Consider the following 242,103-nt stretch of genomic DNA (forward strand, 5'->3'; position numbering starts at 1 on the left):
AATCATCCTATTCAAGAACAGAGATGTCTTTCCATTTTTTTCATTTATGTTTCTATCTTTCACAAGTGTTTAAAAGTTTTTAAAATGTGTATTTTTGTTAAGTTATTCCTAAGTATTGTATCTTGGTTGTTGTTGCTACATTCTGATGCTTTTTGAATTCAAGCTGATCTAGGTTCTAAATAAAGAATAAGGATTTCTTATCCACCTCCATTTTGTTTTCTTTTTGCCAAGTTCACTAGACTCTTAGTCTCTATTGCCCATGTTGGAAGAACAAAAGACAGTATAGGTCTCAAGTTTAAGACAAGATGACATAAGACAGTGGTGAATAAAGTCTTCAGGTCTTAACAAGAAAAAATTCACACACATCTGGGGGCAAAGATAAGAAGTTACAGAACTCACATATTTAAAATCTGAAATTGGATTTAACTGGTCTGCTTTTCTCCATCAAGTAAACTCCATCAATCTTTTTGACGTCTTAGACAATCTTCTAAATCCTCTTTCCTTTGCTTGGTCTGATATAATACAGTATACTTATGAGTAATGGTATTGATAAATCCCTACTATAAATTCTCTTTTCCTAATATTTCCCTAATATGTCCATGAGCCAAACTCCATGTGGACACAGGAATCTCTGATAGATAGTTGTCTCCAAGGCTATCTGAAAAACCAGGTAACCTGCAGCTCCTGTGAATTGCGACACACATCTCAGAATGTACATTTCCATCCAATTTCAGACTCAGGGTTCTCTGCTGGTTTTCTCAGGTCATTAGTACCCAGTCCTGCTGAGACCAATGTCACTGGTTAGATTTTACTCCTGATCAGCCAGCTGTCCTCTCTCCTAATTCTCTTTCAGTAGTACTTTAACTCCTTATTTCCAAAGAGGACTCAGTAAGAAATCTATGCATGTCATAGGAAATGCAAAATTGAAAAGGAATTGTAGATGTAAAGCCATTGGAAACTTTAAGACTTTGACAGGAATGAGAAGAAAGAACCCTACTGGATCTTTTGCCCACAATCCCTTCACCCCTTTCACTGTCTTCAAGGTCACACTTAATTATCACCTTGTACATAATTTTTTCATGAGATCCCTTTACCTCTCAAAGAAGTAATTGTACCCTCATCTGTTTTCCTATTAAATTTTAAGCATGCTTCTATTATCATTTTAATCATACTTTATTACAGTTCCATCATTTTCTGTTTATATCTCTGTGTACCAGCTAGACTTCAGATTCTGGAGGGTAGAACTGTGTTCCATTCATCACAATATTCTCAAAATTCAGCCATTTAACTGAGTTTAATTGACCTGAGGAACAGATTTGAACTTTATTTTCTATTCACCATTTGAGATCTGTGAGTCATAACCTCAGCAGGAAGCAGTGGTATGAATATTACCCAGGTCATATTTATCCAGAGACCCAAGAGAGAGCTCCATGATAGAAATATGTAATGTACTCCACAGCCTGTCTCTTCTCAGCCTCTTAATGAACATTTAATGGGAATCATTAGAATCATTACAAAATGAAATAAGAAGACAAATAGGAGAGCTGCTAAATCAAAGGAATTCCTTCAATGGATTGTTTTGGTCACCAACAATTCAGTGCTTCTACACCTTTTTCTGCTACTGCATGTAAGAAGGGTGCTATCATGTGTGAGACATGTTTCCAGGGTCATTCCTATGGGCTGGCATATTGATAAGGATTGGTGCCAATTTTTGTCAATTTCTAGTGCATTTTCTGGAACTCCCTACTTCCTTTCCCTGTGTCTCAAGAAAACAGACTGGAATGTCTCTGAGTAAAAATGGCATAATTATAACAACACATCTGCTCATGTTTATTTTTTAATGTACAAAACTTCTCCATTTTTACTAATAAATTACTCCAGCATACCTCTGTTTTGACATACCAATGTTTTGTAAAACCCAGTTGCTAAGGTCCACCAGTATAGAAAGGGCTCAAGGCTAGCTATTGTCACACTGTGAGATGTTTGAAACTCTTGTACTCACTATACTAATTATGAAAAGTGGGTTTTGTAAAATGTGATAGCAAATTGTTCTCAGTCATGATACTGAATGAAGCTGCACTGTCCCATGGGTGTTTTAAAGTCAAGGTGCTGGCAATAAAGAAATGGCCAGTTCAAAAGGAGGGGCTGAAGAATTTAGTGAAAGGACTACATTCAAAGACTTGGGCAGGTTTCAGTTCGGAAGCAACAGATGGTAAAGCAGCCAGCAGTTACTACCACCGGAAGTTGCTGCTACCTACTTCCCCTAAGGTTGAAGTGAAGGGCCAGAAATCTTCCAGACAAAGCTACAGCTGTAGGAAGAGGCTGCCCACACCACACAGCCTGCAGCTGGGGAGCAGACCCAGCAGGAAAAGTGAGTTGAGGGAGTAAATCCTCCAAGGTTTTGCTCCTTCCACCTGTGCTTCTACTAGCCAAACCCAACTGGAATTCAGAGACTACTGGCTGTACATACAGTGCACAATAGTCAGACTTCGTGGACAGATAGCAGGGAGAGAGGGATGCAAACAGGTCTAGAGTGACAAATAGAGAACATTCAGCACAGGCATCAACCAGCTCTTTCCTTCTTGTTCTACACTGTGATTTCTCACTGTTTTATATTTTTAATATACTGAACAAGGTCTAAGTAGTGTTTTACTTGGTCTAAATGTAAAAGAACATTTTTTATCAGCAAAATTAGAAATAACTCGACTCATAAGTGTGCTACTAAACCCTGGAGACCCACAGTTTCATCTTTTGTGTGGGTTTTTGATGACGGCAGTAGTTTGATTTTGGTTTTTTTTTTTTCTCATTGTTTTTTGTTTTGGCAGTACTGGGGTTTGAACTCAGGACCTCACCCTTTCTAGGCAGGTTCTCTACCACTTGCGCCATGTCCCCCCAGCCCTATTTGTTTGTTTTTTTGAGAGAGGGTCTCACTAAGTGGCCTAGGTTGATCTCATACTCATGACTCCCCTGCTTCAGCCCCTGAGGGCTGGGATTACCATGCATGCACCGCCAGGCCCAGCTCACAGTTTTATCTTAAAACTAAATGAAAAGAGACCCCAGTGGTGCCTTCCCCGGTCATTGTGAATTACTTTCTTGGCAAAGTTCTAAATGTCTCGCTCTCTTTATCTTCAACTTCAAATTACCAATTGGGCAGAATGTAAAGATAAGTTTTAACAGAATTGAAAACTGTAGGGGAGGAAAAAACCTGATAAAGAACAGAAATATTATAGGGGTATTTTTAAAACCTTTTCCTGTTTAGTTCCTGTGATACATACTCCAGAGGATTTTGGTGACTGGCAAAACTGAAAGTCCCATGTGGTGAGAGATTCTGCTCAGCTAGAATCTTTCTCAGAGAAATGAGCAGAGATCAAACTGACCTGACCCTCCTTGCTGGCCAGGAAGGGCATCCATTTCCAAAAGTTTGTTCAAGGGCCGTGCACCAATGGCTCACAACTGTAGTCCTAGCAACTTGGGAGGCTGAGATCAGGAGGATTCAATTCCAGGCCAGTCAGGGCAAAGCATTCCCGACGCTCCATCTCCAAAATAACCAGACCAAGATGGAATGGAGGTATGGCTCAAGTGGTAGAAAACCTGCTTTGCAAGTGCAAAGCCCTGGGTTCAAACTCCAGTATGACCAAAATGAAAAGGTTTAGCTGGAAGTAGTGAAAGGCATCAGTGGTCTTCTTCAAATTGCTTTTTTGTTGATTGGTAAAATAATGTACACACTCCCAGCTTCTAAAACTGTAAGAAATAAATTTCTGTTGTTTAAAAGCAAAAAAAAATAAAATAATAATGTACACACTCATCCCCCTTATCCATGAGGTATATATTCCAAGCCCCCCAGTGGACACTTGAAAACACAGATAGGACTGAACCTTGTATATACTATGTTTTGTCCTATACAAACATAACTATGATAAGTTTAATTTATAAATCAGGCACAATAAGAGTAACTACAACTAATAATAAAATAGAACAATTGTAACAATATACTTTAATAAAGTTATGTAAAACTTATGAATCATTTATTTCTGGAATTCTCCATTTAGTATTTTCAGATGGCAAATGACTTCAGGGAACTGAAGCTGCAGAAAGCAAAAGTGGATAAGCGGGGCTACTTTACATTTTAATTAAATATAATCTTGAACCATGCAAAGATAAAACTAAGAAAGTAGAAACCACGAATATCCTCACCACACAGGAAAAACACTGTGAACGTTTTATTATATTCTCCTTCTCTCTTTTTTCTACACATAGATTTCTCAGATAGGCATTCCACAGTATACAGTTTTGCATCCTCATTTATTATAATTTACATTATGGAATAAGATTATTCACGTCATTAAGTGAATTTCAAAATAATAAAATTTAAAGACAACACGTTAACTATATCACAGTGCATTTAACTCTCTCTGCTATTAATAAACACTTAGGTTTTGTCTAAATTGGTTAATGACAAATAAGATTACAACAAATTCTTCCATTCATATTTTTTAAATTTATGGTAAATTCCTTAGAACAGATTTCTAGAAGCAGAATTAACGATAATTAAGGTTAACTTTGGATCTCACCAAATTGCTGTACAAAACAGACCATTCCAATTTACATTACCCCCACAGGGTAGAAAAGCAGAACCTGGGGGGGCACTGAGTGTTGGAATGTATTTCTGCCTCTGTCAATGGCATCTCGTTCTTGTCTTAACCAACATTTCTTGTTTCATGAAGTTAAACAGTTTTCATGCATTGTAGGCCTTTGAACTCCCTTCCCTGTGAACTGTTTCTGCAGTTTGGCAGCCAAACTTTCTTCTAAACTTTTGTTCCTCTCCTGAGGATTACAAAACTTTGTACAACTTTATTCCAATTCATTGAGTGTTTTCAGATGGTTGGTTGCTTTTAACAATGCGAATTGATTCCAAAAATGTCATTTTAGTTTGGTTTTTGACAGAGAAAGGCTATATGTTCAGTTGAATGCTGCCCGAACTGCTTTCCAAAACCATAACTAAAGTTATCTTAATTGTCTCTCTGAATATATTAAAATACACAGTAGCCTACAGTTTTCAGTCCAGAAATCCAAAGCTCTTGGAAACAAGTTTCTTTTGTGGGCCTCTCTAGGCCTAATTAGGACTATATGATCCTTTTTAGGTACTGAGAAGAGTGAGAAAAAGCTGTTTAGTCAAGCACAGACCTTTTGACATGAGTTTTCAACTTGACATAAAGCCCAGAAACATCAGGACAAACGTGTCCTTAAGTGCCTGAGTGCTCTCCCACTGTTTCCAGTGAGATTATTTTTATTCTTGGGCATAACATACAGTGGCTACTATAAGTTAGTGATCCCCATGGGGAGGCCAAGGGAGCCAATGGGATGTAAGTACAGGGAATCATTTCCCATTTGCAAATTGACAGAGTAGCGAGTAGCATTTCTTTGGTGCTTTTCACTTCTGGAGCACTTACTCAGCTAGAATCTGATTTGATACTGGCAACACCCACCCGGGTGCTTGCTACCATCTCCCTCACTTTACATGGATCATTAAATAACTGGGCTCAAAGCACTGGTGGTAGCCAGTGCTCAAACTCTGGCTTCGGCCTGTAAACCTAATACCAACTACATTGTCACCCAGATAACTTTCTTTATTGAGTACTTTTTAGAAATGCAACAGAATCATGGAGCAAGGCCAGAAAAAAGGAAATCAATGATAACAGAAATACAAGGAGCAATCCAGGTCACCATCTTACTCAGTGGTCTGGAAAGAAGAAATAAGAGACATTTCGTGTAATTTTTTCAGTGAACAGTTACATTGGTGGTCTTACATGTGCCTCTCCTTGTAAGCCACTCCTGAGGAATCATAGTCTCAGATATTTCTTTGTTCTCTCTCTTTTTTTTTTTTACTCTGTCAATCTAGCTTGGACTTTTACAGCACAATAGTCATGGTTGGCTCTATGAAATGTTGTTGAATCTATAGCTTAGACAGGCAGGGAGCTGGCTAGATAAGACCTAAGTGACCCGCATTGCAGGCAAAGGTGCCACTTCTAGAAGAGTCTACTTAGCCCTCTTATCACCAACACGATTGCAAGTTTGATGAATTTTTGAGGTGAAAAACAATGTAAGCCTTGCTGGACTTTGGGCCAATGGGGGATTTGTGAATAATTTCACGTGGCTTTACCACTTTTACCGGGGATCTGAGTGGTTAACCGTGAGTGAGGACAGGTGGCGTTTTTTTCTTAACACATGTGAAAGTCCCATGCAGATTTTTAAAGAACAGGTCAACTTCCTGGAAGAAAATGAATTTAGACCCGAAACTCCTGTACTCATTATTAGGAAGATGCAAAACAATAAACTTGGTCCCAGTCCTGACTGATGTCAGCTGCCACATGGCTTCTACTCAGAAGGCCTCCATCAGAAGACAGAGTCCCCACCAAAACCTAAGTGACAGAGTCCTCTGAGTGAGGTAATACTGAAATCCACCAAAACTACCCAGGATGTGCATATGCCCTGGGGTAGTTGACAATGGACCTGTGACTACTGAGGGAGTGAGAACACTGTGGGGCACAGGCTGCTTTCCTCAGATTCCACTTGGATGAGCACAACATAAGACAGTCTTGTCACTGCCATTTTGAAAGGAACTGATAAACTCTCAGGACTGTAACAATCATTGATAAAAGTAGTAAGGAGATAGAAGTATGGAAGTGGGATTGCAGGAATCCTTTATGCTCCTCCTCTTGCATGTTCTGCCTGGGTGAATGGTGTCACCAACCTCCTAGAAAACCCTCCAAGGTGACAGCACATTGTTCCATGTCTTGGCTCCCACTCCCCTGCTCTTCCATGCCTTTGCTGCCTCCTGTTACCGTGCAAGGTTTGCATCTGCTCAGCAAAATATTTGCAAAATGGGGTCCATAGAATTTGGCTCTTTGAAGTTCTAGGATTCTAAAAAAAAAAAAAAAAAGCAAAGCATCTTTTTGAAAAAAGCATTTCTTTCCCCATAAAACAGCAAGATGGACCTATTAGCTCATATCCCCCATCCTTTAATCCACAGCATGGAAGTTAGACCTCATCCCCATGGGCAGGGACATAAATGTAAAACGCATACCACCTTACTGGGACATTCATTAGTTTTGGAGGCAAGGCAGAGAAGGGCCTTCTCTCTTGCCCACAAGGGGGCAGTATGTCAGCAAAATGCCTTCAAAGCACTATGCAACTCAGACTCACCCCATCCAAGCTGGCCATTTTCAGGCACATGATGAGGGTCAAGTACTACCCAGAGATATCATGGGTATTCTATTTGGAAATGTTAGGAAGGTATTTGGTTAACTTTATATCTGTTTCCCATTTGTCTTAGCAATTAAGGATATAAAAACCTTTATGAGGCAATTTAAACATTTTTAATTTTAAAAATATCTCTCCAGATATTCTGAAGCAATCAACACATTTATGGCAATGAAAACACAAAAATACACAAAATTGACATCCTGTCCTGAAGCTGACTGACATTCATTCAACCACTGAGATTGGGAAGTTTCTAAACTCTTACCATCCAAAGATAATGTAAAGAGAACAATGAAATTTAGACCTACCTCACGTGGTACTGGAGCTTGAACTCAGGGCCTCACTCTTGTTAGGCAGGTGCTCTACCACTTGAGCCATGCTCCAGCCCTTCACAGCACATTTTTAATACTGATAGTAGACTGGTTATGCTCATCTTCACTGGGTGATTGAGATTGTACTAGATGTTGGATTGGGTGACTTTATAAGCCCCACTCCCTTCTTAAGTCTGTTTTATTTAAGCTTCTCTGACACTTGCATCCAGTTGAAATCTAATTAATGAAGTATCTCAGAAAACGTGTTTTCCAAGAAAATTAGAAAATCCATCTCTTGATTAGCTATTAAGCAACTTTTATAACTAATCAATGTATAGAACAACTTTATGATTGCAATTTTCTCAAATAATCTTAGCTATAGGATTTTAAAGGGTTTTTTTCATATAAAAAACCTTCTTCTGTGCATTTATTTATCATGGTTGTACTCCTTGTTCTGATCTGAACAAACGTTTATGGGGAGAAGAGGAGTGAGAGAGCCACCTTCATCAGTCCTAAGAGTATGGTTATTTTTGTGGGGTGCTATTTCTCTCATCTTCCCTACCTTTTAAACACTCCTATTGTCATGTATTAGTTGTACAGGGGGTATTCACTGTGACATTTCCATATATGCTCACACTGTACCTTGGTTAGGTTCACCCCCATCTCTCTCCCTCATCCCTCTCCTCCCTACTTAAAACAATTACAGCAGGTTTCATGTTCTAGTCCTTATAAGTATATAGACGACATCCACCATATTCACCTTCCTCTATCCCTTCATTCACCCTCCCCTCCCCCTCACAGGACCTGTTTCATAATCCTTTGTCCTTCATTTTTCAGTGAGTATTCATTGTTAATAGGGGTTTTACAATGGTATTTCAGCTGTGACTATACTGTACGTTAGTCAGTTTAACCCCTTTATTACTCTTTCTTCTCTTCCCCCATTACTTAACAGCTTTCAATGTGTTTCATTATGCCATCTTTCTGTACAGATGCAATGTATTTTGATACTATTCACTCTTTCTCTTTTCCTCTCCCTCCTTCCCCAAGTCCCATCGAACAGTCCCACTATTGCAAACATGTTCTATACATAAATGTGTATATGACCATGTTTGTATTTGTGAATACATTTATCTTTTGGATCTATCTTTCACATGTGAGAGAAAACATCATCACCCCTATTTTTAATTTGCAAAAGTCAGCACCTGTACTAAAATGTAAAGTTTTTCTTTCTCTGATTTATCCATTTCCCCTCAATTTAGTTCCTGCTGGTGACTAATAAATAGCTCCACTAACATATTACTTCATCTATCTGGGAGCAAGGATATATTTTAAAACTTCTGACATTATTAAGCAAATTTTATATATATATATATATATATATACACACACACATATATATATACATATATGTATATATATACATATATTTAGCACACCTCTGTGTATTTTTTTTAACTGTGAATAATTGTTATAAGTAACAAAACACTTCAACCTAATGACCCAGGCAAGCTGTAAATTAACCAGTTAACTAATGAACGTGTTTCAGAGATTTGCTAGCAAGTCAGTTACATAAAACTCAGAACATATTTTTTCAAACACATGATCTTATTGTCTAGGATAGACTCTTGGACCAATGCCCTAAGACTCTTTTTTCCATAAGAAGCTGTATTTGGGGATGACTCTTATCTCCCAACCCTTTGGGGGCCCCTAAACCTCCTGGCATAGTGGTTAAAACCCAAGTCCAATCATTAAACAGATGGGAAATCTCAGTTTAGTTCCCTGTAAAATGGATATATTAACACCTATCTTCTAAGGAATAAATAAAATGATGAGAGCAACACATTTAATTCAGGGTTCAGCACCATGACTATGAACAGTCACCATGACTATGATGATAATATTAATGACAGACTTTTGAGTGCTAGGCTCCTTTGAACCCAAGATAAAGGAAGGTCTATGGAGACGTTTCTTGTACCAAGTATGTGTTTATATCACATTTACTAAGAAAACACACAGTGAGTGTGTTAGTTTCCCAGAGCTGCCACAATGAAGTATTAGATGGACCAAACCCAGAAATTTATTGTCTCACAGTGGTGGAGACTAGAAGCCCAAAATCGGCAGGGCTGGTCACTTCTGAGGGTAGTGAGGAAGAATTTGTCCCATGACTCTTTCTGAGCTTCTGATAACCTTAGGCATTCCTTGGACTGTGGATGGCATTTTCCCCATGTGTTCATATCATCTTCTCTTTGAGTTTCTTTCTCTCCCAAATTTCCCATTTTTGCAAGGACACTATAATACTGGATTAGGGCCCAACCTAATGACTTCACCTTAACCTGATCATCTATAAAGACCCTATTTCCAAATAAGATCACCTTTCACGTCCTAGGGACATGCGGAGGGAGGGATATAACTCAACAGGGAGCAGTAAGTGTAAACTTTCATTGAGTATCTTCCAGTGAAATATTGGGCCAGACTTCAGAGAGGTCTCCACATGGTTAAGTCCCCGGGAGGAGGAACGGGGCTCTACTATAGCTCTTCCTCCAGCAGAGGGCAGCATCTCCAGGAAGCATTCATGCGAAGTGGTGGTCAACTTGGAACCATACTTCTCAAAAATACAGCAAATCACCCACCTTTTTATTCAAATAGATATCCAGATGTAAGCCTCACACTCCATTTTTTTTTTTTTTTTAGAGTTTGCCTTCTTTCAGACCAATTAGACTGCTTCGCAGCCTGAGCAACTTAAGCATCTTAAGAAACTACTGATTCTTTGTGGCTTGAGAATTCCGAATGGATCCTTGTGTGATTTAATTCCTAACAAGGGTTTTGCAACATCTGGAGTTTCATCAAGTTCTCAAAACTCCTCAAAGTGAAATGATTTTTTTAAATCCAGTTCAATGTTTAAAACAAGCACAGATGCCTCATAACACTTTTGGAGGATGAGGTCATCCTAAAATCTAACAAATGACATGAGGACGTCCCAGTTCTCCTAAGTTGGGAATCACAGCTCTAAACAGCACGCCTGACCTCTGCAAGGAAAACCAACTCTCCCTGGAGACTCATTTACCACCAGGAAGTAATTTCTCCACTGGGAGCCTGTGTATCAACAAAGTTCCTTCTCTGTGTCCTCCCAGGCAGAGGCAGGGGGTGAACTGGGTTCACTCTTCCTGTGGGCACACACCCTTCACACTCCAGCAGGAGGTCTACAGAAGGGAGTTCATTTTTTTTTCTCATTTTTATTAGCATATATTCATTGTAGGGGGGATTTGCTGTGACAATTCTGAATAGTCTTACATTGTACATTGGTTAGGTCACCCTTCCATCTCCCCGCACCCCTGCCACCCACTTAAAGCAATTATAAGAGGTTTCATCATTCTATTTCCTTTATGCATATGAAGCCCATCAACCTTGTTCCTTTACCTTCATCTCCTCCATTCACCCTCCCCCTTCCCACAAGTACCCCCTCACACACCATACCTATTGCATAGTCCTGTCTTTCATTATCAATTCAGAGGGGAGTTCTTCTGGAATAAAATGCTCAACTCCTCAGAATAATACTTCGAATCTCAAAACAGTACAACTCAGTTTCAAGCAGTATTTTCAATGAGACAAACATTTGGGTTTCTAACAATCTAGTGTATGAAGAAGCCATGAGCATCAGTCAATAACACATTAAGATGAAAAAGGTCCTTTACCTGGGCTGCTTTTCCCCTCTGGCCCAACTGGTCCCATCTCATCCCAGATTCAGCTGAAATGTCTGTTCTCAAGGACACTTTTCTTGGCCATCCCCATCGTCACTATTCTTCATTCCAGCATCTCAGCTAGTTCTCCATAGATTTACTATCTATCCCTAATTATTTTGTTTACTTGGTCTTCCTTCTCCATATAAATATAAACTATGAGAGACAAAAAGCCTTGCCAATCTTTTTTCTCTGCTTTATCCCTAATTCTGATACCATGCCTGACACTAAACAGATGTTTTAGAAACATATGTGGAGTGATTAATGTTCTATACATAGGTGTACCTGTACCTCAAAGCTCCGTTGACCTGTATTCAAGGCATAGTACACAGTCTAACCAAGATGTAGCAGTATTGACCTGGAAATATTACTTTCCTGAATATTCACTCTGCCTGAGTAAACAGAAGGAGCCCTAACGCTCCTGCAAGCTGATTTAGTAGAATCATTGGCACTTGGGTAAAATTGTGGAGAATAATGTACTCAGCACAGATGCTTAAATTTTTAAGAATTTAACACCAGGACAAACCTTCTGGGGCTAACTCTGTGGGAATGAGGCCCTTTTTATGTCACGGGTGATATATGAACTGATGGCTCATGAAAGGTGAAGCTCAGACTAAGTTATCAGACTTTTTCCTTCTGAGTTATAGCACAGCAAGCAGACTTGACCGATTACAGTCACTGACAAGAGCTGAGCAGTCTGTGGGCTTGTTTATGTTACCAGAGAGAAGTGACAATATGGACCAATTTAGTGTCTACAGCCCAGGATAACTAAACAAATCTTCTTTCCCATCCAAGTCAAAGCTCACCTAAGCAGAGTTGGATTTATGAGAAGCAAATGCCCAAGACAGTCCGTCAGTCTATGGTGCTTGTTTTGGGGCCATATTACTTTAAAAAGTCACAAATTAGGCCCTCTAGAAGCCAAAAAAAAAGAAGAAGTCCCTTTAAACAGTGCAACTAGATTTCAGGCATCTGGAGCTTGTGTGCACTGGGCAAGGCTGTTTGCAGGAGTAAAGGAAGGTCACAGGGTCTCCCAGAGCCACCTAATGGCAACATCTCTCAGAGCAGGGAAACTCAATAACTCAGCGTCCAGGAAGGTTTCCCCATGGCTGTAGACTTAATGACAGCATCCATCACCGAGTCAAAAGTCTCGAGGACAAAGTGCTTCCAGAAAAGGCAAGTTTACCTGCTCTGTGGACAGGTCCAGAAATGGGACTCCACTGGGACAAAGATGAAGGACTTCCTCCCCTGAGAGCAAAAACAAATACTTGAGGAAAGAAACTGCACCAAACCTTTAGAGCTTATTTTATTGCTACAACTTCTGTGTTAAAGAAAATGAAAACTGGTCCAATAAAATCTGTCTTCCATCCTTTCACAGAAAAAATTTTAGGCCCCAAATGGAGTGGCATTTCTGTAGTGGTTCATACCTGTCATGTTAGTCACTCAGGAGGTAAGGATTGGGAGGATCAAGGTTCAAGGCCAGTCCAGGCAAAAACTTGGCGAGCCCTGACCCCCACATCTCAACTAATAAAAACTGGGCAGGTGTCTGTTATCCCAGCTACGTGGATGCATAAATAGGAGGATCATGGTCTGAGAATGGCCATGGGGGAAAAACAGACCCTACCAGAAAAATAAGCAATGTGAAAAAGGGCTAGAAGTATGCCTCAAGTGGTAGAGTGCCTGCCTAGTCAGTGCGAGGGAGGCCCTGAGTTCAAATTCCAGTACAGCTAAAACCAAAACAAAACAAAAGAGCCAAGAAAGAGGACTTTCTGCCTCTTCCTCCCATCTTAGACCTGGGAGGGACAGCAGAGTGTAATGGTTAGGTCAGACTTGACACCCCATGGCCTGGCTCACTTTAGACAAGTTACTTGCTCCCTGTACCTCAGTGTCCTTATTTATACAATGGAAAGACTCCCCCCAGGATGTGGTTAAGAGAATTGTTGGCGCTAAAATATGTGAAGCACTTAGAGGTCTGACACACAATGAGGGATAGGTAGGTACACAGCAAGGGTTTGCTCATTAAATAAAATATGTGTAAAGCTAGCAAGAAGCTGAGGAGGCAGTGTGGGCATCTTTCACTCTCCAAGTGTGTCAAGCTGTCCTTGCTCTCTCCAGTCCTGAGCGAGCCTTAAAGGGCAAGAACTCAGTCTGGAACTTGGCACCCACCAAGGCAGAAGCCGCATGCTCTCTTTCTGGCACCTCCCAAAACACTGCGCAAGTGATGCCCACCTTTTCTATGGGCCAACCCCTTTTTAGTTTTGTTTTGTTTTGTTTATTGTGGGACTAGGGGGCTTTGAACTCAGGGCTTTGCACTTTTGCAAAGCAGGCACTCTACCACTTAAGTCACACCTCCAGTCTACTTTGCTCTGGTTATTTTGGAGATGAGGTCTCGTGAACTATTTGCCCAGGCTGGCCTCGAACCATGTTCCTCACAATCTCAGCCACCCAAGTAGCTAGGATTACTACTACTATATATATAGGTGTGAGCCACCAGCACCCAACCAGACCAACCCCATGGTATCTGAAGGGAAAACTGAGGAAGGAGTCTGTAAACCTGGTTTCAGAGGTTGCCTGAGCCGTAGCCTGGCTCCTGGCTCCTCAAGGGAGCCTCTGAGCAGACACAGGCACGACCTTTCACAGAAGCCTTCTTTCCTGCACATCTGCTTGTTTTCTCAAAGACAGGGCTACCCCAGGTGGGGTCGGGACAACCCGTGGGAGTGTTCTGCTCCCACATTTGGGTAGCAAAGGAGCATTTTCACATGTTTGGAGAAAAGGTCACTGCTTAAGATTAACACGTTCTCATTACCCCTCCTGCCTCACCAGCCTGAAACACTGCTCTGCTGTGGGGTTAAGACAGCACAGAGCCTGAGCTGATCCAACTGCACTGAGGAACAGGAGGAGCAGGGAGCTGTCATTGCTGTGAATAAGTGCCACACTGGGGGCAAAGGTTTTATACAAAATGAGTTTAACCACAGCCACCAGGGCCCGAACCGAATCTTGTAAGCCATGACCCATATGCACATGCTCTGAGCAGCCACACAGGGGAAAGAAAGGAGTTAGCATAGGCCATAACCCCCCATCCTTCCCCAACTGTCTCCAGGGTTTGCCTGACTGCCTCCTCCTTCCCTCCTGGCCCCCATACTGGGGATTGAGCCCAGGCAGGGCCTGTGTATTTTAGGCAGCTCCACTACTTTAGTTTTCACCAGCCTTGATAGGCAGGTGTTCTGCCCCAGCCCTTGTGCGCTGTAGTTATTGCCAGCCTTCTTTAGTTTTCTCTTTTCTTCTTCTTCTTCTTTTTTTTTTTTTTTGTGGTACTGGGGCTTGAACTCAGGGCCTCACACTTGCTAGGCAGGCATCCTACCACTTGAGCCACTCCAGCTCTGTTTTGTTTTGTGTTGGAGATTTTCAACATAGGGTCTGGCTTGGAAACAAGCTCCTCCTGATCTCTGCCTCTGGAGTAGCTAAGATTACAGGCGTGAGCCACCAGCACTGCTCTTTTCATTTTCTTAATTGTGATACAATACACAAAATATACCATATTAACCACTTTTATATGTACAATGTCACATAAATTCTAAGTGTTGGAATCTCACCATGCTTAAGTGATTTCATTTTTTTTTCAGATTTATTGAGGTATAATTGACAAATAAAAATTATGTATAATTTTATGCATATATATTTATGTACATTGTGAAATGACCACCTCTATCAAGCTAATTAATATATCCTTCACCTTACATAGTTACTGGGGGTGGGGGGGCGAGAACATCTATCTTCTTACAAAATTTCAGGAGTCTAATACAGCATTGTTTACTATAGTCACATTATCACACAAATTAGATTAAATGTTTTTCTTAACTTTGCAGTCACCTGCCAAAATAAAGCATCCCTACAGTGTTCTTTGGTGAAGCCAGGCACTCATACTTATAATTCCAGTCACTCAGGAAACAGAGATCAGAAGGACTGTAGTTCAAGGCCAGACCAGGCAAAAAGTTAGCAAGACCCCCATCTCAACAAATAAGCCAGGCCTGGTGGTATGCACCTGGAATCCCAGCTACTCCTTCAGATGCATAGGTAGGGGTTTGAAGTCCCAGGCTGGTGCCAGGCAAAAAATGTGAGACCCTATCTGAAAAATAACTAAAGCAAAACAGGTTAGAGGATAAAGCACCTGCCTAACAAATGCAAGGCAAGGCCCAGAGTTCAAAACCCAGTAGCACCAAAAAAAAAAAAAAAGAGAGAGAGAGAGAGTTCTTTGAGCTGGCATGCTAATGCGCTCCTGTAATCTCAGCACTCAGAGTCAGAAGGTTTGTGAGTTTAGCCCATTCTGGGCTAGTGAGACCCTGTCTCCAACAACCAAAAGAGACATAAAAAAGAGGGAAAGAGAGAGAGGGAGGCAGGAGAGAGAAAAAGAGAGAGATCTCTGAAACTGTATCTTGTCCCCTCAAATACCTGGTTATTTTATATAAAACCCAACATATTGTATGACATTTAAAGTCACTTGTTTTTTTAAAAACAGACATTTACTCTTGTCACTTTATTAATCAATCAACATCCACCATACACCAAGTACTGTTAGGGACACAAAAGAAAACTCTCAGGACATTTGACTTGGCAAGATGAACAAAATAAATACCTGGAACAATGGACAACCACAACACAAGACGGCAATTTCTGTCTGAGAAGTCTGGGGAAGTTAAGCGTCTCCTATTTGAAAACTTTTGTGTGTCCAGCACTTCCTGAGTTGTTTATGCCATGTCTAACCCCACAACAACACTCTCCCCTCCCTACCTGGAGTTCAGAGATTAAATAACTTCTCCTGAGTGACAGCTGGAACCAGAACCCATATCCGCACACCCACCTTGTCTGTTCTCTTTAGGATGTCTCCCCCTGTGGTGGCTGTGAGCATGGGAAGATAGAGTAGCTGGTGAGGACACAGCAGGAGTCCTTATGAGGCTGGTCTTGGTCTGCTCAGGCTGCTATAACAAAAATATCATAAACTCGATGGTTTGTAAACAACAGACATTTATTTCTCATAGCCTTGGAGGCTGAGAAGCCCAAGATCAAGGTGTCTGTCAAGGATCCACTCCTCATGGATAGTGCCTTCCCCCATGTGACGAGGATCCCTTTTATAAGGCCACTAATCCCACTATTTGAGGGCTACACCCTCATGATGTGATCACTCCCAAAGGTACCACCTCCTATACCTTGGGAGTTTAGAGTTTGACATATGAATTTGTGGGAAACATAAATATTCAGCCCATCACAAGTCTGAACCAAAGAAGCAGGTTTGTACTGAGGAGACAGTGACGTCTAGATTGAGGGTGCCATTCAATTTTTTAAAGGATCTTAAAGTCAGGTGAAATTTAAACATCTCCCTTCTTTCAGTCACAAGAACTGAAGATGTTCATAAAAATAAAATTCTTAAACAGTAGAGTGGATAAAGGAGGGGGGCGTCTGAAGGGGTGAGATATCCCTGCTATTTTAGGGAGGGGCAGCAGACTGTGAGCACAGATAGGAGGAGGGTATTAATAGGTTCAGCCAACATTAGACCATCCCATGTGGTTCATCACCGAGGTCGTCAGACAGCCCGCCAACAAGATCACCCTGAGAGGGTTTATGATACCACTACTCCCTCCCAACTGAGTCTTGGCTCTCATCGCAAAAAGCAGGCAGTGACAGGCCGTGCACCCTTGAGACAGCCACTTAGAACTCCCTCATTCATCCTTCTAAAGAAAGAGTTTGAGAAAAATACAGAAAGTAGCATGGAAATCCCGGCAGGCATTTCATCAGCTCTTCTCTCTCAGCAATTTCCCTTTGGCTCCATTTTTTTTTCTTTTATTACTCTTTTTTTGACTTATGGTATCTTCCAAATGCTAAGCATTGCTTTACTCCTCTGAAATCCAAAGACAAAGGTAAGCTTGTATTTTCCAAAGAAGACATAATGATGAAAATGTCCAGACAAGGTTCCAAATCAACACTTAATTCTCAGTCTCTGCAGATCTAGCTTGGCAAACAACGCATTAGGAAAGCACTTGTTCATTTACCTCATCATCTGCTTGTTCAAGAAGTATTTATGCAGCATCTCCAATGGCCAGGCACTGTCTGGGCTCCAGATGCACACTGAGGATATGACCCCTGCTCTTCTGCAACTTAGTCTAATTGGTGATATAAAGAAAACAAAAAGTCACTGACAAATGTTCTGGGAGGATAAGTTTTAAAAGTTAGGGCAACACATGGGAGAGATTCCTATTTTTATGCTAGAGGAGATTACAGATTGAAGTATTGTCCCTAATCCATTACCTTCCTGGCATCCATACCTTTGTCATGGCTTCATCATGGTGCCCCTTGGCTTTGGGTTTGTCCACGTGACTTGGTTTGGCCAGTGGTCATGTAGACAGAAATGACATTAGGCCACTTCTGAGCCCCAGATTTTAAGAAGCATCATATAGCCAGGCGCCAGTGGCTGACTCGTATAATCCTAGCTACTTGGGAGACTTAGATTAAGAGATTCATGGTTCAAGGCCAACCTGTGCAAACAGTTCATGAGACCCACATCTCTAAAACAATCAGATCAAAATGGACTACAAGTGTAGCTCAAGCTGTAGAGTGCCTGCTTTGTAAGCATAAAGCTGTGAGTTCAAACCTTAGTCCCACCAAAAAAAAAAAAAAAAGTATCACATGTATCTATCCCCTTGCCTTTCTGCCCTGTTTCCATGGTGATGAGAAGTCATGCCCTGGATGGCTCACAGGTCTAGAAAGATGTGAGACACATGAAATGGGGCCACCCTACAGAAGCCACTGGCTCGCAGTGAGACATCACAGCCACTACATCCTGCTGCAGAGCCAACAGCCTGTCAGCCCAACCCCACTCAACCCACAGACATGTGAGCAACACCAACTATTATTGTTGTAAGCTTCAAGTTTTGGAAGGATTGTCCCCAATTCTTTGCCCCTCACTTGTGCTGGATTCATCATGGATGCCCCTCAACTGGAGTTTGTCATGAATGGTGGTATGTGGGAAAAATAGGAATATTTCAAATACAAGTTTTGATTTTTTTTTTTTCTGGTTCCACCTCTGTTGGGTATACAAGAGCCGGGTGACTTGTCATTTTCATCTGTAAGGCTCCAGATCAAAAGAAGCCACATCTGGATTAAATACAGATCATGAAATCTGGTCTTAAGCTATTGCCATAATTTGATAACACCCTGTGGGGTCTTGATTCTTCACCCTCCCCACCATGTATCTATACCTCTGCTAGGGTTTCATACTGCTCTTTGAATTTGGACTTGACCATGTGACTTACTTTGGCAAATTTAACTATTAAATTTAGAGTGGGTCTAAATCTTAGGAAATTTCCTATGTCTAGTCACCCTCCTGTTTCTCTAATTTGCATGAACACCTATTATGGCTATACTACTGTTCCAAATGAGGTGGGAGACGTGAACAGAGGCACCTCAGCAGACCCACAGCCTACAGCGAGAAACAGAAGAGCGTCAGCCCCTCAGCCCAACGCTGAACCACCCAGCCCAACCCAGCCCAAATTAACTGAGCCCAACACTACCCACAGATAGGTGATTGGTGTTAAGCTACTGATTATTTATTGAAGTCATGTGTTACCCAGCAAAAGCTTTGTGACACAGTGGGAGAGAATAGCCTCCATGCAGATGTCAACTAAACCAAGAGTTACAACTGGAGCAGAAATGGAAAAAAAAAAAATAGAGGAAAAGATGTTCAATGTCATAAGTCATTAGGGAACTGAAAAATTAAAATAGCAATGAGATACTATGCCACACCTACAAGAACAGCAAACATCCCAGACACTCATAGAACTACATGCTGCCGAGGATGGGGAACAGCTGGAGCTCTCACTCTTTGCTGGTGGGAATGCGAAATGGCACAGCCACTTTGGGAGATAGCCTAGCAGTTTCTTACAAAGCTAAATATGGCCTCACCTTACAATCCAGCAATCATGCTCCTTGGTATTCATCCACTTGAGTTGAAAACTTACAACCACACAAAAACCCTCGCATGAATGTTTATAGCAGTGTGATCCATAATTATCCAAACTTGGAATCAACCAAGATGTCCCTCAATGGGAAAATGGATAAACTGTGGTGCATTCATGCAGTGGAATATTGTCAGTGATAAAAAGAGATGAGCCAAGCTGGAGGCATGACTCAAGAAGCAGAGTCCCTGCCTTGCACATGTGAAGTACTGAGTTCAAACTGCAGTATCTTTGAGAGAGAGAGATGAGTCAAAGCTAGGTACGGTGGTGCACATCTGTAATCCCAGCACTCAGGAGGCAGAGGCAGGAGGATGAAAAGTTTGAGGCCAGCCTGTACTACAGAGTGAGACCCTGTCTGGAAAAAAGTAAAAAGAAATGAGCTATCAAGCCATAAAGACATGGAGGAAAAATATTGTTGAGTAAAAGAAGCTAATCTAAAAAGGATATAAACTATAAATCCAGCTATATGACATTTTGGAAAGGGCAAAACAAAAGAGAGTTTAAAATGTTGTTCAGCAGAGAGAGGGAAGGAGGGAGGAATGAATAGGTAGAGTGTGGGGGATTTTTAAGGTAGTGAAACTCTTGTATAGCTCTGTAATGGAGCTATACAATGTAATTAACATTAACCTAATGTAATACATTAGGTTAATAATGTATAGTTCATCAATGATAACCAATATATCTCACTCATGTAGGATGTGTACTTAACTTTTCTCATTACCGTGATGAATACCTAATGAAACAACTTAAGGGAGGAAAGATTTATTGTGGCTCATGGTTTTGGAGGGTTCAGTTCATGGCCACTTTGGCCCCATGAACTTGGGCAGAACATCATGGCGACAGGAGCATGTGGCAGAGGAGGTTCTTCACTTAACAGTGGACAGGAAGCAGAGAGGAAAGATGGGACCAGGTACCTGATATGACCTTCAAAGGCACACCCCCAGTGACCTACTTCCATCAGCTAGGGCCCACCTCTTAAAGCTTCCAGAACCTCTCAACATAATGCTGACAACTGGACCAAACGTTCAACACATGAGCCTGTGGAGGACATTCAATCCAAAACAAGATGTTAATGACAGGTGAAACTGTGGAGAAGAGTGAAAAGGAAAGAAACTGTACTTCCTGCTCAGTTTTTCTAGGAACAAGAAACATCTCTAAAAAACAGTCTCTTAAATAAAAGAGAAGAATTTACATGGTGGAAAAGGCATGGAAAGTAGGCACAAGTATGTCACAAAATACGGCAGACACAGAGCACAGCTAAGCAGAGGTTCAGGTGGGGCGACGCGAGCATGTAGCACGCCATGTCCTCAGAACTGCACTGAAGACTAGATAGACACACGGCTCACAGGACATTGGATGTAAGGCTAAGGAGTTGTGATTTTTACCCTGAGAGCAATGGAGTCATCCAAGGGTTGTGAGAGGGGAGTGACTTAGTGATTTTGCTTTAGGAAAAGCACTCGTCACATTACAAAGACTGATTAGGAGAGGAAACCAGTCTGGAGGCAGGGAGGCCTTTAGGAGGCTATGGCAATAGTTCAAGCGTGGGGAGCTGGTCTCTGTGCTCCTTATTCTTCATTGGAGCCTTCAGACACTTTCTGTCTGTCTCTGCCCTTCTGTGTGCACAAGGAAGCTGGCCCTAAGGAAGGAGGCTCTTGGGAAACTGCCATTCGATTTCAGCTGGTTTTCCTACAATTGGTGCAGCAAACAGGAGGCTGGAAGACAGGAGAGAAGAGTGACATGTTCACCCCTCCCCCAGCCTTGGAGCTACCTGTCACAGCTCCCTTCCACATGACCACTTTGACCACAGTGACCGCTGGGCAGCCAGTAGCCCCTTCTCCTGGTTCTCACTGGAATTGGGGAACACCGTATCCTCCCACTATCGCTCAGCCCTATGCAATAATGACCTGTCACTATGCATGCTATCTGGGTTCCCCCTCCCCATTTTCCTTGTTTGTTTTTTTAACCCTGACTACACTTCTGAGCAGTCTTATCATTATATCCTTCTTATTTGAGACACTTGGGGTACATTTAGTTTTCCACCAGACCTCATTGGTATAATCGCCTTAACTTGGGGTTTGTGCTAAGAAAAGACCAAAGGAGACAGCTGGAGAGATACTTAAACAATGAACTAGACAGCAAGAGTTTGAACCACGCCAGGATCTGAAGGGAAGTGTAGGTAGGAAGACATTGTGGGTGATGCTGGGTTTTAGCCTGGACCCCGGGGGGATGCTGATACGGTTACTGGCATTATCTTACTCTGCTCCTTGAGGCTGGCAGGTTCATGACAAACCACACTTCCAGTGATTATGGCTTGAGCATTAATAAAAATTGCTTTTTGCTGGCATGTTATTTTAAAAACGCACAGCTCAATGATTATTTTGCTTGGGAGTCCATAACTCTCTAGGCCTGTTTAAAAGGTTCTTCAAAACATCTGTCCTCGATTAAACAACAGATACCACTTACAGACCATGTCTGTTTCCAAGGATTTCAGAGCAGTATGAAAAAGCACAGGCCTCAACTTTTTATCCAATTACAGAAAATTGTGTAAGTCCAGGGTACCAAATTGTTTGATTTTGTTGAAATGCATTGTGATGAGTGACTACTTTTACATCTTAGAAAATATCAATATTTACTTTAAACTTATAGTGAAATTAAAGAAAAGCAAGATATGTTAGCTAATTGTCATAGAATATATGGTGGCTGCTATAGAATTGCTACCACAGGGTACTGTGAATGACACTCCTACTTTCCACCAGTTGGAGGGGCATTTTAGTTTCCCTCTTTTGCTTTGATTTTGTTTTTTTTATCTCCTGTCCATCATCTTTGCATGATGGGCTTGTTCCACCTCTTCATCTTTGCCCATAAATCCAAGAAGCATCCTCTTTCCTCCAGATCCCTTGTATGTCCCTCACTACCTTCAAAATAGCATGCCAAATACCAGTTGCAGGAAAACCCTGCCCTTGGCTGCTACTTGAGTTCTCTTCACTTGCTCACAGGAAGAAGAGCCATTTTTATCCTTTGAACTAGCAGGATCTTCAAGTAATTAGATCATCACAGTCTACTAAAGTCAACTGTTGGCTAATTGTTACCAGTTTCCACTGACTTCTATAAGACAGCAAAGAGTCATGAAGTTGAGGTCTGAAAGACATGTAAGGGCCACTGAGTCTAGGCCCTGGCTTCACCAGTAAGGAGAGTGGAGTGCTCCATATTTGGCGGGGCCAGGAGAACTTGCCTTTCAGACTTCCCTCCCAAAGCTCTTTCCCTCCAACCCTCAGAGAAGTTGCTTGGGTCTGTGCATTTGGCTTCTAATCTCCCTCCTCAGTAGGACAGATCTGTCATAGAGAAATTTGGGGAAGTAAACACACAAATGTCATGCCCGCTCTAAATAAAAGTCAGTCACAATAGATATGCACTAGATGAGTAAAACAGTATTGAAAAATACAACAAATCAAAAAAAATAATGAAAGACAGGACTATAAAATGGGTACAGTGGGGGGGTGCTAGTGGGAGAGGGAGGGGGAATGAAGGAGATCAAGGTGAGGGTATATGGTTGATGAACTTCATATACTTATATGAAATAGAATAAAGAAACCTCTTGCATTTGCTTTAAGTGGGCGTGGAGGGGATTGAAAGCAGAGACAGTGGCGGCAAGGTAAATAATGTACAATATAAGCCTAATCGGAATTATCACTTTGAATTTCTCCTTGTATAATGAATATATACTAACAAAAATTGATTTTAAAAAACCGTACAAACAAAACCCACTTCCTTTCATATTATAAAAGCAAAACATATTTACTGAGAAGTGTAGAGAAGAAAACTGACCAGAGTTTTTTGTTTTATTTTGTTTTTTGGCAGTACGAGGGTTTGAATTTAGGCTTTGCACTTGGGCAAGCACTCCGCCACTTGAGCCATACCTCCAGCCCAGAGAAGAAAATTAAAATAACCCATCATCACTTTACTCACAGTCTTATTAACATTTTACTGTATTTACTCCAAGGATTGTTTTCTTAATCCATGCATGACAAAAAGTCTTAAATCATATATAAAGGAGAAAAGTAACATTTTAATTGTGAAAACCCAAAACATATTAAAAATAATAATATACTCAAAAAGTTATAAAATAGAGTTAGTGAAAAGAAAAAGACAACGTTTCAGTATCAGGGTAGAAGGTGAGTTGGTTTCCTGAGAAGGAAGGGAGAGAAGTTGATTACTAACGTGTGGTTATTCCTCTGGGAGTCTGTAAAACTGTCCTTTCCATATCAGTGAGGTTGCCATGGTGTTCTGGGAGCACATGGCTGTGCTGGTCACTCCTCTGCTCATTCCCAGGGCTCCTGGATCATCTACACAGCAGCCAGTGACTCTGGTGGATGGACAGCTTGTCCACCCATCCAATGCCAAATAGCGCATTACTACTCTTGGAGCTCCCTGCTAGAGGCAAGGCAGATCATTCCATTGCCCTGTGGGTGTCAGGACAAACTTGATGGTGTCGGGACAGGCCAGAGACCTCACTAGTCTGATTGAAAGAGTTTCCAAGTTCTTGTCTCTGAAAACCTGATTGGAGACAGGAGGTGCTGATCCAGTCACGCAGAACATGAAAAATGGCCCCACGAGTGAGTCCTAAGCCAAGACCAGGGTCTGGGCCAATGTGCTTTAATGCAAAAACCAGAGTGTCTCCAGAGTGAGGGAAGAGATAAGTTACACTAACACAGGTTACAAGTCACAGGCTCATGCAGAAGTTGAGCTCCTCACACTCCAGGTCTCCCCAGGGGTAGGAGAGGGGGCTCACCTGTGTGGGCTGGTTCCAGTTTCCCTAGTGAAGCAATATGGACTCATGGCTGAGAGTTGTTTCCAACATCTGATGGTCTGGATTTAAATAATGCTCTGCCAATTACTCTCTGTAACATGGGGCAGTGTTGGGGTGTGGGGGAGGAGTTACTTAATCCCTCTTTGCTTCTATTTCCCTTCTGTGATATAGTCATAATAAAAGTTCTAGTAGTTGGTGACACAGAGCTGTTGTGACCATTAAAGGGACAATGTATGCAAAGTGTTCACAGAGTATCTAGAACTAATGCTGTATAATTAACAGCCCCTACTACACACTCCCTAAATTCCCTGCCTTGAAACATCCACCTGTACATGCCAGTGTCTCTGCATTTCATGAGAATGCCATTGACCAGGCACAGCCAGCTTCACAAAGCACTCTGGGATGAAGGGCAGAAAGTCAAAGCATGTTGTGTGTAGGTGTTTGTGTGTAGGAACCCTAAAACATCTGTTCTTGTGCCTAATCTGAGTGTGTGTACGTCCTTCCCCTACCTCTTGGCTAGCTCCCTCTTTACCTCTGCTGGATCTCCAGCCAGTGGGCACAAGTTCCTCTCTCACACAGCACCTCTGAGTAGCTCTCTGGGTCCCTCTGTGTGAATTAGAAAACACACTCCCACCACAAGACAGTGCAGCCTTGTGGCCAGGCATGGCTTTCTGTCTCCCTTTGGCCAGGCCCTTATTTACAGAGAACACCTGAAACTTGTGCCTTGACTAGGAGGATGGAGACCGTTGTGGACTGTGCTTCCATTCTTCTCTTCTCTCTTCTCTCCTTCACCAGCACCCTAACCCAAACTACTTTTCTGTTCTCCCTGAACCCCTCCGAAACATCAACAACAAAAAGCATTAGTACATGTCAAAAAAACAAGCTATCTGAGTGGGAATAGTGCATATCATCTATACCTTAGAATTATCTAGAATGTTAATTAGGGCCTAGCCAGGACACCTTATTGAAACATATTATCTCATTTAATCCAGTGGCACCTTTATGAGTGGCTTTATAACCAGAGAGGTTATGGACCTATTTGATGTCACAGGTGTAGTAGTTGGAAACATCAAACTCAGGGGTATTTTACTGCAAATCGATGTTCATAACACTAGTCAGGTACATTATAGCTAACATGATCCAGCTTCCCAGTGGTTAAAACAAGAGCTACTCAAAGCAATCAAATATTAAGATGTAATCAGAAATTATCAAAACAGAGCAACACAAAGAATATTGTGAAGTCAATAAAATATGAATCAATATATTTATCAAAAGTGATCAAAGTATAATTAGTATGGGTAATCAAATCAATCAAGTATTAATATGCATTTTCAACATCTAATTATAGAGCACATAATCAAAATATAATGGTGACAGGGATAATAACAGCTACTTTTTAAAATCGCTCATCAAAAGATTCAATATTCTTATCCAGCAAGAATCAAATCCAAACTCTAATGAATCTTACAGATATCACTCAGAATTCTTCCCTGGTCCCACGAGGATCCCTCTAATTAGGGTGCTCATATAATTTGTTCTTTAAATTTTGAGATTGAAAGAGACTTTATTAATAATTACATCAGGGCCGGGTCCCATGGGTCACAACTATAATCTCAGCTACTTGGAAAGCAAAAATTGTAAGGATTGTGGTTCCAAGCCAAACTGGGCAAAAAAGATGGCAAGACCCCATCTCAACAAATGAACCAGAAGCAGTGGTACAAATCTGAAATCCAAGCTAGGTGGGAGACAGCAGGGGAGGACTGAGGTCTAAAGAAGGCCCTGGGCAAAAGCACAAGACCCTACTCAAAATACAACTACAGCAAAAATGAACTGGGGTCATGGCTCAAGTGGCAGAGCAGCATGGGCACCGAGTACCACCAAAAATAAGAAGAATAATTGCAGCAAAGAAATTCCTAGGCAAACACAGATATGTGGACCTAGTATATATAATCAACACTCTCCTCAAATTTAAAAAGATCAACCCAAACATTAAAAAATAATTACTAAGTCTGTATGTTGTATAAAACTGGTACTACATATTAGAAATGTGTGGCCAGCAAAACATCATTCTTGGTCTCATAATTTTCCACTGGACAAGTAAATATTAGAAACAAAGCTACAATACTTTCCTGTATACTAGGAATAAAGTAGAATGGATATAGACACATGTAGAAGGAATTACTACAGTTATCTATCGCCATATAACAAACCACCCAAAATGAGGTGGCTTAAAATAACAACCATTTTACTACAGCTCATGACTGTGTGGTCACAAATTCAGGCTGGGCACAATTCAGGTTACTCAGTGTAACACGTTTGGTGGGTGGGCTGGTCTGGAGAGTGCAAGATGACCCAGTCATTCACATGTCTGGCACCTTGTCAGAGGTGGTTGCAGTGCTGAGTTCAAATGGAACTGTTCCCTGGAACACCTACATGTGGCCTCTCCAGCATGGCGGCTTTGGGTACTTGAATTTTTCACACAGAAACTCAGGCTCCAAAAGCAAGTCTTCTAGCAATTAAGGTAGACACTGCATGACCATTTATGACCTAACTTCAAAATCTTAACTTCTAGAGCACCTGCCTAGCAAGTGTGAGGCTCTGAGTGCAAATTCCAATACCACTAAAAAAAAAATCTCAGTTTCATTTCCACCTCTCTATAGAACATGTAACAAAACAATTTGCAGTCTTATTTGAAAATAGCCTCCAGACCCAAAGCTTCTCTTTCATGATAATGGAAGGATTCTTTAACTGAAGGATAAGTAGGAGTTAAGGAAAGGTCCCCAAGATGCAGGATAGCACTGGTTTTATTCAGGAAAGTGGTGAGGACTGGAGTTCAAGGGAAGAATAGAGGAAGAAATGGCACTGAACATATATGCACAGATGCCAATGATGGGGTCAGAATGTGGGATGTGTGAGTTTAGAATCTGGCACATAAAAGGTAAATGAAAATGAATGATCAGATGAGTGAACAAATGAACAATCTTACAGAGAGTGGTGCTGTGGCCTACTATAGTGTTTTCAGGCTTTCTTGAACAGAAATTTGGGAACAAATATAGGTTCCTTTTCTTATATAATTGTGATAGAATTCCTCACAATATAAAATGCACAGGCTAGTAAGTGTGTGTAAGAGAGAGACAGAGACAGAGACAGGGACAGGGAGACCCAGAGAGAACATGTGTTTGTGCTTGTCAGGTTGATGAGTGCCTGCCAAATACCTGAGAGAACCAACTTAAAGGGAACACAGATTTATTTTGACTCATGGTTTCAGAGTTTCAGTTCATGGTCCTTGGCTGTATTGATTCTGGGCCCAGGGTGAGGCAGAACATCATGGCGGTGGGAGCATGTGGAGGAGGCTATTCACCTCATGACAAACAGGAAGTACAGAGAGGGGAAGGTGCCAGGGGCAAGATACAGCCCTCAAAGACACACCCCCAGTGACCTATTTCTCCAGCTAGGCCCTACCTCCAAATGTTTCCAGAACCTCCCAAAATAGGTTCCTAAAATGATGACCAGCTGGGGCCATCCCTTCTTCACATGAGCCTTGTGGGGGGTGCAAGGGACATTTCATTTCCAAACCATAACAGTGTTTACCACAACTGAAATGAAATTTTCAAGAGACAATATTTATCCTCACTACATGTAATATGATCTAGTATCTTTTCTTCAATTCTATTCATTATTTTTCTTTTTTTTTTTTTTTAGCAGCAGTAGTAGTTGAACTCAGGACCTTCCATTTGCTAGGTTTTTGCCCCGACCCTTTTTTGCTTCAGTTATATTTCAGGTAGCATCTTGTGGTTTTTGCACAGGGTCATCCTCAGACCACAATCCTCCTACCTATGAACTCCCACAAAGCTAGGACCACAGATGTGTGATTCCACACCCAGATTATTGGTTGAGATGGGGGTCTCACTAACTTTTTGCCCAAGCTGACCTCGAATCTCAATCCTCCTGATTTCTTCCCCATAAGTAGCTGGGATTACATTCATGACCCACCACACTTAGGCTTATTTCATTATTATTCAAATGCTGGCCATAATTCACTGAATTGGTTCAAGGCCCAATCAACAGTTTGAGAGAGAACATCTTGACTAGGGTCCAGTTGAGGCCTGATTGCAGGAGGTATGGTGTGAGAAAGATACATGTACCTACTCAGCTTCTGTAATGTGTATTTCACAAAGTTATTGTGAGATAAACAAAAGGTGCAAAAACAAACCCTGAAAATCTATAAAACATACAGTCTAAAGGTAATTTCCTTTCTTCTTGTCTTCCTGTCTTTCTGTCTTCATTCCTGTCTTCCTTCCTTCCTGTCTTCTCCTGCATATCTGATGTTATGCAGAGCTTCATGATTTTCATGCTGTGGGTGGAGATGGGAAGTGTCCAGGATCCAAAAGGGGTCAGTGGTACCAGATCTTTTTACTGTCAGAGTCACTCCCCATTCCTCTTCCCTTTCTTCTCTCTGCTCCAGGAGGCTAATCTGTGTGATCTCCCTGATTGCATTTTGCTGTGGCCACAGTTTCTGTCTTGTTAGTTCTGTAACATCAGCCCCTTGCCCCAGCTTCATCAGGCTTGGGAACAGCACCAACTTCCCATTACTGCAACCCTGGAGGGCTGAACAGCCCAGTGCCTCTCAGTAACAGATCCTCAGGAGGCCATCTTCAGTCAGACCCTGTGAATATGTCATGTGTCTTCTCAGTGATCTGACTGGCCCAAAATGTCACCTGAAAATGGCCCTAGGGAACCCTATATTTACAGATGTGGAAACCAAGGGAGAGAATCAAAGGACTAGGGTGTGTTATAAGAAAAAATTACAACAAACCTACTTTTGTAGATCTTAATGTGCTTTATTTGTGATTCTAGAACTGGGCAACAGCTTGGAGGAAACACTGTTCAGAAAGTTCCACTCTACCACATGAGTAGTTTTTATTTATAATCAGAAAAGGGAGTGACACAGGAAGTGAGGTTCAAAGACAGCCTGACTGGTTACAGCACATGTCTGTCTTATTTGAACTTTGAATAGTTGGCTGCTTGTGATTGGCTGAGACTCAGTTACATGCTACAAGCATAGGTTACAGTTTGTGGACACTGAATTACATTACAGTTCATTAAGTACAGAATAATGCTTAGGCCAAACTTAAGATATGTATTGTCCAGGAAGAAAATCAAAATGGAGTACCACTTGTTCAAAGCATTTAAAATGGAATCCAGAGGCTATCGTTGGGTCAGGTTTCAGGCAGGTCCATGTGCAACTGATCTTTAGATGTACCAAACAGCATTGTCCTGATGCACTGTGTGCTAACCTCCCATGACCTCTTGTATAACAGACCCTTCCCCCCAAACTGCCTAGACATGGAGGCTGCACGCAATCCTTTTCTTACCAGACCAATCATAATTGCCAACACCAATCATAATTCCTAACAATGTAACTACCAAGCCCGTTGTGGTTTTAAGTTTTAAATACAGCCATTTTTTCTTTGAGCCTCTAAACATAATTCAAGGTACTTGACTTTGTATCTTGCAGGTTGCAATCCTAATTAGCCCCAAATAAATGTGATTTTCTTTGCTTTTAACCTGGCTGATTTTATGCTTGGTTGACAGAAGCAACTTTAGGCCAAACTTATCAGATGACACCATGTTGGGAGTTTTCTACCTACTAAAGCATGTTTATACTTCAGGTCACCCTACATGGACTATGATTTCAAAGTCAAGATAAGTCCTGCTCCTTCTCAAATCCATGAATCCCTCACACCTCTGAACCACTACCTGAAATTTCTTTAGCCAAAGACAGTATTTGATTAGTAATCAGATGTTAAAAACCTGAGAAAAAGAAACTTCTTCCAGAGGAAACCCATTAAAGTGAACTCGTTAGGTTTTCAATTGTGTGTGTGTGTGTGTGTGTGTGTGTGTGTGTGTACGCACAGGGAAGAAAGTGCAAATAAAGAGATACTGTGATGTTGTTCCATAGTAAAATACATATTTGGTCCTCCTCTGTCTTTTGTGTGCTAATAAGATGACTGACAGCTGGGGGCTCCTGGATAGACTACAGATGGGGACTGTTTGCAGGGTTAATTAACTCTGGGATGAGTTAGCTCTCTTGGCCCCACCCTGGACCACTGGGGATAAGAGAAAGGCTGAAAGATGGATTGCTCACCAACGGCCAAAGATTTAGTCAATCATGCCTCCACAGACCCTCAAAACACAGGGTTCTGAGAGTTCCTAAGTTGCTGAAATACAGAGGTGCTGGGAGGGTAACAGGCCCAAGAAGGGCAAGGAAGCTTCTCTCCCTTTCCCCCATACCTTACTCTATGCAGCAGTTCCACCTGGCTGTTTCTGAGTTATAACCTTCATAATCAGTGGGCAATAGTAAGTTAAAGTGCTTTCCTGAGTTCTGCAAGCCACTCCAGCAAATAATCAAACCCAAGGAGGAGGTATGGGAAACCTCCAAATTTTAGCCAATAAACCCAAGGCACAAGTAATAACCTGGACTTGCATTTAAATAGGAGGCAGTCATGGGACTGAGCCCATAACCCGTGGAATCTGGTGCTATGTCCATATAGCTAAGGTCAAATTGAGTAAAATTGTAGTACATCCAGTCTGAGTCTGCCAAGAAGTGGGAAGTTAGCAGGGTGCAGGTGGACCACACCTGTAATCCTAGCTACTTGGGAGGCTGAGATCAAGAAGATCAGAGAGAGAGAGAGAGAGAGAATCATGCTTCGAGGTCAGCCTGGGCAAACAGTTCATGAGACCTCATCTCCAAAATAAGCAGAACAAAATGGACTGGAGGTGTGGCTCAAGTGGTAGAGCACTTGCTTTGCAAGCACTAAAGGCCCAAGTTTGAACCCCAGTGGCACACACCCCTCCCAAAAACGAAGTAGAAAGTTGATGAGGATGGAAGGGGACACACATTTTAGTGACCACAAGTGTTACTGCTATGGTAGTAAAGAGAGAAAAAAGTTTGTTTTCCCTGGTCACCACTAAGGATGGAAAGATTGAAGCAGAACTGGGCTGAAGAGGACAAGAGACAATGATGCAATTCTGCCTCCTGCCTGGGTTATCTCACCAGGGAGGAATGAAGCTCCAACCTCTTCCGGACCACCTGGTGATCCCCTGAAAGCCCAGGACATGGAGCCCATCTCGGAACCCCCAACCCAGCAGCACAGAATCCACTTCAGACCTGTTCCCCAGCTGGCCCTTGTCATATCCCAGCCCTTTTCTTCCTCCTCTCTCCCTCCTCCCTCTCTCCTCTCCTTCCAAGCTCTTAAACAGACACCTGCCTTTAGGCAAACTCTCCCAAATGTATAGTATGAAGCTAAATAAAATCAAGCCTGTTTTCTAGCAGCTCTTTGATAATCCCTTCCTGATGTGCACAGCTCTATTTGAATCTCAACTCTTATTCACACACCACCTTTGCAATGTTTTCCCTATCTGTGAGAAACCAGTATTGTTTTCTTGAAATCAACTGATTCTTAAACTTGAACTCTGTTTAGGCTTCATCCTAAACAGATAAATCAGTAAAATCATGGATGTGGTGTACCTGTGGTATTTTTTCTTATCACACATTAACTATATTAAATATGTTTATAAAACACCTAATATTTTAAAATCAATATATTAAAGGGAAACTAGTTGTTAGTACACTAAAATTGCCCCATTTACCACAAATGGTACATATACCACACTTTGAGAAATGCTGCTTAAAGACGTAGTTTAGGTATGTTAGGCACAGTTTTTGCTGACCCAAGGCTTTACATCTACTAAGAGATAAAGGGGAATGGATGGATGGTGAACAAGGCAGACTGTAATTAAACCCCAAAGCATGTAGCCAAGGCAGGACAGAAAAGAAGAGGTCAACGAACAGAGAAGCCAGTGGGAAAGGAGTGCTGACGAATGAGGAAGGACCAATCCACATTGAATATATGGATTTGGAGGTAAATCTTACAATCCTTCAAAAGCTCCCCCAACTGTAGTGTTCATGACAAGCTTCTCATTGTACCTGCTGCTGGTGATCAACCTCTGTCCATCCTTGTGGTCTTATCTCCCAGAATGTTCCTGGACAATCTCTTTTACAAAGGATTTGTTGTTTCTGAAATTCACCGTCTCACCTCCCTCCCCAGTACATCAGCTCATGCTGCTGCCTCTGCCCAGAAAGCTCTCCTTCACTTTTGTCCGTTGCCCGATTTCTATCCAGCCTTTTAAGCCCAGTTCAAGCATTCTCTCTTTCCTCGTGACTGCTCATTAGATTTCATAGCACCCCCGTGCAAATGAGGAAAAGCCATTCCTTCTGAGTAGACAGTGGTGAGCTAATAGTACTTTGTGTAGATGAAAATGCAGCCCTATGCCTGGGAGTTTGCAGCCCTGGGTCAGGGCCCATGGGCTGGATTTCTGCCCCAACTACCTCTATCCTGGCATCCTTGTCCTGTGCACATCCTGCACAACATAAATGGCAGGCCTGCCTTCTCCCCCGGACACAAAATCAGGCAGAGTTAGCCTCAATCCTTCACAGTATTTATTGATTTATTCAATTCCTCCCCAGTAGACAATCAACAATTTAAAGGTGGCAAAGACCTCATCTATCTCTGTATCATCAGCAACTAATGAAGCATATATAAACCAGAGCAGAATAAATACTTGCTGGGCAAATTATGATTGATCAATGAGTACATGTTGCAACGGCTCAGAAGGTACTAGTCACTGGGATTGCAGAAGCAGAATTAATTTCAAATTGGAATGACTTAACTGAGCACCTTTCCACATTGTCCAATACACAAATTATATTGTGTGGGCAGAAAATACCTCCAAGTGACCACAAAGTGCAATGAACAACAATGACAAATTTTAACCTGATCAGAAAAGTGACTTGCCATCCTCTATTCCAAAGATTAATTAAGGCAGGAACTATACTGGTCCCTTTCTGTGCTATGCTCCTAGAACCCAGTGCAGTACTTGTTCAACAAACAGTAATAGAACAAATAAGTTAAAGTATATGCTTCTTGCCTGGCTCATCGTATAGGATGGGTAGAAGGATCCAGGTTTAGCAGATCTAATACTGATTTACATAATGATTCAGATATGCTTTCTGGAAGAAGGTATTGTGTCCCATTATAGTTAGATATGCAATGTCCCCCACAGGCTCATGTGTTGAAGTGCTGGCCCCTAGTTAGAAGTGTTATTTTGGGAGGTTCTAGAAATTTTAGCAGGTGGGACTAGCTGGAGAAAGTAGGTCACTAAGGCATGCTGTTGGAGGTTATGCCTGGTCCATAGTTCTGTCCTTGTTCTCTGCTTCCTATCCACCATGAGGTGAGAAGCTCCTCTACCACACATTCCCACAGCCACGATGCTCTGCCAAGGGCATGGGACCAAGCAACCATGGACTGAACCCTCTGAAACCAGGAGCAAAATAAATCCTTCCTCTTCTAATGTGTTCTCTCAGGTCATTTGGTCACAGTGATGAGAAAACGAATAATCACTATAGCTGTTCACTTTGTCGTTTAGCCCCACTCTCCTGGTTATAGAAAAGAACCTTAAATGTACAAATGAAAGATGACATAACCTCCTTGAGCTTACAGCAGACCCTTTGGTCTACTCAGTCTCCTTTGAGTAAATACTTAATTCACAGGTCCAGTTTCCTCCTTGGGGCCGAGGGAAAGCTCATGGATGCTTATGATGGCCCAGTGCTGTCCCCAGAGTGTCTGCTGTCCCTGCTGTTGTGTGTCCAATCTACTCTTGTTCTTGTGGACTCAGCAAGGGTCTTCAACCTCACCTGACCTCTTAAGCATCACGAGGCCCCAACAGCTGCAGGCTAATCTGACCCCAGACTATTCCTCATCCCTCCACTCTGCCATCCAAAGTTTTACAGATATCCTGCACACATGCCTGGCTTTCCCAGGCCCATTGCCTTGAAACCTCACTCAGACATTTTCAATCTATCCTGAGTGGCTCATGGAGCGCCAGCTCCCTGCTAAGTACTGGGCTTCTCTACGAGGCTGACAAACAAGGAATAAGCCCTGCTAAAATAGGAGCCCACACCTACCTGGACTTTTTACCATTCCTTGTCCCTCTCCCTTCCTCACCTGGGGAGGGATGCCTATACCCTCACACTCAGTCTCTGGCTTTTTTACTTCTCCCATTCTTCTGCCTCCTGCTCCCTGAAAGATGGGAGAGACTTTCCTCATAGCATATCCTGAGTCTCTACCTTTGATTTGTAATCAGACTTCTTTCTGTTTAGATCACCAATTCAAAGGTATCCCCCTGCTCTTGATATGTAAAACAAACAAACAAAAAATCTCTGTTTTCTCTCTACAAACTCTGCCTTTCAAGACTCATGCTTCATTGTGGATTTTAATACCCTATTTTCAAATCGAAGCTGAATTCTTTCTGGAATCCTGGTAGGTTGTTTCCTGATGAATTATGGGGATGCCGCTGTTCAAAGGGACAAATATATTCACATGTTTCAACAAGTAGAATGTCTGTTTCATCAGCAAACTTGACTGTCCAAACCACAACACCTTCACTGTGTTTTCCTTTCTGCAATGCTTGCTGAGAGGGAAAGGGTTAGGGGATTCTAAATTCCTTTTCAGATATGTGTGGACCAAATCTAACTCCAGCCAGGCTCTGCTGGTGGGCATACATTCTCTAGAATATAGCCCATAGATACAGAGATTAGAGCCAAACTGTGGTAGATGCTTGTCCCACAAAGTCATGTAAAGTCAGGGCCAAGGTCAACATCATGGAGAGGGAAAGCTACTGGCAGTTTCCTGCCAACAGAAGGAGAGAGAACAGAATAGGCACAGAAAGAAGCAGAGCCCAAAGTCTTCATGGAAGGTCCCTGGAGGCCTGGCTGCTGTGTTTCTTGACTTTTGTTCTCAAAAGATGCTCCTGAATACTTTCTTTTCGTTTGTTTGGTTGACTGGTCTTTCTTTTTTAAGACAGGGCCTCACTATGTAGCCCAGGCTGGCCTCCAACTCTCAATCCTCCTGAGGGCTTGGATTACAAATGTGCACCACCATGCCTGGCCTGAATACTTTCAATAAGGCTGGCTGGATAAATTCATGTTCCTTACTAATGAATGATGACTGAATGGGACATTGGAAAAAAGATAGAAGTCAGGTCAGTACGTGGGTAGGTGAATGGGTAGGTGGGTGAGTGAGAGGTCGGGTGAGTGGATGGGTAGGTGAGTGGGTGGGTGAGTGGGTAGGTGAATGGAGAACAAGCTTCTGAAGGTGACACAGATCAGGGAGCCCTTTGCTTTACCAAAATTGTCATTTCCTAAGGCTTCCCTTGGAAGCTGTAGGGGCAGTACTCAAACACCCAAATTCAAGTAAACTGTTTTCCAGAAGCTCAATAAAGTTCACTATCAGCTAGGCACAGTGCTCACTCCAGCAATCTCAGTTACGCAGAAGGCAGAGATCCAGAGGATTAGTTTCAGGCTAGCTGGACAAAAAGTTAGCCAGACTTCCTCTCTATCAATAAGACAAGTGTGGTGGTGTATGCCTATGATCTCAGTGACTCAGGAGGACTTAGGTAGAAGGATCAAGGTCTGAGGCCAACCCTGGGCAAAAATACGAGATCCTACCTGAAAAATAATAAAAGGGGAAGTGGGGGAAGGACTAGATGCATGGCTCAAATGATAGTCACCTGCCTAGCAAACAGGAGACCCTGAGTTCACACGCCAGTACCACCCAAAAGAAAAACGAAAGTTCACTATGTTTTCATAAGGAATAAGCACCTGCCCTTCCTAATTCCAGAGGTAGATTGAAGTTCAGCTTCCCAAATACTACTAACCTGTTACAACCTGTTGATAGGACAAGTTCAGTCTACTACGTAGCATACTGAGGGAGAACTTGCAAAGGGTTAGCAGAAGGGGGAAGCATAAGGTAAAACTTTGAGTAAGGATCACATACAATAGTCCAGAATTGGTGGAACCAGCAAGGCAAGAATTCTGAGGCAAGAGATTGAAAGATTTAGGGCACACACTGTTGGTTAAAACTTTCCACTGAAGAGTAAGGAAGTTTTTGGAAGTTCCTATAATGAACAATCAATCCATTTGCCTGGACAGGAAAATTCTAGAAAAATTAAATCATGGCAGAATAATAGAATGATGTTAATGTAGACAGAAAGGTAAAAGTAAAAGGTAAAGTAAAAAGAAAAACTTTTGACAAACTAAATTTAACACAATTTGAGCAAAGAAGGAACAAACAAATGGGGTGAACCAGAGAGGTTGGGAAAGCTCCCCTCTGCCAAATGGGCAGGGAATATTTATAGACAGAAAAAACGTAAGTGAGTTATTGAACTGCTTGAGTAGTTATATAGATGGGCATTTGCCTTTTTGGTAATTGATAAGTTGGCAGCCTGTGATTGGTTGACATTCAGCTATTTGCTACAAACTACACTCTTAAGTTAGGCTTTAGCTACTTAGTGATCAAGGTACAGAGAGGTAGCCTTGGGGAACATTTAGATCATTTAATAGACTCTGTATCTTGCTTTTCAGGCTGTGTGAGAGTGGACAGTATGGTTTCTTGGGTAGATAAAAATACTTTTTGGGGCATGGAGTGGTGACACACAGCCTATAATCCCTGCTACATGGAAACTGCAGGTAAGAGTCTATGGCCTGCTCTGGGCAAAAAGTTTGAAACCAGATCTAAAAAATAACCTAAAGCAAAAATAGCTGGGGGGAGGGTGACTGAAGTGGCACAGCACTTGCCTACCAAGCATAAGTCTTAAGTTCAAACTCCAGCATTGCCAATAAATATATACTTTCAGAACCTTGTCCTAGACAGGTCTGAATATTGAGATCCACTGCCAGGCATCTTTTCAGCTTGTAAGGATAGTCGCTATGTCTACAAGGCTAACATAGATCAGAATGCTAAGACAGCCTAAGAAGGTACACCTCACCCAGTCTTCGAGTCAAGTAAGGCTTCTTGGCGGTAGAAGCATCTAAGCTGCGGCCCAATGGATGAAAACCATTAGCCAAGCAAAGGAGCATGTATGTGCACTGGGTTGTGCTCCAGAGAGGAGGGACAATGTGGATGTTGAGAGCGAGAACGAGAGAACAGTGCTCTGGAGATCTGCATGTTACTCAGGAGGAAGGGTTGAGGTTGTAGGACAGAGCTGACAAACCCTATAAATTGTGTGTGCTAAGGAGTTTGGACTTCTTTGTGAAGGCAATTCACAGAAGAGTTTTATGCAGAAATGAAAACTATGATCTGATGTATACCCCCTCCTCTTCCTGGGGATTAAACCCAGGGCCTCAAACATGCTAGGCAAGCACTGTACCACTTGAGCCACACCCACAGCCCTTTAGATTTTATTTCATTTTTGAGGTAGGGTCTGGATAACTTTTTGTTTAAGCTGGCATCAAGTTCACAATCCTCGTCTCTTCACTCCCCTAGTAACTGGGATTACAGATGTGCACCACCTGGCTTAATGTGCATTTATAAGGATCATCCTAGTTGCTGGAGAGTGGTCAGGCAGGGGCCTGACTTAGAGATAGGGAAAATGGTTACACCATTTGCAATGTTGAAGTCACACTGATTTATTTTTATATTTATTCTCCTCGCTTCAGAATCTGCAAATTCATAGAGCCACAGAACCTTTAACTCATGCAGTCTAGTACTTCCCTTGCAAACCCCACTACAGACCAACAGACTCAACCCTCTCACTGACCCTAGGTTTGGGGGATGAGTGGGGGTGCTGTCACTGGGGTAAGCCAGGAGGCAGAGCAGATCATGGGAAACAAAATTCTAGCCCAACCAGCCACCCAAGGTGGTGATTGACTTCCCTCTATACTGAGCTGATCCAAGTAAAACACTGGCCTTTCAAAACACAAAGAAATGTGCACCGAGAGTGTGCTCTAACGACTCCAGAGCCAATTATGGCCCATCTAATCTAACCAAGGCTGATTCCTCAGGTGGCCCAGCTAGAGGCCAAATGGCCATGCCTGAGGATTTCCACAGAGCTCAGCCAGAACATGAAGTTCCCAGTGTGTCCCTCGGGCCCACAGCTTAACTGCTGAGGAGTTAAGCAGTTGAATCTTTTCATTTCCCTTGCTCTCTTGATAATTGTAAATATGACACTGCAAACTCCCATAAAGGTGAGGGTTCACTATTCATTCACAAAAGAAACAAAAAGAAATCCTCCATATTTTATTTTCCCACATGTGCAAGATTCTCACTGATTCTGATCTGGGGGGAAAAAAACAGAGGTATTACTTGCTGATAAAAAAAAAATTACACATCTACATTCATCTATTCGTATCAATCGTGTTTTGCTCCTATGCAGTCTGTGCTGTTTTTGTGAGTCACCATGGAGAGTCAGCGTGTGCCCTCTAGAGGAATTTTGTCTCTATTGCGTCTACACCTAGCACATCACAGTTACTCTTGGGCTGAATTCTGGACAGCATCGATTTCTCAGGATTGTGTGCAAAGTTTAGGATCATTTTTAGCTTCTCTCTTCATGCACATGGTTTATAATTCAGATTCAAAGCTAGTGCTGCATATAAAACTAAGAGTGGGGCAGACTCAAGTTTAGTGAGCAGTATTAACCATTGAGAAGACTGGAATTCAACCAGGTAAAGGCTTCACAAGTTCTCTGTGTGGACTTCAGTTCCATTTTGGAAAGAACTAATACTGCCAGGGAAGTGAATTTATGAAGTTTCCACCAAACAGCCTCGTTGTCCTTATCCTGAGGTTGCACAGACCACAGCCTAGGACCCATTTGTACCACTCAGAGGACCCCAACAATCCACATGACCCTGGGCAAATCATGGAATTTCTTTCAATGAAAAGTAAGGGAATCTTGGAAATTTTATGTTTTAGTTGTTCAGGGAGGATGAATGAACCAGAAAACCTTGATATAAATGCCCTTTAAACTGGACATGTGGCTCAGTGATTGAGCGCTTCCCTAGCATGAGTGAGGCCCAGAGCACAGCAAATACATAAATGTCCTTTGAACTTTTCTTCAGGAATATGATACTGAAGATCAAGAACAACTGGTGTCAATATCTACTTTAAATAGGATAATTCACATAGCAAGCTCTATGCTTGCCTACCATGCCAAAGGAAGGGTCTGGGTTAGATCCCCAGCACAACATAAAAGGAAGACACTGTTCTGTATAGTGTGACTTGAAAGTGTGTTTTATCTTGAAGTCACTCATATCTTCATTTTAAAAACATATATTTTACTCCTTTTTGCAAAACACACAGAAAATATTTGAAGGGAGATCCCTGGTCACCTGCCTTAATAAAGTACTGAGTAAAATCTCATTGAATTGAATGGAAATGAATAGCGAGAATAAACCTTGATTTAAGTGGTCTGAATGGTGTGAATTTTTTAATTTATATAAAGCATCTAGATAATTCAGAGATAGCTTTTTCTTTGCATTTTGTTGAATACTGGATCTGACAATGTGGAGTCCTCCTGGTGGAGTGAAATGAGACAGTTTGGAGACAGTAAAACCTCGGTCCAATGTTGCTTGGGTACTGATCTCTGTCCACAGATGCAAAACCCAAACTTTGTACTTTCCCTAACTTCATGTCTGCAATGAGCTCCAATTCCACCAGAGGGCAGAAGCTGACCTGAGTCAATTACCTTTCTTCCTTGTTTCAGCAATTTGTCACCTAATGGCTACCGTGTGGGGGGTCACAGCACGGCACCCCTTGTGTCGTGTTGGTGGTTGGGTACAGTATAATGGACTCTGAGATCTCACTTCCACATCTGTCATCAGTCGTGTTGTCTACTTAGTCACTGCAGAATATCTTTCAGTTTCCTATGGCTCCTTCTGCCTGGTGCTCCTTTACTACGCTCTGTGTCTGTTCTGAGCTGCAACGCTGCTTTGGGCCCATCTGCCCAGACACTATAGCCACAATCATTAAGGTCTAGCCCCCATCTGGAAAGGGAGTCACAGATCTTTCTGCATGTGAACTCCTTAGTCTCAAAACTTGGGCTCTTCTTCTAGCCCATGTAGAAGGCAAGGCATAAGGGCCTCTCCCTTTCTAAGAGGCCTGCCGTATCTCCTCACTGCATTTTCTCCAAGTCTCTCCACCCTCGCCGGAAAATCTTCTAGTCTGAAAGGACTGGGACAAGGGGTTTGCCTTGCCCCAAATCATCAAGTTTTCCTACAGTCTAAGACTCCTCTACAGTTCCTGTGACAAGCCTTTCCTCGGGTTGTGGATCCATATGACGTCAAGGAAGCCAGATGCTGCCAGAATTGGGGGACCTGTCAAAAGTAACAGGAACACTAGGCAAGCTCCCAGTTCTCTCTGAGCTTCATGTCTTCATCTAGCAAAAAGGAAAATGGTGTCTACCACATAGGCTTGTGGAGAAGGGTAAACTTTAAACTTCTAGCTCAGTGTCTTATAGTCCCTGCTCAGTCTGTTAGTGCTTTTGGATAGCAAAATAAGTGGAGTACTGAGCTCCAAAGCAATTGCTCTCCAATAAAGAGAAAACAAACAAAAACATAAGAAAAAGTATATGGACATATGCTCCCTCACCCCCACCCTCATGGCCAGCAGTCTTGGGAAATGGAACAGGGAGAGAAAGAGGCACACAGTAGAGAAAAAATCAAGGTGTAGCTGAAGAACAAAGGTGCAGAGTAATCAATCCAGCCAAGAGTTCTTCCAACCACACACAGAGCATTTACCATTTCAAGAAGCCGATTCAGCATAAATCCATCCATCCAAATATTCAAGGGCAGCCCTGGGGACAGGGTTTAGAGGACAGATCACAGGCTTAGCAGCACCACATGCCGGGTTATCAAGCTTCACTTCTGCCACCTGCTGGGAGAAGTCCTAAGATGCAGCAACTCCTCTGATCCACTCTGGTCCAACCCACTACATGAAATCCTGCCATTCATTTCACCATTTCTGTACCCAAACTTGTCTCTTTTTAAAATGACACTTCTTTGACTTCGTACATATCTCACCCAGCCAATTAGAGGATAATTAAAGAATTTCCCAAAGCTCTGGTTCCTTGATGTCAGAAAGCCATTTGTTTTTCTCCAATGCATCTATTAATCTATTATTTCCACTCAGCACTCCTCTGCTCCAGACCCTCAAATTACTGATTTTTATGCTTCTTCCCTAGCACTTAACGCACTTCATAAATTTCACTCTAGAAGTTTAAGCATAAATCATGCTAAAAGCCCAAGTTGCTAAAGAAAACTAACAGCAAATCAAGCTCAGAATATCAAGCCACCAATATCCATTCAACATTCACATACTTCAAATGAAAGATACTTTTCCACCATTATTTAAATGTAATTTAAACTTTTCTTACAACTTTTCCTGACTTTATATCAAGCTCTGAACTTAAAAACAAAAAGGAGAATTCAAAATGTTTACTTGGTTTTTTGTTATTTTTTTCTTAGTTCTCAATACTGAATTTTTTGAGGTAATCACCTTTGTACAAAGATGTTCTTGAGAAACCATTATTCACTCCTGGTTCAGTTGAAAGGTTAAAAGTTCAAAGTATTCATGAAGGAATAATAATTTTATATACATCTCTAATACTCATTTAGGTTGATGTCAGTAGAATTTTAAGGTGACATTTGGCTGACAAAAGGTGAAGCTATTTTTTATCATCAGTGCCTTGGGCTAAGAGGGCAAACCCCTCACTGATACAAGGCTTTATCCTTGTTGTCCTGGTCAAATTCCATAGTGGTAATTTAGTCATATCTATTAAACATGGGCTTCAAGGTACTGCTCTGCATGGAGATATTTTTCTTTATTGGTAAATAAATATTTCACCCATAGATGCAGAACATTAAAATTAAAAATCAGTGACTGTTCTGTAGCTCCCTTTCAAAGGCAGTGAGTTTCTCTTAGACAACATAATAATAACAATAATCGGCACTTTTCATCCTCAAAGCAATTTTTGAACATTAACTAATCAATCTGTCCAACATCTGAGTGAGGTGGATGAATAAAGGATCATTATTTCCATCAGGGAGAGAGAAATGATGGGAGAAGTTGAGTGGCTGAGTCTCGGCTGAGGTCAGGACAATGCAGGACTGAAAGTCAGAGGACTCCACTTCAAGACTGCTCTACCTTTGGACATTAAGCAAGAAAATAGAGGCTGTGGAATCAGGAGGATATTGAAAAATTCCAAGTGAGACATTGGCCCTCCCTGTGGTGGAGATGGTAGCAGAAATTTAAAAGAGAAAGCTGAATACTTGGACTACTGTTATAATTTAGATACATTTTTTTCCTCCAAAACTCATGTTGAAATTTGATTGCCATTGTGACAGTGTTGGGGTAGGGGACCTCCAAGAGGGAATAGGTGGTTACAAGGGATTCATGCCATTCTTAAAGGACTGGATTAGTTACCATGAGAGCAGGTTGTTATAAATCAAGACCATCCCTCAAGTTTTCTGTCTTCCATATGCATCCACTTGCCCAGCAGCAAAAGCCAAGTAAATGGTGATGCCCATCCTCTAGAACCCTGAGCCAGCATGTATTTCTATTCTTTATAATCACCTGATCTCAAATGTTGTGTTACAGCAACAGAAAATGCACTAAGACAGGGACCATGAGACCCTAACTAGAAAGTAATCACTTAGTTAATTAACTCATGCACCAATTCCTTACTTAATTCTACACCTGGATGAAGAAATGTTGGCCAAACAATGGAATTATCTATTTATCATGTGTTGGGTATCTGCCAAGAACTATATTAGGTTTGGAAGATACTAAATGGAAAAGACACAGCCCCGATCTTGATATCCTAATCAAGATCAAAAGAGCTTCTCTTATCACAGAGATCATGAACTCTCAGCAGTTTTGCCTCTTGGCCCACCTCCAGTCCACCTCATTCTGTTATCTCTGGCCTATATTCTCCATCCTCAGATCTTTTTTCTGTTACATTGATGAAGTGTTTTTCTAAACTTCAATGTGATGCTTACATGTTCTTGCTCAAAGGCTTTCAGCTGTATATTCCAGAATAAAGTCCAAACAAGGCCCTTCCCACTTAGGCTGATGCCTCTTTCTCCACTCTCATCTTCCTTGCTCCTTGTACCTTGAAAATACAAAGTGACGGAGTATTTTGTTACTCTGACTTTGCACATGTTTTTCTGTCTGCCTGAAATGCCCTCCATGCCACACCTCTGTCTGCCTCTCTGGTGAATTATTATCCTGTAGCTCTCCCTGTTTCTTTTCCTTCTGGGCAGTTTTCTATGATGTTCCTAGGCAGCATTTACCAGGTTCCTTCAGGTAACATTACCTTAAACCTACCTCTTGAAAGCAGAGAGGTATCTTTCATTATCTCAGAAACCAACAGAACATTAGCTATCATGATTTGTAAAAATTTTCACCCAACAGTCTCTATCCCAGTGAGAAAAACCCATCATAACAAATTCGCATGTTTAGGTTATATGCAAATACAGGAAAGAGGGTACAGAGTGCCCTGCAGTCAAATGGCAGCTGTTCTCCCAAAAAGACACTATCTAGAGCTTCCTTTGTTCTGTATCATCCCTTTTCTTGTCAGATATCCCACAATATTAAGTGAAAATGCTGACCAAAAATTATCAGAGATGCAGGTGAATCCAAAACAGGTGGGAAAGTCCATACATTAGAAGTGACAAACTGTATTCAGAGAGGTAAACATAAAATGAACCCAAATTGGCTATGCATGCATCTCCAACAGGAAAAAAATTGAAAGTGTTGCTCATTCTAGAAAGCTTCATTAGACATGACATGATAGCTTCCAGATTAGAGAAATACAATGTACAGGTGATCGGCAGCTACAGTCAGAGTGGAATAAATTAAGGTCGTGCTCTTTATAGTAGAAGTAAAACATGATTCATTTCAATATTCTTCAATATCTTCATGTACTGTACAAAACCATAAGGAGTACATTAACTGCTAAAAATTTAGACAATTGGTGTTTAAAACATCTTAGATTAAACCAGAAATCTTTGGTGACTAGTTATATAGATGTTTAAAAGTCTTTTTGAGAATTGTGTCTTGTAATATTTGGTGGGATGGGAATAAATCTTTTTTTTAAATTTAAAACAATAAACTATAGGTTTCCCTATCTGAAAATATGCACTCCAACTATGGTGATTAATCTTGATCATCAAGTTGATTGGATTAAGAAAAACCTAGAAGATTAGTAAAGCACACCTTCAGGTGTATCTGTGACAGCACTTCCAGAGTCAATTAGATCATGAGGGCTCTGATTTAATGAATGGATTAATCCCTTGATGGTTTCATAATACGCTGGTATTATTGGAAAGTAGTGAAAAGTAAAAGGTGGGGACTCTACACTTGAGTATATCTTGCTCTAGCCCCTTCCTGTATTCCCTTTCTCCACTTCCTTGTTGCCATGATGTGAGTTGCTTTGCTCTACCATGCCCTCCCCACTATAGTTGATAGAACTCTCTCAAACCATGAACCAAAATTAATCTTTCTTCTTTTAAATTCTTAAGGCATTCTGTCACAACAACGCTAAAAGCTAACTAACACACTAACATACTTTTTCAAAGACTAGCTGTGGATGATAAGGATACTTACATTTGCTTGCTACATTTCCTTTCTCCCCTATAAGACTGTGAGTTCCCGAGCCAGGGACTTGGGTTTTGTCTATCTATGTATCTCTCCATGTAAACGCAGAGGCTGGCACTCTGCAAATGTATAATGGATGGATGAATGCTCCAATTGCAACATTATTAGGTATCTGTTTGCTTGGAATCTACCAAGGGACACTCAGTCTCCTGTACTTATGCACAGTCTGGAATATGACTGTGTTATCCTCTTTATGACATGACAGTGATGGAAAAAAGAAGGCTTTGAAGAACTATTGTGAGAGCACAGGATGTTACATAAGTACAAATGACTTAACAATTGCTATTTAAATAAAAATAGAAACAGAATTCTATGGGCCATCAGAGTCACTGTTTTTTTTTTTTTTTTTTTTTTTTTGAGACAGGGTCTTGCTATGTAGCCTAGGCTGGCCTTGAAATCACAATCTTCCTGCCTCAGCTTCCCACCTGCTGGGATTACAGGGATGAACTACCAAGCCTGGTACCATAATCTCTCTTGCCTCGGTTTTTGCATTTGATCCAGTTTAGATTGAAGCAGAAATTTTCAGAAGTGTATCCCTCTGCTCCCATTAGAAAAAAAAAATCAACATGGATCCTTTCCAACAGGCATCACCATTCAGAGAATACCTTTGTGCATTATCAGCTTCCCAACTGGGAATTGTGCTGTCATCTGCTCAAGATTGTCGCTGTAGCCACCTATAAGTTTTGAGCTCTGTTAATTATGCCTGTAAATCAGTATCCAAGCCATAGACAACACTGAATTCTTCATCAATTGAGATTTATAAAAATAACAAGATCCCCCAAGGGTTATCTGGGATAGAAAAAAAAAGTTATTCTGTACCCTTATTTACAAGTAACCCCTACCACTCTTACCACCTATTGTATAAGCTAAGAATCCAGACATCAGCTATAAGGAATCAATACTGTGCTCAAATTACCCCATCAATATGCACATTCATTTATTCCCATCAAGGTTATCTTGGCTCCTTCAGGGCAGATGCTCATTGTCTCTATTATAACCATGTTGTTTGGTTGGGTGAGATGTGTGGAAAGAAGAAGCCTCTCATTCAAGGACATCAGCTTGTGTCTGCAGCCCTGGGAATAAGGCTCACCTCGCTGGTTAGAGGGGTGGGAGTATGTGCCAGTATCTATATCTGCTAGTCTTGCTTACTCAGAAATTTTATACTGTGTCTGTTTAGGAGATTACTCTATGAATTCAGGAAATAGCCCTTCCAGTATTTTCCCAGATATACACTGAAGGTGGTAGAATATGCTACCCCAAAAATGCCCCTTTTTTATAAGGATTATTTTGAGCTAAATGCATTTTTTAAAAGCAACAAAAATACCAGAAGTAAAGTAACACTTTTATCATCAAGGATATGATGTTGAGACTGAAAAAATTCTGTACAAAGAGACATTGTTAAAAGAAATCTTATCTTCCTTGAGCCTCCATACATATTTTAGTTTCTTTTGCACAAATACCTCTGACAACCTAGTATAAAAATATTTAGGGGTTTGCCACTTCTTTGAGTCTTCATTTCTTTCCAAGGGTTTCCACATCATGTGAAACTTACATTAAATAAATTTGTATGTTTCCTCTTGTTGTCTTATGTTAGTTTAATTTTCAGGCCCAGCCAAAACAAAACAAAAACAAAAACAAACCCCAAGAAAGTAGAAGTAAATTTTTGCCTCTCAAACATCAAGATCACCAACCACACAGTTAAGGTCAAAGCATAACCATACTAACTATGTTGCATTAAAGAGCTTGGTACTTACATGAACCTAGTCAAATGGTCGATATATAAATAAAATATGCTTCAAGGAAAGAAAACCTGGGTTCAAAATGAACCTCTGCTTCTCACTAAATGTGAGTTACTTAATTTCTTTAACCCTCAAGTTCCTTACCTAGAAAATGGGGACAATAAAATCTGCCATACTAGGTTGTCATGAAGATTAAATAAAGGAAGTTTAACGAAGCACCTACCATAGTACCTGGCAGGTAGTTGGCCAGAATGACAAATAGTTTTTAACAAGAGTGGTAGCCTGGATCAATTATCCAGGCGGACAGAGTCCTGCATCAAGAAGAAACCTGAAAAAACATTTTATCACACACACACACACACACACACACACACACACACACACAATCACACACATATACAGAGAGAGAGAGAGAGAGAGAGAGAAGAAGAAGGAGAAGGAGAAGGAGAAGAGGAGGAGACCTGAAGCCTTTAAGTCTGCTGCAATAATGATATTCATGCTTGTAGGGAAATTTAAATTTTTCTCTTTTCCCCATAGGTTTGATCATTTTAGCGCATGAAATAATATGGCAATAAACAGATTAATAGGAGAAAAATATACAAATTTACTAGTATTCATAAACATAGGTATCATACACAAAGCATGAGACTCAAAGGCAGGCCAGATGGTTGAAGCTTAAATATCCTCTTCACAGGGAAGAGGAAAGTGGGAGAGACTGTAAGCAATTTTAGAGATAGCAAATAATTTTTAGGCAGAATAAAAGACTCAGGGGACAGACATTAACTTGTGAATGATTCTCTGGAATTTGAATAAATTGATGCCACAGTTTAAATATGGATAATGTCCCCCAAAGGCCCATGTGTTAAATGTTTGGGTTGTTGCTATTGGGAGGTAGTGGCCTAGGAACAGGTCGTTTAAGAGGTAGGGCCTAGTTGATCCTTATTTCACTGGGGACATACCCCAAAGGGGATTGTGGGACCCTGGCTTGTCCTTTTTTCTCTGCTTCCTGGTTCACAGTGCAAGCTGTTTGTTCTACCATTCATTCCATAATGTGCTACCTTTGCCAGAGGCCCAGAGAAAGAGGCTGCCCAATCTTGAACTGGAACCTCCAGAACCAAGAGCCAAAATAAACCTTTTCTTTTGATGGGCTAATTGCCTCAGGTATGTCATTAAGTAACTTGAAACTGAATAATTTAGACTGAGAGACAGAAAATATCTCATGATATCTTGTCAATCCAGATATGGTTACATTCCTGTCCTCTTCTGCCATAGATAATGAGATTATAGGGATGGGATAGAAGGCAATTGTGACCTCTTTGGTATGCCCAATCTTAAGGCAAATAAAGTATTCCAGACAGAGTCCTCCCTGAACTTGAGAGGGAAAAACAAGACAAGGTTAGCGCATCCTTGATTCTCAGGCAGCTTCTAAGGCCACTCGGCATGTCAAAGTGTCTACCTTTGAGGAACCCTTGTTTGAGCCATGTGTCTTTCAGAAAGTTTCTGTAAAAATCAAGCCACTTGCCCTGGCAAGAAACTTCCTGGCCTATTATCTCCAAATGGAGCAAAGTGTTATTACTATGAAGAGTAAAAGGTACTTTCACTTCTCAGTGTCCAGGCCTAGCTTGGGTGTGGATAGTCTAAGTTCTCAGCTACACATTAGAATAGCTGTAGGAAATTTAAACACCTGGTCTATATGCCAGACCAAAATATCTGGGAATGTGAGCTGGGAATCACAAAAATGTAAAGAAGTGCCTAGCTGATTCCAACAGGCAGCCAGGGTTGAGAGCCTCTGCTCCATGCCTCTGGTTTCTGAACATTAGTATGCACAAAGAATTACCTGAAGAGTCTGCTTCATGTCCATCAAAGCTACCTGAGGAAGCTACCTAAATCCAGGTAAGCAGAAGGACCTAGGGATCTTACTTTTAAATAAAAGCTCTTAGGGCAATTCTGAGCAGATCTCCCAGGAATCACATTTTGAGAAAAAGGGCTCAACATCATGCTGCTTAATAAGAGACACAAGTGCAAATGTCTTCACACAGAACTCATGAGGCCCATCATTTTATCCAGAAGTCTATATAGTAAGTCTGGCCTTGGAGACAATCAGAGGCCACCTATATGGTACAATTGTGTAGATGACAGGAAATCTCCATTATCCTGAAATTCCTAGCAATGCTGTTGGGGCCAGCTTGGTTATTTTCCTGGGATTTACTGTGTCTGGTATTCACCTTGGTTTCCCCATTCTGTAGAAGCAGGTTTCTGCTAGCTCTGAAAAGTTACAAGCCTCCAGCTAGCTCTGCAGTGTTTCCTGGAACTGTGACCACACTCTGTAGGGGTTTGGAGGACAAACTCTGTAAGTATTTAACCCAGCTCCTGACACAGATCGGGGCTCAGGGCTTTGAGAAATTATCTCCTGAGTCCACTAGCATAATAAACTCCTTGCTTCCTGTAAAAATGGTCTCAGTGACTTTGTTTCCCTTGCTGTTTCCTGCAACAATAGGAATTCCCCACAAATACCAACATTAGAAATGCATATATTTGGATCTTCAAAAGTCTAAAAATGTAACTATTTCTTGGAGGTAACATTCTAATTATCATGATGTATTATTAACAAATGCTTTAATGAGGTACTGGGAACAGGAACAAGGATGCATGTGGGAAAGGGGGACAGGACTGGGAAGAAGGGTGCCAGCCACTAGGAGGGATTGAAAGAGGGGTTTGCAGGCACTGTGGGAACACTCCATCACTTCAGGATTATCCTAAAACCAGCTCTGCTTTAAGGCTTTTGTTAATTACCTCACAACAGGGGAGGGCTTGACTATTTTTCTCTCTTCTCTCCTCCTTCTCTCAATCTTGATACTTTTCTTGCTCCTATGAAAATCAGAAGTTCCCTTGATCAAGGTTGGGATTCATGGATTTCATTTTCATAGACATGAATCAAGGTTTTGCAGTGAAAATTATATATAATGAAGGAATAAGTCTTTTACTGAAGGGCAATTTTTAATGTATCACAATCCTTTTTTAAACTGAATGTTTTTAAATTGTTGTTCTAGCAATGGAATGGAGCCTAAAGACATTGTAGCAGGCATGATTTTTTAGTTAATCAACTTTATTTTTAGAACAGCTCTAGGTTTACAGAAAAACTGAACATAAGAGTTTCCTGCCCCTCCAGAAACACATGCCCTCCCCCACTATTTATATTCTGCACCACTTTGGTGCATTTGTTACAACTGATGAATCAACATTGATGCATCACCCACAGCCCATTGTTTATACTGTTCTCTTGATGTTGCACATTCTGTGATTCTGGAGGAATGTGTGATAGGTGAGCATCACTGCAGAATTATACAGAACAGCTTCCCTGACCCAGAGATCCTCTGTGCCTGCACACACTGCCCCTTTAAGTAAGGAGTAGAGCTCCTTCAGAATTTGTTTCTTTGTTTCAAATAAGGCCCCCCAGGGAAACTTACAAGGAATCTGCCAAAATTGCCCAGTCATTCTGACCTATTCTTTTTAGGTGAGCTACCCATGAACTTTGCTCATTACAATACTAAGCTCTCTGACCTGAGGCTTCCAGTCTGCCATGTTTAAAAATAGGTGATTTATGATCTTGAGCTGAGCATGCTCAGGAATATGCCTGCCTCTGTATGTGGTAGCAAGTCTTTCCTTTATGAATATACGTTTCTACAATAAAAGCCCCTTTCTTTCTTTCTTTGCTTGGGGAGGTACAGCAAAGAGAATTACCCCAGTGCTCTCCTTCTTGCTGAAAGTAGTAAACCTTTCTGCACTCCTACTCCTGATTGTGCTTATTGGCTTTACACTCATCAAGGGGTGAACCATTGTATTAGGTTTCAGAATCATGTAGCACGTAACCCTTTCTGATTGTATTCTTTGACTTAGTAACATATAGTTGAGAGCTCATTTCCTTTTAGTGCTGAATAATATTCCTTTTCTGGATGTACCACAGTTTATTTACCAGTTCACCTAATAAATGAAAGATATCTCAGTTGTTTCCAAGTTTTGGCAATTACAAACAAAGCTGCTATAAACATTTATGTACAGGTATTAGTGTTAACATAATTTTGGGTAAATACCAAAGAGCATGATTGCTGGGAAAAGTGTGAGACCCTATCAGAAAATAACTAAAGTAAAAAGAGCTGGTGGAGTGGTTCAAGTGGTAGAGCACCTGCCTAGCAAGCAGGAGGCTCTGAGTTCAAACCCCCAATACCACTTAAATAAATAAATAAAAGCAGGCTGGCTAGTAAAGTGAATTAGTCTATTGGGCTAATTATAATTGTGAGGATATTAAGGTGTCCCCAGACCCATCTTCACTTTCTTTAAAGCATGGGAATCTCCAGTTATTCTAACACCATTTGTTGAAAAGACAATATTTTCATATTTATGAAGCCCTAGAGTTTACAATATATAGTATATTTCCAAATGATCCCAGTTCATTTTCAAGTAAGACTATACCACTTACCAAATGGTACAATTACTTTAAAATAACAAATTATTCCTAAATCATCCCACCCATCCCTTATATCATTGCCATCATTCATTTTACATATACATGGTTATACATTAGCAGATATTATACACACACATAATCTAATACATTGTTGCAATTTTTTGGCAGCACTGAGGTTTGAATGTAGGGCTTCACAATTGCTAGGCAGGCACTCTACCACTTGAGCTGTAGCAGGGAAGACAGCCAAAACACAAACAAACAAAGAAGTCTGTGTTCTGATAATGTAGCAGTGGGGAGGAGATGGCATAGCAGGAGATAAAACTTAAAAATCTAAATGTGAAGGTCACATACCACCGAAGGTAAGGTAGCCAATACAGTTACATGCAACCATGTATAGATTAAACCTTGCTTTTTGCTTCTGTAACCTATTTGTAAGGGTATATAAGATGAGACCCCTTTGTTCTCAGGGCTCAGCCTTTGGATGTGAATCCATTGAGCCACTGCTGGCAAACTAATAAATACTGCTTCCTGAAAAGCCTTGGTGTCCCATGTCTCTGTTTGAGATTCCTGTAACATTTATGGAGACTCAGAGGAGACAATGTTTTTGCCTCCTTGTCACTGGGGCTCAGCATCCCTGGCTCATCAGGAGAGCTTCTCACCAGGTGCCAGAAGACCTGTTGATCCAACAGAGGGACTTGCCTCTCCTGGCACACCGGAGAGCAAGTCTCAGTTGTACTAAGGAACCTGGAGAAGGCTCAGGAACCAATTGGGAGCCCTGCCCATCAGACTGGTAAGAATCCAGGTTTGAATAATAGGCCTGCCTTTGGGAGGGAGAAGCAGAGACTGGTCACCTCCCAGAGACCCCCTGAGTAACTCTGTCTGGGGTGAAACCAGGTCTCTCAGGTTTTCAGAGTGGGGTGAAAGTGTGTGAGATACTTCCAGGAATTAGGAAGGTTGAGCACTTACCAGGTTTTCTCACCAGGCAGATAGACCAGGAGAAGGAACAACACAAATAAAAAAGAAAGCACTTTGGGTAAAATGCAAGAAACCTCCAGTACTGGGGGTAGGGGAGTTGAGCTGTTCCTGGGAAATCGCCACAACTAAGGTTAAGGGATGGACAACAAAAATTCAGTTCCAAAGAGGGAGACTCAACAAGAGAACAGATGCATGATCCATCATTCCACCAAATAGCCCTCTGGTTATGGTTTAAAAAGGTTTTCCTGAGAGTATACTCTAATTGTGTGTGTGTGTGTGTGTACAGCATTGGGCAAAATTTAATTTGCTCCTGGAATTCCAGCTCATCTTATGCACGCTTAAGTTGACATTTTTTTTTCTGGCATGCTTAATTTATAAAACTTTTGTGTGTGTATGTGTAAGCATCTTCAAAATGGTTCTTAAACTATTATAAGGTTAATGTGATATTTAAGGTAACAAAAATCCAGGGTGTTTGTGTTAAAGATCTCTGTTATAAACTGCTTAAACCTTTTACATATGAATATGTAAACATCTTGAGGATGGTTCTTATTATAGAGTCAATGTAAAAAATTGTTACTCTGTTCTATGGCTGGTTTTAAGAAAACCAGTTTTCAAACGTATTTCAATCAGGTCTCACCAGGATGCAGGCATTCAGATGTTAACACTCTGACTCTGGGAGGAGAAAAAAAGAAAAAGAAAAAAGGCGGGTGGTGGTAGGGGCACAGCCTGCAGCAGGAATCTTAAAATTCGGATAGTTAAAAAATGACCTTAGCCTGTTTCATTCTGTTGTAAATAAAATCTGGGACTTAATTCTCTCTTATAATACATGGATCTATTAACAAATGGGCTTTCTATAAATTGTTTTTATATAAAAAATAATTTTAAGGTTTCTTTTTTCCTGTTTTTTTCATGCAAATATAAGGCTTTAAGTTAAAAGGGTTTATGAGTTATTTTCAACAAGTAACAAAAATATATATAAGGTATTAAGGATATTGTTTTAAAAAAGTTAAAAAATACTTTTTGAAAAAGGATGAAGACAGGCTCCTCCTGAGGATACAAAATAAGTTGTCATAAAAAGTACAGAGTAAGTTGTCATAAAAAGATGGAGCTTATAAATGCTTATGTAAGTGATTAAGTTGACTAAAATCCAGTAACATTAAAGTTTTTGTAAGGTCAAAATTTAATGTACTGATGTTAAACTTAAACATAATTCTCTGAGCTCATAACAACAAAGCTATCTTAAAAATATCATATTGTTCTTGATAACATTTACAAAAAAAACTGTCTTAAAAATGGTTTTTATTTTGTCAAGATAACTGTCAGAAATTTTTGGTGCTATAAGTTAATCCACAAAGTTAGCAAGACCACAAAAAATTATTAAAACACAGAGAGGCAAAAGGCAGCTGAGCACAGGGAGTGCTGCTGCACTGATACGAGGGTTGAGACATATTTACTCATGTAAAGCAAAGAAAAAAAGCCAAAGTGCACCCTCCAGATAGGGTAAAGAAAAAAACATTCAAAAAGAAGCACTACACTGGAGGTCAAGACCTCCAGTTTTTATTGGAGTCAACAGAGTGGAGATGTTAGTACTACTCCTTCCATATGTCAGGTAGGGGAGTTTTTTGCAGGGTGGCCAGATTGGGCCTGCTATTTTAAGGGGGGCTCCAATGACTACAGGTTGGTGGGATCCTGCTGTGTGTCATGAGCCATCTGTTAATATCAACAATCTGGGATATGATCCCTTATCAACATCTGAGCCATAATTCTTGGCCATTAAGTTTCCTAATTCCACACTCAGTCCCCATAAATACATGTGTTCTCTGGTGATTTTTGTCAAGGTTTTGACTACTAAGGTAAGTGAGTCATAACTAAATAAAAGTTCATGTAAGAGTTGATGACCTCATGAGCAGATGACTTCATGGTTAAATAACTGTTGCCTTGGGTGATTCTAATGCAGTCAGTGCCCTATATGTGTCTGTGACTGGACTATTTGGGTTCACTGACACTGTTCTCCACCCAACTGATGAGAAAATCTAAGGTTTTACTTCAAGAGCAACTATTAAACTAACAATATGTATATATAATCTCTATATATGCTGTTACTGGTTCCTATATACTAATATATTTATGTTTTTCAAGTATATCAAGCCTTCTAAAATACAAAATTTAGATAAACATAGTAACAAAAAGTTAATGGTACTGATTACTGTTCTGTTAGTTGCTAAATTGTCCATCAAAATTTTAACCATGGCTTTTTAAGGTTTTTGTCATTATAGTTCTAATCCTTCTGGGGCATTTATAATCAAGTCCATAAAAAATGACTCTAATAACTACTTATGTGTCAACCAGGTTAGCTTTTTAGATGTCTGCTTTTGTTGGATTTTGTTTTGTATTGTCCTTGTCTAAAAGCCCAGTGCCTAAGAGCCACTCCTTCAAGCCTCTTTGTTGCTTAAATTTGGCCAAAAGGGTCTAGTTGGCACTGAGTCCCACCTGATCTGCTCATTACTTCCCCTTCTCCCCCATCGTGGAACCAAAGCCAACCAACCAAACAAAAGCCAGAAAAGAACAACTCCTCATGATGAGGGAAGAAAATGACCAATCAAGAAAGATCTTCGGTCTATGGCCATACCACCCTGAATGGACCCAATCTCAGCTGGTCTCAGAAGCTAAGCAGGGTCGGGCGTGGTTAGTCCTGGGAGAAGCTCTTCAGAGAGGACTGCTCAAAGACAAGCAGTTTGGAGGCAAGGGGGGAATACTGTCCAAGTTTGCCCCTGCCAGACCTCTCAAAAACAACCAAAGTCGAGAGGATCAAAGAGATAGTTCTTATACATGTGTGGCTAGCATTAAAGCCCTTCCAGACACAAACTCATATTTTTTAGACAGGGTCTTCTACTTAAATAGAAACAAAATGATTATTTTTACTGGTTCTAAACATGTGGTGGTGTTAACTTTTTTAAAACAACATGTTTTCTTGGACTTATATACTGATAATATATTGTTGCCATAGTAATTCTACTCAGTTAAGAAAAAAAGATACTGTCTGGGTAAAAAATAAAATGCCCAACCATTAAAACCCCATTAGAGGGGCCCTTTTGTTGTTATCTTGTCTATCCTCACTGCGATGGGACAATAGCCCTGCTCTAGTCACTCCAGAAGCTGACTGGTCTACTCACAGTGGAAGATCGATCATGGGACGCACCCCTGCTCTCCTCTAAACTCTTACCTTTTGGGTTGGCCGTTGCAAGGTTTCCCCTGTATGCTGAATGTTACAAGGGAGCTGTGTTGGGACCTCCACACAGCCATACTTTGTGTTATACACCCACCAACAGCTCAGGTGTTACATCAGCTCATATACTCCCCAGGTTTGTGAGGTTGCCGGTAAGTGATACTAAAGGTCTCAGATTAAAAACAACATAGGCTACATTTGTAATAAAAATCAGGGTGATGGGTCTTGTCTTAGGAGCATGTTTGATGTTACCTTGCCTGGTTCCCTTGGTATTGTGGTCCATCAAGACCATTATAGAGGCCACTACAGAGAAAAAACAACTGCCCATGTAATTATGCAATAATAATACAAACTTCTAAATCAAAATGATGCTCTTTGACCCTAGGTGGGTCTGATTATCAAAGGGGAGCATAATGTAGCAGGGAGGAGGACCAGAAAAAAAAAGGAAACAAAGAAGTCTGTGTTCTGATAATTTAGCAGGGGGAAGGGGATGGCATAGCAGGGAGATAAAACTTAAGGAATCTAAACATGAAGAAGGTCGGTTAGTACTGGGAGTGAAGTAGCCAATAGAGTTACATGTAACCATTTATGGGTTAAACCTTGCTTTTTGCTTCCGTAATCTGCATGCAAGGGTATATAAGGTGAGACCCCTTTGTTCTCGGGACTCAGTCTTTGGATGTGAATCTGCTGAGCTGCTGCCAGCACACTAATAAATACTGCTTCCTGAAAAGCCTTGGTGTCCCGTGTCTGTGTTCGAGATTCCCACAACACAGCCACTCAAATTTTCATTACTATAGATTACTTGTACAAAGAAGTTTCATTGTGGTATTTCACACATGCATATAATGTACTTTGATCATATTTACCCTCTTTGATCATTTCTTACTCTCTGTTCTCCCACCCTTTTATAATTTTAGTGGGTTTCATTATGTTGTAATTATTATTTTGAACAAACTGTTAATCTGTTGCATCAGTTAACAATTTTTTTAAGTTTTAATTTTACCTTTATTCATTGTCTTATATTCTTCCTTTCATTATGTACCTTCATGTACCCAGTACCCAGGTAGAGACCTGTGGTGGTCTCTACTTGTGATGTTCTGCTTTAGTAAGTTGTGGTTCTCACTCTGTATCTGATTGCCTACCTCTCCAATTTGGGAAGCAGAATTGGGTCCTGTGCCCTCACTTCCCTAGTGATCCAAGGAGAGTTGTTGCTTTTTCCATTTATTCAGCTCTTTGCACACTGGGAGGATAGAGTAGCTCCTTATAATCAGAAGTCACAGGCATGATTTTTTACTTTGACAAATTTCTACAGGTAAGAAGAATTCTATTACTTTATATTTTTTCTACTTATAAAATATGCTTACTAGATGGAGATTGTCTTAGGTGCTTTATAAATCTAAGTTCATTTTATTTTCAAAACAATTCCACAAAGAAGGTTCTTTTATCATCCCCAACCTATGGGGGGAGAAATTGGAGTTGAAAAGGTGACCAGGAGAACACAGCATTCTAGCTACAGATGCTTTGTAAGAGTCCTTTTAAATTCAACTTAACTTAATTGATCTAAGGCCTCATTTTCCTAAACTTTAGCTTCTTGTCGTTGGTTAGGTTGTGGGAAGACTGGGAGTCATGTTCAGAGAAGACCATGGGATGGGGTGGTGAGGCCCAGCATCTCTGGTCTTTGGTTATCACTGTTTCTGCTCCTGAGCAACGTCCAAGACACACATTCACTGGAGACCAGTATCTATGCTCGTATGTGTGTCCTGGGTCAACATGGCGTTTATTAAAGACTCTCAGTGCTGGTATAAATATGAAATCATGACAGCCGCTGGTAGCTCACCCCTGTAATCCTAGCTACTTGGGAGGCTGAGATCAGGAGGATCGCAGCCTGAGGCCAGCCTGTGCGAATAGTTCAAAAGACCCCATTTCCATAATAGCCAAAGCAAAATGGACTGGAGGTGTGGCTCAAGCAGTAGAGCACCTGTTTTGCAAACATGAAGTCCTGATATTCAAACCGCAGTTCCAACAAAAAAATTAATTAAAAAATACTAAATCATTTCACATTTTCCCACTACTTCCAACCGAGCTGCATTACATCTCCTTTCTGTTCTTCAATTACATCTTGGACAGACTTTTATCACTTTCAGTCACTTTTGGTTATCAAAAGTCCAGTCAAGTTTCAAGGCTATCTCAAAGGTACTTTAAATCTCACTTCTTGCCCTTTGTCAGTGTAGGTTTGGGGAGAGCCTCGGGATGGTGGCTTCGTGTGGCTGCAAGACATCTCCAGTCCCTCCCTCAAAGTTTTCTCTGCTAGTTGGAGAGCGGCATGACAGTAAGGAGGGTCTTGGACCGCATCCTGATTTGCACTTGTTTTACGTGGTGATGATGGAAGTTGTTTTCTTGGGGTGATGTTCCATCTCTTAAGTACCATCTCAGAGTGAGGACCTACTGATACAGAAGATCTGTGCAAGACAGAAAGCCTCCACTCAACCTTTGTGGCTTAAATATTACAATGATTTAGCTAGAGGGAGTGTTGGTGTCCCAGGTTCTTTGTCTCATGAAATTGAACAATGAAAGAATGAACTTGACAGACAACAAAGAGTGAGTGTAAAAGTAGGAAATTTTATTACCAGAATTACTTGAAAGAATGAAAGCTCCCATAGGAAGGGAGGGATCCCCAGTGGGCTGATGGCGAAGTAGCAGGGTCCATGGTGAAGTAGCAGGGTCCATGGATTTTTATAGATCTAGTACTGGATGGGGCTTGACTTACATGCTAATTAGGTACATGAAGGGTGCTATGTTGGGTGAATGCCAACATGGTGAGCAGACTGGAGAGCCACACTCACCCTATTAGCATCAAGGGCAACCAGCAGTTCCCATTTAGGTCTGTCTTGGCTTTCCTCACTCCTCCTTTTCCACCTCCTCAGGTCAGGGGAAGGTCTCCAAGAATATGGGATGTTTTTCTCTGCAGTTTGAAACATTTTGTGCAACTTTGTGTGCAAAGTTGGGGTCACTGGGTCTTGCTTCCCTTGGAATTTTCCTGGGGCCCCCTAGCTATTCTGCCTGCTGTTGGCTAGCTAACTATTCCACCTATCCAGTCAGGAATCCATGCCTTTAGACTTCTCTCTAAGGCATTATTTGGCTGAATCCAGCAGCCACCAGGACCACTCTCTGTCCTGGTCCCTTCTCTAACCTCCCTCCCTTCCTGGGAACTATAGAAAACACTGAGCTCCTCCTCCTTTCCTCCTTCCACAGAGAAGAGTGGAATCGTCATCACCCACAGTATGTGCTTAGGCTGAGAAGCCTGGTGGCTCCTTCCTTCTTCTTATGGACTCTTCTGGGGAGGGTGCTTGGTGGTTGACCATGTCAGGGCTGGTGCTATGACCTCTCTGCAAGCCCCAAGAAGGTGTGGCTGGCAACTAGTTACAGGAACGTCATTTGTTTAACATCTGTATTTAACTCCTTATGTTTTTAGCCTTGGTCTCAATGACAAGAGGGGGAAAAAAGTCTCTCTGGGCCTCTTCCCAAAGTCCAGCAGTGGCAGGTGCTGGTTCTCTCTGTCCACTTTGTGAGGGACTGTCAGAGTTACTCCATTTGCCTATGACACTGTTAACCCTCAGCCCACAGTGAGCATTTCCTACCCAGAAGGGAAGCAGAGGAAGGGCCACACAGGATGTGCTTTCTCCTCAGAGTATGAGGAAAAGAAGGAGGACAGGAATGGAAATGGAGAGTTTACACTTAGCTCCCCATAATTCTGTGAGCAGACACAGATTCAGCCACTAAGGCCAGCAACTTGCCCCTGTTCCTAATACTAGCCTGTGTCTGAAATCTCTTTCTTTATAACACACCCCAACTTCCTGTGAGGGTGAACCCCAGGATTCAGAAAAGAGCAGGGAGCGTATGACTTAATCATAGCATCTGTCCTATATTATTGCCTTACACTGCTATTAAACTTTAGTGTTGATGTTAAACATGTTACAGCTGTGTGCCTTGTCTAACAAAATTATAATTTCGATGAAGTCAGGAACATATTGATCTTTTGTTCCTCCTGTAGTAGCTAGAGCGATGCCTTATGAACTTACGTGAAAGCGATACAATATTTGTTGAATAAAGAAATGAATGAATAGGAAACAAAAATATTGTATATAAATACCCTGACTCCTATGACTCAATCACATTACTGACACAATTAGACTAGAAAGCATTCAATAAATTTTTGTAGACTTGAATAAATTGCACAGTCTTGAGTACATTAGTTTATGTGAATAGTATCTCAGAGAACACAGGTACAGATTTCACTGACAATAGAACTTGAAGGGCTTAGGGCATGACTCAAGTGTAGAGCACTTGCCTAGCAAGCATGAGACCCTGAGTTCAAACCCCAGCACTGCCCAAAGAAAGGAAAAGAAATAGAACTTGAAGGTTAAGATACAGGAACAAATTGAGTAATGATTTAACAGAAGTGAAATCAAATATTATTTTTGGTCTGGGGGTGTAGCTTATCAATAGAACACTTGCCTAGCCTGTGAAAGGCCCTGTATTCGACCCCAGCACCAAGAGAAAAAAAAGTATTTTCAAACTTTCTTGAGAACACCCTGTTTCTTTCCAACATTTTCAACACAAACTATTAATTTTATATTAATACACAAAGTTATGATTCTTGAAGCATGTGTTCAAGTCTGTCTGCAACTTAGTCATTGCAAATTGTCATTTGTGAACGATGATTACAAAATAACGAGGCTGCTATTTATGTATGACTTATAGAATCTGTTTTGTTGTTTTACTACTGCACATCATATTTTCGAAAGGTTTTTTTTTCTTTTAAACTTGAAGCAATGGCAAGGGATCAATATTCAATCAGTTTGTGCAGAATATAATGAAGATTTGAGATCACTAAGGTCTAGAATAGTTTGATGAGGAAAAAAGTCAATAAATCTCATTTATTCATTCAACAAACACCTATTGTGTATTTACTGGGAAGCAGGCACTGAAATACAAAGATAAAAGATGTACTTCCTTTCATCAAAATGCTGTAGGCACTGGGAACTTAAATGGGCTGACAGTTGGTTTCAAAGCTGTGAGCTACATGTTATGGTAGACAGTAGCCATGGTGTCAGGGGGACACTCAAGGAGAGACCTAATCCAGACTTTGGGGTGTCAGGAAAGGCTTCCTAGGGAGGTGGTGGTGGATAAAGAGGATTCTAAAGGACAAATGACTGGCTACATGAGGTAGAGCAAGTATGCCCAAGGCAGGAGAGAAAGACATGAGAGAAGACCAACATGCAGTACGGTGACAAGCTTCCCTCCTCTGGAAGACAGGCAGAGCAATAGGAAAGTTAGGAAAGAGAAATGAGGAAAAGGCCAAGGAAGGAAGAAACTTGTGTTTTTAGAGGAGAATCATCTTCCTTGCAATAGTCTTCCTGAATCTATTGTGTCCTTTTCCAGGATAACTAGCCCCTTAGCAGGATGGGAAGGTAAGTCACAGGAACGCACAGATAAGAAGCAAATGAGGACCTGGTCAGGCCCGAGAGCTGTGGTCATCTCGGTGAAGTCCCAATTGCTCACAAAGAGAACTAGGTGTAGGTGTTCAGAGCTGCTTTCTGTCTAAGGTGGGATCCTGCAGAGAGTTAGTGGGTCTCAATCAGATCTTGTAAAGAGTTATGAAGCAACTATCACAATGAATTCTACAGATTGCAAAAGTTGTGCACATTGTGGTAAATATTTTTTTTCAGTTATATATGTGTGTGTGCATGTGTGTATTGAATTGCCATGTAAAATGTATTTCTGTCATGCTCATGGTAATACATTTGGTAAATGATGGCTTGGAGGCATTGAGAGCCTGATCACTTGCTTTAGAAATCTCCCCTTTAGAAAGAAAGAAAAATGCCATTTCCTGAGGGTCTGAGTTGAATGTGTGGCACAGAATTTCAACCTGAGATCCAAATGCAATAACTGAGCTCATCATTGCAAGAAATCTTCAGGTCAGTATCACCAAGAAAAGAAGCCTAGAGCTGAGAACCACATTTCAACAAGACAAACAATGAAGAAGAAAGAACCAAAGCTGGGCAGGAGGGGGTGGGTCTCAGGGAACCATAGTAACAGAGATCCAGCTCTGAGACAGGGCTCAGGAAGGTAAAGTGTGATCCTAGCCTCAAGCATGGATGTGAGGAAGGCAGTTCTAGATTGACCAGGAAGAGTATAACAACCCATTCTATCTTGACCACCAGGGACACTACAACCTTGAGTATCCAATGAAAAGAAAAGCAGTGCCCAGGATTGGGGAACAAGCTCAGTCATAGGTTTGTATTGTATCAGGGGAAGAAAAGGTACTGTTTGCTCTCAATGTCCAAGAAAGCATAGAACTCAGGCTCCATCTGCACAGCGTGGGCCTGGTGGCTGGGGTGAGCTAGCAGAATCCCTGGACAGGAGAATAGTGTCATTATAAAGTCCAGGCTGTTCATTCTGGATGGAACAGGACCCAAGTCTAGGATGGAATGAGTAGTGGCATCTAGCCCAGAAGGGAGAGGCTTAGCAAGTCTAGGCTATAGGGTTCAGAGCATCATGGTAGCACCAGGGCATAATATGTTAGTATGAAAGCCTTCCTAACAGTTTCCTTCTCTGGCACACATACGCATCAAGAGCATAACTATAGTCCCTGGTGGGGTCTGCCTCCATCACCAAGTTGCCCATTTAAACCCCACCTTCCCTTTATGGATAAGCTTCAAACAAGAATGAATACCTTGCTGGCAGAGTGCTGGCAGTAGAATGCCTGCCTAGCAGGCAAGAGGCCCTGAGTTCAAACCCCAGTACTGCCCCTCCCCCAAAAAGAATGAATACCTTTGACTGCTGTGCAAGTTAGTGTGAACATGAGATACCAATTCTTTGGAAGGTTCCTTTAACTAGAGCAGGCCTGGGAAAGAGAACTTCTCATAGCAGTTTGTAACATGCACAGGCATCTATGCCAACACTATGAAAACCAAACATTGGTATTTGGCTCCAAGTCTAAGAACATGCAAATACACTGTTTACCTAAAATTAGAAAGTTACTTGAGTTCTTCCCATTCCCATCTTTTACTGTGCTGACTCACCTAGTTTCAGGACAGCAAAGATGAGAGCCAGGGGTAGAATTGTTCTGTGAACATTTCTTAATGGTACCCAGAATTGGTAGATTGTGGCTAGTGAGGAAAAATTTAAACCATAGAGAGCCAAAAGTTAGACTGTGAAATTATCAGATATGTTTAATTTAAGTAGAGGATTCAGTTCTCAACAATGCCTAGTCAAGCCAGGACTTCATTCTCTTAGTTGTATGCCAATAATGCAGTTGATACAATTCTAAGCACACCATACATATTTTTATTTTTTGACAGGAATCTCAAGAAATAGAACTTATAGGATTCCTGTGTTTCTAGGATACAAATCTATAGCAATAAACCAGCAGTGAGTACACTTGTATGTGAAGTCACATGTTTTATACATCCCAATACATATTGGATAAAGTCTTAATGTACCTGGAGTCTTGTTCCAATGAAGTCTAGTAGTTTCAGAAGTGGAATGCAAATTTGCCACCAATATAGCAAAATGGCCTGAAAAACAAGAATCCCAGTGACAAGATCAATAAGTCGCTACATGTAATATGAGTAATTTGATAACAACATCATAGTTTTCTAAAAAATGCATTTATATTCATCTTTCTATACCTTAACTTTATATTCATTTTGGATTTTTATGCAGATCACTGAAAATATGACAAAATGAAACATTCTGAAACCAAAACACAATTTGAAAAAAAACTTTGTCAGTTGTCCTTTTAAATGTTATACACAACACACACACAAAAATAACTGTGAGGTGATGGACAGGTTAATTAGCTGGTTTGTGATAATATATATGCACACATTGTGTTGTGCACAATAAATATATTCAATTTTTATTTGTCAATTGCACTTCAATTAAGCTAGAAAAATACAGTCTGTAGCAATTTATTTTCTCATTCTAAATAAACATTCACTTTCTAATTAAAATGCCCAATTTTATATGTAAATTATATACATACATATATGTGATTCTATATTCTTTTTTTATTTAAAAAAAATTTTTTTTATTTTTACTGCAGGGGAGAGCGTGAACGCAGTCCCCCACTACCACAAATCATGCAGTCGAGTTTCCCACATTTGGGGAAATCGCAGGGGTCAGCACATCCAGAGTGCAATGGATAAGCCTCGCCCTGGGAAAACCACCTTCGTGATCATGGTATCTCCCCTGCCAGGTGAGTATGTGTATTCTTTTTTTAACTTGGGCTCTCCAAAGAGTATAAAACTTAAGATCTGCAAAATTGGATCTGCCTCTTCTACCTAGTTGTTGTGATGCTGATTCATAATACCCAGTTTTCTTGCTTATATCTACAAATATTTAATGAGCACTTAAAGGTGTCAAGCACTGCATAAAGTGCTTGGAAATTTTTATTTGCTTTTCAGGATAGACCTTCATAGAAAATTATCAGAATATTTTCCTGGTGTGTCTGAGAAATAATGTAACATCTAAAGTTCAGTACATCAGAAATATATTTAAAAACTGGAGTCCTTGAAAGCACTTTTAACTATAAGAAGGTATAAAGTGGAACCAGGAGATGCAAGATGGCAGATGGGGTAGGGAATCAGAATTCCTGAACTCCATGACTCCAGAAAGCACCTTGAGATGTGGGAGCTATACTTGGGTAATTCTGATTGCTTCTAGCCAAAATAATAACCACCATCACATTAGGTGCACATAAAATTCAGGGACTGACCCTTTAAACAGCTTTTAATTGCACCTAACAGCCAGGAAAATCCCAACCCATGTCTGCCCTGGGGAAAAAGCCCCCTGGCCATTTTTCTCTTTTTTTTTTTTTTTAATATTTCTCTCTCAATAAGCAGAAGACAGAGCATCAATCAGAGTCAAACTCTGTGACATCTTGGATCCCTAACCCGTGGAAAGCCTCCTTATGCCCTGCTGTGATGAGAAAAGTGGTACACCATTTCTGTCTGCTGGCCAGTTCCAAAGCTGCTTGCATAAACCTGCAGAACAAACAGGTGAGCAACACGCAGTATGCATGACTCCCCTACCACCCACCCCGGGGAACACAATCCAGTACAGCCTCTGAGCAGACTGAATTCCCCCCACCCCACAACAAAACTGAAATGTATAAAGACAGAATTGTAATCCAACCCCAACAGCGGGGGTGGGGTGGAATGCTGAACCTGCCCTGGAGAATGGTGGTGGGGTAAGGAGCTGAACTCTCAGTGAACAAAGACAGGAAAAGTAACAAAGGCTGAGAGGGTAGGGCGACAAGTCAACCTCTCAAAAAGGGGCAGTGGTGGATCCCTGAGCTGGTCTTGTAGGACTGAGGGTGATACTGAAAACTGAATTGCCCCACCTTGCTGAGGGAGCAGCTGACAAGACAGAGTTGTGGCTGTAGGGCAACACAGCTGCCACCTGGTGAAAACAACAGCAGCTCTGAACACCTTGAATGAACTGGCAATAAGTTACCTCAGCTCCCAATCATAACTTGCCCTGTGGACAGATGGAACCAAATACTACTCACAAGCCAGACACCTGGTGAAACCACATCAGAGCTCCCACTTGTAACGGACAGCCCATAAGACCAAGGAAAGTGGGGGGGAAAAAAAAGAAAGAAAAACTTTCTAGCCATCTCTACCCCTAGGTGACCAACAAGAGGGGCAGCACCCTTCCCCACAAAGCTCAGAATACCAAGTGGCAATACTAGGATTGGACACCAAAGGAGTAACTCCAGAACTTTTACCAAGCAGATTAAACTTTTTGTTGCTGTAGCTGTTGTTGGGATTTTTTTTGTGTTATTAACTTTACCATCATTATTGTCTTACCCCTATTCTTACCCCCTTTGCTTCCCCCCCTTTTCTTGTGCTACAATCCATCGCTCTCCCTCCCAACTACTCTTTCTGCCCTTTCTCATCCACTCTCTCCCCATTTTCACCTCTCCCTCCTATCCTTCCCCAGGCTGTGACACTACCCCTCCCTCCCACAAATTCACCACCCCCTAACTAGTCTACTGTACCAACTGTACACACCCTCAGCCTCCTTCAATCCCTGGCACAAGCACCCTCTACTCCACAGTGGAAATACACCCTAACACACATAAGGGCCACAAAAAACAGCAGCCCCCATACCTCTTACCCCACCCACCTTTTCTGCCCACCCTTTTAGTGCCACTTTTCCCAATTACATAAGTTTCTATCTCTAGCCTAATAACCACTATCCTCCCACGTACCACTGTTCATAGGTATTATCACCATGGGTTTTTCTATATAGTATGTAAACAACTGGTCTGGCATCAAACCTGTGAATTTGTTATTGCTAATTTACATGTCCAGGCCAGGAGCAGAAATAGCATATCAATCTAGCTAACAACCAAGTCACTCACAACACAAAAATTAAATCAAGGGAAAGAAAACAGGCAATTAAAACCATCAACTAGCTTATCAAGGACATAGTTGCACAGCACCAAGTGCAGCAATGGGGAGGAGAAGAAGAAAGGATAGAAACTACACTCCTCAAAAAAATAATTCAATAGAGGATTTGGTGGGAAGTGAAGAAAATGGATAACAGCTCCTGACCACAACAAAAAATGATAACTATCACTAATGAGGCCAATGACACCCACAAAAAAAAAATCCCTCAAAGAGGAAATCTTGGAAGAAATCACTGAGAAACTCATGGAAAAATAGTAGACATGGTTAACCAGAAAGTACAAGATGCACTCAAGAAATTTCAAGACACCGAAAATAAAGAGAAGACACATAAATAAATAAATGAACTTAAAGAGGACATCAACAAACACCAAAGTGAAACAAAGGACACTATTAAAAAAAGATAGAGAGATATGAATTAAAGAAGTCAACACAAAATATAAAAGAGGGGTTGAACAAAGATATGGAAAACCTAGAAAAAAAGAATCAAACAGATATCATGGAAATAAAACATCCCTTTAGTCAAACAAAAAACACAATGGAATGCCACTCCAGCAAACTAGAACAAGTGGAAGACAGAATCTCAGAGCTCAAAGATAAAATAGAAATTAAAGAAAAAAAAGAAATCTTAGTCAAACAACTCAAGAGCTGTGAAACAAATATGCAAGAACTCAGTGACTCCATCAAAAGACCAAACCTGAGAATCATGGGCATTGAAGAAGGAGAAGAGGTGCAAGACAAAGGGATACATAATATATTCAATAAAATAATAACAAAAAATTTCCTAAATCTCAAGAAAGTTTTCCCCATTCAGGTACAGGAAGCCTCCAGGACACTAAACAGACTTGACCAAAATAGAACCTCTCCATAGTATATTATCATTAAAACAACAAGCACAGAGAACAGAGAAAGAATATTGAAGGATGTAAGAGAGAAAAAAAGAAATAACATATAAAGGTAAGCTCATCAAAATAACAGGATTTCTCAACAGAAACCTTAAAAGCAAAAAGTGCATGGAGTGAGGTATATCAGGCACTGAATAAAAATAATTTCAGTCTTAGGATACTCTACCAGCAAAACTATCATTCAAAATTGACAAAGCACTAAAAGTCTTCTACAATAAACAGAAACTAAAACAATATATGACCACCAAGCCACCACTACAGAAGATTCTACAAGGAATTCTGCACACAGAAAATTAAAGCAAACAAAACAACAAGAGGACAGGAAGCATTAAACCACAGGAGAAGAAAAGACAAGTAATCAGAGAGTAGCATTGATTCAGCTGCATGCAATCAAATCCTTAAACAACAAAAACAACTAAATTACAGGAATCACTACATACCTATCAATATTAACACTGAATATCAGTGGACTCAACTCCCCAGTCAAAAGACACTGTCTGGCAAACTGGATTAAATAGGAAGATCCAACAATATATTGTTTACAAGAGACCCATATTATTAACCAGGAACTAGAGAAAATGTTAGTTCGAGCAGAATTAATTTAGAGGGTAACATACATACACAGGAAAGCAATGCAAGTCAACTTCCTGTATAGCTATCCTTATCTCAACTAGCAAAAACCCTTGGTCCTTCCTATTATTGCTTATACTCTCTCTTCAACAAAATTAGGTAATGGCAAAATAGTTTCTGCCTGGTAGCGAGGGGGTAGGGGGGGAGAGGGAGGGGGCAGGAGGATAAGAGAGGGGGCAGGGGGAAGGGGGAGAAATGACCCAAACATTGTATGCACATATAAATAAAAGAAAAAAATTAAAACTTAAAATCAAAACAAGAGACCCACATTATTGACAGAAATAAATACTGGTTAGGGTGAAAGGCTGGAAGAAGATTTACCAAGTTAATGGCCCCTGAAAACAGGCAGGAGTAGCAATATTTATATCAGACAAAGTAGACTTCAAACTTACATTGGTCAAATGAGACAGAGAAAGACACTTCATACTAATAAAAGGGTCAATACATCAAAAAGAAATAACAATTATCAACTTATACACACCCAATGTCAATGCACCAAATTTCAACAAACATACACTTAAGGACTTAAAAGCACATATAGACTTCAACACACTGGTAATGGGAGACTTTAATACCCCTCTATCACCAACAGATAAGTCATCCAGACAAAATATCAATAAAGAAATCCTATACCTAAATAACACCATAGATCAAATGTACTTAACTGATGTCTACAGAATATTTCATACAGTAACAGCACAACATACATTCTTCTCAGCAGCCCATGGAACTTTCTCCAAAATAGATCATGTCTTAGGGCACAAAGCAAGCCTCAACAAATACAAGAAAATAGAAATAATGCCCTGCATTCTATCTGATCACAATGCAATAAAACTAGAACTCAACAACAAAAGCAACAGCAGAGAATACACAAACAACTGAAGGCTGAAAAACACATTGCTCAATGATCAGTGGGTCATAGAATAAATAAGAGCGGAAATGAAAAGTTTCCTGGAATTTAATAAAAATGAAAAACACAACCTATAGAACCTATGAGACAGAGCAAAAGCAGTCCTAAGAGGAACATGAGTGCCATGAGTGCATATATTAAAAGGACAGAAATATCTCAAATAAATGACCTAATGCTACACCTCAAACTTCTAGAAAAACAAGAACAAGCAGAACCCAAAACAACTAGAAGGAGTGAAATTTAAAAAGTAAGGGCTGAGATTAATGAAATAGAGGCCAAAAAAAAAAAAAATACAAGGAATCAATGAAACAAAAAGTTTGTTCTTTGAAAAAATAAACAAGATTGACAAGCCCCTGGCAAATCTGACTAAAATGAGGAGGGAAATGACCCAAATTAATAAAATCACATATGAAAAAGGGGAGATAACAATAAACACCATGGAAATCCAGGGAATCATCAGAGACAACTTTAAGGAACTATATTCCAATAAATTGGAAAATCTTGAAGAAATGGATAAATTTCTAGATATTTATGACCATCTAAAACTGAACCAAGAGGATATTTACCATGTAAACAGATCTAGAACACATAATGGAATTGAAGCAACAATAAAGAGTCTCCCAAAAAAGAAAAGTCCAGGACCTGACAGATGCTCTGCTGAATTCTGTCAGACCTTTAGAGAAGAACTAATACCAACACTCCATAAACTTTTTCATGAAGAAAGAGAAGGAACACTACCTAATCATTCTATGAAACCAGTATTACACTCATTCCAAAACCTGACAAGGACACATCCAAAAAGGAGAACTACAGGCCAATCTCCTTAATGAACATTGATGCAAAAATACTCAATAAAATAATGGCAAACTGAATCCAATAACATCTCAGAAAGATCATTCACCATGATTAAATCGGCTTCATCCTAGGGGCACAGGGATGGTTCAACATATGCAAATCAATAAATGTAATAAACCACATTAACAGAAGCTAAAACAAAAACCACTTGATCATCTCAACAGATGCAGAAAAAACCTTTGATAAGATTCAACACCATTTCATGATAAAAGCTCTAAGAAAACTAGGAGTAGAAGAAATACACCTCAACATTATAAAGACTATATACAACAAACCTAAACCCAACATCATACTTAATGGGGAAAAACTGAAACCATTTCCCCTAAAATCAGAAACAAGACAAGGGTACCCACTATCCCCACTCCTATTCAACATAGTTCTGGAATTCCTAGCCAGAGCAATTAGGCAAGAAGAAGAAATAAAAGGAATATATATAGGTAAAGAAACAGTCAAACTACTATTTGCAGATGGCATGATCTTATAATTTACCTAAGAACACCACCCAAAAACTCCTAGACACCATAAACAGCTTCAGCAATGTAGCAGGATACAAAATCAACTTTCAAAAATCAGTAGCCTTTACATACACCAACAATGAACAAATTGAGAAAGAATATAGGAAAACAATTCCATTTATTATAGCCTCAAAAAAAATCAAATACCCAGGAATAAACGTAATAAAGGATGTAAATGACCTCTACAAACCATTGAAGAAAGAAAACAAAGACTGCAGAAGGTAGAAAGATCTCCCATGCTCATGGATTGGCAAAATCAACATAGTAAAAATGGCTATACTACCAAAAGCAATCTACATGTTCAACACAGTTCCCATCAAAACATCAATGACATTCATCCCAGAAACTGAAAACTCTACCCTAAAGTTCATAGGGAAACCCGAAAGCCCGCAATAGCCAAGGCAATACTGAGCAAAAAGAGCAATGCTGGAGGTATCACAATATCCAACTTCAAACTATACTACAGAGCCAAAGCAATAAAAACAGCATCATACTGGCATAAAAACAGATATGAAGACCAGTGGAAAAGAATAGAGGACCCAGGTATGAATCCACGCAGCTATGCCCACCTTATTTTTGACAAAGGTGCCAAAAACTTACGATGGAGAAAAAGATAGCCTCTTCAACAAATGTTGCTGGGAAAAGTGGTTATCTGCCTGCAGAAAACTGAAACTAGATCCATGCCTGTCACCCTGTACTAGTATCAACTCAAAGTGGATTAAGGACCTTAATATTAGATCCAAAATCTTGAAGTTAGTACAGGAAAGAGCAGGGAATACTCTGGAAGCAATAGGTATAGGCAAGGACTTCCTTGGTAGAACTCAAGCAGCCCAGCAACTAAGAGAAAGGATTGACAAATGGGAATACATGAAATTAAAAACTTCTGCACAAAAGAAATGTTCTCTAAATTGAAGAGACCACCTTTAGAATGGGAGAAAATCTTTGCTATCTATACATCAGACAAAGGACTAATAACCAGAATATACAGGGAGCCCAAAATACTAAACTCCCCCAAAATCAATGAACTAATAAAGAAGTGGGCAACTGAACTAAACAGAATTTTTTCAAAGGAAGAATTCCATATGGCCAAAAAACACATGAAAAAATACTTACCATCCCTGGCCATAAAGGAAATGCAAATCAAAACCACATTAAGACTCCATCTCACTCCTATTAGAATAGCTATCATCAAGAACACCAACAACAACAAATGTTGGTGAGGCTGCAGGGGGTAAAAAGCAACCCTCATAAACTGCTGGTGGGAATGTAAGCTAATACCACCACTACGGAAAACAACATGGAGGCGTCTTTAAAAACTACACATAGATCTGCCATATTATCCAGTAATACCACTCCTAGAGACATACCTGAAGGAATGCGACTCGGGTTATTACAAAGGCACCTGCACACTCATGTTTCTTGCAGCATTATTTACAATAGCCAAGTAAGGAAACAGCCAAGATGCCCCATTATTGATGAATGGATTAAGAAAATGTGGTATTTATACACAATGAAATTTTGTCATTCGCAAGTAAATGGACGGAAATGGAGAACATTGTCTTAAGTGAAATTAGCCAGGCCCAGAAGGCCAAAAATCACATGTTCTCCCTCATAGGGGGATTATAGACCTAAAACGAATGCAGTAATATTGTTGGATATGAGTCACACACTAACAGGAGAATGCACACAGGGGGAACAGGGAAAGGGAAGGAAACCTAAAACTTGAATATGTTTGATATCTTCACTGTATAGGAGTGAATACAGTAATCTTAAACTGGTAGAGGCCACTATGAGAAGAGGACTAGGAAACAGTTAAGAGGTTAGTAGAGATGAACCTATGTGGGTTGTAATACACATGTGCCTGGAAGCATTGCTAGGACTCTGTCTGTATAGCTATCTTTATCTCAAACTAGCAAAAACACTGTTTTTCTTATTATCTCTTATGTTTTCTCTTCAACAAAACCAGAATAAGAGAGCAGAACAGGTTCTGCCAGAAGTGTGGGAGTGGGGGGAGGGGACCCAAATAATGTATACACATGTAAGGAAATATAAAAACGATAAAAATAAAATTAAAATTAAATAAATAAAGTGGAGCTACATGAAGCTTCACTGTGTTTTCCTCAAAGCTGAATTTTTTCTAGGTTATATATGCTAAATCTATCTTTTTGTTAATTATTTTTATTTTGGCTGATCATGTACAATGGCCCAAATTTTCTTTAAATTTGGATGAAACAAATCTGGTGTTATGCAAATGTTAAATATTACATTTTTAAAAAGAAGTACGTTATAAAGCACTCAGTATTTCATGCAAAAGAAATTTTCAGCAAAACTTTGTATGTATGTGGCATACATACAAAGTACAATGGTAGTAAAATTAGATACCTGTTTTTCATAAAATTTTTATTTCTTTTTTACAGAGAGTCAATGCAGTTTCACAAAATAATCTCTTTCTCGCTCTTCCTTCCTATGATTTGTCTTCCTTGGTACTGTATCTTTCATACCTGATGGTTGCGTGGCACATAGTAAACACTCAATAAGTATTATAAATATTTGTTGGATTGATGAATAAACCATTTCCTAACCTTCTATTCAGGAAATAGGAATGTTTTCCACTATCCCCACCAGGAACCTTTGGTTGTTACAAAACACTAACCACCAGATGTGTTAGAGTGTTTGTTCTTTTCTTCATACCTAATGTCAGTTTCACAAGCATTATCCCAACATGGGGTGCCTGGATAATGTATGTGCATTATGATGTTTTTTCACTCTCTGTCAATGCTCAATTCAGAAATGATAGCCCTACAGTCTTGTAATCATCCAGTCAATTTGTTCCTCCAAATTTGTGAATTTCAGCAGGTTTCATAATGCATCATGATAAGTTCTGATTGTGAAGTTCCACAAAAATAATGATGGAAGTGATCAATTGCTTTAACAATACCTAATAGCTCTTTCCTGGTGCTCAGTAGTTTCTGTCTGAAGTACTTAGACTTTGACTATAGTAGGTGATTATTACCTTATCAAGAATCATCTTGTATCTGCAATGTTTTTCTTCCGGACACAAAAGGCCCCATTAATCCTCAAATCACCCACACTTCATCTTTCTTTCATTTTTATTTCCTGTGACTGTTTCTTTGCCTCATTCTTTCTGACTCTGGGCACTCTTTCTGGACTGGAACACTCATATGTTGACTATGTTACCAGACTCTAAATGTGAATTCATATCCTGACAAATGAGAATTTTAATATGTAAATTTATTTTTCGAGCCTCAAAAATCAGAAAAATTAAATTTTATGAGTTAGAAGTTTATCACCTTTTATTGACAAGATTATATGAGAAAGAATATAACATTCTGCAAAAAATTATACACAGGTTAATACAATTTTTGGTTTGTTATTTTGTTGAAGTAGATAGAAGGGTTTCCTGCTTTTGTGCTGATTTGTAGAATTCAACTTGTGAAGTTAGAATTTGTTCTTTTTTTTCAAACACCTCTTGGAAAGCTTGAGTAACTTATTTGGATGATCAAGTGAGTTTTTATAACAATTTATTCAGTAACCCTCAAAAGTTGTTAGCAAAAATGGTCTGACGAGTTAGTCATACCAGCTGATGTTGGACGTTGGATCAGTAATGTTTATCCATGAAAATAGTTCTAGAGAATTTTTTCCCAATGTTTCTTCATAGGAAAATATTTAGGTAATAATTTCAGATAAGAATATTATTTTTAAAAGTCTTCACAGTAACAGAAAATAAAATATCCTAGAAATTATTCCATAACTTCTTCAGATTATCCTTATTAGGGCCTTATAACAAGTTTTGTTTGTGTTTCTCCAAATAAAGTGAAACTGTTAAAGGCTTTTCAACAAGTGCCTTCAAAAGGTAGGCAATTCAGTTCCCATTCCCTTATCAATTTCACTAAATCCACATCACAATGAATATTTATTTAGCATTATTTGCAATTTTCTCCTGATATCCTTTATTTTTAGAATGAAAACATTCACATTTTTATCTTTCACTTCAATTCTGATTAAAATGCAAAGATTCACATGGAGAAATATTCTTCCCCTTCATTTTGGTAAAAATGTCATGGAAAATTGCAATGGCATTGTTTTGATTTAGTGTCTTCGGGAAGTGTCGACAATGGAACTTTTCAACTGATAAAAATGAAGCGGGTGATGGTGGAAACAAAATTAGTATTCTTCTGAGAACAGCATCTGTATCAGAAATCTTATGTTTGAATAGGACCAAATTTGTCTTTGATAAAATCATAGGATTATTTCACTGTCTTCACTCATATTACAGAAATGTAACAAATTTTGAATAATTTTACAATAACAACTTCTACATCAATTGAAAATATCTGATGAATTATTAATACAGTTGTTGCAAATGTGTGCCATGCAACTGATCCCTAACAAGATTCTGGTATCGCCATTATTGGAAAAGGATCTTAAAAGTAGCGTTAGAAATATTAGATGATGTGCTGACAAGACCATCAGCAAGTCTGCCCAGGTTTAGACAAGAAGAAAGGACGGTCATTTGGCTGCTCACTTTATCACCCAGAAAGATTTCACCTTTGAGAATTTTCGCACTGATTTCAGTGTCTTCATTAAACATCTTATTGATTATTTGTACAACATGAATTTGTCAGCATACTCAGGATTTTATGATTATTGCTGTTATTAGGTAGAGAAGTGGTGCAGGATAGTGGTTGAGAAAACAGAATCTGGTATGAAATCTCAGTTAGTCACTTACTCAATAGTCATGAGATATTGGTCAAGTTACTGTGCTCTGTGCCTCAGTTTCTTTTTTTTTTTTTAATGGTACTGGGAATTGAATCCAGGGCCTCATGCATGCTAAGCAAGTGCTCTACCACTTGAGCTATGCCTCCAGTGTTTTTGTTTGTATTTTGTTTCTGAGATAGGGGTCTTACTAACTTTGCCTGGCTGGCCTCAAACTCTCAATCTTCCTGCCTCCACCTCCTAAATAGCTGGTATTACAGGTATGCAACACTGTGTTTGGCTGTGCCTCAGTTTATAAAAGTAATATGCTGTCTTCAAAGATTTATTATGAGGATTACATAAATGAATATTTGTATATTGCTTAGAGCACTGACTACTTCATTGTAAGTACCACTGAAACATTTTAAAAGTACCTTTGCTAGGGAATATATCAGGATTCTAAGATCTAATGTTATACACAATATGATTTGGTTTTCTTGAGCTTCTGACACGATGTTTTTCACAGTTGCTAATCTTTTTGTTGGTGCTGATGCAAATTTAGATTTAAACACTATGAAAATTAGCCTAGATGTGCAATCCAAGTATCTGAAATTATGATTGTCCCTTTTGACATAAAAAGCGATATTTTTTTTTGCTTAAATTCCATTTCAGCAAGATTGCATTTTCAGTGAAACTAAAGAGTCAGATCCTGCCATGTCACAGAAAACAACTTGTGAGAGAAGTCACCTGGTATATTCTATCCCAAACAGGTCACCCTTCAATTCCAGCACTGCTCCCCTATACTGTAAAGCCATGTCACCAGGCTTTAACACTTGGTTCTGGGAACCATTTCTTACCAGGCTACCAGAGCAATTACCTCCTATTTTTCATAGCTTATATCAGGGGGTGGCTAACTGTAGGTTGAGTACTGCTCATTGCCTGTTGGCTTATTTTTCTCTAGCCCACAAGTTAAGAATGATTTTACATGTTTAAATGTTTGAAAGATAATCAAAAGAAGAATTATCTGCTATTCATATTTTGGTATCTGTATGTTGGTTTTGTATTTGTTGTTTGTTTTTGAGACAGGGTCTCACTGTGTAGCCCAGGCTGGCCTGGAACTCATAATCCTCCTGTGAGTGATGGGATTATAGACATGCACCACCATGCCTAATGTGAATTTATTTGAATGCAGATGTGGTCAACAGAATTCTAAAATGGTTTCAATATTCCCATGCCCTGGAGTACATATTCTGTATTATCTCTCTTCTCCTCAAGTGCAAGTGAAAACGTGATGGGGGTATTACTCCCATCATGGTTATCTTACCTTGTTAGCAAAGGTGAAGGGATTTTGCAGATGGAATCAAGATTCTTAATCAGCCAACTCTGAAGTAATCAGAGGAAGATTATCTAGAGTGAGCCTAGCCTACTTGGGCAAGCCCTAAAAGACTGCTTAGGCTTTCCTGACCTCTCTGCTGACATGTACCACGAGTTGCCACAAGTACACAGCTTCAATGAATTCTACCAACAAGCCTTTGAGCTGGGAAGAGGATTGCTAGCCTCAGATGAGACTGCACCTTGATGTTAGCCTTCTGAGATCCTGAGCAGAGGACCCAGCTAAGCTGACTCCTAACCCATGGAAACTGTAAGTCAGTAAGTGGATGTTGTTTTAAGACACTAAGTTTGTGGTTATTTACTCTCACAGCAATAAAATTAATACAACAGTCAGATTCATTTGTTTGAGTATTATCTATGGTGTTTCTGGGCTACAACTATGGAGTTGATTGGCTGTAACAGAGACTGGAAAGCCCACAAAATAATCTAGTCAAAGAAACATTTCACGGAATCTATGTTTTATAATTATGATCCAGCACTGCACACATACCCAACCATAACTCAACTACACAATAAGGATGAGTCTGTTGTTGCACACAACTGGATGAAGGCTGAAGAAATAAGACATTTCTTAGGATAAGCAAAGTTTATCTTGCCAATTTAGGTACAAAAACTTCCATGTGGATCCTGATGACCCTGCAAGGAGATATATTTCCTCAGTAGCTACATGAAAAAGTGCCTTTTTAAAACCCTGTCCTCATTTTTAAATAAACCAGAATTTTATAATAAATGTTGAACTTTAAATGACTCTAAACTACAAACAAAATAACTATGTCTGATCATACAAGAAATGCTCAATGTTGCCATCACCTTATACTGCAATCAACTTTGCCTGCAGCTGCATTTACTGGCTTCTCTGTGAATGTAGTTTGGTGAGTCCATGGGGAGGTGCAGAGAGTGACACACTCCTACAAAGGCATAAGCAGACACAGTTGAAGTAGTGCACTCATGCTGTCCCAAGTCACCACACTGTCCCTTCCCCCCGTGCCCTCCCTTCCATATCTAATGGATGCATTGATTCCGAAAACATTATAGAATGTCTAATTTCTGCCAGCTGTAATTCAACAGTAAACAAGAGAGATGTGATCACTGCTACACACTTGTAATCCAGTATGAAGACAAGCATTCAATAAGAATTTAGAAGTGAAAGAAGTAAGCTATCAGAACATCCATCCAAATTGGAGAACATCATTCTGAGTGAGGTTAGCCTGGCCCAAAAGACCAAAAGTCGTATGTTGTCCCTCATATTCGGACATTAGATCAAGGGCAAACACAACAAGGGGATTGGACTTTGAGCACATGATAAAAGCGAGAGCACACAAGGGAGGGGTGAGGATAGGTAAGACACCTAAAAAATTAGCTAGCATTTGTTGCCCTTAACACAGAGAAACTAAAGCAGATACCTTAAAAGCAACTGAGGCCAATAGGGAAAGGGGACCAGGAACTAGAGAAAAGGTTAGATCAAAAAGAATTAACCTAGAAGGCAACACAACACATACAGGAAATTAATGTGAGTCAACTCCCTGTATAGCTATCCTTATCTCAACCAGGAACACTTGTTCCTTCCTATTATTGCCTATACTCTCTCTTCAACAAAATTAGCGATAAGGGCAAAATAGTTTCTGCTGGGTATCGAGGGGATGGGGGGAGAGGGACGGGGCGGAGTGGGTGGTAAGGGCGGGGGTAGGGGCAGGGGGGAGAAATGACCCAAGCCTTGTATGCACATAATAAAACAATAAAAAAAAAGACTAAAAAAAAAAATCCATCCAGAGGCCTAGTTCAATGGGTGTCCTGGAAGTCTTCTCTCAGGCAGTGCCATCCACTTAAGCCATGACCTAAGCATCTATCCCTACAATGAGCAGGCCTGTTTCTAAACCATTGGAAACCATGGCAGCTTGGTTGTACATTAGTACTATAGGAGAAACTTATATAAAATCTAGTGTCTGGGCTCTAGAGCAGACAAATTAAAGCAGAATCTTAGGACTGGAAGCAGCCTATGGTATATACTTTATATGTATAAAAGGGTGCCATTAAAAAAAAAAACTTCTGGTTGAGTTAGGCAAAGTCACGTGGTAAGCCCTGCACAATGGGCTGTGAATAGGAATAATGTGTCATTTCCAGGCCCAGACAACGAATGCCACATCTCTGTGTTCCTACCTTAGCATTTTGGAGGCCCCTCTTGAGAAGACAGACCACAAGATGAAAGTTCCTTTCACTGTCTGGAAGGCTGCTGCCAAATGCACAAGACATTTCAGAAGCAGAAAGCAAGAACTAAACCTTTGCTGAGTTGAGGCCCTGAGATTGTGACTAACTTATTACAGTAGCACAATTCAGCTCATCCAAAATGCAATTCATCATCCCTTCATTTTATTCTATTTCCAATAAGCTTTCTAAGGTTCTTTCTCTAGTCAATTGATGAGGCTAGTAACTTCATGTTAGCACTGAGTGGATATTCTCATTTCTTTTCCATGTTTTCTTAGAGGTAGTCATCCACTTCACACAGCTAGAGAGAGTAATATTGGAGACTTCTTCTCAGTTTCCTCCCACCATTACCATCCCTTTTAGGAAGAAAGAATAAGTGATCTATTTGTGAAATTACCTTATTAGACAGATTCATGGAATGACTTTTTATGGTTACTTATCTTACATGTCTTGAGGTTGTACATTAATCCTCTTCTAGTTCTTCATGTCTGAACTGATACAGAACTAAGAGGGAAGGAAATAAGAGATTAGTAGCACCCCTAAACCTGTACTGCAGAGACAGAGACTACAGATACCTTGTTTTGCATTGTATTCCCAGCACATAGCATATGGAAGACCTAAGTACATGTTGACTCATTGGCTAACTTCATTTCATTATCATTTGCTAAGATACTGAAATTCCTGTGATAGTTCAATTATTACAGAGAAAAGAGTACAGAGGGGTGAGGGGCAGGCATGGCTCAAGCAGTAGATCACCTGCCTAGCAAGAGCAAGGCTCTGAGTTCAAAGCCCAGTGCTGTCTCCCGACTCCCCAAAAAAGATAGTAGAGAGTATGTGGAAGGAAGACTGTCATAGATAATTGTCACTGTGCTTTCCTTACCACCAATACTTCCCTGCGCCCATTTCACACTTACCTGCTCCGGGGTAAGGGAAGTAGAACATGACTCAAGTATTCCTACCTGCGTCCCATCTCTTCTTCTTTCATGTATCTGAAGTGGCTGAGGACACAGTCAGCTTATGCCTCTGTTTCATGTCAGTCTAAATGTTCATATTCCCATGTTTGTGAAGTTTTCTGAATCTTATTACATGGTGCACTATCCTACTCTAGAATCCCTCTGTTCTTACCCTTTAAGAATTTAAATTAAACTAAATGCTGACAATGTGGCATTTTCTTCCTTATTTGAAATTCCCTTCATTCTATTTTTGTAAGGTCTTGCAGTATAATAGTTACGTATCTACACATTTCAATTCTTTATCCAAATTATTTCATGAGCACCTGCAAGGTGTCAGGCATTAGCTAGGTGGAGAGAATAAAATGGTGAACAAAAACACATATAATCCATTCCCTGGAGGAATTTACAGTCTAGTAAGGAGACAGGAGACAAGCTAATTAATTGATCCACTAATGGAAACAAAATTACAAACAGAGATAAGAGCTTTGAAGAAAATAACACATTCTATGACAGCATTTTAACAAAATCATCTGACAAAGACTGAAAACCTGCTAGGAAATACCTATCAGGGCAGGTGCAAGGCAGGAGAAAGTATAAATGGAGCACATCTGAGGACTTGGGGAGAGGTATGAATCTGAACAAAGGTTAGTAGGTGATGCACAGAGAGGTAGGAGAGAAGTACAGGGGTTGCTCAGGGATGATCAGATATGTGCTTTGAAAGAGTCTCTTGGACTTCAGCATGAAGAATAGCTAATGGCAATTCTGGTTAGTGAGTATGGAGGCCAAGTTAGGAGGTTAATACCTCTTTCCAGGCAAGATGAAGATATGTTGGTGTGAGGCATAGAGGAGAAAAGTGATCAACTCAAAAGTATTTGGAATTTGAAATGACAGATAGCAATCATGTGCCTCTGATTTAGTAGTGATCAGCCACTATGACTATGATGCCTGTAACATGAGACTAGTCCAAAGTGAGGCATGCTGTAACTACAAAATGCACACCTGATTCCAAAGAGTCAGGATGAAACAAATAAACAAACGACTCTGAAATGTCTTGCTTACAATTTTGTATTAATTGCATGTTGAAATGATAATATCTTAAATGCATACAGTTAAGTAAAATATAATTAATTTCCTTTTATAAAAATATGAAACTAGGAAACTTCAAATCACATATATGGGTTCACATGCTACACAATTTGACAGTACATCTCTAGACATACCAACTCTCTTAATTCTGCCAGCAACCCTTCAGACTAAATGTCACTTACTGAAAACTGAGGCAAAAGGACTCCACTTATACACTGCCACTCAACTAGTTAAAGATAATGTCAGATCTGAACTCATACAGAACAGTTCTAGAGTCTATGGTCTTAGCTACTACATTTACACTGTCTTTTGGAAAGCATTGATACCAAACACTTAAAATTTTTCAATTTTGCTATAGTGCCTAATAGCTGTTTTAGCAATTGGCACCACAGAGCACCCTGGTAAGAGATAAATATATTAATGAAGCATTGGCTCATGCAATTATGGAAGCTGAGAAGTACCATGATCTGCCATCCATAAACTGGAGACTCAGGAAATCTGGTGATGTAGCTCCAGTCTGGGTCTGAAGGCCTGAGCACCAGAGGGACCTAATGGCCTAAGACCCAGTCCAAGAGTAGAAGATGAGCAATGTTGTAACTCAAATAGGAAGTCAGGAAAGGCAAAATTCTACCTCCCTCTGCTTTTTCTTCTATTTGGGTCCTCAGTGGATTGGGAAGGACAATATATTCCACTTAATTCACAAATTCAGATGCTACTTTTTTTTCTCCCTGGCTTCATTTTCTAATATAGAAAATGCTAGCTATAAAAGAATCTCATAGAATTTATGCCAAATACTTAGAACAGTGCTTGACACATAGTAAGCTATTGTTATTAAGGGGAACACAACTTATGGTATTTTACTAAATAACCTATTTTCCTCAAGGATAAATAAAATATTTCTCAAAAAAGCAAAAATTGGGAAAATTCATCACCAGTAGACTGGCTGTACAAGAAAGTCTTAAAGGAGTCTTACATCAAATATATTTTGCTTCCCATTTTGTGTTTGTTTCATTTTCGTCATTATCTTTTGTCTCTTATTTTAGTTCTTATCTTGTGTTCTTTGTTTAGGTAAGGGTAGGTTGGCTGAAAATAAAGAGTTAGAATGAGAGCCAGGCATGGTGGTTCACATCTATAATCCCAGTTAATCAGGAGCTGATGGTAGGAGGATCATGATCTCAGGCTGGCCCTGGAATAGTTAGCACAAGACCCCAATCTGAAAAAACAAACTTACAGCAAAATGACTGGGGGCATGGCTCAAGTATACAGCGCTTGCCTAACAAAGGCAAAGCCCTGAGTTCAATTTCCAGTGCAAAAAAGAAAGGAAAAAGAAAAGAAAAGAAAAACTTAAGGTACACATCTGAAGTCTATGTAAAAGCATACACAGAACTTACCTTATTGTCTAGAATTGTAACTGTGACCCAATTGGGATCAAAGATACTTCATGTGTGGCATTCTATGTGTGCCATCATTTGGCTTACAATAAGTGCCAAAAAGTGTCACTGGACTGGTCCTATCACCTACTGCCTCCTTTGACATTACCCTATTCAGTACAAAGGGGACATTGAGAGAAGAAGGTGTCATTAGGGAACTAGACTCATTGCTGAAGATGCAGGCAGCTGACAGAAGAGATCAGCTTTTTAATTCCTTGGTTAGGTGATTGCATAGCTAGGAGACTTGGTGATATGTTCCCAATGCTCGTGACCATGTATAAGAGTGTCTTAACAGCCAGGCATGGTGGCTCATACCTATAATCCCAAATATTCAGGAGGCAGAGATTGGGAGGATTGTGTTTCAAGACCAGCCCAGACAAAAAGTTAGCAAGACGCCATTTCAACAAGCCAGGCATGGTGGTTCACTCTGTAATCCCAGCTATGTGGCAGACATCGGTAGGAAGATCACAGTCCACACTGGCCTGGTAAAAAGTACAAGACCCTGCCTGAAAAGTAACTAAAGCAAAAAGGACTGAGGGCATGGTTCAAGTGATAGAGCATTTGCCTAGCAAGCATGAGACTCTGAGTTCAAAACCCAAGCACCTCCAAAAAAAAAAAGTAACTTAAAGAATGGAGATTTATTTGGCTTATAGTTACAGCTGGGAATTCTAAGAGCATAGTACCAGCATCTGTCAGGGACCTTGTACTGCGTCATTCTGTGTTGCATGCAGACTGGTAAGAGCGGGTCAAACTCTCTGTTTGTTGCTTTGTTTGTTTTTGAGATAGGGTCACACTATGTAGCCAAGACCTCAAACTTGTGGTCCCTCCTTCTTGAGCCTCCTGAGTGCAGGTATTATAGCACGGGCCACGCCTAGCTCCTAATCATCTCTTATTAGACCCTTCTTCCCAAAACTGTTGTGTTGGAACTAAGTCTCCTGCATGTGAATTTGGGGGACACATTCAAATCAGACCAAAGGGAATTATGGAGAAATGATATGACAGGGCAGAAAGAGGCAGGATAGAGTAAGCCAGGACTACCCTGGTGAGCTTCTGGGGAAGGAAAGCACATAGATTTTAAACTGCCAGAGTTAGTGTCAAATGACTGCAAAGCTTAGGAACTGTCACAGTCTGAAGAACAATGAGGTGTGTGCATCTGAGAAATGCAGTAGAATGCCACCAGCTTGGAGGCCACTGTAAAGTGCAGCTGTATCTTGAAAGGACCTGATAATTCTTAGGGAACTGCTTGGGAGTGAGCTTCTGGTCAGCAGCAAATGACAAGTGACCATCACTTACCACTCCGACACAGACCTGGAGCAAGAATACCATCATGACCAATCAAAGGGAGCACAGAAATTTGTCCAGAGTGGAATGGATATGTTTGTCTTTTTTCTTACCCTAGTTCCTTGAAGAAGGTATTTCTTAAAAGAGGGAGGAGATATCTGTGAGTCAAACCACAAATACATTCACAGCCCATATGCACACATACACAAAACACATTGTTATATACTTACACACACTCACATTAACATACACACACATTTAAAACTTAAGATACATACATGCAAACATACTCCAAGTCACCAGAGCCACAACTCTAGCTGTCTTAGTCCTTTCAGGCTTCTATTGCAAAATATCTTAGAGTGGATGTTTATAAACAACAGAAATATTGCTCACAATTTTGTAGACTGGAGAGTCCAAGATCAAGGCAATGACAGATTTGATGTCTGGTGAGGGCTTCACTGCTGCATGGATGGAGTCTTCTAACTATATCCTCAGATGGTGGAAGGGGCAAATAAAACTCTGAGACCATTATTTTATAAAAGTGCTAATCTTACTAGTGAGGCCTCCACCCTCATGACCTAATCACCTCCTAAAGGTCCCGCCTCTTACTTCTATTGCATTGGACATTAAATTTCCACATATAAACTGACCAAGGGCAGGGAAGATACAAACATTGAGAACATAACATTGACCTGTGCTGGAGAGAGAAGAGAGGGCACAACATCTGAATCGCATTCAAAATTTAAATTTTCAAATGGAAAGGCATGCCTGGACTGGGGGCATGGTTCAAATGGTAGACCATTTGCTTAGCAAGTTCAAGGCCTTGAGTTCAATCCCCAATGCCACAAAATAATAATTAATAAATAAATGAAAAGAAAGGAAAATAAGGCATGGCTGGTAAGTTATTGACTTTGGCCAAAAAGTCTTTATGGGAAACACTACCAAGTGGAAAAAGGAGATTTCCAAATATATATTTGAAGCATCTGTGTTAGTCAGCTTTCCATCACTAAAACAGTATGCCTGAGATAAATCAACTTACAAAGAGAAAAGGTTCATTTTGACTCACAGTTTTGGAGGTTTCTGTTCATGATCCATTGGTCCAATTGCTTTGGACTTGTGACAGGAAAGCACATCATAGCAGGAGCACATTGCAGGTAAAAATCACTTAGATCAAAAACCAAGCAGATGTAAGTGAAAAAGAAAAAGCCCAGTGTCTCACAATCCCCTTTGAAGGCATACCCCCAATGACTTCAGGACTTCCTACTAAGCCTTACCTCTCAAAGGTTCCATCACCTCCCAATAGTGCCACCCTGGGGACCAATCCTTTAATGAATGAGCCTTTGGGAGACCTTCAATATCCAAACTATAGCAGTATCCAATAAGTCAGGTGCAGAAAGAACTGAAAGGAACCAAACAATCTATCCATAGGTACCATAGCTAAATGGGGACAAAGAGGTCCATCCTTCAGTGATAAGAGCAACAGTTCAATCAGCTGATATATTCATGAAATACCTATTACTATTCTATACATTTCACTGTGGATGTAGAAAGGATTAAGACCAAGGCCCTATCTTCAACAAGACTGTTACAGCACTTGGCCAAGCATCTATGTTACTGCACAAACCTTGCTTGGAGCAACCACTCCAACTTTGGGCCCTCACTCTCCAAATGCCTAATCACCTAGAATCGTTCCAGAATTTCAATATTCAAAGAGTTAACTCAGGAAGTAGAGGCATGGCTCAAGTGGTAGAGTGCAGGCCTAGTAAGCATGAAGCCCTGAGTTCAAACCCCAGTATCAACAACAAAAAGTTAAATCAAAGAGCTTTTCCAGCCATATTCTCTGCATTCCAAACTGAAGCTTCTTTCTTCTTGCTTTCTAGTATTGACAGAGAAACGACAGAGGGCAGGAGAAAAGAAGAGAATAATTTATCTAGGCATAAAAAAGTCTGACTTTTTTTTTAAAGATTAAGATCTCCACATTACCTGTTAGCCATTTGCAATTATTTAGGTAAACATGCTAATGGATTCATAATGGGATTGACTCAAGGGAATGAGGAAGAATCCTAATAAAACCCCATTTTTCATAAGCCAATGACTTCTTACACTACCAACTTTCACCCATTTAGCCTCGTACAACCAAAAGGCATCCATAATCCAAATCTGAAATCACCAAAAGTAATTCTATGGTCCTCATGAGAAGCTAGCAACTCTATTCCTCTACTGTGGCTCCTCAGTAACGAGCTGATTTTTAATAACATGTCCTATATACAGTGTGCATTGGCATGGACCTGACAGTTTTGTAGTGAAGAGAATGCACAGTAAAATTATAAAAGTATCAGTGCTTTTCTAGTAATAAAACCCAAGAACACAGAGAAATGTGAGTCTTCCTGCTGCAGTAACAAAGTGAAGTTGACTGATGAAAATCCAAGCTGTTAATAGCAGTGGGTACTGAATTATGCTAGTTTAAATGACAGTGCATCTCCTAGAGGAGAAAGACAATTAACATCTATGTTGCTTCTATATATTAGCCTAAATAAAAGACATGCTTACATCAAGTAAAAGTTACTGATGTTAGATGTCACCAATTTCTTCTTTTGTCTTATTTTTTTCCTAAACCAAATAATGAAAAACAGAAGAAAAATGTGACCCCATATTTTAAACCAAAGTCCTTTAGAATGATCTGTAAATGTAACATTTACAGTATAGTGTTCCTCAGTATTTGTGGGTGGTTGATTTCAGAACCCCCATGGATATCAAAATCTGAGAATGCTCAATTCCCTTATATAAAACACCATGGTATTTGCATAAGACTTATGAACATCCTCCTATATATTTTAAAGCATCTCCTAAATAACTATCGTACCTGACACAAGAGCTACATCAATTCTTTCATGTGGATTCAGTATAGCACTTGGCACACAGCAAATTCAAATTTGGCTTTCTGGAATTTTTTTTCCCCTAGTATTTTTTATCTATAGTTGGTTAACTTCACAGATGCAGAATCCACACATAAGCCAGGTACCAGTGGCTCGTACCCATAATCTTAACTACTTGGAGGCCGAGATTGGAAGGACTGCAGTTTGAGGCCAGCCCTGGCAAAAAGTTTGTAAGACCCCATCTCAACTAGTAGCTGGGTGCTATGGTGTGTGCCTGTCATCCCAAGCTATACCAGAACCTGAGATCAGGAGGATCATAGTTCCAAGCCAGCCCAAGCAAAAGTTTGTGAGACCCTCCATCTCAACAGAAAAAAGCTGGGTGTGGTGGCATGCACCTGTCATTCCAACTATGGCAGAAAGTGTAAAATAGGAGGATTGTAGTCCAAGGCAGTCTGGGAAAAATGTGAGATCCTATCTCCAAAGTAACCAGAATAAAAAGGACTAGAGGTGAAGCTCAAGCAGTAGAGTGCCTGACTAGCAAATACGAACCCTGAGTTCAAACCCCAGTACTACAGAAAAAAAAAAACAAAACAAAAAACCAAAAACACGGAAAAAGAAAAAAAAAAAACCACAGATAGACTATTGACTATAGTCATATAATCTGAAGGTCACATATGAGATGGAAGTTTTAAAAGAACAGGCAGTCAAAATATTTTAGTTCAGTTCTCTATGGAGACCATTTAACAGATAAGCAAGAGGAATCAAAGGGAGCTGGCCTTATGTGCTACAAGTATTCAAGTGCACACAGCACAGGGAGGAGTGCACAGCAATGAGTGTAAGTGAGCTTGACCATTCAATTGGCCTGGCTTCAGATCTAACCCTCTTTTTCTTAAGCACCCTTGAGAAAGTAATCTCTCTAAGCCTTGATGTCCTCATCTGTAAAATGGACAACTATCTGGTAACTAAAAGAATTAACTGAAGAGAATATTTAGAATAATGCTTGCAATAGCAAATGTTCAGTAAATGTTAGCTATTACTGTTATTCTAAAGATTTATTGTATAAATGACCTCAAAGAGCCACCTGCCCCGCTTACTCCTTTCTCTACTGAAAAAATAATTTTGAGGCAACTTCACTTTTCCAAACCAAATGGAAATCAGAAAATACTCAACTTGGAGAAACAAAGTTGTTTGACACATGAAACCCTTCATGGTAACAAGACTTCAAGAGTTAGCTTGTCGTCTAAAAGGAGGCTCACAGATCTCTTGGATGCCATTCTGAGGATCACTGGGGCATGGACACTGTGTGCTGCACTGTAGGGAGTCATGGTCAGGCTTGCCCACAGATAGTGGACATAAATGAAAAATTCTCAGACCCTGGGTAGCAGGGGCCCTAGAACACAAATATGAGGCCTGAGAGACAAGTGGTAGACTCACAGCTTTCATAGCCAGCAAAGTTGTTTATGGATGTTGATATTATTGGAGCATAAAAGGCAACAGGTCCGCTGTTCCCTGACCTCTGAGTGACTTTGGGTCATCTTCCCCCATACAGACAACCAAAGCCACCAAACTTAATTCATTAGACCTCCCTAAGAAAAATAAAGTGGCTCAAACCTATAATTCCAGTTACTTGGGAGGTGGAAGTTGGAGGCCAGCCACCATGCCTGTTTCAACCAACAAGCCAGGCATGGCGGCACACACCTATGGTCCCAGCCACTGAGAGATCAGAGGTAGGAGGATCATGATCTAAGGCTGCCCCCTAGGCAAAAACATAAGACCCTACTTAAAAAAATAACTAAAGCAAAAAAAGAAAGGACTGGGGGCATTATTCAAGTGTCAAGCACTTGTCTTAGCAAGAGCAAGTGCAAGACTTGAGTTCAAATCCCAATACTGCTAGAGAAAAAAGAGAGGTAGAGAGATCTACACCCTTGTCCACAGTAAATCCTGCAGTCTGCATTTAGAAACTTTGGCTAGAAATCTGAAGCAAAGCAACCTTGAATTATGCCCAAGCTGTCCTTTTCACCTATCCTCATACCTGGTCAGGTCTCACCCACTGTGTGCCATCCCTCCTCTTTCTTCCTAGGGCAGGTATTGCTAATGGATCATAGTACTGTGTCCCACTGAGTCCAACTGAGTCCCCAGAAGTCATTTTTTCCCTTTATTGTTGTGATGGGTGGGGGTACATTGTGACATTTACACAGGTTCTTACAATGTATCAAATATATCATACATAAATTCACCTCCTCCACCATTCTCCTTCTTCCCCTCCTCCCCCAATTCCTGGACAAGTCTTCTTGACACTCTACTTCAGGGAGCTACTGTCATTCAATTAGAGTTAGAAAGTAGAGTGGACTCAATTTGCCAACGCTGACTGAGACTCAGTTTTATGCAGAAGACTGAGGAATACTAAGCAACTCTAGGTCAAAGGAATTAGAAAACTCTAACAGTACATGCCACTATTTTTCAAGACAGAGACAGTATACAATAAAAATAAAGAATACTGCTATGCATTGACCTATCTTACTTTTAATTTTTATTGCTTTCTTGTACTTGTCTTAAAATTTTCTCCCTTTCCAAAGTGATTCTGCCTCAATTCCTTTCTCATACTCTTTTAAATGTGGTGGTCACTCAGCAGCTGGATCTGGCCTCTCCCTCTAAGAGCACTTCTCCATTTTAGACCTCTCAACATTTAATACCCTCTCAGTGTCACTATCAAGAGAGCTTTGAGCAAGCTCAACCTTTCCCTGGAAGTGGTGATTTAATGTGCGAATTATATGGTTATTAGAATAGGTGTCAGGGAAACAGTGTAATATATGTAATGTGGAGGCTGATGGGGCTGGAGGAGCTGAATCTGTCTAGATGATTTCTGGTGCTTCTTTTAATGCTTATGTCAATTATTCTTATGACCAATCATTCAAAGCTGTCTATTATCTTCCAATAATAATAATAATATTTTTCACTTAACGTCGCACCTTTCACCAGAGGATTTCAAAGAGCTTTGCAAACATTCATTAACACTTTATGAAGTGGGCAGGTAATATATAAATACCAAGTCACATGTCTTTGAATAGCAGTCATTAATAGTTCCCTTGACACCGCATTCAGGTTAGGGAAGAAGCTAAAAAATAAATGGAAAGTCAGGCACCATCATTATCAGTGTTTACTGGGTATCCATCCTGCCAGAGGTAAACCTCATCTCTCTTACTATGGTGGGAGAGGGGCTCTGTTTCCTTCCTCTTGCTACTTGTCCTCAAACACATAAATCTCTCCTACTGATACACTGTACAAACTAATGAACAGAGAACCAGAATTCTGTATTCTTCCAGCCTCATACTCAGAGTTCCTGCAAGGAGGTGTTCATCCTAATAGGAGAAAGTTCTGGCTGTCCTAGAGGTGATCCTTACACATGAATCCTAAGTGCCTTTACCCCATCCTCAGAACAAAACAGAACCACCAGCAAGGCACACCAGAGGCTGGGAAAGGCATGTTGCCAAACCCTGGTAGGGAGAGTTAGAACATAGGGGATTGGGGTAGGGGGTAAGCAATGACAGCTGAGAAGCCACTATATCAGGGATCCCTAAGAGCCAAAGGTGCAAGTGTCCCAGTTGAGTAGAAGGTGGGTAAAGGCAAAGGAGTCATTTCCAAACTCCTATCTATTCTCTAATTTGTCTGGATTGGGAAATACAATTAGAACCAACAATATTTTGAATGTTCCTTTGACTCTCTTTCTCTCTCTCTTTCTCTCTCTCTCTCTCTCTCTCTGTGAGTGTGTGTGTGTGTGTGTGTGTGTGTGTGTGTGTGTGTGTGTATCCACTAGCATAACCATTAGGATAGGCTAGATTAGACATGGTAACAGACATTACCAAAAATCTCAGGGCACTAACACAATAAACATTTAGGTTTTTTTTTTTCAATTCAACACTAATTCCTTTGCAGATTCAGATGACTCTTTGGGGCATCTGTCCTCACCATTCTAGGCTTCAATCTCAAGCATCTCCATCTCAACGTGATCCTAGATGATTCACCCTGGTAGGGGAAAGAAGATGAAAAATGTATCAGCTTATAAATGTTTTTGCTAGAGGTGACAAACATCACTTTTACTCCTAGCACACTGGCTAGAGCCAGTCCCATTGTTCCAATCAACTAGTGCAGATTCAGGAAAACATAGTTTTCATATGTCCAAGGAGGGGAGAACTGGAAATATTAGTGAGCATTAGCAGTATCTACCACAACTGGTAAGTGCTATTTTACTTTCACAGCAGGACAGAGGAATCTTCTCTCAACTTCAGCTCAATCTGATTGAACATGGAACAAGAGTGTTACCATCCATGGCTTCCCTTGCCTCATGCTCTGTGGAGATAGCCAGGCCAAATATTAATACTTGCCCACCAACATATAGCTTGGCTGCACCTAGAGGTGACTGTCTGTTTCTTCTTGCACAAACCTAAACTTTTTCCCAACAATTAGTCCTTTCATGCTTTCTTTATTTTTATCAACTAATAAAGGAAGGTCTTGGGTCAGCATGCTTCTCTCCTTCCCCAACCAAAACTTTCTTTACACAAAGGGGGTTTTCTGATTTTACAAAAACTTCATGCAATGGGGAGAATCTTGAAAGTCAAAATTTTCATGTTCACTAAAAAGTTTTGTCCTATATCCTCTTGAAATTCAAGAAATGATGATCATTGCATTGACTTGTACAGTATTCACTTTTGATCACTCAACTGTGTATTTTCCCCATTTCTTACTAATTATTGTTGACACAATTGGGTTAGGAAGATGTTTTCACCCTAATCCATTGTCTCTTTTTTTAAAAGAAGAGACTTAAGAAAGATTTTTCTCAAACCAAATTAATATTAGAAAGACCATGAACCAAAAGTGTACCCTTTCTCTCTTGACTCATGGCCAGAAGCCTCTCCCTTTCTCTCATTCCTCCTGGGCTTGGCAGCCCTATCAATTCTTCATTCTCATTTGGGAGCTGGTTCAGGGAAGAGTCAAGGTAAAGGGAAAGGAAAAGAAAGGTCCTCATGTCACAATCATGTTCCTGGAATCCTTTTATTCTAATTCTTTCTAATGTGGAAAAATGGATTTGAGAAAGAAAATGAAAGGCAGGAGGCTGGTTTCACTACTTCCTAGCTATGGGATTTGGACAATTGGCTTAATTTCTTGGCTTTCCATTTACCCATCTTTAGAAAGAAAGCAATAATACTGCCAATGCTGTAAATTGTCATGGACAATCAATGAATGATACATATGAAATGGTACAAAAAGAAATTGAAAATTTAGCTCCCATTCCTTAAAAATGTGTTCTGCATCCCCTCCTCTTTACTTTTCCCTCTCCCTCTGGCTCTCTACTTCTAACCTTTCCTCAAGCAAAACTTGAGATGACCACAATGAACCTTTCTTTGTCTAAGGCCTAATCCCATGAGGTCTCTGCCCATGACAATGTGCCAATAGACATTGCCCAGGTGAAACCTATTAAACCTTGAACAAAAGGACAAGTCTTCCATTAATTATTATGTGGTATCAAGAGAAGAATTTCTAATAACAAATCTAAATATATTACTTATTGTCCTTTAATGAAGGTCTGCATGCAGTGAGCCTTGGCATATCTTCCTTAAGAAAAATGTTTTTGATATTAACACCCTGCTTTGTGACTTGAAGGAAAAATTATTGTATGACAAGCAGTCTTTCATGTACCACATGTAGTTAAATCTTTCCTGGGGAACCCTCCACCCTCAGGTTTGCATGCTTCTGTTAAAGTTCCTCCTTTATGCTTCTACCTCCCAAATCTCAACCTATTTTTAGAGAAACTCCTGTCTCTCCTCTGGGAGACTGGCCCTAATCCCAAATTTCTCCCTTCCCACAGCCCAACTCAAAACATATCTCTCCCCACCTGAGTAGTTAGGTATACAGCAACCCCTTGACCAGGTCTCCCAGCTGCACAGGATAGCCCATAATAGGGAGGAAACAAATCTTCCAAAGTGAACCACTCTAACCTCATGGGCATGAACTGAAAGTACACCTACTTATGCTCCTAGTTTCATAGATAATAACTATTGGGCTTTGTCCCCAAAGACAAAGAAGTCTCATTTGTTCTTTTGTTATTCTACAAATATTTATTGGGTATTTTGTGTGCCAGGAACTCTCCTCAACTTTGGGGATGGTTGCTCCTCTCCTAAAGCTTGTGCTCTCCTGGAGGCATGCACTGGATATCTTCTGTGTGTTCTTCTAGATCCTCTCTTCATTCTTCTCAAGCCTACTCTGTGTCTGGAGAAAATGACCTTTATGGGACTGCCAACTGGTAGCCTTGGCTTCTTGTTGGCTTAGGGTAGTGAGAAGACTGGAAGGAAGCAGGAGAATGAGGTCTAAGTGTCTATCCTCCAACACCAGCCCTGCTGGCTCACAATCCTCACTGGAGTTTTTTCCTATGTACCACAGCTGTTCTCTCCAGGTTTAATAGCTGTCTCCAAGCTGTTCAGACCTACAGGCAATAACAGTTCCCTGATGTTGCTAAAAAGAGCACCACCATCCCTGGTTGGTTTCGCTTAACCCATGTAAGTCCTTGTGAAGGGTCATTTTATTATCTATCCTCAACTAACCATTTAAGTGGGATGTGTTCTGCTGGGATTATAACGATGCAGGGAGATAGACACAACCAAAAAGATTCCTGATACTGCTTACAAAGTCTAGGTATTGTAAAAGGAGGTAGACTATAGGTTGGAAGGCAACCTAACATCTATAGACTATAGGTTAGGTGGTTAGGAAAGGCTCTTTTGAGTAGATAACCTGATTAATGAACACAGTTTAGCAGCATTGTGCGATAGAGCATTCCAGAGACAGGGAACAGCAAGTGCAAAAGACAAAAGCAGGAAGAGCTTCTGTGGAAGAAGAAAAATAAGACAAAGTAGTGAAGGAGGTGGAGCATAATATGTGATCAGCTGGAGAAGAAGGCAGGTCCTCGTGTGGAAAAGTGATGGGAAGACATGGAAGGGTTTAGGCAGAAGGTGGCAGGATTAGCTTTACATCCTTGAAAGCACTCCCTCAGGCCCACCTGTGAGAAAATTCCTGGGGAAAGGATGAAAGCAGAAGATCCACTCGAGCCATCTGACAGGAGTATAGAGGGGAAGTGATGGTGACTGGACCAGGTGACAGTGGTAGAAATGGACAGTAAACAGGGTCTTGCCTAGAGCTTGCCAGTGAATGAGATGTAGGAGTGGGGAAAAAAAGGAATCAAGAATGACCAGAGGAGCCGGGTGCTGATAGCTCATGCCTGTAATCCTAACTATTTTGGAAGCTGAGATCTGGAGGATCGTGGTTCAAAGTTGGTCCAAGCAAATAGTTCAAAGGCTCCATTTCTAAAATAACCAGAGCAAAAATGAACTGGAGGTGTGTCTCAAGTAGTAGAGTGTCTGCTGTGCAAGTGCTAAGCCCTGAGTTCAAACTCCAGTTCTTCCAAAAAACAAAGAATGAGTGGAGGATTTGGGACATGAGCAGCTAGCTATGTAAGTGATGGTACCAAGTACAGAGATGGTGAAAACTCAGTAGGGGGACAGGGCAAGGAGGGAGTGGTTGAGGGTCATTTTAGTAATGGGGGAGGGGAATAAAATTTAGAAAACGTATCCAGTGGAGATGCTAGAATAAGAGATATAAATATGGGCATCACAGCATGGGGGAGGGGTAATGCAGAGGGGTGATGGAGGGAGAGCATGCAGTTCAGGTGCATCACCTGAACCTGGGAAGATGATGGGAAATCACTTGTAACTGCTCCTACATTTCAAGGTGCTGCTCTCTCGGCAAGTCAGTTTGTCACATTAATATGCTGAACAGTGTTTAGCTTCTTTCCTTTATTTCCTACTTTCAAATTGTATGTCTTCAGGCAGCAGAAAATAAGAAAGAGGCCCAGCTCTGAGCCACAGGTCTTTAGCAGCTGTTTCCTTATAAATGCAAAACAAGGGCCAGAGCTCATGGACCCTCTCTCTTCTCAGTTTCAGTCTGTGGAAAGCAGGGATGGCTTTACTCACTCTTGTTCCTAAAACAATCCCTGACTACCTACAGTTGGGGCTCAGAAAATGACACTCTGAACCCCAAAGTATGACAACTCTGAACAAAAGTAATAAACTCCAGGTTTTTCTCTGACCTCCCCTTAACCATTGTACCATGGGCCATGTCTTTTAACATCTTTTCTCTCCCAAAGCATACAGAGGGGCTTCCTCTGAAGCTCCATCCTAGAAGGAATGCAATCGCTATGAAGTCTCATTAACCAAGAAAGATTAACTGCTGGAGAAAGAAGAGACCTAAGGTCTCCAAGCCCTGGATACCCCACCCCACCCCCAGACTTTATTTACATAATAGACAATCTATGTCTGCTTGCATTCCTCCACTCATTCCTGTAGTCATCCTTACCCCAGCCCTTCCCTAGCCAACTCTCTGTACCTCTCTGCTGCTCAGGAAGTTAGTTAAGCCTCAATTATCTGGCCCTTCTGAGAGGCCCATCCTTTGTGTATGACTTCTGTGATGTGGTTTTCCCCTGTGCATGTTAGTAAATTTGTACCTTTCTCCTTTGTCTATTGTAGGTTTATTCAAGCAAACCTTCAAAGAAGTATTCTCAGTGCCCCTCCACTTCTACAAGCTAGTGTCTAGGTGTTGGAGTTACAACAGGAAAGAAAAGACAAAAACCTCTATGCCTTGAACTTGTTCAAAGTACAGTGTATTCACTTATGAAAGTATCACAGTAAAATCTCCTCATACTATCAGTATATGATAACTTTTTCAAAAAATTTCTATACTTACAGAACTTACCTTCTTATGGAGGGAGATAAAAAATAAACAAGAACCAGGTATGGTGGTATACACTTATAACCTCAACACTGAGGAGGCTAAAGCTGGAGGATCATGAGTTCAAAGCCAGCCTGGGTTACATAGGAGGACCCTGTCTCAAAAAATCAAAGCCAACCAACCAAACAGCGACGACAACAACAACAACAAAACCAAAACAGTCAGAAAGCATGAAAAGAAAAAAAGGGAAAGGAAAAAGAAACAGTAGGGACCTGAATCAGGAACCGTCTGCCATTGGGAAAACAAAGGTGTCATTTAAGTAGCTACACCTATAATGTTCTCCCTCCCCAGCACCCACTGGGCATCTCTTGCTCTTCAAACCCCAGTTCAAGTTCTATCTCTCTGCTATGAATTGAGTGTGTCTCCCAGAGTCCCTGTATTGGAAACTTAATCCCCAGTGTCATATGTTTGTGGCATTTGTAGCTGTAGTCTTTGAGAAGTAATTAGGATTAGATCAGGTCATGAGGATGAGGTCCCCCTGATGCAATTAGTGGCTTTATAAGAGGATGTGTGACCCAAGAAGGCTAACTTGCTCTGCCTTGCCTTGTGATGCCCTGTGCAGTGTTGGTACTTGGCAGAAGGTCATCACCAAGAAGATGAAGGTCATCATCAACAAGAAGACCCTCTTGATATTGAACCTTCAGAGCCATGAGTTGAATAAATTTTTATTCTGTAAAACTTACCCAGGTTGTGGTATTCAATTATAGCAACAAAAAATGGACTTAGATTTTCCACAAAGCTCTTCTCAAATACTGTAGTTTATATTCCCCTTTCTTCTCTAGACAACCTTGATACCCACAGTCAAGGTCACATGATTTAAAGGCTGTTTTCATTGACTTTTTCCTCCTAACTAAACTCTCAAGCCTTCTAAACCAAGAGGAAAATTCTTTGTACTTCTTGTGTCACTTGTAGCACAAAAGAGAGTAACAAATGTGGTTGACTTACTGACTAAATGAGGAATTCTTCAGTCATTTGTATTTGACAATGACAAACCAGGAGACAAATATACATGTATATATGTGAGTCTCTTATGTCATGCTGACACCTCTTCGGGACCTGATTGTAAATTTAAAAAAGACTAAGGCGAGATGGACAGGAGGGGTGGAAAGAGGAGACTCCAGGTGATTATGACTTGTCTGAAAGCAAATGCTTGTGACATGGGCACTGGGGAATAGATTTTTAGAAACAGTACAGGGAAAGAAACAGAGAACACCAGTGTCTTGGGGAAGAAGAAATGAATAGCAGAGGAAAAAGATGAAAAGGGTGCTTTTGTAAATTTTGTAACTTTAAGTTTTTTTTAAAAAGGAAAAATAAATCTATGAAGAGCTTGACAAACTCAAAAGGAAAAAACCCAAATGACCCAATTTATTTTATTTATTTTTTTTTTCATTTTTCTTTTATTATTCATATGTGCATACAAGGCTTGGTTCATTTCTCCCCCCTGCCCCCACCCCCTCCCTTACCACCCACTCCACCCCCTCCCGCTCCCCCCCCTCAATACCCAGCAGAAACTATTTTGCCCTTATTTCTAATTTTGTTGTAGAGAGAGTATAAGCAATAATAGGAAGGAACAAGGGGTTTTGCTGGTTGAGATACGGATAGCTATACAGGGCATTGACTCACATTGATTTCCTGTGCGTGGGTGTTACCTTCTAGGTTAATTCTTTTTGATCTAACCTTTTCTCTAGTTCCTGGTCCCCTTTTCCTATTGGCCTCAGTTGCTTTAAGGTATCTGCTTTAGTTTCTCTGCATTAAGGGCAACAAATGCTAGCTAGTTTTTTAGGTGTCTTACCTATCCTCACCCCTCCCTTATGTGCTCTCGCTTTTATCATGTGCTCATAGTCCAATCCCCTTGTTGTGTTTGCCCTTGATCTAATGTCCACATATCAGGGAGAACATACGATTTTTGGTCTTTTGGGCCGGGCTAACCTCACTCAGAATGATGTTCTCCAATTCCATCCATTTACCAGCGAATGATAACATTTCGTTCTTCTTCATGGCTGCATAAAATTCCATTGTGTATAGATACCACATTTTCTTAATCCATTCGTCAGTGCTGGGGCATCTTGGCTGTTTCCATAACTTGGCTATTGTGAATAGTGCCGCAATAAACATGGATGTGCAGGTGCCTCTGGAGTAACAGTCTTTTGGGTATATCCCCAAGAGTGGTATTGCTACATTCCCACCAACAGTGTAAGAGGGTTCCTTTTTCCCCGCATCCTCGCCAACACCTGTTGTTGGTGGTGTTGCTGATGATGGCTATTCTAACAGGGGTGAGGTGGAATCTTAGTGTGGTTTTAATTTGCATTTCCTTTATTGCTAGAGATGGTGAGCATTTTTTCATGTGTTTTCTGGCCATTTGAATTTCTTCTTTTGAGAAAGTTCTGTTTAGTTCACATGCCCATTTCTTTATTGGTTCATTAGTTTTGGGAGAATTTAGTTTTTTAAGTTCCCTGTATATTCTGGTTATCAGTCCTTTGTCTGATGTATAATTGGCAAATATTTTCTCCCACTCTGTGGGTGTTCTCTTCAGTTTAGAGACCATTTCTTTTGATGAACAGAAGCTTTTTAGTTTTATGAGGTCCCATTTATCTATGCTATCTCTTAGTTGCTGTGCTGCTGGGGTTTCATTGAGAAAGTTCTTACCTATACCTACTAACTCCAGAGTATTTCCTACTCTTTCTTGTATCGACTTAAGAGTTTGGGGTCTGATATTAAGATCCTTGATCCATTTTGAGTTAATCTTGGTATAGGGTGATATACATGGATCTAGTTTCAGTTTTTTGCAGGCTGCTAACCAGTTTTCCCAGCAGTTTTTGTTGAAGAGGCTGCTATTTCTCCATCGTATATTTTTAGCTCCTTTGTCAAAGATAAGTTGCTCATAGTTGTGTGGCTTCATATCTGGATCCTCTATTCTGTTCCACTGGTCTTCATGTCTGTTTTTGTGCCAGTACCATGCTGTTTTTATTGTTATTGCTTTGTAATATAGTTTGAAGTCAGGTATTGTGATACCTCCTGCATTGTTCTTTTGACTGAGTATTGCCTTGGCTATTCGTGGCCTCTTGTGTTTCAATATAAACTTAATGGTAGATTTTTCAATCTCTTTAATGAATGTCATTGGAATTTTGATGGGAATTGCATTAAACATGTAGATTACTTTGGGGAGTATCGACATTTTTACTATGTTGATTCTACCAATCCATGAGCATGGGAGATATCTCCACTTTCTATAGTCTTCCTCAATCTCTTTCTTCAGAAGTGTATAGTTTTCCTTGTAGAGGTCTTTCACATCTTTTTGTTAGGTTTACACCTAGGTATTTGATTTTGTTTGAGGCTATTGTAAATGGAATTGTTTTCATACATTCTTTTTCCGTTTGCTCATTGTTAGTGTATAGAAATGCTAATGATTTTTCTATGTTGATTTTATATCCTGCTACCTTGCTATAGCTATTGATGATGTCTAGAAGCTTCTGAGTAGAGTTTTTTGGGTCTTTAAGGTATAGGATCATGTCGTCTGCAAATAGGGATATTTTGACAGTTTCTTTACCTATTTGTATTCCTTTTATTCCTTCTTCTTGCCTAATTGCTCTGGCTAGGAATTCCAGTACTATGTTGAATAGGAGTGGAGATAGTGGGCATCCTTGTCTGGTTCCTGATTTTAGAGGGAATGGTTTTAATTTTTCTCCATTAAGTATAATGCTGGCTGTAGGTTTGTCATATATAGCTTTTATAATGTTGAGGTAATTTCCTTCTATTCCTAGTTTTCTTAGAGCTTTTATCATGAAATGATGTTGGATCTTATCAAAGGCTTTTTCTGCGTCTATTGAGATGATCAAGTGGTTTTTGTCTTTGCTTCTGTTAATGTGGTTTATTACGTTTATTGATTTTCGTATGTTGAACCACCCCTGCATCCCTGGGATGAAGCCTACCTGGTCGTGGTGAATAATCTTTTTGATGTGTTGCTGAATTCGGTTTGCCATTATTTTGTTGAGGATTTTTGCATCAATGTTCATTAAGGAGATTGGCCTATAGTTCTCCTTTTTGGAGGTGTCTTTGCCTGGTTTTGGGATAAGTGTAATACTGGCTTCATAAAATGTGTTTGGCAGTTTTCCTTCCCTTTCTATTTCATGGAACAGTTTAAGGAGGGTTGGTATCAGTTCTTCTTTAAAGGTCTGATAGAATTCAGCAGAGAATCCATCAGGTCCTGGACTTTTCTTTTTGGGGAGACTCTTGATTGCTGCTTCAATTTCATTTTGTGTTATAGGTCTGTTCAGGTGATTAATTTCCTCTTGGTTCAGTTTTGGATGATCATATGTATCTAGAAATCTGTCCATTTCTTTTAGATTTTCAAATTTATTTGAATATAGGTTCTCAAAGTAGTCTCTGATGATTTCCTGGACTTCCATGGTGTTTGTCATTATCTCCCCTTTTGCATCCCTAATTCTACTAATTTGGGTTTTTTCTCTCCTCATTTTAGTCAGGTTTGCCAGGGGTCTATCGATCTTGTTTATTTTTTCAGAGAACCAACTTTTTGTTTCATTAATTCTTTGTATGGTTTTTTTGGTTCCTATTTCGTTGATTTCAGCTCTTATTTTTATTATTTCTCTCCTTCTATTTGTTTTGGGATTTGCTTGTTCTTGTTTTTCTAGGAGTTTGAGATGTATCATTAGGTCATTGATTTGGGATCTTTCAATCTTTTTAATATATGCACTCATGGCTATAAACTTTCCTCTCAAGACTGCCTTAGCTGTGTCCCATAGGTTCCGGTAGGTTGTGTTTTCATTTTCATTGACTTCTAGGAACTTTTTAATTTCCTCTTTTATTGCATCGATGATCCATTCTTCATTAAGTAATGAGTTATTTAGTTTCCAGCTCTTTGCATGTTTTTTGTCTTTACTTTTGTTGTTGAGTTCTACTTTTACTGCATTGTGGTCAGATAGTATGCATGGTATTATTTCCATTTTCTTATATTTGCTGAGGCTTGCTTTGTGCCCTAGGATATGATCTATTTTGGAGAAGGTTCCATGGGCTGCTGAGAAGAATGTATATTGTGTAGAGGTTGGATGAAATGTTCTGTAGACATCTACTAGGTCCACTTGATCTATTGCATATTTTAGATCTTGGATTTCTTTATTGAGTTTTTGTTTGGATGACCTATCTATTGATGATAATGGAGTGTTAAAGTCTCCCACAACCACTGTGTTGGCGTTTATATATGCTTTTAGGTCTTTCAGGGTATGTTTGATGAAATTGGGTGTGTTGACATTGGGTGCGTACAGATTGATGATTATTATTTCCTTTTGGTCTATTTCCCCTTTTATTAGTATGAAATGTCCTTCTTTATCTCGTTTGATGAATGTAGGTTTGAAGTCTACTTTGTCAGAGATAAGTATTGCTATTCCTGCTTGTTTTCGGGGGCCATTGGCTTGGTAAATCTTCTTCCAGCCTTTCATCCTAAGCATATGCTTATTTCTGTCGGTGAGATGAGTCTCCTGTAAGCAACAAATTGTTGGATCTTCTTTTTTAATCCATTTTGTCAAACGGTGTCTTTTGATGGGTGAATTAAGTCCATTAACATTAAACATTAGTACTGATAGGTATGTGGTGATTCCTGCCATTTAGTTATCTTAGTTGTTTGAAGGTTTGATTGTGTGTACCTAACTTGATGTTACTCTCTACTGTCTTGCTTTTTCTTATCCTGTGGTTTGGTGCTGCCTGCCTTTTCATGGTTAAGTTGGGTGTCACTTTCTGTGTGCAGGATCCCTTGAAGAATCTTTTGTAATGGTGGCTTTGTGGTCACATAATGTTTTAGTTTCTGCTTATCATGGAAGACTTTTATTGCTCCATCTATTTTGAATGATAGCTTTGCTGCGTAGAGTATCCTGGGGTTGAAGTTATTTTCATTCAGTGCCCGGAAGATCTCACCCCACGCTCTTCTTGCTTTTAATGTTTCTGTTGAGAAGTCTGCTGTGATTTTGATGGGTTTACCTTTGTATGTTACTTGTTTTTTCTCTCTTGCAGCCTTCAATATTCTTTCCTTAGTTTCTGAACTTGTTGTTTTAATGATGATATGTCGTGGAGTAGTTCTATTTTGATCTGGTCTGTTTGGTGTCCTGGAGGCCTCTTGCATTTGTATGGGAATATCTTTCTCTAGATTTGGGAAATTTTCCGTTATTATTTTGTTGAATATATTACGCATTCCCTTCGCTTGCACCTCTTCTCCTTCTTCGATGCCCATGATTCTCAAGTTTGGTCTTTTGATGGAGTCGGTGAGTTCTTGCATTTTCTTTTCACAGGTCTTGAGTTGTTCAATTAATAGTTCTTCAGTTTTTCCTTTAATTACCATTTCATCTTCAAGTTCTGAGATTCTGTCTTCTGTTTGTTCTATTCTGCTGGATTGGCCTTCCGTTTTGTTTTGCAGTTCTGTTTCGTTCTTTTTTCTGAGGTTTTCCATATCCTGGCTGTTTTCTTCTTTATTGTTGTCTACTTTTGTCCTGAGTTCATTTATCCATTTATTCATTGTGTTCTCTCTTTCACTTTGGTGTTTATACAGTGCTTCTATGGTTTCCTTTATTTCTTCTTTTGCTTTTTCAAATTCTCTATTTTTATTGTCTTGGAATTTCTTGAGTGTCTCCTGTACATTTTGGTTGACCCTATCCAGTATCATCTCTATAAAATTCTCATTGAGTACTTGTAGTATATCTTCTTTTAAATTATTCTTGTGGGCTTCATTGGGTCCTTTGGCATAGTTTATCTTCATTTTGTTGGAGTCTGGATCTGAGTTTCTGTTCTCTTCATTCCCCTCTGGTTCCTGTACTAATTTTTTGCTGTGGGGAAACTGGTTTCCTTGTTTTTTCTGTCTTCCCGTCATTGTCCTTGGTGTTGTTACTGTCCCTGTACTGTGTGTAATTAAGTATTTTCTAGCTTGTAATAATAACAATGGTAATATTGAGAATGGAAGAGTGAGCTGAGATGGAAAGCAAGAAGTTAAAGAAAAGGGGGAAACAAATATACAGACAAGAGGGAGAAAGCAGAACAAGGTATCAGACAAGAGAGTTTCAAAGGTATAAACAGGGAGTGTTAGTGTACTAATCGACAGTAAGCTGAACAGACAAGAGAGACAGAGAGAGGATTGAAAATCAAAGATAAAAAAAATAAAAAATAAGTATATGAAAGTAATATCTATATATAAAAATGAATTAAAATAAAATGGAAAATAGAAAAATTAAAAAAAAAAAACCAAAAAACTTCCAGGTTTATATGCAATGCAATTTCAGTCTTAATAATTTGGATGTCCGTCTCAATCTCCAGTCTTGGAGTTGGTGCCTCAGATGTTGTTCTGTAGTTGTCTCATCAAAGGGGATGCATAAAGTAGAACAAAACTACACTCACACACACAGAGAAGAAAAAAAAAAAAAAGCCCCCCCCAAGTGTCCCCAGTTCAAATGCAATACAGTTTCAGTAAGTTTTTCGGCTTGCAGGTGTAATTCAGTTGTTCTCTCATCAAAGGTAGGGAGAAAAAGAAAAAAAAAGCGTCTGGAGGCAGTTCTGAGAGTGGTATCTGCAACTGTGGCTTGCCTGCCTGCTGCTCTCAGCCTGTAGCTGAGGGCGTTATTTATGCAGATCTCTGGGGTGAGCTACCACTCACCTGGTCCCACAGGCTTTGTTTGCTCAGAGTTCTCCTGTGCGGGGGCCTCTGCTACAGGCTTTCCCCTTTCCAAGCACTGGGAAAGGTGACACTGCCCCGCGTTGTCAGGCCTGCATGTTTATTTACAGTTCACGTGGGAAATGGGTCTTCCCTCCTCTCACAAGCTTCCCCGCTCCTGGTTGCTGGGCGCACCCCGCTCCCACCAGAGCCTCTCCGGCCGGCCCGGCTTGTTTATTTACAGTCCCGGGAAGGATTCCCTTCCCCCAATCTTCAGCGCTCAGGGTGCCCCACCCTCTTTCCAGCGTGTCTTAACTGTTCTTACTGCTTAGTACTCAGTTTCTCTTTTTTTCCCGGGTGGAGGTCAGTCTGTCCAGGGGGCTATGCTGCTCTGGCCCAGGCTTGTCTGTGGGGCTACCGCGGTACCGCGAAGCTCACCTGGTCCGCATCTTCCCAAGCCGTATGGGCGCCGGCCACTGGCAGCCTGGGGGCCCTCCTCGGTTCTCCGTTTAACGTGAAGTGGAGATTCTCTTCGCCGGCTGGAGGTGTGGAGGGGTCAAAGTTATGCCTTTTCCCGGTGATTATGCCTGCAAAGTGTGTCTCCAGCGTCTCTCCAAGATTTCACTATAGGAGGGTCGCTTTCTGCTTCCTACCTCTAGCCGCCATCTTGGAATTCTCCTGACCCAATTTATAAACAGGCAATAGACCTAAGTAGATCTTTCTCAAAAGATGACTACAAATGGCCAACAGGTACAAGAAAAAAAAAAGTTCAACATCACTAATCCTCAGGGAAGTGCAAATCAAAACCAAAATAAGATATCACCAGACTCCAGTTATCAAAAAACCAAAGATAATAAATGCTGGCATGGATGTGGATAAAAGGCAATTCTTGCACGCTGCCAGTGGGAAAACAAATTAGTAGAGATATTATGGAAAACAGTATGGAAGTTCCTCCAGAAATTACAAATATAACTACCATGTGATCCAGTAATCCCACTACTGGGTATAGATTCCAAAGGAAATGAAATCAGTATGTTAAGGAAACATCTACACTTCCATATTCATTGCAGCACTATTTACAATAACCAAAAAATGTAATCAACATAGAAATCCATCAACAATTGAATAGATGAAGAAAATGTGCTATATATGTGTAATAGAACATCATTTAGCCATAAAAAGAGAATGAAATCCTGTCATTTGAAACAACATGGATGGAACTAGATATTGTTAAGTAAAATAAGACAGATACGGAAAGACAAGTACCACATAATCTCACTTATATACGAAATATTTTAAAAAGGTTGGAGAAAGATTGATCAGTGGGTAGCGAATTAGCGTTAGAAGTCCCATCACCCAAAGTAATAGAGACATCCTCAGGGTCCTTTCAACTTGAAGGAATCTAACATCTGCAATGTTGTTACCAACTTCAGCCTGAACACTTCATGTAGCTCAAAGAAAAATCTTATACAACAAGGCTAATTCCAGAACCTGCACACCCATGTTTATTGCAGCATTATGCACAATAGCTAAGCTATGGAAATAGCCAAGATGCCCCACTACTGATGAAGGGATTAAGAAAATGAGGTATTTATACACAATGGAATTTTATTAAACCATAAAGAAGAATGAAATTTTGTCATTCACAGGTAAATTGTTGGAAATAGAGAACATAATATTAAGTTAACCAGGTTCAGAAAGCCAAAGTCTGCATGCTTTCTGTCATATGTGGAATATAGATCTAAAGCAAATATAAACAATGTTATGAAAAACAGGTCATGCTAAGGAGAGATCACTAACAGGTGAGGGAGGATAAAAGAAGGAAGTTAAGAAGGTGAATATGGTTGATGTACTTTCTATACAAGAATGAATATAGAATTTTAAAACCTTTAGGAATAACCATAAGAAGGGAACTAAGTTAAAAGGAGAAAAATAGAAGGAATGGACCAATTCAGGTTATAATATATATGTATTATGGAAATGTCACAATGAAACCCCCTATACAATTATCTTATAATAATAAAAATGTCTCTTTCAAAAACAGAGGACAGGGAGGTAAAACAGGTCCTGACTGGGGGTTAGTAACAGTCAGAGGGGAAGGATGTAAGGAAAGGTGCAGGAGGTTAATATGGTGGAAATGTTATGTACTCATATATGAAAATGGAAAAATGAGACCTGTTGAAACCACTCCAGAAATGGGGGATGTGGAGGGGGTGAATTCAACTATGATATATTGTAAGAACTTTTATTAATGTCCCAATGTACCCATGTACTTCCCAGTACAACAATAATTTTAAAAAGACAGAAGTTCTAATGTGCTATTGCATGGGAGGGTGACTATAGATCATGATATTGTTCTGTATGTTCCAAAAAACTAGGAGGATTTTTGAATGTCTTCACAATAAGGAAATGATAAATGTTTGGGGGCATACATAGGTTCAATCTGGCTTGAACATTACATAATGTATACATATATTAAAACTTCACATGGTACTCCATAAATGTGTGTAATTTTTATGCTTTATATACCAGCTAAACAAATCAATTTAAATTTTTTTTAAAAGAAGAAAAAGTGCAAGAAAGACTGTGTTAGTAACTTTCTAAATACATTCTCAAACTGACAAATTGAGTTCCTCTTCAAGGGCTTTCCAAAGTTGGAAAGGGATTAACATCCCTGGTCCTCTGCAGCATTTGTTAGAAAGATAGGACTTCACTTTGCAAGCAGACTTCTCATCTTCCTTCCCTTCTGGTGTAACAAAAAAATAAATGAGGACAATGTTATAGGAAGAGCATTTCCTTCATCCTCACATTCTCACCCAAACTATAGACGATCCTCCAGCTCCTGTCCGCTAGGGGAGAGTTTTGAGAACACCTGTACTTTATGTCTCTCATCTGTCATCAGCTCCTTCCCATGGGACAGAAAGAGATGGGGAAGAGCAGGATAGTCACACGCCATATTACACAGGAGGCAGGATCACTGTGGAGAGTGACAACCAGTTTTGGCCCCCTGTTGTCACTGCACTCAGCCTCTCAGATCTGCATGTACATCATGGGCAGCTGTGTTTCCTCTCCCAACTAGAAAACAGACTAACCAGGCCTTCCTCTGGTAGGCCTCTCAGGTTGTGACCTTTACCATAAGGGCTGAAAATGGCCAAGGTGCACATGGCAAGGACATTCTGCTTTGGAGAGGAAGGTAGAAGGCCTTGCCATGTCCTGTTACTGGCTAAAATGCTGATAAGAATTTGATCCTTGTATTCTCAATTGCTGAGAACCTGTAGAAGAGGAAGGGTGATTTATTAACACCCACAGACTTCTAACACAATTGAATTCTCCTGATTAGAAGGCATCTTAGAGAAGTGCCTAAGATATCAAACACATGGCACCATTCTATCTCATAATAAACACTAGAAAGTGGAATCTACACTTTTTTTTTTAATCAAGAAACTGAGGCAGCTCTATGTCTCTATTGTTTCAGGAAAAAAATTTTCAAGGAGAATTTTCCAACTAAGAAATACTCCAAAGTTCTCATTTTAACAAATAAGAATTAAACTACTGAAGTATGTTCTGAAATCCTTGAAAATTTTCAAATTAACATTACAAATTTCCTGAGAAAGGCACAATGTCACTTTAGTGGCATTCCTGGCAAAGATGCATACCTTGAAACAAATCATAAGAAAACAGTCAGGTAAACTCAAATTGGGTGAAATTTTATGAAATAAAGGGCATGTACTGTTCACAAATGTCAGTCATAGCTGAGCAGTAGTGGCTCATGCTTGTAATCCTAGCTACTTGGGAAGCTGAGATCAGCAGGATAGCAGTTCCAGGCCAACCTCAGAAAAAAGTTCTTGAGACCCCATCACAACAGAAAAAAACTTGGGCTTGGTGGTGCATACCTGTCATCCCAGTGACAGCAGGTAGCACACAATAGGAGGATTGAGGTACAGGTCAGTATGGGCAAAAAGCAAGACCCTGTCTCAAAAATAATCAGAGCACCAGCAATCCCACTCCTGGGATATACCCAAAGGAATGTGACTCTGATTATTATGAAGGCACCTGCACACCCATGTTTATTGCAGCACTATTACAATAGCCAAGTTATGGAAACAGCCAAGATGCCCCACTATGGACGAATGGATTAAGAAAATGTGGTACTGATACACAATGGAATTTTACTCAGCCACAAAGAAAAGAAGAATAAATTCTGTCATTTGCAAGTAAATGGATGGAACTGGAGAACATTATCTTAAGCAAAGTTAGTCAGGCTCAGAAGGCCAAAAATTGCATGTTCTCCCTCATAGACGGATTATAGACCTAAAACAAATGCAGTAATATTTTTGGATATGGGTCATACACTAAAGCAAGACTGAACACAGGAGGGGTAGGGAAAGGGAAGGAAACCTAAAACTTGAATGTGGTTGATGTGCTCCCTGTAGAGGAGGGAATAAAGTAATCTTAAACTGGCAGAGGCCAACAAGAGGGTGAAACAGGTTCTGCCTGGAAGGTGGAGGGAGGTGGCCTGAACAATGTATACACATGTGAGTAAATGTAAAAATGATAAAATAAAAATAAATAAATAAATGAAAAGCAGGGGGTACTAATGAGAGAGGGTAGGATAAATAGCGAAGGTGAAGGAGGGTAAATATGGTCAAGGTACTTAATATACTTGTATGAAAACAGAACAATGAAACCTGTTGAAATTATTTTAAGAAAGGGGGAAGAAGTGTGAGAGAAAATGATGGAGGGGGTGAATATAAGCAAAGTATAGTGTAAGCATATATGGAAATGTCACAATGAAATTCCCCTGTGCAACTAATACATGCTAGTAAAATGGTTTTTTTAAAGTCCACAATGTCCCAATGTTGAAGCACTGAATGTTGTTAGGAAATATTTACTGATGTTGTTATAAGCTCTACAACTTACTTTGAAAAGGTTCAATAAAAATAAACAAAATATATTATACCATGTCTAGGATATGAGATATGACATATGTGAGAGAGCAACTATGACAAAATATTATCAAGGTCTTGATTATGGTGAACATATATGGCAAGTCTTATTATTCTTACAACTTTTCAGTAGGACTGAAAATTTTCAAATGAAAAGGTTAAATAAAAAAAAACATAATCCCCAACAAGATGTTTATGCTTCAAGAATACATAATTCTTATGTATTCTTGAAACTTCCAAAGAGGATTAAATAAGTCTTGGGGATGCCATAGAGATACAAAATAATTTTATAACAAATCCCCTGTGTCTCAGGGCACTGAGACTGTAATTTAGGCCACATCACATGGGAATCTAACTGTCTGAGCACTGCTTTCTAATCCGAATGTCAAAATAGACCTTGTCAGACAGGCAGGGTTAGAACGTGGTGGCCCACATAGTGATGCTTGCTTTAGCTGGTTGGTTTTAGGGCCATTCACAGGCATTCTCACTTACCAGCCATCTCTGGGCTTGCAGCCTTCCAACTTCTCCACTCCTATTTCAATCTACCACTATATTGAAAATACAGTTGTGCCTTCATAACAGCAAAAAAATTCAAAAAATTATTCAACACTCAAGACACACCTGGACTCACAGATTTTATTTAAAAAATATATTTGCATTGCCCTTCAGGCTTTTTTTCACAGAAACACACGTGCATAAATCTACTTGATAGCAGGATTTCTTGTTATATCAGTTTAAAAATACTTCCTTGAGGGCTGGTGGAATGGCTCAAGGGAAGAGTGCCTGCCTAGCAAGCACAAGACACTGAGTTCAAACCCCAGGACCACCAAAAAGAAAAAAAAAAAAAACTTCCTTGAAAGAGGTCCAAGGTAGACATGCCTTATGCCAAATTGTGTTAGGGTAAAGCATAAATTATGACCATGCTATAGTTTGAGTCTTGAATGTCCCCCAAAGGTCCACAAGTTGAAGGATTGGTCCCCAGCTGTGGTACTAGCTAGTGGTAGAATCTTAGGAGGTGGGGTAAGTGGAAGGAAGTTAGGACTTGGGGCATGTGCTCAGGAAGAGGATATGGAGATCCTACTTCCTCCTATCTCTCTCTGTTTCCTGGCTGCCATGAGATAAACAGGTCTCTTTCACAACGTATTCTCGCAGTGATTAACTGTGCCATCACAGTCCTAAAGCAACAAGTCAAGTGACCATGGAATGTAAAACCATGAGTCAAAGTAACCCTCGTCTCATTGTAAACTGATTGTCTTAAGTATTTTGGCACAGTAAAGAAAGATGACTACAACAGACTGTTTCATATAATTCATTTTTACCATAAATGTCATGTAATTTGCAAATTCTATTTGAGTTACACAGCCACAATACCATTCTCTCTTTATCAGTCCATTTACAAGCCAATGCAACATTTATGGACACTCAGTATGTGTCAGATACTGGACTCAATAAACATTATCTTACTGGATACTTGCCATATTATTAAGTATAAGGCAGTTTGTTTATTTTGCAGACAAGAAGATTAAAGCTCAAATGGTAAAGTCACTTGTCAAAGGACACAATTTATTAGCAGCAGAACTTGAGTGCAGATCTAGTTCACTCTATAGTCCAGATCTTAACACTACTCCATACCTATTGCTATGATTTTGTATGGTTGTCCCCCAGGGGATTCATGTGTTGAAGAGTTGGTCCTCAGAGTAGTAGTGTTGAGGTGGTAGAGACTTTAACAGGTGGGACCCAATGGAAGGTAATGAGGTCATGGGGACACCACTTTGGAAGGGATTCATGCAGGTCTTTCTATACAACAGTAGTTCCCCTGAGAAAGGCTGCTATAAAGGAATCTAGCCAGACCCAGAATCTGTCTTCTGCTTGTACCACTTACCACTTTTACATATATTCGCCCAACTGTGACGCCATCCACTGTGACACTTACCAGAGCTGAGCAGATGTCAGCAGTGGGCAAATCTACTATTTGAGACACACCTCCAGTCCATTTTACTCTGGTTATTTTTGGAGATGAGTTCTTGTGAATTGTTTACCAGGACTGGCTTGGAGCCATGATCCTCCAATCTCAACCTCCCAAGTAGGTAGGATTATAGATGTGAGCCACTGGCAATTGGCTTAGCAACATGTCCTTGATCCTCCAGAACTGTGAACTAAACACATTTCTTTTTAAAGTACCCAACCTCAGATATTTTGGTATAACAACAGAAAACAGACCTAGATCCCATCAACTGCCAAGCACCCTCTTGGATTCCAGCAGACCAACAAGAGAACACATGGAGACATCAGAACCTTAAGAAAGCTCTAGGACACACCAAACAAGAAAACAAGAGCATTTCCTGTGATAGGAAGAATGAGAAACTTTTCCTTTAAGCGTTCAATTTTTTTGCCTAGATCTCTTGAGCTCCATTCACACTCACAGGACAAAGTAAAAGGCTCATGTAATTTTTTTTGCCATTTGTTCTCTTCCTGAGATTTTCCTGGACAATTTTGGATGATGTTTTGAACCAAAATCACATTCTTCTGCCACCCATCCAAAAGTTCAAAATGCCTATTTTATACAGGCTGCACCAGAAGCTTCAGGTCATAATTCACACATAAAAAGTACAATATGGAATATGAAAATCTGAAATACATACTGCATAGGTAATGGCAGTAAAAAGCCAATGATATTTTAAAGATTTAGTATTTATCATTGTAACACAGCTTTTATGTTTGATGTTAGACGAAGCTCTGAGCTCACTTCTGAATCAATGCTATTTTATTGCTCACTGTTATATTTATGGAATGTTACTGTGAACAAAGCAGAGCAGGCCAAGTCTATTCCCAACACAATCTATAAATAATGTAAGTAAATAAACTAAGCAAATCTTCATGAAGCAATACATTATTTACTATTTCTTGTTGCTGGAATATGAGTTTAAATTTTGGTTACATATTAATGTACGATCTTAGCCTTAGTTTTGAGGTCTCCCCAAGGAGTCAAATCCTAAAACTTAACTTAGAATTAACCTTATAGGCCTTGCAACTCTACATAAAAGCCATATTCCTCTCCAGAGTCAGGAATCAGGCTAGACTATGGAAGTAACTCTCTATCAGAGGTCAACGATCTACAATTATCCCAAGAAAGTCCACATCAAGATCATAGTGCAACTAAGCCAAGTGAATGTACATGTGATAGTCTTTGGCCAACTGTGTTTTGTGAGACAAAATTACAAGACCAGGAATTTATCTCACTGATCAAAGCTATTTTAATGTTCATGTATTATACTCCAAGGGGGAGCCACTCAAATTTTCTTTAAGTAATAGAGTATATTTAATAATTTTTTTCTTCATTCAAAAAAAATATTGAGTCCTACCACGATGCGATGTCCTGTCTGTTTAGAGATGACAGTCATAGGGCATAGAGAATTAAATGGTTAAATAAATGAAATGTTTTTACTAGTAATGAAGAAAATAAAAGATTGATATGATGAAAAATGATGAGGTCACTTTAGAAAGAGTTACTAGAGAATGTTTCTTGAAGAAAGTAACATTTGAACTGTAGCATCCTAAAGTTGACTTATTTTTTATGAGAAAGAGAATTATCTTTTTATTTTTCAGTTTTACTGCCAGCGAAAATTCATTGATATGTAGTGCTATGGTTTGAATGTGTCCCCTAAATTCATGAGTTGGAAATTTAATCCTCAATGTTGTTGGAGGTGGAGCTTAATAAAAGGTGATAGGTCATGAGGACTCTGCCCTTGTAAGTGGATTAATATCATTATTGTGAGAGTGGGTTATCTTCAGAGTGGACTTGTTACAAAAACAGACTCTTCTTGTCCTTTCTGCTCTCTTCCCTTCTGCCTTCTGTCATGGGATGATGTAACACAAAGGACCTCACCAGATGACCAAAGGTGAATATGACCACTGGCAGCTTGGATAGACTCAAAAGGAAGGGGCGAGGGGAGAAGCTGGAGAAATACCACTGAGCTAAAGATGTCCTGGCTAAAAAGCCATCCGTAAAGATGGCATCCCCATCTGCCTTCATCCTAGTAAGATCCCTGCTTGACTCCTGTTCCTACAGAGCAAGCAGAAGTGGTCTCATTCACAGCCCCAGGAGGCAAAGGCCTTACTTGTTTGGGAAATTTGCCCTAATCTTTTAACTGTGCTTGAAAAGTTCTACAGCTCTGCCACTCATGGATTTCACCCCTGAATTCTCTGAAATTAAAGGGTTAGAAAAGATCTGCAGATGTTTCCCAGTCAATGCCCTGCCTCAGAAGGGGAGAAATGAACAAAGTACTCAGGATAGAGATGGGAAGCTTAGTTAGAGGACCAGGCCCTAAGCAAATTTATAAAGAGGGTGAAAGTTGACTTTTACCTATAATTACAGCACCTTTCTCTGGTGAGGTTAATGGGTCTTAGTTTTCTAATGCCTACCTGCTCTATGAGGCTGCCTCTCAGGAAAATATCAAGGCAAAAAAGACCATAATAGATGAACTTGCTCCAAGTAGGGAAGAATGCAAAAAAAGTTTAATGTTAATCAATTGTAACCCTTATTAAAGATTTACTCATAGGTTGGAATGGGATGGAAGAGGAAGAAGAGCTGCCATCTAACAAGGACACTAAATAGGCCAATTAGAGAAAGATGAGATGAGAATGGCACTTTTTAAACATTTTATTGGCATATTTGAAGAAAAGTGTACTTATGAGTGTACAGGTCAATGAAATTTCAAAAACTGAACAAGCTCATGCAACTCAACACACAGAAGAAACTGAGCACAGGCAACCACACCCTCATGCTCCTTCAGGCACAACCACTTTCCTGACTTCTAACACCATTTATGAGTCTGGCCTGTTTCTGAACTTCACATAAGTGAATTCATATAGTGTACTCTTTCATACCTGGCTTCTTTTGCTTCACATCATGTTTGTGAGGTTTATTCATACTGTTGCAAGCAGTTAGTTATTCATTCTCATTGCTTTATAGGATAAGAAACCATCTTGTAAATGTCAATATTTGACCCTCAGGACTGAATTCCAAGCATGCTTAAAGAGAGAAAATATAAACTCATCCCTAGAGTAAAATTAACTCCCTTGGCTGAAATCATTTTTATTTTGCTCATTGAGCACTGAGCGCTAATGCATTTTCTTAGGCTCTCTTATTTAATTTGAGCTGCTCTTCACATCAGGATACAGACAGATAAGTTCAAGTCACAACCCTTTCCCTCTACCAAAGGAACAAAGCCAAGCTGTTCTGCTCCAATTTTATTTCTTCTATTACAAGTGACTGCCTGAAGATCCATCAACAACAGCTGCCAGAGACCCATCCTCTGGGGGACTTATTTAGCTCAGTCAGTCATTTGATAGTTGGCATTTGTTCACAGGTTGCAAACATCAGAAAGTGCTTGTGATCATTATCTAGATGATTTTAAGCCTTGCAAATACTTACATGCAAAGGCATGGGGTTACAACTGCTCTTGAATTCCTAAGTATACACTTAGTCTCTCCTGCCAGCTTACCTCTCGTTGGACACCTCGGGAGTGGTGGTGTCAGAACAAGAGGCTTCCAGTTCTTACAAGACTGTAAATCATCCCTAATTTTTGCCTGAATGGCTGTAATGTGTAAAACAAGACAGGTGGAACTTGGCATCAGATTGACTGTAGGCACCATGAAGTCTAGCAAAATGACCATGGCAGCCTAGGAAAATCTTTGTCTATACAGCGTCTTGGAAACCAAAGAGTTTAAAACAGCAGAACATTTTCAGGACTATATGATACCCATGGCTCACAATAACAGCCTGTAAAACCCTCAAACATCTTCTAAATTGGTAGAGGACATCATTTTCATTTGGAACAGGTTTGGTGCCCCCGTGTCCATACTGAGAGGCAGTGTGGGCCAGTGGGAAGGTATGTAAGGGGCAGAGTGTGGCTCTGAGAGTGATGAGAACAGTGTCCTTTAAGAACTTCATAGGGTCCAGGCCTTTTTCTTTTGAAGGCTGATCCCACCCACTTCACAACCACAGAGCTTCTTAATCTGTTTTATAAATTGTTCTGTCTAATGTATTTCGTTAAACAATGGCAATTTGAATCTGATGGGAGTTGAGGATCTGGGCTTTTAGGACTCTTGGGAAGTTGTAGTTCCTAGAGTAGATCTGAAAAATATCCAATTAAAGGATAATTTGCCCATTTCATTAAGCTGGTTTCCAATTCTTGGAGAAATAAATAGAAATCAGGTAAAGGCAAGAAATAACACCCATCAGGGGCTGGAGGTGTGGCTCAGGCATAGCGTGCCTGCCAAGCAATCAGGAAGACCTGAGTTCAAAACCCAGGTACTGCCAAAAAGAAAGAACATCAGACAGGCATAGTGCAAGATCATGTCCATTATCTCATTTGGTCATGTTAACATTTTTCAGTGATTTTTAATTTAAACAGAACATGTACTTGTAACAAATGAAACAGTCTAACAATGACAAAGTCAGCATTGCCCTGTTCATCCCCTCCGTTCTTACCCTCTTCCCAGAGCAAACCAGACTCTACAGCATGGATCTACACTTTCAAACCTTTTTCTGTGCATATAAAATGTAAATACAAATGTTGAATTATGCTCTTCACATAATCCGACAGCTTTTTCTCCCTTTAATTACCTCATGGATATCCCTCCAAGCTGACAGATGTAGGTGGAATTCATTCTTTTAAATGGCTGCATAAAATCCAATGTATGGATCTTCCTATTCAATAGTTCTGCTGATGAACAGTGAGGTTGTTTCCAGGTTTTTTGTTTGTTTGTCAATAAAAGCAATGCTATAATAAATATCCAGCACACATGTTCTTATAGACTGATGCTTTATTTCTATTGGCTAGCATCCCACTCACTTTGCAGGGTCAGAGCTAAAATGCATTATTCATTTTAATAGATATTGACATATTTATTACTTTCTTTAATCCATCTGGACTTTATGTATGATGAGATAAAGGGTGTAAGTTTTGTTTTCTTCCACATGTGCAGCCAATTTTGCCAGCATAACTTTTTAAACAAACTTCCCTTTTAATAGACTGTGATACCATTTTTGATATACAGTAAAGGTCACAGAAACACTGTGATATTTCTCTGGAGTTTCTACCCTATTCCTCTGATCTACTTATTTGATATCAATAATAGTTTTTATTAAGGTGGTTCTAAAGTTACTTTTAATATATAATACATATTTTATTTTTATGTCAGAATATATATTATAATATTTTACACAATTGTATTGATTATTTTAAGACATCTATTCTTCATTCAAATTTAAATTAATTTATGAAAAAATCTCCATTAAGATTTTAATGGAGTTACTAATATATACTTATTGACTTAGAAAGAACTAAGAATTTTTGAGTTTTAAATATTCCATATTCATGATTCTATTTCTCCATTTTTCCAATGTGATATTTTTTTAGCATTTCTTAGGATACAAAAATCTTGTGAAATTATTACTAAATATTCAAATCTTTGTTGATATTATAAGTGATATTTTCCCCAAAATTTATTTATTTATTTATTTTACAGTACTGGGGTTTGAACTCAGCGCCTACACCTTGAGCCACTCCACCAGCCATTTTTTTTGTGATGGGTTTTTTTGAGATAGGGTCTCATGAACTATTTGCCCTGGCTGGCTTTAAGCCGTTATCCTCCTGATCTCTGCTTCCTGAGTAGCTAGGATTACAGGCATGAGTCACCAGTGCCTGGCTCCCAAAATTCATTTCTAGCTGACTAAAGATATTAGAAAGAAAAGGTACAGATTTTTATTTATCATATAACTTAATGCCTTATCAAAAGTTCTTATTGAGACTAGTATTTTCTGAATCTCTTGGGTTTGCTAAGTTTCTAGTCATATAACCTTCATATACAAAAATTTTCTCTCTCTTACTACTTACTTTTCTCATCATTGCATTAGTTATTACCTCCAAGTTAATGTAAATAATTGAAGTGGTAGACAGGGAACCCTGCTTTGTTACTGATTTTAAACAAAATAACTTCATCATTTGATTGTTCATTATACTTACTTAATAGTATTCGGTAGTTTCTTCATGTTTCAGTGAAATTCCCTGTATTTCAGTTTTGCTTATAGTTTTGTCAAGAATGGCTATTTAATTATATAAAATGCTATTATGGTATTCATTATCTAATTCTATCATTTTCCCCAGTTTAGTTTGTTGAAGAATTGTACAAGAACTGTCTTGTATCCAGGTGTGGTGAGGTACCCTGTAATCGCAGTACTTGAGAGGCTGAGGCAGAAGGATCATGAGCTTCAGGCTAGCCTGGGCTACATGTAAGCAAATTTGAGGGCATCCTACTTACGTAGCAAGGCTCTGTCTCAAAAGAAACAACAACAGCATCAAAAGAATTGTACATTTTCTAATATTAAAATACTTTAACTCAGAATAATTCCTGCTTAGTCATTATGCATCTGTCCTTCATTTTATGGAGTGCTAATTTAGTAAACTGCTTGAGTTAAGACTTTTTGCATTCATATTTATAAGTCAAATCAATAGATAATTATCAGATTGTCTTACTTTTGTAAAATGAATGAAAGATTGTCCTTTTCTCCCTCTATGACCCAAAATTACATAATATAAGAATTTTCATTTTACTTTATAGTAAGTTATATATCAGAGAAGGCATTATTGTAACACACCTTTAAACATGACAAGGAGCTGATGTTCAGAAAAGTATGTAACTAAAACCAAGCAGCCATTCAGGGGCAAAGCTTAGCATGGAATGCCACATTTCTGATTGTAGGCCTACCATTTCCCACTTCCTCTCTCAGATGTGATATAAAATCTGATGTAAATAAAGATGAGTAGAAATCCCACAGCTAGACCACCTTTTGGAGAAAACACAACAGAGTAGTCACAAACTGCAAAGAAGAGTTATGAGCTGCTGGGAAGCAACATTAGACTGATCTCCTTTGGTCATTTGGAATGGGATGGTCCAAAAGGAGCAAGCAGATCACAGCACTGCATCACTTGCAAGTGATACAAAATGGCATATTCACCAGGGACAACTGCTGGGTATGAAAATCTAAAGCAACGATAGTTCATGCACACATATTTCCTTTTAACTTATAAATAATAAGTTTAGAGAACTTAAATCATTTGTCAAAATTATACTCTGTATCTCAGGATAATGGACCTCTTCATAATCCCTTGAGTCATGCTGATATGTTTTCTTCATGGCATTTATCACTCTTCCTGTAATTATTTTACTTATTTGTGCTGCTTGTTCTTTCCATGCTACCTCACTCCCATACATAAGAGTATGGGAAGCAACATAAGAACAGGGGACATATTGTTATTGTTTATACACAGGCCTGGACACAGTGAGCAGACACTCAAAACATATTTGTTCTAAGAAAGAAAAGAGATGTATTTGTCCTATGATTTAAAAACAAACAAACAAATAACCCTACACCATTAAAGTGATCCCTGCCTAAATTCTATGTAGAAACAGCACCATTTTTCTCTGGTATGGTGGCCCCATTGCTCACAAAGTTAGTAATCACACTGTTTGCTGCTGCCTCTGTAAACATAAAATGTGCAGTACACCCCAACTCAGAGCTTTCCACATCAATCTTATACAATCACCTTATTTGACAGTGACATTCTTTTTAAAGGCAAATCAGTGTGAACTCCCAATATCCCAAATTAGATCAAGCACAAAAGTTCAAATGAGTTGGCCATTAATTACTCACCAGCACTGGCCTGAGTTTGAAACCAACAGATCTCATTTTTCATTGGGCTGACATCCTGAAAGGCATCATTTGTCAGGAGAACGCCCTTGTATTTTTTGTTTTCCTTCATTGTTTCACCAAATTAACCAAAGCAATATTAAATAAGTTGCTAAATACAGATATTAGTTCATTTGTAGCTAATTATTATAGGTAAATGGTGCAGTAAATGAAGCACCCTCCACCCTCCCTGCCTTTTCTTTTTGAAGCTTTTGTGATGTTCTCCAGGTAAATCCCATGCATAATGTAAGAGTGGCAATGTTGTTTGCATAATAAGCTATTTTCTACCACAGAAGCAGAAACATTTTATCGCTATAGAGAAAGCTCAAATTATGAATACATTTTCATATAAGTTGATTTATGTGAAAATTACAAATAAATGCAGAGCCGAGCTGCAAGTGAATTGTTTGTTCCCAGTTCAAGGAGTGGTGTTATTTGAAATTAAAAAAGAAAACAATCCTACCACATCCTGCTAAAAGAAATATTTTTAATGTTATTCAGACTGAAGCACATACATGAGCTCCAAAAAGAACGGCATTTCCCAGTCCAGCAGTAGGATCTGAGGTTGCAAAAACTAAGAAAATTCTCTGCTGATTTCTGAAACAAAGATATATATGTTTCATGATAAATGCATGTTTACATGAACGTGGGCTACACAGATTTTCAGCAAACTCTATTTCTTTCAATCGTCAAAGGAAGTTAAAAGAATAAATGAAGCCCCATTATCACCTCAGCACAGGTAAAAACTGAATGCGTTGAAGCCATGAAAATGTTTTTGTAAGGACTCAAAGCTTCTCAGACACCTGCAAGGTTCTCAAAGTAGGATGCACATTTCTAATTCCAGGCAGAATCATCCCTACACTGTCAAGATTTGTTGCTTTTTTGGCATTTTCCACTTAAGCAGAGACAAAGATTACATAGCTTGAGCAGCCTTGTTAGATCAAAGAGACCTAGTCCCTACACTGAACCCCCTTGATTCAGCATTAAATGACCATGCAAGGTGTCTGCAATGTTCATCCTGTTTTCCATTATTTATTTGCAGATCTTGTATTGACCCTGTGCTTCCCTCTGATGCTCTGCTAGCAGTGTTTGTAAGAGATGAAAATAAGTCATGGCAGGTGAAACACTGTCTTTATATATTGCCTTGGATTTTTCACATCCAGTCTGTTGACACAGGGAGAAAATACTTGGTCCCCCATGCCTGCTCTATTTAGACTTTAGTCTAGCAGCAAATCTTATACCTGGAGTGTAAAAGTCAAGAACCTGAAACTGATGACCCATCTGTATTTCTTCCTCTTCCTATTAATCTCTGAGTCTATAAATACAAATAGGGCAAGAATAAGCATACTTCTCTTTAAATTAGATAGAAAAATATTCACTTTAACAAACACTATCGCATCGTTTATACCCCTTACAAGTTCAGGAAGATAAAATAAGAACTTCAAAGAACAAATAACTGTATAATTCCACTTACATGAGATACCTAGAGCACACAAATTATAGAGATGGAAAGTAAGGTGGTGGTTGCCAGGTCTGGGACAGAGAGAAATGGGGAGTTATTTTTTTAAATAGGTACAGAGTTTCAGTTTTGCAAAATAAAAATTCTGTGGATGGATGGTAGTAATGGCTGCACAGCAATATGAAAGTACTTAACCCAACTGTATGTTTAAAGGTGGTTAAGGTGGTAAGTTTTATGTTATGTGTATTTTACCACAAGCAAAAAATAAGCAGAAAGATTTATCAGGCTATATTTAAGAGGAATAAAACTACCTTTAGCAAGTATCAGATTTTCAAATTTTAATAAAACAACTATTGAATTACGTATTTGTTAGTATTAGGCAGATACTTTTGAAGACAATTACTTGTGCTTGCAGGAGAAGCTGTTACCCTCTAGATAACTGGAAATGTGCCTCCAAAGTTGCCTTTTGTTTCAGATGAGGCCTTCCAGAGAAACTTGTCAGGAATCCACCAAAATTCCGAGTCATTCTGACCCACACCTTTTGGGTGACCTAGAGTAAACTTTGCTTATTGCAATATTAAATTCTCTGCCCAAAGGCTTCCATCCACCATTTTTTGAAATGTGATACATGGAGAAACATGACTTTGAACTGAGCATGCTCAAGAATGTTCCTGCCTGTACATGTGATGAGGAGTCTTTCCTGCATTAATGTGTATAAAAACCACCTTGCTTTGTTGGGGGAAGACACTGCTTTGGGAATTGTTACCAGTGTGCTCCTATGTACAAATAATATATCTCTCTTCACTCTTTTATACCATGGTTGTGCTAATTGGTTTTGTTCTCACCAAGAGGCAAAATATTTGTGTTCATTTATGGATTTAACACCATTAGCACCTACTATATGCCTTGTACTCTATTGGGTTCTGGGGATACAGAATTTGTTACCCTCATAGAGTTGACAGCTAGCAGGGAGAGATGGATATAAAAATCCACTACAATTGGAGGAGGGTTGAAGGAAAAGTAATGGCTATACAGGATCTTTTAGGAGATGCCTATTCTTCTAACCTCACCTGCAGAATCAGCAAAGGCTTCTCTGAAGAAGCTGAAACTCGAGAGACAGAACAGTTTAGCTATACCTTCCACCTCAAAACACCCACCCACACCCACCCACACATTCCCATCTTCACTAAATTATAAACTTCACAGAGAAGGTTCAGTTCTGTTTATTAGGTTCAGTTTATTCCCTAATGCATATTCTCAGTGATTCCTACAACATCATGGGTGCTCAATAAATATTTCTTTTTGGGGGGAGGGAGTGGCACTGGGGTTTGAACTCAGAGTCTCACACTTGAACTCAGGAGCCCTTTCAATAAGTATTTCTTAACTGAATGTTCCTCTCAGGTTCATTTTCTGAAATTGCTCCCACTTATAGCTACGATACAGTCCCTTTCACATAATAGATATGAAATAGTGTGGCTCTGAGAATCAGTGAGTTCTAGGCTTAAATTCTGGCTCTGCTGTTCACTAAAATATGAATTTAGGCCAATCATTGTCACACTCTAAATGTCTGTGTCCACACTTGTAAAATGTGAATAAAAATACAGCTTCTCAGTGATGTTAAAGGATATGAAGAGATGATACACATGTGTGGGACAGAAGAACACTGATGGGGGCACAGGTAGTTAGCTACACCCTACAAATGAAGACACTAGCCCCTGAGATTAAGGCACTTCCCCAAAGATGCAATTTCATCTGCTTCAGTCTTGAAGAGAAGAATTATTGAGACTGGGGCTGAATGCTGGTTTGTTAGATCAACATAAAATTTTCACCTCTGAGAATGACCTAAACATCAACCCAGACCCAGCACAGCTTCTTAAGGTCTAATGTGTACATGAGTCACCTGGGAATTTGCTAAAACACAGATTCAGATTCACAGGTAGGACCTGAAATCTGCATTTCTCACAAGCTCCCAGATGCTCCTGGTGCCTGCACACCAAACTTTTGAGTAGCAAAACCTTAAAGCAGATGCACAATACTAGGCATTACCATTCCAAGGTCCATATTATTCAATGATAATGTAGAATCATCTCGTTTCTGCACTCCATGCAATGATTGTCCTCAGGTGCTGTGATTTTTCTCTCAGTGTCTGTTAAATACCCCCAATCATCCTTTCGCTCCAATGTGACCATGATAAATCCATCAGAACAAAGACCCCCAAGCTTCTGCTAGGCAGTGTCTTTAAGCTCAGTGGTGTCATGCTGTTTGTCATTGCCTTAGCTTTTCTGCTCTTCAATCTGTTGTCAAGCCAGGCAACCAGACTCACATCAAAGTCAATTTGAATTCATTTTATACAATTTCAACAAATTCTATTTCAAAAGGCTCTGCTAACTTCAAAAATAATATTCATTACCTGGTTGTTGAAGGAAACTGCTCTCAGGATATTGTACCCCGCCATCCCTTAATTTGGTAATTCTATCAGGAAAAGCAATTAAGTTTGTCTGACATGACTTGTTTTTATAAATCCATGATGCTTACTGCTCTTAATTTAATTCTCCTCTTACCACTTATAATTTCATTCCCATCTGACAGTTCATATTTTCTCTCTGAATGATTTTTCCCCTTATATTACTAATCACAGAAAATGCAGTGAATAACATCAGGCTTTGGGTAGGAAGGAGACTGGAAAACGATGGGTAATGCACAGGCTTCCCTCAGGGAGAGCAGGAATTTTGTTCCTTATGGTTTTGGCAGCCCTAGAACAGTGCTTGGCACACAGATGGTGCTCAATAAATATTTGGTTTCAGGCACCATGCCAGGCACTGCAGTGATAAGAAGACTCTGACCTAAGCCTTGTCCCACATGGCACACATTGTGGTGAGGCAGATACGTAAAGAAATAATTATAACGTAATCTGGGAGAAAATGGTACTGTGCCAGAATTTCCTGGACCTTTCAATTTTATTTTTACTTTCAATGCTAGAAAAAACTTATGCTTAAAACAGAAATCATTGGCAGTTTCTGTCCTATTCAGTGGAGACCTGGATTGCTTGTGATCATGTATAGTTTACAGTAACACAAATGAGGGTATGGTCAAGTGTCCTGGAATACCTGAAGTCAGGGAAGGTGAGGTCTCAAAGGATGAGGGAGGGCTGGAACACAAAGAAGTATGAACACGTTTTTATACAGAGAAGAAAATGTATGAAGCCGTGAATATGTGAAACCATGTGGTATGTTCAGGAAGCTATAGACATTTGAGGAGCTAGAACATGGACTGCAAACAGGAAAAGAGCCAAAGATGGATTGAACTTTGGATAAAAGACAAATCCTGCAGGATCCTATATACCAAGCTTAGAAAATCAACCAATAAGTAATATAGAGTCACTGACAGATTAAGCAGGGGAGAGAGATAATATGGTGTATGCTATGAGGAAAAACTGATTGTGATTGAAGGAATTTAAAGGATGAGTTTGATGAGGACAAGCATGAAAATAAGAAACAATTCTCAACAGTATACATAAATGGTAACAAGGGTTTGGAGCAACTAGTAGGAGCAGGCCAGCTACCATACACAGTGTGCTGACAAGTGCCAGGCCAACAGGTTTGCAACACTTTGCAAGCATTATTTTATTGAATTCAGAGACCAAGGGCACTAGAGGAGAAGAGATGTGAAATACACATATGACATGGGGTCAGAATCCATTGATACTTACTAGACATGGTGAGAGAGGAATGTAGGATGATTTTCCTGATTTGTGACTTGTAGATGGCAGTGTCTTCAATTAATTTAGGGAAGATTTGAGGGAAGATATTTTGGAGGGCAATTATGACTTTAATTTTAGACATGGTGAGTTTGAGGGGCTTGTGGAGCCTCAAATAGAAATGGATAACTAGATCAATGAATGAATTTAGAACTCAGAGCAGAATTTGGTGCACAAGACAGGTCTGGGTACTCCCAGTAGATAAATGTAGTAGAAATGGTGGACTCACTATTTTTCATGGAAATAAGATGGAAAGAACACCATAGCAGAAATGGAAACCACAAACATTCTTCAATATTCAACAGGGGGACAGAGAAGAAAGCTTAGAGGTAGTATTAGAAAGGTGAGATAAAAACTAGGAGAGGATGGTGGCAAGAGAAGAAGAAAGAATAAAAAAGAATAGAATGGTCTACATTGTCAAGTGCCATGCAAGGTATATTTTCTAAATTTATTTTAGAAGGAAAGGTATCATTTATTCACATAACATGTAGGTGTCCTTTCACACATGGCACTTATTGAAAATGTTCCTACACACCAGAAAATGGCAACAAGTTGAGCAAAAAGGCATTCTTTGAAGCTAAAGGTGACCAATGGTCGCAAATAACTCACTCAAAGATAGCCCATCAGTATATTAACTAAAGAAGAATACTGAAGTATCGTGAAAACAAAGAAAAGCACCACTTTCACACTGTGAATTACCTAGCATGAATCTGTGGAATTTAAGAGCTTAGGGGGAGCTCTGCTTTTCATAAATAATAAAAATGAGAATGAGAACAAATGGCTAGTAAACAAATGAAAAGATGTTCAGTATCACTTCAAGTCAAAACCACAAGGAAATATCACACACACTCACTAGGATGACTATAATCAAAGGAACAGAATGAAAACAAGTGTTGTAGAGGATGTAGAGAACTTCAAATCCTTCTGCACTGCTGATGGGAATGTAAAATGGTACAGCCACTGTGGAAAACAACATAGTATGGCAATCTCTCAAAAAATTAAACCTTTGATTAACATACAATCCATCAATTCCATTTTTAGGTATATCCTCAAAAGAATTGAAGGCAGGCACTTGAACAGAGTTTATATACCTATTTCACAGCAGCATTATTCATAGTAGCCAAGAGCTCAAAGCAACCTAAGTAACTACTGACAGTGGAATAAAGGAACTGTAGAATATCCATACAACGGAATACTACTCCAGCTTGAAAGTAGGGGGATACATGCTGAAGTATGGAAATGCCCTGAAGAGATGATACTAAATGAAATGAGCCAGACACAAAAAGATAAACATCATATGTTTTCACTTTATTGAGATATCTATAGTCAAACACATAGAAATGAAGTACAATGGTGATTACCAGGAGCTAGAGGTGGGGAGAGAAAGGGAAAGGAGAGTTATTGTTTAAGGGTACAGGGTTTTCTGTTTGAAAAATGAAAAGGGTTCTAGAGATGGTTGTTGTTGATTGCACAACAACATGGATGTACTTAGTGCCACGGAACTGTACACTTAAAAGTGGTTAAAGGGCTGGAGGTGTGGCTTAAGTGGTAGAGCACCTGTCTAGCAAGTGCAAGGCCCTGAGTTCAAACCTTACTACTACAAACAAATGGTTAAAATGGCAAACTTTGTTATGTGTATTTTACCACAATAAAAGAAATAGGCATTATATAGAAAGGGGCCCATATTCTTTCAAGTTTACCTAGAATGGGTAGAGAGTAAAGACTAACAGTTTTTCAGAAAAGAAATACTACTAAAGAGAAGACCATGTCTATGCAGCTACTACTATTACAACTATTACTAATATTTACTATTTATTATTTACTAAGCTCATAGACCAATCCCTGGCCCAGTCACCTCAAACACTTATCTGTGATCAGGAGAATAGGCTTTGTATGCAAAGTTACCCACTTAGAGTCTACAAAATTCAAGAAATGTCATACAAGTAAATTTGCCTTAGAAGTTCAATATCTATGTCTAGAGAGGTGAGGGTCCAAAAGGGTCCTTTCCTGATTAGGCCACACTTGGGGTTTAGGTCTGAGCATTTTGCTTTGGAAAGGATATAAATCAATTAAGACATGAACATCAGAGAGAGGGAGAAGAGACATGATAAAAGAGCTCAAATCTACATCATGGAAGTAATGGCTAACAGCAGGTCTTTCCAATCCCTATGCCTTGAAATTCTGGTGTGCTCTGAATAGTTCAGAGCTGTGCTTGGAGCCAGCCAGTTCTGCCCTAGACAGCCTTAGCCCACGCGCTACAAAGTGCTGTCCAAGAACAGCTGGGTCTGAGCATACCCTTCATGGTCCCCAAGAGGAAAGTGCTTATTCAGCCAGGATATACAGATCAGACAGGAAGATGCTGTATCACCTGAGCTACCTATCTTGGTACGAGCATTAAAGCACACTGCTGCCCATTCTGAAAGTGGGGCCAAGAAGCTGTGATGGAAGTAGTTCATATTTCGGGTGCCCGGTGAGCTAAGTGTCACACCCTAGGTGCCAGTGCCAGTTTATAGTGAGAGAGGTGCAAAGAGATTGGACAGGGTCTCCAATAAATGTGGTTTCAGTGATGTCCAGAGCCTTTCTCCACATATATCAAATACTTCCCTCCATGTTGAAAGACAATTCTCCAGATAGCCTTGGTAACCAACTCTTATCCCTTATTGCTTGTAATCTCAACTTCCCAAATAGCTAGGATTACAGGTGTGAGACACTGGTGGTTAGCTCAGTAACAAGTCTTTTTTTTTTTTTTATGTACTAGGGTTTGAACCCAGGACCTACACCTAGATCCCTAATCCACCAGTCCTTTTTCATGATGGTCTTCTTGGAGATAGGGTCTCATGAACTATTTGCCCCAGCTGGCTTCAAGCTGTGATCCTCCTGATCTCACCTCCTGAGTAGCTAGGATTATAGGTGTGAGCCACCAGCACCTGGCTCATTAACAAGTCTTGATCAAAAATTTCATATAGCAATTTGAACCATAAAACCTTTTATTAAAAGTTACTTTCATAGAAGCAAGCTAAATTTCACTCAAAAACATTTGAAAAGATTTTATTTGGAAGTTTTGTACAATTCAATATTTAAAGTATTCTTTAACTTTTTTTAGTGGTACTGGGGGCTGAACTCAGGGCATTGTGCTTGCTAGGTAGGTACTCTGCCCCCTGAGGCACATGCCCAGCACTTTTTGCTTTAGTTATTTTTCAGATAGGGTATCACTTTTTTACCTGGGGCCAGCCTCAGACTACAATTGTCCTATATATGTATGCCTCCTGCAAAGGTTGGATTACAGCTGCACACCACCATGCCCAACACATTTGTTGAGAAAGAGTCTCATTACTTTTTGCTTGGGCTGACCTTGAGTCATAATCCTCTGATCTCTGCCTCTCAGGTGGCTGGGATTACAGGTGTAAGCCACTGCACCCAGCACACGTGCACACACACATATTCAGGCTATCCTTGACTGTGATCCTCCTACTATGTTTCCCATGTGACTGAGATGACAAGCACATACCACCACTCCCAGCTATCAGTTGAGATTGGGACTCACTAAATTTTGGCCCAGGCTGGCCTTGAATTCTGATCCTCCCAATATCCACTTCCTGAAGAGCTGGGATTACAGGCATGTGCTACCACACCTGGATTTGAGCCAGTATTTTCTTTTATCATTTTCAATGTCTCCTTGATGTTCAAAGGCTGGGAAACAATGGTCAAAGAACTGTTGATGGAAAAGGAGAAACAAAGCTGGAAACACTGCTGTGAGGGTCAGGAGTTCAACTGTTCTGAGTTTTTCCATAGAGGTGAACTTGTATTCTTCAGTGAAGGCTCAAGGATGATGGATTTCAGTCAAACCCTGAGTCAGCTCTACCCAAAGACAGAAATCATAAATGTTCCCATATAGCCTGACTCCTTGTCAGGATGTCAGAGATGGAGATTTAAACTTCACAGCATGACTGGCCTCGGGGACTTATAAAACCTCTTTCGACCTTTAGACTAGGATCCTGTACAAGCTAGTTCAAGAAGTCTTCTATTCTCTCTTACTGACGTCTCTTAAATTCTCAGTACAGAGAGTCAGGAGTCATCAGGCAATGTAAACAAGAAGCCATCCACATATCATGCCTGACAGAAAGATTTAGCTATAAGATGGATACTGTGCACATAGCAGCACCTCTACTGCTTTTATCCTTTAGAAAAACATGTGAGGAGACAGACACTGATCATAGCTCAGGGTTCTCATCTTTAGTAAACTACCCTCTACCTACTAGATATTTGCAAAGTCAACTCACCTCTAATTTAAATTTCTTCTTAGTTCAAAGAATGGGAACTGGGTTGGGAAGCTTAGTTGATCTCTAAGGGTTTTTGCTGCTGTAATTTTTTTTAATTTATCTAAGATTATAAATACAGTTTCTTTTTGTTTTGTTGTTCTCTATATATACAACATTTACAAGGCACATTCCGTATGTCAGGTTCGGTGTTGGACACAAACATATCAAACTGTAATAGAAAGAATGGACTATCAAAGGCTATGGTTCAAGCCCTTGAAGGACCTGAAGTGCCAAAGGGCACTAATAATGTTACATGAAAAATGAAGGTATGGAAGATGAAAACCAAGCTGGTGAGTATCAAGGAAATGAAACAATTTCTCACCCTCATTGAATCCCCTATATTAACGCATCAAGAGAGTATTCAGACCACCGAGTACACCTTGAACAATAAGTAGGGTGGGTAGAGAATAGCTACTTCATGACATAAGGCTTCACTAGGGGGACAGGAAAGGAGACCAGTGGCTGAGCAAAAGTGTGGGTAGCACAAATAGGAGAAGTACCATTTGGTTTACCTGAAATAAAACAGACAAGGCAGCCCTGAAAACTCTCTAATGGAGTTCCAGGAAGACAAGAGATTCAATAAAGACAAATGGACATGCTTGCTCACAACTTTCTTTCTTCTCTTTTTGAGACAGGGTCACACTATGTAGTCCAGGCTGGCCTCAAACTCTCAATACTAGGTAGGTGCTAGTGGCTCACACCTGTAATCCTAGCTACTTGGGAGGCTGAGATAGGGAAGATAGAGATTTGAGGCCAGACCAGGCAAATAGTTCATGAGACAACACCCCCTTCTAAAATAAACAAGCAAAATGAACTAGATGTGTGGCTCAAGTGGTAGAGCACCTACTTTTCAAGAGCACCTGCTTTAAGTGCAAAGCCCTGAGTTCAAATCCCAGTCTCACACACACACACAAAATCTCCATCCTCCTGCCTTTGTCCCCTGAATGCTGGGATTATAGGTATGTACCATCATGCCCAGCTTTTTCACCAACACCTTATTAGCCTACTTCAGTAGGGGACTACAGTGACAATGACTGAAGATGAGTTTTGCAGAATGAGGTCATCCAAGAATTACAATGTCATCCAAATGGTATCTACTTAATTATACAATACAATGTACCATAACAGCTCTCGTTCTACTTGCCAGGTAAACCTAGAAATGCTAGAAAAGGGATATTTTCCACCTGGCAATGTTATTTTAAGAATTCATGTACACTTAATGCAAAGAGGATGTGCTTCATAAAAGGAATAAGATATTATTTCAAAATTGCAGTCCTGGGATTTGAAACTGGGAGCACAGACATAAATTTAACTATGCAGGTGAAAATACTCTGAGGATACACAGATAGTATAGGGAGAGGGTGTATACCAACCATGATACACGTCACATATGAGACATATTAGTATTAATGGTAGCAATAGTAGGATTGTCACAGAGCAATTCATGATTTAGACTAACTTCCCTATAATGAAGGGGTATAATCTTTCTCTCTGATCATTTGAGCAGCATCTAAACAATGTCTGTTTCTACAAATCATTATTCTCTGCAAGTCTATATTTGTCACTCAGCTGTGCATTAATGTCATTTTAACCAAGCTTTCTTATACCAGTTTGGTCTGTTATATAATCCTCCATTTTTTCCTCCCATCACCCATTTTGAATGTTTCTTTGTTGTTTATTGCTCTGCTTTTGCATTGAACTTGTCTGAATGGTCTGGGTGCTTTCAACTGGGCCTTATCAGAGATCCTGGCTATTGGAACTCTGTATTTTATAGCTTCCATCTCATTAATGCCAGCACTAATTTGTGGTCCAATCCAATACCACCCCCATAAGATCTGCATGAATACACACTGGATTTCAATCTGCCATTCAACAAGCATGAAGTCCTTTATGTTGATTATTAGCCAACCAAACAGTCCCAGATTCCTTTCTCTGAATTTTTTCCATAGTGAAATCATTTTGTTATTATCCCAGAGTAGTTGCTTAGTGGGAAATATTGGGAAAAACAATGACAATGACACCAGCCCTTCCTCCTCTTCTTCCTTTTCTCTAGCATATGCAACTGCTTCAACCTGAAAACTCCAGTTCCAATTGAGTTGTCAACTTGTTTGTCAAAAATCCTCCTTCCTTAAAATAGCTCTTACTCAGAAACATCTTGTGGTATATTAAAAAACAGGTCTATTTTTCTTACCTTTCGAGGAGCAAAAGGACTGTGAGATGAAATAAATTAATGCTCTAGTTGAGAATCAAGCCAGGTTGACAAATCCTGGCAATCCAATAGATCAATGCCATTTGTGCCAGGGTGACCTCATTTGGATACCTACCATTTTATTTTCTGGAATACTAGGGCCTGGGATTATTATCATGGAATTCTTCTTTGTTCAATTTACATGGTTAAATGATTTCCCTTTCACATCATTTCAACCCCATGCATCATTACCAAAAGTACTCCAGTCTGCCGTAATGTTCTACATTTCCTGTTCCAACAAATGCCTTGTCCTTCAAGTTCCTCGAGTAATTTTCTCTTCCTGACACAAATTTCAATTGCAAAATTGGTTCAAGTAGGCTTGGCTGTTTTTGAAATAAATTAAAATTAGGGTTAATGTTAGTAAATAAAGGAAAATGACAAATAGTAGAATGTCTCATTCAGCAAGAAGATATAGTAAATTTTAACATGGGTCATTTTAATTTCTCTTTTAATGATCAAAGACAGAAGAACTCCAAAGTACATCTCACAAAATAAAGAGCTAAGAACTACTTCCTTTCCACCTCCCACTAAGACCTAGTTTTGCTTGAGTTCCCCAGGAAGTGGACTCTGAAGTCATGACTTACATGCAGAGACATAGAAGACTATTCTTGACTCAATGCCAGTGAGGAAACTGCAGGTGGGAATGGGCAGAGGGAGAGATTGAGCTGTGCTGTGGTCACAACATGGACTCAGTCAGTCCCACAGGGGGTCTGAAGCAGGCATGGCCCTTCAGAGTTGTTCCCAGATCAGGCAAAGGGACTGAGTTTTTATAACTCCTCACCAGCAACCAGTCATTGGACATGGGTTGTGTCCAAGAAGCGGGGGTTGACGGTGGGCAAGAATGCTCTCTCAACCTGAGGGTAATTCCCAGAGGGCCATCAATCAGCAACCTTCTAGCCATTAAGAGAACAAGTCCTTTAGTCTTGACAGAGAGGCAGCACAGCAGGCAAGGTTAATAGCAGAACTTAATCCTGTGATGTGGCTGATAAACCATCATTTTCTGAAACAGGCTCCATGAGAAGATCTTTTGCCAAAGCTAATTAAATGCAGATGATGGCTGGCACCAATCTGCTAGAAAGTTTATTGTTTGTGGGTTTAAAATCTTTATATACTCATCTCTATTTTCATAAAGTGTAAATCTGTCTTTATTGTGGTTTAGAAACAAGAAGAGAACTGGTCTTTGTCTCAGGTTAGCTATTTCTGTTCTTTAAAGTGACACTTAACCTCTATAAGAATCTGCTTCTTCAAAAGCAAGGCAAGGATATGGCTGCAAGCATGGTTCAAGCTCAAGTGGTAGACTGCTTGCCTACCATTCTCAAGGTCCTGGGATCAATTCCTGGTACCACAAAAATAAATAAAGAAATAAATAATAAATTTTAAATTAAAAAATAAGCTGAGCACTGGTGGCTCATGCCTGTAATCCTAGCTACTCAGGAGGCAGAGATCAGAAAGATTGTGGTTTGAAGCCAGCGTGGACAAACAGTTCGAGAGACCCTATCTGAAAAAAAGAAATCCATCACAAAAAAAGGACTAGTGGAGTGGCTCAAGGTGTAGACCCTGAGTTCAAACCCCAGTACTGCAAATAAATAAATAAAATTTAAAAATAAATTCCCCAGGGGAAAGAAGACAGGGATATCAATATTATACCTTCCTCTCAGGGCCATAAAAAGGAGCAATGCATGAGACATGTATAAGCAGTAAAATGCTGCAGAGACAGAGTTTATAATATTTAGCAAAGAGTACATGCTCAAAAAGTATACACTGAGTGACTATAAGAATATGGTTATAGTTTCTTCTATTTCACTAAGAGTCCATGGCCCCTGGCTTCTTTCCAACACATTGGGGTGTGGGTCTCTCAATCCAGCAACTTGTGTAAAAAACCAGTGGGATTTAGTGTGATGTGAGGACATCCCCTCTGGGGTGACAAATAGCACAGCTGGCATTCTCTCAATGTCATGGCTTCAGTTTCAAAAACTATGGGAGGTCTCTAGTAGCAACTGATATTGTTGCTTGATTTGAGTCTAAAAAATAGCTTTTGATCAATTATGCCTAAGTAAAAATTATCTTCACGATAGACATCCTCTAATGTTCAAAGTGTAAATTTTTACTATTTGGGGGGAGGAGTGGTAGTAGTGTTTGAGGCAAGCAATCCACCACTTGAGCCATGCCCCCAGACCTTTATTGCTTTAGTTATTTTCCAGATATGGTCTTGTGTTTTTACCTGGAGCTAGCCTTGGACAGTGATCCTACTTATGCCTATGACATAGTTGGGATTATACACTGGTGCCATCACACTCAGCTCATTTGTTGAGATGGTGGGGTCTTGCTAACGTTTTGCCCAGGCTGGCCTCATACCCTGATCTTTCTGATCTCTGCCTACCAAGTACCTAGGATTACAGGCCTATACCACCACACCTGAACTTCAGGTGCAAAATATTAAACAAACTCACCCAGCAAGCTAACTTGTTTTCAGGTATCTTGAAAGCATTATGATATGGTACAGGTTTATAATCCTTTATCTACAATTCTAACATCCAAAAAAATCTCTGAAAACCAAAATTTCAACTCATTTTGTGGGAAAAACCTGACCAATATGAGAATAATGAGGACCTTAATTTATCCCTTGTAGTGCACTTTGCTGCAGAAATATAACCATATTTGATTATGAGGTGACACGTAGCCCACTATGATGTGCTCTAAGGTTTCAGATATGAGCTAGGTGGGGGCCTCTGCTAATATCCAGTATTCATTAAGGAGTTGCTATGTAAAAGAAACTGCCAAATACTTTGCATCTGTTACTCAATTAACTGTCACATAATCTTATGCGATATTGCTGAACACCTGCCCCACTTCAGAAGTGAGGAAATTGAGCTGAGAGGTCAGTATGTACACTGCTCAAGTCACACGGCAAGTGGTGGACTTGGACACTGAAACCAGACCATCTGACTCTAGAGTCAGCCTCCTTGCTTTATAGTGAGTTCATCTTCGTGAATCTGACAGGAGTCAGCAACAAGCAGAATTATTCACCCCTCAGGACACATATTAAGAATCTATGGTGAGCCGGGAGCCAGTGTAATCCTAGCTACTCAGGAGGCAGACATCAGGAGGATCGAGGTTCAAAACCAGCCTGGGCAAAGAGTTCACAAGACCCTATTTCAAAAAAACCCATCACAAAAAAAGGGCTGGTGGAGTGGCTCAAGGTGTAGGCTCTGAGTTCAAAGTTCAACCCCCAGTACCCAAAAAAAAAAAAAAAAAACTGTGGAGACCTCTGGTACATAGTAACTTCTACTTGTAGAAACAGAACCAATAGGATGTATGTGTATGTGTGTAAAAATATATATGTATGAATATATACAGAGAGAGATTTAAGATTTAAGGATTGGCTCACACAACTGTAGGGGTTGGCAAGTCCAAGATACGCAGGCAGGCTGGCAGCTGGAGACCCAGGACAGAGCTGAAGTTGCAACTGGGGTCAGAAGCCATATGCTGTTTTCTCTTAAAGCATTCAGCTGACTGTTGGAAGCCCACATACATTACAGAGGGTGATGTGCTTTACTCAAAGTCTACTGATTTAAATATTAATCACATCTAAAAAAGTTCCTTCTTAAGCATCTAAACTAATGTTTTATTAAATATCTGAGTACTGCAGCCTAGCCAAATTGAAACATGAAATTAACTGTCACACTACTGTCGAAATAATCACAGACCCAATGTTGCCCCTGGAGAAGGAGACACTCCTGGTCATAGGCTCCCTATACCTCTGTACAGAAAGGAGAGGGGATTTGATATGATTTTCACTGGAGAAGGCTACAGCTATAGCATTGCATTTGTTAGCCATGTTTGGTTGACAAGTGACAAAAATTCAACTGTTGAATTTTTAAGAAGGTAGGTGGTTTATAATCAAGATACTTGAAGCAAAGAATCTCCTTCCTACAATGCTTAAAATCAGTCAGCTAGCAAAAATTTCACCTATGAATGCAGGGGTGGTTCAACATACGAAAATCAATAAACGTAATAAACCACATTAACAGAAGCAAAGACAAAAACCACTTGATCATCTCAATAGATGCAGAAAAAGCCTTTGATAAGATCCAACACCATTTCATGATAAAAGTTCTAAGAAAACTAGGAATAGAAGGAAAGTACCTCAACATTATAAAAGTTATGTACAACAAACCTACAGCCAGCATTATACTTAACGGAGAAAAACTAAAACCATTCCCTCTAAAATCAGGAACCAGACAAGGATGCCCACTATCTCCACTCCTATTCAACATAGTACTGGAATTCCTAGCCAGAGCAATTAGGCAAGAAGAAGGAATAAAAGGAATACAAATAGGTAAAGAAACTGTCAAAATATCCCTATTGCAGATGACATGATCCTATGCCTTAAAGACCCAAAAAACTCTACGCAGAAGCTTCTAGACATCATCAATAGCTACAGCAAGGTAGCAGGATATAAAATCAACATAGAAAAATCATTAGCATTTCTATACACTAACAATGAGCAAACTGAAAAAGAAAGTATAAAAACAATTCCATTTTCAATAGCCTCAAAAAAAATCAAATACCTAGGTGTAAACCTAACAAAAGATGTGAATGACCTCTACAAGGAAAACTATAAACTTCTGAAGAAAGAGATTGAGGAAGACTACAGAAAGTGGAGCTATCTCCCATGCTCATGGATTGGTAGAATCAATATAGTAAAAATATCTATACTCCCAAAAGTAATCTACATGTTTAATGCAATTCCCATCAAAATTCCAATGACATTCATTAAAGAGATTGAAAAATCTACCATTAAGTTTATATTGAAACACAAGAGGCCACGAATAGCCAAGGCAATACTCAGTCAAAAGAACAATGCTGGAGGTATCACAATACCTGACTTCAAACTATATTACAAAGCAGTAACAATAAAAACAGCATGGTACTGGCACAGAAACAGACATGAAGACCAGTGGAACAGAATAGAGGATCCAGATATGAAGCCACACAACTATGAGCAACTTGTCTTTGACAAAGGAGCTAAAAATATACGATGGAGAAATAGCAGCCTCTTCAACAAAAACTGCTGGGAAAACTGGTTAGCAGTCTGCAAAAAACTGAAACTAGATCCATGTATATCACCCTAAACCAATATTAACTTAAAATGGATCAAGGATCTTAATATCAGACCACAAACTCTAAAGTTGGTATGGGAAAGAGTAGGAAATACTCTGGAATTAATAGATATAGGCAAGAACTTTCTCAATGGAACCCCAGCAGCACAGCAACTAAGAGATAGCATAGATAAATGGGACCTCATAAAACTAAAAAGCTTCTGTTCATCAAAAGAAATGGTCTCTAAGCTGAAGAGAACATCCACAGAGTGGGAGAAAATATTTGCCAGCTATACATCAGACAAAGGACTGATAACCAGAATATATAGGGAACTTAAAAAACTAAATTCTCCCAAAACTAACGAACCAATAAAGAAATGGGCAAGTGAACTAAACAGAACTTTCTCAAAAGAAGAAATTCAAATGGCCAAAAAACACATGAAAAATGCTCACCATCTCTAGCAATAAAGAAAATGCAAATGAAAACCACACTAAGATTCCACCTCACCCCTGTTAGAATAGCCATCATTAGCAACACCACCAACAACAGGTGTTGGCGAGGGTGGGGGGAAAAAGGAACCCTCTTACACTGTTGATGGGAATGTAAACTAGTACAACCACTCTGGAAAAAAATTTGGAGGCTGCTTAAAAAGCTAGACATTGATCTACCATTTGATCCAGCAATACCACTCTTGGGGATATACCCAAAAGACTGTTACTCCAGAGGCACCTGCACATCCATGTTTATTGCGGCACTATTCACAATAGCCAAGTTATGGAAACAGCCAAGATGCCCCAGCACTGACGAATGGATTAAGAAAATGTGGTATCTATACACAATGGAATTTTATGCAGCCATGAAGAAGAACGAGATGTTATCATTCGCTGGTAAATGGATGGAATTGGAGAACATCATTCTGAGTGAGGTTAGCCTGGCCCAAAAGACCAAAAATCGTATGTTCTCCCTCATATGTGGACATTAGATCAAGGGCAAACACAACAAGGGGATTGGACTATGAGCACATGATATAAGCGAGAGCACACAAGAGAGGGGTGAGGATAGGTAAGACACCTAAAAAACTAGCTAGCATTTGTTGCCCTTAACGCAGAGAAACTAAAGCAGATACCTTAAAGCAACTGAGGCCAATAGGAAAAGGGGAACAAGTACTAGAGAAAAGGTTAGATCAAAAAGAATTAACCTAGAAGGTAACACCCACGCACAGGAAATCAATGAGAGTCAATGCCCTGTATAGCTATCCTTATCTCAACCAGCAAAAACCCTTGTTCCTTCCTATTATTGCTTATACTCTCTCTACAACAAAATTAGAAATAAGGGCAAAATAGTTTCTGCTGGGTATTGAGGGGGGGGAGAGGGAGGGGGCGGAGTGGGTGTTAAGGGAGGGGGTGGGGGCAGGGAGGAGAAATGACCCAAGACTTGTATGCACATATGAATAATAAAAAAATAAAACAAACAAACAAACAAAAAATTTCAGCTATGACAACCAAAGAAAGGGAGATAAGAAAGAAAGAGGAAGTTTCTGGTCAAGCTCAGCTCTGAGCATGACCCTTGGCTCGAACTCCTCCACCAGCCATCTACCACCTCGCACTCCTGACCCATCAGGTTCAATAGCAGGCTCAGGCGGAAGAGCACTTGCCTCGAAAATGCAAAACCTTGACTTCAAGCCCCGGTACTGCCAATTTGAAAAAAAAAACCTATACAAATTCTAAATTGAAATAACTTTATTCTAAATCTGAAAAGAAATGAATTGATGGTATATCTACACATTTCCCTCTTTTAATTTGGAGAGACTAGAAATGGGTCCCAAGGAGAGATGGATATTTCTCTACTAGAAATGAAGGATTCAAGGCCTTTCAGTGGATCGAGGGCCATAAGGGTGGAGGATGGAATAATCTAAACACCAGGCCCATGAGAATATGATCCACCCCAACTAGCTGGGATGAATTCTCACAGAGATCACTTGAGAGAATCAGAACACAGAACAGACCTGGGGTGGTGGTACACATCTATAATCCCAGCACTCAGAAGGCCGAAGCAGGAGGATCTTGAGCTCAAAGCCAGACTGGCTACATGACAAGACCCTGTCTCAAAAAACAAACAAGCAAACAAATTAGTATGTTTAAAAAAAAAAGAATACAGAACAGAGCATGGGTATTCTGAAGATGATCTCACAGCTACAGCCATGTCTTCCCCATCTTTCCTCTTTTCTATGCATTCCTAAGGGAGAGGGGGAGGTAAAAAGAAAACAAAATATACAGCCTTCAAATTACTCAGAGTGGGAAAAAATGAGATTTCAAATACAGTGGATGGGTCAAGGGGAATTCATCCACATTACATTAGAGCAGAGAGTTTGCAAAAGCTGCCCATGGTAAGCAGGAGAAAAATGAAAGATGACAAGAAACCATTCAAACACTATACCAATGGAAGAGGTTAAAGAAATGTCAGATAGGAAGGGAAAAAAGGAGGAAGGAGAGAAAGGAGGGAGAAGGGAGGAGGATGAGTCCAGGGAACAGGGCCTGGGGGTGTGGCCTGACTAGACCCTCAGAAAGTCAGAGCCAGTATGATTTTTCCCCTGCTTAGTTTCTCTTTGTTCCAGCCCATATTTGGAGCAGGATACCCTAGCCTTCCCACCTATGAGCCACCCTTCTGATCAATTCCTTTTCTGTTTAAATTAACCAAAGTTGGTTTTTGCTGTTTGAAAGCAAGAACCTCAACTGATACAGATGGTGAGAAATTAATTCACTTAAATATAAAATAAGATTAAATAACTGAGGGAATTAGAGCTACAAAGCAAGTGTAAATGTTATAAACCTTGCCAAATAGATAATAAAATAACTAAACAAAAACGGGAGGTGGGGGAGAAAAGCCAAAGGAAGTAGGAATGCTAATTTCCTCATCTTTCCTAGCAGGGAATTAATAGGTATCAACTCAAATGGAAACCTGCAGTTTTAAAATATAATGACTCATAATGGTTCTTATAATCATTTTATAAATCCGAGAGTGATACTTTAGGGAATACAGGTGAGGAAGCTTAAGTTCAAAAATAATAACTTGATTTAACCAAAATCTAATAGCTGATTCCATTCAATCAAAAGTTCAACATATGCATTTAGCATTATCCTAAGTGCTAGGCTTACAATGAGGCCAACCCACCATGGCCCCTGTCTTCCTGGGACTGACAATGTAGTGGGAGGACCAGGCATAAAGCCAAAAAAAGAAATAAACATGAAATTACATCAGATAAATGCTGTGGAGGAAAGAACAAGGCACTGTGAGAGAATAACAGAGGGTGGAGGCCCACTTGAATAGGATGTGCAGGAGAGGTGACATTAAAAAGGAGACTTCAACCTTATGCTAGTGGCTCATGCCTGTAATCTGGAGAGATTGATATAACACTAGGACAGGTGTGCAAAGAGGCCAGAAGAAAGATGGGGTTACTGAGACCCCATCTCCAAAACAATCAGAGCAAAATGGACCGGAGGTGTAACTCAAGTGGTAGAGTGTCCTGAGTTCAAACTCCTGTTATACCAAAAAAAAAAAAAAAAAGCAAGAGGAGACTTCAAAGTTGAAGTTGGGAAGGAACTAGCCTTAAAAAGGTCAATGAGAAAAGGGAAAAATAATTCTAGATGGAGCAAACAGCATGTTCAAAAACCCCAAGAAAGGAAGGGACTACACGCCAGATAAAATGGGAAAAGTGAGGAGCAAAAGGGATAAATAAGGGTGAAGAGGATGGAAGGAGCTAAACCAGGCAGACAAGGGCTTGTGTGGACATGGAATGGTGTTCAGCTCTTACTGCATGAGCCATGGTGAGTCTCTAAATAGCTTTTGTCAGGGGGAGGGCATGATGAAATGTACATGGTTGGAGGGTGGCAAGACTGGAACTGGGAAGTCAGATTAGGGACAGTGATCTAGGAGGCTGGGTCAACCTACTGGATGGCAGTAGAAATGGGGAGAAATAGATAACAGGAAAGATATTTTGGAAGTAAAACCCAAATACATTGGTGATAGATTAGATGTGCGAGGTAAAGGAGAAAAATGAAGGATGGTTCGCTGGTTGTCACTTTGGGCTACTGCAGGACATCATTCACGAAAAGAGTGAAGGCTTTGGGATAAATGTTTTGGGAAGTGACTGTTAAGAATTTTGCAGACATCTCATGCCTATGGTATGTGTGAAACATCCAAGAGGATGTGTGTTAGATCTAAAGTGCAGAAGGAAGTTGGGACTGGATTCATCATCACACAGACAGTATTTTAAAACATGGAAATAGCTGGGTGTGGCACTGCATGCTTCCCAGCACAGGAGGATCACAAGTTTAAGGCCAACCTAAGTGTAGTGAGACCCTGTCTAAATAAATAAATACAGAAGGAAGCTATGGAGAAAAAGAGGACCAATGACTCCATGAAAACCCCAATATTTAGAGGGGAAATAGAGAAGAAGAATCTGGAGAGATTGATATAACATTAGGACAGGTATGCAAAGAGGCCAGAAGAAAGTGCTTTAAAGAGAAGGAAGTTGACTGTTGACTAGTGCTACCAAGTTAAATAAAAGAACCTGGTGTGATGACACATGTCCATAATCCCAGCACTTGGAGGCTGAGGTAGGCAGATAGTGAGTTTGAAAGCAGCTGAGGCAACATAGAGAGATCCTGTCTTCAAAAAAAAAAAATTAGACTGAAGATGGTCTATGAGAGAATCAGTGAAAATGGTGAGTATTTTGGGTGAAGCTGTAGAGACAAAAGCTAGACAGCAATTTTCAGAGAATTAATAATGCTAAGAAGCAGGGACTTGGATCAATGACAAAAGTAAGATGGGGCCAAGGGAGGAACATAAGTATGCTTATATGAGCCAGTAGTAAGGTGAAGAAGGAGCAGTGGGCACTAGACAGCACTGTATGACAGAAGAGAAGAGTGAGGCTGAATGAAGACAGGAAGGCTTGTTGATACAGAGATGGAAAGATAAAGATGCTCCGATCTGATGGCTTCTGCTGTTTCATCAGCTGAAAAATTAGTTGTGAGAAAGAGAAGAAAGGTGGGAGGTCTGAGGGACCAAGCAAGTTATAAAATAGTTGCTGGGAGAGTGGGAATGTAAGTATATCTGAGTCCAAAGTTGAACTAGCACAGTGCAATGTGTGTGGCAAGGCCCAGGTGAATGCTTGGGTTCATCCAAGGTCAGCATTTTACCAAGAAAATGTGACAACAGATGAAAGAATCAAGGGAATTGATAATGCTCTGTGGACTCTGAGTTAAATGATGAGGGAGGGAAAATGTGGGAGAGGCCTGTATGCTACAGAACAAAAGAGGACTACCAGTGCACAGAGGTCTCAGATACCAGAGAGTTGGTATAGCAGGGAATCAAACAAGACAAGAGAAAGCAGAGAAGGTTTCCACTATGGACTGCATGACTGGAAATCATACTATGAAAATGTGATGTGCGGTGATGACAAGTGTGGTATTGCAACGGAAAGGAGGTGATGAAAGTCACCAAGTCATTCTTAGGCACTGAAGTCATCGATTATGATGACAAGCATTGGGGTGACTGGGAAGACCACTGTCCTTGGCAAAGGTCACCTTTAATGGAGTAGGCACAATGGAACTAAAAGTAAAGGGCATTCTGTAGCATGTGGTACAACAGCAATTCCTCCTTGCTCAACTGCATCCTCCTTTACCTTCTATACTCTAACATGCACCTGCCTTTTTCTGCTGGGGGCTCCTTTTGTTGTTTTTTTCCTTGTTTGTTTTGTGGGAGTAGGGTTTGAACTCAGGGCTTTGTGCTTACAAAGCAGATACTCTACTGCTTGAGCCATACCTCCAGTCCATTTTGCTCCCATTATTTTGGAGATGGAGGTTTTGTGAACTATTTGGCCAGCTATCCTTGAACTGCAATCCTCTAGGAGCTCCTTTTGATTCCCTTAAGTTTCACACTCACAAGTTGCCTTGAGGAGAGAGGAGATACTGATACAGAGCAGCACAGCATGGATCCATCAGTCCTGACACTGAGTAAGGAACGAGGGTGGGGTGGGGAGGGAGAGTGGGCAGAAAGTCATTGATGGGTAATAGTCTTGACAACCTGTGCTCCCCATGGAAACTACTCACTAGGTACTGTGGCAACTCTACATAGGAGGTAGAAAGACTGAAAGATGTACCAATGGGAGTTCTTTGCCTGGAAGAAAGACAGAGGTATAGGGAGAAAGAGAAGGCTGCTTACCATGTAAGCCTCTGCAGGTTATGTATTGCACAAAGGAACCACACCCAAAGTGTATACATCATAGATCTGAAGATTTATTTTGACAATTTTCTGCATATGAGAACTAAGTGTTTTATTTTGATTATCAATATATTAACACAATTCCCTAAAAGAAAGAAGTCAAGTCACTTGAAGAAAGAGATTTTTGTAATTCAGGTAAAGATGCACATAGGCCAGCAGTGGCTCTCAGAATCATGGTACCAAATGCTTTCTTTTATATTATCTCATGTAACCAATACACAACCTTACAAAAGAACTTACAGATGAAAAAGAGAACCTCAGAGGAGGTCAATAACTTGATAAGCATCAACTACACACTGAAGCTAAGTTGAAATATATATCTGGATCAGCCAATCCCAAAATCTACAACCATGCTGCCTCTCACCATGAGTCCTAATACAAAAGATGCCACTAACATCAATTGTGCCTTTGCTCTGCTTTACACACTCTTCTACAGGCTCTCACACATGATAGTGAGTTAGGTCTTAATTCAACAGTAGAGATGAAGAAAAAGGCTTAGAGAGATTAAATTATATACTTGAGGTCACACAGGTTAGCAAGTTGTCTGTATATTGCCCCTTTCTTCCTCTTCTCTCCTCACACTTCACCACTGAATGTTTCCATTTCTCATACCTACTTTTCCTGAGCACTCACAAACATGAAATAGACTTTGTCTTGTTTATCATATTATTTACATCCCTTTGGCCATCATCAAAAACATTTACAAAGTAAATAAGGTGGTAATTTTCTGATAATGCACTAGATCCTCAAAAAGTAAATAAATGAAGATGAAGTTAGAGCCAAACAGCAGCTTCATTTCATCAAATAAATTTTGAGCTATTTTCCTTGATGCATGTAGCTTTTATTTGGATGACTTCTGAATTTTACCCTAAAGATTAATTTGGCCCTCTATAAAGAGCATAAGAATTAATATTCAGCCAAGATATGAATCTTTTTTTCATTTTCATTTTAGTGGAAATCAATTTGTTAAACTACTGTTGAGGGCAATTTGCTATTCACTCCCACTTTTCTGCTCAAGTTGAGGTATTTGGAAATATTTATATAACCACTTTCTGTCAATACTTCCAAGATTTATATGGATAAGTTACTATAACTGATATCTGAGAGCAGTATGAATTATGCCTTATGATGTTACATTTTATTGGACCTACATAGAAATGATCAATTTAAAAACTCATAATGAGTTTTGTCCCTAACAGACAGTATATAGAAATGACTTCTAGATGGAAAATATACAACCAAAAACCTGGAGGTGACCTCGGTTAGTTAGAGCTTTCATCACTGTGACAAAATATCTGGCAGAAATAACTTAAGGGAAGGAAGATTCATTGTGGCTTACCATGTTGGGGAGGGTATGGTGGAGAAGCTCACATCATGGTGGCCATAAAGCAAAAAGAAACAAAGAATGACAGGAACAAAATCTAGCCACCGAGAATACCTCTCTCCAGTGACCTCCTTCCTCCACTTAGGTCCCACCTCTAAAATATCCAGAACCTCCTACAATAGCACCACCAGCTGGGGACCTTCAGAAATTACACTTTATCTAGGTGTTGACCTCAATATAATGAGATTTTCCTCTTGCCTGTTGCCAGATCCCTCTACAGAATCCTCTGAAAGTCTCCCGGGAATTCTGTCCCATGCCACATCTCTTCACTCCTCCATCAATTGTCTCCTGCCCACTGATATCTCAAGTCCATAAATCTAGCACATACCTCCTCTCTTTTAGAACCTAACCAAGGGTGTAGCAGGGAGGAGAAGAAGAGAGACAGACAAGGCCCGTGTTCTGATAAAGTAGCAGGGAGGTAGGGATGGCATAGCAGAGAGATAAAACCTAAGGAATCCAAATGTGGAAAAGGTCATATAGCACTGGCAGTGGGGAGGGCAGAGGGGGGAGGGAGAAAATCACATAGCACTAGGGTGAAGTAGCCTATAGAATTGCATGTAACCATGTATGGCTTAGACCTTGCTTTTTCCTTCTGTAACCTGCTTGCAAGGGTATATAAGGCGATACCCCTTTGTTCTCAGCCTTTGGACATAAGTCTGCTGAGTCTGTGCCAGCACAATAAAATGTTGCTTCCTGCTGAATTGTCTCAGGGTCCCATATCTCAGATCAAGATTCCTGTAACATTTCTTGGGGGCTTGCTGCCAGGATTGCAGAGATGGTGGTTTTTCACCTCCCTTGTTGCTGGGATGCATCCCCCAGACCGCCGGGAAAACGGTCTGTTGATCAGGTGCCAACAGACAGCTTGATCTGGAGGAAAGACTCATCCTCCTGGTGAGTCAGGATGAGGGACTCAGACACACAACAGAACCTGGTGAGGCACAGGAACCAATGAGGGGAGTGGTGCCCATCAGACTGGTAAGAACCCAGGTTCAAATTCAGGCCTGCCTCAGGAGGCAGAAAGGGAGTCTAATCAACAACCAGTGAGGCACCCTAGTAACCTCCTTTTGGGGTGAAACCGTGTCTCTCAGGGAGTGGGGCAGAGGTACTGTGCTGTGTTAGAGTGTGTGAAAGTGCGAGCCTGAGATGCAGTCCAGCTGCAAAGCGAGTGTGGAATCCCAATCTGCAGGTGTGTGGCAAACTCATATGGTCAAGGATGAGCCCTAACAGGGCCTCTGATCCAGGGTTTATATGGACTCACTACAGCCAAGAGATGCCTAAATCCCCACAAGGGGATTGGTTGGAGATGGATGAAGTGAGTGAAGACCCTGTGTAGGTGTAGTTCCTGGCTGGGCAACTGCATCCACGTCACTGATAAGGGGCATGTGTTGTTCTCCCTTGTGTGTTGGAGAAGAGGTTCCCCCTTCACCTCTCCTCCAAAACCCCTACCCCTCTGTGTCTGTCTTGCCATCTAGTAACAGGAGAAGATGGGTGGAGATCAGAGTAAAAACACTCCTTTGGAGTATATGGTTAAAAACTTTAAAAAGGGATTTAATGGAGACTATGGAGTAAAGTTAACTCCTAACAAGCTTAAGGCCCTTTGTGAAGTAAATTGGCCTGATCTTGGTGTAGGGTGGCATCTGGAAGGGTCACTGGATAAAACTGTGGTTAATGAAGTTTACAGGGTAATTGTAGGAAGGCCTGGGCACCCAGAACAATTTCCCTATATTGACTGCTGGCAGGACACTGTCCTCAGCTGGCCCACATAGCTAAGGCCCTGTCTGGAAGAGTCCTATAGAATTATGGTAGCTAGGGTGGTCGCAACTTCCAAGTGTAGAGAGAAAACAAAGGAGCCTATACTGGCTGAGGAGCCCAAGGAAGTACCACCACCCTATGTGCCATTTTATCCACCTCTGCCACCATCATCCAGTTCCACACCCCTGCCTCCAACATTGTATGGGGAAGCTTGAGGGATGGTCACGCCTATAAACATCCAGCTCAGAAGTCTCTGGGGCCTCAAATCCCCTGATCTCCCTGAGTCCTATGTACTCCATACCCACTCCAAGTCTACCAATGCTCATCCCACATCCCCCACTTGATTGGGACATCTAACCAGTCTCTGTGAGGACCCCTCCTCTCCTCAGACTCCTGCTGAGGGAAGTTCAGATGCCCCAAGAGGGAAGTCCAGAGCCCCATGTATCATGACCAGGAAGGCCAAATACAAGGAGGAGGATGGGTATTTGTTTATCAGCCCTTTACCACCACAGTCCTTCTCAACTGGAAACATCATACACCCTCCTTCACAGAAAGGCCTCAGGCTCTGATTGATTTGATGCAGTCTATCATCAAGACTCACAAACCCACATGGACAGATTGTTGACAGCTTCTTTGGACTTTATTTAATACTGAAGAGCGGCACCGTATAACATTGACAGCTCTCAACTGGTTAGAAGATCATGCTCCCGAGGGCACTCTAAATGCCCAAGCAAATGTTCAGGCCCATTTCCCTGAGGAAGACCCCCATTGGGATCCCAATAATGTGAGATCACCGGCGACTTGAATGATATCAGGAGGCATTATTGGGAGGCATGAAGGAAGGAGGGGAAAGGCCATGAACAAGAACAAAACATCAGAAGTCCTCCAAGGGCCAAATGAGAGTCCCAGCCAGTTCTATGAGTGTTTGTGTGAGGCTTTCCATTTATACATCCCCTTTGACCCAGAAGCCACTGAAAACCAGTGGATGATTAACACTGCTTTTGTTGGCCTGGCCCAGGGAGACATCAGGCGAAAATTGCAGAAACTGGAAGTATTTGCTGGAATGAACGTTAGTCAGCTTCTGGAGGTGGCCACAAAGGTTTTTGTCAATTGAGATCAGGAGGCTAGGTGGGAGGCTGACAGGAAGATGAAAAGAAAAGTGGACCTCCTTGCAGCAGCCCTTGCTGGACAGTCAGGTGGGCCCCAGCAAGCTAACCCAGGCAGAGGCAATCCCCGAGGACGACGGCAAATGCCCCCAGTACATCTGCACCCTAGGGAGGAACTAGGGCAAAATCAATGTGCCTACTCTTGTCAGGAAGGGCACTGGAAGAATGAATGTCCCTAATGGGCCAGGGACTCCCAAAAGGCCCCCCAGACCAGAGGAAGAGGCCAGGTTATTGAAGAAAAATATCAGCCAAGCCACAGGGGAGCCAGCCCCTGGGAGGAAAACATCATCAGTCTGGCAGGCCTGAAAAGTTATGAGAAGGACTAGGACAGACTGCTAGGCCCCCAGGAACCTATGCTCCAAATGAAAATAGGGGGCCATCCCATTGATGTCATGGTAGACATAGTTGCAGAACATTCAGTTGTGACCCAATCAGTGGGTCCTCTTTCCAACAAGCATACAACTATTACTGGGGCTACAGGGTACTGGTCCACCACCCCTTCTTAATGGCTAGACAATGCACTCTTGGGAGTCATGAAATAAGGCATGAATTCCTTTACCTCCCTGATTTCTCTGTGGGCCTGATGGGCAGGGATTTGTTATGCAAACTGAGGGCACAGATAACTTTTGATTTGGGTGGCACAGCAGCCTTAAAGTTGAGCGGATCTCAGGCAAATACTCTAATCCTCACGGTTGCACAAGAAGAGGAATGCAGCTCTGTGCCCCTGAAGGGAGGCCTCATAAGATTCCTGAGCTTCCCTTCAAGATTCCAGGTGTATGGGCTGAAGATAACCCCCCAGGTCTGGCTTGAAATGTGTCCCCCAGTAGTGGTAGAACTAAAGCCGGGAGTCACCCCTGTCAGCCAGAAACAGTACATTTCTCACAAGGCACAGTCAGAATTCAAAAACACTTTGACAGACTCTTAAAGTATGGGATCTTCCAACCTTGTCAGTCATCCTGGTACACCCCCTTATTACCAGGCCAGAAACTGAGGACTGAAGATTTCAGGCCAGTTCAGGACCTCCAGGCAGTAAATTCAGCAACTGTCATGTTGCACCCTGTAGTCCCAAATCCATACATGCTTTTAGGCCTCATCCCAGCTGAGGCAAAGTTGTTTTTACCTGCATAGATCTTAAAGACATATTCTTTTGCATCTGCCTGGCCCCACAGAGCCAGCCTATTTTTGCCTTCAAATGGGAAAATCCCAATACTGGGGAAAAGAGGAAACTAACCTGGGCTCAGTTGCCACAAGGTTTCAAACGTTTGCCCACTATTTTCAAAACTGCCTTGGCATCTGACCTAAAAGCCTTCTTAGCCAACCAGCACAGTGGCACACTCCTTTAGTATGTAGATGACCTCCTGCTGGCTGGACCAATCAGGAGGACTGTATGGAAGAAATGTGCCTTCTCCTTTCTCTTTTATGGGAAGGATACAAGGTCTCTAGGGAAAAGGCTCAAATCTGCCAAACTGTCAAATACCTCAGCTTTCACCTGTCCCAGGGGCAATACAGACTCAGCCCTGAGAGGTAACAGGCTGTATGTTCCATCCCAGCCCCTAAGACTCACCAGCAAATTAGAGAGTTCTTGGGAGCTGCAGGTTTCTGCTGAATCTATATCCCTAACTACTCCCTCTTGGCCAAATCCCTCTATGAAGCCACAAAGTGGGGAGAATGGGAGCCTTTAGTAAGGGAGGAAGCAAGAGAAAGCCTTTAAAGAAACCAAGAAGGCACTCACAAATGTCCCTGCTCTAGGCCTGCTGGTTGTGATGAAGCACTTTTTCCTGTATGTCCATGAGTGAAAGGGAACAGCTATTGGGGTCCTGACTCAATTACTGGGCTTCTGGCACTGTCTGGCAGCTTACTTGTCAAAACAACCTGATACTGTTTCCTGAGGCTGGCTGCCTTGCCTGCATGCCCTAACAGCCACTGCTGCCCTCATAACAGAAGCAGACAAACTCACCTTAGGGCAAGAACTCACTGTCCAGATTCCCTACTCCATCCTGACACTGATGGAGTATAAGGGAAATTACTGGCTGACTAACTCTCAGATGGTTAAATACCAGAGTGTAAAAACCTGCGCATCTGGCTAGAGGTTGTTAAGACTTTAAACCTGACCACTCTACTGCTGATTGACTCGAACCACCTGGAGCATGACTGCTTAGAGGTTATGAATGAGGTGATCTAACCAATCACTCTATCAGCAATCTGGAATTGAATATTTCACAGATGGTAGCAGCTTTGTCCAGGACAGTACACACTTTGCTGGGTATGTGGTGGTGACTTTGAACTTAGTCATTGAGGCTCGCCCATTGCCAGTTGGGACTTCTGCACAAAAGGCTCAACTTGTTGCCCTCACGCAGGCACTCCGGCTCACTGGAGTATGAGTAAACATCTACACTGACTCTAAGTATGCCTTCACAATCATTCATGTCTATGGGGTCTTATATAAAGAGAGGGGACTCATTAACTTGGGAGGAAAAAGTATCAAGCATAGGCAGGAAATCCTCAAACTGCTAGATGCTGTGTGGGCCCCTAAATGGGTGGCAGTTATACACTGCCAAGGGCACCAGAAGGGAAATGCAACAATTGCCCAGGGAAACTAGAAATGACAAAGAGGCCAAACAAGTGGCCTCACAAGGGGACCAGCCCCAGTATCCTGACGGCTGCCTTTCTCCCTATGCCCCTTATCTGAATGGGACCCATGGTACACACCACAAGACCAGGGTTGATTTAAGACTGAGGAGGGAAATTTTCTTCCGGATAGATGGTGGAAGTTTTCTAATGGCCATATGGCCATACCTAAATCGCTGACCCCTACATTTGTCAAGCAGTTCCATGAAGGAACTCATTTAGGGTGAATAGCCCTCGAGACTACCCTGGCCCAGCATTTTTATGTGCCCAAGCTCTCCAGCATAAGTAAGGCAGTATGTGAGAGATGTAGCCTATGTGTCAAAAATAACCCTAAACAAGGGCCAAGAGCACCTTCCCAGGCACAGACTGTTGGTGGAACTCCTCTTGAAAACTTGATCATGGACTTCACTGAAATGCCACAAGCTCAAGGATGCAAAAATCTGCTGGTGTTTGTTTGTACCTTCTCAGGATGGGTGGAAGACTTCCCCACATGGACTAAAAAGGCCCAGGAAGTGGCCAGATGTCTGCTAAAGGAAATCATCCCTTGGTTTAGAATACCTGTGTCTATTGGGTCAGATAATGGGCCAGATTTTGTGGCAGAGGTGTACAGCTTATGGCTAAGGGCCTAGGAATCACCTGAAAGTTGCATACAGCCTACTGCCCCAAGAGTTCAGGAAAAGTGGAATGTATGAACAGAATCCTAAAATTACAGTTAAGAAAACTGTCAGGAGACCCATCTGCAGTGGGATCAATTACTACCCATAGCATTACTAAGAATTAGGTCTATTCCCACAAAGTGGACAGGGCTCTCACCCTTTGAAGTCTTTTATGGATGCCCATGCCCCTTAATCAAGGGCACAAGGGGGGACTTTAAGAAAATAGGTGACCTTACCTTAAGGCAGCAGATGCAGGCCCTTGGGTTGACTCTCTCAAAGATCAATGACTGGGAGAGACTTCCTGTCAGCCTGACAACTCCCATATACCCTTACAGGCCAGGGGATGCCATCTGGGTAAAGGAATGGAATGTCCAACTGTTAAAGCCTCATTGAAGAGGGCTTCTGGTGTTAATTTGTCTACCCCTACTGCAGTTAAAGTAGCAGAGATCGCTCTTTGGATCCACCACAGCCAAATCAAGCCAGCTTCTCCTGAGTGGGAGTGCATCCCTGATCCAGCTTTGTCATGTAAGATCACTCCAGGATGTCAGTGCCCTTCCTCGGCAGGATTCCGCTTCCTGGGGTCTTGGGGCTATCGCACCCCTATATTTATGCTCAACCGCTTCATCAGGCTGCAGACTGTTGCTGAAATTATAACTAATGAAACCGCAAGAGCTCTCAATTTGCTGGCAAAACAAAGTACTAAAATGCGCAATGCCATCTATCAAAACTGTTTGGCCTTAGACTATTTGCTTGCTTCTGAGGGAGGAGTTTGTGGAAAATTTAACCTAAGCAACTGCTGCTGACAGATTGATGATAAAGGGAACATCATAGAAGAAATCACAGATTGAATGAAAAAGCTTGCCCATGTCCCCATCCAGACTTGGAGAGGATGGAATTCCATGACCTGTTTGGAGGATGGTTCTTTGCCTTGGGCAGATTCAAAACCCTGATGGGGGCGATGGGTCCTGGGAGTATGCTTAATGTCATCCTGGTTCCCCTCTATTGCAGTCTATCAGGACCATTATGGAGGCCACTATAGAAAGGAAAACAGCTGCACATGTAATGATGCTATAGAAATACAAACCTCTAGATCAAGATGATGCTCTTTGACCCCAGGTGGATCTGAGCATCAAAGGGGGGAATAATGTAGCAGGGAGGAGGACCTGAAGAAAAACAGACAAGGCCTGTGTTCTGATAGAGTAGCAGAGAGGTAGGAATGGCATAGCAGAGAGATAAAACCTTAGGAATCCAAATGTGGAGAAGGTCACATAGCACTGGGGTGTGGGGAGAAAGTCACATAGCACTAGGGTGAAGTAGCCTACAGAATTGCATGTAATCATATATGGGTTAGACCTTGTTTTTTGCTTCTGTAACCTGCTTGCAAGGGAATATAAGATGAGACCCCTTTGTTCTCAAGGCTCAGCCTTTGGACACGAGTCCACTGAGTCTGTGCCAGCACAATAAAATGTTGCTTCCTAGTGATTGCCTCAGTGTCCCGTATCTCAATTCGAGATTCCCGTAACAAGGGCTTTACTTCCCACCTTCTTCTGTGTGTCCCAAATAAGCTAAAATCCAAGGTGTCTAAACAGAAATCTTCATCTTCCCATGACCTTGACATTGAAGAATGGTCCAATACTTACTTAGTTGCCCTGGTCAGAAACTAGTGGTCTGCAAGGGATCCTGCACACAGAAAGTGACACCCAACTTAACCATGAAAAGGCAGGCAGCACCAAACCACAGGATAAGAAAAAGCAAGACAGTAGAGAGTAACATCAAGTTAGGTACACACAATCAAACCTTCAAACAACTAAGATAACTAAATGGCAGGAATCACTACATACCTATCAGTACTAACACTTAATGTTAATGGACTTAATTCACCCATCAAAAGACACTGTTTGACAAAATGGATTAAAAAAGAAGATCCAACAATTTGTTGCTTACAGGAGACTCATCTCACCAACAGAAATAAGCATATGCTTAGGATGAAAGGCTGGAAGAAGATTTACCAAGCCAATGGCCCCCTAAAACAAGCAGGAGTAGCAATACTTATCTCTGACAAAGTAGACTTCAAACCTACATTGATCAAATGAGATAAAGAAGGACATTCCATACTAATAAAAAGGGAAATAGACCAAAAGGAAATAATAATCATCAATCTGTACGCACCCAATGTCAACGCACCCAATTTCATCAAACATACCCTGAAAGACCTAAAAGCATATATAAACGCCAACACAGCGGTTGTGGGAGACTTTAACACTCCATTATCATCAATAGATAGGTCATCCAAACAAAAACTCAATAAAGAAATCCAAGATCTAAAATATGCAATAGATCAAGTGGACCTAGTAGATGTCTACAGAACATTTCATCCAACCTCTACACAATATACATTCTTCTCAGCAGCCCATGGAACCTTCTCCAAAATAGATCATATCCTAGGGCACAAAGCAAGCCTCAGCAAATATAAGAAAATAGAAATAATACCGTGCATACTATCTGACCACAATGCAGTAAAAGTAGAACTCAACAACAAAAGTAAAGACAAAAAACATGCAAACAGCTGGAAACTAAATAACTCATTACTTAATGAAGAATGGATCATCGATGCAATAAAAGAGGAAATTAAAAAGTTCCTAGAAGTCAATGAAAATGAAAACACAACCTACCGGAACCTATGGGACACAGCTAAGGCAGTCTTGAGAGGAAAGTTTATAGCCATGAGTGCATATATTAAAAAGATTGAAAGATCCCAAATCAATGACCTAATGATACATCTCAAACTCCTAGAAAAACAAGAACAAGCAAATCCCAAAACAAATAGAAGGAGAGAAATAATAAAAATAAGAGCTGAAATCAACGAAATAGAAACCAAAAAAACCATACAAAGAATTAATGGAACAAAAAGTTGGTTCTCTGAAAAAATAAACAAGATCGATAGACCCCTGGCAAACCTGACTAAAATGAGGAGAGAAAAAACCCAAATTAGTAGAATCAGGAATGCAAAAGGGGAGATAACAACAAACACCATGGAAGTCCAGGAAATCATCAGAGACTACTTTGAGAACCTATATTCAAATAAATTTGAAAATCTAAAACAAATGGACTGATTTCTAGATACATATGATAATCCAAAACTGAACCAAGAGGAAATTAATCACCTGAACAGACCTATAACACAAAATGAAATTGAAGCAGCAATCAAGAGTCTCCCCAAAAAGAAAAGTCCAGGACCTGATGGATTCTCTGCTGAATTCTATCAGACCTTTAAAGAAGAACTGATACCAACCCTCCTTAAACTGTTCCATGAAATAGAAAGGGAAGGAAAACTGCCAAACACATTTTAGGAAGCCAGTATTACACTTATCCCAAAACCAGGCAAAGACACCTCCAAAAAGGAGAACTATAGGCCAATCTCCTTAATGAACATTGATGCAAAAATCCTCAACAAAATAATGGCAAACCGAATTCAGCAACACATCAAAAAGATTATTCACCACGACCAGGTAGGCTTCATCCCAGGGATGCAGGGGTGGTTCAACATACGAAAATCAATAAACATAATAAACCACATTAACAGAAGCAAAGACAAAAACCACTTGATCATCTCAATAGATGCAGAAAAAGCCTTTGATAAGATCCAACATCATTTCATGATAAAAGCTCTAAGAAAACTAGGAGTAGAAGGAAAGTTCCTCAACATTATAAAAGCTATATATGACAAACCTACAGCCAGCATTATACTTAATGGAGAAAAATTAAAACCGTTCCCTCTAAAATCAGGAACCAGACAAGGATGCCCACTATCTCCACTCCTATTCAACATAGTACTGGAATTCCTAGCCAGAGCAATTAGGCAAGAAGAAGGAATAAAAGGAATACAAATAGGTAAAGAAACTGTCAAAATATCCCTATTTGCAGACGACATGATCCTATACCTTAAAGACCCAAAAAACTCTACTCAGAAGCTTCTAGACATCATCAATAGCTATAGCAAGGTAGCAGGATATAAAATCAACATAGAAAAATCATTAGCATTTCTATACACTAACAATGAGCAAACTGAAAAAGAACGTATGAAAACAATTCCATTTGCAATAGCCTCAAACAAAATCAAATACCTAGGTGTAAACCTAACAAAAAGATGTGAAAGACCTCTACAAGGAAAACTATACACTTCTGAAGAAAGAGATTGAGGAAGACTATAGAAAGTGGAGAGATCTCCCATGCTCATGGATTGGTAGAATCAACATAGTAAAAATGTCGATACTCCCCAAAGTAATCTACATGTTTAATGCAATTCCCATCAAAATTCCAATGACATTCATTAAAGAGATTGAAAAATCTACTGTTAAATTTATATGGAAACACAAGAGGCCACGAATAGCCAAGGCAATACTCAGTCAAAAGAACAATGCAGGAGGTATCACAATACCTGACTTCAAACTATATTACAAAGCAATAACAATAAAAACAGCATGGTACTGGCACAAAAACAGACATGAAGACCAGTGGAACAGAATAGAGGATCCAGATATGAAGCCACACAACTATGAGCAACTTATCTTTGACAAAGGAGCTAAAAATATACGATGGAGAAATAGCAGCCTCTTCAACAAAAACTGCTGGGAAAACTGGTTAGCAGCCTGCAAAAAACTGAAACTAGATCCATGTATATCACCCTATACCAAGATTAACTCAAAATGGATCAAGGATCTTAATATCAGACCCCAAACTCTTAAGTCGATACAAGAAAGAGTAGGAAATACTCTGGAGTTAGTAGGTATAGGTAAGAACTTTCTCAATGAAACCCCAGCAGCACAGCAACTAAGAGATAGCATAGATAAATGGGACCTCATAAAACTAAAAAGCTTCTGTTCATCAAAAGAAATGGTCTCTAAACTGAAGAGAACACCCACAGAGTGGGAGAAAATATTTGCCAATTATACATCAGACAAAGGACTGATAACCAGAATATACAGGGAACTTAAAAAACTAAATTCTCCCAAAACTAATGAACCAATAAAGAAATGGGCATGTGAACTAAACAGAACTTTCTCAAAAGAAGAAATTCAAATGGCCAGAAAACACATGAAAAAATGCTCACCATCTCTAGCAATAAAGGAAATGCAAATTAAAACCACACTAAGATTCCACCTCACCCCTGTTAGAATAGCCATCATCAGCAACACCACCAACAACAGGTGTTGGCGAGGATGCGGGGAAAAAGGAACCCTCTTACACTGTTGGTGGGAATGTAGACTAGTACAACCACTCTGGAAAAAAATTTGGAGGCTACTTAAAAAGCTGGACATCGATCTACCATTTGATCCAGCAATACCACTCTTGGGGATATACCCAAAAGACTGTTACTCCAGAGGCACCTGCACATCCATATTTATTGCGGCACTATTCACAATAGCCAAGTTATGGAAACAGCCAAGATGCCCCAGCACTGACGAAGGGATTAAGAAAATGTGGTATTGGATGTGAGGGCGATCTGGCTGCGACATCTGTCACCCCATTGATCGCCAGGGTTGATTCGGCTGATCTGGCTGGCTAGGCGGGTGTCCCCTTCCTCCCTCACCGCTCCATGTGCGTCCCTCCCGAAGCTGCGCGCTCGGTCGAAGAGGACGACCATCCCCGATAGAGGAGGACCGTTCTTCGGTCAAGGGTATACGAGTAGCTGCGCTCCCCTGCTAGAACCTCCAAACAAGCTCTCAAGAAAATGTGGTATCTATACACAATGGAATTTTATGCAGCCATGAAGAAGAACGAAATGTTATCATTCGCTGGTAAATGGATGGAATTGGAGAACATCATTCTGAGTGAGGTTAGCCTGGCCCAAAAGACCAAAAATCGTATGTTCTCCCTCATATGTGGACATTAGATCAAGGGCAAACACAACAAGGGGATTGGACTATGAGCACATGATAAAAGCGAGAGCACATAAGGGAGGGGTGAGGATAGGTAAGACACCTAAAAAACTAGCTAGCATTTGTTGCCCTTAATGCAGAGAAACTAAAGCAGATACCTTAAAGCAACTGAGGCCAATAGGAGAAGGGGACCAGGAACTAGAGAAAAGGTTAGATCAAAAAGAATTAACCTAGAAGGTAACACCCACGCACAGGAAATCAATGTGAGTCAATGCCCTGTATAGCTATCCTTATCTCAACCAGCAAAACCCCTTGTTCCTTCCTATTATTGCTTATACTCTCTCTACAACAAAATTAGAAATAAGGGCAAAATAGTTTCTGCTGCGTATTGGGGGGGGGAGCGGGAGGGGGCGGAGTGGGTGGTAAGGGAGGGGGTGGGGGCAGGGGGGAGAAATGAACCAAGCCTTGTATGCACATATGAATAACAAAAGAAAATGAAAAAAAAAATAAAATAAAATCTTTTCTTACTGAATATTTAAAAAAAAAAAAAAAAGAAACTAGTGGTCATCCTGCCTTTTGTTAGCCACTTACCACAAACAGAGTCACATGAACATATCTTCCCATAAGAGCTTGGGGATGTGACACATTTCACAACAGGGCTTATAGATGTCTCCTGAATAAACTGAAAATGATATTGTCCTCACAGAACAAACAATAAATTATAGCTTCTTAAGGCCACTGGAAGCACAGATGACATTGGTCTTTCCTCTCTTTTAGAATTCTACCCCTAAACAGGGCGTGGTGGTACAGATCTATAATCCCAGTACCTGGGAGGCTGAGGCAGGAGAACGGGCTACATAAGTAACAAGACCTTATTTCAAGAGAAAGAAAACCAAACAACAGCAAAAAGAATTCTTCCCCTCCTCAATCCCTGGGCCCCAAGTCCCCAAGCCTTGGGCCCCAGGGCTGCCTCATCCATTAGGTATGTCAGTATACTACGTATGACGATGGTCCTTTTAGGAGCACAAAGAGTGTTTTAAAATCAGGCATCCCAGTACTACTTCTCCAAAAAAGCCTCAATTTAGGAAAGTTAATATAATCCTCCATGAATTATATTGGTCTATTTACCAATCCAAATGTAAAATACTGTTTTTTTCTTATCTGTTAGGAGGAAGAAGCCCACAAAATGCTTAAGGCATAAAGCAGCGTGCCCTGTCTGCCTTCCCTCTTTACTGCTCTGTCAAGGGCTCTTCTCTTAGCTACAAAGGAATAGATACATGAATCAAAGACTGATAATTTAACTGGATAGCCAGCCAAGGAAGATTTGCTTCAGATTTGTCTAAAGTTAGACAGAAGGCTCTTTTTAAAAAAATTTATTGAATTCTCCTTTACAGAAAATACATGGTACTGCAGAAATTTCAGAGAACTCACAAAAGTTTAAAGATAGAAATGAAAATCACCTATAATGCCAAAGATAATCACTATTAGTAATTTAATATATTTTCTTTCAGTTTCCAGGTATGAATATATATATTCTTTTCAAACAGATTTTGGTGTATAATTGATATTTTTTTATTAAAATTAATATCTTTTGTAATGTTATTATGATTCCCATAGCACTGAATATCTGCAATTGTTAATGCCATAACTAATATTTTAGTACATAGATTATTGGGTGTTTTCCAATTATTTCCTTAGGATAAATTCCTTAAGGTTTGATCCCACCCAGCACCACACACACAAAACCTTTAGGTGAAACTGTAATGGAAGGAATGGGTTCACCTCTTGGTGGTGCAAAGGTGAAAAGCTCAAATAGGAGATGAACAAGTGAAGAAAGGGTTATTACTTACAGAAAGTAAAGAGCACACTCGGGCAATTCGCAAAGAAGTGTCTTCCCAGCAAACAAAGCAGGGGGCTTGTATTGGGACAACTCATGCACGTTAATGCAGGAAAGACTCCTCATCACCTGTAGGGGAAGCATGTTCGTGAACATGCTCAAAGTCAGGCTTCTTCATACCTCACAGGTACAAAAAGTAGATGGAAGCCTCTGGAACAAAGAATTTGGTATTACAATAGCAAAGTTTATTCTAGGTCAACCAAAAGGGGTGGGTCACAACGACTCTGGGATTTTGGCAGGTTCCTTAAGTTACTCTGAGGGCCTCATTTGAAACAAAAAGCAACTTTAGAGGCACATCTACAGTCACTTAAAGGGGCGGCAGCTTTTTCCTGCAAGCATAGCTGATGGCTGAAAGTATCCATCTTGCAGCTAACAAAAGTATTGGCTCAGAAGCTTCAGACAGTTTTAGTTTGTGATACCCATTGCCAAAATTTTCACCAGAGATGCTTTCCTTTGCGACATTGGAAGTGAGTCTGCTTCTCGACCTTGTAGTCTGATTCATTAGGTGCCCTCCAATGCTTGGACAAAAGTATTTGTAACTTTACAGTAGGTTTTAAAATCCTCTGGGCTCATATTCCACTTTTTATCCTACTTTTGAAAATCTTTGTTGATTACCTTTATTCTCAGATGAAGGGAAGGCAGCAAGAGAAAAGGGACAGACAGACAGATAGATGAGACAGAGATAAAGAACAACAAAGAGAAGGCAAAGGGAGAACAGTGAGGACAAACGTATTCCAGGGCTATTTTAGCCAGGCCTCAGCCTGATCTCTCAGCAACTGAAGAACCTGATCCCATTAGCATTTGCTGAATGAATTGGGATCTAACCACATTAATATTCCCTTTGTCAATATCTTACTTTTAATCAATTATAAATGTCTTATACTTTAAGGATCAAAGAATGTACACAAAGCTCTTACAATTTCAGAATTATGAGATAAACTTATTAGAGCAGTGTTCATCCTGTCACGGGTGGCTGGTGAGAGTATGTGAAAGTTCCCCTTTAAAGTTGCGGATCCTCCACTCAGGGTTTGATCCCAGGTCTGATTGCAGCATAACAATTTTGGGGGCTGGAGGAGAGGCTCAAGTGGTTAGAGTACCTGTCAAGTAAACGTGACGCCCTGAGTTCAAACCCCAGTGCTGCCAAAAAACAAGTTACAAAGGTAAAAAAAATTATTGAGCAAGCTAGCAGAAAGTAAAGGCACACATTGATAAGCTGAGCATGGGTGCTCCAAGGGAGACAACACTGAGCTATCTTGCTTTTTTTTTTCCTTTTTTCTTTTTTAAATATATTTTTGTTTCTTACAGCTATCTTAATATTAGGGGTATTTATGTAAAAAGGTAGAGTAGGTTGTTTGGAACCACAGTCATCCTAGGATGAGTACTCCCCTTTGTTCTGGACACCTGGTATATTTAACCATTCTTGCTGTTACCCTGTTTTATCAATTGGGCCCAGAAATTTCAAGGTTGATCTGTTTACTAAATTTTGGGACATATGAAATAGATGCCTTTGAACAAAGACGGATCCTGCCAGATGCTTCCTTTCCTAGGTGTCCTACCATAAGATTATTTTCCCTTCTTTGTCAAGACTTTGAGTGCCCTGATGAATCATTTTATCAAATGTTTTTCCCAGGGTAAGTGCCTTTCTTTAAGATATTCCTGCTTAGTTCCCAGAGTATGGTAATCATTTGGCCAGCAGGCAAGGTCCAGGGAGAGGTCTGCTCTTTTTCCTTTGTTTTTCTGTTTAGTAAATGTTGCAATTTAGTGAGGGAGGGTCAGGCTTAGAGCAAAGAAAACAGTGCCTATCTGCTTTGGGCTCCTCACTTTCCTTGATCTCTGCTGCTTCAATCCTGAGAACCAACATTTCTAGATTTCTTAATTTCTTTAGAAGGAAAAAGGCTAACAAATATATGTTACTATTACTTCATGGATATAAAAATTCTGAAGTTTTGTTATGTAATTAAAATATTTTTCAAGCAGTAAGTCCACCCCCAAAAGAACACAAAAATGCTGATAAATTCCATAATCCAGAGCATTACGACAATTTCTATGGTCACTGATGATGGACTTTTGCAGTTATATCTCCCTAGAAAGGGCAGGGCATGGGTTGGGGATGTAGTTCAGAGGTGGAGCACTTGCCTAGCATGTGCAAGGCCCTGGGTTTAACCCCCATCACTGACCAAAAAAAAAACAAAAAAAGAAGAATGTGAAATTTCTCCTTGCCACCTAGATCTAGGCTTCTCCTTGATCATTCCAAAGAAATCACCTTTTCCCTCCTGGGAGATGGCTCCCTGCAGCAGCCACTGAGCAAGGTTGGAGCTGACAGATCAACCTCCCAGGCTCAGCTCCAACAATTCTCTGCTTAATCACTGGGCAAACTGCTTTGCCTTCTGTGAATCAGCTTCCTCTCTATGTAATGGATAAAACAATAGCAAGTTTTGGGTTGTTTGGGGATTAAAAGAGTGAATGGGGCTGGCATGTTGCTCTGTGGTAGAGCACTTGCCTAGTATGAACAAGGCCCTGGGTTAAATCCCCAGCACTCCCCTCCCCCCAAAACAAAACTGAATGTAAACAAAATGTTCAACATAAGCCTAGCAAGGAATGGGATTCCTATAAACATACACTTTTACTGAGGTTTTGAGTTTTAAAGGAGTTATGTCTTTTTAAATAAATCATATTTAAAACAAGGAACCGAGCACATTGTTAATAAATGTCAGGCAACAATAAAGCAGTGCTTCTCCAGCACAAGGAATTTTAAGATTAATGAAAATTCCTTAAGATACAGGTTTCAAAAATTTTAAGAATTAGCTGGGCATGGTGGTATACTCCAGAGACAAATGCAGGAGGATTGGGAGTTCAAGGCCAGTTTGGGCTACATAGCAAGACCCTGTCCCAAAACACCAAAAATAAATATATAAATAATTTCAAACATTATGGTTTTTTTCCCCATTCACCAATGTAATGCAAAGGGAAAGAAACAAAAATGGCAAATTCCATCTACTATGAACTATATGTTTTGAAACCTCCACTTTGTATCATAATCAATCTTCCTCTTGATTACAAAACACATTCCTGAAGATGGATGTGAATATTACACCCCTTTAAACAGACTTCTATTCCCGTACTACTGAAAAGTGTCATGAATTCCTCCATAATCCTTAACTTCAAATTTGCCCTCTCCCCTTTGTAGTTAATACAGAGGAACAATTCAAGTAGCATAAATGAAGATGGTTCAACTGAAATTAAGACTTACAACCTCCTGCTCTTTAGGGGTTTCCATCTTTGTCTCAGTGGGACAAAATATGAGATACTCACTTTCCACCCATTTTTATAAATATCAAAGGCAATATAAACATTAATTTTAGAAGTTTTTAAAGCAATGGAAATCTTTCTTTTAAAAAAAAAAATCTTTCCAGAAGCCCAATATGTAAAAATAGATCAAAGTGAAGCTGCCCAGATTGAAAGGAGGTTGCAAACCTGCTAGTAACTACTGCCCCAGACCAGCAATCAAGGTCTTGTTCCTTCTGAGAGTTCTTGAATAAAACATAAATCAGATGCTGTCACATCTTGTTCAAGACATTCCAATGCCTTCCCATCATCCACCGAGATTAAAATCTGAAGTTCACACCTTGCCAGCCTCTGACTACCTCTTGACCATCGACATCCTACATCCTAACAATTTCCTTCCTCCTCTCTGCCATCCCATTCCACTACCCTGATGACCCACTCTACTACTGATATTGTCCTTACTATTCCTTGAACAGGACAAACATCCTTGCTTCTCCATTCCTTTGCATTTACTTTTCCCTCTACCTAAAATGTTCTTCCCCCACAAAACTCCATGGCTCCTTACACTATTTCTTTTGGGTCTCTACTAAAATATTATCTCCCCAGAGAGTCTTCCTGGCTGCCCTGTGCAAGGCAGTACACTCCTGCCCCCAACACTCTCTATTCTCTATCAACTTTTCTTCTTAGCATTTACTATCATTGACGTATTTCTCTATGAATAAATTTATTTATTGCCTATGTCTTCTTATTCAATGTGAGCTCATTAGAATAGGAAATTTATTTTGTATACCACCAACTCATAATATAATACCTGACATAAAGTAGATGCTCAATAAATATGTACTGGTTGAATGGATGAATGAGATACCTATGCATGGTCCATGAGGCAATTTTAAGCCTCTGTAATGGCACTGAGAGGTGGGTGTGGTTCAGTGGTGGAGCATGTGCAAGATCTTGGGTTTGACCCTCAGTACCAAAACAAAGAAACAAATAAAACACAATTAAAAAAATAAATTTCTGTAATAAAAATTTAAGTGTTTGGCTAATTCAACACTATTCTATAGACAGATATGGGAACACTGTAAAAACAGCATTAAAAAAAGGGACACTGAATGTGTCACATATATCATGCTCCAAAGTGCAAGCTGTATAAACATCCAAATTTTGTGTCAAAGACCCAGACACTGGAGAAGCAAGGATGGGTTTGTGGGTGGTAGAAATGCATCTCATGAGTGTAGATTAATCACATATTTCATGGGGCACCAAAAAAAGACATGAGAATGATAGATATAGGCTATTGCTGGACGTGTCTTCCTGGCATCCACCAAGGTTGCAGTCTATGAAGTACAAAAATTCACCAGGCCTGTGGGGCATCAGTGGCTCATACCTGTAATCCTAGCTGCTCAAGAGGCAGAGATCAGGAGAATGCAGGTTCCAAGCCAGCCCGGGCAAATAGTTCCTGAGACCTAATCTTGAAGAAACCCATCACTAAAAAGGACTGTTGATGTGGCTCAAGCAGTAAGAGCACCTCCCTAGCAAGCATGATGCCTTGAGTTCAAAACCCCAGTATCACCAAAAAAAAAAAATAATAATAATCACTAGGTCTAAAGGTTCACACACAAATGAGGGTCATATCATATTATGCTATGATCTGAACAGTAGTTTTTACCCAAAACTCATATATTTGAATACTAACCCCCAAGGTGACAGTAATAGGTGGTAGGGCCTTTGGAATGTGATTGGATCACAAGGATAAAGTTCTCATGAATGGTATTAGTGCCCTTTTCAAAGAGATTCCAGTGAGCTAGTCAGCACCATAATATGAGGACAAAGCAAGAAAATACCATCTATGAATCATGAGTAAGCCCTCACAGACACAGAAGCCACTAGTGCTTAATCTTGACCTTCTTAGCGTCCAGAACTATGAGAAATAAACATTTGTTGTGTATACATACCTTAGTTTATGACATTTTGTTAGAGCAGCCCAAATGAATTATGACATGTCAGCTCCTGGAAACAGGTTATACCCACATATAAGACATTAATTATGCTTATCATCAAACTATGAGCCTAGGCCTAACACACAGTCTCCATCTTGAAATTCTTGATGCACCAATCTTATGCAATATCTTTTTTCCCCTTCATCTATGTCTTAGGATCCAGGGATTTCCCTTATATGTCTACTTGGGGGCTTTCCATGAACTGACCTGGCCTGTCAAAGCATGTAGTTAAGGCCCATTTTGAAAACATACCTAGAGCCCAAGAGACACTCAAAAGTAAGATGAGTCTAGAAGTGATTTAAGTAAACAAAATGAAACCACACTACCCCCCCACCAAAAAAAGGACACTTAGCCAAGAGTTTGGGTATTCACAGAGCAGAAAACAAGTCCAAAGAAATGTGGCCCAAGTCACTGGAAATAAGATGGGTTATTTTGGACATTGATACAACTCATGTTCAAATTAAAATTAACATGCTAGAGCCTTCTGTTCTGCTACTAATCAATTAAGGTTTGATATATTAATAAAACTTTTGATCTTACAAAACATTGAGTGTTTCCTCTGTGTGAATCATTCTTCTCTTCACTCCTACTCATCTTACAGGTCTCAGCTTATCTTGTCAGTTCCTGGGGAAAGCTGTCTCTGCTTTCTCTCCCATAGCCCACGAATCTGTTGTACTGCCCCCTCCTCCTACAGTCTCAGAATGCCTGGATTTTGCCTACAATGCTTTTTTTTTTTTTTTGGCAGTACTGGGATTTGAACTCAGGGCCTCCATCTTGAGCCTCTCCACCAGTCCTTTTTTTTGTGACTTTTTTTTTTCAAGATAGGGTTTCGAGAACTATTTGCCCAGGCTGGCTTCAAACCACAATCCTCCTGATTTCTACTACCTGAGTAGCTAGGATTACAGGTGTGAGACACCGCACCTGGCTGCCTTCAATGCTCTTAACTCATCTGAACTCAACATGCATTTACCTGCCTAATATCTATCTCTTCTACTAGACTACAGGTGCACTCCAAGTGGGCAGAGACATAGTCTATGGCTCACTGTTGTATTCACATAATTTAGCCTGAAGAAAGTGCTCAATCTGGTGAAATAGAAATGAAGGAACAAAAAACAACCTTGTGTTGTTACTACCACAGATACTTGTAAAAAGTTCAGCTTTACTGGGGTAACAGGTTCCCCTATACAAGAAAATAACAGTGGTCCTTGGACTGAGATGTAAATCATTTTCTGAAGGCTCTTATTCCCAACCTCCTTCTTAGGATAACTCAAATTCTTATAGGAATATCCATGGAATCTTGGGCTTTAGATCTGAGCAAAACAGACCTAAGATTTTTCAGATATTGATAGGATTAGTAGAAACCAAGTCAATGATTATTCCAAAGTTTCAAACAGACAATAAACAAACCAACAAAAGAAAAATATCCAAGCAGTGCTTTTAATGCCAGTGGGCCAAATGCAGCTGTACTCTTGGCACTGGGTCTTCCCTCTACTTATCACTTCTTCCTGCCCACCTGGAGAACTGGCAGCCTGAGAAACGTCAAGATGTAGCATTTTTGGCATATAAAGTAGGGCATGCTTCCATCCCATCATTCCATGATGGTGTGAACCTCCAAGTGCTATTTTTGCCACAGATATCAACTAAGAAGCACCAAAGCAGGACATGGCAGACACTGACCAGTGTCTGCAGCTGGTATCCAAGTTGCGGGGCTTGCCCTGGAGGACACTAAGACGTACTTGTTAAGTGAGGCGTTTTGAGGGTAAGAGATGCTTCAGAGCAAATGAGAGCATGAACATGAAATCTAATATTCTAACCTGTGACTTCATTTGCATGTCTAAAGTAGTATGCTTGGTGATCTTTGGTTAATACCATTACACATTAGGAATAAGGAGAAGGAAAAGACAGAAAAGTTCAGAACATTACGAGTAGGCAGTAAGAAAAGTATGATAATTGAAAAAAAAAAAAAAGAAAGAAAGAAAGCCCTCCTTGGAGACATAGATAGCGTTAGAATTGCTACTGTGGGCTGTGAGTGTCACAAAGGAGCAAGACCTGGTAAGTGAAGCAAATAACCGTAACTTGACAGTGATGCCCAGAATCTCATAGGCTTGGAAGTTTTCCTAACTCTTGCTTAATCCCCTGGAATGTTTTTTTCCCCTAAAAAATACATATTTAACTCCACAATGAGAATCAAGAGGCAAAGAAATTTTATTTTATAGCCAATTTACAAAGTGATATCTACTCCATTAGTGAGTGGACATCTGGATTTATAAACGGAAGGAGTTCTTGGTGATGATTACTTAGCATTAAAAGAAACTGCCTCTGGTTCATTCATTCAACAAATTCATTGAGCCAGGTACTGTTCTAGGTACTTGGGATATTGCAGTGAGTAAAACTCTGCCTCCAGAGAGTTTACATTCTAGGGAGGATAACAGATAATACACAAAGGTTGTTAGAAAGTGACAGAGACTGTGGAGAAAGCAGGGAGGTTTGTGAACATGGAGGCTGCACAGGAAGGTGTCACTGAGAAGGTGATATTGTGATCTCTCACTTAGGGAGTGCTTGCACTGAGAATTTGACTAAAGACTTAAAGGAACTGAAGAAGTTAAGTCATGTGGATTTGAGGGAGGAGAGTTTCCAGCAGAGGTGACAAAAAGTGCAAACATTCTGAAATGGGGCTGCAGCTCCAGTGCCCAGAAACAGCCAGACCCATGTGGATGGAGCAGGGTAAGCAGGGGAAGGTGAGACCAAAGAGGTGGGGAAAGAGAGCAGGTTATAAAGGCTATTACTGCAGGCATTGTATGGGCTTTGGCTTGAGTGAGAGGGGAAACTACTGTCAGATTTCAGCAGAGAAGAGACATGACCTGACTCACCTTTAACAAGCTCTGGTGGCAGCACTACAGGTGCTGGGATATATTTGACCTATAGTCAGACAAAGAGATTAAGACTTCTTATTCCTACTTATCCACCAATTTATCTACAACATTCTCACAGAGGTTTTTAAAACTGGGCTGAGAGGTTATTTTAAAAATGCATAAACCAGCATTTCTGTTATTTAAAATATACTACAGAGATGCCAAAACAGTGCCAGATTGAATAAAGTGTTATCTCTATCACAGAGAGAAGAAAAAGAAGAGAAGACTAGAAGAGAATTTCTATCAGTGAGAATGGACACTTAGAAGTAACAAGGAAGGAGACAAAGGGAAGGTGGGGCAACCACAGTTCCTGGGTTGGTAATCCTGATTAATCAAGGTACAGTATGGAGAATGCTATGCAGTTCCTGGGCACTCAAAAGGTCAACTCCCTACTCTCTGTCCCTGAGCCATCCACTATCATCCTTTAGAAAACCAAGAAGAAAAAAAAAGCAGGCTCTAGACAAGTTGCATGATATAATTCCATTTTTGTTGAACATAAAAACATATACACTCATAGTAAAAGAAGAGCATCATGACAAACTTAAGTATTGACAGTCACTATCTCTGGTTAGTTGTATCACGGTAGAATTTTTGCTGCTGTTTATCTGTATTTTTTTTTTTCCTTTTCCATAGTCAACATGGATTACTCTAGTTTTTTAAAAGGCAGGAAAGTATGTAGAAAGGATTCTGTAAGAAAATGGTTCACATTAAAAAGAAAGTCCCTGAGGCTGGGGATGTAGCTCAGTGGTTTAGTGCTTGCCTAGCATGCATAGGCCTTAGTTCAATCCCCAGTAATTCAAAATAAATAAATCAATAAATTGTTTTTGTTGCAGGTATGCTCTTTTCTTGTTTAGTTTTGTTTTTGGTTGTACTGGAGTTTTGAACTCAGAGCTTTACTCTTGCTAGGCAGAAGCTCTACCACTTGAACCACTCTGCCAGCCCTTTTCTGTATTGGTATTTTTGAGATAGGGTCTTTTAAACTATTTGTCTGTGCTGGCTTCAAACTGTGATCCTCCTGCCCTATCTCCTGAGAAGCTAGGATCATCAGCATGAACCACTAGTGCCCAGTGCAAATATTCTCTTTTACCTCCATTTTTAATATACTGGGTGTTTGGAAATTAATAGTCATAAGGTGACAAACCATAAAGAGTCACATTTGAACTTGATCAAGAGAAAAAGTTACTGCCCAGAAATGTTACCCTTGGACATGGATGCAGTAACTGGATGTGCTATTAGGTTGTTTCTTTGATAGGGAGTGTGTGTATGTATTTTGGTTGAACATAGGACAGTTGTGAAAGAGAAAGCAGTCTTGTGACTATATGCATATGTATGTACATCAGAAAGTCAAGAGATGGACTTTCCTGTTCTTTGATGATAACTATCATGTTCTTTTTCTTCTGGGATCACTCTCTACAGTGGCTACAATAGTAAGCATTGAACCCAGTACAACCAATAACAACGTCCATCCTTTGGCAAAAGAGATTGATTGCCCAAAAGCTGAATTCCTGGGCCTGAGTAGAATGAATCAGTGTCTTTCCATCAGACCTAAATATAAGCACTGTATAAAACGATTGTTTTTACTATTATGTTAGGGTGACCAAGTGTCCTGACACATGGCTGGGGTAGGAGAGGAGGCTGATTCTGAAAGAGAAACTGAGATAAAAATGGACAACAAATGGATGGGAGAAAGGTAGTCTTGCCAGTACTGAGTCTTTGGTTCTTATAACCTTGACTGCTATAGTGATTCTGCTATCCTATATCTTTTCCAAATACATCAGTTAGTATGTTCCTTTTCTTCTTAAGCTAGTCTGGGTTGGTGTCAATCTGACTGGGCCACAGGGTGACCAGATATGTATCCATTACCATGGATGTGTCTGTGAGGGTGTTTATGGATACAACTGCATTTGAATCCATAGACTGAGTAAAATGGATTGTTTTCCCCAATGTTGGTGAGCCTCATTCAATCTACTCGAGACCTGAATAGAACACAAAGGGGAAATGGCTAAACATGATGGTGAACACTTGTAATAATAGCTACTCAGGAGGCAAAGATAGCATAAATACAACCCAAGGCCCACCTGAGCAAAAGCATGAGCTGGTATCTGAAATATAACTAAAGCAAAAAGGGCTGGGAGCATGGCTCAAGCAGAAGAGTGCTTGCCTAACAAGCACTAGACTCTGAGTTCATTCCCCAGTATCATCAAAAAGAGGGAGATGGGTAGTGGAGGAAAAATTTGCTCTCTCTGCCTGTTTTGGAGCAGGTGTCACCAGAACTGGTAAGGCTCTAGGGAGGTTTCCAAAAGGGAGCAATTCTACCTGACCCTTGGGATGGGTTCGTGTGTCGCAAAAATTTTTAGGACATGTCAGGGTAGAAGCCAGGAAAGTTATGAGTAAAGCAAAGCAAAGGATAAGAAAGGACAGTACACATTGAGACACCCATAAGGCACATCCATAAGAAGTGTACTGAGTGCTCTAACACCAGGGGTACTTATGGTGAAAAAAATGTGTTGGGAATTCATTTTAAATTCACCTTAGGGTAAGTATTCACCTGTGTTTTGCATACCTGGTATGCTTCAATCATTCGTGCTGTTACACTGTTTTGACATTATCAGTGGACCAAGAGATAGCAAATCAGCGTACTAAATTTGGGTCACTGTGTCATGGACATCTATTTCATTCCTTAAACAAAGAACGGGTTTCATCAGATGCTCCTTTCAAGACAGTTGTGCTTTCTTAAGATTTAAAAATAAAATGTTTTACTTGCAATCCTTTTGTGACCAAAGGAGTCATTTTACCAAATGTTTCATTGCCAGGATAAGGGCCTTTCTTTAAGATAGTCTTTCTCAGTTCCCAGAGAATAGGAATCATTTGGGAAATGAGCAAGGTCACAGGGAGACAGCTATTGTTTTGGTTGGCTTTGAACTCAGGATCTCATGCTTACAAAGCCAGTTGGCTTTTTTTTAAACTATATTTTACAGCTCAGTGTAGGACTGTAAAACTTAATGCAAAGAAAATAGTGCCTGTGTGCCTTACTTTTGGGTGGGACTGGTATTTGAACTCAGGGCTTTGCAATTGCAAACCACGTGCTCTACCTTGAACCACACCTCCAGTCCATTTTGCTCTAGTTATTTTGGAGATGGGGGTCTTGCTAACTATTTGCCCAGGCTGGTCCTGAACCATGAGCCTCCTGATCTCAGACTACCAAGTAGCTAGGCAAGTGTGAGCCACCAGCAACCTGTGTACTTTTAAACAAGCTATTCACTAATACAATGTTTATCTCTGAATTCCTGGCTCCTGTTTCCTATGCCTTGCTTTCCCTAATCTATCCTGCTTCACAGGGATATCAGTCTTCTTCTGCACTTGAACTACAACTTATACCAGAAGCCCTCCTGGCTCTCAGGCCTTCACATTTGGACTGGAACTGGAGAGAGCACCATTGCCTCTCCTGGTGCTCATGTCATTGTACTCAAATCGGGATATGCCATCAGCTCTCGTGGGATTCTGTCTCTAGCTTGCCAATGGAAATCATAAGATTTCTCAGCTTCCATATTGTGTGAGCTGTGTCCATATTAAAAGTCTACATCTATCTATCTATCTACCTACTACCTACCTACTTACTTACCTACCTATCTACCTACCTATTTATGTTCTTTTCCTCTGGAGAACTCTGACTAATATCTTGAGTTTATTGATGACACTCGTACCCAATAATCATTATCAAAGAGGCAATGGATCCAAACCAAACATATGGTCCTTTATCATAACAAAGCCTAACTAGTTTGTTTTCATTCTTCTCCATGGTGCTCTTCCTGTTCTTAATTTACCTTCACTTTGTGTTGAAAGGCATTAGGATTACCATGTCCCATCAAATAAGGAATGTAGACCTCTTGTCATTGGGTCCCCCAGTTAAACATCATTTCACACAGCATCAACTCGTGCTGAGATAGGTTCAGGTTTCCCAAGTGGAATTCCCTGGCAACTGAACATAAACAAAGAAATCAGCCCTAAGAAAGGGGCTCCTGGCATCTACTGGGATGGGGAAGGAGGTTCGTTCAAGGCTCAGAAAACAGCACTTCCTGTGCTACCTCAGAGACCCTGGCACCTGACAGAAGTGCAACTGTGACAAATATGCAGAGTGTAGTCTCTCACCATAGGAATTACCAAAGAAGCTAAAAACAGAAACATGCACTGCATAATCTCTAACCTCAGGGGACAACAAAAACAGAGAATTGCTGTGTCAATCTCATTTCCTTGTTAGGCATATTATCGTAAGTGAGGGCCTTTCATTTTGAGCGCCACACTTCATAACATTTACCCAGCTCTAGCTTCTGAAATATTGAATTCCACAGTAATTTTATTTTTTGCTTTTGATCTTTACTGTTTTGCTCATTTATCCATAAACATGAGCTACTGAACCAATTTTAAATTAAATAGCTGAGTTAGAACCCTAGGCCATTCAGACAGGACTAAACCAGTAGCCCAAAGGAGACCTCACAATGGACATGAGTAATAATAATTTTCTTTTTTTTGCAGTACTGGAGTTTGAACTCAGAGCCTACACATTAAGCCACTCCACAAGCACTTTTTGTGATGGGTTTTTGTGAGATAGGTTCTCACGAACTATTTTGCCCAGACCGGCTTTGAACTGCAATCCTCCTGATCTCTGCCTTCTGAGTAGCTAGGATCACAGGCGTGAGCTACCAGCACCCGGCATAATAAATTTTAAATGTTGATCTTTTGGATACCTCTACATAAGGTTATCTGATGATGATCGATGTCTTGATTTATCTTGCTCTTCTGGCTTAGGAAGGTAGACTTATAGGACATACGGATTTTCCTGAGTAGACAGTAAAATGAGTTCTCCAGTGTGAATTTTATAAATCCTCCCCTTTTGTCAACAATGTCTTACAAAATGGTTCTGTGAAGGGGAACTGTTAGAACCATTCTTTAAAGCTATACTTTATATCACTTGATTAATTTTAAAAGTAGCTCATTTGACCAGTTTTGGCAACTAAACTATTCTCTGAAATCAACAATAGCAAAAACTTGGGAGCCAAACAGGGATAAAATGAGAGACTTAAAAACAAGTCACAGTGCAATATAGAGTGTCATCCACTTACAGAGAGGTTGTCAGTGAGAGGAGAGACTAGGCCACATGTGAGTGGATCCTGGTTGGCTTCACTTACCCTCCCAGGGCTATGCACTGTGCCAAGCCTCTGTGGAAGGAGGGGCACTAGCAAACCTGCCTATGCAGCAGAGGAATGAGTTTTGAGTAATTATCCTGGTTCCACAATTGAGGAAAATGGGACTCAGAGGAATGTCTAACTTGTCCAGGGTTACAGAACTCACCTAGGATCTCACACATAATGGCAGAATGAGAATCTGGATCCAGGGTCACGTGTTACAAGAGTTGTACACTTTGTGTGGTTTGCAGAGAGGCCAGCAGAGCAACTGGATGTTCTAAGAGCCTAAGAAAAATATACACAGAGAGCTTAATTTGAATATATCTAATGAGGAGGAGTATTGTTGTCTGAGTGTCGGGCACTGTTCAAGTGCTGTGTCTTAATTCCCTTAACTCTCAGAACAATGCTGCTAGGTAGACACTATTATTGTCCCCAATTTACAAATGGGGCACAAACCTGCAAGTTAAAGAGCCAAAGGAAAGCCCAGGCAACTGACTCTAGAGCCCTCCTCTTAACTTCTTTGCGGTCCTTCTCAGACACATGGGTAGCAAATGTTTAACACATCCTACGATCTCATAATTCTATACCACACTACCCCGATTTTTACTCAGAACAACCTTCATGTTACCCTCCTACTAGCCAAAATGAGACACTTGGGACATGGAGCAGTTTAGAAGTTTCCAAGGGGGAAAAAAGAAGAAGAGGAAGAAGAAAAACTCTTTCACATTTACGTCATAGAAAAATCTTTATTCGAAACAAGATCTGTGTTCTTGAAAATCTGGAATGCCTACTATGATCTCAATAGGCTGAAAACACATGTCTCCACAGGATCAAGGGATGAGCTCCCCAAGGCAATAGCATTCCTTATCTTCTGAATTCACTCCTGGGGGCGGGTGGGGGGTGTTAGGGTGAAAACTAGGCTCTTTCTTAGAAGGAAAGGAACCTAAGTAAAGCTATTGTCATGTGCATTACAGAAAATGCATGACCTGCTTTACAGAGCCAGTGTGGGAGGGAGTGTCCAGTGTCTGTTTGTGCAGGTGTATCTGTTAACAAACAAACCCAGATCAATCCTCCTAAATTTCATCAACTAGAACAGAGAGACAGCAAAGCATAAAATCATCTGACCGCCACTTTTGACATTCATGACTGCCTGCTTTTATCCTTTCATTTTTTTCCTTTACAATTCCACAGAAGGCTTTTTTTCTTTTTAACTTGATTTAGGGAACATTTTTATCCCACAGAAATGGCTTTTATTAAAGATTGAAAGAGATACTATTAGTTCACTAGCTCTTAAAGATGCAGGAGAGAGCAGTTGCTTTTGTCTACCCAGCATGCCTTGATTAGGGAATCACATTTACTAAACTGAAGTTCTGGGGATGCCCTGTGGCCCAGGCCTACCCATAAAAGGACCCTCTTGCTGAGGCAGTAACAATTACTACAAGGATGGGACATGACCGCTGTCTTTCTTCTGTGAATTTTGAGCTAGGAAAATACATGTAGTGGCTGCTAGAGCACATCTTGCCTGCAAATGTACAGATGAGAGTTAGAGGGGAATTCAGTGAGCCTGTATCTAATCCTGCAGACAAATTCCTGTGGTCCTTCCTTCCTATGAGATACCTTAGTGTCCTTCAGAGTTGGATGAGTCAATAAATTTCCCTTTGTGCTTAATCTGGTTTGACTTGGATTTTGGTCTCTTGCAACCAAAAGATCATAATATAAAAGACTAAAAGTTTAAATCACTGGTTTGACTTCTCACAGAAAGTGCTTGCCTGAGCTGAATGTATTTCCCTCATTAAGAGTTTCTTTTATATAATAAATAAACCTGTCATTAGACTCAATCCTCTTTGCACTAAGTTCATTTCTTTCTTTTTGACTTAGCACCTTGCTCAGACTTGAGGAAAATATGAATGCTAACTAAAGTAATTTTATCTTTGGGGAGACGGAGATGCACTATTTTCTCATAAATGCAAAATGCTCAGGCATCTGAGCATTTCTGGTCTTCCAAGAGTTCACCTTGATACCATGATCCGTTTACACCAGGGATATTGCCATGACTTCAGGCAGTGATCCTCAAGATAGCTGTATAACAAAATTACCTGAAAAGATTTTCAAAACACCAAGATCTGATCTGAGAGATTCTATTTTACTTGGCCTAGAGAGGGATCCAGGTATCAAAATTCTCCCAGTAAGGGTTAAGATTGACTGACTAAAATTTGTTTTTACATGTATTCAGTGATCTTTAGTGACTCAGCTGGAATAACTTACTCTTTGTCAATGTTGTTTTGTGGTGGGGTTAGAAAAAAAAGAACACGGAAATGTCAGCCCAAAGTAACTGTCCTTCAGCATTCCCTGGGAGGTTCATTAAAGCATATTGGACATTTCTAGAAGCATGAATGGAATGGACAAAGTTGCCTCTTCTTAACAGTCACTTACACATTGGCTCTGAGTCTGTAGCTTCCCAAGAACCCATGGTCTGTGTCCAAGTCTACATATCCGTTGTGCGTCTTTAAGTCTTCTGTCATGCAAGTCTAGAAGACTTGCTAAAAAAATCAAATACTTGGACTTTTTGACATAATTCATTCTGGTTAACAGAGATGATCATATAACCTGAATAGATTAGGCTTAGAGTTGCAGTAAGGAAGTACCACATGCTGGATGGGTTATCAGATATCTAGACACAGAGACAGGCACGGGAAGAATGCCATGTGAAAATTAAGAAAGACCAAGGTGACACTTCTACAAACCAAGGAATACCAGAGTGCCAGCAAACCAATCAGCAGAAAGCAGGGAAAAGGCATTCTTCCTCACAAGGTACCAATCCTGCTGATATCTTTTAGTTGGATCTTGGATTTTTTTTTTTTTTTCCCCCGAGATGGGATTTTGCTATGTTGCCCAGTCTGGCCTTGCCCTTTGGGCTCCAGTGGATCCTCCACCAGCCTCCTGAGTAGCTGCAACTTATAGGCACATGCCCTGGCACCCAGCTTGCATTTTGAGCTTTTAACCTCCAGAACCCCAAGAAAATGAATTTCTGTTTAAGCCACTCAGTTTGTGGTACATTGTTATGTCAATCCTAGGAAACTAATATAGTCCTATATAGAAAAAAAAAAAAAAGTCTAAGGCTTTGTAATCACTCACCTTTGATGAAAGGTAGTGGGGAAAACCCAGAAGTTTGAACAACAAAAAATAGTAAGCTAAAGGGCTATTATTGATCTTCTTGCAATTCATGAAGTTCATCACTAGCCACTTTTCAAAGATAAAACAAGATGTTTAAGACAAAGCAAATTCTTTCCTAGCCCAGAAGACAGATCCAAAAAGTCCAGGAGCTTGGACATCATGGAAGCCAGAAAATTTTGTACAACTAATTTTTTTCCTACAAAACCCAATAGATACATGAATGCTTACAGAAGCTTTGTTAGCAAACTATGAAATATTCCAGACAACTAGAACACCAGACAAATCCAGTTGCTTTCATGGCTAGGTACAAATGGTATGGATTAACTGGTAAAATTCTAATAAGGCATATAGTATGCGTTGTTACAAAACCTCAAGTTGCCAATATTTAATATGGCATTTCACTGGCTCATTTTGTTAGCTGCTAAGCAAGTTAGACACTTTGGGGAAAACTCCTATATTAATAACATGCCTTCAAAATGTCCTTTCCTTTTGTTTCAGCTAAAACTTTTCGGAGAAAACTGAGCATGCCCAGAGGTGTTCCTGTCCACCATTTTCATGAGGCAGTTAAGTAGTCCCAAATACCACTTTAACATTTCTAGCATGTATTCCATGACCTTGACCTAAGCATACCCAAAAATGTGTCTGCCATCTTTCCTTCTTGAACTATGACCTTAAACTGAGACACTCAGGAATGTGCCCACCCCTAAACTGCTTTCCCATATTAATTAAGCCCATGATATAGGCTTCCTGAATAAAATCCCCACTCTTCCTTTGCTTTGGAAATAACTTTTGTGCTCTCCTTTCCTGAAGCAGGTAACCAGTGTTTCTACAGTTTTATTTCTTGGCCATGCTTGTTTTTGGCTTTGCACTCACCAAGATGTGAACTTAATGCATTCTGTTATGACTTCAGGACCTGCTCCATGTAAGTTAATCTTCCTGTGGCACTATGGAATAAAACCTTGGCCTAGCTTTAAACACTAATTAACAATATGAACTAATCATTTCCTATTACAATACAGTACTTACAGCTCAGAGAAGGCAGATGGAAACTGATCTTGTTGGGAAACTGCAAACTCTTCACGAACTAAATCACCACCAGTTTGACTCACTATTACCAAATCTTCTCAACTTTTCTTGAGAAAATGATTCTTTTTCCCTTCTGGCTTAAATATCCAACTTAATTCTTTTAGATATCTCAAGCTTATGCTTAAATCCATGAGGCTTTCAGCTCTTTGGAAGAAATGTTCATTCAGGAATTGGAGGAAGAGAAGAATAAGAGAATAAAAGATTAAGTTTACAAAACCTGAAAAGATGTATTTGTTACTTTAAATAAAATAAATTTCAACTGAACTCTTTAATGATTTGCCATATGTCTGTGGGGAAATTTGTTCAATTTTTTTTCTTTCATTCTTTCTTTTTGCAGTACTGGGGCTAGAACTTAGGGCCTACACATTGAGCCACTGCACCAGCTCTTTTTTTGTGAGGGAATTTTTCAAGATAAGTTCTCAAGAACTATTTGCCAGGGCTGGCTTTGAACTGTGATCCTCCTGATCTCTGCCTCCTGAGTAGCTAGGATTACAGGAGTGAGCCACTGGTATCCAGCTTAGTTTATTTCATTTTAAGGGAAATGGCTCCAATATCGTAATACTGCGTGTCCATGGACCAATGAACTAATCCATTATCAAATACCCAATTAGGCAATGATGGTCTGTTCTGGTACTTCTTCTGGAGCCAATGGGAAGGGAATACTCTTTCCACACAGTTGACAATTGCTGGTGGTCACATGTGCATTACCAAGGAATGGACAAACTGCAAAAGAATGAATCAACTTAAAGAAAACAGGCAGCAAAAATGGAGAGGTATCTTCTTGCTTAACAGCAGATAATCTCAAGTCTTCATGGTTATATGAAGCATACATTGTTTATTCATAAACCCACTTGACTTGGGTTTTGGTCACTCATTATTAAAAGACTCTGAATGAGTTTAGGATTCTATTAGTGAAAAAAAAATAGTAATTAGTTCCAAGGTCAATATTCAAAAGGTTTCTCAATATATCTCAGCCATGAATATACTTTACTTTGGTCAGTTCAACTCCCTCTGTTACTCTCCCTTACTCCTTCCCTTCTACCTCTCCCCATTATTCAACAGCTTTCAATACATATCATTGTTATGTCCTCTACCTGCACAGATGTTATGTGTTTCATTATTGATTCTCTATCATTCTCTTTTCCTTTCCTCCTCCCCATAGTTCCATAGAGTAGTTCCACTATTACAAACATGTTCTACATATAAATATTCCTATGATCATGTTTGTTCGGTATATTTGTTTATCTTTTGGAACTATCTTCCACATGAGAGAAAACATGTGGCCTTTGTCTTTCTGAACCTGGCTTACTTCACTTAACAGCTTTAAGTGGGGTGGCAAAGTGTTTGAGGAGGCAGAGGGCATGGGGGCAATCTAACCAACGTACAGTGTACATTGTCTATGTACTATTGTCTATGTACTATTTGGAATTGTCACAATGAATCCCCCTGTACAATGAATATATGCTAATAAAAATGAAAAAAATATAATTAGATCAAAGATGACTGTTTTTTTTCCCCTATTCTTTAAAAGGACATATCCATTTCAAAAAGATTCTAGAAATCTTTACAGAAAGGAAAGAAAACTGGTATAGACTTCATCTCAAAGAAAGGATGGGAAGGGGACTAAGCATCCTCCTAATAGCCTCAAGGGCCAACAGTTGGAAGAAGTGAAGAAGTAAATTTGAGTTCAAAATGAGGATAAATTTTCCACTCTTCAAAGCCGTATAAAATGGAACAGACTGAATATATTCTGTGCACGTTCTCTTTCTATCATGACTACAGATACATTGGTCCAAGCAATCTGAGTTCTCATTTGGACTGCTGCCAGAGCACCCTAAATTCACTTGTTCATCCAAGAAATGTTTACTGTGTCTCTACTATGTGCTGGGCACTACTATAGGTGCTGTAGACTCAGCAGAGGACAAAACAAACAAAACTCCTGCTCTTGAGGGGACTACATTCTTAACCAGGATAACAAAAGACAAACAAGTATAATAAATAGAATGTCAGACAGGAACAGTGCTAGTTAGGAAAGGAGATAGAGAGTTTGTGTGTAGGAGGAGGGGCAGGGCTATAATTGCAAAAAGTGTCATCAGTGAAGGCCTCACTGAGAAAGAGAAAGTAGAGCAAAGGCTGGAAGAGGGAGAAAGTTATGCACACATAACTGAAGAAAGAGCATTTTGAGACCAGTGAATTCTGAGAGGCAAGGGGTGGTTGGAGGTCATGAGTTGGCAATTGTGACTCTGCATTTTACTCTAAGGAGGAGGAAGACAACGGAAGGCAGGGAGGATACATGATTATGTTTTAAAAGGGTCACTCAGCTGCTGCCTTGAACGTAACTTGTCTCTTTGCTGTCAATCTTATCTTTAGTGTTTACTGTGCACAAGGCAGAAAGAATCATTTAAAAGACCATGGCACAGCCCAGCAATCCATTTTCAGATATTTATTCTCCCCAAATAAACATATCCACACTAAAAACTTGCACATGATTATTCAGAGCAGGTATATTTGTAATAGCACCAAATATGTGCTATTCTAGGAAACAAATGTCCTAAAAAAGGTAATTGGTTAAAAACCTGTGGTACATCCATATCACAGAATACTACTCAGGAATAAAAAGGAACAAACTGACTGGGGTATGTGGCTCAAGTGGTAAAGCACCTGTCTGGAAAAAGGAACAAACTATTGATACATGTAACAAAGGTAGATGGCTCTCAAAAGCACTAAACTAAGTGAAAAAACCTCAAAAGGTCACATACTGCATGATGCTACATATATAACTATAGGTACACAGATGCACCCATCAAGAAATGGGTAATTGTACTGGCACATGTCTGTGCTATCTTTGTATCCTCCTGTGAATCAATTATTCAAAATAGTTTTTTTCTTGTTTTTTAGAAAAGCACTACAGAAAAGAAATTGTGTTTCAGTGCAAAACTATACAGTCTACATGTGCCACACCCATGTGAGGCTATCTGCTTTTACTCTTTCACTGGCTTTGAACTATTCTTAAAACCTTAACATTTAGGTAAGTGATAAACATGTGAATTGTCCTGTCTGGTACAGGGTCCCTTCTCCCTGTCTCCTTTCCCCTGGAAAATCCATTTACACACTCAGTTCAACATTCCTTTATTCCATACAAATTTGTCATTTCCTTTGAACATTATGAGGGCACTGAGTAAGCTAAATAAAGTATTTAATACATGTTCATTTTCATGTCTGCATGAGAGTCACGATTTCACCTTTTCTGAAAATTAGCTTTTAAGAATATAAATCTGGTCATGTCACTCCCCAGCTTAACTACCTCCGAGACTCCCCACTGCATTTAGAATGAATCCCACGTGTCTCCCTGGCATATAAGGCCCGGCACAGCTTGGGCCCAGTTCGGCTCTCAGGCCTTGTCTCTTTATTCCTCCCCTTGCAGGGTCCTTATTCAGCTCCCTGAGGACATCAAGCATGCTCCCCACCTTATGGTGCTTGCGCAGGTTGTCCCTTGGCCTGAATTGCTCTTCACAGATGGGTTTCCTCAATGTGAACTCTCAGCTCAAATGACCCACTTCAGAGAGGTCATTCTGACAAAAGGAACACCCCCACCTACTTTTCTCAATAGAGTTATGTCTATCTGACAAAATACTTTAAAACTACTTCCTAGTTTGTTTATTATCTGCACCCCATTCCCCCAGTGAACCTCAGAATCTGGTTCACCATTTTTTCCCTTGATGCTTATAAAGGTACCTAACACATTGGAGACACACAATAAATATTTGTTGAATAAATACTTGGGTGAATGATGTGTCTGGAGGTAGTGAGAGCCCTGTCACTAGAGGTATTTAAGCACGGTTTGTACAACCACTTTGTCAGGGTTGTTGAAGAGCTCTGGACAGCTGTGCTCAGTCACAAGAATAAAAGATCACTAAATTCCCTTTTCCTTTTATATGTTTGTGATTACATGGCCACCACACCCTGCAAGAGGAAAGCAAAAGAGTACCCTTAGTTGTTGTCTACTGAATGATAGCATGCACACTCCTGTTCCTGCTGTAGTATCATCTCAGCATTAAAATGTTGAAGCTAATCAGACATTTAATTTCAAAGTGGAAGGTCATTATCTTGTCACAAAATTTTATTCCAATTACTTTTTTTTCTATTATACGAAATGAATTAAAAGTAGCACAAAACACTGGGAGATCAAACAGTCAATCAGAAGCTCATTAAATATCATTGAAATTGGTGCAATAAAAAGCATTTCCCATGGCTGAGTTATTATTTAAAAGCTATATTCTGAATGGCTCAAGGAATTGACATGCTGTCGATCAAAAAATCACCCTGTCCATAAATAGCCCCTTGACTTTTGAAAGTTTGCTATCTTTTTTCTGAGATAAGAGTAAATATCTAAAAAGATTTAAAGCATGAATGTAATTACCACCATATCAGCCCCTAGAAGACCCCCAAGAGAAGTCACCATTTAATAATTTACACTAGAGTTTAGAGCAAGATGTTTACTGAGTGCTGCTAGTGATTTTATAAACTCTCCAATACATTACATTCATAATGAAGAGTTGTAAAATAACAACTCTGTGTTCAAGGGAATAATAGTTTATTTTGAGCTAAATACTAGTGACCATGGGCCTGGACATGGACTCAAGTTACCTTGAATGACATGTTTCACTATGGAAGAGGTTGCATGAACTTTTACAACCACAGAACAAAGAAAGTCATAAACCAATACATTTACCACATACATCGGTGGGAATATTACATCGGAGGCTACAGTAAGGCAAGGAAGTTTTCTCCACGGTTTCACATGTTATAACTTTCTTGGCTTTAGGGTTAGTGGAGGCTAGAGGTCTGCTAAGCTTAGCTACCTTGTGAGTTTTACCTATGAGTCACAAAGATGTTAGGTCAGATACAGAAGTTGAAAGTAAATGGCCATTAAAAGGACCAAGATAGCTCAAGATAATTTTGGTTCTAGAGATGCAACATTCCATCTCTCTACAATCAAGGTCGAGCAGTCTGCAAGATCTTTAATAGAGATGCGGCTTCTTCAGAGAACTTCAGCTCCATCCATCTATGTACAAACCCAGCAGGGAGGAGAGGTTAGTAACAATTTTAGAACTGTGTATAACTCAACACGTGGGAATATGTGCCCATTTTATTTTCTGAAAAGTGATTATTAAGTACTTCATTTTTCTTTGCCTTTTTTATTTCTTTTGCAGTGCTGGGAATTGAATCCAGGGCTCTTGTTCATGCTAGGCAAGTGCTCTTACCATTTAGCTAGACCCCCTAGAACATTTTTTTTTTTTAAATCTTGAGACAAGGTTGTCAAGGCAGGCCTCAAACTTGTGACTCTACTTCAATCTTCAGAGTATCTGGGCTGGGCTTACAGGCATGCACCACTATATCCATAAAAAGTACTTCGTTTTTCTATGGAAGCAGACATAGGTAACAGCCCGCATGAGGATCTGAAAAGTGATCACTTTTAAATTTCTAATAACCTTCCTCTGGGAGCTCTCCCCGCCTTTTAAAAGCCAAACCACTGTCTTATTTCATTGTTCTGCTGATAAATAAAATATCCGAGATTGGGTGAATTATAAAAGCAGAGGCTTATTTGGCTCATAGTTCCTGAAACTAACATGGGTCACATCTGGTGAGGGCCTTCTTTCATTGCAACCTGGTAGAAAACATGTAGGATACAGGAAGAGAGAGAGAGAGGGAGGAAGGGGAGAAAGAGATAAGAGAGAAAAATAGAGAGACAGATACTGAACTGCCAGCCTCAAGCCCTTCTATACTCCACATTAATCTGTTCGGGAGGGTGGAGTGGAGCCTTCTGACCTAACCACCTCCCAACACTGTCACACTGGTCAGTAAGTTTTCAACACACACTTTTTGGGGGGACACATTCTGCTGCCATCCTCCAAAATGCATGTCCTTCTCACATACAAGTTATGTCATTCCATACCAATAGCCCCCAAATACTTTTATTTTGGTGGCACTGGGGTTCAAACTCAGGACCTCACATTTGCTGGGCAGGCACTCTGCTTAAGCCACTCCACCATCCCTTTTTGGTGATGAGTGTTTTCAAGATAGGGTCTTACGAACGTTCCCAGGCTGGGTTTGAACCTCCATCCTCCTGATCTCTACCTCCTGAGTAGCTAGGATTACAGGCATGAGCCACCAGTCCCCTCCCCCCCACCCAATTCTTAATTCCTTCCAGCAGCAACATAAACATCCAAAGTCCAGAGTCTTATCTAAATCAGATATGGGTGAGACCAAGGCACAACTTGTCCTGAAGCAAACTACTCTCCAGCTGTGCATCTGTAAACTCAATCAAACAAGCCATCTACTTCCAAAATAAACCTGTGGGATGAGCCCTGGAAAGTCCAAAACACTACAGGGTGAACATGTTCTTTTTCAGGACTGGGGTTTGATCTCACAGCCTTTCGCTGGCTAGGCAAACACTCTACTACTTGAGTTGTTCCTCCAGCCCTTTTTGCTTTAGTTATTTTTCAGATAGGGTCTCACTTTTGCTCAAGTTGGCCAGCCTCAAGCCCTTCTATACTCCACTTGCAAGCAAGTGCTCTACTGTTTGAGCCACACCTCCATTCCATTTTGCTCTGGTTATTTTGGAGAAGGGGTCTCTTGAACCATTTATCTGGGCTGGCCTCCAACCATAATCCTCCCTATCTCAGCCTCCCAAGTAGCTAGGATTACAGGAATAAACCACTGGTGTCTGGCTGGCCTTGAACTCTTGATTTTCCTGCCTCAGCCTCCCATGTTTGGGATAACAGCCATGTACCACCATGTCTGGGTCTACCAGTATTTTGATCAAAACTACTTAAGTAATCTAATCTGTAAGAAATTCTGCTTTCCCTACAGTACTTCTCTTCTTCTGGGCCTCACCAGAATCGCCCTTAACACACCATTTATGATAATCCAGGATTTTTCTAACCTATTCCTCCAAATTCTTCCCATCTCTATTAAGCTCTAAAGCCATTCCCACATTTTCAGCTAATTGTTATAGCAACAGTCCCTCTTCTCATTACCTGTTTTTTGTTTTAGCCTGTTTTGTGCTGCTGTAAGAGACTATCATAGACTTTGAAATTTATAAAGAATAGGATTTATTTCTTACAGTTCTGGAGGCTGGGAAGTCCAAGACTGTGGGACCACACCTGACTAAGGCCTTCTTGCTGTTGTCTTGACGTGGCAGAAGGCATCACATGCAGAGACAGAATAAGAGATCAAACTTGGCCTCAAGTTCTTTTTCTTTTTTTTGGGTGGGGGGCATTAATCAGGGTCTTACCACTTGACCCATACTGCTAGCCCTTTTTCAGCTAGGGTCACATGCTTTTGCCTGGGCTGGCCTCTGATGGAGATCCTCCTACCTCCACCTCCCGAGTAACGGGATTACAGATGCGCCCCACCACACCTAGCCCTTCAACCTCCTTTTTTTTTTTTTTTTTTTTTACCTTTTTGTTGGTACTGGGGTTTGAACTCAGGTTTCATGCTTGCTAGGAAGGTGCTCTACCACTTGAGCCACTCCCCCTGAACCTCAAGCTCTTTTGTAGTAAGCATTAATCCATTCATGAAGATGTAGCTCTCAAGATCGGAATACCTCCCCTTAGGCCCTTCTTCCAATTATCACTGCATTGAGCATTAAGCTTATAACACATGCTTTTTGGGGGACACTCAAACCACAGCAATCACTAACTTAATATTCAATTTTATTTAAGAAAATGACCATTTTTTGATGTAAGGATGGCAGGTCCTTTCAGTTGGTAAAATATAAGAACAGAAGTACTAGTCCCCATGTCTTAAGGTATTTGTAGTTAAGATGATATAAATGAAAATTATCTAAGCAGAAGAGAGAGCCTCTAGGTACAAGAACCATTTTTTTTTTCAGTAGAGGACTAAAGGATTTCTTCCCTCAAAGCCCCCATGCAACCACCACCCCAATTTCTTTTCCAAAGCCAGTACTTATTGGCAAATTATCTGGGAATAAAAGTAGGAGAGAAATATTTCAGTGCAAAATTCAGAACTGCTCTACAGAAAGGAAAGTGTGGGGAGACTTGTTATCATTTATTTCCTCCAGTATGTCGTTCAATTTCAGCTGTCTCACGTCTCACCAGCAGCTCCCCTATTTCTCACTTATGTGCCTAAGAAACATCTCTCTGGCATCTCATTCCCTGTCTTTTGCCAGCATTTCATTATTTCTTAACCGTCCCTCTTGTGCTTGTCTCCCTTCTTCCTAGTGATCCACGTGTCCTCATTTAGCAGTTTTCAGAAGCCAGAGAGAAACGCTGCAAATAATGTTAAATATGATTAATATCTTGAATTTCTTGAAATATGACATGCATGAGTTACAATGAAACCTCTTTTATTTCCCCATGAAATGCTTTTGCATAATGAGAAAGAAAATGTCCTCTATGCCCTAATCAGCCCTGACAGTTCCTGGACTCCCAAATACTTTTATTTATGGCATTATTTATTTCATCTCTAATAAAGGGAGGGGGCCCAGCACCATCTGAGGAGCCTGCAGTGGGAAGGGAGATAATCTGGGGTGGAGGGACATAGAGGCCCAACCAGCAAAGAACAGAACTATTCCAAAGGAGGGAGACATCAGGGAATGAAAGTCTAAAGACCTAGACCCCAGAAAAAAAAAAAAAAGGGTCACATTGCCAAGACTGAAAGAAAAGCTCTGGAAAGGAAACCTCAGAGTGGAGAGATGAGGGTCTTACATAGAGAAGCACCCCTGACTCTGACCAGGATAATGAATGAAGGCAGGAAACTAAACCTGGGAGCAGGGATGCTGGTGATGGAGTTGGTCTAACGGAAGGGTACAGAGAGGAATGAACTCAGCTCCAAACAGTGGCTGGGAGAAGCCAGGCCCTTCCTCTATATTTAAGATATTTGTACTCCATGGGGGTCCTCCAAACCACTGCGAGCTTCTCTCATTCAAACAACTACTGAAATTGTATGCTCTCTACAAACCAGTTGCAGTGAGTTTGGGCAATTTCAGGAGTGACAGTTCTCAGGCTACTTTAGTCCTGCAAATATCTACATAAAAAAAATGATGCTGTTGTAAGTACTCACCATCCCAAAGTGAGGGGGCAGGTCATGTTTTTACCCTCATTTGCTGTCTACTTGCTATAAAACCTATGGATTTTAGCGGGGCGTGGTGGATGATGTCTGTAATCCCAGAATTTAAGAAGCTGAAGCAGTAGGATGGAGTTTGGGGTGAGCCTGGACCCCATAGCTTTGTAAGAGCGAATCCCTGAGTTCAAACCTCAGTCCACCAAAACAAACACCAAACAATTTCCCCCACCCCAACAAACACAAAGCAGGATTTGAATTCAATCGACTTGTATGCATCCCCGCAACTCAGTCACTCCACTGCTCGGTGTGTGACTTTGGGCAGAGCCTCGGTTTTCTGCTCTGTGAAATGGGGAGAAACGAAAGCGTCACGCACTCTCTGAGGGTTTCCAAGGGGAACAAATGAATTCATGTGCAAGTACAAAGCCCTGGGCGCTTTTGGGACCGGCCTGAGCTGAGGCCGCAAGCCGTGGGAGAGCAGGACCCCTGGAGAGCGCACCCAGCCGCATGGGGCCAAGCCCTTGCAGTAGTGCCCCGAAGCAGGCGGGGGAGCAGTCCCTTGCAAGAACTCGCCGCACCTCGGCGCAGGCGACCCCGCCCTCACCCCTGGGTCCCACCCCCTCCGCGCAACTCCAGAGTTGGAGGTCACGCAGGGGGGCGCCAGGCGCTCACTCCCCGGGGCTCGGACCCGCCGGCAGTTGCACACGCTTCGGGTGCATCTGGGGCTCCGTAGCTTCGCCGTGGCCGGGAGCCGGGTTCCCAGCTTTTTCACCTGTTACCAGGACGCCCTCCAGGTCTACCCCCTTCCTTCTCTTGCTTTGCTTTCGCGTTGCCTCCCTTCTCCTCCCCTCCCCCGTCGCGGCGCGGGCCGACCCGCGGGCGGCGGCGGCGGCAGGCCCCGCCCCGCCCCCATTATCATTAGCAGCTATTACCCTAAACACTTGCTCTTTACCTCCTTTCTCCCTCCAGGCATTGGCGAGGCGGGCTGTCAATCAGCGCTCGGGCGGCAGCCCCCCGCGCGGGGGCTCGGAGATGCCAGGCTCGGCGACAGGCGGCGGCGGCGGCGGCCACGGCACAGACACACACCCTCCCACTCGCGCGCTCCGGGGCCGAAGCGGCGGGCGGGTGGCCGCTGCACCCGCGGAGCCCGGCGCCGGGCGGGGAGGGGACGCGCGCCGGGGGCCCGGCCCTGAGACGCGGAATGGAGGAGGAGATGCAGCCCGCGGAGGAGGGGCCCAGCGTCCCCAAAATCTACAAGCAGCGCAGCCCCTACAGCGTCCTCAAGACGTTCCCCAGCAAGCGCCCGGCGCTGGCCAAGCGCTACGACAGACCGACGCTGCTGGAGCTGCCGCACGTGCGGCCGCCCCCGCCGCCCTTCGCTCCCCACGCCGCCGTCTCCATCAGCAGCAGCGAGCCGCCGCCGCCGCCGCCGCCGCCGCCGCCGCCGCCGCAGTTCCCGACGCAGACTTCCTACCCGCCCGCGCCCGGCCGGGCCGCCGCCGCCGCCGCCTCGTCGTCGTCGCCGTCCTGCACGCCCGCCGCGTCCCAGGGCCACCTGAGGACTCCGGCGCCGCCGCCCCCTCCGCCGCCGCCGCCGCCGCTCCCGCTCCCGGCCCCCGCCGCCTCGTCGTCGTCCTCCTTCGCCGCCGTCGTCAGGTACGGCCCCGGCCCGGCGGCGGCCGCGGGCAGCAGCCTCGCGGGTAGCGACGGCGCCAGCCTGGAGCTCAGCGCAGGTACCGAGTGCGGGGCGTAACTTTGCTGCGCGCCACGGCGGGGTGGGGAGGGACGGGTCTGGAGAAGCTGGGGACCGGGGTGGGAGTGGGGAGAGAAAGGAGGGGTGTCCCGGCGTCGTAACGCGCTCGCAGCAACTTCTGGAAGGTTCCCTGGCGCCGCTGCGGCCCGGGCCTCCGACGGCGCGCTCCTAACAGGTGGCTCCGCGGCGCGGGTCCCACGCGCTTGAGCGCGGCGGAGGGCGGGGAGCTCCAGGGGGACCGTGGCGACCGGGTAGGTAGGGCTGGGACGGGCTGGGCTTTATCCTCCGCTACTCCACTTTTCCTCCGTTTTCCCCCCTGCTTTCCCGTTCTTTTCCTGCACCTCCGGGACGCGCGCCGCGGTCGCGGTCACTGCGCTTCCTCTCGGCTCTGCTGCTGTTCCGTGCGCGCGTGGCGCTCGCTCTCTGCCTTTTTTCTCATTCATCACTAAGTCCCAGTCGTAGCCCAGACGCCTGGCTCCCCCGCACTAGCCACGCGTGGACCTGGCACTCGTGCTGCCATGGTGGAACCATGGTGTCCCGAAAGCCCCAGGAGCGCGGGCTGTCGTCGTCGTCGCCGCCGCGCCCGGATCCTGGGACAGATACTGGTTGCCGCACCGCGTCCGGTAGGGACGCTTGCTGGGGGGCTCGTGCGCGGGGTCCCCACGCCTCCGCCCCGGGAAGGCCGTCACGCCGCAAGGGACCGGCTGGCGAGAGGCCACCTGGGCCTGCACCCAAGGGCGCTCCGCTCCCGGGGACGCGGCCACTGAAGTTCCTTCTCCGGCCTCTTGCAGCACTCCGCTCCCTAGAGCCCCCACATTCTTCTGTCACTGACCTGAGCCTTTTTTTTTTCCCTAGGGAAAATAGAAGACATTGTCTATAAATGAGTTAGAGATGCCTATGCCAAATGTTCTGCTGTTTGTCAGTATTTTGACACGTGAAGGATTGGTTTTGAGACAGAAAATCTAATTACAGGTTATGGGGAAGACTTGTTCTGTCTCATCCGCCCTGATTTGGAGATACTAGAAGGTTTTGAGTGGGGCTGGGGGGAGGGCTTCCTTTTGCCTGTGGGGTGGTTTTGCTTTTTTTTTTTTTTTTTTTTCCCTTTTCTAGTTGCTATTGGCCCAATATTCCATTGTGTTCTTATATTCATTGTTGGGCTGTTCGCCTGTTTTCCTGGTGATGAGGATCGTGTTCTGTCTCGTTAGCATTGGTGTCACTACTACTTGTTTATGCACACGTTTATTCCCCAGCTCAGCGTTCTCATTTTTATGTTGTTTTTCAGCACTTTGGGTCCTTTATCCATTTCCCATATTTTGCTTGCTGCTTATCCTCCTCTTTGGTTCCACCATGTCCATTTTTCTGCCAGGTTTAGTTTTTGGTTGTCTTGTACTCCTCCTTTCAGGCTTTGCTGACCATCTTTCAGCCTTCTACTTCCCTTTACACACTGCAAATCTACCTCCTCACTTCCATTTCATCCATGGCCCAACATGGCTTTCCCTGCCTGTCCCCTGTATCGTTTCTTTGTATTGTAGGCACTTGCCCATCTTTCTGTGCTCTCCTGCTCTGAAAGTTTCTCTGCTGTCTTTCCTTCATGTGGAGGTTCCCTCCACCCCCGGTTTTTCTGCATTCTTATCTTGTTCTAAGTATTCACATTCAGTGTTTCTTCTAGTGCTCTGTTTAGTTTTAATTTGTCTCTGTTCCTAGGTAGAAATCAACGTGACTGAATCCAAAGTTGTAAAGGGGACTTTTTTGATGTCCTTCCAACTTCCTGTTGCCTTTATTTCCAGGGGCTGCTTTTTTTTTTTTAAAGCAGGTCTTAGGGATAAGGTTGATAGTATGGGATAAGCCATCCAGACTAGATGGCTACTGCTTCTTGGAAAGAAGAAAATTGGATGGTAGATTTCTTCCATCATTGGGAAATGTTCTGGGACAAAGCGAAAAAAGCCATAGAACTAGACATCATGAATTGTCATTTTAATCATGGATGGACAATGCCATTTCACCAGGTACAGTGATATGAGTGGCCATCAGAGGGACAGCCACCTAAAGAGCTGATTGGATCTTTGAGGAACTAATGGTTCCACTTTGAACCAATGAACTGGTGTGCACAGGAGGCCATTTAAACATGTGGGGTGGGGCAGAATGGGACTTTGCGTGTTGCACCCTCACAACAGTGTAATCATGGTATCTCTGGCCACCTAGTAAACTGAAAATACTGATGGTGTGAGTCCAGGATAGGAGAGGCATGTCTAACTGTAGAAGGTACGTGTAGTGAAAAAGCTGAAGTGAATCCTATTTGCCACTAAGTGCTATTAGCCTTTGAGAAGAGAAATATATGATTAAAAATAGATTTTTTTCCGACATTCTTATAAAATCTTATGAAGAGTATAATTTTCCTTAAAAGGGGTAGTACACCATGGTTTTAAAAGTGTATTTTTCCTCTGTGGGAGGCTTAGAGTTAAAACCCATGTAGATCTTGATATGCAGCCTAAATTTGGCATCAGGAAATGGGAAATTGCATCTTTAAGCAGAGTACAATCAAAAATGAATTACAATAAATCCTATATAATTGCATAGGTCATTCTCTTTAATGAGATTTTATTAACCTGACTGTCAAGCTTTTGAGTCAGGCAGATATTTTATCTTCTTCAACTGATAAAAGTGTCAGCTATAAACCACCATATAAATATTCATAAATCTACACATCTGTGGCAGCCTATCAGCATCATTCTTTTGGACATTAAAAGCATTCTAATTACTTTCTGTCTAGCAGAGCTGAAATGCTGCCTGTTATAGTATGTGCTTGGCAGGCATGATTGCTTTTGTTTGCCATCACAAATAGCAGCATCCTATTTTATATACCGATGGTCCAGAAAATATTCAGGGATTGACTGAGCAGGATGAATATTAGGAAGCACCATCTGGTTTTGATAGCACAGAGTATATTAACTCATCTGTTAATTTTTGACACATCATTGATTTATTTATTTAGAAAAATTGCATCCTGTTTTGCTATGTTGATGTTTGCCATGAAAAAAATGGATGGCATTTTTTAAAAAGACATCATTCACTGATTTAAGACAAGGCTGATGCTTTCATTTTCTAACTTCTATTTTTTATGCCATGAAGTCTTCTCTTAAAAAGAAGTTAATGTTTAAAGGGAATCATCTATTCTGAACTAGTTGGAAGTCCTTTGGTAGACATAATCTGAATACACGAGAGTAGGCCATTAAAAAAATTCCTGCTTCTGCATTTTTAGCATTAATATAGTTCACCCTTCACTGGGCTAAAATCAGAAGGTTACCACTAATCTTGACTACTGCGAGCTCCCTCACAGAGAATTCTCTTGGGGATCTGCAGTGATGAGCACATTCCATGCAAAGCTTTCCTGACAAAGAGGGATGTTCAAGTAGGGAGGACTTCCCTCCCTCTTCTTAGTCACTCATTCATGTTTAGGATGGGTTACACCATTTACATGCAGAAGAATTTCGAGAAATGAATTTTTTAATTAAAAGAAGTCGTGACTTCAGATTTTGGAATCAGACTGGGCAGTTTGCTACATGATCCCATTCCCACCAGGCTGCACAATAAAACAAAAATAAATTAAAAGTGGTCATTTTAGAGTGCTTTGTGATTATGACTTATTTACATTTTATGGTGTTTAATTTTAGGGAGTGGGATAAAACAGTTTTAAAGCCTCTCCTGCTGTCTGTTGAATGAGGGGGCAGTCTGACTTCCAAAGTTAAAATTAGGAAATGTGTTCACAGTTTGTTCAGTTAGGAATCATGGATCACTTGTGTTCATATGAAAACAAACCTTTTCTTTGTTAGCGGTAATAGACTAATGAACATAGTACTTACATATAGTGTGTAGCACTTACATGTATGCAAGTAGTACTCACACACTACATGTATGCAAGTAGTACTCACACACTACTTACATATATGCAAGTAGTATTCACATACTACTTACATCTCTTAATTTCTGTCTAGAGAGCTGAAGTGTTGCTGACTGCAACATGTATGAAAGAGTTTCTGGTTTCCCCACCAAGTGTAATAGTACTATTTTTCATCACACTCTTCTGTGTATCAATATGAAAATATATTATTCAAATATTTCAAAATATGGGAAAGAGGAAAAATTCAACTTTAAGGTTTTACAGTTTCTATGTTTCTATTTATCAATTCTGAGAACAAATTCACAAGGAAGCATTTTAAAAACTGCATGCAAGAACTATTTTATGATTGTAGCTATTCTCTGATATTCTGAGTGCACTTTAATAGATTATCTTCATAATGTAGAATATTACATAATGATTTTTTCTCACCATGTTATGAGTTTATCCTTCAATTAAGAAAACAAACCACTTTTGTCTCTAAGTCAGATTTTTTTCCCCTTAAAATCCATGCCATAATGTGATTCATCAATATGATTAGAACTACTCAGTGTTTTGTAGAATGTGGACAGATACATTCACAAATAGCTCTTTCTAGGCAGTTCTGTTCTTTCCTTGTGTGTTTGTCCCTTTCATCAAGGTTATAGTAAAGGTGTATAGACGGTAAATCAATTGAGGCTAGGCTGATTAAAATGCAAATAGTAAATACAACTTCAGGTCTAGGATAGGATTATAAGATTAAAATGAATGAAAACTGCTGTTGTGTGAGAATTGAACATTCCCAATCAATATTATCCTTTGATTTTACTAATAAAAGAACAAAACTGGGAAGTAAAATAATGAGAGTGCAGCATCTTAGCCCCCCACCTCCCTGTGTGGTTCAACCGTTTACTTTCTTAGTTTAGGTCATTGTAAAGAAATGGTATCCAAGTATTTTAACAAACTGGTAAGTAAAATGTGTTCTAGTCACCTCCCTTGACAAATACCATCTTCTTAATGACTAGTCTAGACTTTCGGATTTTCAGCCAACTCATTTCAGCAGGGAGTCTTCCCACTTCCTGCTTTGTCTTCCACTAGAAGGGACCTTGCATGCAGATATAAGGGTGCACACTTCACACTTCAAGCTCCCATGCCCTGCACTGTCTTTGGATGAATAGTTCAGGGAAGAAACCTGCGTGAGCCTCTCTCTCAAAGCAGTTTATGTAGAGAATTCCTCGATTTTGAGGACCTTGCCCTGGGAAGAAGATGGCCAAGAGAGGGAAGGAGGGTCAGGTACAGGCTTTCTCCTGTGCAGAAGGAACGTGCTGTCCCAAGGAGAAAACGGTCCTGTGGACGCTAAGCCTCCACAGGTGGTCCTGCCACCCCACCCCAAGCAAGAGTCCCCACCACGCATCCGATCAGCATTTCTTGAGGCACTGTCTGGCCTTCCACCCAGCACAGTCCAGTCCTCTCCTGGATGGAAGAGATCTGGCCTCTGGATTCTGACTCAGGTCGTTGGAAGAATTCTGGAATGGTTGCATTGTACAGATTTGGGGGATGTGTGGGATGCTTCTTCTGTGGAGCACTGTGCTGTGGGCTTTCCAGATACTATTATCATTATTTTGTGGTACCTAGGGCCTAGCATGACATGGATTCTACTGCCAAGCTCTAGTCCAGCTTTCTGTCCCCCTACTCCCCATTTTAAAATTACTTTATTTTGAGGCAGAGTTCGACTAAGTGGCCCAGGCTGTCCTTCTGCCCCAGCTTCCCTAATAGCTGAGATTGTAGGAGTGTGCCCTGATACTCAGTTATATTCTTAGTAAATAGTTGGAATGGCATTTGAGTACCTCTCTTCCTATTTGCTTCATGAAAAAATACTGAGAAAAAAAGCCTATAGTGGAGCATCAAGTTCAAAGACATTTCCTTCCCTCTCACCCACTCTCCCTTCTCCTCTCTTCCCTGTACTGGGGTTTGAGCTTGGGCCGGTCCTCTTTGCTTTAGGTTATTTTTCACATGGGATCTTGCTTTTTTCCCCGGCTGTCCTCAGACCTCAGTCTTCCTCTGTCTCCCATGTAGCTGGGATTGTAGATGTGAACCATGGTGCCTAACTTGTTAGTTGAGATAGGGTCTTGCTAAATTTTTTCTCTGCTAACCTTGAACCTTCTGATTTCCACCTCCTATTAATAGCTGGGATTCCAACAGTGTACATCACCATGCCTGGTCTTTCTTTTCTTTTTCTATTTTTTTTTTTCAGATGGGAGCTTGTTATATTGCCCAGACTGGTCTCCATCTCCTGGGTTCAAGTGATCCTCCTGCCTCAGCCTCCCAAGTAATGGGACTATATGTCAAACTACAGTTTCTGGTTAACACAGAGACCACTTGAAGTATAATTTCATTGGTTGCATGTCCTACATGCCCTAGATTTTCTAGAGGGTTTCCTTTTTTTTTAAATAAGGTGTGACTGGGGTTTGAACTCAGAGTTTCATGCTTGCAAACCAGGCACTCTACCACTTGAGCCATTCCTCCAGCCCTCTAAAGGGCATCTGTTCTCACCTCTTAGAAGTCTTTGAGCATGTAATGTTTTTACTTCAGAAGGTTTTTTAATTCTAGAAAAATAAGACCAGTTAACATTTACAGTGATAAGTAGTTAATTTCTATCATCCGCAAGATTTAGTAGCATCTACATTCAATCTCTAGTGTTTTTCTGGTAAGCGGAAGAGGAAATAAGAAGCCCCCTCATAAGCCTGTGTAAGCTCTGGAAAGTAACCCTGGGTTACCGACAGTAGCTCAGGCTCAGTGAGAGCAAGCTATATATGACATTGACATTCAGGGTAGGTTTTCAAGAACTGTGGACTGGGGACGTTAAGTAACATTTCCTCAGTTTGGGAGGGATTTTCCTTTATTTTTTGCAGTGGGTTGATGGGTTTCTCTTTGCTTTTTGCTTTTCACTGCTTGACAGTTAATATGTATTAGAGGTGACTTGTGTGGGCTACCTGGCACCCATGCCTTGTGCCATTTTAGGAGATTTGACAGTCTAGTGGAAGTGGCTCTGAGAAGAGGCACTACTGATTTTCAAATGATACTGAGCTAGGTCAGCCTAAAACTTGGTCTTGGCAAGAAATCCAAATTAGGTAAATTAAAAGGGAGCATAGTGAACACAGATGTTGGACGACACACAGTTTTGTTTTGTGCTTGTCCTTTGCCAGTAGAACCCACTCTTTTGTTTTACCTGAGATTTCTAGTGAGTTCTTCAGAAAGACTTACCTCTTCCAGTTTGCATCTGGAGCTACATACTCCTGGCAGGGATTGTATCAGCTGATTAATAGCAAGGGCATGGGGGCACTCCAGAAATAGAAGTAATGATTGCTGTAAGCCCTCCTATCAGTGAGGAATTGAGTCTGCAGTGGCTGGCTCGATTCATTAGTGTAAGGATATTAATGAAGCCGAAGGTGTGAGTTCAGACCTGTGCAGTCAGTTAATGCTGCAGAGAGGGAAATCTCTATGCTGCCCAGAGTCACAGTCCAGCTGTTCCTTAGGGGAATGGGTTGGGGGTGACTCAACAGGCATCTCACCAGTTACAGTCCTCCTAATTGTGGATTCACTATTGCCTTGGTTTATGACAGAGGATAGAAATACATACTTTTAATGTGTTTGAATGTTAAACTCAAAAATGAAGACTTTTGCTGTCAGTCACTGATAGGGTCTTTTTATTTCATTTCAGAGAGTCGTATGATCTTGGATGCCTTTGCCCAGCAGTGCAGTCGCGTCCTTAGTCTCTTAAATTGTGGAGGGAAACTTCTGGACTCCAACCATTCTCAATCCATGATTTCTTGCGTAAAGCAGGAAGGCTCTAGTTACAACGAAAGACAGGAACCATGTCACATTGGGAAAGGGGTCCACAGTCAGACCTCAGACAGTGTTGACATAGAGATGCAATATATGCAAAGGAAACAACAAACTTCTGCCTTTTTGAGAGTTTTCACTGACTCTCTCCAAAATTACCTGCTCTCGGGGAGCTTCCCGACTCCAAACGTCTCATCGGTCAGTGAGTATAGCCATCTGGCAGACGTGGATCCTCTTTCAACCTCCCCTGTGCACACGCTAGGTGGCTGGGCCTCCCCAGCAACGTCTGAATCCCATGGCCATCCATCCTCTTCTACACTGCCAGAGGAGGAGGAGGAAGAGGAGGAAGAGGAAGGCTACTGTCCTCGCTGCCAAGAGCTGGAGCAGGAGGTCATTTCACTGCAACAAGAAAATGAAGAGCTCAGGAGGAAGTTAGAGAGCATCCCAGGTACGCTGCCATGTATACTTGCATGATACCTGCAACTCTGGCTCTTCTCAGTTACCCTGTATATGTGTGTAGTTTGGATTTTTTTTTTTAAATTTATTTTTGGCTCGTGGGTGTAGAAAAGTTTGAAAAACAGAACCACCATGCACATAGAGTCCTCAAGATGTGCCACTAACCTGTCTTGTCTGTACTTAAGCTGCAGTATTCTTGGGTAAAGTCCTAAAGACGATAGTTCTCATGAAAGATGTCTCTGTCAATGTAAAAGTAATTCCTAGATGTCATGCCTTGACATTGAAATAGGTTTAAGTGCTTATGTGCCTGAGTTTCCTTCAAAAAGTAGTCCTGTTCCTTTAATGTGGCTTTTGTGGTTTTTTGTTTTTTTAGTTTTTGTATTTTTCAAGGCTTTGTATTTTTAAAGGCTTAATCATTGATGGAAAGTGAAATGAGCTGATCTTCACAGAGGCAGGATTTAGTACTGAACAAATGACATGGTCTCTATTCCATGAATTTCCCTTGCCTTTCCTATTAAGTTTTAATGGGCATGGTGTCTTTTTAGCATGCAGACTCCCCCGTGAGGGTAATAAGAAACTGTAAACTTTTAGGTCACAGATAAACTAGTAATTAAGATTGCCTTAAATGGTTAGTGCCCCTGGCTGACTGAGGCATTTCCTGTCTCTCAAACACTCTGGAGTTTCAGAGGAGTGAAGTTGGTTTTTCGTTTTGTTTCATTACTATTTGTTTGCATGTATTAGTTGTAGGAAGGGTTCATTATGATACACATATTCACCCCCTCCATCATTCCTCCTCATCTCCCCTCCCCTGCTTTCTTAAAACAATTTTAACAGGCTTCTATTTTTATACAGTTGTATTAAGTGCATCCACCATTTTCATCCTCTCCATTTCACCCACCCTCCTGAACAGGACAAAGTCATTTGTATGGCAAGACCTCTGGGTTGCTAACTTTTTTCACTATTGGAAAAAGTACTGATTTTACTTTTATCTTTGAGTTTATGCCTGGGGCCTGGGACTTACAAAAGACAAGATCATTAGCTAGAACAGTTATCTTCAAACCTTTTAAATAATGCATCCCTGCTGGGTACAGGTGGCTCATGCCTGTAATCCTAGCTACTCAGGAGGCAGAGATCAGGAGGATTATGGATCGAAGCCAGACCAGGCAAATAGTTCACAAGACCCTATCTCAAAAAACCCTTCACACACATACACACAAAAAGTACTGTTGAAGTCAAGGTGAAGGCCCTGGGTTCAAGCCCCAGTACTGCAAAAAAAAAAAAAAAAAAAAAAAAAGTGCATCCCCAAAGCATATACCTACCAATCTACAGAGTCACTGGTTAATTAACATATATGGATTACTGTACTCATATAGTATGTGCAACATAAAGTGTTCATAATGAATTTTAAAATTCTAAGGCTGGTACATATATATAAATAGAAATGATAACCTTTACTTAAACCAGTTCCTTTGCATTGCCCAATGTGGTAGCTGATATAGAAATGAGGAATTGCTGAAGAAAGTTTCCACCTGTTTGTCAGAACACATAGGAGGCAAAACCAAAAAAAAAAAAGTGAAGAATTGGCAAATCAGCTGGGCGCCTGCAGCTCATGCCTGTAATCCTACCTACTCAGGAGATAGAGATCAGGAAGATTTCGGTTCAAAGCCAGCCTGAGCAAATAGGTCTAACAGTCTATTTTGAAAATACTCAACACACACAGAGAAAAGGGAGCTGACAGAATGACTCAAGTAGAGCGCCTATCTAACAAGTGTGAGGCTCTCGAGTTTAAACCCCAGTACCACCAAAAAAATAAAAAGCCAAACCAGAAACTGATATGCTTTCTGTGCTTCCATTGAAGAGAATTCCCAAACAGGCCAGAATTTGGCTTGGAACATTTGGGAATTAGCTTTAGTGCAGTCGTCTCGGGGAGGAAGAGCATGAGGAGTAAATCTGGGGTTAGATGCAGTCATGACATTTTCCCAAGCCAAGCCGGCACTGACTGCAGCAGATACCCCAGTAGAACCTGGAAGGATGTATGGACCAGGAGATACCAGTGTAGTCAACATCTGGGATTTACATCTTAACGGCCCTGGGAATCATGGTCCGCTCACTGGGTTTACCTCTAAGGCATACTTTCAGATTTTACTCCCTCTCCTCTTCCACTGAGGGAGACCACCCAGCCACAGAAGCTGACCCAGCCATTCAGAACCACAACCTCAGTCTTATGCTGAGTAGCTCTGTTAGAGCGGAAGGTGAGGAGACACTCACCTCACTTAATCTTAACTACTTGACAGACTGTGACCTTGATATGGCTAAGCAGATTTCAGCTTCTGTCCTTTCTCTAGTATCTGCATCTATATGAGGTCAGTGCCTGTGTCCGGTAACTCATTGTTGACGTCCCACTAATCACTGTCTTTGGACTTCCCAGGAAGATGAAAATGCTGCCATTTCTTGAGCCTTCTTGATGATCAGACACTGGTTGAAAATACTCTTAATAATCACCACTGATACTATAAACACCCCAGTGTTGTTGATGACCTCCTCCATGAACTTGAACCAATAACCATTTCACATGGAGAGCTGTGATTGCATTAAGTAATGCATGCTTGAACCCAGTAGTGCACATGAAAAGCTAGGTTAGCAGTTATGTATAGGAAGTATAAAATTAGGTAAGTCTAAACTTACTTGTGATTACTTATCATATGTGCTCATTACCTATACCTAAAAGCAAGTTGAAAGTGTCTCAGGGAGTTGAAAACTTCATCAAAGAGAGGCTTCACTGACTCTTGCTGGGACCTCCCATCCCCTACCTCCAGATGAACACCAACCAGGGATCTATTCTTCACTCTTCCTGACTATGTAATTTTAGGGCAAATGTTGGCTTTTAGACACCCTAGGCTGATTTTCATGTGCCAAATATTTTGTCAAGCAGTAACTTTGCATATAACTTGGAGCGATTTTTCCCTTAGCAGTGTCCTGCTCTCCACTGGTCCCTGTTGCCCCTGTTTTGGAGGTCAATGCATTTTTTTAAATATTTTTTTTTATTATTCATAATGTGCATCAATGCTTGGGTCATTTCTCCCCCCTGCCCCCACCCCCTCCCTTACCACCCATTCTGCCCCCCCCTCCCCCTCAATCCCTCGATACCTGGCAGAAACTATTTTGCCCTTATCTCTAATTTTGTTGAAGAGAGAGTATAAGCCATAATAGGAAGGAACAAGGGGTTTTGCTGGTTGAGATAAGGATAGCTATACAGGGAGTTGACTCACATTGATTTCCTGTGCGTGTGTGTTACCTTCTAGGTTAATTCTTTTTGATCTAACCTTTTCTCTAGTTCCTGGTCCCCTTCTCCTGTTGGCCTCAGTTGCTTTAAGGTATCTGCTTTAGTTTCTCTGCGTTAAGGGCAACAAATGCTAGCTAATCTTTTAGGTGTCTTACCTATCCTCACCCCTCCCTTGTGTGCACTCGCTTTTGTCTTGTGATCAAAGTTTAATCCCCTTGTTGTGTTTGCCCTTGATCTAATGTCCACATATGAGGGAGAACATACGATTTTTTGGTCTTTTGGGCCAGGCTAACCTCACTCAGAATGATGTTCTCCAATTCCATCCATTTACCAGTGAATGATAACATTTCGTTCTTCTTCATGGCTGCATAAAATTCCATTGTGTATAGATACCACATTTTCTTAATCCATTCATCAGTAGTGGGGAATCTTGGCTGCTTCCGTAACTTGGCTATTGTGAATAGTGCCGCAATAAACATGGGTGTGCAGGTGCCTCTGGAGTAACCTGTGTCACAGTCTTTTGGGTATATCCCCAAGAGTGGTATTGCTGGATCAAATGGTAGATCAATGTCTAGCTTTTTAAGTAGCCTCCAAATTTTTTTCCAGAGTGGTTGCACTAGTTTACATTCCCACCAACAGTGTAAGAGGGTTCCTTTTTCCCCACATCCTCGCCAACACCTGTTGGTGGTGGTGTTGCTAATGATGGCTATTCTGACAGGGGTGAGACCTGACTGTTGTGTAGAAGCTACCGTATGTTGGGAATCTTTTTTTTTTTTTACAGCTAGGCATCCAGGATGGATGAGTATAAGAGAGCAGCCCTCAGTGGGCATCAGAGGGAGTAAGGCTGAGAGAAAGGGGAGTAAGTGCTGCAGACAAAATTCAGATAACCAGCCCCCTGGTCTCTTCTCTACCTCTCCAATGGAGTGCTGGTGAGGAACTTGGAGATTCTGTCACTTTCCTAAAGTAAAACCTTCATACTTGGGAACAGTTCTTGAAGTAATTATTAAAAGAGCTTATCAGTCTGTAAGAAGAAATGATTTCACTTGAGCAGTTAGAAAAGAGGGAAAGTAAGGTATTGTACCTTTGCAAAACCATGTTGGGGAGGGGCATTATTTCTGGCCCCACCTGAGGGGCTGGTGTTATGCATTAGGTGTGACGACCCATTACTTGCAGGCCAGAGTCTTTTGGGAAGTGTTCTTCTCAGAGTTGCTGCAGCTGCATGCCATTCACTATGTGGCCACAAGGAAATGGCACTGGCACCTTTCCTTTTGTATTTGATCATCACAGTAGAAACAAGTCTATTAAAAAGTTAAATCTCTTCAAAAGAAATGGAAATAGGCTAAACGAAAAAGGCCACAAAAGGAAAAGATTTGGATCAGGAGTAGAAAGTGCTGAGAGATTTATTGGAAGGCAGCGATGGGTGGAATTTCTCAGGGAGGAGAGTGTCAGGTTGGGGTAGTCTCATTTATTTAGACTGCACAGTCTCCTATAAGTTAAGAGCACTCATACAGGGGGATGGATATAAGATACTGTATTTCATCTATTTTAAGATGCCATTGTAGGTAAGAGACACAAGTCTCTGTACTCCACGAAGAAAGAAGAAAAAACATTACAAATCATAATTGTACATTATAATTTTCTTAGAACCCAAAGTCTACAGATATTAAAATGAAACCTGTAGGTCTAGAATCATGAAATGTATATAAAATACCTTGAAATTGGCTAAGTGCTAAGTATAGGGGATATAAATTTATTGTTGATATTTTAAAAATAAATATTGTGTATATTTAATGTATACAACACAGGATTATAGGAGTCATCCAGATAATAAAGTTACTGTTGTGAAAATAATAAACATCCATCATCTCATAGCTCCTCATTTTTTGTTGTTTTTGTGGCAAAAGTAGCTTACCATTAGCCTGTTTAGGCTTCATTTAGCCTGAATCCAAAATACAGTATAATTTTATTTCATAATCTTTATATTGTACATTAGCTCTTAATCTATATACTTGTTCATTTTATATATCTGCTTTGTAACCTTTGACCTGTTTCTCCCTATTCCTTATTCCCCAGACCCCTGGTAACTGTTTTTGTTCTGTAACTGTATATTTGTGGTTTGAATTTGGGGCCTGGCACTTGGTAGACAAGTGCCCTATCACTTGAACCACACTTCCAGCTTTCTGTATATTTGATTTTCTAAAAAATTACATACATTGGTGAGATCATGCAATACTTTTCTGTCTGTGTCTGACTTATTTCACTTATCACACCCTCTAGGGTCATCCATATTGTGACAAGATGTCATTCATTTTTAGGACTGAATAATATTCTATTGTGTATTATTTACAGTTTCTTTGCCCTTTTGTCCATCCAGAGAAACTTGAGTTATTTCCATATTTTCGCTATTGTGAATAATGCTGCAAGTGAACATAGCATGCGAGTCTTTACCAAGAAAGTGATTACATTTTCTCTGGGTGTATACCCAGAAGAGGGATTCTGAGTCATATTGGTAGTTCTCTGTTTGATTTTTTAGAAACCTCCCGAGTGTTTTCCATAGTGGTAGCACCAATGTAAGTCCTACCAGCAATATACAAGGATTCCCTTTTCTCCATATCCTCACTACAATGTTATTTTTTGACTCTATGACAGATAATAGCCCTTTTTAAGGGTACAAGATGGCATGGCATGTGGTTTTGATTTCATTTTCCTGATAGTGATTGTTGGGTACCTTTTAATTTACTTCCTGGCTATTTTTTATGCTTTGAAGAAATGCTTGGTTTTTTGTTTTGTTTTTTGTTTGTTTGGGAGGTGCTGGGGTTTGAACTCCGCCTCATGCTTGCCAGGCAGATTGTCATACTGCTTGAGCCACTCTGCCAGCCCTGGAGAAATACATACTGGGTTTTTACTCATTTTTAAATGTGTTACTTGTTTTCCTACTTGTGAGTTTTATGAGTTCTTTGTAAATTTGGGATGTTACCTTTTTTGTTTAAATGCAGTACTGGATATTAAACCCAAGATACCATGCATGTTCAGTGAATGCTGTACCACTGAATTAATACTGCCAGTCCCCTTACCACCACCACCCCCTGTTTTTTTTTTTTGGCAATACTAAAGTTTGAACTCAGGGCCTGTGCTTACTAGGAAAGCACTCTACCACTTAAGTCACACCCCCAATACTTTTTTACTATTACTTTGAGGCAGGGTCTCACTAAATTGCCTAAGCTAGCCTTGAACTTGTAGTCTTCTGCGTCAGCCTCCTGAGTAGCTGGGATTACAGGCATGTACCACCCACCTGGCTTGACATTAATCCTTTATCAGATACATGGTTTGCAAATATTTTTTCTAATTTGTAGGCTGCTGTTTCATTTTATTAATTGTTGTCTTTGCTGTGCAGAAGTTTGATATTTTCCCATTTGTTCATTTTTTTCTTTGTGGTGTGACTTTTGGTGTGATACCCAAAATGTTTTGCCAAGACCAGTATTCAGGAGCTTTTCCCTATGTTTTCTTCTGGTCTTAGATTTATGTCTTTTATGTATCTTGAGTTGATTCTTGTATATGCTGTAAGATGTAGAACTAATGTCATTCTGTTTGTGGTAAGGAGTATTGTAGGTTGAATTTAAGGCTTTGTGCTTTCTAGGCAGGTACTCTACTGCTTGAGCCATGCCTCTAGCCCAGTATCATTCTTTTGCATGTGGCAGTTCATTTTTCCTAGCACCTTTTATTAAAGAATATTACTGATATTTGCATAAGAACTTCTGCTTTTTTTTTTTTTTTTTTTGAGACAGGGTGTTATTGTGTAGCCTGCAAACTCGTGATCCTCTTGCCTCAGCCTCTCTGAGTACTGGTATTACAGATAGTGCACCGCCACATCTGGCAGAACTATTTCTTAAAAAAGTACATTTGAGGTAATTCTGATACATCCTTTGTAACTCCCTGGGTCCACAACAGATACTAATATTATTCCCATTTTTAAACAAGGAAGTTGAGACCTGGACAGGTGAGAGCAGTTGCAGACCTAGGATTATAATCCACACCTTCTGACTCCATATATAATTGGTACCCCCTCTACCCACAAAATATAACCGATTCTCATTCTTTATGGTAGTTATGTTCTATAAAGCCACTATGAACACTAAATTAGCACATACTGAAGCATTACTCCTAGGGAAGTACAAGAAGTAGGTTTCTGAGAATAAGCCCATCATGTTTTCAGCTAATCAATATATAACCTTGTTTTATGTGTGCATTCATTCAAAGAGATCTTTCAATATTTATTGTTGGTTGATTAACATTGAACTTACAGCCAACAGCTCTATAACTCATTCCTGACTGAAACTTAACGTAGCTCACCTATTTTCTCTGTAAGGCATATGACAGCCATCTTGTACTTAGGAACACTACACTGCACTTCACTACAGTCAAGGGCAGTTTTAAACAGCGAAATCACTAACAAAAACACAAAGAACAGAGCAGAATGACCCTGGTTTACAGTATGAGAGCCAGAACAAGAAGGAAGAGCATTGCCTTGTTCAAGCTCAGCTGGGATGTGTGTCTGGTGACTCATATTTCCAGTGCTTTGCACGTGTCTACAAATGCCTGCAAAAGCACCACTGTTTTTGCAATTGCAAACATATTTTAGCAAGTAAGCAAATTTGCAAATACGGAACTCACGAATAAAGATTAACTGAACTAACTCAAGCTACGAACTTGAGAGCCAACCACAGATCATACAGTTCTGATCTGTTAGTCCACTGTTGTCATTTTCTAAGTAAGACTTAAAATGATAAATCAGTAATGTCAGTTTTTGGGTAAAGGATTGTCACAAGAACAAAAAAGACTCTAGAGAAGCGGCATTGTCGATGTGCTGTTGCTAGCTGTGTTTTTTGGCAAATCATTTAACCATTCTGAGTCTGTTTCCCCTTCTTAAAGCAAGATTAACAGTACCATAGGAATGTATACTATAACTATACTCTAGGAATACTAAAATATTAAGTTCAGTGAGTGCTTGCTAGGTCTTCTGGTGAGTACTGAGTAAATGTCAACAACAGGTATACACTGAGGCTGAGGCAGGAGGATCCTAAGTTCAAGGCCAGCCTGAGCTACATAGGCCATTTTCTCACACAACCATAAAAAGAAAAAAAAAAGAAGGCATCCATTCTGTATTTAACAATACTGCAACTATAAGTGCTTTTCCTAAATTTTAAGCACTGTTCTAACTTTGTAAAATGGTCACATTTACTTTGTTGCTCGGGTTGGTGGGCCTCAGATCCCTGTATCTTGTCTTCTCCCACTTCCCGTCAATCTCCACTTCTCTGGATTCCACCTCTCATGCACCTGTGGATTTGAACCCTCCTCCCTCTCCCCACTGCCTTCATCCAGGCCTGTCTCATAACTCTGACTGCCATAGGGTCACTCAGCTTCTCTCCCAAAATCCAGTGACTCCCACTCAGCAGCTCCAGATCTCCCGATGCCAGAAAGCTCCTAGGGGCTTCATATACTTTGTGGAACAAATCCCAGTACCCTCAGAGTGATACAGAAGGCCATTTGGTACCTCTCTCTCTTTCCATCCAGTTTTGGACAGACCCACCATAAATAAAGTGTTCCAACCTAACTAGACAGTTTGTTACTCTCTTAGCAGCTAGGCACTTTGTTTGTTTGTTTGTTTTGGTGGGACTAGGGTTTGAATTCAGGGATTTGCACTTAGAAAGCAGGTGCTCTACTACTTAAGCCACATCTCTAGTCCTGTTTGCTCTGATTATTTTGGAGATGGGGTTCTTGTGAACTGTTTGCCCAGGCTGGCCTCAAACTGCTATCCTCCTGATCTCAAGTCTCCCAAGTAACTAGGATCACAGGAGTGAGCCACCAGCACCTAGAGCTTCTGGTCTCCTTCACTCCTGCTGTTCCTGCCAACCGAGGAGCACATTGTTGGGTTCCTACTTAAACCCCTGGGCATCCTTGAGAACCCAGTTCAGATGTGACCCTCCTGTGTAACAGACCCTGCCCCCACCTCCCAGGCAAACTTAACTATCTTCTAGCTCACTCGTTATCAAGGGAGTGTTTACTCTGGATTTCCTGATGCCCTAATAAGAGAGGCAAGCTGTAGGAGGTCTTTGAGGGCAGAGAATGAGTCAGTCATCTTTGTATCCCCAGTTCTTAACCCACTGTCTGGCATGCTTTTGCAGCTATACACATTAATTGAATTAAACTGAAACAGGACATTGTCATTATCAAAAGTACAACACTGCATCTGTAGGCTGAGTAATACTTAAAGCTGGTCATTCATTTCTAGACATTTCCATCCAGGAGCTTATATTTTGCAGAGATGATGCATAACGACACTTACAGATGATTAAGCACACAGGTGGCTATGGCTGTTAAAGGACAGTAAAAAATTCAGCTTCTCTGTAAAATTGTACATGGCAAATCTTAAGTTTTAAGTCTTTAAAAATATTTAGCAAGTTACATTAAATAATGCTTGAGGAATACAAAGAGAAGTTAGGACCAAGATATTAGTTGGGTGTAGATGTGCACACCTATAATCCTAGCATTCAGGAGGCCTAGGTAGGAGGATCACAAGTTCAAGGGCAATCTGAGCTACATAGCGAGACCCTGTCTCCAAAAAAAAAAAAAAAAAAGACACATTCTGTGGGCAGAACCAGAATGAGAACAGTTTCCGTTTCCTTGGAATAGCTTTACTTAACAGCTGCTACATGGTGCAGCTGCAGGATAGCAGTCAGCAGGTATGTGGTCTCTGAACTCACTAGACTCTTAGCTTATAGTAGGCAATACCTTTTGCTTTACATTTCAGTTAGTCCTTTAATAATTATGCAATAGTTAATTATCCCAGTCTTAGTAGTAAGATAACAGAGGCTCAGAGAGGTTAAGCAACTCTCCCAGAATCACATAGATAATGTCAGGGTCAGTACATTGGAAAACATAGTGCCCAATTATTGCTTTAGGGCTACTTCCTGTGACTTACTGCCAGTAAGCTGTTGTTCTGGTGTTAGAATGTCTCAGAATCTTGTTTTAACTATCTTTCCTGACCATGATGAAGCAATCATATAGCCTACAGGATATTCCTTTTTGTTGTTGACACAAAAGATCTTCCTACTTTCCCTCTTTCTTCCCAGATATTTCACTCTTTCCAGCATTATCTGATAGGCTTTTTTTTTTTTTTTTTTCTTTTTGGCAGTACTGGGGTTTGAACTTGTGGCTTCTGCACTTGCTAAGCAGGTGTTCTACCACTTGAGCCATGCCTCAGCCCTGGTAGTCATTCTTAAATGCTGTTACTTAGAAGGGAAAACATTTTAAATATCAGTGTCAGGATAGATTTTATGTACATTTTGGGTTTCTCATTTATTTTCTCATTAAACCTAGTAGGTTCTGTAAAACTCAGAAGCAAGTGAATGAAATCTGCCTTGTGAATCCAAGGCTGTAGTTTCTTCATCAGCAAGACTGACTTGCTTATATTCATGATTTGCATGAGGAGGTAGCTAGACCTCTAGGGGTATAATTGACTCCTTTAGGACCCTGTTGTTGATCTTTCTGCAGCTGTAAGCCCTGACCCACCTCTCCTCAGGCCAAAGGAGCACTCTGGTGGCCTGGACTGCACACTGACTGGTTATTCCCCAGCTGGGAGGATGATGGATGTCCTTACACTCACAGCATCCGCAGTTGACCACAGAACTGTAGATTAACAGAACAAAGAGATGAGAGGACAGCAGGTGTCCATGAGTCCCTTTCTGTGGTCTGGGCTTCTCCTGGGCAGGCAGCACAATATAGCTGTGAGTCAGAGTGATGTTTCTCACCCTCACTTTAACATAAACATCTGTTTCTGTCTTCCAGGTTGACTCATTTGGGCTTTTTCCTCCAAAAACATTTCAAAGACTCTGCAACTTCCCTGTGTATATAGGCAGCCATCTAAAGAGCCCCCAGCCAAGAGTAATACTCTCATCCCTGGTGTTGGCACCTGGAAGCCTCTGCCTTTTAAGGGCCAGGAGTGGGACGACTCTAGGGGAAAGCTTGAAGGAGGTGGCCATTTACAGTGCCCCAGCAGTGACAATTTCAGTGTTTAGTTGAAGCACCTGGCTAAATAGCAGCTTTGTCCTCAGTGTTCCTGACCTTCAGCCTTGTGCCCACGTATTAGTGTACAGGACCCACTGCCTTAAATAGAGCTCCTACAGCCAGCAAGGGTTGATCACACAGTCCTGGAAGGGCTTAGAGGCCGATTCTATTTGCTTCCAACACATAGGAATCAGCTGGCCTTGATCAGAGCCTAGCACTGCTAGATGTGTGAAGGACAGGAGAATCGGCCTCTAAGCCCTTCCAGGACTGTGTGATCAACCCTTAGGGTTATAGATGCAAGGAAGTGGAGAAAACAGGCATGTAGATATTTTTCAAACAGCTTTTATTATGCCCACTGTAGAAAGTTTTTCAGAATTGTTTTAGATTTTAGATTTCAAATTTGGGAATGTTTGCATATACATAATGAGGTATCTATGGAGATAGGACCCAAGTCCAAATAAGACATCCATTTATGTTTCTTATATACCTTATGTAATTTTTTACTTCTTCTTTCTTTCTTTTTTTTTTTTTTTTTTTTTGAGGCAGAGCACACTTGCTAGGCAGGTACTCTACCACTTAAGCCACATCCCCAGCCCTCTTGGAAAATTTTTTTTTAGTGACCTGTATTGTGACTGTTTCTGTTCACCTGAGGTCAGAATTTTCCACTGTGCATCATGTTGGCACTCAGGTTTCAGGTTTTGGAACATTCTAAGTTTTCAGAGTAGGGATGCTCAACCTGTACTGCTTAAGTATGATAAAAGGAATAATTATAACTACCATAATCCCATGACTAAAACATAAATTGTTGTTAATGGTTACTAACACTTAAACTTATTTCTTTGTTCCCTTTTCTAAACACATAATTATTTTTAACATGGTCATAGTCATACTGAAGATTCAATTTCCTATGTATGTTGCCTTGTAAACATTTTTGTGCTCCATTTAAAAAATTTTAATGGTCATCTGAATGACTGTAAAATAAGAAATTAAAGGAAGTTCAGTCAAATCTTCATTAAATCATTAAACAGTTAACAAATTTTACTAAAACTTCCAAACTAAATCCAGGGTCATAACTTGAACATGTCACTTGGCAAGGAACCAAGTGCTTTGGATCCACATATTCAGCCCTGTGTAGAAGAGCCTCAGACTTAGAAGTTAAATGAAGCTCTAAAGTTTACACCATGAGTGAAAACCCAGAACTAAAATGTAGCATGTGTCAGCTTTTCTGTTTCTTTTCTTTCTTTCCTTCTCTTTTTTCTTTTTGGTGTTTTGAGATAGTACAGTCTGGCCTGAAATTCACTGTGTAGCCCCAGAGGGGGCCTCAAAACTTGTGATCCTCCTGCCTTGCCCTCCTGAATGATGGGATTATAGGCATGTGTCACTACACTTTGTTTTTTATTCCAGTAATGTACAAAGCCTGAGGATATATTCTTTCTTGCTGTGGCACCAGTAGAGTGGGTGGACTTTTAGGAGGCTGGTGCAATTCAGGGTGTTTGACAGGTTTTATTAAACTTTGGTTTAGCAGTAGGTGTACTTCAAACTGATGCAGCTGTAACTTCTGTTATTCAGCAGATACTTCTTCAATTTGAAGAACATATTCATTGGTGGCCATAACACAGGTCTTTGGAAGGTTATGTAAGAAAATACATTTTTGTCAAGAAGAAAAATTCCATATCCTACTTCTGTGTCCTGTCACTTAAATTCTTTTCAAGGACATTTTGATTTGTTATGTTGCAATGTGATGTTGCCTGAAAAACCCAAAGCCATTAACAGTGAACAGACATGATAACTTCTGTTTGCTATCTGAAAGAAAAGTGAGAAAAACAAAGTGAAGAAAGCTCAGTGCTGATAGCTTAATACTGGGGCTTAGGCTAAATATTTATTTTCTTCAGTGTGATAAAAACATCTTACACGTAACTAAGATAGTGGTAACAATTCATATAAATTAGATGACTAAGCTAGTAAGATCTTTTAAAGTAAGTAGTTAATACTCCTGAGAGCTCTAATAAGATTGTTTTTTATGATGTAGGTATTTATGCAATTGTACAATAAAATAATATCTTCCATACTGGATTAATACCTATTCAGTTTTATTATAATTATTCAATGAGTTTATAAGATACAATGTCTCAAGAAAATAGTGTAGTAGTAAGTGAAAATAACCATATCTGAATTGGACCAAATCAAAAAGAATGAGACACATTCAGTAATAACTGTGTGGTGTGGGATATTCCTGTTAGCGGGGCAAATCTGAATTTTGTGGGATTCCTGTTAACTGTATGATGAACCAGAAATGATTCTGCCTTTAAACATGAGTGTATTAGTCTGTTTTACGTTACTATAATAAAATACCAGGTTGAGTAGCTAATAGAAGAAAGTTTATTTAGCTAATAAGTTTTGGATGCTACATGTCCAAACAGCTTGATGCTGGCTCTGTTGAGGGTCTGCTGCATCACATCATGACAGATGGTACCATTGTGGGAGCAGTTATGAGATAAAGAGATCACATGGCGAGACCAGAATCCAGAGCACCAAGAGGGAGCAGAACTGCTGTTTTATCACAACTGCTCTCTTGGGAGCTATCTCAGGGTCCTGCATCAGTTCCTTACAAGAGCAATTGCCCATGAAACCTTAGACCCCACCTCTTAAAGGTCCCACCATCTCGACATCAACACATTGAGGGCCAAGCTTCCAGAACATGAACAGACTATGCCCAAACCACAATGAGTGTTAATAATTACAAAAAGTGAAACATTAGCTCAGTACCTGCATTTCAAGATGTGCCACTGGGTGCTTGTGCTACAATACAACTGGAGTTAAAGACAGGACATGCCTCTTCTGTGGGTTTTTCATGATTATTGTTGTTGACCCAAATTCATCTTGGAGTAAGTTGGATTTGAAAGTTCTCATTAAATTGTGCTGATCCTAAAAGTTGTCCCCAAACTGTACCCTCTGTACTATATTTACAAACTGAAATGACTGCGGATATCAAATGAAAGAAGATTCTATTTCCCTTGGAAAATAAATCCTTTTTTTAGAAGTTCACATCAATAATCTTTTTAGACTTCAGAGTTTTTTATTTTCGTGATGCGGGGAAGCTAATGTGTAACCATTCTGTTCCTTCCCCAGTGCCCTGCCAGACAGTCTTAGATTACCTGAAGACAGTGCTGCAGCACCACAACCAGCTCCTGATGCCGCAGCCCACCGACCAGCCAACCGAGGTAGGCCTCTGGGAAGGAGGAGGAGATTTCCACATAGAAGATGAAGCCTGTTGACTTCATCTATACCAGAACAACCAAATGTGGTTTTGACTGTCTGGGTTTATGGTTCTGTTACCTGGAGTTACATAGTCTGGAAAAAGATCATGCATGGATTTAACTCACAAAGAGTCACCTCTGTACTCTGAGGGGGAAAGAAAGAGGAAATGGCAATTTAAATAGCACAGACAATGCTTCCACCTTCCTTTGACACAGGAAAGGCCTGAGAGACACTGCACCTTGGCATGCCCTCAGCACCAGTGTTTCAGCCTGCTGCTCATTCTGCAGTATCTCCCATACTGATATTCTCCAGGGTTTAGATGCAGTGTTTTCCACACACTGGGCCCTGTGAACATGAGCCATTTTCTTTCTGTGGATCTCAATAGAAACAAGTCTCCCAATGTGTAGGACAAATGATGTTTTGATGGTAATGGTGTATTCACTTTAAACTGGTGTGTTTTTATAAGATATTCAAGGATCGATCTTAAAAATACATTATTTTCATTTTACAAACTTTAAAAATACGGGCTGTTACCATGAGTATCAAACACACTCAAGTCTTGACCCTTTTGACTCTGCCTTCCTCAATTACCCTTCTTTTCTCCTTCTCTTACAATATGCTCCCAGAGCATTCTCTGCCAGCACTTTTCCTGCTGCACCACGACACAATTGGGCCCAGGTCTCATCCCTATTAGTACCCCCAGTGCATATCCTAGAAGGCACACAGTTCATACTTGACTGGTCTATCTCTGTTATCTCTAATCTCTTAGTTTCCATTTGCCTTTCCACCCTGTAACCTCATTACTCCCCAGAATGTTCTGCAGCAGCCCCTGGTGCCTTCTCCAGTTGTCCTGTCCAGGGACCATTTTCTAGCTTGGTCCTCCAGGTCCTTACCTCCTCCCCCCTGGCCCTTAGTGTCAGTGGTCTCTTTTAGCTCTCCATCCCTTTCTCATTGAGCTTTCATGAGTTTTCCATCCATTGTTGCCCAGAATCACATCCTTCATCCTCTCTTGCTCTTACTGCTGTCTTTCTCTGGTCAGGTACAATTCTTCTCATAATAATCCACAACATAAAGGTTAACAAGTGTATTGAAAGCACTGGTTCCCACAGCCCAACCCCACTGCACTGTTAGCTGCCTGACAGGCACTCTGGTGCTCACACACCCCTCAGCTTCAGCATACCTGCTGTGAACACCCATTTTCACATTTTTCCTTTAGGATAGGTCCTGCTGAACCCAAATTGAAGTTCCTAACACATCTCTGCCTCTCCAATGCCTTATTCCTGACATCCTATGTGAATTGTCTCTTCTCTCTGGTCACTCTACGACTTTCACCTGGACTACTATAGCATATTCTTTCCTCTCCATTCTCCACATAGAAAGTCATCTTCCTAAATCATATATCCACACTAAATGTTACATGCATAAAACCATTTCATTACTCCCTAAAGTCCACCTTCCTTAATTTTATTTTTCTTTTTGGCAGAACAGGGATTTGAACTCAGGGTGGTGGACTTGGTAGACAGATGCTCTGTCACTTGAGCTATACCTGCAGCCCTTTTTTGCTTTATTTGGAAAAATAATTTTCCAATAGGGTCTTGCATTTTTGCCTAGGACTGGCCCCAGATTATGATCCTTCTACCCTATGACTCGCCTCACATAGCTAGGATTATAGGCTTGAGCCATCATGCCTGGCTTAATTTAGCATTTTGTCATACAAAAAAAAAGAAGAAAAAAAAAACACAGGAAAAACTCACTGCCTCCCAAGAAGCTCTCTCCAATTGGCCCTCCTTTGGTTTGTGCTCATGAAGTACATTGTTTGTAAGTCTATTCAAAACTAGCCATCCAGTTGCTCAATAGCAAATCTACACTTGTGTCTTCCATTTGGTTATGAGTTTGTGAAGACATTGAGGTTCATTCATCCTGGCTTTTTTTGGCAGGAAGGAGAGGGGAGGAGGTTGAACTCAGGGCCTTTGCTTGCTAGGCAGGCCCTCTACCACGTGAATCACTCTGCCAGCCCTCATCCTGGCTTTTTTCCAAAGTGACTCAGTAGTAGGTCAGAGTTTAATAACCTGTTGGTTGAAGAGGATACAGAGTCACAATTACATAAAAATGGGGGAAATATCTGTATTTCCCTAGGATAGGACTATTTAAACTTTTATTATCCATCATTACCATTATTACTATACTATTTTTATTGTCATTTCAGGCACATGAGTATTTTCTCATTTTTATTATTTATCACATTTTATTTCCATTAACTGTGCTAAAACTGGATTATAACTCTCATCCATAACCCACAAGGCATTTTGAGTTGTGTTTTGGGCTGTAAATTACTTGTTCTCTTTCTTTTCTTGTTTCCTGATGAAAATTATGCCCAAATGGTATTTCTACATTTTATGAGACCCATATTTTATGAAGAGTTTCTGCTTTTGGAAGAATGCTGAGCTCTTCTGTGAGTAGAGTTTTTACAGATTTGAGGAAGCACCTGTCTTAGATTATCAGTTCCCCAGTCACAAGTACCCCTGTTCCCCATCTCAATATAGAATCGTTTAGGGGCACAGCATCAAGGAGTAAATGATGAACTTGGAGACAGGGTTCTCCAGCTCTGCCTCCTCGAGTTATGAGAGAGATCTTGGGAAAGGATGTAACCTCATTGGTAAATTATAGCAATAATGCTGCTTTGCTAGTGAGCTCACACATCAGAGGGTAACAGTTTAAAATCATATAGTGTTAAATACTTTTAAAAGCACTTATACACTCTCTTTTCTAAAGGTAGCAAGTGTATTTATAGGAACCATAAGTAAAGGAGGATTTTAAATTAAGGATGTGGGAGTCCCTTTTTAATGGCCCCTTGTCTCTTTTGCTCTCTTTAAAAGTTCTTAACTTTGCCAATTCATATTAATCAGGAGCTCTCCAAGTATCCCAGTTCCACAGTGGTTTTAAAAAAAGAGCAGGATGCCGGTGTCTCATGCCTGTATTCTTAGCTATTTCGGGAGGTTGAGATGGGGTGGAGGATGTTGTGGTTTGAGGCCAGCCCACACAAATAGTTTGAGGAATACCATCTTCAAAATAATCATAGCAAAATGGACTGGAGGTGTGGCTCAAGCAGAGCACCTGCTTTGCGAGCACAAAGTCTTGAGTTCAAACCCCAGTCACACCAAAAAAAGTAAGAATGCTTTATCTACAGCCACCTTTGTTGAGTGTCTCCTTGTGCCTGTCATGGTGTGCTGTCACACTGAGTCATCATTCAGCAGGTGCACTGCTATGTGCCAGGTGCTGCTTTCAGCCCTGGGAGCAGGGCATTGTATACAACACAGAAACCCTAGCCCTCGAGCTCTTTGGTAGACTAGAGGATGCCTTACCACAAATCAGCAAGCTGGCATTATCTCTATTTTGACAGAAAGCTGGAGATGAGAGAAGTTAGTCGCCTCCCCGAGGCGAGCGCAGGGCCCAGCTTTGTAATTGCCTGGGCTTGGGGAGGAGGAGGAATCCTGAGTGCAGAATGCTTGGGACAGGCGCCTCAGGCTAGTTAGCAGTTGCTCATAAATGGAGACCACTGTATTGAAGTTCTTCCACAGAAGTGCTTTTACATAGTTAGTGGTTCTGAGCCAGCCAGCCTAGGAACCTGGCCCCACCTGGCTCTCCTGAGAACCCTAATAAATCCTTCCCAGCCATACCCTCTGTATCTTTGAGTAAGACATTTCACTTAGGAATCCTCTCTCTTTCCTTGTCTCCCATACCCTTGTTGGCTGCTTGGCCCCCTTGGTTGATTCTGCATCTCTCATTCCCTCTCTCCATCTTCACTGCCCCGGACCCACTCATACCACATACCTCCTTGCTGTGAAAGGAGAGCCCAGACCGAAAGAGCCTGTGAGTCCTCCATTCCTGCCTGACTTCTGTTCATCTCTGGACCCAGGGTTGTTCCCTGTTGTCCACAGAGCCAGTTGGCCTGTGCTCTCAGATGTTCACTTTGTAAGCTCATTTTAATGTGGGTCTTCTGTTTTACAGATGGGAAAACTGCTACAGTAAGTTCAAATAACTTGCTCAAGTTAATCTAATAGGACATGGAACTGCATTCATTTTAAACCCAGTCTGTCCCTAAATTCAAAACACAAACCACAGCTTCAACTGCTTCCATTAAAAAAAAGTAAAACCAAGTCACACTGCTTCTTTCAGGAAAATGTGAATGCTGAAATGCTGGGTTTCTATATGTACAATTTAGTGACAGATTCCTAGCCAGGTCTGGCTCTTTCCTGTTGGCTTCTATACTATTTACTCTCTCAGTGCTTAACTAAGCAGAGCACTTTTTGAAATAAAACCCTGTCAGACCCAAACAGTGCCAAATTTATAACCTGTAGTAAATTTGCACAGTTGTAAAACTAAATGAGTTTTCCCTTTATTTTGTACACCTTAATTACTGGGGAAGGAGTACATTAAAACTGAGATCATGGGTTAATTAATTTGTCCTGGACTGTAGAATTTTATGGAAAACCAGAACTAAAGTAATGGTCATGTAGGTGCAGTTGACTAAACATGACTTATAAATGTTACAGAAATTCCCATAATTAGTCCCACTGCAGCTATTTATTTAGTCTGGGAAATTTATAGTAGACAAATTATGAAGGTGAAAAGTAAGAAAAATTTTGAGTTGACATAGTGGCATTTGCAGAAGCTGCAATTTGAGGAAATCTGTTTTGCATTATTGTTAGTGGGTTTTTTTTTCTTCAGTTTCTACAATTCTTCCCTTTTAAAATTCACTCTTTAACATTGCTTCCACTGTAACGCAATGACTATCAGGTGTTAGGTGCATTAAACACAAGTAATGCCTTATTAAAATAGATCACCAGCAGCATTTCTAAAGGTACTTAACTGCCAGCGGAAGGATGAAGGGACCTGTTTGATCACACTCTTCAAAGTCATTTTTGCATATTTCAATAGATTGAAAAGGAAAGTTACAGGTTATATTTAAATAGTGTTCCCTGTCATTGGATCTTGACACATTTTAACCTACCTGTTAAAATGCAAGATATAAATAGGTCCTCTTTCAAAGGTGTTCATTATACCTCATTGGCTCTTGTTATAGAAAATGCAAATGTAATTTGAAAAGTGCCCGTTGTGAGTGTGAGCAATTACTCCTGCTCTTCAGTACTTGGTTCATTGTCAGCATAGCCACTTGGTTAAAAAGCATGTTTGCCTTTGAAATGGAGATCGCTTTGGCTTCTGCCTGGCTGGCTCAGTAACTAATGAGAAAATATTTTGCTTTTCCAGGGAAGCAAGCAGCTGTTGAACAACTATCCTGTCTACATAACGAGCAAACAGTGGGATGAGGCTGTAAATTCTTCAAAGAAAGATGGGAGACGGCTCCTGCGATACCTCATCAGATTTGTTTTCACAACCGATGAGCTTAAGTACTCATGCGGCCTTGGGAAAAGGAAAAGGTCAGTGCAGTCAGGAGAGACAGGTCCCGAAAGACGCCCTCTGGATCCAGTTAAAGTCACATGCCTCCGAGGTACTGCATCCTTCCGCTCAGTGTCCACTATCCGTGATCCCATTTCACTGCATTGGCTGTGGCTCCCCGTACAAGTGTTTAGCCTTGCTGTGTTTTGATTTCTTTCCACTGAGATCTTACAGGCTTCATGTGGCCCGTCTGTTTGGTATGAGAAGCTCTGTAAAGAAACCTTTTGTTTGCTTTAAACTTGCTGTTCTCACTTAGTGGTACATATTGCATAGCACCTCATGTTTCACGCTTTAAATTCAGATTTTCTTTGCTGCCACGATGGCCACTTCTGGCAGAACTGGAACAAAGGGAAATGCACATGGGAAGGAATTTTAAAAAATGGTAAAATGATATTGTTTCCATTTTAAGCCTGGGCCCCTGTCTGGCTTCCTTCTCAAGAAAAGTTGGCCCGACTCCTTAATTTGTTTAGAATTAATTTTCCTTAGTGACTGAAGTATACCTTACTCAGTAAGACTTTATTTTTTAAAGTTTTTTCATAAAAAATACCACTTAAATAATCCCATTTCATTAACAAGTGATGACTTTATAGCTGAGCTACACAGTTGCAGCCAGGCAGAGGGTAGGGAGGAAGAATCAGGAGGTGCAAGTTGATTGATCAGGGGCAAATAAACAAATACTTAGACAAATAGAAACCTTACAGTGCCAACCAGAACACTGTCACAACGGCAACATGCCTCTCAGAAGCTCAAATGTTATCTGGTATAGTTCAATAGCAATTTAATTGGCTAGAAAGACCTAATGTTGATTTAATCTAGGCCGAATCAAAATTTTTCCTAGTGAGGAAGTTGCAGTTTAAAAACATTATTGGTAAGGCTTTGACTATTAGAAAGTATAATCCTGCACTTCCTCCTGGGGTGCAGATTTACTAATCCTAGGCATTTGAATCCTGAAGCCTTAGGTGCTTAAGGTGCATAGGTAGTATTTGTTTGCAGCTGAGATTCCCTGCGCCACCCCAGAGATTCTTATTGATCAGGCTGGAGAAGGCCTGGTCACTATCACCCTCGCTAATTTTGATGCTGTCAGTCTGTGCCTGAGGAAGCCACAGAAATCCCAGTATGAACCTGGGCATTAGTGCTGCAGAGCAGCTCCTATTGGCCAGTTTGAAAATTCCACTTACTCAGAGTGACTGGCTGATGGAAATTTCCAGGGTTCTATCTTAAGGACTGGCCAGTTTTCCTTATTCTCCAACGTTAGCAAAGATTATAGAGTTACTCACCAAAGAGGCAGTGTTGAGCTTGGGGGTTGGACAAGGGTGCACTCTCTGTGTATGCAAAGAAGTTGCCCTTAGGGTTATAAAGGAGCCAAGATATAAGGGTGTCACAGCTCTTTACCTCTCCAGAAACTTTATTTACATTTTACATATTAAAAGTGAGTCAGTGAAACTGGGAGATTAAAATACATCACAGAGAACCAGTGCTGCTGCCGTGATACTGGTACGACAGGTGCGCTGTCGTTCTGGTGCTGTCCTGGCTGCCTAGCCAGAGCCTGCATTTTGCAACATGGTTCTCACGTGGAGCCCCACCCCATGGCTGCTGTCCAGCCGTCGAGTAGAAAATACGTACGCAAGAAACAGGGACTATCTTTTGGAATCCTTTGAAGTTACTCCCTCTCTGAGGCATGCACATTGCTTTTTTGGTGAAGTTAAATACTTAGATGGGATGACATTTAAAAAATTCTTTACCTAGTACCTGTGTAGATACTGTGGCAGAGGAAGAAGTGTAGCTCATCATGCAACATTCTAAGAATAATAAGGAAAGCTTTTCTAAACTAAAATGAAGTCACCTCACTCATTGAGACCCTGTTATTTTATTGTACTCCATTTTCAAACTAGCAGCTGGTTAGTGAATACCATGCTGATGATATTTGCTATCCTTCTGGAGAAAGTTAATTTTCTCAAAATGGGTGCAGGTAACAACGTAGGTTTTGAAATGTACTCCCTAGTTTACATGAGGCATGGTGCACACCATGTTTTCCTAATCAGACTTAAACTTTCTTTTCAACAGCTCATGTTCTATAGAGGGCTACCTCTTACTTGTGTGAATTTTACTTTTGTGCGTGAGAAGATTTGTGTGGAATAAGCTGGGTGTAGTGCGTGACATCCTCATGGCATTGCATTGGCTCTCCCATGCAGCTTTTTTGATAGAGCTTCTGTGAACATGTAAGCAGCCTGTCCTGTCATCATCTGTCAAAACCAGCTGTGTTTTTCTCTCTCTCTTTTTTACTGTTGTGTATATTCCTACAGAATTCATTAGGATGCACTGTACTTCCAACCCTGATTGGTGGATGCCCTCGGAGGAGCAGATAAACAAAGTGTTCAGCGACGCTGTGGGTCACGCCCGGCAGGGGCGGGCGGTGGGGACTTTCCTGCACAACGGTGGCTCGTTTTATGAAGGGATTGATCACCAGGCTTCACAGGATGAAGTCTTCAATAAAAGTTCACAGGATGGATCTGGGGATTAGTGGACAGAATCTCCCACTGTAGCAGCCAGTCCTTTTAAGAGCTCCAGTTGTGAATGTATGTTTACTGCCACCTGAGAATCCAAAGCATGTTATTCTGTCATACTTTACACATCCTCAACCTTAAAACTGTCTTCACCTATTGCTACCACTCCCACATAGAAACCCATTTTAGGGTTATTTGGGAAGTCTCTAGCACCCACAACAGACTTCCAGACTATTATATTATAAAAAGAAAAACTACGTTTGATATAAAATGATTCTTGGCTAGACACTAAGGGTGAAAAAGTAGGTTACCTGCCCCAAATCTTCCAAGTCAGCCCTGCCTCCTGAGCAGAGCTGGTCTCCAAGGAAAGGTAGGTTTGTGCTCCTGCCTGTTGGAGGAGCTAAGACATGGAGTTATTTAAGCATTGTCTTACTTAATTCAAATAAGTTGTCTTTATGTTTTCCAAAGATTTAAATTCAGATTTCTGAGCAAAGACACAGGATAGGTTACAAGGTCTATTATACATCACAAGGTATATTGTTAACAAAAAGCCAGAGAACAGACAGAGCCCATCTGTATGACAGTAGTTAATTGGAAGTTAGCTACTTTTCTGTTAGAAAACTTCGCTGTGTTGATCAGGAAGGTACTACGTGTTCTCTGGAGTTTACAAACCGTAGCTCTTCACTATGTCAGTCAAGAAACATCCAAAGATCCAAAACCATTTTCAGATGCTCGATTTCGTAAGTTCATAGATCCACAGTTTCATAGCCTCAGGCTTTGTTGACACAATGCCATAATGATGGGTTGAACAATGAAACTTCATCACAGTTTGGTGCACTGAAGACCAAACACATAGTGAGACTGTGGTGTCTACTACATTAACTAGAGATGCTGGCATTGTAGACAAAGCTTAAAGGCCATTCTGACAACTATGCAATGAGCTTGTCAGTGATTTCTCTGAAATTCAAGGGCCTTTCTGTGCTGACTTGATGTTTAGAATTTATATGAAACTTCTGTTTTGTTGTCAGTTTCATTGTCATTGATGAGAATGTTTCATCCTTACTGTGCTTATCTCTCTTTCCCCTAGCATTCCCTCGAACTCTCCACTCTGGCTAAGTTAATACTGTTCCTCTCCCACCCACTTTAATTTGTTTAGCTCCATCTGTGAAATTAGTGGTGTCTTTGGAACCTTCCCTTACCAGCAAATGCTACAGAGGTGCTAGAATCATTTCTTCTGAGAGTTTATCTTTGGAGGCGAGGAGAGACTCCTATTACCAAGCTAGTTCATATCACTACATTTTTTGTTGATCAAAAAGCTGAATGGGCAGCATTGCAATAGCAGCCTTATTGGAGGCTATTTATGTCATCTCCTACACAACTAAAAGTTTTGAAGATGGGGCAGAAATTTAAATTTATGAGTACCCATTTATAAAGGATTTTGGACACTTTTTGTTGAAGTAAAATCATAGATTTGTGTCCAGTGTGTACAAAATCCTAGCAGCAGGTCCTTCTCTGGCTTTCTTTTGATGATTAGCTTTCATCCATTGAGAAGTTTGATGCTTATGGAGGTAATCATTTGCAAGATTTATTAAAAGGTGTAGATAGAATCACTGTTGGAATCCTGTTTTGGCCAAATTAGCTGTAAAGTTTGAAAGTAAAAGAAATGATAGAGTCAAATGTGATGTTGCTTATGGCAACCATGAGAACAGTGTCTTTGGCTATCTGAGGTAAAAAGATACTTCTTGGGGTATGTTAAAGGTCTGGGCAGTCAATCTTCAAGATTCTTTGATGACAGGGAATCTTGGTCAGAAGGACAGCATTGTCTCATCTGCCTTTCCATCTGATTTTTTGCTGAATACATTGTCCTTTTTTCTGTAGCACCAATATTTGACCACTGTTTTTAAGAAAGGCAAAGTTTGGTTCTGCACACTTCTTCCTATCACCTTAGAGTGTCACATCCTGGAGCCCTGTGTGGTACTGGTCCTTGCTGAGTGGATGAGAGCAACTTGTACATCACTTTTGTTGCTTTACACAATGATATGCCCGCACCAGCACCTTGCAGGGAGGGGAGGACGGGAACCTGCAGATGGCTGTTATTTTCACCATCTGTGAAGGCACCTGTGCTAGACTTGTATACCACCTTTGCTTCTAAGGCACTTAGAAGCTTGCTTCTCCTCATTATTCTAGGTGAGTTATTTCTCTATCAGGTGTTTTACAGTACATCACAAATTCTAAAATGTGTTGGAACTACGTGTCAGCCATCTTGCATGTAAAGAAACCAAGACCCACAGAGATGATGTACTAAACACCCAAGCCAGTTCTAATGTCTCTCTCGGATCTAGGACCTGTGATTCTCCACCCAAGTCAGGTGTTCCATTATACTTAGCATTGTTCATTTCCTTAGCCTAGTATATTGCCTGACCCTAACAGCCACTTATACTGTGCTTCAGCCTCAGCTCAGATATTCTGCTGGCTCCTGTCCTTAGCAAATAGCCATTTAAAGCTGATGTGTTACCTGGGTTCATGATGGTTTCCTGCATGGTCACCTGATTTGAATCAGAGCTTACAAAGGATGTCCATTTGCTTTCCATTTGGCCTCTACGTGGCAAGCTTAAAAGCTCACCACTAAAGTTTGGATGCCATTGTTTTCCAGCCTTTCAGTTGCTCTCTGGAGATCTGAAGATACTGTTTATTTATCTTAATTTGGTTCTTCACATTTCTGGCTGGCACTTGGTCACATTGCTCTCACAACAAGAATCCTAGTCTTAATACCAATTTTTAGAATTCTCCTTGAGTCATTTTAGTAGTGGTGTGAAATAGATTGAATTAAAACAGCTCAGGATGTAGTTGTGCCACAGGTTGGTCTGACCACAATATGACTAAGTGATGTTTTTGTCAGAGTCTAGATGGGTTCAAAGTCCCAGCTATCTGGTCCCATCCACAGTCTTAAGAGCAACAGGGAGGAAGCACAAGTCATTTCCAAATGAAAATGACATGGGTCACTGCCTGCCTTTTACACTGAACTCTGAAGCCCAAGCAAAGTTCTCCTTAGGCTATAGAACCCTGGAATGACTTGTATCGGAGGACCAGGAACCCATGGAAGGCAACAGTAGAATCTTACGGTTTAGCCTCCATGTCAAGTGCTTTCAAGAAAAACTGCAAACATTTCAATTTGTAGCTTTCCTTCTTGCTTAAAAGTGTTTTCTTCAGCCCTTGTACCTTTGTGTCACTCTCGGTGTTCCTCATTCCACCATAGCAGTTAGGTGACTGTCACCATTTCTGTTTCAGAAGGCTTCACCAGGAAGCTAGGGATAACATAGTGCAGAAAGTTGTTGCCATGTCCTTTGATAAGAAGTAAGAGAGACATGTAGCCACTTCACAGCCTTAGCGTAAGTGGGCAATTTTATATTGTGGGTCACTTCTTATCCCTTTGTCAGTGTTGAACACATTGGTAGAAGACAGTCACTCATCAGGATTGTAAGGAAATACATAAGGTACTATAGCCTTTTATTTGAACCAACTACTGTATGTGGCATCAACAAATGGTAACTGATGTTGATAGAATGTTTAAGTTCAGTAACTCTTCTTATAACACCAGCTGTTTACACAAAATCTGGACAGTAATCCAAACTTTGGAGTCTGCAGTTTTGTGATGTCTGCATTTCCCTGACACTTTCAGTGACTTGTGCCTCCTTCCTGTTGCTCTTAGACTATGGATGAAACATCATGTAAAGGTGAAACATATACTACATTGAGAAAAACAAAACATACATTACCCTCATTTGCATTCTGTTTTGTTTCAGGTGCTGGGGGTTGAACCCCAGGCCTCAGCCCTCATTTGGATTCTGTTATTCAGTATGTGCTCTAGACCTAAACCTAATGCCCACTGACTACCTCCTTAGTTTCATTTAGATTTCAGTTATCTCAAAAAAGTGTCATTCTTAGAAAACTTCATTTTTAGAAAAGATTTAAATGTATAACCTTCCTCATTCAGTGCTGTGTCATTTCATAGTGCAGATCTGTGTAGTTTTTGACAGCTCTTACATACGGATTTGTAGAAATGTAATAGAAAATGATTTTGCACATATGGTGCAAGTCTTGACGGTGTATGTTTAATGTGGTGACACTTGCCAAAACTGCTTGGCAAAACATGTCAAATAGAATGCTTGAGTTAGAACTCTAATGTAAATGTGTCTAAACAGCAGTATGTATCATTATGATGTATTTTTGTAAACATAGTGATGGCTTCTTTCAGTCATGTAAGTACTGGATAAAAATAACCACTTCACTTGAAATAATGGAGGAGAATGTCACCCAGCTGCTGGCAAAGCTATGTGTATTGTCAGCCAGTGGTATTGGTTCTTTTATTTCTGTTTTTTAGAGAAGAGAGAATTGACATCAGACAACATGAAGAGCAAAAATAATACTTTTTAAATGTGAATCTTGAAACTTCAGCTGATATATTTACACACTAGATACCACTTTACACCCCCCTCCCTCCTGCTCTCTCCCTCCCTTTCTCCCTCTCTCTCCTTCCCTTTCTCCGTTCTTCCTTACCTCCCTTCTTTCCTCCCTCCCTTCTTCTTCTCTCTATCTCTCTCTCTGTCTCTCTCTCTCTCTCTCTCTCTCACACACACACACACACACACACACACACTATTGAATTACAAGAAACATTGAGAGGACAGTTTGGTCAATTGAAAGCACTAAATTACCAAATCTTGCAATAACAGTGATAAGATTAATTTTCCTCATAAGTATCCATAGCTGGATAATATAGTGACTGTTTTCATTAAGTCATAATTTCCCAAATTGCAATGAAAATACATCTGCTAGTAAGACCCATTCGCAAACCTGTTCCTTTTCAGATTCTCAGAATAATTGCACCAGTACAAATGGCCAAATGTGTCTTGGCATGTTGAAAAACAGTTTGGGCCAATTTGCAACATTTACTACAACAATGGTTAACTATAGATAACTAACAAATTAACTATTGAGTTCTTAGGTGTCAGTTGCTTTGATAAGCACTTTAATGTCTTCTCCTTTTCATCCTCACAGCTGCTCTTTGAGGGTGTTCCTGTTATTATCTCCATATTATGGATAGGAAAACTTCCCAGAGTATTCAACTAAGAAAATCACTTTGGGCTTAGTAAGCAAGCTTACCAGTTCAGTTTTCCCAGTAGTCAAGCATAGTTCTCAAAACCTACCAACACTTGAGAGTGAACTTTTTGTTTTACTTTTGCCATCAAGGGGAAGTTAATACTTTTATGCTACTGAAAACTACTTCTAAAGCATGTTGAGAGCTGGCAGGTGTGGTTCAAGTGGTAGGGCACCTGCCTGACAAGCACAGGATCCTGAGTTCAGTCCCCATCACTGCCAAAAAATGAATAAAAATAAACCATGTTGATACTTACATACAAAGTACATATCCCTCTGAGAACTGCCCAAATTCCTGCATGAGGTTTTTTTACCTATGTAAAATCCTGTGATGACCAGAAAAGTTTAAAGGAGTGAATTAAAACCACTAGTTCATTCGCATTTGTTTAATTGGTTTCCATCGTAAAAATGCAGAAATACAAAAGAAATGTTAGAACTTAGTGAAGTGATGGTCTTTGGGAGCTCCAAGAAATGGCACTGAACATCAGCCAATGTTCCATTCTCTTCACATTCATTATTTTTGTACTTGATGAGTCTGGTGTGGCACAGAGGGTTTTAATTTACCATGTCACTGTGAGAACTGATCTGTTGATTCTTTCCTGTATTTTTGGCTTTAACATCCCTTTGGCTATGGCTCAGGTCAAGGCATGCCAGAGCCAAGAGGGGCCTGGTTTGTGCTTGGGAACAGGGCATGCCATAAGTGGGTCACAAAACTTTGAAGGTCACTGGTCCAGCCTGAACCGGCCCAGATTAAGCATTGCCTTTATATCTCTCCTCTCCAGAACGTCATGTAGCAGCCTAACACTGGGGCCAACTTGCCTTTACTCTGTTTTCTATGATGAATACTTGTGGAGAAACTGTGACAGATCCATTGATCCTAATATTTTTATTGTTGAAGTCTTGTGGATTCTCTATGAATAATTTCTATTTGATTGTACTGTGTAGAGTTAATACCCACTAGGGACATGTTAATAAAGCTACAAATGCATAGTGTAATATAGATTAGCAAAAATTTTGTGAGCAATTTATATAGAAGAGTAAGTTGTTTTTTAAGTGTTAGACATTTCTTTTAGGAACTTAAAATGTTATAAGAGTTTTTTAAGCATTCAATATTTTTAATTATAAGAGACATTTGTTACTAGAGTCAATTATTTCTGGTGTTCTAATTGAAGTATTGATTTTATTACCTCATATACCTCTAGAATGCCACATGTTCTGTTGGGGATAAAATTGCACAATAAATGTCAAGTCTGTTAAGTGGTTGAATTTACTTTTGTATCTTTCACCAATTCATTATAGAAACTTTTCTGGTTTTTTGAATAAGAGTACTCTCCCCCACAAACCTGACTCTTTTCTGCTTATCTCTGAATGCAAAGAAAATATTAGATGCTTAAAACCAAAATATACCCTCTATGTCAGGGAAGTGACCAGAAATCCAAAAATTCATTTGATCTTTGACTGAAAAGGACAACTAGTGATGATCTAGGAGCGACATGTAACTTAAGAGCATGCCTATCCAATATTCTGTACATAAACACATTTAATTCATGCTTCCTACTTATACTGCCATTCCATCAGGAAGGAAAAAAACTCTATGGTTAGTTCCTCATGACCTTTAAAAGTGAACAAATATTGATTGCTTATGGTATTTGGCAGTGCTTTCAGTAGAAAAGCAAAATAACTGTGGCTAAGAAAGGTGGCATGGTTGGTGGCTTCCCACCTTTGTTTAGTTACTGCATAAAGTATAAATCTGGCATAACCATTATAGAGCTTTAGAATTGAATAAGCATTATTTCATAAAACCAGACCAAGTAAAAGCTAAAACACTTTCATTTTAGGGAAATGTAAAGGTGTTTTATTTTTGCTCTAGAGATGCAGATTTTCAGCCAGTAGTTTTGGATAAAAAATAATTTCCAAATATTTTTGTTTAGAATTACAGTATGAACTAAAATGAGATTAACATGGGAGCAGGGGTAAAGCTACTAATCAAAAAAAGTTCAGCAGCAGGTGCCAGTGACTCACCCTGTGATCCTGGCTGCTTGGGAGGCTGAGATCAGAAGAATTGAGGTTCAAGGGCAGCCTGGGCAAATAGTTTGCTAGACCTCATCTCCAAAATAACACGAACAAAATGTACTGGAGGTGTGGCTCAAGTTATAGAGTGCCTGCTTTGCAAGCTCTAAACCCTGAGTTCAAACCCGTCTCACTGAAAAAAGTTCATCTGCGTTGCAGGATATAAGGTCAGAATACAAAATCAGCTTTGCTTCCATCCACTAGCAATAAAACATACGAAAATACAATTTAAGAGCATACAGAGCCACCTGCTTAGGCGCTAATACAACAAAATAAGTGCCAGCCTTGAACAATCTTGAAAACTTAGTAATGGAAAGGTATCCCATGATAATGGAGTAGAAGATTTAGGAAAGGTGATCTACAGAGTCAATGCAATTCTTATCAGAAAGTCAGCCAGCTTCTTTACAGGAATTGCCAAGTTGATCCTAAAATTTATATGGAAATGCAAGACAACAGAAATAAATGCTTACATTCATGGTCTCTTTTTTTCCCCTTTGGTAGTACTGGAACTTGAATTCAGGGTCTTGCACTTGCTAAATAAGCTCCCTACCACCCGAGACACACCTTTACCAGACCTTTTACTTCTAGTTCACTTTTTCACATAGGGTCTCACACTTTTGCCCAGGCTGGCCTTGGACTGTGATCCTTCTGCCTTTTCCTGCTGAGTTGCTGGGATTAACAGGTAAGCACTACCTCATTTGGCCTCAGTTGGTTTTTAACAAGGATACCAAAACAGGGCAGCGGGTAGTCTTTTACTCAGCCACACTGGGACAATAGGATATCCTAAAGAATGAAACTGGACCCCCACCTCAACGCCACATACACAAAAATAACAGATCACAGACTTGAATATTCTAAGAGCTAAAACTTAAGACAGGAATAAATCATGATCTTGGTTTGGCAAAAGCTTTAAGTAACAAAAGAGTAAAGCTAAAACCGACTTCAACGAAGTGAAAAGGTTTAGGTCCTCAAAGGCATGAAAAGTGAGAAAAAAAACTAACAGAATAAGGAAATATTTGCAAATCATGTGTCTAGGGACTGGGGATGTAGCTCAGTGGTTGAGTGTTTGCTTAATATGCATGAGGCCCTGGGTTTAATCCCCAGTACTCCAAAAAGGAATCTAATAGTCAAGTTAGGAGTTGTCATGCAAGCCTGTAATCCCAGCCACTGGGAAGCAGAGATAGGAATATTGAGTTTGAGGCCAGCCTGGGCTACAATAGGAAGATCTTGTCTCAAAAAACATAAAATCTAAGAGCCAGAATATATAGAACTCATAACTCAGCAATAAAGACAAGTTAACCCAATTAAAACTAGGTAAAGAATCTGAATATATCTCAAAGAAGACAAATTGCATTCAGCACATGCAAAGATGTTCACCATCTTTAATCATTAGGGAAATGTAAATCAAGCCACAGGTACCACTTCACTCAGCTGGCTAAATGAAAAGAAAACCCTCTGCTGGTAGGAAAGCAGAGTGGTGCAGTCTCTTTGGAAAACAGATGGGCACTTTATGAAAGAGTTAATCGGGCTCCTGGTATAGCTCAGTAGTAGAGCACTTGCCTAGCATGTGCAGGCTGCGAATTTGATCCCAGCACAGGAAAAAGGTTATGGTAAAACCCAACTACACAAAAAGGTGGACACAGGTGTTCATTGTGCAAATAATCCAAATGGCCACCAACTGATGAATGGATAAACAAAATATGATATAGCCACACAGTGAAATATTGTTTAGTCCTAAACAGGCATGAGTACAGCACACTGTAACATGAACGAACCTTGAGAATGTATTAAGATGCCAAACACAGAAGGCCCATTGTATGATTCCATTTGTATGAAATGTCCAGAATAGAATACTAGATAAGCAGATTTTAAAGAATGCCGATTAATATACCACTTATATAACTGGGCAATCAAATCCCGTTTCAACTGGTTATACACATGCATATATTTGTCAAGAGCTTGACATGCCTGGTTAGCTGTGTACTTCAGTTCTTGAACTGGACTGAAGTATACAGCTAATGGCTGGGTAACTATTAGGAGAAAAATGACCAGGCGCTATTAATTAGGAGGAAAAAATCCCAAATTCATCCAGCAAGTTGCTCCCCCAAATGAAACTGATTCAGTCATTAAATGACAGGAAGTGCCACCTAATCTGTGGCTTTGCCATACCAAGGCAGTGAACTTTGAACATCTCAGCTGTGGTATGTGACAGTTCAGCGCATTGTCCTTGTATGATTTGGTGTGTGCCCAAATCCTTCTTTCTCCTGTCCTCTTTCTCCCTTCACTTTGAAAGTGGCTGTTCAGACTTCTCATAGACAGGCTTAGTGATACACACCTGGTGTTTGAGCCAGAGGCTGTTCAAATAGTTTAATAGACACTTGGTACACCGGAGTGGGCAGAGTGGACTGGAGTTACAAGGGAGAAGGGAGTGTCTAGACCAGTAGAGCAGGACACCATCAGCTGGAGGATGCGACAGAGGTTGGTGGCTCTGAAACTCCCAGTCAGGAAATGTTTCCCGTGGGGACCGTGGCTAGATTTTGCAACATGCAAGGAAGGGATCAGGAGGCCAGATCTTCCAATGGCCGCCACCTTCCCCATCTTCTGGAGGACCATACTGGAAACGACGGCTCAGTAGAACCCACTTTTGTCGCATTGCCTTCTAGGTGACGGTGAAGTGCAGAGGGAAAAGGATGAGTTGGGTGATTCAAAGATCTCCGGTTCTGCCTTATTAAAATCCAGAGAGCTTTGCTTTGCATCATGGCCTTTATTCTATTGGGTTGTTGGTTTCTTTTTTTTTTTTTTTGGTGGTACTGGGGTTTGAACTCAGGGCCTCAAGCTTGCTAGGCAGGCGCTCTACCACTTCAGCCACTCCACTACTGCTTTTTCGGATGTTTTTGAGATAGGGTCTCGCTTTTTGCCTGGGTTGGCCTTGAACTGCAGTCCTTCTGATCTCTGCCTCCCTAGTAGCTAGGATTACAAGTGTGAGCCACCAGTGCTTTGCTCACAGATGACCTTTTAATTCTTAATTTGAATAGTCAGCATTTCTTGGATCATTGGGTTATGCGTGTTGCTATCATTATTTCAATGAATCTTGTTAATGAGCCATAGATAAGCTGTAAAAATCATCCTCATGCTACAGATGAGGAAACAGATACTTAGCAAGAGTGCCCAGGGCACAGCCAGGAGCAGGGAAGCGCTATAGCCATGAGGCCAATCCAGGGAGTCTACCCAGTCCATGAACTAAAGACAAAATCATTCTTCTAGCAGTAGAAAAAGAAAGGATGAATAACCTTCAAAATAATTGCAGGTGACAGCCCTTCCTCCTAAACAGACTACTATAGAAATCCTTGTTGAAAATGAAATCATTTGTATCAGAAACAGACAAGTGGAATATGAAATTAAAAACGTAATACCAGCTGGGTGCAGTGGGTCGTGGCGGCTATTCTAGCTACTTAGGAGGTAAAGATCTGAAGGATCACCGTTCAAAGCCAGCCCAGGCCAAAAGTTAGCAAGACACCATCTCACCAAAAACCTGGGCATGGTGGTGCATACCTATAATTCCAGTTACGTGGGAGGCATAGATAAGAGGGTCAGAGTCTAAGGCTGGCCATGGGGAAAAATGTGAGACCCTATCCAAAAAATAAGCAAAACTGGCTGGAGGCATGGCTCAAGGTGTAGAACAGAGCACATTGCCTAGCAAACACAAGGCCCTTTGTTCAAACCCCAGAACCATAAAATAAAAACACGATCCCATTTATATTAGCATTCCCCAAAACAAAACACTTAGGTGTAAATCTAAGAACACATGTACAAGATCTAAATGAGGAAAACTACAAAATCGATGAAAGAAATCAACTTAAATGGAGAGTCTTCGCTTATGGACAGAAGACTCAGTTTTATGAGGGTGCCTGTCTGAGTTTCATCTGTAGATTCTACAAATCCCAGTCAGTGTCCTAGCAAGGAATTCTGTGGACATTGACAAATTGACTTGAAGTTTATATGGTGAGGCAAAAGACTCAGAATAGCCAACTCAGCACTGCAGGGTCAGAACAGGTCTCAGTACTGACACGAGCTGACTTAAACACATACTATAAAGCTATAGTCGTCAAAACAATGTGGTATTGGTAAAAAGAAAAACAGAAGTCCATGCAACAGATTGGCCCATGTGAACACAGTCAACTGACTTTCAACAGCAGCAGTGCAGTGGGGGAATTGCCTTTTCTATCAGTGGTGCCGGAACAAGCACCCACATGCCAGAAATGAATCTGGGCACAGACCTTAATCTCTGCATCAAAATTAACTCAAAATAGAGCACAGGCCAACTTGTGAAATACAAAACTATAAACATATAGAAAATAACACGTAATAAAATGTAGACATCCTGAGTTTTGGCCATGACTTTAGATTGACACCAAAGGCATGATGAACAAAAGAATCGACAAGCTGGACTTTATTAAAATTAAAATTTTATGCTCTGTGAAAGACACTCAAGAGAACTAAAAATATTTGCCAAAGACTGTTACTCAAAATATACAAAGAAGTCTTAAAATGTAACTATATGAAAATGACCCTTTTTTTTTTTGTACTGGGGTTTGAACTCAGGACCTTGGCACTTGGCTAGGCAGGTGCTCTACCACTTGAGCCACTCCACCAGCCCTTCTTTGTGTTAGGTTTTTTCAAGATAGGGTCTCACAAAAGTATTTCCCCAACCTGGCCCTCGAACCGCAATCCTCCTGACCTCTGCCTCCTGAGTAGGTAGGATTACAGATGTGAAGCCACCAGCACCCAGCTGAAAGTGACCTAATTTAAGATGGGGCCAAAGGCCTTACGACACTCCTCATCAGAGAAGATGCACAGATGCTCCCATCAAGTCATGGAAGAAATGCAAGCTGAAGCAACAAGGTGACATCACTATCCTATTTGACCTGTCCCAACAGCCAAATCCAGGATGCCTACACCACCAAATGCAGGAGAGGCTGTGGCGCAACAGGAGCTCTCACTCATTGCTGGTGGCACTGCAAGGTGGGGCCGCTGCAGTGGAAGTAGTTCAGTAGATTCTCACACCAAACACTCTCAGGTGTTTGAGCAGCCACGCTCCTTGGTATTTCCCCGAATGAACTGAACACTTCCATGCCCGTGCACAGATGCTTGTGGCAGGTTTATTCAGCAGTCAGGATGGCCTTCAGTGAGTGAGTGGATAAAAACTACAACTGTGGTATATCCAGAAATTGAATATTTATTAGTGCTCATAGAAATGAGTTACCAAGCTGTGGAAAGACACAGAGGAAACTTACACAACATGAAAAGGCTGTGCGATTCCAACTATACAACATTCTGGAAACGGTAAAACTGTAGAGACAGGTAAGGGTCAGTGGTTGCCAGGGACGGGGTAGGGGGGCAGGGATAGACAGGCGGGGCACAGGGGCTTTTGACAGCACTTGAGGCTAGGATGGAGAATGTCATTATAGATTTGTCTGAGCCTATGAATGTACAGCCCCAAGAATGAACCCTAATGTAAGCTGTGGTTTCAGGTAATGATACGTCAGTGTGGGTTCACCGGTGGCAACAAGTGCACACCTCCAGTGTGGGATGTTGAGAATCCGGTAGCTATGTCAGGGGTAAGGGAAAGGGGCTGTCGGAAAACTTAGGTCTCCCGATTTTGCTATGATCCTAAAACCTGTTCTAAAAAATAAAGTTAATGAACAAATAACTTGGATGCAAGAGGATTGCTTTATTACTAAACTATGTTACTATTGTCAACTGCTGGCTTGGTTTGTGACAGTTTCAGAGTCTTCAATATGTTTGATGAAAGAAGCACCTATCCCCATCGAATTCATGGTTAACAATGGATAGCCACAGAACATCCTGGAAATCTGAAAACAAAAAACAGACAACATATCTGGTAACAATTCTCTCAAGAGTGGATGGGGTGGGGGTGGGGATGTCTCTGTTTCTTCTCATATTGTTCCAGATTGGTCACCTTATTTCTATCACATCACTTAGGACAGACAATATTATATAATATAACTTTGGGGCTCACTGTGTTGTTCAGGCTGGCCTTGAATTCCTGGGCTTAAGTGACTCTCTTTGCTTCATCCTTCCCAGGTAACTGGGACTACAGGTATGTACCACTATGCCCAACTTTGTGATTTTTCTTTAATGTAAAGTCTGTACCCACCCCCCACAGGACTTTAGCTATATGATGTCAGAGGACATAATTCTTTTCACCATTTAATATATTTTGCCTGTCACAGCTCCTGGCATATTGTATGGAGCTATAAAATATTTCTGAATTTTCATAGTGCACTGTGCTCATGTACGTGTGTGTATGAACAAGAACAATACACACAGCAAGAAGCATTAAGATTTGCAGAGGCTTGTGGGAAATGACCTAGGCTGTCCTGTCTGTGGTCAGTGACTCAGCGCTGTACAGCAGGTAGTGTGTCCGGTTCCTGACACTGTCTTTCCCTGCTCCCTCAGCTGTAGGGAATCTAGACAAGTCCTGGCCTATGAAGGAGAATGAAGACAGATGGGGACACACTAAAACGAAGAATTTTCTTACATGGCTTCAATATAATTTGAAAAGTGAGAACATATTTTAGTTATATTGGCACATGGAAGTTTAAGTACCTACCATATGCACACCAAGGAAGACACGGGTTCAGTTAATTTTTTTACATCGGCAGCTAAAATCTGCATGTATGCATGCACAGCATGACACAGTACTTTTGCCTGAAATAAAGTATGTAGGCCTTGGAATCTGAATTCAGATCCCAATCCTGGTATAAACTGGGCGAGTCATCTTAGGAAAACTGTTTAAAGCTCTCTGAATCTGTTCCCTTATTTTTAAAATAATTTCTACCTCTTCAAATTAATATTAGAATGAAAACAAACATACTATTATTTTTTGTCTCACCTTTGTTCCTTTCTTACCTTATTTGTTGATGTGTGTGTATGTTTTAAAGGTTGCTGTGAGTTACAATATCCATCTTTATGGCAGTCTGCGTGGAAATAACCATGAACTAGATCACACAGCTTCATGAATGGGGCAGCAATCTTACAACCACACCCTTCTTTTCCCGCCTTCCTGGTCTTTGTATGTCATGTACTTCAGTTTTTCATGTTTTAGGTTTTCTTTTCTGTTTTAATTTTCTTAGTTATAGGTTTTAATTCAATTTCATTGTGGTCAAAGAACATACTTAGTATGATTTAAATCCAATTAACTTTATTAAGCTTGTTTTATGGCCAGCAAATGGTCTTTATTGGTAAATAGTCCAGTTGCCCTTAGAGAGATTGTGCATTCTGCTTCTACAGGCATTCACTGTAAATGCCACTAAGTTTAGTTAGTAGCTAATGTTCTTCCTATCTTCTGTATACTTACTGATTTTTCTGCATACTTCTTTTTTGAAACAGGGTCTCACTGTGTACATAGCTCAGGCTGGCCTAGAACTCACTTTGTAGGCCAAGCTTGGGTTGATCCTTCTGCCTCAGCCTCCCGAGTGTTGGCATTATAGGCATAGATTATCATACTAGGCCTGACTACTTATTCTATTGATTATTGTGAAAAGGGTGTTGTTTGGGATTATATATTTCTCCTATCAGTTCTATCACTATTTTGCTTCCTGTATTTTGAAACTCTATATTTAGATAAATATTTAGGATTATTATGACTTCCTAAAGAAGCCATAACCCCAATATCCCTGGTAATTTTGAAAAATATACTTTATCTGATATTATTATATTCATTTTAGCTTTCTTTTGATTGATATTGGAATGGAGTAAGTTACTGTATTCTCTTGCTCATAATGTATGTGTATCTTTGTAACAGATTTTTTAAGGAATGGATTTTTTTTCTTTGTGGTATTGGGGTTTGAACTCAGGGCCTTGGGTAGGTGAGCTCTCTATTACTTGAGCCACAGCCCAGCCCTAAAATACATTTTTTATAGATATCTTACAGTTGGGTCTTTTTTATCTAATCTGATCTCTGTTTTTAAGTGTTTAGACCATTCATATGTAATGTGGTTGTTGCTATAGTTCAATTTAAATCTATCATCTTGCTATTTACTTTCCTTTAGGTCCATCCTTTGTTTCCTTTTTTCCTCTTTTTCTGCCTTGTTTTGGACTGTATTTTTATTCCATTTTATGTCCTGGGTAGACTTATTAGTTATACATCTTGTTTTCTTTTTTCATGGTTGCTTCATAGTTTATAGGTTTACAGAATATGTTTTCAGTTTGTCACATTCTCCCTTCAAGCAATATGCCACTGTGCACACCAGAACCTCACTATACTGTTTCTTCTCTTATGACAGTATTGTGCTAGTGCTCCCAAACATTGTATTTATTGTACTGATACACACCACGTAATACATCATTCTTATGTTTGCTAATAAGGCATTTTTTAACATCAGGAAAAATCATACACTTAGTCACATGCCTCAGTGTTTTTCATTTCTTTGTGTTGATCCCCATCTCTATCTAGCTTCATTTTCCTTCTCTTTAAAGGACTTGCTTTACTCTCTGCATTTTTAAGTGCTTTAGCATTTCTTACAGTACATGTCAGCTGGTGATGAATTTTTTCAGTTTTCTGTATCTAAAAAATTCTTTATTTTGCCTTCATTTTGAATACATATATTCTAGATTGAGAATTTTTCTATTTCAGCATTTTAAAGATGCTATTCTATCTTCATCTGGTTTGCATAATTTTCTTTTTGGCCTTGGTGGAGTCTGAATGTAGGGCAGGTGCTCTACTCACTTGATCCACACTCCCAGCCCTTTTTTGCCTTAGTGTCTGTTAGGATCTTGTGTTTATGTCCAAGCAAGCCAGACCACATCCTCCTAGCTGCATAGCTGGAATGACAGGTGTGGCCACCATGTCCAGCTTTTAAGATTGAAATGGGGTCTCATGAACTTTCTGCCTGGGCTGGTTTCAAACCATGATCCTCCTGATCTCTGCTACAAAGTAGCTCCAAGTACAAGTGGAGCCTCTATGCCTGGCCTGGCTTGCATGGTTTCTGATGTGAAGTGTGATGGTAAATCTTAGGTGTCAGATTGCCTGCTTCGAGGGATGAATACTTGAAGAGTTGGTAAAGCACTGTTTCTGGATATGAAAGGGAGGTGTTTCCAGAGGAGACTGTCTTTTGATTTGGTGGACAGAGTGAGGAATATCTGTCCTCAATATGGGGACTGTCATCTGGGGACCCAGAGAGAACAAAAGGAAGAGAAAAGCAGTTCTCTCTCATCTCCTAGAGCTGGAACACCCTGCTTCTGTCCTAAACATCAGAACTGTAGGCTGCCCAGCCTTTGGAATCTGGGATTTACACTAGCAGTCCCCCAGCTCCCCTGGATTCTCAGACCTTTGGCTTCAGACTGAGTTACACATTGACTTCCCTGGTTCTTGAAACTTGGACTGCACCATGCCACCAGCATCCCATGGTCTCTAGCTTACAGACAGCATGTGGTGGGACTGCTCAGCCTCTATAACAAAGTGAGTCAAGTTCTCTAATAATTCACCTCCTTCCTTCCTCCCTCCCTTTTTCCTCCTTTCCTCTTCCCTCCCTCCTTCCCTCCTTCCTTCCCTCCCTTCCTTCCTTCCATATCCATCCATCCATTTACTCATCCTCTATTGTTTATTTTATTCCCCATTGGTTCTGCCTTTCTAGAGAACCCTAATAAATGAAGTTGACTGTATTTCTTATCTAAGTATCCCTTATCTTTATTAGAAGACAAAATAATAGCTCCCCACATTGTAACCCCAAGAATCTGTGAATATGTTAGGTTGCAGGACAAAGGGACCTTAACACAGGAAGATTATGGTGGGGGTTATGGATCTATCTGGTGGTGGAACTGGTGGATATGGTAGCAAAAGGGTTTAAAAAAAGAAAAGTGGAGGAGATCCGAGATGGCAACTACAGTGCAGAAGCAGAAAGTGTGAGCTCCATAAATCAAAAAAATCTTGCTGAGATGCTGGAGCCACACTTGGCAGAAAAAAATCACCAAAAAGAATCAAAACTTCTACACCCTGAAACCCCAGCCCATACAAAGCCTCTCCATGCCACATTACTCTGAGAAAACAGGAGGGCTCCTGCACCGCCAGACACTGGCTCCAAACCTGCTTGGGAGATATCCAGCAGACCAACAGGTGAGCAAATAAGCATCACATGGTATTCCCACAGCCACCCCTGGGTTAAACCAGCATAGCCCCCTGGACAGACCAAACCCCCCCATCCTGCAAAACAACCTGAATAATAAAGAATTGAAAAGGAACACGCAGCAGAGGGGGCAGTGTGCTGTAAGCCCACCAGAGAAGAGGGGAGGAGCAAGGAGCTGATCTCTGTGGGAACTTTCAGTAGACAAAGACTGGAAAGGCAGGAAGGCCGACAGCAAGCAGGTGATAAGCCACTGCCTGAAATAAGGCAGATAATGGTCCACAAAGCTCATCTCCTGAACCAAAATAAGCAATACCCAAAGTCAAACGATGATGCAAAACTGAAAAACAATCAGCAAACCAGCATAACATGCCTACACAAGGGAGCCTGCTGACAGATCTCTGACCTTGCCCCCAGAGAAAGGGGGCAAGGCAAAGAAACAAGCCCCCAATAACCCAACAGAGCAAAAACCCAACTCCAAAGCAGGATGACTGGTGGGCTACAGAGCTGACCTCTGGAACCTGAGGACAAGCCACACCTCACTGAGGGAGAAGCTGACTAAGGAGCTGCCACTGAAAGACAGGGAAAAAAACTGGCAAGTCTCCCCAACCACCTGGCAAGACTAAGACAGAGCTTCTGCTTAAATACCAACATCAGGACTGGATGCTGAAGGAGTAACCAGAACTACTAAGACTGAAATTCTATTATTTTTGAACCTGGAATTTTTTTAATGAGTTTGTTTGTTTTGTTCCCTGTTTGTCTGTATGTGTTTGTACACCTCTCCCTATTGATTTTTTTTTCTTTCTTTGTTTTGTTAGTTTTACTACTGTGGAGTTAGCTAATACTAAATTACACACAGACCAGGGACAGAAATAGCATACATACACTAACCTAAAACCCAACACACCCACAAAACAAAATTAAACCAAGGGAAAAAAAACAGGTGACTGAAACCACCAATAGCTATTGAGAACAGTTACACAGTACCAAGAGGAGCAATGGGAAAATGACAAAGGGATGGAAACCATTCTCCCCCCAAAAGTAATTTAATACAGGATTCAGAGGGAAATGAAGAAAATGGATGGCCATTTCCAGACTCCAACAAAACAAAGATAAACTATGCCAAGGAACACAAGGAAGTGCATGAGAACAACCTGAAAGAAGAAATCCTGCAAGTAATCACTGAGAATTTCATGGAGATGTTACTAGACATAGTCAACCAAAATGACAAGAGGCACTCAAGAAATTCCAAGACAACAAAAATAAAGAATATGAGAAGACACAAAAACAAATAAATGAACTCATAGGAGCCCTAAATAAATACCAAAGTGAAACAGAGAACACTATAAATAGAGAGATAAATGAATTAAAGGCAAAAATTGACAATATTAAAGAGGAAGTGACCCATGATATGGAAAACCTCAGGAAAAAGAATGAAACAGAAATACAAAACACAATGGAAGGCCACTCCAGCAGACTAGAACAAGCAGAAGACAGATTCTCAGAACTTGAAGATGAAATGGAAATTAAAGGAAAAACTGAAGAGTTATTAGTCAAATGACTCCAGACCTGTGAAAGGAATATGTAAGAACTCACCAACTCCATCAAAAGGCAAAACCTGACAATCATGGGCATTGAAGAAGGAGAAGAGGTGCAAGCAAAAGGAATTTTTAATATATTCAACAAAATAATAACAGAAAATTTCCCAGATCTAGAGAAAGCTATGCCCATTCAGGTACAGGAAGCCTCCAGGACACCAAACAGACTTGACCAAAATAGAACTACCCCATGACATATTATCATTAAAACAACAAGCACAGAGAATACAGAAAGAATATTGAAGGCTGTAAGAGAGAAAAAACAAATAACATACAAAGGTAAACCCATCAAAATCACAGATTTCTCAATGGAAACCTTAAAAGCAAGAAGGGCATGGAGTGAGGTCTTCCGGGCACTGAATGAAAATAACTTCAATCCTAAGATACTCTACCCAGCAAAACTATCATTCAAAATAGATGGAGTAATAAAAGTCTTCCATAATAAGCAGAAACTAAAGCAATATATGACCACCGAGCTGCCACTACAAAAGATTCTTCAAGGAATTCTGCATACAGAAAATGAAAGCAAACAAAACCATAAAAGGACAGGCAGTACCAAACCACAGAAGAAGACAAGGAAGTAGAAAGCAACACTGATTCAGCTGCACACAATCAAACCCTTAAACAACAAAAACAACTAAATAACAGGAATCACCACATACCCATCAATACTAACACTGAATGTTAATGGATTTAACTCCCCCATCAAAAGACACTGTTTGGCAAACTGGATTAAAAAGAAAGATGTGTCTGCTTACAGGAGACACATCTCATCAGCAGAAACAAGTATTGGCTTAGGGTGAAAGGCTGGAAGCAGATTTACCAAGCCAATGGGCCCCAAAAACAGGTAGGAGTAGCAATACTTATCTTGGACAAAGTAGACTTCAAAGTTAACAGTGATCAAATGAGATAAAGAAGGACACTCCATACTAACAAAAAGGGAAATAGACCAAAAGAAATAGCAATTTTCAACCTATATGCAGCCAATGTCAATGCACCTAATTTCATCAAATGTACTCTGAAGGACCTAAAAACATATATAGACTCCAACACAGTGGTAGTGGGAGACTTTAATACCCCCCCATCACCAATAGATATGTCATCCAAACAAAAAATCAATAAAGAAATCCTAGAACTAAATCACACCATAGGTCAAATAGACCTAGCTGATGTCTACAGAATATTTCATCCAACATCTCCACAATATACATTCTTCTCAGCAGCCCATGGAACCTTCTCCAAAATTGATCATATCTTAGGGCACAAAGCAAGCCTCAGGAAATATAAGGAAACAGAAATAATCCCATGCATTCTATCTAATCACAATGCATTAAAACTAGAAGTCAACAACAAAAACAACAGCAGAAAACATGCAAACAATTAGAAGCTGAACAACGCATTGCTCAATGATCAATGGGTCATTGGTGAAATAAAAGAGGAAATTAAAAGGTTCCTGGAAGTTAATAAAAATGAAAACATGACCTACTAGAACCTATGGGACACAACAAAGGCAGTCCTAAGAGGAAAGTTTATAGCCATGAGTGCATATATTAAAAGATCAGAAAGATCTAAAATCAATGACCTAATGCTATATCTCAATAAAATAATGGCAAACTGAATCCAACAACACATCAGAAAGATCATTCACCACAACCAATTCGGTTTCATCCCAGGGATGCAGGGGTGGTTCAACACACACAAATCTATAAATGTAATACAGCACACTAATAGAAGCAAAGACAAAACCACTTGATCATTGCAATAGATGCAGAAAAAGCATTCGATAAGATCGAACACAACTTCATGATAAAAGCTGTAAGAAAACTAGGAATAAAAGGAAAGTACCTCAGCATTGTAAAGGCTATATATAACAAACCTATACTTAATGGAGAAAAACTGAAACCATTTCTCCTAAAATCAGAAAATAGCCAAGGGTGCCCACCATCCCCACTCCTATTCAACATAGTACTGAAATTCCTAGCCAGAGCAATTAGGCAAGAAGAAGAAATAAAAGGAATACAAATAGGTAAAGAAACTGTCAAAATACCCCTATCTGCAGATGACATGATCCTATATCTTAAAGACCCAAAAAACTCTACCCAAAAACTCCTAGACACCATAAACAGCTACAGCAAGGTAGCAGGATATAAATTCAACTTACAGAAATCATTAGCTTTTCTAGACACCAATAACAAACCAACTGAGAAAGAATATATGGAAACAATTCCATTTACAATAGCCTCAAAAAAATCAAAACCTAGGAGTAAACTTAACAAAGGATGTGAATGACCTCTACAAGGAGAACTACAAACCCCTAAAGAAAGAGATCGAGGAAGACTATAGAAGGTGGAGAGATCTCCCATGCTCATGGATTGGTAGAATCAACATAGTAAAAATGGCTATACTACCAAAAGCAATCTACATGTTTAATGCAATTCCCATCAAAATCCCAATGACATTCATCACAGAGACTGAAAAATCTACCCTAAAGTTCATTTGGAAACACAAGAGACTTCAAATAGCCAAGGCAATACTCAACAAAAAGAGCAATGCAATGCTGGAGGTATCACAATACCCGACTTCAAACTATATTACAAAGCAGTAGCAATAAAAACAGCATGGTACTGGCACAAAAACAGACATGAAGACCAGTGGAACAGAATAGAGGATCTGGATATGAATTCACACAGCTGTGCCCACCTTATTTTTGACAAAGCACCAAAAACATACAATGGAGAAAAGACAGCCTTTTCAACAAATGTTGCTGGGAAAAGTGGTTATCTGCCTGCAAAAAACTGAAATTAGATCCATGTTTATCACTCTATACTAGTATCAACTCAAAATGGATCAAGGACCTTAATATCAGACCTGAAACTCTGAAGTTAGTACAGGAAAGAGCAGAGAATACTCTGGAAGTAATAGGTATAGGCAAGGACTTCCTCAATAAAACCCCAGCAGCTTAGCAACTAGGAAAAATGATGGACAAATGGGACTTCATGAAATTAAAAAGCTTCTGCAAAACAAAAGAAATGGTCTCTAAACTGAAGAGACCACCCATAGAGTGGGAGAAAATATTTGCCAGCTATACATCAGACAAAGGACTGATAATGAGAATATACAGGGAACTTAAAAAACTAAACTCTCCCAAAATCAATGAACCAAAAAAGATATGGGCAACTGAACTAAACAGAACTTTCTCAAAAGAAGAAATTCAGATGGCCAAAAAACACTGAAAAAGCACTCACCATCTCTAGCCATAACGGTAATGCAAATCAAAACCACACTAAGATTCCACCTCACCTGTTAGAATAGCTATAATCAAAAACACCACCACTGACAGGTGTTGGTGAGGATGTTGGGGAAAAGGAACCGTCATACACTGCTGGTGGGAGTACAAGCTAGTGCAACCACTTTGGAAAAAAAATATGGAGGCTACTTAAAAATCTAAACATAGATCTGCCATGTGATCCAGCAATCCCACTTCTGGGGATATACCCAAAGAATGTGACTCAGTTTACTCCAGAAGGACTTGCACACCCATGTTTATTGTACCATTATTCACAATAGCCAAGTTATGGAAACAGCCAAGATGCCCCACTACTGACGAATGGATTAAGAAAATGTGGTATTTATACACAATGGAATTTTACTCAGCCATGTAGAATGAAATCTTATCGTTCTCAAGTAAATGGATAGAACTGGAGAACATCATTCTGAGCGAGGTTAGCCAGAATCAGAAGACCAAAAATCGTATGTTCTCCCTCATATGCAGACTTAAGATCTAGGGCAAATGCAACAATGTTGGACTTGGGTCACATGACAAGGGGAGAGCACATATGGGAGGTATGGCGATACGTAGGAAACCCACAACTTGAAAGTTTTTGATGTCCCTACTCCACAGGAGCTAATACAGAGACCTTAAAGAAACAGAGGTCAATGTAGGAAGGTAACCGGGAAGTAGTGAAGAGGTCAGTTAGAGATGAATCAATTTTGGTTGTAACACACTTGTGCATGGAAGCAATGCTAGCAATCTCTCTGTATAGCTATCCTTATCTCAACTAGCAAAAATGCTTTGTCTTATTATTGCTTATGCCTTCTCTTCAACAAAATTCTTGAAAAAGGGCAGACCAACATCCATGTTTATTGCGGCACTATTCACAATAGCCAAGTTATGGAAACAGCCAAGATGCCCCAGCACAGACGAATGGATTAAGAAAATGTGGTATCTATACACAATGGAATTCTATGCAGCCATGAAGAAGAACGAAATGTTATCATTCGCTGGTAAATGGATGGAACTGGAGAACATCATTCTGAGTGAGGTTAGCCTGGCCCAAAAGACCAAAAATCGTATGTTCTCCCTCATATGTGGACATTAGATCAAGGGCAAACACAACAAGGGGATTGGACTATGAGCACATGATAAACGCAAGAGCACACAAGGGAGGGGTGAGGATAGGTAAGACACCTAAAAAACTAGCTAGCATTTGTTGCCCTTAATGCAGAGAAACTAAAGCAGATACCTTAAAAGCAACTGAGGCCAATAGGAAAAGGGGAACAGGTACTAGAGAAAAGGTTAGATCAAAAAGAATTAACCTAGAAGGTAACACCCACGCACAGGAAATCAATGTGAGTCAATGCCCTGTATAGCTATTCTTATCTCAACCAGCAAAACCCCTTGTTCCTTCCTATTAATGCTTATACTCTCTCTTCAACAAAATTAGAAATAAGGGCAAAATAGTTTCTGCTGGGTATTGAGGTGGGGGAGAGGGAGGGGGTGGATTGGGTGGTAAGGGAGGGGGTGGGGGCAGGGGGGAGAAATGAACCAAGCCTTGTATGCACATATGAATAATAAAAGAAAAGAAAAAAAAAAAAGAAGGTAATATACCTAAATATTCACTAAAAAAAAAAAAAGAAAAAGGGCAGACCAGGTTCTGCCTGGAAGCAAGGGGGGCTTGGAGAAGAGAGGGGGCAGGAGGAGAAATGGCTCAAACAATGTATGCACATATGAAGATATGAATAAAATAATTAAAAAATTTAAAAAATGGTAATGCCTGGATAAAAAAAAAAATAAAAAAATGAAAAGCAGAAGGGAGCACAGAGGAGTTGTGAGTTAAACCGCAGGTTACTTTAGGCTGTCTCAAATGTTAGAGGAGCTGTAAAAATCTGGAACAGTGATCTACAGTCAGAAAATCTCCTGAGTTTAATCAGGACATCCTTCTTGTTCAGGACTGTGATAGCCACAGTTTGCAAAATGCACATCTGTTGATTAATGCAATGTAGTTGTAGCTGCCCAAGGTCTTCTATCTGTTGTAGAGTTTTCTTTTTATTACCTCAAGTATATTGCCCTGTAAATTGTGGTAGTGGTACCAAGAATAAAAGACTAAGGAATTTTTAACTTAAAAAAAAAACAACAGGAAGATTATCCTGGATTACCTGGATGGGACCAATGTAGTTACAAGGGTACTTAAGAATGGAAGAGGTGGAGGGAGATTCCAAGATGGCGGCTAGAGGGAGGAAGCAGAAAGTGTGCCTCCTAAAGTAAAATCTTGGAGATTTTCCTTGGAGATACACCATACAGGAAAAACCGAGAAGAGGCAAAACTTTGACCCCTCCACACCCCCAGCCCATGCATAACATTCCCACTTCACATTAAATGGAGAAACCAGGAGGGCTCCCGCAACCACCCAGACCGCTTGAGAAGACGCAGACCACAAGGTGAGCTAAGCGGCATGCACCACTTCCACAGACAACCCTGGGCCAGATCAGCATATCACCCTGGACAGACCGACCCTCACCTAATAAAAAAAGATAAAAAAAACTGAATAAGCAATAACAACAAAACAGACACATAGCAAAGAGGGCAGGGCACCCTGAGTGCTGACGAGGGGGGGGAGGGGAAATTCCTCATGGAATTGTAAACAAACAAGCCAGCCGGAGAAGGCAGGAGCGGCGACACACACCCAGCAACCAGGAGCAGTGGGAAAGCTTGTAAAAGTGGCGGTGGGAGGAAAACTCCACAGGAGAGGGGGGAAGGCCCATTTCCCATGTGAACTGTAAATAAACAGGCCGGCCAGAGAAAGCAGGTGCAGTGTCACCTCCCCCAGTGTGCTTGCAAAGGGGAAAGCTTGTAGCAGTGGCATCTCGCCCAGGAGAACTCTAAACAAAGCCTGAGGGGCTAGGTGAGGGTTAAGCTCACTCCTGAGATCTGCATAAATAAAGCCTCCAGCAACAGCAGGCTGACAGCAGCAGGCAGGTGAGCCACAGCCTCAGATAGCCATTCACAGTACAGTCTCCAGACTTTTTTTTTTTTCTCCCTACATTTGATGAGACAACAACCAAACTACACCTGCATGCTGAAAAACTTACTGAAACTGTATTGCATTTGAACTTGGGACACTTTGTGGTGTTTTTGTTTTGTTTTGTGGGGTTTTTTTTGTTTTGTTTTTTTCCCCTTTGATGAGACAATGACAGAACTACTTCTGAGACACCATCTCCAGGATTGGAGGCTGAGGGACTAACATCAAAATTATTAAGACTGAAACTTTATTGCATTTGAACTTGGAGATTTTATTTATTTTTTTTGGTCTTATTTTATTATAATTTTATAATTTTATTTTCTTATTATTTTTTCCCCTAAATCCTCTCTGTCTCTCTCTCTAATGCCATGAAATAGAAAGGGAAGGAAAACTGCCTAACACATTTTATGAAGCCAGTATTACACTCATCCCAAAACCAGGCAAAGACACCTCCAAAAAGGAGAACTATAGGCCAATCTCCTTAATGAACATTTATGCAAAAATCCTCAATAAAATAATGGCAAACTGAATTCAACAACACATCAAAAAAGATCATTCACCATGACCAAGTAGGTTTCATCCCAGTCATGCAGGAGTGGTTCAACATAAGAAAATCAATAAACATAATAAACCACATTAACAGAAGCAAAAACAAAAACCACTTGATCATCTCAATAGATGCAGAAAAAGCCTTTGATAAGATCCAACATCATTTCATGATAAAAGCTCTAAGAAAACTAGGAATAGAAGGAAAGTACCTCAACATTATAAAAGCTATATATGACAAACCTACAGCCAGCATTATACTTAACGGAGAAAATCTGAAACCATTCCCTCTAAAATCATGAACCAGACAAGGATGCCCACTATCTCCACTCCTATTCAACATAGTACTGGAATTCCTAGCCAGAGCAATTAGGCAAGAAGAAGGAATAAAAGGAATACAAATAGGTAAAGAAACTGTCAAAATATCCCTATTTGCAGACAACATGATCCTATACCTTAAAGACCCAAAAAACTCTACTCAGAAGCATCTAGACATCATCAATAGCTACAGCAAAGTAGCAGGATATAACATCAACATAGAAAAATCATTAGCATTTCTACACACTAATAATGAACAAACTGAAAAAGAATGTAGGAAAACAATTTCATTTACAATAGCCTCAAAAAAATCAAATACCTAGGTGTAAACCTAACAAAAGATGTGAATGACCTCTACAAGGAAAACTATAAACTTCTGAAGAAAGAGACTGAGGAAGACTATAGAAGGTGGAGAGATCTCCCATGCTCATGGATTGGTAGAATCAACATAGTAAAAATATCTATACTCCCTAAAGTAATCTACATGTTTAATACAATTCCCATCAAAATCCCAATGACATTCATCAAAGAGATTGAAAAATCTACTGTTAAATCTATATGGAAACACAAGAGGCCACGAATAGCCAAGGCAATATTCAGTCAAAAGAACAATGCTGGAGATATCACGATACCCGACTTCAAACTATATTACAAAGCAATAACAATAAAAACAGCAGGTACTGGCACAAAAACAGACATGAAGACCAGTGGAACAGAATAGAGGACCCACATATGAAGCCACACAACTATAACCACCTTGTCTTTGACAAAGGCGCTAAAAATATATGATGGAGAAATAGCAGTCTCTTCAACAAAAACTGCTGGGAAAACTGGTTAGCAGTCTGCAAAAAACTTAAACTAGATCCATGTATATCACCCTATACCAAGATTAACTCAAAATGGATCAAGGATCTTAATATAAGACCCCAAACTCTAAAGTTGATACAGGAAAGAGTAACAACTACTCTGGAGTTAGTAGGCATAGGTAAGAACTTTCTCAATGGAACTCCAGCAGCACAGCAACTAAGAGATAGCATAGATAAATGGGACTTCATAAAACTAAAAAGCTTCCACTCAACAAAAGAAATGGTCTCTAAACTGAAGAGAACAGCCACAGTGGGAGAAAATATTTGCCAGCTACACATCAAAGGACTGATAACCAGAATATACAGGGAACTTAAAAAACTAAATTCTCCCAAAACTAATGAACCAATAAAGAAATGGGCAAGTGAACTAAACAGAACTTTCTCAAAAGAAGAAATTCAAATGGCCAAAAAACACATGAAAAAATGCTCACCATCTCTAACAATAAAGGAAATGCAAATTAAAACCACACTAAGATTCCACCTCACCCCTGTTAGAATAGCCATCATTAGCAACACCACCAACAACAGGTGTTGGCGAGGATGTGGGGAAAAAGGAAACCTCTTACACTGTTGGTGGGAATGTAAACTAGTACAACCACTCTGGAGAAAAATTAGGAGGCTACTTAAAAAACTAAACATTGATCTACCATTTGATCCAGCAATACCACTCTTGGGGATATACCCAAAGACTGTGACACAGGTTACTCCAGAGGCACCTGCACACCCATGTTTATTACAACACTATTCACAATAGCCAAGTTATGGAAACAGCCAAGATGCCCCACCACTGATGAATGGATCAAGAAAATGTGGTATCTATACACAATGGAATTTTATGCAGTCATGAAGAAGAATGAAATGTTATCATTTG

At 40.6% G+C, this 242,103-nt stretch overlaps 1 protein-coding gene, 1 long non-coding RNA gene and 1 other non-coding gene across 8 annotated transcripts; 1 reads left to right on the forward strand and 2 right to left on the reverse strand.

Moving 5' to 3' along the window:
- Window positions 1–4,033: 4,033 nt before the first annotated feature.
- On the reverse strand, window positions 4,034–182,839 carry LOC141410981 (uncharacterized). 6 transcript variants are annotated; one of them, XR_012435815.1, is made up of 12 exons: window positions 182,694–182,839; window positions 168,561–168,679; window positions 89,274–89,330; window positions 83,498–83,595; window positions 82,825–82,921; window positions 78,079–78,185; window positions 62,581–62,655; window positions 62,161–62,247; window positions 17,350–17,460; window positions 16,164–16,281; window positions 12,492–12,553; window positions 4,034–6,921 (listed from the first exon to the last, which is right to left on the reverse strand). It is a non-coding gene; the product is annotated as an uncharacterized lncRNA (long non-coding RNA). The 6 variants fall into 6 exon arrangements; XR_012435817.1 differs by lacking the exon at window positions 182,694–182,839 and adding an exon at window positions 172,595–172,784; XR_012435819.1 differs by lacking the exon at window positions 62,161–62,247.
- Window positions 63,183–63,346, reverse strand: LOC141411047 (U1 spliceosomal RNA). Its single transcript, XR_012435905.1, has one exon. It is a non-coding gene; the product is annotated as a U1 spliceosomal RNA (small nuclear RNA).
- Bend4 (BEN domain containing 4) lies at window positions 182,833–220,647 on the forward strand. Its single transcript, XM_020167233.2, has 5 exons — window positions 182,833–183,474; window positions 191,090–191,659; window positions 206,144–206,235; window positions 211,541–211,781; window positions 214,033–220,647. Exons 1-5 carry the CDS (start codon window positions 182,943–182,945, stop codon window positions 214,248–214,250), a joined length of 1,653 nt encoding a protein of 550 aa, XP_020022822.2. The 5' UTR covers window positions 182,833–182,942; the 3' UTR covers window positions 214,251–220,647.
- The last annotated feature ends 21,456 nt before the right edge of the window (window positions 220,648–242,103 follow it).

This window comes from Castor canadensis, chromosome 9 (genome assembly GCF_047511655.1).
Source record: "Castor canadensis chromosome 9, mCasCan1.hap1v2, whole genome shotgun sequence".
In the NCBI taxonomy this organism is placed as follows: domain Eukaryota; kingdom Metazoa; phylum Chordata; class Mammalia; order Rodentia; family Castoridae; genus Castor; species Castor canadensis.

Excerpts from the sequence above, each read along its gene's own strand:
- Bend4 (XM_020167233.2), top strand. The coding sequence starts at position 182,943 with ATGGAGGAGGAGATGCAGCCCGCGGAGGAGGGGCCCAGCGTCCCCAAA. Across the intron at positions 183,475-191,089 it reads CAGCCTGGAGCTCAGCGCAG|AGAGTCGTATGATCTTGGAT; the intron begins GTACCGAGTGCG and ends ATTTCATTTCAG. Across the intron at positions 211,782-214,032 it reads TAAAGTCACATGCCTCCGAG|AATTCATTAGGATGCACTGT; the intron begins GTACTGCATCCT and ends ATATTCCTACAG.